The sequence below is a fragment of the Amyelois transitella genome, chromosome 3, assembly GCF_032362555.1.
Source record: "Amyelois transitella isolate CPQ chromosome 3, ilAmyTran1.1, whole genome shotgun sequence".
NCBI lineage: Eukaryota > Metazoa > Arthropoda > Insecta > Lepidoptera > Pyralidae > Amyelois > Amyelois transitella.
In genome coordinates this window covers 3,879,728-4,154,234 of record NC_083506.1, presented here as the reverse complement: position 1 = coordinate 4,154,234, position 274,507 = coordinate 3,879,728, and the positions used below count along the sequence as shown (strand labels likewise).

General features: G+C 35.7%; 15 protein-coding genes, 1 long non-coding RNA gene and 3 other non-coding genes across 24 annotated transcripts; 8 read left to right on the top strand and 11 right to left on the bottom strand.

Annotated features, from left to right (window-relative positions):
- The first annotated feature begins 4,768 nt into the window (after positions 1-4,768).
- Positions 4,769-4,840, top strand: Trnap-ugg (transfer RNA proline (anticodon UGG)). The gene has a single exon. It is a non-coding gene; the product is annotated as a tRNA-Pro (tRNA).
- A 23,208-nt stretch (positions 4,841-28,048) lies between these two features.
- Positions 28,049-31,096, top strand: LOC106138162 (mid1-interacting protein 1A). Its single transcript, XM_013339218.2, has 2 exons — positions 28,049-28,284; positions 30,484-31,096. Exons 1-2 carry the CDS (start codon positions 28,241-28,243, stop codon positions 30,944-30,946), a joined length of 507 nt encoding a protein of 168 aa, XP_013194672.1. The 5' UTR covers positions 28,049-28,240; the 3' UTR covers positions 30,947-31,096.
- Positions 31,097-69,737: 38,641 nt separating this feature from the next.
- LOC106132344 (uncharacterized) lies at positions 69,738-70,869 on the bottom strand. The gene is made up of 2 exons (XR_009657329.1): positions 70,778-70,869; positions 69,738-70,589 (listed from the first exon to the last, which is right to left on the bottom strand). It is a non-coding gene; the product is annotated as an uncharacterized LOC106132344 (long non-coding RNA).
- A 10,243-nt stretch (positions 70,870-81,112) lies between these two features.
- Trnaa-cgc (transfer RNA alanine (anticodon CGC)) lies at positions 81,113-81,184 on the top strand. The gene has a single exon. It is a non-coding gene; the product is annotated as a tRNA-Ala (tRNA).
- A 3,685-nt stretch (positions 81,185-84,869) lies between these two features.
- LOC106138137 (serine/arginine repetitive matrix protein 1-like) lies at positions 84,870-91,016 on the bottom strand. Its single transcript, XM_013339191.2, has 6 exons — positions 90,744-91,016; positions 88,036-88,277; positions 87,550-87,830; positions 86,793-87,001; positions 86,311-86,526; positions 84,870-84,959 (listed from the first exon to the last, which is right to left on the bottom strand). The coding sequence occupies exons 1-6, from the start codon at positions 91,014-91,016 to the stop codon at positions 84,870-84,872; spliced, it is 1,311 nt and encodes a 436-aa protein (XP_013194645.2).
- On the bottom strand, positions 88,979-89,109 carry LOC132903820 (U4atac minor spliceosomal RNA). The gene has a single exon (XR_009657500.1). It is a non-coding gene; the product is annotated as a U4atac minor spliceosomal RNA (small nuclear RNA).
- A 13,639-nt stretch (positions 91,017-104,655) lies between the features above and the next one.
- On the top strand, positions 104,656-110,757 carry LOC106133530 (SHC-transforming protein 1). Its single transcript, XM_060952705.1, has 8 exons — positions 104,656-105,093; positions 105,517-105,587; positions 106,424-106,822; positions 107,010-107,174; positions 107,403-107,503; positions 107,986-108,128; positions 108,891-109,013; positions 110,033-110,757. The coding sequence occupies exons 1-8, from the start codon at positions 104,998-105,000 to the stop codon at positions 110,165-110,167; spliced, it is 1,233 nt and encodes a 410-aa protein (XP_060808688.1). The 5' UTR covers positions 104,656-104,997; the 3' UTR covers positions 110,168-110,757.
- A 4,811-nt stretch (positions 110,758-115,568) lies between these two features.
- On the bottom strand, positions 115,569-141,065 carry LOC106133513 (lysine-specific demethylase 6A). 2 transcript variants are annotated; one of them, XM_013333265.2, is made up of 12 exons: positions 140,845-141,065; positions 140,078-140,183; positions 138,425-138,533; positions 137,894-138,002; positions 124,698-125,005; positions 123,812-124,037; positions 121,473-121,730; positions 120,905-121,097; positions 120,552-120,611; positions 120,331-120,445; positions 118,706-118,850; positions 115,569-118,581 (listed from the first exon to the last, which is right to left on the bottom strand). In XM_013333265.2, exons 1-12 carry the CDS (start codon positions 140,907-140,909, stop codon positions 117,060-117,062), a joined length of 3,216 nt encoding a protein of 1,071 aa, XP_013188719.2. In that variant the 5' UTR covers positions 140,910-141,065; the 3' UTR covers positions 115,569-117,059. The 2 variants fall into 2 exon arrangements, with proteins under 2 accessions (XP_013188719.2, XP_013188720.2); XM_013333266.2 differs by lacking the exons at positions 137,894-138,002; positions 138,425-138,533; positions 140,078-140,183; positions 140,845-141,065 and adding an exon at positions 136,291-136,843 and having other exon boundaries at positions 115,570-118,581.
- A 2,469-nt stretch (positions 141,066-143,534) lies between these two features.
- LOC106133532 (dual specificity protein phosphatase 13B) lies at positions 143,535-150,630 on the top strand. 2 transcript variants are annotated; one of them, XM_013333302.2, is made up of 5 exons: positions 143,535-143,735; positions 144,847-144,924; positions 146,528-146,652; positions 147,721-147,947; positions 148,265-150,630. In XM_013333302.2, the coding sequence occupies exons 1-5, from the start codon at positions 143,718-143,720 to the stop codon at positions 148,462-148,464; spliced, it is 648 nt and encodes a 215-aa protein (XP_013188756.1). In that variant the 5' UTR covers positions 143,535-143,717; the 3' UTR covers positions 148,465-150,630. The 2 variants fall into 2 exon arrangements, with proteins under 2 accessions (XP_013188756.1, XP_013188758.1); XM_013333304.2 differs by lacking the exon at positions 144,847-144,924 and having other exon boundaries at positions 143,537-143,735; positions 148,265-150,629.
- A 1,261-nt stretch (positions 150,631-151,891) lies between these two features.
- On the bottom strand, positions 151,892-152,400 carry LOC106133486 (large ribosomal subunit protein mL42). The gene has a single exon (XM_013333218.2). The coding sequence runs from the start codon at positions 152,285-152,287 to the stop codon at positions 151,946-151,948; it is 342 nt and encodes a 113-aa protein (XP_013188672.2). The 5' UTR covers positions 152,288-152,400; the 3' UTR covers positions 151,892-151,945.
- Positions 152,401-152,862: 462 nt separating this feature from the next.
- Positions 152,863-169,024, top strand: LOC106133501 (microspherule protein 1). The gene is made up of 8 exons (XM_013333248.2): positions 152,863-153,119; positions 153,216-153,549; positions 153,650-153,868; positions 154,382-154,538; positions 154,826-154,937; positions 155,409-155,562; positions 168,162-168,377; positions 168,879-169,024. The coding sequence occupies exons 1-8, from the start codon at positions 153,022-153,024 to the stop codon at positions 168,966-168,968; spliced, it is 1,380 nt and encodes a 459-aa protein (XP_013188702.1). The 5' UTR covers positions 152,863-153,021; the 3' UTR covers positions 168,969-169,024.
- On the bottom strand, positions 169,018-179,982 carry LOC106133500 (uncharacterized). 2 transcript variants are annotated; one of them, XM_013333245.2, is made up of 2 exons: positions 179,869-179,982; positions 169,018-179,739 (listed from the first exon to the last, which is right to left on the bottom strand). In XM_013333245.2, exon 2 carries the CDS (start codon positions 179,624-179,626, stop codon positions 171,809-171,811), a length of 7,818 nt encoding a protein of 2,605 aa, XP_013188699.2. In that variant the 5' UTR covers positions 179,627-179,739; positions 179,869-179,982; the 3' UTR covers positions 169,018-171,808. The 2 variants fall into 2 exon arrangements, with proteins under 2 accessions (XP_013188699.2, XP_013188701.2); XM_013333247.2 differs by lacking the exon at positions 179,869-179,982 and having other exon boundaries at positions 169,018-179,281; positions 179,569-179,694.
- A 1,878-nt stretch (positions 179,983-181,860) lies between these two features.
- Positions 181,861-189,033, top strand: LOC106133531 (lipid scramblase CLPTM1L). Its single transcript, XM_013333301.2, has 8 exons — positions 181,861-182,239; positions 182,396-182,585; positions 182,687-182,823; positions 182,966-183,248; positions 183,725-183,913; positions 184,596-184,795; positions 185,096-185,347; positions 185,826-189,033. The coding sequence occupies exons 1-8, from the start codon at positions 181,971-181,973 to the stop codon at positions 185,917-185,919; spliced, it is 1,614 nt and encodes a 537-aa protein (XP_013188755.2). The 5' UTR covers positions 181,861-181,970; the 3' UTR covers positions 185,920-189,033.
- A 3,234-nt stretch (positions 189,034-192,267) lies between these two features.
- LOC106133495 (uncharacterized phosphotransferase YvkC-like) lies at positions 192,268-210,874 on the top strand. The gene is made up of 23 exons (XM_060951227.1): positions 192,268-192,477; positions 194,440-194,697; positions 195,260-195,428; positions 195,766-195,876; positions 197,546-197,785; positions 198,475-198,602; positions 198,716-198,871; positions 199,406-199,587; positions 200,135-200,283; positions 201,574-201,704; positions 202,024-202,169; positions 202,711-202,854; positions 203,462-203,728; positions 204,471-204,602; positions 205,079-205,228; positions 206,222-206,389; positions 206,624-206,843; positions 207,336-207,577; positions 208,551-208,699; positions 209,127-209,354; positions 209,600-209,789; positions 210,069-210,186; positions 210,678-210,874. Exons 1-23 carry the CDS (start codon positions 192,366-192,368, stop codon positions 210,830-210,832), a joined length of 3,945 nt encoding a protein of 1,314 aa, XP_060807210.1. The 5' UTR covers positions 192,268-192,365; the 3' UTR covers positions 210,833-210,874.
- Positions 210,875-211,189: 315 nt separating this feature from the next.
- LOC106133440 (uncharacterized) lies at positions 211,190-220,312 on the bottom strand. The gene is made up of 24 exons (XM_060951235.1): positions 220,264-220,312; positions 219,728-219,820; positions 219,175-219,201; positions 218,907-219,030; positions 218,559-218,698; positions 217,841-217,891; positions 217,602-217,713; positions 217,053-217,183; positions 216,889-216,939; positions 216,527-216,635; positions 216,094-216,227; positions 215,816-215,866; positions 215,625-215,736; positions 215,411-215,541; positions 215,279-215,329; positions 214,439-215,161; positions 214,053-214,196; positions 213,443-213,558; positions 213,192-213,305; positions 212,818-212,876; positions 212,621-212,730; positions 212,119-212,248; positions 211,891-211,981; positions 211,190-211,606 (listed from the first exon to the last, which is right to left on the bottom strand). The coding sequence occupies exons 4-24, from the start codon at positions 219,005-219,007 to the stop codon at positions 211,379-211,381; spliced, it is 2,889 nt and encodes a 962-aa protein (XP_060807218.1). The 5' UTR covers positions 219,008-219,030; positions 219,175-219,201; positions 219,728-219,820; positions 220,264-220,312; the 3' UTR covers positions 211,190-211,378.
- On the bottom strand, positions 219,693-237,949 carry LOC132901760 (uncharacterized). The gene is made up of 38 exons (XM_060948645.1): positions 237,931-237,949; positions 237,028-237,299; positions 236,673-236,841; positions 236,218-236,392; positions 235,787-235,890; positions 235,268-235,411; positions 234,414-234,531; positions 233,920-233,995; positions 232,324-232,403; positions 231,319-231,337; positions 231,175-231,201; positions 230,982-231,093; positions 230,504-230,628; positions 230,134-230,184; positions 229,667-229,778; positions 229,257-229,381; positions 228,827-228,877; positions 228,055-228,166; positions 227,578-227,702; positions 227,224-227,274; positions 226,911-227,013; positions 226,371-226,495; positions 226,123-226,173; positions 225,764-225,884; positions 224,899-225,023; positions 224,506-224,556; positions 224,109-224,214; positions 223,600-223,724; positions 223,235-223,282; positions 222,989-223,097; positions 222,535-222,650; positions 222,127-222,177; positions 221,622-221,724; positions 221,283-221,407; positions 221,026-221,076; positions 220,745-220,829; positions 220,264-220,451; positions 219,693-219,820 (listed from the first exon to the last, which is right to left on the bottom strand). Exons 2-38 carry the CDS (start codon positions 237,089-237,091, stop codon positions 219,693-219,695), a joined length of 3,651 nt encoding a protein of 1,216 aa, XP_060804628.1. The 5' UTR covers positions 237,092-237,299; positions 237,931-237,949.
- A 202-nt stretch (positions 237,950-238,151) lies between these two features.
- On the bottom strand, positions 238,152-241,208 carry LOC106133473 (uncharacterized). The gene is made up of 5 exons (XM_013333205.2): positions 240,940-241,208; positions 240,668-240,804; positions 239,493-239,748; positions 238,857-239,098; positions 238,152-238,675 (listed from the first exon to the last, which is right to left on the bottom strand). Exons 1-5 carry the CDS (start codon positions 240,953-240,955, stop codon positions 238,310-238,312), a joined length of 1,017 nt encoding a protein of 338 aa, XP_013188659.2. The 5' UTR covers positions 240,956-241,208; the 3' UTR covers positions 238,152-238,309.
- A 1,122-nt stretch (positions 241,209-242,330) lies between these two features.
- LOC106133478 (uncharacterized) lies at positions 242,331-245,009 on the bottom strand. Of its 2 annotated transcripts, none has more exons than XM_013333209.2 (5): positions 244,669-245,009; positions 244,165-244,319; positions 243,738-243,990; positions 243,080-243,315; positions 242,331-242,890 (listed from the first exon to the last, which is right to left on the bottom strand). In XM_013333209.2, exons 1-5 carry the CDS (start codon positions 244,682-244,684, stop codon positions 242,561-242,563), a joined length of 990 nt encoding a protein of 329 aa, XP_013188663.1. In that variant the 5' UTR covers positions 244,685-245,009; the 3' UTR covers positions 242,331-242,560. The 2 variants fall into 2 exon arrangements, with proteins under 2 accessions (XP_013188663.1, XP_013188665.1); XM_013333211.2 differs by having other exon boundaries at positions 244,907-244,999.
- Positions 245,010-259,815: 14,806 nt separating this feature from the next.
- Positions 259,816-265,743, bottom strand: LOC106133515 (C3 and PZP-like alpha-2-macroglobulin domain-containing protein 8). Of its 2 annotated transcripts, XM_013333267.2 has the most exons (7): positions 265,587-265,743; positions 262,709-262,845; positions 262,044-262,308; positions 261,751-261,962; positions 261,448-261,670; positions 260,514-260,785; positions 259,816-260,238 (listed from the first exon to the last, which is right to left on the bottom strand). In XM_013333267.2, the coding sequence occupies exons 1-7, from the start codon at positions 265,600-265,602 to the stop codon at positions 260,011-260,013; spliced, it is 1,353 nt and encodes a 450-aa protein (XP_013188721.2). In that variant the 5' UTR covers positions 265,603-265,743; the 3' UTR covers positions 259,816-260,010. The 2 variants fall into 2 exon arrangements, with proteins under 2 accessions (XP_013188721.2, XP_013188722.2); XM_013333268.2 differs by lacking the exons at positions 261,448-261,670; positions 261,751-261,962.
- Between the last annotated feature and the right edge of the window lie 8,764 nt (positions 265,744-274,507).

Genomic DNA, 274,507 nt, shown 5'->3' with positions numbered 1-274,507 from the left:
CGCAAGATAGCACATACATTCAGTCAGAAAAGTATCGGGAATGGATTATTTATTTATGGTTCCAAATTCAAATTTTTGTTTTTTTTGTTGTTGTTAGATTGGCACAACTGTTTTCCATTTTGGCGCGGAGTTTGAGTTGCATCTGTTGTTTACATTAAATACAGTGCTATTTTTAGTTATATCATATCTAGTGTGTATTGCTAATTTCATAATGGATAAAAACATCGAACAAAGAGTTTGTCTTAAATTTTGCATTGCCAATGGAATATCGTGTTCGGAGTCACTGAAAATGTTACAGAAGGCTTACGGTGAATCGACTTTATCAAAAACTCGTGCTTATGAGTGGTACAAAGCGTTCAAAAGCGGTCGCGATGTGATGGAAGATTTGCCTCGCTCTGGTAGGCCATCAACGTCTGCAACTGAAGTTAACATCGCAAAAGTGAAGGAAATAGTGACTGAAAATCCTCATTCAACTTTGAGAGAGATAGCCACCGAACTTTCTGTATCTCACGAGTCGATCCGTACCATTTTAACTAATAATTTGGGTATGAAACATGTTGCCGCTCGACTAGTCCCAAAAGACCTGAATTTTTTTCAAAAACTCAATCGCATGAGAGTCGCTGAGGACATGCTAGAACGAGTCAATTCCGACCCAACATTCATGAAACGCATTGTTACTGGTGACGAGACGTGGGTTTACGAGTTTGACATGCAAACTAGTCAACAAGCTTCGGAGTGGCGCCTTCCAATTGAACCGAAACCGAAAAAACCACGCCAAAGTCGTTCAAAAGTCAAAGTCATGTTGACTGTTTTCTTTGACTATCGCGGTGTTGTGCACTCGGAATTCTTGCCGGAAGGTCAAACGGTAAATAAGGAATATTATTTGAGTGTTATGCGGCGTTTAAGAGAGCAAATCCGACGAAAAAGGCCAGATTTGTGGAAAGAAAATTCTTGGATTTTGCACCATGATAATGCACCTTCGCACAAGGCCATCATTGTGAACGAATTTTTAACCAAACACTCAACAAATACCATCGAGCAACCACCATATTCACCAGATATGGCTCCAGCCGACTTTTTTCTTTTTCCTAAACTCAAATTACCACTTCGTGGCACCCGTTTTCAATCGGTAGAAGACATAAAAGAGAATTCGCGGCGAGAACTGACCTCAATACCGGAAACAGCGTTTAAAAAATGTTTTGATGATTGGATTATTCGTTGGCGTAAGTGTATCGTTTCTAAAGGAGCATATTTTGAAGGTGATAAAATAAATTTGGATGAATAACAAACAGTTTGTGTATTATTGATCTTTTCCTGCTACTTTCTTGACAGAGTAGTATACCGATATAAACCTTAATCAGAATACCCTTTTTCCAAATCTTCAAACTTGAGCAAAATTCGTCCAATTCTTTTTTATTTAAGCGTATACATGCAGACAGAAAATTATAATACATGTCTGACACTAACAGTCGACAGAGAACTGTTTTCAGAGCAATATGTGTCGTAATTTTTTTTACGACCCTAAAGCTTTGAAGACACTGTTGTTAATTAACTCGTAAGTATGTTACGATCACAGAGAGCCATATAAATGCAAATTTTAAATCATCTCTATAATTTCACTACCGTGATCTCAATCTAGTTTTCACTATATTTTCTTTCAATGACGTATATATGTAGCTTTTAACCCACACATGAGAAGCACGGTGTATTAAAAAAACGCTGTATTATCATTTCCGTGGCCTCCACCTAATGGCTCTGCAGCTTGCGAGCTAAATGGCTGCGCGCTCGCGGCCGGCTAATGAAATAAGATCCCTCCGAGCTAAGGAATGGCGGAATTAAAACTACATAAATGAGCGGCCAAATGGGAAAATTTAAAACACAATTTGCTACCATTTCTCTGACGATTACGATTCAATTTAGCGAAAATTCTTGTTGGCTTACGATTAAAAAGGAAGCGATCGAAGGACTCTTGGAAAATCTGGCCATTTATAACTGTTAAAAATATTTTATATTGACCTAACTTTACAAAAATTAGCTATACCTTAGGTTTAAAAAAGGGCTCGTCCGGGACCTTTCGCACCCAAAGCGAGAAAAAGAATCATGCCCCTAGAACTTACGTGCCACCGTATTTTTTATTATATTTTGTATGAATTAAAATGTATGTAATAAATCCAATATTTGAACAAGTGAATTAACAAACGTAATGAAACCGTCATTAAGTTTGTAAACAAATTCATATCGACCTTTTACTCATATTTAGTAAGAAGTTGAAGTGGATTTGTTAATTATTTCGTCAGGTTTATTGGATAAATTGGCGGTTCCCCAGACATAACACCCGATCTGGCCTTTTCCAGTTTGTCGCTGGCCCAGCCCAAATTTCCGTTACTGCTGCACTGATGATCTTAACGCAATTGGAAACAGCTTTCTCCATCATTACTCTTTCTCCTCGCAAAACAATCTTCACTGCCAGCAACTGGGTATCAGCAGGTTCATCGTAGCCAACTCATAGAGCTTCCCGATCCTGTCTCCACCCGCACTCACAACGTCGCTCCCACTATAAACCTACAGCATTTAAATTACGAATACATATAAGTTTTTCAACATAAAATCGTTCCAAAAAGCATTTAACCAAGTTCACTGCCCTATAATTCTCAAAGACATTAAGCTCTTAAATGCGAATTTATTTAATATCTAAGTGCTCTATCGAGGATCGATGTTGCTAGACTGAAATAAAAAGAAACCGTCGCGACGCAATACCTCGGGCACATTAGTCCCTGCTGAGTTTTAATTTACGAAGTTACCAACGTCGATTCCCAATAAGTAAACACGGTGAATGTCGCAGTGTTTAACTTAATTTTTGTGCTTCCAGCAGGGTTAATTGGCAGACGCGAAGCGAATGCCGTCACAAAAGAAGCACTTAAATGAATGACAACGGCACTCAACCGGCTCAAAATAAACTTATCTTAGCAAGGGTTAAAATGATTTGAAAAGGTACCTAGTACGTAATTGAGGTGGAAGCAGGGATAATGTTATTTATCGACTTTTTGAACCCTATACGTTGTCTTAGTCGGGAATCTAGGTAAAAATATTTCTATATCATACTTGCTTTTTTCTAAACAATGGAAATACACCGGGATTTTACGTAGTTACGTTTTAAGATAAGTTTCAAGTTCCTAATCGCACAATTACTATTACAACAGCTAACATTTATTTATTTGACACTAGATTATATTTCTAATAAATATTTGATTTTGAACAACCTTCAAAGTCATCTTTACACGAACTTCCCATAGATGTTACACATGGAATGACATATTTAAATTCAGGGAACATGTCCATAATCTTCTTTTTGACCAGTAGATTTACTTAAAATATACACAATCATCCAACTTATGTAGTATATGTCTGTTTATGTCTTTTACAGTTATCGCACTACCCGTACATCTATCTCAGTTTGGTCCAAAGGTTCGACTGGCAGAGAATGCCTTGTGGCATTAAGTCCACCTGTTGTACATTTTACGTGCATAAAGTTTAAATGAAATAAATTTGGGAGGTACACATAATCGAGTAGCTTGTATAAGTATTTTGTAATATTTTTACCAATCATTTTTCAGTTGCGAGCAATAAATAGGTATAAAATTTACTACAAAACAATACCTATTGCTATGAGAGATAAAACTTGTGCCTTGCAAACAAGTTTCAATGTAACTATACAAAGACGAGCATCAGTCTCACTTCCCAGTTCGCGATCGACAAAGCCTGCGATATCGGACGTGTATTCACAGACCGGCCTTTGTCCAGTTTGCCCAATGGACGACTCATTGTATACCGCTGAAACTGACCTGCTGCCCTGATAGATTATGTCAAAATGACCACAAAATTATCAGCGTGCTTGAAAACTGTTTCAAATAAATTGTCTTTACTATAGATTCCATAAAAATCTTAACAAACATGATACTTCACGTACGAATATTTTTTTTTTATTTTAGAAGTTGCCTGGCGTAACTTTTTTATAAAACCGTGAGACTTCAAATATTGCTTTATGGCTATTTATCTTGTCATTGTTTGACCAAAACCTTCATCAAGTATCATTTCGAAAAACGTTACAACAAAATTAATGACAGTGTTATTAAAATGTTCCTCAGGTCTAATGATCTTCGTAAAAAAGTAACTTTCTTTAGAACTCCAAGCCTCATCAGTAAGTAAGGTGCTTACCAAAATGGCGGCGAATTAACATAATAAATCTGGGGTGGCCATCAATCAAAGATGACTTCTTTCAAAGGCTTCATAAGCTTTCACTTTCATCTGGACTTCCCTGCGACAATGATAATTACAGCTGGCAATTCGTTAATTTACTCTTTCGTAATTTTTGCACAACCAACAATCCAAAGTGTACTTGGCCGTCTGTTTGTCACATTAGGTTACCTATACACGCCCCTGAACTACAGGTCCTATGGGTTCGATCCCCGGTCACGTCAAGAGGGAAAAACTAACTTATTTCATTGGCCTTGGTCGTGAATTTTATCATAAAAAGATTCGATCGTTGTTGAACTGTGTGTGTGAAAAAAATCGTATGTAATCGAATTTCTGTACAGTTTAACGTTTGTATCTGTATTTAGGATAATCCGGGACTAAAACACCTGCAACTACACCATCTTTCATTTCGTAAAAACAATAGACGCCTAATAACGAAGTAAAATAGTATGTTGAAACAGCTGTTAATAACAAAATACTTATAACTACTGCCAGTTGGATTTATACGACAAGTGGCTCGTTGGTCTAGGGGTATGATTCTCGCTTTGGGTGCGAGAGGTCCCGGGTTCAAATCCCGGACGGGCCCAAATTTTATAAATTTACTTTTAGTTAATTAGCTAAATTTTCTCAAACATTAATTTCAAACCATCATCATCTTAGCTTTTCCATTCATGGAGGAAAGTGGGATCCTATAACAACTAACCGGGAGTGAGGAACATCGTAAAGAATACATTTCATCAGGAGTCGAATCTCTATTGGAGTCATATCAGAACCAAAGAGCATGATTATGAACCAAAGAGTGATTATTTCTCCAAACCTTGGGCTATCCACGAAAAGTGCATATCAATATGTATAATAAAGAACAAAATATGCTTTAAAACATATACTTGTACAATCTAAAATTATAAATTAAACGTAATAATGCCGTGTGGTTTCCGGCACTTTAGAATAGAACTATTAAACTCGGGATTCCTCTTGAAGGCGATGGGCTAGGAACCTGCTGTCACTATTTGAATCTCAATTACATCATAAAGCCTTATAGCTAAACGTGGCCTTTTAGTCTTTCAAAGATTATTGCCTCTATCTACCCCGCAAGGCATATAGACACGACTATAGGTATGAAAGTATGTAATAGTAACATTAATTAATTTTGTACTTTTTCTAGCTTTTCCTTAGCTCAACTCAAGTGAAGAAAAGTTTTTCTTTTTTTTTTAAAATCAAGTAATTCCAATTCTTCAAATCAATATCCCAATTCTATAGACAATCAACCTGTTTGCCTTCCAAAATGAAATACCAATCAGAACATGATTAATTTATATTTTAATCTCCACAAACTTAGCGCCCACCTGTACGTGCATTTACACCACACATGTCTAAGTTGTAAAACTTAAGCTTGCCGAGTAAACTTGGCTTAGAACAGTAAGTAGCGACATATTTCACTCGGGCTCAGTACCTGCGCCTAACACAATCAAATAACCACTAGACAACACAAACAATATGCCGCTTAGGTTTAACTAAATACCAAGTGAATATAAGTTAGTCGTGCTTGGTATAGGTACGTGAGCAGATAATTAGTTATAGCTTGACTTAGAAGTATAGCTTATCTTAAATAGCTTATCTTGTTTGCATTACAAAAGTGAATTAGTAGAAGCGTGCTGGGCCCATAACCTGTAGTAAGACAACTGACTTTATTGACCAGAAATACATCCTATTATAGTTTTTGTTCCTGAGGCATTGTTATTCTTAATATATTATACTTATACAATAAATTGATGCAGTAATTACTCAAAAAAGTAAGCTATTGTAGTCGTCTGTTAAAAATTTATAAAACAATACAAAAATAATCATTAATAATCTCGCTAATGAGGAATTAACGATCACAGACAGATAATAAGGCGTCTCAACTGCGAACACAATTTGAAGGTACAAAGTTGTCGATATTAATTAAAATGTTTAACTAAGGGAGGTGAGTACTCTTCACAAATATCTACACAATGAAGAGAAGGTTTTGTGTATGAATTTAAAGTATATCAATATTATTTAGAGGGCATATTTTCAGGGTTAATAGGAAATGTTATAAAACCGAACCAAATTACTTAGTATTAATGAGTGAGTGACATTAGAAGAATTTGGCAAGTAAATTCCTTTGGCAAAAAATAACATAAGTCACATCTCTTGCTTAGTGATTTCTTGGTCCTCCACCGTTTTAAACAAAACGTAATGAACTGACATTTTTTAGAAATCTAATCAGTTGCAAATTGTTATGACAGTAATTTATATCGATAGAAGATTCTGATACTAAATGCAGACACACTAATTAATGACCAAATAATAACTTGAAAAAGAGAGACATATACAAAATTTGTATCATATTTATACAGAACACAAAATATACAATGTTTTTACAACACCTTCGAGATTGTACTTTATTCGTGTGTGTTAGGTTACACATGCCATTTATTGCTTTTTTTATTACTATTCTTATAATCGGGTGATAATCACGTTCCCAACTGTTGTTCATAAATTATATATACACTGGCACTCTACTAATCCCTGGAATAAATTAATACTACATTACGCATCAATCCTGGAATTCGCATTAATAAGTTTGTACAGAACACCGCGCCGTGTTAAATTGGCCTCCCCAACCACCCCGCAATTTATTTAAGAATGTTATGTAAATTTGAACACAAGTCTTTGATCGTCCGCATCAAAGTCCAAGCAAAAAAACTTCCAGTAGAGTGGAGAAAAAACGATGAGGAGCTTAAGAAAAATAATGATTTAATCTTACTTTTCGCCGTCTCGCATATAAAAGCGGGCAAAGGAGGGTCTCGAACGTTTTAATCTTTGCTTTGTAAAGGTGATTATGAAGGATTATAGGTTTGGAAGTATGGCTGAAATTTCGCGGCTGAAAAGGAGGCCCCTTCCACTCGTTTATGCCATATTTTTTGGGTCCGCGGGCGGCGCTGCGGTCGCACCCCTTTGGATACTTCTAACTTTTCCTTATTCACGGCCGCTCAAAGGAAAGGGTTTAGTACGTTTTGTTTTGTCTCTAATAGTGTATTGAGGCTCTTAATGGATCAGCTGTGGTCTTGCCTTCTGATGCTTGTTGCTCGAAATCTTATTATGTTATCGTTCACAATTTCGGTCCAAACGCTATGTTCAACTGGATTGCTTCATAGATGGTTATAATGTCGCCAGCCCAGAGCCTGTCAATATAAGTGAGACACACAACAATAAAAAAAACTATAAACGTTTACCTATCTATATCACAAATTGATTACTGGCCATTAAAAAGGTTAGTTTATTAACACAATATTAACTACATGTTCTCATAAATGTAAATACCTACTCTTCTTTTTATATACCTACACCTGAAATGGCCTCATTCGCCAGATTCGCCTGAAAAACATTCTACAGTTTTGTCATTTTTCATTACGTGACCGGATCAGGGTTTGTCAGCCGAGCGGCGATCTCGACCATTCTAGCCTTTAACCACCATTTCACAACATTATCTTATACCAATTTCAAACATAAACCAAAAATCTACCTTATTACATACACCTTAAAGTTCATTTTTTATTGAAGAAACTGAGGGTTAAGTCTTTATGGTTTCGCAAGGGAGTTGAAGTTAAGCTTCTCTTCGTAGATGAAGAGTGGTGCCGGCATAAGACTCCGACTCTTACTATGAATACGTAAGTGTAAGACAAATCCTTGCCTCCAGTTCACTGTTCTATAGTAAATGTGTTAAACTTTGAAATATACGAAGGGAATTAGAGTGTGTTCGTAGCACTCTCGTAGCACTTGCTACACAGACTCGTAGACTCGTAGAGGGATCTGTGTAACAAAAATTGCTTTCAATACAAATTCGGTCCTAGAGATATCGTAAAATAATGTGTGTATATGTCATGTTCTTCTGCTTTTTGATTCTAATAATTGAACAAAATTTTAAAATACTAAAAGTACAAGTGAATCGCCTAAAATACCTTATAAATAAGTGACCAAATATGCTGCTAACTCAAAATATTTAATATTATTTAAATTTATCATGACATTTTATATGGGTGAATTTCAATATTCAATTCTTTGATTCCGCCGTCAAAGTATCTATAAGCCCCTAATAACGAATATAATGAACGAATTAAAAAATGTGATTTGGAGCATAGGTAGATGATTTATGTTAACGTCCGACGTAATTATATTGGTTGATCTTGGGCGGCGGGGGCGGGTGTCTCATCTCGATCGCAAATCGGCCATCTTGCCCCCCTCCAGATCGCCGCCCACCCCCCTCCGTCCATTATACTTTTTAAGCCCCAATCTCGTTCATTTAAACGGTTGGCTTTAGATGGCAATCGCATTTTTCCACTGCAGGTCACGTCTCGAGCCGTCTCCCGACTCGGGGGCTTAAATCAACAAAAGAAAATAATAAGATTCGTTCAAATTAAAAGTGTAATGTCGCGAAAGTGCGCGGCTCTAATCCCGCCGCCGTTCTTCATTAGGAGCCGCCGCTTAGGGCCTCTTAAAAACGTCGCGAAGAATTTTTCTTTATTCATAACAGGGATTAAGAGAATGCAAATGAAGCGAGGCGTCGCTACTTAGCTGTGTCAACAATGTCCCGATGAATCGTTTCTCCGTTTTGTGGATCATGGCGTGATTGCTTTATGTTTTCTTGTGACATTTAATTATTTTTTAACGATGTTGCATTTATATTTGATTGTTTTTTATAAATCTTTTAATTAAACAAGTATGTCGTGTTTCGAGACTGATTTAGCATGACGACATAAAATACCGAATTGATAATAAGTATACTCATAAGTCTCCTTTTTGCACTTATTTGTAGCCACGAAAATTGGAATAATATAGGTACCTAGATTATTATGATTGTGGCATAGCTACCAAAATTTCATCTTCAGATCTCCAAGGACGTACAAAACATTCCTCTCAAAACCCCAGTTATAAATAAGTAATCACAATCTCTTAAAACACAAATACACAAATCGACACAGTTCTGAGTTACATCTAAGCAGATTGTTCGATGGGTACTTAGACAAAGCGACTGTGAAACAAAGGACATTGATAATAACGTCCAAGTAGGTATTGTGAATCGAGTTTCTGTATCGATCGCTTCATTTATTTGTTCATCCGGCCTTAACGTTTATACCAGCAACTCTTTCATGAGTTGTTGTGCTCGCTTTGAGTAAGGATATCGATAAAGTATTTTAAATTTATCGATAAATTTAGTGGACTGAAGCTAAGTTTGTTAGACATTTTAAAAAAGGATGCACTGAGATTTTACTGAGATTTAATATTACGAGTATATTTCCAGAACTATTGAAAGGACGAACCTTATTTAGGGAACAGATGTGGAAATTATAACATATTAAGTGTAGTAACTGTTGAATATGGCCTTAGTCTTTACGAGGCTATTGGGTCGGTCTACCCTATAAAGTATACAGACGTGGATTTGTAACAGTTTGAACATTATTGATGATTAATAAAACTATGTGTAACCATACATTCTTCTTTACGTTATGTTCGTCGCCTCAAACTATGTTCAATCCTAGCCTTCACTTACCTGGAAATGTCCCAAAATCTTATCCTAGTAAATTGGGATACTGTTGGGGTACATTATATTAGTGAGGTAAAGGAAATGTATCAAGTACTTGTATGAAATGTACGTGAAGAAAAACAATCGATAAAACAAACCTGTTCCCATCACTACAACCGCTCAACGAAGCAGAAGAGTATTTTTATTCGGAATTTATATCAACCAACGAATCCCACATTATTGTCTCCGAGCAATTTTGTGATGGGCATTAAAACAGAAACCCCTTTTTCTTGGAGTCTCATTTTAGCTGGGTTTAGAGAATTTAAGGCCCATCTTACTGGCCCGTCGCACCCCCTGTGGGTGGAATAATTAATTTACTCTATTATTATTCCTTCCTCCCTTCAGATATAACTCGGAAAAATAAACGTTTGATTATTGAAGGTGCTACTATTAAATCTAGTCGCGCTTTACGTGGGTTATTTTAAGTTGTTAAAGGTTGACTATATTAGGACTATTAGTCCTATCTAAAAGGCACAATAATAAAACAGTTCTCAAATAAAAAAAAAATTATATTGGCATATATTACACTCCATCTCTTTCCCATGGACTTTGTATATGACGACAAAGAGATATATGTTTAGGATTCTTGCAGACCACAAAATGGTATAGTTACATAATCGTATAGTAAAAAGAAAGTATAAAAGCAAACAAATGTGAAGCATTTAATATGCTAGAGTGCGATATAATTTTTGTTGACAGACCTCGCGACAACTCAAAGCGGTCCCATCATTTGTTTGTACACTCGTTCATATCCTGGCGCAAATGAAATCGCTCGAATATCCAACAGAGGTAAGCTAATGTGGAGGAGGATAGACAAAATAATTTGAAATTTGTGGTGTTTATTTTATTTATTTATGTACATAAAACATACAAGAGCAGTTATAGGTACAGTAGTAAATTGTAGTACAAAGGTTCTAACTACTTATTTCAAAAGAAATCTTTTCCAGTACTTATGTAGGTTGCCCTGCATTATTGCTATAGTTTATTTTTTTAAATTTATGGTAATGTAGCTAAATAAGTGGCAAGTGGAAAGATGTAGTCTCTGCCGTTCCCTCTGAGAGTCCGTTAACCAGAGATTTATTTATTCAATACATTACAAGCTAACAAATATTACATCCAAATAGCTTACAAGATAAATTTAAAAAGAGAATTATATACAATTATTATAGATAATTAACATTAAATTATGATACATTTAATATTGGAATATGATAATCTCTACATTATTCCACTTTCATTTTTCTGTTTTGAAAATTGGTATAAATCCTCTTCCAGTGTATTGTATCCTTAGTATCCCAGCTTTAATTTGATTAGCGGCCACAAGCCACCGAGAGCGCACTCGATGGCCGGCGCACGGTCAACTTTGGACATTTGTATTAGTCCACTTGTTATCTGAATTATTCTAATTGACTGTCTGCTTTTCTGCGGTTATACGAATGAATGAATTTCGGGTAATATGACTTTGTCCATCAAAAATATGGGAAATTTACATCAACTTACTAGTACGTTCTTACTGTACCGACTGGAAAAGTTTACTTAGCATGTCTGTTTTGCTTAGTTAATAAGTATTATATTACATACAAGTCTGAATCTCAATAGTAGCCTAGATTCCAGATTTGTGGCTCTTGGCTCTCTTCACCCCGAAAGAGAGGAATACCTGTTAAAACAAATAAAAAAAAATTAAATATCACCATAAATTAATTTTGCAAAATAAAATCGATTAACTACATTAAGTAACTTCGTGCTTTAATGTTCTACCTACTAGCGACATCTATGAATTATGAATAGAACTAAAATTTCTACTTTACTATTTTAAACGCCATCTAGCGATAAGCTGCAACATTCGGTTGTAATTGCAAAAGGTGATAAAAACTATCATAAAAAAACGCTAGATGTCGTTTCGCTTTTGTTTATAAGTAATCACGGATAGATGTCGCTACTATTCTTGATATTAGGTACTATCTAGTAGTACGGTTTATTGAAATTAAAAATCTTTCCTAAATGAATAAGTCTGTAAGTGTAGGTACTCACATAATTTGATTATCATAAGTATCTTATCTTTAATGTTTGGATATAATTTAAATCTATATCCTATGCATATTTATGATGTAGGTACTTAGTGAAATGTACGCACGCCTCTTATTTTTCCATTTTGTGTTCTTACCACCGAACTCCAGCTTTTTTTCAATCTTTCCTTACGTATATCTATCTCCGCATCCTTTTCTACTACTTCATGCCGTTTGACTGAAAGCTCTTAGACTGAAGGGATCTTTACATAAATTTTCACATACAAGAGAGATACAAAAAGAACAACATATCACGTCTATAACCTTTACAGGTTAGGTAGAGCCAGTACCTAGTTAGTCACTAGACTCTAAGACAAAAATAATCACACAAACATATTATCATGTCTATACCTATCTCTTGCGGGGTAGACAGAGCTAACAGTCTTGACAAGACAGATTCAAATAGTGTCAGGTTGCTAGCCCATCACCTAAAAAAAGTATCCAAGTTTATAAATCTACTTATCCGTAGTCGCCTTTCACGACATCCATAGGAACAAGATGGAGTGGTCCTATTTTATTTATTGGTGCAGGGCATACCACAAAGAAGAATCACAGGTTTATGAGCCTATGCCTTGATAGTCTTTTCAATCTGCGCGGGAAGAGAAACAGTTGACATACACTAGGTCGGTAGTACCCAGTTAAGTATTTAGTTAGTTTTCTCATGTCTCTTTTCTATCAAACAACATGAAAGTACCTATACAAAATATTTTATTAAATTTACGGAAGAGCAATTTTTTTTATTAACTGAGATATATCTACTAATTTTGCAGTTTATACGATGAAATTACTTAATTCTAACGGCGACTGTACCTAGGCGGTTATTGTATTGATAAAGTTCATTAAAAGTTATACATTGACACTAACACCACTTTATACTAGTTTCTGCAGTTCTCAACCAGTTCTATATAGCAGTTCAAGATTTATCAATAACATGTGAAGACCTTATTGACAGTGTACGTACACTGACTTAAACTGGATTTAATGTGAATGGCATATGCCTCATTATTTTTAGTGCATCGTTTCATTCATCTTCTAGTATATAGGTACTAGAAGATGAATGAAACGCAAAATTTTCAAATACGAGAAGTAAGTCTGTCCTCTGTCCAAAAATCTGTGATTATTGTTATTTTTTCATACAATAAATATTACTCATATAGTTGGAATATTAGCACATTATATTAGAGAAATAGTCTTTCCTATGTGAAAGGCGAAATGTTGAATAGTGAAATGATTCTGAACGGATTTTAATAACTTTTCAGAATTGTAATTCTGAAAAATACCTAAACTTAGGTATATACCTAAAGAATTTTAGGAAAAGCAACGTCTAGTGACAAATAAAAATAGTAAAAAACCCTTCAAGTAGGTATATAATATTTATGATCGAAGTCATCATCCTTCTGGAGGCATATGCTGCTTGCTTGCTCACGGAATGCCTAGACGAACGTATCCAGATCGTAGACATCCTGAGAAAAGGTAAAGTGATAAAGTGTACCCTAAACTGACAAACTTGCACAAAGAGAGTTATGAATATGGATGAAGCGAAATATGTATGAAAGGATCGTGACAAGTGGAAATGAGTATGTTTGTTTATTTATAATATCTTTATTGCACAGAATTTTACAGTTACAAGAACAGTAGGTACATAAAATTATAAAAGAAATAAAAAACATGCAATGGCGGACTTAACTCTGCCTGCCCCTCCGGGATAGGGGCGTGATTAGGGTTGCCACCCGTACTACATTATATAGTATCGTACTATATTTTAGTCAATTGTACTATATATTATAGAAAAACAATATAGGACGAAAAATACTATATTTTAACAACTTTATCAACTTTCGAATTTAAACAACTCGAGAACATATTGGGATTCTTTAAATTTAGTTAATAAATTAATTATTAATGTCAATGATCTGTATTCAGAAATAATTATGGTGAATGATATTATTTCAAAATTAAGCAACGAACAAGTGTTTCAATCTAAAAATACTGCTGAAAAATGGCAAATGCTTTTCAAAAATTCAGATGAAAATTTAACAAATATATTTAAAATCATTTCCTTTCTTCTATCCATTCCTGCAACTTCCGCTTTTACAGAAAGAATTTTTTCCGTCATGAATGTGAAATGGAAAGAAGAAAGGAATAGAGCATCTATTAATTTAATCAAAAATGATTTGTTAATTTACTTTAATATAGACCTAAATTGCTCAGATGCCTATAATTATTTTAAAAATAATAGAACCTTGATGGCCAAAGCGAAAAGTAATAATAAATACTCATGGAAAAATAAATAATGATTGAAAATAGATGTATACTATTTTTTTTCCTTAATTTCCCAAAAGTACTATATTTTTTTGATTAAAAACAAAAAATACTATTTTTCTTCAAAAAAAAGGTGGCAACCCTAGGCGTGATTTTGGCATGTACGGCAATGTAGCTTCCCATGGATGTCGTAAAAGACAACAGAGGAATGGCTAAAAGTTTGGATTATTTTTGTAGCCGATGGCGATCATTATAGTCTAAGATCCGGCTGCAAAATCACTACGTTCATCGCGTAGTTAATCAAACTCACATTTTAACATACATTTATGAATAGGATAATACATAGATAATAGGGTGCCAGTCAATAAGTGGCCGCAAGTAATTTTAATTAAATTAATGTTAATTAATTTTCCAAAAAAAATTTCGTTCACTTGTTTTTTAAATAAAATATCATCCACATCATAGAAATGTATGTAAAGAATTCGAAAATCAATGGGTGCCGTTACACACTCGGCCGCAACTACTACGCAGCCAGGTGTAAACAGGTAATATTTTGGTCTATTTATACGTTCATGTCGTACACGCATGTTTTTTATATCAAATTAAAGCTAATTTTTTTTTTAATATGATGATATATCGCTGCCTGTGAATAAATGGCCGCAAATTAGGGTTGCTAGCTGTTAAAAACTCGAGGTATCCGAGATAAAGTGAAAGAGAGTTAGCGCGTAACGCCACTTGTTAGACAAGGATGGCGAGTACCAGCTGTGCGAGTATTTGAAGCCATTATTCACAGGCAGCGATATATCATCATATTAAAAAAAAATTAGCTTTAATTTGATATAAAAAACATGCGTGTACGACATGAACGTATAAATAGACCAAAATATTACCTGTTTACACCTGACTGCGTAGTAGTTGCGGCCGAGTGTGTAACGGCATCCATTGATTTTCGAATTCTTTACATACATTTCTATGATGTGGATGATATTTTATTTAAAAAACAAGTGAACGAAATTTTTTTTGGAAAATTAATTAACATTAATTTAATTAAAATTACTTGCGGCCACTTATTGACTGGCACCCTATTATCTATGTATTATCCTATTCATAAATGTATGTTAAAATGTGAGTTTGATTAACTACGCGATGAACGTAGTGATTTTGCAGCCGGATCTCGTACTATTAAGCCATACAGCTGAACGTGACCTTTCTGTCTTTTAGAGACAGTTAGCTCTGTCTATCCCGCAAGGGATATAGACCCGATTATATGTATGTGTATACGGCGATTTATGCTATGTAATTTGATCCATTTACCCCTCTGGTATCATCTTTCATATTATACTTTCATGCTGTCTCTAAAGAACCCCGAGCAAGTAAAAAGGAAAAAATAAAATACTTTATAGAAAGACAAAGCAAACGATCACTCCTTGATAACGTGATACGATATACATCGCAAAACCAATTCGCAAACATTATTAATATACGGAAAATATACAGTTTACCTATCAGAATGACGATATTATCGCATGCATGGGTTGACCCCGTGTATTGTTATTTGATTACGATATATTTGAAATTAAAAAAGAATTAAAACATATTTTTAAATGAATTATTATTTTTGAGTTCTTTGTCTTCATTCAATGTGACTTTCGCCACAAAATAATGAACTAGTAAATATACTTAAACTTACATATTTTTATACTTACAAAATAAGTATAATGTGACAATCACATTAGGTCGCGTGTCTAAATAAAAAAAATTTATTGTGTATTTTTAGATTTATATTTTGTTTATATTAATTTTATTTAGTTTTATACATACATATGGTCACGTCTATATCCCTTGCGGGATAGACAGAGCCAACGGTCTTGAAAATACTGAATGGCCACGTTCAGCTATTTGGCTTAATGATACAATTGAGATTCAAATAGTGACAGGTTGCTAACCCATCGCCTAAAAAGAATCCCAAGTTTGTAAGCCTATCCCTTAGTCGCCTTTTACAACATCCATGGGAAAGAGATGGAGTGGCACGGCATTTAGTTTTATGTAGGTTTAATTTGGTTTAACTAGTAAGCGCTTCGTTATATTCAATCATTTGATAATACTTTTGTGGTGATATGCAACCTCCACATTAGCTTTGACACCTTTTATCATAAAACGAACATTACAGTTCTGTCACATGTTCAAAGTCATACTGTATAATTTTATTGAATAAAGCCATATTTACTGAGAAATGGTTAGTTATTCTACAATTTATTCAATAAAATAAATAATCATGGATAAGTATCTGAAACCAGAACGATTCGAAGCAGACCCGACAACAAACTCGGACAAATCTTGCGAATGGATTCATTGGAAACAAACATTCAATAATTTCACACATGCAATTGAAAATAAAGGAAATACCGTAAATAACGACTGCAAGTATCAATTATTAGTAAACTTTTTATCTCCACTCCTTTATACTCATGTCAAAGATACAAAAGATTATCTCTTAGCTATAGAGAGACTAGATGCGCTATTTATCAAACCTGTTAATAATGTTTACTCAAGGTATCAACTGTCTCAAAGAAAACAGGAGTCAGGAGAGACAGTTGATCAATACATTCAATCGTTAAAACTGTTATCAAAGAAATGTAACTTCCAGTCAGTAACTGCGGAACAAAATGAGAGTGAATACATACGAGACGCCTTTATCGCAGGGCTATCGTCTTCATCTATACGTCAAAGACTACTTGAGAACTATACACTCACTCTTGATGCAGCATACCAACAAGCACGATCCTTAGAAATGGCACAAATTCAAAATACAGAATACAACTATCAACAAACTCCAATAGTAAATCAAACTATTAATAGACCTTCTCCAAATACATCCACATCAAATGCTACAAGAAACGTAACTAAACACGAACCGTGCTATTTTTGTGGAAAACAAAGACATCAGCAGCGGTCTATGTGTCCAGCTTTCAACACTATATGCACTGGATGTGGCAAGAAAGGACACTTTTCTAAGGTGTGTCTTAGCAAAAGAACTAACCAAATATCAGCAACTGAGCAATTAGAAGATAATTACGACAATCAAGCACATACTTTCTCTTGTATATCATCTGCAGCAGATCTGAAAAGAGCTACGATACCTGTACTAGTTAATGATACTATTACAGCTAGAGCGTTAATTGATACAGGAAGTACAGCAAGCTTTATCGACCGACGCCTTGTGGATTTGTGTAAGCTGAACATTTCTCCATGCAACCAAAAGATCACAATGGCTACACACAATCTATGCACACAGGTAAACGGAATTTGTTCAGTTAAAATAACATTACAAAAACAAAACATCATGACTAAACTAATGATTATGGATGGACTTTGTGCTGATATTATACTCGGACACGATGTCCTACAGGGACACAAAGCTCTAGAAATGCAATTTGGTGGCTCCAAACCTACACTCAAATTGTGTGCTTTGAATGAAGCAAATATCGAACCAGTAAGTCTGTTCACTAATTTAATGCCTAATATTAAACCAATCGCAGTAAAATCTAGAAAGCATTCTGAAGCAGATTCTCAGTTTATTGCTGAAGAAATAAAGAAATTACAGGAAAATAATATTATCGAACCGAGCAGATCGCCTTGGCGAGCTCAAGTTCTTGTGACAGCTAACGAAAACCATAAAAAGAGAATGGTAATTGATTACTCACGTACAATTAATAGATTTACTCAACTAGATGCTTATCCTTTGCCTTCAATGGACGAACTGATTGCTAAAGTAGCGAAACATAAAATTTTCAGCAAAATTGATTTACGCAGCGCTTATCATCAAATTCCTATATTGGAAAATGAAAAACCATATACAGCATTCGAAGCTTGTGGAAATCTTTATCAGTTCCGACGCATTCCATTCGGCGTCACCAATGGCGTGGCAGCCTTTCAGCGAGCAATCAATTCAATCATACAAAAAGAAAACTTACAGAGTGTTTATGCTTATTTGGATGATATTACAATATGTGGACACGATCAAGCGGATCACGATGCAAAATTACGCTTATTCCAAGAAGTCGTCACTCGTTACAATTTGACATTAAACTTACAGAAGTGCGAATTCTCAAAAACTGAGATAAATCTTTTAGGATATAATATTTGCAATAGCATCATCAAACCAGACCCAGAGCGTCTACGCCCTCTTTTGGATTTACCAATTCCGAACAACACAGCCTCACTACGCAGGACTATGGGTATTTTTGCACACTATTCAAAATGGATTCCAAAATTCTCAGATAAAATAAAATTTCTTGCTCGAACAGAGACTTTCCCACTATCACCTGAATCGATACAAGCATTTAACACACTTAAAAAGGAAATAGCAAAATCAGCTATTAAAGTCATTGATCCTAAGCTACAACTCACCATTGAAACTGATGCATCTGATTATGCTATCGCTGCAGCGCTCACTCAAGACGGGCGACCTGTAGCATTCTTTTCAAGAACTTTAAACAATCATGAACGAAATCATTCGGCGATAGAGAAAGAAGCAACTGCTATAGTTGAAAGTATAAAAAAGTGGCGCCAATTTCTTATAGGAAAAACTTTCCAACTTATCACAGATCAAAAATCGGTAGCTTTCATGTTCGATCAGAAACATGATTCTAAGATTAAGAATGATAAAATTCAACGTTGGCGCTTAGAACTTTCAAATTACGATTTTGAGATCTCATATCGCCCGGGCAAGGATAACATTGTGGCCGATGCCCTTTCAAGAGCAAATGTAACAGCATTAACAACAGTAGACAATGCTAAGCTTCTCGAGTTGCATAATAATCTGTGTCATCCCGGTATAACTAGAATGGTACACTGGATCAGATCAAAAAATTTACCATTCTCAGTTGAGGATGTCAGACGTATGACGTCATCATGCAATGTATGTGCTGAAATAAAAACACGATTTATTATAACCCAGGGCACATTAATCAAAGCAACATCACCTTTTGAAAGAATCTCTATTGATTTCAAGGGACCATTGCCATGCGATAATACAAGAAATCGTTATATACTTACTGTGGTGGATGAGTTTTCTAGATTTCCTTTCGCTTTCCCGTGTGCAGATGTAAGTTCATCAACTGTGCAAAAGAAACTTTCTGAATTATTTGCCATTTTTGGCTTGCCATCTTACGTTCACTCGGATAGAGGTACCGCATTTATATCAGCCGAACTTAAAACCTTTCTGCACGGATTAGGCATAGCTACAAGCTACACTACACCATATAATCCCCAAGGCAATGGTCAGACCGAGAGATATAATGGAATCATTTGGAAAACTATACAACTTACCTTAAAATCAATTAATTTGCCTATTACTCAATGGGAAACTGTCCTTGAGAAGTCACTTCATGCTATCCGCTCACTTCTATGCACAGCTACTGGATGTACGCCCCATGAACGTATGTTTAATCATTCACGACGTTCTTCTAATGGACAATCAATGCCATCTTGGCTCACAGAAGCAGATAAAGCTTTATATCGAACCCCGGTGAGGAGAAGTAAATATGATCCTCTTGTAGAAGAAGTACAATTATTAGAAGCTAACAACCTTCATTCACACATAAGATTACAGAATGGACGAGAATTAGTAGTTTCAAACAGGCACTTAGCCCCAATGGGTACTTCGTCTGATACTGAGGAGGCTGATTCTGATTCATCTAATTGGGATTCAGCAGAGTCAAACGAAGAGACAACAACTGAAGAACAGGAACCAGTTAATTTGACTACAGATGCTACTACAACACAAAACCCTGAACTGCGACGTTCTACTAGAGATCGACGTCCACCGTCTCATCTTCAAGATTACGATCTTTCTTAAAACCTGGGGAGAATGTGGTGATATGCAACCTCCACATTAGCTTTGACACCTTTTATCATAAAACGAACATTACAGTTCTGTCACATGTTCAAAGTCATACTGTATAATTTTATTGAATAAAGCCATATTTACTGAGAAATGGTTAGTTATTCTACAACTTTACAAATTAAATATAAGTCCTACGTAATTTTATAAATCAGAAAATAATTCTAGTTGATCCTATAAAAAAGATTATGCATCAAAACAAAATGAATGGTTTATTATATTCAATATTTTTCCCTAAACGATGGCAAATTAAAATAATAAAAATTTCCAAATATAATAAATACCTACAATAACACAGTAAAGATCAATAACAAGTTGTTGCTAAGTAAATAAATGTATTGATAAGATTGAATGCAATAATGCTGAAAGTGACGTAGGATGGGTGTGTTTCTGCCACGAGGTTTACATGACTTCGTGGCGTGGCTTGATAACCCTGCTTATTAATTAAATTAGTATTTATCTACCTATACAAAACAAACATATTGACATAAATAGTATAAGTTGAGCCTAGTAACGAATATTGTTTCATCATGGATATCACCCAGTGATTGAATTAAAACAACAACACATGTTTTAACTAACATTATAAATTTATAACACACACAGAAGATAAGTTGATCTTGCATCAGATACACGCAAGATATTTAAAATGTCAATTTTTTTTTTATTTAGCGTAAAAAGACTTATGGGTTTCACTTTAATAGGCTATTACACTCTTTTTTGAAAACTGTTTTAAATCAATCCTGAGACTGTGTTATACCTATAGAATTTTTATTAAAATTTTTTGAAGCCGAAAAGTGCTCTAAAAACGATTTATTATTTATGATTTTGTATTTTCGCGCGAAAACGCCATCCGCCATGCTGTTTTGACTCGTGACGTCATACTTTTAGTAAACAATACGGCTCTACGTAAGACTAAAGTAAAAAGATTTTTGTAATAATGAATTACAATACATATTGTTGGTGTCTTGTTCCTGAATGCAAGAATACAAGTATAAAAACACCAGAAAAATTGTGGATTCCACTGCCAAGTGATATTAAAATGAGGAAACACTTGGTTGAAATTAGCAAGAAGAGATCCAAAGGCATTGTCTACAAAATCAAGATTGTATTTCTGTGAAGACCACTTTGATGTTAGTTAGCATTCATTGTAAATAGTAAAGTAATCACAAGTCATGTTAATATAACACCAACAACCTTTGAGAACACAAATCGGGATTGGACGCAAAAAATTTCGCCACCATCAACGTATTAATCCTCGGTAGATTTATATTGTCTGCTTTCACAAAACCGTCTTCCATGATTCTATTAAATTATTAAAGAGTAAAAACCCAAAAACGTGATAGAAATTTTAAAATTTCAAAATAAACAGAGCCTGACATCATCAATATGTTTTCGATTCGATATTTGTTTACTAAAAGTATGACGTCACGTCAGTACCCAACATGGCGGATAGCGTTTTCGACTTTTGAAGAACAGATTAAAAAAGAGGATTTTTTAAATTGAATTATAAAATCCATATTGCACTTTTATGAATAATGATCGATGTTTTTCTTTTATTTTTTACAAAATCTATAATATACGTGCATTTTTATATTTTTTTTTACATGGTGTAAAATAGCCTATTCTGAGCGAAACGAAATCCTCAGAATGCATTCATTTTCATTCATTCATTTTCAAATTTTGTATCACTATTATTCCACCCTATACAAATTGTAATACATTACATGATGGAATTTTTGATTTTATCTGGTGTAATACATAATAATACATACATAAAATCACGCCTCTTTCCCGGAGGGGTAGGCAGAGACTACCTCTTTCCACTTGCCACGATCTCTGCATACTTCTTTCGCTTCGTCCACATTCATAACTCTCTTCATACAAGCTCGGCGGTTTCGGGTACTTTTGACCTGACCCTTTACCAGGACGTCCTTAATTTGATCAAGATACGTTCGTCTAGGTCTTCCCACTCCGACCTTTCCCTCCACACTCTCCTTGTATATCTGCTTAGTCAACCTGCTTTCATTCATCCTCTCCACATGACCGAACCATCTTAACATACCCTTTTCTATTCCTGTAACTACATCTTCTTTCACATCACAACATTCCCTTATCACGCTGTTCCTTATCCTGTCACTCAATTTCACACCCATCATACTCCTTAACGCTCTCATTTCCACTGCATTTATTCTGCTTTCATGCTTCTTTTGCCATACCCAACTTTCACTCCCATACATTAATGTCGGGACCAACACGCCCCTGTGCAAAGCCAGTCGAGCCTTTTTGGATAGTTTCTGACTGCTCATAAAGGCATGCAAAGCTCCATTCACCATGTTCCCCGCGTTCACTCTCCTTTCAATATCACTATCATACTTGCCATCTGATGTAAACTTTGATCCTAGATATACAAACTCTTTCACTTGCTCCACTTTTTCTCCTCCAATCAAAATATTACATGCTGTCATTTCTTTCTCCATTTCAAAAACCAGTGTTTTAGTTTTACTTACGTTCACTTTCATTCCTTTCTCTTTTAAAGCTTCATGCATACAGTTTACCATCTCCTGTAACTCCTCCGCTGATGACGCCAGTATAACCTGATCGTCGGCATAGAGCAGACATTTGACGAGTAACTCATTCATCCTTAATCCACTTTTAGACTCTTTCAAATCTGTCAAACAGCTATCCATAAATAGGTTGAACAGCCACGGTGACGCAACACATCCTTGCCTAACGCCTTTCTCAATCTTAAACCACTCAGTGTGCGCTCCGTTTATCCTGACACAAGCACTCGAATCCTCATATAAGGATTTCAGTGCTCGTATTAAGAGACTGCTCACCCCATGCATAGAAAGTGCTGACCACAATTCATTCCTCTCAACTCTGTCATAGGCCTTTTCCAGATCTACGAATGTGCAATAGACTTTTTGACTCTTGGCCAAAAACTTTTCGGCTATGCACCGCAAGGAAAAGACCTGATCAGTACATCCCATTCCCTTTCGAAATCCCGCTTGAGCATCCCATATTTTGTCATCAGTTTCATTCCTGACTCTATTAATCAATACCTTAGCATACAATTTGCCGACGACGCTAAGCAGGCTTATACCACGATAATTTTTGCAGTCCAGCTGTGACCCTTTTCCTTTGTAAAGTGGCACGATAACAGCCTTACACCAATCTTTTGGTACTCGGCCGCTTCTCCAACACAAATTGAAAAGGCAGTACAACTGACTAGCTACTACGCCTTTTCCTGCTTTAAGCATCTCGACCGACACTCTATCACACCCAGCAGCCTTTCCCGCTTTCATACTCTTAAGTGCTTCCACAATTTCGAACATTTCAATTTCGCCTTCCATCTCATTCTCTTTTTCTTCGCTATAGCAGAAATCTTTCTTATTTCCTTCCTTTTTTTCAAATAAACTTTCAAAATAGTCCTTCCATATCTTTAGTACACATTCTTCTCCTTTCACAACGCTACCATCCTGGCATCTGATCCTAGTCAGCTCTCTGGTTATAGTATTTCCTCGGGCTGACCTTACGGATTTCCAGAATACTTTCAGATTTGACTGAAAGTCTTCTGATAGCCTTTTATCAAAATCCTCTTTATACTCTTCTTTCTTTCTAATCACAGCTTTCTTAACCAAATCTTTCATTTTCTTATATTCCTTACGTGCTTCATTCACATCTTCATCTAATCTGGTGTAATATTTTTCGATATATCAGAATCAAAAATGATGATGTCTTTAGGCGGTCAAACTAATACATAAGTATTGAATCTTTAAGAATTTTTTTTTATTATAGCGAAAATTTTTTAAAAAGTGCTAAATTAATATAATAGGGAGCATAGAGGAAGAAGCCCTGGAAGGGCATTATTATTTAAGAACAGAATACCTTTATACCTACACTTTATAAAGCATACATTACACCATGATCATCATAAGCATCAGTTAAAAGCCAAAAAAAAATTGGCAAACATACGTGAACTGTACACGTATGAAATAAGCTGAAAAAGCGCTGACGTAAATTAGATGCTAATACGATGACCGTTTGATACAAATATTATTTGTAATGTTTGACGTTGATTTGACGCTGTGTGGTTGGTGAATCCATGACGTCTTTGCAATTAATTTGAACGATTTCGTCATGTAATAGCGGGTCTTCATTCTTACGTATAGTAACAGAGAAAAAAGTCATACCATGTGGTTCCCGGCCCTTTAGAATAGAACTCCGGCTCTCTCCCATGAATGTCATGAAAAGCGAATAATTAAAAAGGGAATAGTTAAATTCATTCATCTATTGCCACGAGTAGCTTCCATGCAGGTCTGGTAGGAAACGAAGAAAAAACAGTATGTATCAAGGCTAGAAGGATTAACACACTCGGAAAACATCTTTTAGGCGATAGGCTAGCAACCTGTCACTATTTGAATCCCAATTCCACTATTGAGCCATCCAACTGAACGTGGCCATTCAGTCTTTTCAAGATTGTGGGTTATTAAAGGGATAAAGACGTGATTTAGTTATAACTATGTATGTAGAATATATACATGTTTTGGAGATACACATATTATGACATGATTAGGCAAAGTGTTTATTTACTGGCATCATAGAAATCTAAATTTACCTACTTATTTACATCACTATGGCTGGCTGCCTGCCTGACGCTTACTCGCCATGGGAATGTCATAGATGCGCAAATGAATTTTCGTCAGTAATGTAAAATGTATTTATGTATACTTACTAGATTTTGCCCACGACGTTGCAAGGGTGCATTATCATTTAGCGGAAATATTTATGTCGGTACGTTTCCGAAGCGAAACGTTATTCTTCTCAGTACTCCTAATACGAGTAGTTCTAATGTTGCTAGGCGCAAATTTTTCAAGATGACTTAAGATATTTTAATCGAAATATTAATTAAGATTTTATGAATAAATTAAGATATTTTTATCGAAGAAAAGTCACATTATGTTTGATGATGTCGTAACGAGCTAACAGGAACAAACGATGACCAATTAAGAAATTCCAAAAACCCTTTCTTAAACACTTATAAACATCAATGGAATAAATACGTCACCATCAAATAGAGTATTTGCAAGTGCTTTTGTTCCGGTACCATCATTAAAATGATATCATAACTATATTTTGTGGTTCCGGTCATTATAGGATAGGTAAATTTTGACTATTTTGTGGAATTGTCCAGTTGAAATTACAGTTTTCAAAATTCCAAAGGAAATTTCGAGAATATTAAACATTAGATACTATAATGATATGCATTTGGAAGTTTTTGAAGATCTCTTTAATCAATGTAAGGAATTAAACTCCCCTTATCGTGCTTTATCAACACAAAATAAATAAATGTAAGTATACGGAACAAATCACACTAATTGAACTAGCCCAAAGTAAGTTTTAGACTTGTGTTATGGTACTTATAATAACTAATGCTTACTCAACAATATTATTGATGAAGGAATATTTTATAATGACGCATCCTTCAGTGGCCCAAGCCAATCTGGAAAAATTCTTTGTTCATCATGTAGTGAACGCGGATCGAAACATGGACCCTTTGGTTCAGGGGCAAGAGTCCGACAGCTTTGATTATATGCTTTTGTAATCTATCTTAGATTAAAGAATGTATTTTTATGTTAAATCAAATAAATTATAATTAATAAAATAAAATAAATTATGTTATATCTTAATGGACAAATAAGTTCATCAATAACGAAAAGTTATTCGAACCACCGCTCGCATTCTCATCCAAATATTTTTGTGGTACCAAAGGTGAACTACAAACTACCTCATTAGCGCACACTTAGACAACATTAATTATAATACATTCTTTCATAAACAAAACGTATTTTAAATAAGAATATAGATTAACTAATAGTGCCAATATTGAGAAAAATTTACTAATGTAACTCTATAAAAATCTAGTAAAATCGCCCATTTAATTTGCTAATATGTACTTACTTAGGAAGGAATAGGTACGTAACTACAAAGTTACCTAACAATATACCTACCTAATTGAACAATTAAGTACTTTGACGTTAATCGACATAATTAATTCTACATTTCTCAATGAACTCACGAATAATTATTAAAAACAGAGTGTAAATAAGGGCAATCAGGTATATTTGCATACAATAGTAAGTATAATATGCTGATCTTCGACCTAAAGGTAAAGGTAGGTACCTATAGGAACCAGGCTGAAAGAAAGCTACGTTCAATGACTGGCTTCATTTTATACACTAGCCTTTTACCGTGACTTCACTGGCGTTAATTTCGTTTTCGTTACTTTTCTATAGATACTATATGTTGCTCCTGTGGGAATGGCACAAATACTTACATACAATTATTAAAACACGCCTCTTTTCCGGAGGTAGGCAGACTCACATTTTTCCAATTGCCACGATCCCTGTAGGAATCCTTTTTAGATAGCGACAGCTTAAAAGAGTAAACTCAAGTTTATTCCCTTTGCCTTGACTGAATTGTACTGCGCGAAATTGGAAGTAGGTGGCACACCTTACCATCCAAGTGTAAACCCAAGTGATTTTTTTATCTTGTTCCAGTTAAAAATTCACTTGTACCCATAGCTAATCCAGGATCATAGGCACAAGCCGGCTCCAAGCTCCTCTTCCAAAAAGTTAAGATGCAAACGGGACTAATGCCAGAAAACAATAAGCACCAAGAGCATGGAGCAGTGGGGTGTGTGTGTGTTTACATGTACTCTACTGTATTTATATCCGTAGAGATCGAAAACGTATTACATTTACGTTATATCATAATCATAACATAGATTTGTCAACGAGCCAACTGCATTTGCACATGATCAACAATTATCGGTAAACAATATCCACTGTACATAGAAAAAATGATCTATGCTTGGTATGTTTGAACGTAAATAAAATAGATATACCTAGTTGCGTTGCGTTGCGAGTTAATTGATAAAAATAGATATACAGGTAGTTCTATTTCTTCCATGGCAATCGTCCACAGAATGTTTAGGCAATACAAATGGGTAAGTACCCAGATCTGATTGAATAATCGTGTAAATAAAGTACCTACTTGTGGACCTACCTTCATATGTATGTACCTACATATCACACTTCTTTCCAGGAGGGATTGGCATATATCTCTCCACATTCCTGTCACAATCAATACCTATACCTTTCGTCGGTTTAAACTCCTCTTGACCTGATCTTTTTGTTTGTTTTAAATAATGGTGAACCAGGGATACAAAGAGTAGACCGTCGACCACCTTGGTTCCACGGGTCAGAAAGAAACCTTATACATAAGTTTTGCTTAGGTAGGCACTTAATGTAAGATAAAAAAAAACTAAATTAGATTAAATCCTAAAAACATAAAAAAAATATTCATAGTCAATCTTCGATGGCACAGCTAAAATATCGAAAAAAAATATTAAAAGTAGGAAATCGGATGATGAATGATGACTTCGTACGAAAACGGAACGTAGAACCTATACACTTTTTCAAACTTTGAATTTACCCCCATAACCCCATTTTCCGTGGTTTCCTCATGATCCTCGACTTCTGTTTCGAGATTCCAAGGTTTCATTTTTAAAAAAATTCTTAGATTTCGTCTGTCCTCTTCACATAGTATTTAAAAAGTCTCAAGCACCACTTTTAAAATTACCGCGCAAAAAATACTTCAACGGTCCAATGAAAAAAGGGCAGAATATAATACTGACCAATCACAACGTTCGCATGTGGTGTGACTTGGTAAGGACGCGCCTAAAAATCTATGATTATACGAACTTCTTAGTATTTTTTAACAGAAATAATGTAATTGAATAAATACATAGGGGTTGTAGATACAAAGCTATGCTTCATAAGTTTTACAATACGTAATTAGGCGATAATTAACTGAGTATTCTACAACATACTGATAAAACCAAAGTTCGCTTCCCCGCATCGTATGATCGCGTCATATATAAGCGAGCGCGCCCCTCTTTTCTCAAACGTCAAAATCTCGTTGTCGCTTACGGTCGTTTTGTGTTCGCGTTGTCCGTCAGTCAGTTCGCGTTATTTCGTAAGCCTTGATTGCAAGCGTATAATTTTACAGTGACATCCATCAGTATTTGGATAATTTGTGTGTTCAGTGATATTTAAAACAATTAAATAACACAAGAAGATGTCTTTCAACACTGATTTATCGACTAAATTAGAAAATAGCAGGTAAGGAGCATTGACTTACAATTTACCAATATCATAAGTTCTGCCCGAGCCTGTCCCTTTAGTTTGGCCCTGTGATAGATGCGTTCGTGATGCATTCTTGGGTATCGTGTTGCAGCGTGGCGTGTAGTTTGCGTGATGACACCATTCTAGTTATAATCCTTACTCATGGCGAATGGGGGCTTGTCGTGTTACGCGAAACGTGTTGCTTATACCTTTCACATAGTACCGTCTGATGATTTTGGTTGAAATCGGTCCTAAATTTCTTTAGTAATAGGGGATTTTCCCTTTACTAGTATATTTCAAAATTTTTGATTAGGTTATAGGTTATCCCGGGAAGTTCTGGGCGTGCGCAGACGAGATGACTCAGAATCACTGCCTTTAAAATTGTACTTAAGTAGGTAGGTATTTTAATGATAAAATGTTAACCTACATTCTATCACGAAAATGGTCAATTAGGTCACAAAAAAGTAGTACCTTTATTAAATTTATTCATAAAAGCAATTGAGAAATGTTAATTTGTTAAATAAAAACCTAAAGAAATCCTTGATGTAATCTATGCGATACTGCTGTGGCTGGTTTCAATCAAAAATTTTGACAAGCTTATTTATTACTTATCAAGTATAAAAAATGCAAAGTTAATCAAGGTAGATAGGTACCTGCATATATTTTGTCTTCCAATTGAAAACCAGGGAAAAGTAATGCTAGCAATCATAAGCATCATTTTTGTTCCATCAATGAAACAAAATTTTAAGACAACCCAGAGCCTCATTTCTTGTATGAAGAATTCCTTTCTTGGCAAATACCTAGGTACCTACATAATTTATAATTTATATTTAATAAAGGCCACATTCTATGATCGTCTACTTTTCTATATTTTCACATTAGCCGGAAGGGCAACCTCATAACAAACATTTTATGTAAGCCCTGCTTGGCATTGAAACATTATTCCATCATGTCAAATTCCCTGATCTTCTTTAAGGGATATTTTTGTTTCCAGTACCAAAGATTCCAAATATAAAATTATTATAGTCTTAAGAGTGTCCAATGTATGAAGGTAGTAGTAGTATAATAACACTGAAATATGATTGCAGCAAGTTATGATTTCATTATTAATTTAGAACGAATTAAACATACATATAGTAGTTCTATATCCCTTGCGGGGTAGACAGAAGCAAAAGTCTTGAAAAGACTGATAGAGCAGGTTCAGCTGTTTGTTTGTTTTTTATTGTCATGTCTGCAATAAAGATTTCATTTTTATATGCATTCAAAGGCAGCCAATCACAGTTTAATACAATTGCCATTTTAATATTACAGTTACAGTTTAATATTACTTATATAATCATCAAACAACAAGCTGTCAAATCTCCAATTAGATACCGTGTTTGTTACAGCTAAAGTCAAATTGATGCAGATTATAAACAAGGCTACAGTGTAAATTATACTAACTAAATATTCCTTGCTTAAGAGTATATGGTACCTACTTACCTAACCAGTTTTTGTGAAATATTTTCTATCCATCCTATTTGAGCTAGGCTGGCGCAAGCATGGGATATACCTATCAAGATTAGATACTACTCAGGAAGCTAAATACTCACTAGCCCAGAATAGAACCTGGCTTAGTCGATAATACTTGCCCACTATAATATTCACCACCTGCTAGTTACAATACAGCTTTTTTTCATTGTTTTAAGAATCAGTAATCAGCAACAATATTTTTCATAATACATGTACGAACATATTTTTGATTGTATCTATATATATAAAACTATGTATGTATATAAAACAAATATAAAATAAGATAACATTCAACATTCTGTAACACAATATATTTTTTAGTAGGACTTTTTACAAAATAAGATTGAGTTCCTTAGTTAATATAGATTTTATTTTTAACTGAGATTTTGTGATGATTCTTAGGTTAATAAACTTCTTCCCCAATTTGTTTGCTCAAAGCAATTTTACATATTTTATGATTTTTATGATCATGTTATACTTGCAATAAAATTAAATTTCATAATTTGCAGTATATTTTTTACAACTTCAAATAAAAAACAGTGTAATTTCATATACCACTATAAATTGTAGTGATAATCCTTTAATACTGTTTAAAACATATAGGCAATACCCTATTCAGAGCATTGGATCTATTAATTGATTATTGTTGACATATAATAATGGTAAAAATTTTGCTTGTTACAGGAACACACTGCGTAAGATAGCTCGGAATGATAACACAGAGTTTTCAAAACAGAGCATCCTTAACGACATGGAGAAGTTTGTCAAAATGGTTAACACCATGGACGAGACGGTGCTAGTCCCCAGTCGGCTGATGAACCTTCCTCAGGAGGGGGACGATGACCCATTCAGCATGTTCGCTATGCTGAATGACTTGAAGACTGAGTTGCTTTGGGCCGGTGATTCTGAGGAGCAAGTGGAGCGTGGGAATAGAAGGGTGTCGGATATAAGTGACACAGAGAGTGATGCGTCAAGTGCTGCGGGAGATTCTGGAATTGAAGGGGAAGATGAGAGGGAATCGGCAGCGCGTGCTGCGGCCGCGTGCAGGCGACACCTCCGTGGGCTGAGACGGTCGCTGCGCGCTCTCACCGCCGCCGCCGCCCACCTCACGCGGTCGTATCAGGAAGAAGTCGGAGCACCGGTGTAGGATAAGCATTTGCCTGTGATTGATAAAAGTCTGTCCCGCACGTGTACATATAGGATAAGCGGCCCGTTGTAAATATAGGCTTACTGGGCCGGCCGTGTATGGGAATCTCAGTAAGTTAATGCGGTTATTTAATAAATTTAATTTTCATTATTTTTTTTTAGTTTTCTTATGCTCCATTTTTACCTTATTAGAAAACTATAGCAAAGCAGTAGGTATCTGAAAATATAAACAGAAAAAATCTAGTATCTAATTGGGGTTCCCTCACATTTTTGTTCCAATACTATTAACAATACTTGATATCTTATTAAATAATGTGCCGTAATATCAGTTATGGCCCCATGGGGCCAGCAAGGCTACACTATTCCGTCATTTCTTTAAATCCAAACCAGTCTTATACCTACACTGATAGACTTCGGTTGCTAGAAGGTAAAGGTTATGCATATTAGGTATACATATGTGATGAATAAATCCTAAACGAGTTTATATCTACTTCCAACTAAGAGAGGTCGGCAAAATGACCCTGGTCGACCAATGAATTGAGCAATATAATATTACGTCCGAAATGCACGGAACAAAATAATATCAAGTGACTTCACTCGCATTTAATAGTTCATATTCAGAAATTTCAAGACTCAATTATTAACAGACATAAAGTACATGGAATGGACTAAGTACTTTATTCAGCTCAAGGTTTCAAGCATGTAGCCAAGCAAGAAATTCAAGTTAAGACAATTAACCCAAAAGCTGCATTGTTTTGGTCGAACTTTTGAACCTGTGCTTAAACTACAGAATACCCTCCCTGCTACTGGAATGAAAGTTAAAAATAGTATTGATATACCGCTGTGCTAATGTGAAATGTCTGGCTGGCCTTATTCATAACGCAACATGGTTGAGTATGCAAACACAATATCACTTGTTTAAGGAGATTATAGTGCACATGTAAGTTAGAACTTTGAACCCCGTAAAAAATTACATTTATGTATAAACATGATATTTTTTGCAACAGAAATTCAATTAGAAAATTTTGTGTGTTTCCTAGAAATTACTAAATAAAGGACGTGCGTGTCAAGAAGTCGGAACCTGCAAAAGTATTCGTAATTGTGCCCTTGAACTACATTACGGCTTTGCTTTAGAAATCGATTCCTCTGCAGTACTAGGCCAGACGGGAATCAACTTTGCCTATGTGTACTATAAAATTTCAGGTTACCTACCAAACCAACAATACCGTATCTACTTAGGACAAACACACCTTACATACCCACCTAAAATATGATGAATAATGATTATGTACTAACGTTTAAGTTGAGATGTTCAATGCTAAGCCAGGATTGATATTTTTAGACATAAAAAAAAGATAAGTTTCGAACAATTTACTAAATCGATGATATCAAATTGGAGAGAGAGAAACTAATAAAAAGGAATGCATAAAGCGGTTCACTTTCTCCGAATCAATAGCTGTTAAAAGGGAAAAACCTGAAACACAAAGATTACACAAAAAGTTGAAAAGTTTGAAACACAAAGAAAAAAATGTAAAATAGTAAAACAATAATGCCTATAAAGTTTTTACGTAAAAAATAACCGTATAATGCTTATTAAAAAATATCTTTACCTGTGACCTACATCGACGTACCAACGTAACACACATAGTTTTTATATGCGATTTATGAGTACCGTTACGTGATTCGCGAAGTCTACATTCACTTAGGTAAATATACACCTATTTGTTTAATTAATCACATTCGCTTTTCTTATCACTATGAGACGAGCAAGAATTCGTTTTCTGCAATTTCGTTTTGTGAAATAACGGATTGTTTATAGGTGATAATATCCTCTTTAGTTTAAGAAGACGTTGACGAGAATTAATACAAGTAGGCACGCTTTTCTATCTTTTGGTAAGGACATAGTTAGGTATTTATTGCTCTTACGGTGAGGGAAAACATCGTGATGAAACCTGCACATTCAGGCAACGGGATGTGTAACCATGATCGATCCAATACGGGTTTGGTTCTCCTGCACAGGTTGCGGAGGTCAGATGGCAGTCGCTTCGTGTAAAAACCTGACTCACTCAATCTAGGAACCATGGTCAAAGGCGCCCAGGATCCTCTCCAGAAGGGTGAGGATGCAACTGGGACGTTCTACTGGTAAGACTGCTCATCTAGGAACATTGATCTAAGTTTGATACGATTATATGATAGTGTTGTCGTCGGTATGAAAAGATTTCGACATTTCTCTGGTTGTATTGGCATTCAGATAATGTTATCATTATCGTCCAAGGGAAACCGACGCGACGCACAATTTATTTGCACTGTTGATTTTCATGGCGTTTAAATTGACGCTGAATACCTCCCAAATGCTTGTAATACTCGTAATGCCACCCAAACAAACGTGACCTTTGAGTCTTGTTACTTGTCATTGACTCTGTCTTACAAAGGGTTAAGAATAGTTTTGTGAGTGTAAAAATCATTAAAATTATAACTACCAACTAGCTGTTGCCCGCGACTTCCTCGGCCATAAATCTGTATAAATGACATCTGATTATGCTATTACAAAGTCTAAGCTATATTAACTACTACAAAGTTTCATGAAAATCCGTTCAATAGTTTTTGCGTGAAAGAGTAACAAACACATCCTGAAGAACATTTATAATATTTGTAAGAAATAGTATTTATAAAACTAAAATAATAATTATCCACATTTTTTTTATTTTATTATTAGTTAGCTTGAACTATTGGTATCTTTTATTGGTAACCTTTATTTGGTCTTGTTTTTTTCTTCTAAAACAAAAGTTTCTTAATTTGGGTATTAGCTTCATGTTACTCATTCTTCTCTTCTTTATATTTATAAAAGTTTTTATAGAAAAGTTATTGTATGCCTACATCAGGTCTTTATTTATCTATACTAATATTATAAAGCTGAAGAGTTTGTTTTGTTTGTTTGTTTTGTTTGTTTGTTTGTTTGTTTGTTTAAACGCGCTAATCTCAGAAACTACTGAACCGATTTAAATAATTCTTTCACTGTTAGATAGTCTATTTATCGAGGAAGGCTATAGGCTACATTTTATCCCGGATTTCCTACGGGAAACGTCAACAATGCAGGTGAAAGTTGAATGAGTCGGCCATCTGCGAGCTTTCCACGCGAACGCTGCGCAAACCAACAAAGATATAGTAAAACAATGTACTAAAGATGTGAAGTACTCATTTTTTGCCACAAAAAAGTCCGCGAGAGCATATATCTATCTCTTAAGGTTTACTTACAATAACCACTTTTATGTTCATTTTTTAAGATTATTTTTTCATTATAAACATAATTATTTTGAAACCAATTTTCTTTAATTCAGTATTAATCCTTATCCAAATAAATAGGTTTATTACTTTCGGCTTTTCATGTAGACTAAAATTGCCATTTACAGTATATAAATCAGACGAATAGGTTTTGAGATATAGTCGTTATAAGCAATTTGCAGTGAAACATTTAATACGGCGTTCTTTCTAATACGCGTGACCGCCTGACCGCCGAGGAGGATGTTTGCAAAAATAAATATGATGCCCAAAATAACTATTCCACGCGGACGAAGTCGCGGGCACAGCTAGTGTAGTTATATAGGCTAAATTTTAAAAAGAAGAATCGATAAATTTAATACCAGAAAAATAACTAATTAGACCAGAACCTTTAACCGGTTTGGATTTGGGATGGTCTGAATAACTGTACTATCCCCATGACATAATAGCAGATAAGGAGAGGTATTTTTGTATTAACATATTTGGTTACTTCCCGTCTACTACTTAGTGTAAAAATAATTACATTCATACATAAAATCACACCCTTTTCCCGGAGGGATAGGCAGAGAGTAGGTACATCTTTCCACTTCATAACTCAAATAATTCATTAATCACTCTCTTCTTGCAAGCTCAAGCTTATACTTTCCTTGTAAATAAATATGGTATAACGTAAATATAGGTACCAAAGTTTTAAGTCTCCTTGTATATTTACTGACATAAGACAGGTTGCTGGTAGGACATGGTGTATAGTGACAGAGGAATGACAGACAAATGGAAAAGATTGGAAGAGGCCTTTACCGATTGGCAAACAGATTATCAAAAGGATACACGCAGAACACAAATTATAGAATGAAGTTTTAAGAATTGTAATGATAATCTGAATAAAGGTTTATTTATTTATTATGTAGGTAGATCTACTAAAAGATTTAGGTACTGTGGTTATGTTCGGCTTTGCCGGAAATCACACCGCATATTCGCGTTACTTATGCCTAAATTAGACTTCAATGTTTAATTCACACTTCAAAACAATGAATCTTTCTTATCGCTCTTTGAAATTTGGCCTTGCGCCAGCAGTCGTGTAGTTGGTAACCTGGATACCATTTGATCATCTCCGTATTGATCACACCACTCATCTTATTTAAAGCACCGTTAGTTTAAACTATATATAACAAAAGTTTGACTAACCCAAAATGTGCCAATGTCCAAATTTAGCAGAATTTACATTCAGCATTCTATGATAGACATGAGATGCAGATACCTACATTCACATTGAAATTTTGGGCACAATTAAAAACTACCTCACAAATGTATTTATGATTAATATCTAGTTCTTATAGTATGATATGAGATTCCTAATGTGGAATAGACAATTTATTTACCATACCTACCTCTATTGCATACTATAAAAAGCATCGTTATCAAAGTTACACAATTTTCAAGAACATCTTTTATCTCGGAAGGTATAGAAGGCTGATAAATGCAAGTATGTCGTGCTCAATCAACTTGTGATGTTATAATTGCAGACATCTCAAGATTTCATTCATGTAGTTTTGAAATAGGAAGTAATATTTCAACAATACCTACTTACTACATACACACCAAATGACAACATTAAAGTTTTTATTCGTGGCAACAATTTCTTACATTACCTATTATCTCATATTGACGGGATGTTATGTATGTTGCTGAAAATATGTACCTAATTATGTTGCTGGTAATGAGTTGTTTAATCTTTTTCAAATAATTATTTGAAATCAATTATTACGTGTATAAGTCACCCCGAATGATTCCTCTAAGTTTGCAATTTAGACAGCACGTTTATAGGTTGTGTGTACAAACTACAAAGATTAAGCCTCAAGATTTAAAAAAATAATCCCGGTCGTCTTCCTTAGAATTGCCATTTCCTCTTGTTTCGTTATTATTATTCAGTTTAAATGGGAAAATGTGTGTTTCGCCCCAAAAAAGTCTATGGGAAGTGTAGTTATTTAGGGACCCATATACATAGATTTAGAGGCCACTGGACCCAAAAAAAAGGTCGTCGGTATGGATCCCATGGCCTATTTCTCGTTCAACAAAATCAGCCTTTTGAACACAGTTGGAATTTTTAAGAAACTTGAATTTATCTTTGATAAAGTCAATGTTTTCTTTGATATGAGACATCTTATTGACTATCAGACTACAACATTGCAAATGTATAATCACGCTTCCTACGCGAACTGGTAGGTTCAGAGACTACATCTTTCCACTTGCCACGATTCCTGCACACTTCTTTTAGATTTTTACGTATACGGAATGGCATTTTTGTCTAGTAATTATAATCTCAAAAAATTAAAGGGTCTTTTATATCGTGAATCACGATTGAATGAGGTCAGATTTACCTAATTGTTTTGCTCCAAGATTTCCAAGTTTAGATTAGAAGATTTGCAAGCGCCGATCTGACTAAATCCTTTCTCTTTGGCTTTCCTATAATCACGAGTTTAAAAGTTGGCAGCTCTTCAAGTATGTTATGAACACGCAAAACGAATGCAAGTATAATCTATTTTACCTTATTTTCCATATCAACACTACTTCATATAAAATACATCTGTATAAAGGGCAATGTTATTGCTTTTTTGATGAAGGAGATGAAGCCTTTCGGATCTATAACAGGACTAGACTCCTTATTTTATACAAGACAATTATCAAACTGACAGGGAAACTTGAATATGGTTAATCCAAGGTAGTATTAAATAAATCGTGATTAAATCAACCAAATGAATATGAATAAACTATATAATATAACTAACAAAAATATCATTTTCTTTAGCAGAAAAGCAGAAAAACAATGCTTCACAAGAACAAATGAACTTAGCCAATTACGTGGTAACACGGGCATTTAGAATTGCAAACTCGTTTTCGTAGAAAACTGCCAATTCAGTGCAATCGCGCAATCTTATTGAATTGTTATGTTTTTCGTTGTTTAATATTACGATTCTTTTAAGTCTCAAGCATTAATTTGGTTATATATTTATTTAACAACAACTAACTGTGCCCCGGGGCATCGCTCCCATGAGAGTTTTGGGATAAAAATTATGTGATTCTAAGTCATATTCTTCTCATGTAGGAAGTTTTATTTATTAAAAATCCGTCCAGTACTAGTAAAAAAATTGTTTCGCATTTATGATATTACTAAATTATTGGGAAACCCTAGATGTAACTAAACAACATGTTGATTTCCTCTGGCCCTTCTTCGTAAAATTTATTTATGTATCTTTGCGGTAAGTAATCTTACTTTAATAGAGCAACATCACATTTTTGTACCTAATACATTTTGATTCTTACGTCAAACGAACATACGCAGTGGAGATTTCCAAAGTCCGGCCCAGAAATCGATACAATGTTAATGTCCCACGAAGAAAACATGCCTTCGACAGAATTTGCGTTTACGTCAAAGCAACCAGAACCAAGTAAACAGACCTGGCTGGGCAGGTGATCTTTGATCTCTGATCAACTTTTAATGTGAATATGCAATGAGTCGTCGGAATTAAATCGCATTGTTTAGGAGTCACCTGTAATTTACATCATAGGTATTTTATTGAATGTCTTTATATATTTTGTGTCACTTCGGGTCACTATCCACCAACAACAATGGTTTTACCGATGTTTCGGTTATACAAGCTGATTTATGCCAAACAGCCCAGATTGAAACATACGCATATGAGGTTTTCTTCCATTAAAAGGAGCCTTTATGTCAGCCAAGCCAAACTAATCCAAACAATTAATAAAGAGAAAAGGTTTGTATTTTTTTAGTATGATTTTTACGCATATACCTTCTCAAAACCTACTGGACTGATTTTCTCGAAATTTGGCACGGATATAGAAAAGACCTCCGGAAGTGACATATTATAGAAAGTCAGTTTGTTTGTTTGATACGTCTCACTGATGGTTTCCATGATATTTTCTATTTAGTGTGGAATACAGAGGATATAGGTTATTGTGGTAATTTTCGCCGGAAAGGAGCCGCGGGCGCAATCAAAACATCTCAATTACACATTTCTGTACATCTTATAATAAAATTGATGTTTTATGTATAATGATAATACATTTTTTGCTTAACGTTCATAATACCTTGCATTTGTAAATCTTTATTAGACGACTAGGAAACGATTTGACAAATCATGATAAGTATTGTAATTTTCTCGTTAGTTCTATTTAACTGAACGTAATGCTTGATTGGACTGCTATACCATAAACTTACGTATTTGTTATATAATTAGTTTAGCTCTTTGTTATATAAAATGAAGAATACTTAGTGTTGAAGTCAGTCTAATCTCATGGAGGTATAAACAAACTCTGATTTTGATATAAATTTATTGATGATAAGGTAAATATGTCCCGTTAAATTATGTAAATCAAAGACCAAGTTTAACAACCTATGGACGACGACCCCTGGTGACCTCAGGTCATAACCCTACTTCTGGCAAAAGGGTCATTAAAGGAATTACATGATTTGTAGGTGGTCATTTACCACTATAATCTATATTAAGTACCAAAAAATTTTTACCTGAATTACTCACCAAATTCCAAGTGCCTTAGAGCAACGCAAGCTTCCCTCCCAGTATGTCATATGGTACAATCATATAATCATTTTGAGTTCATATTTGTTATGAATGCAAGCAGGTATGTCAAAGAGTGTGGAAGAAGCTGGAGCAAATCCATAGTCTGTGTCTACCCCTGTGTGAAAAAGGCGTGATAATATACATTATCCGTCGATCAGCTTATACATATATGTGTATAAGTAATGTATTATGTAACAAACTTGGAATATGTAATTGACTTCCGCGTATTCAGGTGCGTGATGTTTGTCATTGATAAACGACAATGCTGCAAAATATTTAGTGATCAATGTGTACTTACAAAAATTGCCATTGCTGTACTGACATACATAGGTTCAACCTGTCTCTTTGTTCGTACGATATGTAAATTTCTTTACGGCATAAAAGCAGATTAACTTGTTGATAGACTCATTTGTTTCTTTAACCAAAACATCAACGTTGTAAACATTTTATGCATTTGTAGACATAGTGGTATTGTGTCCGAATGTTCCATTTTCAAATTTAATACGGCATCCTATTAATATTCTCTGCATGCATATCAATAATGTTACATTTAATCACATAAGTAACTTCATAATCTGCCCATCAATTCGCAATCTAGTAAATACCAAACAAAACAACCACCACTTATCGATTGAGTGATTCACAGTTATCGTCGGTACGGAAACCTTATCGACAGGACGATAAGTGGCCGGTTATTACTATCCGATAGCAAATATCTATACTGTTGTACCCCCTATATGCTATTGTTTTGCATTTCTCATGCATACATATATTAACAACTAAAAATAAGATTGACACTTTTTTTTTCTTTTTTACTTTCGAAAATTATTACCGCTATAAAGTACCAAGTACCTACAACCTACAGGTACCTATCAAAAACAATGTAAAATGTAAAAAAGGAATATAACAATCATATGAACTTAGTATGCATACGTAGTAAGTACTTGTATGTACCTTTAATACTATTTTTTACACAATAGTAAAATCATGATATTTCTTCACAATCAAAACGAGGTCGAAATTTGACATTACCTATATTTTCTATTTTAACACCTTGTAGCTGCTATCTCACTGATAATGCTGTATCAATCTCAAAATTCTGACGATCAAGCATACGTACTACAAAATGTGGCAGATGACTCATATTTCAATATTTGGATTTATCAGTTTTTCTTAGTAGTTATAACATAAGTCATTAGGTGGAATTGTTAGCTCATAATATTGACAGGAAGGAATAAATTATCATACACAACTAATCGATGTTGTTGTGTGTGGTTAAGTGTACGGCAGCCAGAACATTTTTTTTTCACATATGGCAACTCTGTTAATTTGTATACCTCTTGAGCTATAACGGTGATATATATGTTCCATAGAGTATCCGTTAGGTATTTTACGAAGTCTAAGTTTGCTTTCTAACCCTCTATTGATGTGATATGTAATAGCCACCCGTCCCAGATCTATAAGGCTTTGTTCTTGTAAATTGCAGCTTGCATTATTCAGGTGTAAAATTACAATGTATAATCCAAATATACCTACATAGAGAAATATTCATTCATTCCTATAATCAGGCAGAGCCAGCATTCTTGAAAGACTGATAGGCCACGTTCAGCTGATAAGCTTAATGATAGAATTGTAATTCAAATGTTACAGGTTGTATAGTAAGAGTAACAAATCGATCTTAAATTCTTAAGTATGATAAAATCCGAAGACATAATTATGGTCATTCAGTATCGAAGCGTGTCAAGTGACAAGCGCCCACATATTGCGCAAACGCAGGGGCGAAGGCCAATATACGGAAACTTCGCAAATTATTTAAACTGACACATTTTAGTAATAAACCTCGAATCTCGTAACTTTAACCTTAATAGGCGCCTTTAGGTAAGAATAACCATGACTACCTACTACATGGTAACCAATGCATGTATGCTGGTAATAGATTTAAATCGTAATGTCTTAGAGGGGTATTTTAACCCGACCTGTAATTACTAAATACCCATAAGTACAACTTACACAAATATCAAGTCTTTAAATAGACAGAGCCAATAATCATAATAAATCTCAAGGTTAAGAGTAGCTGTAAGGCTTAACCCTTTGACCGCCATGGACGACTTTTTAAATCTAACGGTAACTTGCCTGAGTCGCCAACGACAGAAAAAAATATTAAGTAACATTTTCAAACTAGCAAAAATATGGTAGCTGAATCGTGACAACGTTTGATAGTTTTACTTGCGGTGTTTAAATAGTGGAATTTAAGGTTTACAGAAATTCTTAAGAAACAAACATTTCAAACATTTTGATCCATCCACCATCCACCATCACCATATTTGAAACTTTGATCACCTTACAACATAGGCAATTTGTATCGGTCATTGTTGGTTTTCCTCGTACACTTGACATTGGGGGCGTCTGTTTTGAAACTCGCCGATTGAATAGACAATAGCTGCTAAGTGGACTGGATTGAGAATATCCTCGGAGAATTCACGTGATACGAACGTAGGTATTGTACAGGTGAGTTTCTTTTAAATAAATTTGACAACATTTTGCCACAATCTGTCTGATGAGAAACCAAATAAGGTCTGTGTGGTACACGCAAGCCGAAACTTGCCCAAGTTACAGATGCGATCATTGATGCGGGGACAAAATCACGAACTAAAAATTTATTTAAGTTTAACTTTGCCTATATCAATCTTACAATCCAATGATGTTGTAACAGAAATTGAATAAGTAGTTTCCTGAAAATTTGCTGTCGTTATTTTAGTCCAAGCATGCCTATGATTCCGAAAGAAGTCTTTCCGTACTTACTAAATCAACTTTATCCGCTTACAAATTTTTAACCCCAAAAATGTATCCCTATAGATAATCTAATGAGATAGCTATGAGTAAGAACGTAGATATAAATAACGATGTGTCTACGTATAACACACCTTGGCGCAACGAACTATTACAATAGAGATATAAAATACAATGCAATAATACGATTAAATCAGATGGTCCGGCCGGCTTGGTGACGTAATGTGACGTCACGGCAGCTTCGAGAACCTTCGTGGGCAACGTCAGACCAGAGTACACACACACAGCATTGGCTAGCAGAGAGCCGCGCCTGCGCTGTGGTAAGTCGCGTACTGCGCAACTCGAGGTCACGCGGTGGACACAGGGTTCAACCTAGTTACCTAACCCTCCCTCGTACCTAGCCCCTAGCCTAGACGGAATCGGTGTCGCCGGCTGGGATTGATCCACTGACAAGTATGTTAGATGCCAATCGATTTTATATCACCGCCACTATGTTTCTTAAGGGGTTTTATATTCTGTAAAAAGTGGTATTTGTCTACTTACTACTGGAATGAAAACAATTGAATGTGATCTCATTCTAATCCTAATAAAATAAGTATTCAAGAAAAACTTTCTGATATAACACGGGCCTCTAGTTTGAAGAAAGACCGCAAAGTTATTAGGTAGTTACCAACTTAAGCACGCATCATGAATTCATATGTAACAGATTCGCGCAAATAAAGCGTTAGACGATTTAAAAATAACTTAATAGCAAGTCATTAAGTAATTTGAACTGGAAATTACCCATACTTACATAACAAACATATATAGGCACAATAATAATATTGGGTCCTATTTAATATTTAAATTAATTTCAAAAGATTTATAAAATTGTTTGTAGCGATACAGTTGTGCGTATAATTTCGTTCGTGTGGGAGAAGCAACCAGGGATACGTACTTAGAAATTAAAAGGGTTAGGTTCAAAACAAAGGAAATCACATTCCTAGCTTAACAAACAACCGGTTAGGATTTTAGGTCAAGCTAGTAATAAACTAACTATCCAATAATTGAAAGGGGGTTTTAAAAAAGTGCATAAAGGTTTTTATTTGAAACTGTCTGTAGGTACCTAACTATTCCTAATCCATTTTCACAGGATCCGAAATGTTCATAGAATCCCACCTTTATGACTTTCCATAGACCAGATGAGTGTAAGTAATTTTTATAAGTATATCTACAAATTGAATGTAAAAAAAACATTTAGTTTTTTTATTGTTTTTGATCCCTTATCAATCAACTCATAAACGTGTACTCGCGATACGTTTAGAATAAATATTTTGATTCTTCGAGATTTAAGTTTTTGTCATGATGTAACTGCGACCGGTTTAAGAAACGTCGGTCAAGATTTTCTACGTATTACATTAAATTTAGCGACGAGGCCAAGTGGCCCAAGGTGGGTTTTGATGGCCTGATTTAACTTAAATGAACCTGCAGATCGTAGCAAGTGGAAATCTTGTCTCTGCCTTGCCTCATTGAAAGACTTGCCTTTATTATGTTTGTGTCAATGTGTCAAGGTCTTAGAACTAAGACGCAGAAGACCGGAAGAAGTGGATGTGGAAAGAGGAAAGTAGGAAGCAGACCCAGGCTCTGAAGCTCAGTGGCGGAGGATGTGACGGGCGGGAACACGCTAGGATGTGAGTTATGTTCGCTACAAATCACTGGGACCAAATACAACGTGTAGGTTCTTAAATACTGTAAATTAAAAAAAAAACGTCGTTTTATTCGCAACATAGAAGAAATTACAAAGCCCTATGCTACTCTACTCATCAATTACTATTAATTACCATGGTATCAGCTAAAATAACAGTTTAACACAAGATTAATAAACATTCACATTATACAAACTTGGCCCTTATTGTTCGACTTATATTAACCCACTTTCTTAAATGTGATTTCGTATATTTATAGACGTAGCGTAGAACTATTGTAATAAAATTTGCATAATTGTTAAATAGACAGCGATGATGTAAGAATAGTGACAAAAAGTAGTACAAATATAAAAAAAAACCTGTTCTTAATGTGCAGTTACGGCAGGTATTTTTAAATTATATGTAGGTATGTAAGTACTTAACCCTTTGCGTCACCACAACAAGAAACCTCTAGATGGCCAGAGTGAAATGAATATATTGAAAACATACTAGTTAATTAAATTTATTTTCCATAAGGTCAATGTCATGACATAACTGGTGATATTTCGTTGTTCTTGAGCCAAAAAGAATGCAATAGGAAAAAGTTATTAAATCTATAAACGCTGAAAGCCCTGCATGAATTTTGCTGTTATTTGTCAGTCATACCTATTGATGATTATGATAAAAAGAGTGTTTCAAAAATTTCCTATGAGACTGTAGTATACAATTTGTAGCTTGCAATACTACTTATCTACTTTTGACTTTAGGTACTTAGAAATCGAAAAGGAAAGCCGTTTCCGTTCTGTACGCGAAAATACAGAATTCGTCGTCTAATTTAAAAGATACAAAAATATTTCAAACAATAAATAGATAAAATAATAGTGTTTTTAAATATTTAATATAAGCAGAGTTGAATTATGAATTTTGGCATCTTTGATGAACTGTTTTGAATTATAAACGTTGATCGATCGTGTTAAAATATGGACAACAGAAGGTCAAGAAGCCTCACAATGAATTTAATTTTGTTCGCTTAGTAATTTTTGAAAAAAATATGTATCCTTATAAATAAAATCTTCAAATGGTCGTTTTAAATATCCACTATTTTCTAAATCAGATTGTAATTTTGCATCTAAAGAGGAGTACGAGTACAATAGTCAAATTATTTGAATAATAGTTATCTTAGATTATCGCCAATAGTTTTTAATCTAAGGTACTAATGTAGCTTCGTTATCGGCAATTTTTATGACCCATGCACGCTCGGCATGTGCCATAAAAATCTACAAATTTAAAAACAAAATAATCTCTTGATAACCTTTTACATACGATTCATTATTCTCTGATAGACAAATAGATAAAAATAAATAAAAGGAATCATGTTATAAATTATTAATTAAGCCTAGACGAAAGTGCCTTGCTCTAATCGGCAACGACCAGGCAAAAGGCCAGGTCAAAAGTACTCGTACCCGAAACTCTGCCGAAAACTGTTTTAACTAGAGTACGCCCGAGTAAAGCGAAACAATCCCATTATATCCATTTCCGCAAAAAAAATTGAAAAATGCACTTTTAGATCGCCAAAGAAATATACATATATGTACGAGTATGACAAATTTCAAATCTGTAGACTCAGCGGTATGCTCCGTGCGTTTAATGACAGTTCAGTCTGGCAGTTTATCTTTTCTATTATAATATGGATGAGAATTTGAATTATGTACACATTATATATGCAAAATATACGTAAGTCATGTTCGTCTGTCAATTCGCACTCTTGGACACTTTTTCTACGAAATATTTATAAATCTATTATAGTTAAGTTCAAAAAGGCGTTGTTATAATCACGCTTGTGTTTACATACAAACATCAATCACGTCTATATCTCTTACAGGGTAAACAGTGCCAACAGTCTTGAAAAGTCTAATAGGCCTCGTTCACCTGTATGACTTTTTATTGGAATCGAGATTAAAATAGTGACAGTTTATGTTTATAATTACAGTTTAAAATATAATATTATCTAATAATAGATATATTTCTTATCAATGTTAGTTCTAAAAGATTTCCACAACCAGTTGCTACGCAGATAAAGATAATTTACCGCTAATAAAAAGAAATACTGATATATTACTATCTATTAGGCGATGGGCTAGCAACCCGTCACTATTTGAATCTGAATTCTATCATTAAGCCAACATGTGGCCTAACGCTATTTTCAAGACTGTTAGCTCTGTCTACCCCGAAAGGGATATAGACGTGAATATATGTATGTATTTATTACTATCCATGCACAGTATGTTTTTTATTATTCCCCATGATTGTTTGTTTGTTTGTTTGTAAACTCTTTATTGCACATAAAAATAAATATAACAAATTACAAAACAGTTATTGGATTTAGAAGAATATGCACAATGGCGGACTTATCCCCGATGGGATTTCTTCCAGTCAACCAAAATATAAAGGAAAATCCAAAATTTAAAAGGCAGCGCACATAAAAAGCAAAGAAGATGCTATATAATAAACAGTACATTTCTACATAATTAAAAATAAACATACATAAATAATATATATATATAAACTTACATATTTATGAGTACACTCAATTGTTAGATGCATCAGAATACAGTCTTTTGATAAGTGATTTAAAAGAACTAAGGTTAAGAGCAGATCTCGTATCTTGTGGGAGGTTATTCCAAAGCTGAGCGGAACGAACACTAAAAGACAAGCCATAAGTCCGAGAAGAATAAGGAGGAATAAGTAATTTAAGATTATTATGAGATCGCATGCGACTATCCGTCTCACGGAACGAGAAATTTTTATGAAGATAGTGAGGAAATGAAGGATTAAAAAGGATATTAAACAAGAGAGATAGTGTGTGAACATTACGTCTAAGGCGAATTGGGAGCCAATTCAATTGGCGACGAAACTCAGAAACATGATCAAATTTGCGAAGACCGAAAACAAAGCGTATGCCCTGGTTCTGTAAACGCTCCAGTTTGTCAAGCAACTCTTCAGTAACATTTAGACAAGCAACATCGGAATAATCAAGAAGAGGAAAGAGAAGTGATTGTACAAGTAAAATTTTAGTGGCGGTGGGTAAAAATTTTTGCATTCGGCGAAGTGAATGTAACGACACATACATCTTACGGCTGATTTCATTGATATAGGGACTCCACGAGAGAGTTTGGTCCATGATGACACCCAGATTAGTCACTTTGGAAGATAAAGGAATAATATTGTTATCCAGAACCAAACTAGGAACCATCATATTTGCAAATCTTGAAATATAATGTGGGCTACCTATAACAATAGCCTGAGACTTGGCAGCGTTAACCAAAAGACCAAAACGGCTTGACCAATCTGCAATCCTTTCCAAATCCAAATTTATGGTACTAAAAGCATCGTGAATATTATCCAAACTGACAGACGCATAGATCTGCAAGTCATCGGCATAAAGATGAAAATTAGAAGAAAGAGACGCAGTAATACCATCAATGAAAATTGAGAACAGAACCGGAGAAAGAATGCCACCCTGCGGAACACCAGCCACTAGATCACACCAGTCCGAAAAGCCATCATTCAGTTTTACACATTGTCAACGTCCAGTTAGATAAGATGAAAACCAACAAAGGGAATTAGAGGAAAAATTTAAAGAACGTAGTATTTCAATCAAGACATCAAAATCAACTGTATTAAAAGCGCTTGTAAAATCTAAAAGGACGAGTACGGTAAGCTGTTTATTATCAATATTTAAACGTATGTCGTCCGTTATCTTCACCAGAGCTGTCGTAGTACTATGGCCACATTTAAAACCCGATTGAAAGGAACTTAACATATTGTAACGTGATAAGTGTGCACTTAACTGTTGATGGATATGATATTCTAAGATTTTCGAAAGTACAGAGAGAATAGAAATAGGACGTAAGTGAGATGGACAAGAAGGAGGTTTTTTTTTTAGGAAGAGGAATTATTAGAGCGTGTTTCCAAGCAGTCGGGTAGACACCTGTTGAGATAGAACAGTTTATAATATCTGTAATAAAAGGGGCAATAAATTCTTCAATTGGTTTAATCATATCAAGAGATATAGCGTCTTCCCCAACCGCCCTAGACTTTTTGGACTTTATTAATTTTATTACGTCGTCAGCGGTAATTTCGTTTATACAAAAAGAGGGGTAATCATAGGCAGGATTAGCAGCTAGACCAGCAAGCGTAGCCTGTTTAAGGACTGATGGAAAATTCCGAGGTGAAGAACAAAAGTGCCTATTCAAATCATTGACGTCCATAACAAAACTCTCGTCAGGCCCACGCTTACCGAAACCCAGACCCCTCAAAAACTTCCATAGTTTACCAGGTGGACAGTTTTCTACATTTGAGTGAATGTAATTTCGCTTAGCCTCCCTACACTTTTTATTACAATGATTGCGAAGATATAAATAAGCAGAATGACTTTCCACAGACGGGCATTGGCGCAATCTTAACTTGGCTCTGTCTCTTCTGGCCATGCATTTTCTGATTTCGGGTGTGAGCCAAGGAGCTGGGTTATATTTAATACGAACAGGATGAATAGGAGCATGCTTATCAAAGAGCAATAACAAAATTTCATAGAATTTAGAGACTTTCAAATTAACATCTGGAGCAATCAAAACAGCGTTCCAGTCCGCATTATTAAAATCAGTTAAAAATGACTGTTCATCAATTGCCGTGAAATCACGACGGAATATAAATTTGTGTCTACGCTTAGGAGAACGCAATTTGAAAGACGCATAAATAAGATCATGAGCCGAGAAACACACTGCATTAATTTGCCCATGCGCTGACACAAGATCCGGGGAAGAAGTGATTATTAGATCAAGAAGAGATGGAGGACCATTGTGATGATTATTATTTTAACTTCTACTAATATTATAAATGCGAAGTTTGTAAGAGTTTATGGATGCGTGTTTGTGTGTTTGTTACTCTTAGATGCTAAAACTACTCAACTTTGCAGTTATATAGCTTAGATATTGGAATAACATAATAAGTTGTAATTTAGTGATTAATGGCGGACAACGGCGCGGGTGAAACCTAATTAATAATAAAAAAAGAACTCAAATAAAAATAAAAACAAAGACAAAATGTACATATCTACAGCGTGTTGCAAAATAAACGTGGACCGTAGTAACCGCAAAGTTGATTTAAGGCGAAGTGAGATTGCAACATTAGATTATTCTAGACCGGAGACCGACTGCAATGCAACTGCAGAACGGATGCATCGTTCGTCGTGATGTGCAAGGGAAATTGAACATTGCGTATTTGTACATTGATATTATATTACTTTGCTCATAGGGGGAGTAGTTGACTACAGTGTGACCGAAGTGATTATTGTGTCAGGGAAAAGGTGACATCCATCGAAGGACAATTATGGATAGGTATGGATAAAAATAAGGTAAAGAAAATAGATTATTTTGTCGGATCCTAAAAAGACGGTATAACAATTTCTTTGTTCTGTGTGGTTCTCGGGTGCCATGTGGGTCCTAGCGCCAATAGGAAAGAATAGGACCACTCCATCTCTTTCCTATGGATGTCGTAAAAGGCGACTAAGGGGTAGGCCTATAAACTTGGGATTCGCCTTGTAGGTGATGGGCTTGCAACCTGTTACTATTTGAATCTCAATTCTATCGTTAAGCCAAACAGTTAAACGTGGCCTATCAGTCTTTTCGTAACTGTTAACTCTGTCTACCTCGCAAGGAATACAGACGTGACGTATATATGTAGGTATGTATGTACGATTTCTCTAGAATTTGTCAACTAAAGCATTTATTTACAACCTTAAATTTAATAAATACTACTCTATTTATATACATTGCAGAGGTAGGTAGAGATAACATCTTTCCACTTACCACAGTACATGCATACTTCTTTTGCATCATCCGCATTCATAAATTTCGTCATGGATATAATGTACAAGTAACACGTCTTGAACTCTTAAGAGGTAAACAGAAACGTTCAGCTCTATTATCTAAATATATATTATATATAAATAGAATTCAGATTAACATAGAAACAGGTTACTGAGACAATCGCACAAAAGAAAAATTCCAAAAATATAAAAGCCCTTGTCGGCTTGGAGTACATTAAAGACTAAAGAAAGAAACATGCTTAGGTTTTAATATAATGCTTCATTCGAAGCAAAATACAACAAGAATACTGTCAAATTTAATCAACCAATCCAATTTGCTAACGTCTGTAGTGCAGTAATGAAACAAAGAAGAAAAATAGGCGCCAAGTTACTACGTCATCAGGAAATTTTCCGCCGCCGACGCGACGCGTGCATTTTGCATGCGCATTTAGACCGGCCCTTATTGTAGTAGTTTACAAGAGGCAACAACAAGCAACCATAAACTATAGGGAATAAACATACCTTCTTTTCAGAAAAACTATACAGGTTGACTGATTATGTGTTGAGGAAATTTTCAGTGTGTGTAGACGACAAAAATGAGTATAGTAATAGTATGAGGGTATACATAAAACTTATTATATCAAAAAAATATTTTCCCCCCATACTAATACAGATCATCTGATCAACGAATTTGTACAAAAAAGGATTTTTTTTTTACATCTTGCTATTTGTGGTGTAATACATAGATCTTTTTCTCTTAATTACGTGCTTCCAGTTGAACCCTGCACATCTGACATCGGGGCCCGCTCTAAAACCATTTGTGATAAGTAATACATACGTATAATGACGTCTGTACCCTTACGGGGTAGACAAAGCCAACAGTCTTGAAAATACCTACTGATAGGCTACATTCAGCTTAATGATAGAATTGAGGTTCCAAGTTTATAAGGTTATCCCTTAGTCGCCTTTTTGTACCGTGTGGTTCCCGGTACTTATTAAAACAGAATAGGACCACTCTATCTCGTTCCCATGGATAAGTAATATGAGCACTTTATTCAGATTTAAGTGCATACGGGCAATCCAAAATTGTTTATGTTCAGAGATACCGTAAAAACACGCTACAGGTTACAGTATTTAAATAATTTTTAATCTTGACCCGACCCCTTGATCTTTTCAGTACAATCAAAGTCCAGTCTTTTTATTGATTGGGCACAAAGGTAAAACAGTGCTATCGCTGTCAGAAATGTTTGTAAACATAAACATGCATTGCAACTTAGTATGAAAAGTTTTCATTACTTCGTCATTTGATTTTTGTTAGTCAAAAATATGTCTAGTATATTACGTTAGGTACGTACTTTAAACGTTCTTTAAACCGTTCTTTTTATGCTTACGAAATACTATTATACTTATTTACAGCTCCTGTAGGTACATACTAAAAACTTTTTAATGCTATTTTTGATGCGTTGATAGATAATGTCAGTCATCTTTTACTATATCACATATAATATACCTACAGATTAAGCATACAGAAATATTTTAAATATTACATCACTTACATAACCTTAGTCATGTAATTGCGGATAACTTACAAGCCATATTAATGTGGAATTTATTATAACTATACTATGCTTATATACTGCTACTAAGACAAATAAATATCGACTTCCGTATGAAGTACACGTGTTTATTACGATGCCCTAGAATATTAATGAGCTGAGGACTGAAATATTAACTCTACGGTAAATCAACCTATATATAATATATGTAATATAATAGACATATAATATAATCACGTCTTTATACCTTACGGTGAAGACAGAGCCAACAGGCTTGATGAGACTGAAAGGTCGTCGTACACCTTTCAGCTGTATTGGCTTAATGATAGGGTTGGGATTCAAAAGTGGCAGGCAACTAGCCCATTGCTTTAAAAACCATCAAGGTACCTACTGCTGTACACTACGTACATACAACAGCGCAAGTCGTATATCAATTAATCAATGTAACATTTATAAGGCGTCTCCTGGCCATTATCGTCATCATAGTCATTTCTCTCATTTTGTACGGCCAAAATGACGTCAAGAAATCACAGAATTAATATGTAATAGCACTAGTGCATCCATAGATAGAAAGAGAAAGATTTTTATTTTTGTTTGTAACTTATAAACTCGAAAACTACTCGTACTGTACCGATATTGACGTAATTTGGCACAAGATAGAAAATAGCTCAAGGAGCAATAAATGCTACTTATTGGCAATTTAAAAAAATGAAAAAGTTAAATCGTAAAGTGACCGTAATTAACGTAAGATTTATCTGACATCGACGACAGAACTTGAAGTCACATTGAAATTCAACATTCTGACCTCAGATACTGACAGAAAACTGTCAGTTTTCAATCATCTGTCAATTTTGCATAAATGTCAGTAACTCGTGTGATCTTTTGACGAGGGAAAATTAGTAAAATCATGCCCTTTTGTTATTACTTACTTAAATATTATCGATTGAAAAATTTACTGCATATGTATTACAAACAATTTTATCTGTTTAGCCTTTTCTACTACCCGTTATACCCGTTGTCACTAGTTTATAATCCCTCTTTTTGTGTTTCTCTATACAAACTCACTTAGAAACATCCGAGTATATGCCAAATTTTGATACGTTTATTAGTTTCGGCTGTAAGTTGTCTGTCAAATACCTATAGAAATCTTTGAGAATAAATACTTGATTATCAATATTAAATATATTAATTTAAGTTTGTGATCCCTACACCTCTTAATATAAATGCCGATAACAATAACTGGGTGTTGATAAGAGACGGCCTAACCTTAGAAACAGAAGATGATAATATCTCTAATGACACTGGTCAACACTGGTTTTGCCACACGAACTTTGATAGCTAATTTTGTTTTATCAGTCTACCCTCATTATTAAATCACAGCTGTGATATGTCTATTAGCCTCATATTTGTTGTGATACGGTAATACTCATAACTAGTACTACGGCAGTAAATTAACAAAAACGCTTACAAGTAAATCCTTATAAAAATATTTGTTGTTGAATTTGAACCCTTTTTTGTGATTTATTAACCCTGTGAATATGTCGAGAAAGTGTAATAATGATCCTAACTCTTTTTGTTATGTCTGCGGAGAACTAACATTCAAAAAACAACGACGAAATTTTACGAATCTTGTGTTGGAGTGTTATCAACAATGTTTTGGTTTTTCTGTCGCCCATCAAGACAAATCCTGGGCCCCTCATGTCTGTTGCATAACGTGTGTGAAAAATTTAACTGACTGGAAGAAAGGTGCACGACCTATGCCGTTTGCTGTACCCATGATATGGACTGAACAGCGAGATCACGTTTCAGATTGCTATTTTTGTCTCACAGACATAAAAGGTATAAATTACAAGAAAAAAACCACAGTTATTTACCCTAACTTATCTTCGGCTATAAGACCAGTCTCTCATTGTAAAAAATTGCCAGAACTAATACCAGTTGCAACTACTTCTGTTGAGAACAATTCACAACCGTCCACTTCAAGTGAATGTGTTGACGGGGATGATGACTTTGAGTTAAAAGGAATTGTAAACGAGCCACATTTGATAACTCAAGGAGACCTAAATGATTTGGTTCGGGATTTAAATTTGTCAAAAAAGCAGTCAGAACTATTAGGATCACGTCTAAAAGAATGGAATTTGCTACATCATAATACAAAAGTTAGCTATTTTCGAAACCGTGATCAACACTTCAGAACGTATTTTTCTCAGGATGGAGATTTGGTGTTTTGCAATAACGTAAATGAGATTATGAAAATGTTGGACATAAATTTTGATCTCTCTCAGTGGCGTTTATTCATTGATTCTTCGAAAGCAAGTCTAAAAGCAGTGTTATTGCATAATGGAAATAAGTTTCCGTCTGTACCTCTGGCCCATGCTGCAAATATGAAAGAAACTTATGAAAATATGAAACTTTTACTTGAAAAAATAAATTACAGTACATATTCCTTCAAAATCTGCGGTGATCTTAAAGTTGTTGCACTATTACTTGGACTTCAGCTGGGTTATACAAAGTTTTGCTGCTTTTTATGTGAATGGGATAGCCGAGACAGAACTAATCACTATATAAAAAAAACATGGCCTACGCGTGCATCGTTAATTCCTGGGCAAAAAAACGTAAAGTATTTACCCCTTGTACAGCCAAATAATGTGCTTCTACCACCATTGCATATCAAATTAGGATTAATAAAAAATTTTGTGAAGGCAATGGATCGCAATGGGAGTGGATTTTTGTATCTAAAAGAAAAATTCCCTAAAATAAGTGATGCAAAGATAAAAGAGGGTATTTTTGTTGGCCCTCAAATTAGGGAGTTAATAAAAGATTCAAGATTTGAAGAAAAATTAAGCGATTTAGAAACATCTGCATGGAAGGCTTTTAAAAATGTTGTTGCAAATTTTTTGGGTAACCACAAGAGTGACAGCTACAGAGAGTTGGTTAGCGAGCTATTATTGTCATATCAAGCATTGGGTTGCAACATGTCACTTAAGATCCATTTCTTAGACTCGCACCTGGATTTTTTTCCTGACAATTTAGGGGCTGCCAGCGACGAGCACGGTGAGAGGTTCCATCAGGACATTTCTAATATGGAAAAGCGGTACCAGGGCAAATGGAGCCCAAATATGTTAGCAGATTACTGCTGGACAATTAAAAGGGACCAACCAGAAGCTAAATATTCAAGAAAATCTTAGATTATTAAGTCATTTATAAAAAAAAATAACTTTTGATTTACGAGATCTGTGTTTTTCCTTAATATTTTAAATTACTCAATAGAATAAAATCCTTGTCTAGCAAATTTTTTTAAATGTTTATTTTTTCTTACAATCACCAATTAAAGTAAAAATTATCAAAAAAGTCCGTGTGGCACGACAAAGTTAAAATTTTGTTGACCAGTGTGATCTGTGTGATTGAGAAATAATGGTTTATTAAACTAACCGTTTATCGATTTATTTGTTACAAACGTACAAAATTACAAATATTTTCTCTTTTATTATAAGTGTGGATATGAATGTGGAGAATTTCTAAATTTATTGAATTCTTGTTATATATTAGAATGCAAGTCATAAGTGGTGCTATTTCGACGAATTCCTATGCGAATGTAATTTAAAAAATGTGTCATTATTTTAATGATTATTTTAAGTAATAACCTTAGATGAATAACTAATTAATGATGTGGGGCCAATTTTAGATATCATTAATTAATTAAATTATTTATAGATTTCATTTTAGCCTCTAATGTTTTTGTTTCCGTATTAATATAATCAAATATATAGAATAAGGGCTTCCCTCGATTTGATAACTACACTTTGTCATTTAATTAAATAATTAAAATATTTCACCTGTATTATAATTTATTACTTTCTAGAAGTAGGTATGTTGCTATAATTATCAGTAATCACTTCGGAAAATTTTCTGCATTTCCGATCGTACCGTTATTATTGGAACCAGTTGAAGATATAGTAATTTTATTTAATGTTTACTACTATTATTGAGTGCCATGACAAGCTTGTTCGTCATTACCTGGTTAACATTATCAACATGGGTCCTGTGTGTATATTATTCTTAAGTGTTGTTAGGTTTCTTCAATCTAAGTAAATTGACAGACTCTAATAGTTAATCGTATTGCTTTTTTTTGCAATAATCTTTCTACCCTAATTTCTTTCTATCTTAATTTAAAAATGCGAAAGTGAGTTTGTTTATTACATTTTCATGGTTAAACCACTGCACCGATCCGCATGAAATTTCGCGTACAGAGTTTGGCGGATACTGAATAAGACATAGGGTACTTTTCACGCGGGCGCACTATCAAAAAATGATATGGCTTAAAAATACAAAATAAAGGGTAGGTAGGGTAAAGAATCATCTTATTATGTTTATGCTTATGTTACAAAGGTTATTCTGTTACTATGTGATAATAAAGCTTTAGATACGTATCATACGTTGCATAACAATTTTCCGACAGACACGAAAACAACGTACGTCTAGCATTCCTCATTCCAGGTCTAATTTTTGATTTGCACTTTACTTCATGACGTAGTGTAGAGTAGACGCGTATTGTTCTTACGGACTTAATTAATAAGTCTTAGTCGGTTAATTATTCTTTCTTTTATTCTTTAATGCAGGAAAATATGATAATTAAAAAAAATATTTTAAAATATAGATATTATTGTTAAATCTTCGTTTTACGCGTTCCTGTGGTAATTTCCAGAAAAAAGCTTGCTTATAAAGTTCTTATATTCTATCTCCGTCAAAAATTTCGTCAAAATCGTCTCAATATAAGTTCGTCTAGGCTTTAACATTGAACCTCCCCATTTATACAGGGTGACAGTTAAAACAACTGCATCCTTTTAAACATAGACTATACCCATGCTCCTGAGCTGTTTGAGCCTATTTTTATTTAAATTAAACGTCATCATTTTCACATTTAAAAAACCCTCAAAAACTACGTCACACGTTTTATTAAAGACCAATACTACAAAAAGAAATTAAAACTAAACATGTAAATAAATGTCGTACTTTCTGAAATATGAACCGATATTTTTCTTTTAACGTTTTTAAATATCCTTTAGATGAGTACACTTAACAGTTAAATTTATGCAGTTGAATTAAAAGTCACCCTTTATAATTACAAATTCGCCAAAATCTAGTTTTCAGTATATTCGTTACAAAAAAAAACACTTTGTCTTTTATCGCAATTGCAATTGTACAGTAGTAACAGGTAATTTTCATCACAGTTTTAAAAAAAAGAGGAAATAAATACTTACTACTTACCTCCGAAACAAATCAACAAACTATTTCAGCAACGTCCATTAGCTATTTTGTTTCGGAATAATGGACTAGAATCAAAAACACAGCACACAAATATAAATATATCGATCAAATAGTCTATAATTGTACCAGCAAGTGGTTTTGATGGATTTCAATTCTGTCCATTGTCAAGGTTACGCTTCATCATATTGCTTCGTTATTTTGTCAACGAGTGTAGCGTTAGGTATGTTATATATTTTGTGTATATTGGCTGTTCGTATTGAACACAATGTTTACAGCTATTGACAGCAATTTATTGGTAAGATTTACAAAATATATATACAATTCGTTATACAAAACATCAATAAAGGACAAAAAAGAAACAAAGTAAAAAGGTACAGCTTTTTTGAAATGTTTTAACTAAAATGGGAATAAATAAAATAAAAGTAGGGTTTGTCTGCCTCTGTGTCAAATATCATCATAACCGGAAAAAATACGAACCTTTTCTTTTTCCAATAATATTGTGGAATAGGTATGGATTTGAGAAGCCTTTGAGCAATACTTTTAAAGAATGATAAGTTTGACGATTACGTACCGTTTAAAACCTTTTTTAATAAGATTATTTGCTACTTAAAGCTTACTTCCCATCCCACTTTTATTATTGGTTTGACTAAGTTAGTTTCTAAATAAGTACGACGAATGCTATAGCTTGAAATTAAGAGAACAAAAAGAATATCACTATTATTTCGATTTTTAGACTAGTTACAATAGAGCTATTAACACAATTAAGTACCTAATTAAAAAAAATATGACAAAGCCCATATAAATATGGATTCAAATATTATTTTCATAAAGATTGCCGCCTCGTGATTACCTTATTAGGAAACATTTACTTCTTTTCTACATTTTCCGGGTGTTGCAGTATGCAATCAGTATAATACCATACTCAGATACAGAGCTAATCATTTTTATGTAAGGCAATAACACCCTGATAGTTTTATGTAATGTGCCGTTATTACATATTATTAATAGTTTCAGTTTATTGCATGAATATTTATGGGTTTTAACGAATATAACAAAACACGCCGCTTTCCCAGAGGGGTTGGCAGAGACTACATCCTTTCACATGCCACGATCTATGCATACTTGTTTCGCTTTATCCACATACATTAGTGAAATTGAATCTCTATTCTAGCTTTCAAACTTTTCGAAACTGATGATGTTCTCTTCCCCGTAAGGCATAAAGAAGTGACGTGATTATTATTATGTACTTATGTAGTTTGTATTTTGTGTAAATTTATTTCAATTATTTATGTACATAAATTTATATAAATTTGTGTGTTTATAATATTGTTCGTTGTTCACGCCTGTCACCCAGTACTTGCAATTAAATCTTACGTTATATAACAACAAAGTTTATTACTCTTATTAATGGCGTTACATTTTCCCAGGTCACGCCCTAGGTAACAATTAAACTCTTTGAATGTTACACGGAATATAATAAAATTAACATAAGTGTCAGAAACATGAAGTTTCTTATTTACGAATGTAATATGAATAAATAAAAATATGTCTTGAGGTTAAGGAAGGTCGCAAAAAGATCCCAGAATTTTATTCTGAACAAGTTTGTCACTCGTTAGAAATAAAATTTTATAGGTACTAAGAAAAAAAATTCTTTAAGGCGATGAGCTATCAACCTGTCACTATTTTAATCCCAATTTCATCGTTAAGCCATACATCTAAACGTGGTCTTTCAGTATTTTCGAGACTGTTGGCTCTGTCTACCCAGTAAGGGATAAAGTCGTGATCATATGTATGTATTTTATGTAACTTATTCAGACACTAAATGACAGACATTTAAAATACAAAAAAGTTATATCTTGCTTATTCTAATTTTAGGCTTTTACTTGCCTATTAAATGAATAAAACTATACAAATGATAAATTTTCCATCGACGAGCCCATCAATATTTATACAATAGGTTGTTTTCGGATCCAAACCAGCACGAAAGTAGGTAAGTGGTTAAAACACGTCCTAATTGTAATAAATTTGCCACACCCAACTAAAAAGCGTTATTACTATACATATAAGATACATAATTAGGTACTTCAAGAAATTTCGATACAAGAAGCATTTCCCGAGGTCGCTCACTTGCTTCACACCAGTTTCTATTGGCCAATGTTTACGCGGTTTATTCCTATTATATAACGGATTTCATATTAACGTGTAACGTGATATCATTTTATATTTTCAGATGTAATCGAGAATAAACCAGTTTTTAACAAATCAATCAATCTAGTGTTATGTCGAAAGAAATGATGTTTTTTTTCGGGTAGGTATTCTTATACAATTCGATTAACTACTCGATGGATCCAATGTATTTCAAATCCTGACGTACACATGGCCATGTCAGTCTTTTCGAGGTTGTAAGCTCTGTCTATCCCGTAAATGATAAAGACATTGATATATATATGTAAGTAAATCCAACGAAACATATAACAATTATCTGTCTGAAATACTTCAGCAAACCAGTTGGGTTGATGTTGATATCAATCAACTTTTTTCAACCATCAGTTGTATTTATGTATATATAATGTTTTGCATACTTATGTTTGCAAAGGGGAATTAACGCGAAATCATACCGTTTTTCCTGACGTTTCGACCGGGTTGCAATGACCGTGGTCAAAAGATTACTGATGTAAGTACCGGTATTATAGCGGTCGAAATTTCAGAAAAATACTGTATGTTTTCGCGTATGCAATTCATATCATGCAACGCGAAAGTCTAAAAGTATCATCAGTTATATTGTATTGGAAAGTCATATTTAGCATTATACTTCTATATCTCACACTTGTTTTATTCCGAGTTCCACCCATCAGTTGTTTTGAAGCGAGCCGCAACATGTTTCCCAACTAGCAGTGAATGTTTGACATTGATACGAGTATTTTTCGCATCGGGGCCTCAGCTGTCCACTCCTCATGACTGCATATTGTAAACCTTTTAATGAATCCATGAAGCTTGTTACATTGTTAAATTTTATATGAACACTTGTTATGTTGTTGTATTGTAAAAACGGAGAGCGGATATTTGTTAATTTATACTTATAAAGGAAGGTACTAACTGTTTAAATGACGTTGTTCAAAAAGAGTTCAGACATTTTTTGTAAATTTGACATGTTGATTACTTATGTAGTCTAGGGGAAAAGAAGGTTTTCCGAAATTCTAAAAAAGGGGAAATTATCAGGATTTTACGCGAGTGGAGCTACGGTCGCACACTAGTAAAACACAAGCTTATTATATTGTAAAGAGTATTTCTTGTAAGTATTTTATTATTATCGAAAAACAAAACTTAACCAACGATAAAAATGATACTAACATCTCACACTTTCTAAAATCAGCCTTCACAGACAAAGGCCGCAGTGGAATTTAATATGTGAAGATTTTATTGAATCTGTTGATTAGAATGTTCAAACAACGACATGGCACGGCCTTAGGCCTCAACCTCACATACGGTATGCCATTACGACATACAAGTAATCGAGGACCGCATTCAAATTGTCATCGCCCGGGAATCGAACCGTGAAAGCGGAACCATCTTTGTGATTCGGAACTAGGCCGTTTAAATGAAATGTAAAATCTTGTTTTTTTTATTTTATTTAATAAACTGTTCGGAAATAAGCATCACATGGTTCAATCAAATACACAATTAACTATGCAAGGCTTCAATAAAAGAACTACTTTTAGTAATTTTTTTGTCACCATAGTAAAAAGAATATTTACAAAAGCTGAGACATGGATCATAGAAATTAAAATTTTACGTGTATGGCTACTAAACTTGGGATTCTTCTTTTAGGCGAAGAGCTTACAACCGCTGTCAATATTTAAATCTTAATTATATCATTCCAATCATTTAACCATATAGCTGAACGTCTTTTCGAGACTGTTGGCTCTGTCTACCCCGTAAGGGATAAAGACGTAGATATAAGTATGTATATGCATTGGTTGCTTATAAGCCTAATCTAGACAGATCCAACGACGTAACCATCATTAACATTACCCGTGCAGATTTTATTCTGACCTTCGATAGGTACCTACTTTATCTGTGATTATACGTAAAGGCCTTTTAATTCCGGTGTTAATTACAATACATTACATGCTACCTGAAATTATATACAACTATGTTTCTATATAGATGTAACATCAACACATCCACATAAAGTTCTCTGTCAGACCCAATTGTTGACTGGTAGATAATGCTTCTAGCATTATGTCCGCCAATTGTGCTATACATTTGTATTTTGTGCAATGATGTTTAAATAAATAAATAAACATCTCTATTACTTCTATTTACTAAGTACTACTTTTTATTTTCATTAATAACTTCATACTACTAATTCTATCCCATTTTATAGTAAAGGTATATTATATTAGAAAGTTTATAATGATGGTGGATGTTTGTGTGTTTGTTAATTTTTCACGCAAAACTATTAAGTGGATATTAATTAAACTTTGCAATCATAGCTTAGACAGAATAACATAAAATATTCTGGATCTGTATAATTAAAATAAATATAATCTTAGCAATGCATTTACAGACGACGTTTAGACTATTGTTTGTTTGTTTATTGTTTTATCATAATTAGTTTCAAAGTCTACCGATTAAATACAACTTTAACATTGCGTGATTTCTGCCACCGTCCTAATTATGATCAGTGGAATTGATGTTACATGTTATCTTACTCTTATTAAAAACCGTCACTCGACATTCGACTCGACTCGTGACTGGAAATCTACAAAGTTTTATAAATACATACATATATAATGAAGTTGATAATTTTTATGTATGTATATTTATAAATAGCGTTTATTTTAACGTCTTGTTTGTCAACATAGTGTAATAAAAAAGGAACTATGTGTGTATTAAATGATTTCCATCTATATTTACCTTGGTGTTTATAAATGTAGCATCAGATACGGCAATGTTGTTAAACAAATAATTATCTATTATTTTGCTTGGACAAATGACATATAGATATACATCTAACACCTCTTTCCTGGCCAGTAGTAATATTTTCTTTTTTTTTAATTAAACATCAAAAGTACTGGCGTTAGTAGCAGTTGCGATAAAGCCTATGACCATTATATAAAAGTGAGACCCTGTGATGATTACATGTGAGACTATTGACAGAGGACCTAACAAGTAAATAAAAGAGGAAGATGTGACTTTGGTAAAAATATGATGCTTTATTATAGCAGTACTTAGCACAATAACTTTTAACATATTCGTTCAAAACGCGTTTCTGTTAAAACACTAAAAACTACTATTTATACCGATACCTCGACCTAGGTCGATTTTAATTAACGCACTTGTTGGAATTGAAACCAAAGGCAAAACAATTTTTTTTTTTCATCTAAAGATCATTGGCAGAAAACAGAACTCTTTGAAAGTGACACCTTAAATCTTGTTTTGATGATTTAAAAGGTGTCACTTTCAAAGAGTTCTGCGATCCTTTTTGCTTTCCAAATACTATTTCAAAACCCATAACAATATAGGTAAGTGAAGCCTGAAGCAAGGGAGCATATGAAGAATACCATATTTGTTCAGGGCCGTCGTTTTAAATAACAACTTTGAAGCTAAAATATCACAAACCAAAGAAACACTAAGTGAAAACTATTGCATAACAACATCAAAAAAAAATAACCACAAACAATTAAGTTGTATGCTACGTTGGCATTTCGGTGCGTGGCAAAAAATCAATGCCTTTCTTACAATCGGAACTTTAGTTGAACTGGTATTTTTAGTTCTCGCCTTCGGAACACTTCCGAGTTACCGTCAAGTAAATAATCAAAAATTTAAAAGCAAACCGAATAGTGCTGAATACGAATTATTTAAGTCAATATTTCTATCCTATTAAAGCAATTGACTAATTAGCTTTTCATTCAGTTTTATATTTCATAATAATTTCATTTAATTTCTGCAAGTCTGCAAGAACGTGTTTTCCAGGGCCTTATTCGGCAAAAGTTGACACAGGAATTGGCTTACACACTCCACAAGATCGGACTCACCCGATCCCGGGTCATGGTCGTAAAGGCGCACCCTGGGCTTCTCTCCAGAAAGGCGACAATGTAACCGGGAATAACGCCAGGAGAACAAGAAGACTCCACAATATTGTCTGGCAAATTGTAATCTTACTTATCTCTTTCTAAATTTTGGTTAACCATAGAGTTAAAAAAGGAAGTATGACGTCATTATGACTTGTAACGTTCGTGAATTACCCCGATTATTGTCGTATTGTGAATCAACCCAAGAAATTACATCAGTTCGAGTTGTCGTGTTATTCACCTGAGTAGATTCAAGGCGACAAAATCACAATCCGGAAAAACAAGTCGCAGCAGTTGCCATTTAATCATAATTATTTGAACTGGTCTTCATTCTATCAACTCATAAAAATAAATTACCGCCAGGTGTTATAAAATAAGTTTTAGTACAGCACATAATATATTTAAGATTTTATATGTAAGTGTAAATGGAATATATATGTATACTACATACATACTACATAAAATCTATTTCCAAATTTGTATAAATCCACGGAGTACAAAGGGAAATAAGTACACAAGAATTAAGTAAGTGCATAAGAATTCGATAATCTTCAAACGAACTAAAGAAATCTCGGTTTTTAATTTTAATTCATACAAACTGGAAGAAGCCAAACTAGTTAGTAAAAATTTCCTTTTGAAAAAAAAAATCATCTTTTCTAATCATTCCTTTCGAAATTTTGTAAAATTGGGCGAGGGAAAAAGCCGCAGACTACAAGAAAATCGTTTTTATCACGACAAGTAACAATATGCTTCATTCATTCAGAGGGCAAATTATCTTAGACAATTCGTCGTATAGACAAAACGGTAATTTGAAATAAAAAAACGACCTCGATGACCGAATTTATCATCGGTAAAAAAACCGTTAACTTTTGCGGACATTTCGCAAAATGTATCGAGGCCACAACTGACTGATGGGAAATGGCTGAGTACAGGTTATGCGCTGAACCGATTATTATGAGGTGGTCTTAATAATGTGGTATGACCGACCTGTGATTTGCTTCACTTTAGTAGACTTCTAAGAAGCACGATTACTGCTTTGAGAATATTTTAAATTCGAGAAAGTTTTATAGCAACCAATTTAACTTTTTTAAGATAATATAAGGATTCTGTAATCTGGAAGGACTGTTATTTAGTCGCCTTTTACGACATGCACGGTAAAGAAATGAAGTGGTTTTATTCTAATTTTCCGGGAAACAAGCGGCACGTGTTCCGTCCCGCTGATAAATAATAGAAATGTATCCGAAGGCTCTATAATTGGCCGATTCTTGCAACAAGTTCTGCAACAATAACAAAGCATAGCGTGTCCACGTTGCATCATTGCGGCATCATTAATTACAAGGGGCACCCTCCCGCATGTCGCAAGAAAATTTAGGAGATTCCTATAAACAAGTTTAACCCGAAGATCATGGTCATAAACGCACCCTGGGCTTGTTTCCAGAGAGGTGTGGATGTTACCGAGACCAACGCGAACAAGCAAAGAAGCTCTAACTGGCGGCACTGTGTGGAAAAATATATTTTTCCTGTTTCCATGTAGATTTGGAATAATATTCTTAGCGTATATAGCGGCGACTAAGGGACAGGCTTACAAACTTGGGATTCTATTTTAGGCGATGGGCTAGCAACCTGTCACTAGTTGAATCTCAATTCTATCGTTAAGCCAAATAGCTGAACGTGGCCATTCAGTCTTTTCAAGACTGTTGGCTCTGTCTACCCCGCAAGGTATGTATGTTCTAAGCGTATAGTGCACACCAAACAAAAAGCCAAATTTCAGCTTGCTACAGCAGAATTAATGAAAAACATTGCTAGGGACTACAGTAAAATTTTATATTAGAGTAGTGACCCGCCCCGGCTTATCACGGGTAGTATTTTACAATATAAACCTTCCTCTTGAATAGGTACCTCTTTCTATTAAAAACGCTCCATTAAAATCAGTTGTGAAGTTTTAATGATCGCATACATACCTACATTCAGTGGGACAGACGCGGGGAGCGACTTTGCTTTATACTACTTACATAGTATAGTGATCCGTCGATTGTCTGACCTCTGAGTTCAAGTGACCCACAAAAAAATGCTGTATCCTAAAGTCGACAGGTGTTTGACTTCGTTCTATCGCGCTAATTGTTGTAACCTTTTTCTTAGAAATAACACTATTAAATTTTTACGTGTAGGTATATTTTTGCACAAAAAAATATGATCAGGTAATCATGTAATACATACATACATATAGTCACGTCTATATCCCTTGCGAGGTAGACAGAGCCTATGGTAATGGATTTTAACTGTCATAATAGGATAAGTTTGAACAATAAAATAAGTTATTTGTGATATCTTTTAATCTTCCACGAAAACAATGGTGACATTTGCTTGTTTGACTTCTGACACCGCATGTGTTGAGAAGTTAAATAAAACATTAGAGAATCATAAATGAATGGAAGATAATGAACAAAAATAACCGAGAGACAATTGAGACAGTGTTTAACAACTAGGAAGTGTCAATGGGTTCAATTCGCACGGCAAAGTGCAAAACGTAATTGCCATTAAAAACGTTTATAGTTAGTGTATATAGGTATATTATTGCTTAAGAAGTTAATACTGGCATGACAGATATATTCTAACTAATCCATACTAATGTATTTATGCCAAGATCTGTCTGTCTGAAGACTTTTACGGCTAAAATGCAAGATCAAACTAGATAATTTTTCTGAGAATTCTCATGGGAACTAGGTCCCGAGCATATGCTAGTTAAGTATACGCAAGCCTGCTTAACATAAATCTACCTATATAAGTTTTAACGACTAGAACTACATATATTACCAGTACATACAGTGATAGGTACTCGTATAAAAATCAGTGCAAAAAATAATATAATTTACGAAATTACTTTTTTTTTATAAAATACCTACATCCTCGTACCTTAAATCTATTTGCTTGTATGAAGAGACTTATGAATGTCGATGAAGCAAAACATCAATCGTGGCATTGAAAACAGTATCTGCCTACCCCTCCGGAAAAGAGGTGTTTATTTGTGTATATGTAAAACATATAAAAGAAAAACAAATTAAAAAACTCATTTTTATAGAAGAATACCTATTATAAAGACGATGCATTCTTCTTATATTCAGAATTCCAACTTGCAATTTAAATTGCATAAAAGAAGAGGCTCGCATTCTCAGCGGGGTTATTGACACTTGAATCAAGTTTGCTCCAGGCCGCTGACGTGAAGGAAATTCCAATGGTATATTATGTCAGTACTTACCTCGAAAAAATTATGTAACTTAATTTTACATTTTAAATATCATAATTCTCAATTCTTTTTAACCGATAAATTTGACGGCGTTAGTACAGAAAGTATCGTTATTTAATCCTCCTGAGGTAGGTAAGTCCCATTTGCATCGTCACCTCTCTGGACAGGAGCTCGTGGTCCACTTATGAACGAAATCCAGTATTGGGTAAATCAGGTTTTCACACGAAACGACTCCCTTTTTTTACACCTTTACAGAGACATCTAACCTATTTTGAATAAGGGCTCATTCAGCAAACCGACTGCGTACGACCGTCGTATCATTATAAGTACCTATTACAGCTGAATACGCCCTTTCAGTCTTTGTGAGACTGTTGGTTCTGTCTACCCCGTAAGATATAAAGGTGTGACTATGTGTATTTATTTATGTATGTATATATATTATCTTTTTATTATACAAGTATGGATAACCCCTACCAGAAAGAAAACCTTACAGAGGAAAACAAAAGCCTAATAATTCTAATGACCGTTAAATTGAATTATGATTATTATACACAAAAATGCAGTACCTAGGTACAATTTTCTTCCGCCAAAACAAATTACCCTACGTCAGAGACTATAATTAAAAATTGATTGACGGTAATTTCCCGACGAATCATGTAAATTAATTCTCAATAATGTATGTGAACGGATTTATTTTCGTGATTATAAAAAATCCGGGTTATATATTATAGAGCTGTTGTCTGCATACCAAAATAACAACAAATACAAAATTTAAGCACACATTACTTTTTTATAACGCGAGTAAAATTTAATCAACATATTTCTATTTAACCTGATCTTCGGGTAAGAAAAATATGTGTTGCACTCATGTTGCACCATATACCTACCTATAGCTTTGTAGTAATAGCTACCGTTATCGCTTACATTAAATTTGATATAAACTATAGACATACTTTCCTTTAATGATATCTAAGTATGGAAATCCATGTCGACTTTCGACGTCACTTATATGTTAGCCATCAGCAAACCAACTCTCAGTAGTCAGAAATGGACTTCATTTCATAGGACAAAAGGTTTATATTATTATGAGAAAACTAGGAAGCAGATCATGTCATCAACTCAAAGGCATCATCGATGACGTTTAGTGAATAGTAAAGCATGCGGAACAAATGGCACAGTTTGAGCTAGCCGTTAATAAGTTTGCAAATTTTGTTGAGAAATTCAAACTCATTGATGACTGTACTTTCTAATCAATAGTTATATTGGAAAACATCCAAGATCAAAGTCATTCAGATAAAATTCTGTGTAATATCAGTAAAATCTTGTGATTCAGCGGCAAAGAAACGCAACCACCAAACGATTCGTTATAGTGACAGTAGTGAATAGAAAGTTTGTGAAAAAAAGTAAAAATGTTATTTTGTAAGAAATTTATCTATTTAACATACCTAATATTTATTTTATTTAATTATGTAAAGCATTGTGTTGGTACACAATGTGTTGAACTGGTGTTCACCTTGGGGTTTCTTAAGAATTTTTCAGAAGGCTTGCATTATGGGTACCAACTGAATAAATAAAAATATTTTATTATTGTTCCATTCAGCTGCTTAAACACTGATAAAATAATTAATAAAACGGTTAATTTACAAAAGGTTAATTTTTAAACGTTTGTCTTTATTATTATGAAAATAATAAACGTTTCCAAATATGTCTATAATATTATGTAAATAATTGACCAAGAAAATATAGAATGATTTAGTCTTATAGAAACAAAACTGAAATCATTTGCGAAACAATGGAGTATATTTAGATAATATTTAGCATAAAACAGTCAAATAAAAGCATCAATTCAACCATAAATACATAATACAGGAGTACCATCCTTCTTATTAGCATACAAAAATTTGCATAACTTGTCAAATTTAAAACATTAGTGAAGTTCATAGTTGAACCACCGTCTGAAGTTCAGTGTTACTGTTATTTGAAAACAAACACACTAAAGTAATATCATATAAATATTTTCTTTTGTCTTTAAAGTAAGTGATGCTCAGAAGTAATGACATAAGACAAGATTGAAGCTTATTGTTATGACTATAAATAATTCGTAAATGTCGTATGAGATTTATGAATTGACTACCTAGTTCTGGGAAAATAATATTAAGTATTATAACTAAGTGGGTGTATACATGATAAATTGAAAGTTCTCAAAAATACTACTTTATTTTGTTTTGTATTTTTATAAGGTACTTACTAGCTGTGCTTCGTCCGCGTGGAATAGTTATTTCGGGCATCATTGAAGGCATCAAGGATGCTTAATTTTCCCCGTTTTTTTGTTTTCACATTTTTCATTATTTATTTGCTCCTAATAGGTTCTTTGATTAGCGCGTTCAAACAAACAAACTCTTCAGCTTTATAATATTAGTATAAATATTAAAACAATATACAAAATATAAACCAAAAACTTTTAAACCAAATATTTAACATTATCCACTAAAATATGTACATTTGCAGCTATGTTATTTTATTATGACATTTTTCATTGTACAAGTATGTTCGATTATTTACGATATTTTCTTTGAACATTAATGATACTCAAATAAATGAAGTCTCTTTAGATGCTTTGTTTTTTTTATTTTATCAAATTACTAGATACCGCACATAAATAATTTGTTTTTGAAATAATTCGATTGAGTCACGGGCGTACTTAACTTACATGTTAATGTAAGGTAATTCAAATGACCGCCTTCAAAATCAAGTTTTTGGCAATAGGTTGTGTTGTTTTCCTTTCAGGCAGGATATAAATTTATTGTGACCTTACAAAACTTTCAAAATGACAGTCCACTTTGAATTTAAGTTTTATAAAATTCCATCGAAATTCAACATTAGTACCTATACAAATATTATACATTACATACAAAGCTTTATACGATTACCCATACTCCTATTTGTTTGTATGACTATTTGTACCAGTTTATATTCGGATCTTGTGGCCAGATTTCAATGAACAATTTTTTTTTTTGTAAGATTGGACAACGTAATAGACCCTATGTTTTATTTTTGGAACTAGAGCACCTGATATCGTACATTAATTAGACTGGAGCAGCTAGTTAGGGTTAAATTACTTAAATATCTGGAAATACTTTTACCAAATTTTTATTAAATACGATAGAGCAACAGACTAGATTTAATGCAGTAACTTTGTAAAGGACTAAGGACACGGTTGCAAAATACTGAATGATGTAATTTACGATTTGAACGGTTACGCAATTTGACGAACTCAATTGCGTAGTTTACATCTCACGACCTTGCACAGGTCACTGTCTTCTTTTCTTCCCTCTCTCCTAGCTTTAAACCTGGTTACATCTTCACCTCTCTGGGGAGAAGCCTGGGAGGCCCCTTGACAATAACCTAACCCGTAATGGACCATAGTTTTACATCCCGTTTCCTAAATGCGCATTAGTTAGTATTTGAACTAATTTACATTATTGTACATAACTTAGAAAAGGGCCATCGGTATTGGCCGAAATATGATTTGAATCTGTGCCTGAATGCGCATTTTTCTCGGGCACTTTATCTATTCGACCACCGCGATGCTCTAATGTCCGCTCTAATGTAAAAAAAAGTAATAGATTGTGTTATACCCGTGGTCCCACCGATTTGTCCCCCAACAAACTAAAAGTATATTCTTACTCATTACCAATTAGTAAGAAATAGTAAGGGAACTTTCATGTCTTCACCCTGACTTTTCGAAGTACCTCTGCTTGTGAACTTCGAAACCAAAAAAAATATCATATATAATGGCAATTTAAATTGCTTACTATTCATTTAAGTTGTTTAACCTTTAAACGATACATATACTATGACGAACCGTAAGGTAATGATTTAAAGAACATTCTTAATATATATTTTTTTAACATTAAAACCAGATTCAACAGATTTATTTATATGGAAACAATTTATTATAATGTAACTTTTCCAAAACAATTTTAATTTTTTTTTTCTATCTCTTACCACTTTACGAAATAGGGTGGGGAACTAATTTTTGAAAGGTTAAAACTTACAAAATAACTTTAAAAAGTATAGGAAATATTAATAGAGTAATAACAAACGATAAAGTTCATGTAAGTGAGTACTGTTTTGAACGTTAAATGTGAACCATTGTTTACCATAGCAGCAAAAATGTCCCTTGAAGAGAGACAAAAAGCGTAACTTAAAAAAAAGAAATTGATAAGCAATTATTAAAAAATAATACAATACCATCTTTCAGTTTTTCTCTTCGAATTTTAAGTGGTTAAAATTTTTGTTAAGAATGATTATACAATGCAATTATTTGACGGGCTCTGTGGCGCAGCGGTAGTGCGCTTGTCTGTGTCACCGGAGATCCCGGGTTCGAATCCCGGCCAGGGCATGATGAGAAACGAACTTTCTCTGATTGGCCTGGGTCTTGGATGTTTATCTATAGGGGGAAGTCCCGCAGTGCCGAACACCTAAGCTTAGAGGGCATTATAAAAAATACGAATTGATTTCTATTAATTTATTTCACATTATTGGGTACACAACAATCGTAGACATGTAAGTAAATTAACAAATAATTAACAGAATACAAATTCTTAGCGAAAATTATAGCTAATCATGGGCATTAATTTTTGGTTCATCATTCTGTGGCACCTAGTACCGAACATACCTAAAAATTGTCCTTATGACCTAACACTTCTAGTAAAGGTGGCACCTGTCACAAATATACATGTCAGAGCACTCTGGAATATCAGCGCATGCCTCTTGAGCCCATTCTTTACACGAGTTGCACTGATTCTGGGGCTTTGCTAGAAGAAGGCTGAGGTGAGAGACTTGTGTTTCTCTTGCAACCGACATTAATGGGCTTTCTGGTAAAATATCCACAACAGGCGCTTGTTCCAGTAAATTTTGAGGAATACTAGGGGCATGTCTATCAATCACTTCCTCAAAATCTGCACGTGAAGAACTGGATGGATAGGCTAGATTTTCATAACGTTCTTCCATTGGAATATTCGTAATATCGCTTGGCAAATAATCCAAATCACTGAAAATATTTTTGTCAAAAATGCTGCTGCTATGTCATAACGTGCTACCTTTTTAAAAGCCTCTGAAACAAGTCCAGCAATATCGAATTCAGTAATTCTAGCCCCTGAATTAGCTCTTATCCACATCCCACATTGTTCATTATAGGCATTCTTCAAGGGTTTCATGAACGACCTGTCCAAAGGCTGGAGTTTTGAACGATGAACGACCTTTTTTCGCCCTCACCATTATTAATATATAAGATTATCTGAAACCATAAAATGAAATTATTAACATCAATGAAAATAAAATAATTGCAGAAAAATAATTGTTCGGTCATAGGGGAAAATACACTGTTCGGTACTAGGGGCTCATAGAACAAAATGAATATGAGAATTAACTCAAACGTACTTATTTAATATTAGTTTTAAGTACTAAAATTGCATTAATACTTACCAAAGACAACTTAAACTCTAATAGGAATGTCTCCACTCGTAAATCTTGTAAGAACCGGTATTTTCTTCTGTACACGATACGTCACGTTCCCGCGCGCGCAAAATGAATGCATCTCCTGTCACGCCCGCTCTGAGCATAACTGACTGCTGCAGCGCCGCCCGCAGCTTATCTAGCTTTGTCTCTTGGTTTCTCACCACAAATGACCGCTTTCGTTTGCTTATTTTTAAAGGTACCGCATTCGTTCGGTACTACCTGCCGTTCGGCGCTAGGGGACTTCCCCCTATACGTATTTATTATAAAATATAGTATCGTTGAGTTAGTATCTCGTAACACAAGTTTTGAACTTACTTCGAGGCTAACTCAATCTGTGTAATTTGTCCCGTACCTATATATTTATTTATTTAATTAGATGGCCGCTACCCGTTTCCACCACCCGCTATCGTTACCGCTGCCGCTAGCGCTACCCTATACCTACGATAAAAAAAAACATTTATATTGTTTTACCCGAACTGACTGATGTAATTTTGTGTCGAACTGTTATCCGTCTAGAAAATGTTAACGACCTTGGTCTCTGCTCTCGGCAAACTGCTAGACGGTGCAAAGTCCACCATTTGGACTTTGCCACTGGACAGTCCGAGTGCATTCACTTCGTGTTCATTATCAAACATATTTTGTAGGTCATTATTTGTAATCTGAGTACATATGGAAATATTATATACTTGACATTTGCAAAACAACATTTTTCTAGAGATTCATTTATTACATAACATTAGGTTAAAATTAAATCAGATTTACCAGTAGTTGATGAATCATGTCAAATGGAAAGATGAAGTATTTGCCCACAACTCCGGGAAAAGAACATGGTCAGAATATGTACCTACGAGTCTAATAATTTTAACATGCAAACGTAAATCACAAACTGCAATTGTTAAAAACATTTAACAAAATGTGTGATGCAATGGTTTTAGCAAAATATAAATAGTACTTTCACTTCGACCACTACCTACTTCAACAGTCATTCAACACTAAGTGGACAAACAAAAAAATCAAATTTGTTACAAACTTACATAAGAATTTTAAGTGACGATGGCGTTCAACGATATTTTTGTTAGGATTTTTCGGATTAGTTCAAGTTGGCAATGTTGGTAGCCAGAAAGAGAAATTTAATCTGAATAAGATCTCTACGAGTTGTCACCAAATATTTTCACTTAACAATTGATCAGTACGACTGATAATTATCAATTTATTTTTCTTACATATTCAAGAAAATTACAAGTTAGGTTTAATAAACTAAGTTTGTTTGTTGAGTAGTAGGCGTGGGAAGGTTACCTGCTACAAACAAATATTTTTGACCTCAAAGCACTGCGTAGAATCAGCGCATTATTTCCTTAGTGTTACTTAGCACATTTTAAGCAGGCCCTTAGCCTCGATGCAGTAAACATCACAAGATGGCTTAAACACTTAATGTACGAACAAACAATGCGTCTACGGTTCCTTGTTCAGCGCCCTTTTCATTGCTTCTATAACATACTTATAAAGTTCTTGCTTGCACTTATCGTATTGTTTGATTAAGACAAAAAATACAAACATATTCACGCCTCTCTTCCGAAGGGGTAGGCAGAGACTACACTTTCCATTTGTCACTCACAAAAATTACGTAAAAAGCTCGTCCTCCAGCAACCTAGCACAGAGATCCGTTTTATTAGAAATTTCTAATTTAATGAAAACAACATTTCCCCTTTATGGAGGCGTTGCTTACAAGTTCATGCGAACCTATGTACCTTATGTATGCTTTTATGTTAACTGGATGATAATATGTTAATTCTAGGATAAGTATGATGATACACCGTATTTCATTTAGTTTACGCATACGCGCTAATATATGTACCAGGAAATATTATAGTATTTGCTGTAGACATTTGCTGACCACTATTTACTTGGTTGTCCGGAACTGTGCAGATCATATTTGCTCGTTGGAACTCCGTTTTACTAGATCTTCATCGGTCAAGTTATGTCTACGGAAACATCTAGAAATATCAGTTTTTCAAATAGTTAAGTGCCTTTGACCTCTATCTGCTGATAGGAAGCAAAGCTATATATAAACTTACGTATAAGGTCGAAGATGGTACGTTCGAAAATATTAATAATCCTTGTTTCTCTGAAAGTTCCCTGAAGCGCAACGAGTAGAGTTATATTATAGACCACATACGGTTCTTTCCTACTCAAAATGATTTTCAAAAATACAACTGGTAAGGCCTGTCCACATGTGTCCATCTGTCCATATGGGTATGTGGTCCGATGGTAGAATGGTGCCGGGGTAATATAATAATGGAGTTTCTTGACACACTTCCTAAAGTGAAGAGTTTGTATTTGTAAAGTTTTAAAATCATTTTTTTTGTACACAACATACCTACATCTACTTTCTGTGTTAAAACTAGACAATGTGCATTTTTAAGTTCAACTCGATACCACATAACACGAGATCATTTACGACTTTTACGATTTATATTCACGAGACCCGTTTTTTGTCCGACAAAATCGACCCGCAAGAAACATCTTATAGACATCGGTTTTTCATTTTAAAACTTTTTATTTGAATTCCTTGTGATTAACATATACAGATATACCTATCATCTAGGTAATCATCTCTTTATCGGAGGAAACATTATAAAGTTTTTAAATAAGAGCGTCTTTATTTACTTATATAACTCTGATGTAATCACCTCTCAATTCCAGAAAAGTACCCTACAGGGACTTTATCTTTATCTTACCTAACCTCTGCATACTTATTTGTTTCATCCACTTTCATCAAACTTTTCTTGATTACAAGAAAAGTGACCAACTAAATTTGATATAATCATACTTTTCATTATTAAATGAAAAGTATGATTTTACCAAATTTAGGAAAACAGACTTTCCCGGAAGTTCATTGGAAAAAACGTCATGGTTGATTTTGTTACTCTGAATCCTAGAATTAGCACCCGAAAATAATACAAACCAGTAACAAATGACGCACGTGTGGTCAAATAAATCCTTTGGATAAAAACGCATCACGCCCAAACTGGTTTCTCCTTCCAGTTTGACGTCATGAGGTGAGCAAAAACAGCACTTACTTCAACATGAGGTACCCTGCTAAGTGCTTGCAAGTTCATTGCTACGCAGTACTATTCGATTCTTTAAATAATTTAATAAAAGTAAAAATCGTAATATAGGTAACATCTGGTACCTATTCCATTTAGTTTTTCCTCTCATGGCTGTGAATTAATTTTAAAATGATTTTTTCCACCAAAAGAAGTAGATATCAAGATTGTTACCTTTTAAGTGCCTAAAGAAATAGACTGCATGGCGTGGAATGATTAGTAGATAATTCATAGTAAATTATGCGCAAGCACATTCGCCTCGATGTCAAACTGGAACATACAAAAGAATATTGTTGTCCCGTCCAGGAGGATGAGGACGTAGTGAATGCATGACAACTACATTTAAAATAAAAGCGTAGTAAAAATACTACGCACACGCAAATTATTACAATACAAGCATTGAGACAGTATAGTGCGGCTAACAATATTTGGTAAAGTCACCGGGATAAAGTCATCATTACGTAATAAGTAGACTAATTTTGGAAGCGCTAGAATTAATTATAAGTTTTGTTGACATATTTAAGTGAAACTCCTGAATCCTGTTTTAAACATAAATCTAATTGTATAACGCTAGGAGGTAGATTTTTCCAACATTGTTTAAATTTCATTATTTTATTGAACATTCTTATAAAATTTGGTAGGTGTTTAAAAAGCCTATCGGTAGACCACTCCGTCTTTTCCTAAACGTAGTAAATTATGAATATATACTTATGCCAGGCTGATCTTCTATTTTAGACCCAGACTAAAAAAACTATGTTCAGAAATTGTAACACTAATTTGTAGGGAAAAATCCGAGTAGGACACCAAAGGAAATTTCACATGCATTAAACCATGCATATAAAAACGTAGCCGGGCTGACACATTCATTAATCCGCATACTAAAGGCTATTCGGTATTTTTCCATTCTCGACATGAAACACTCCAGCATCGAAAGAAAAAACCAACCAGGTTTGTGGTTTGTTCCAGAAAAATAAAAAATAAATGACACGTGCGACTCAATTTTTAAACTATGGTTCCGTAACTCGATGAAACATTTACCTAGGTAGGTATATTGAATTTTCATATTGTTAGAAAAATCTGATGAAAGCTGAAAAATATCGACTTCTCAATTTTTATTTTATTTGTAAATGAGAATGTGAATCTCACAATGGTAATTTATGACATTCAATGAATTGAAACATGCAGGCAAACATGTGTGAATCTATTTCTTCAGAAAGTGAAATAAAGATAAACAATTATGCTAGCCATTAGAAGAAGAGGCAACATGAAATATCTGATATCATAATGAATTACTTTTCCTGAAATTACTTTTTCTGAAAAGGTTGCGGAGGTCAGATGGAAGTCGCTTCATGTAAAAACCTGACTCACTCAATCTAGGATCCATGGTCAAAGGCATTCGCCAATCTCCTCTCCAGAGTGGTGAGGATGCAACTGGCAATAAAGCTAGGAGGAAGGAGAAGATAATGAATTACTTTTGCTATTAACTGTATCAAATTTTAGAAATGTACATAATTATTTTCAAAATAAATGATGTACATATGTATATAATAATTGGACATGCATTGCAAAAAACATCATTTATTGCAATCCATGCCCAACACGGAACCCTGAAAACAGCAAGTATATTAATGACGTCCGTGTTTTTTAGACTCTCGGTCAGTCGTTTGCCACTTCGAGCCACAGATATACAGTTTAAAATTATAATTAAGATTTTTGTGAGAATAAATTCGTAACGCAATAACATTTTTATAATATCAAAAATATGTATGAAGTTCGAAAGACAAAATCTCAGCCCTGTAAGTGCCGTGTCATCTTGATACGCAAATTGTTAGTTAATCTATCAACAAATTTCCTAGACATTATGTTAGAATCCACGTGCCACTTAAATTTACATCGGTAACATTGTACGGTGGTCCAGGGTCAGACGGTGGCGCAACGCTTACTTGGATGAACGCATTGTCCTTACGATGAGGTCGAGCAGATCCCGGCCGAACACGGACCATTATAATATGCTCTGGACTTCACACACACTTCAAATAAGCGATATTCAAATCGATAAATAGCCAAAAACGTGCTGCCATTTTGTAACATACTAGGGAATATCCACCACTCCACCCACCAAAATAGTAAGGTCCCGTTAGTTTTTACATCCTGCATTCCTAGAGAAACCTACACACACAATCTCTACACCCAGAAATTTTAGCTGTGCGTTGATGTCTGTCAATCAATCTGTTTTCTCTTTTAAAATATACGTATATATTTGATCCAGCGTAATTGTTTTATTCAAGTCAGTGCAATCGAGCTATTAGTTGGTAGGCGCATCACGCTAGGGTTTGCAATCGCGTAATTAACCATCGGGTTTAATATAAATAGCATGATGTTCTTTTAATTATATGTATCTAGGTACTAGTCAAAATTATGAATACTTATTGGCACTGGTATTCCAAGTGATAAGAAGACCCCGGGCCCAGAAATGTAGCAGCGGAGGTTTAAAGCACAACAAATTTATTAATTTCAATGCAACATGCATTGAAATTAATAAATTTGTTTTTGGGAAGATACCGTACCGTAGTTAGCCCGTAACATCGCCCCTACATAAAATAATCTTTAGTTATCTTCATAAAATCATAAAACATGCACTATTTTAGTTCAGAAATATTTAAATCAATCCCTGTTTACTGACAGCGAGTGGTAATCTATTTTTTATTTCGTATAGCATTTCTTTGTAAGTTAAAAATATCGTAACACACATATGGTGTAAAAAGTCATTTTCATTATAAATTCTCATTTTACTTAAATAGATTTCCGTGAAACGGTGTCAGCAAAAAGTGTTTTTTTAGAAATTCTGAAACAGAATCATTGTCGATTTGTATCATAGCCAAGTTCTGTTCATGAGAATTCATGAGTTCATAATTTTTTAAGCTTCAATGAAATTTTTCGCTTTTCCTCCTGGCTTGAATCCCGGTTACATCTTTATCTCTTTATGACCCTGATTTGGCTAAGTCAGGTTTCTACACAAGCGACGTCTGATCTCCATAACCTATGTAGGGGAACTTAAACCATTTTGGATTATGGTAAATGCCCTTAGAATGAAAGTCTCTATGGTACAATTGTTTTCATAAAGAGCAAAATGTATAAATAATAAACCATCTTCAATACTATCATCAATCCTTCAATAAATGCTAGTCTGTCTTACTATTTAATACCTAGATGGGATATTAAACTACGTATATAAGTACTTTATCTCTTATGGGGCATAAGAAATAGATTTAAACTAAATCATATTACTGATACTATTAATGGTAGCCTCGATCTCCTCTTCAGAGAGGTGACGACCCAGCTGGCACTATCACTAGGCCGATGATGATGATAACAATGCTATTACAAATTTAAAAATAAAGCAAATCATATGAATCCTAAAGAAGAAAAAAACATCAAAAAAAGGTTATCCTAATATCAACGCTATTCTTCAGCCGTCCACTCCACAATGAATCCATGAGTGGCCAATAGAGATTTCTGGATCACATCGTATGATGCGCTGGAAAGGAAGAGCATATCCCTATTATGTGGCGGCGTTACAATGCGGGCAAATTGTTACACAACTGAGAATGATCTAGACTGCCACAGTGCACTGAAGCCTGTCAGGGAGACGGGCCGTTCTGTGCTCTGTGTAGAGTAACATGCGATGATCGTACGATGTCAGCGGACAGCCATTGTGGCAAGTTTTCTTAATATAAAGGACTGCATTTGTTCCTTTATTGTTAATTTTAACACCCGATAAGCTTGCTTTGTGTAGGTACAGTTGTATGTAATTTTGTAAATTCTTCATTGTTTATTACAAAGGCGGACTTATGCTTAGCAAGTAAAGTCTCTTCCAGCTAACCCATCTTAACTAAGAGAAAACTTAATTGCTCATATTATACATACCTACCGATATTATGATATCTGACAGGTAGACAGAGCCAAGAGTCTCGAAATTACTGAAAGGCCACTTATCTAGCTGATAACCGCGACTCTGCCCGGGATAAAATTAATCTCCTGTGATACCCGTTCTCTTGTTAATTTCCAGATAAAATCATTCGCATATTACTTCGAAAGATCTATCCTATCTCCATACCAAATTTCGTCAATAAACCTACCCACTAATATATACTCGTATATATACTGCACAAAAAGTGTAATCAAATGTCATTGTTTCAGCAACTCACCAATAATCACGTACGCACCCCTTATCGGCAGTCTCTGGTCGATTCCTTGGACTATAATTACACGTTGTCATTATCATTATAGATAATTCAAAAATACCTATTTTAAGTGAAAAAAAAAACGAAAAAAAAATATAATGGCACCAAAAAAGGTAGCCTGGAAGAGCTTGCATAATGCGAGTGTAAATAGCCCTTTGCCATGTTATAACGTCTGTTTATTGTCTGGTGAATCAACCAAAATAACATTTTAAATTAATAAAACTCTTTCACAGGTTAAATATTTGATCTGTTTGCATAAATGATATCGACAAAAGGACAAAGTCTAATAGGAAACGCTAGTATTTCAAAACAAATGAATTTGCATACGTAGGTAGTGCCGTGAGTACTTAAAAACAATGCGGTTCGAGTTGGGTCAGAATTAGCTTTCAATAAGGTTCATGATTTAATTTCATTAGTGCCATTTTATAAAGTAATCATTTAGCAGGTATGCGAACACAATTCTTTCTCTTTATCAGCATAGTTTTGTTGAGTTAGTAATACATAAGTCTCGAATTTTAGTAAATTCGAGACTTATGGGTTACTAACTCGTAGCGTAGGCGCTCCCGTATATATTTATATATTTTATAAATACATACATCTTTACCCCTTGCGGGGTAGACACAGCCAAGGAAGGGAAATTAAGGGCATTTTTCGATTTACGCAGGCGTACTCTAGTCTCTATTTATCAACCGTATTAAAATTGTAAAAGTTATGGTGTTGGTGTATCATATGGTTACCAAGGAAAACAATCTATAATGCTAGGGGTAATCGTACGTTGGCGAAAGTTGAACGACCTCCATGTTAAAAAAATCGTGGACAAGAAGTAGCCTGCTATATAAAACTTTATCATTTACATATAAATTTTACTTAGCCACCGGCAAAGTAGGAAACAAATATACCTCTTCACCTCAACTTTAACTATGACTATTTTTCAAGCCAATCATTGCAGATATATTATGAAGTACCAGTTATCATCATCTCAAAAATAGTACCTATAATGCAACACGAAAATTATCAATCTTTATAGCATCAAAGCTAAAAATATGATTAGTTGAATCTCAGATTAGTTGGTGTTAGGTTTGCCCTAGGTTAGGGCAAAAGACGCACCACGGGTCTGATATTACAGAATACATTATAGCAATATAGCAAAGTATTTCCCTAATATCTATCGTTCTCTTACTAATATCAAAGTATTGAAATTAAAGCACCTTAAGGAAATTTTACTGTAAAAAAATTACTACCTCAAAAATATACCTCAGCATGGGCAAAATTTATCTTTATTTTATTCACTCATTCATATAATCTAATGTCTATATCCATTGCGGGGTAGACAGAGCGAGCAGTAGTGACAGACTGATAGGCCACGTTGAGATTCAAATAGTGACAGGTTGTTAGCCTATCTGCCTAAAAGAGTTTATAAGCCTATCCCTTAGTCTATATTTAGTGACTATTTTTTTTATTTATCACCAAATGTATCACTTAGTTCAAATTCCAACACTTCAAATAGAAGTAAATGAGTCAGTCAACCACTTAATCATTATTATCTCTCGCCCTACGTGATTTTCCTAACATTTTGGTCGGTATGAACTGGTTTATCAGCCGTCGGTTTTATTTTGATGACTGGCCAATTATATTACGATTTAAATGTCCGAATTCACGATATTAGACTTAGAGAATTAAGTCTAGCAACCTGTTACTATCTGATCTCAAGCATCCAGCTGAACGTCGCCTTTCGGTATTTACTGTACTGATGGCTCTGCCCCTAAGGAATAAAGACGTGATACCTGTGTATGTATGTAGGGTTTTGTAAAAATAATTTAATACAAAATCAGCTCGGAGCCGCTTCGTGTTAACTGAACTTACTTTCTTCCATCGTGGTCACAGACGGACCCCGGACCCCTGGTCCACGCAATTATTAATCTAGTAGTAGTACCTAAATACATTTTTTTCTCAGTCATTTTAAATAACAGTTCTTACTTAACAGACTAAAGCAATATCTTCCATATACCTGAGGAATGTTTGTCAGGTTCATGGAAGTCATTATTAAACTTTTAACTTATTCAGGTACCGTTTAAAATAATTTGAAAGTAGCTAAAATACCTAAGATAATGATTTAGTTTCAAATTTATTTACTATTAAATATAGAACATTGTTAGTACTTTGCAAGTTACATACGGAATAGGTACCTGAAACTCCAGTGGGATCTTGTTATTAATACCTAAGAGTGTGGAGCGATTTGAACTAATGGAATTGTCTCAAAATCATTATAAAGATAACGCGCGCAGGCGCCGCTTCGTGCACTTCACGTGCTGCTAACATGGCCACTCGTAAAGGGAAATGACACACATTCCTCGATGATAGGTATACAATACATCGGTTAGATTGTAATTGTTGATTTAATTAGTGTTGATGACCGCGCTGGTTTTGCAGGTTTTTCTAAATTATATAGGTACTAGACTTTACCCGCGACTCCAAAAACTTTAGTAACCAATTATACAGACATGGCCACACGGTTGTCAAATTAGTATTTTTGTTCCATTTATATAGGTTATGGGTATTTAAATGGCTCTCAGAAAGATCAGTATGGACTTTTTGGTAGGAATCCAAAGAAAATATATGTTTGATCGACTATTTATGATTTATAAGTGTATCTATATTAATGAGTATGAGTGTTGGGGACTATTACAACGTATACAGCGTTAACTTATATTATTTTCCCAAAAAGTTCCGGGAAAGGGTAAACAAAAGCAACCACAGCTACTAACCTGATTTATTACTCTCTGACGAAAACTGAAGCTCCTCATTAGCAAAAATTAAATTGCTTGCAGCTCTTGATGTAGTTGGATTGCCTAAAAAGAAAAAAAAAGGAAATAAAAAATCAGTGTTCTATAGATACGTCATGCATTAATACAATTTACATATGATCATTAATTTCGCCAGTTTTCTCAACCGGGGGTGTAACTCAGTGGTAGAGTGTCTGCTTCGCATGCTGAAAGTCCTGGGTTCAAATCCCAGCACCTCCACAGTTCGATTTTTTGACACTACCAGATGTTTTTTTTTTTCTTATGCTACTACTTCTTTTACGAACATATACTGTTAAAAAAATATTATATACGTTTGCACTTCATTTCTTGGAGAAATGGCAAACAATCAACGTCATGTAGCACGTAAATTCGTGTACTTACTAATGTCATACGATCCCTATAGATGGCGCTTGAATCATCCCACATGTGCTTTTTAGCAGCACCATAGAAATAGCACTGCTGTTTTCGTTGCGTTTTAGGGTTCCTGTCCTAAAAGTAAAACATGGGACCCTGTACTCCTATGGTATCCTATATCTGTCAATGACAGGTTGTCACATAATTTTAAAATTTTATAAATGTTGTATTTCTGGCGCCACTACAACAATAAATAATTACTAAAAACCAGAATAAAATAAATATTAAATTTATAACAAACATGATTTTTTGATCAATATTGATACAAAGCGGCATTAGGTAGACGTCTGACGCCAATAGTACCTTCTGCACAAAATATTTAGATTATTTCCGAGCGCAGATTTACCTACCTGGACTTACACCCGTGCCCAAAAGTGGGATAAAAAGTAGCCTATGTTACTCCTGATGTTCTATCTATCACTGTGGCAATTGGCAAAATCGGTAGTAAAATCCAAAAATATATTAGTATCTCTTTGTAATATAACATTTACCTAATATTAATAGTACCTACCTATGTCATGAAGTCTCTTGTTGATTAGTAGATAAAGTTAAAATCAAAATATTTTACAAACAAGACAAAACAAATGAAAACACTTTATTTATTTGTGAAATTTTAATGAAAATTCAACTAAACGTATAAATCTTATTTATACTTACAGTAAACAAGTTAATGGATATTTACATATAGCTGGGGGTGCGTCGCTGTCAACGCAGGCACCCCCAAAATTGCACTAACAAAATATGGGGTGCCGATATATGGGCACCCGAATTCCTCGGTTGTTGGTTGAAACTTAGGAGTCAATGACATTGTTTCCAAAAATTATTTTTTTACTGTCATGGGCCTACTGGAGGATTTTTTTTTAAAAAGTTATGCTCTTGTACAAAGTTTGTCTTTAGTTCTTGTCGAATTTTTTCCTTCACATAATAAATAAATAAAAAATGTTAGGGACAACTTATGCATATTGGGTTAGCCCCAAAGAACGTTCAGACTTTCTTAACGGGATCTTACATAGGGATAAGTGCTTGAAGTACTCGTAGTGAACTTTGATTGAGAGTAAATAATGAATCAGATTTAAGTAACTCGTTGATGTCTTTAACTTCACATCAAAACGACATCAACAGTCCATAAATTGTATTACATTTATTATTAACAATCATATTAATTGCTATTGCACAATTTGTGTTCACTCTCAATAAAAATGTTATTGCTGTACTAAATCGCGAACCTGATGGTAAGAAAGAAAGACACAAAAATGTTTATTTCACGCACAAAATGAGTAGGATTATTGGTACATGTAAGACCCTCGGGATAACGAACCGACTTTCAAGAACGCCTATACGTCAATGTTTTTTTTTTCTTTTTATAAACTACATATTTTAAAATCTCAATCAACAACCGATGGCAGATATAACGAGTAAACATTGTGTATATCAGATATAACGCAGTCTTAGTAGGTTAGCCGTGGCACTTCGCCTGCCCAATAGCTAGAGACCGCTAGTAGGCCATTTAGCTAACTCATACCGCCGAAATTTATTTTTCAATAAAAAATTTGGTCAACTCATCGTATGTACGTGATTAATTTTGGTAGTCTGAGTTGACTAAAAAGCTGCTAGTAATTAATTCTACAGCGCTATTAGAGTGTCTACACTGCTACTCAAAACATCTAACCCTCTTCACAGAGCATAGAACACCATTCCTTCGTACGACGCGGTCTTCCTTCACTCTGTGATCTAACCTGTATGTATGCGGCTGCTAATTGTAGAAACATCAGTTAGTAAAAAATGCCTTAGAACAATACGTTTCCCTTGTCAAAATGTCAAGTAAAAGATTCCATATAAAGTGACGTGTAGGCAAGTGAAAAGTCGTTGTCTTCGTGACTATGGAGATACCCCTCAAGGAAAGAGGCGTGATTTTGTGTATGTATATAGAGGCGTGTATTACTTATTACTTATATATTACGACTTTATAAAATTAACCTTACTGACTTTGAATAACAAATCATTTTATTTTTCTGTTATCTGTTCTTACATCGTTAAATAAAATATTTTTAAGAATCATGAATAGAGTTTTAAAAGGCGCTTTTATCCGTTATTTTTAAAGTTAAGATTTACTTAGGAGCGATTTTGAACTGTTTTATTATGTTTCGTCTATATCATTATTCAATCTTCAAATTTTTCATTTTTTATTTAACTGATTAACGAATGTTCCTACAATCAACTAGCCTAGTTAACTAATCTAACTAGTAATAAAATGACGCTACAATATCTATTGGAAGATAGTAAAATGGCCTCGCTTTACGAAACGGTAACAAGAACTACACTAAACACTATATGTGGTGTATTCCATTAAAAGACAATACAAGAAAAAAGTAACCAATGGTTTTAAAAAACAATAATAAAAAAAGTAATATTTAAAAAAAATTGTTGTACAAATTACACAAACATAATGTAATTTTTGGGCAGCATATGAGATTATATACCTAATGATAATTTTTTTTTCAGGACTAGACGACCTATATCAGTAAGACATTACATAAATTAAAAATGAAATGTATTTAAACAGTGATATCTTAATTATAGAATAATCCATACAGCAAATTAATGTGTTTTATTGTTCTGTACTTACTTTTCTGTCTTATGTCTCTCTATTTTCTTCTTTGTCAAATCAAGATTAATTTATTAAAAATAATTTAAATCGGCAAAATAATATTTGAAACGATCATTACTCCAAGACATTTTTTTCTGAGCATTATAAACCGAATACCTACCTAAAATTTTGGAAACGAAATTGTAAAAAGAGGAAACTTCAGCAAAATTGTTAGTTTTTTGGCATCATTACTTCAAAAGATCGAGTATTTATAGCTTTAAAATGAAATGTTTTGTCTTTTAATGTAATATCAATAACTAGACTAGAAATCATGGAGGGACTAGACTGGGAGGATAGGGAAACACTACATACTAGCCGTTTACACTTTTATGGTAAAAAGAGATCAATTACACTTAAACCGACACTTAACAATGAAGAAAATAATGACTAGATTGCTCTTATGACTACAAGAAATTAATAACACTTAAAAATATAACAACATGGTAACAGTGTTAAAATTGACAATAATATTTGGTTTTTTATTAAGGACTAACACCTTATAGGTAAAAACGTGAAAAACAATAAAAATACTGAATATCTATCGCAGAAAATACATCAGTATACAATTCCAACCATATAATTGGACGAGGAAAAAAAAATATGTAAAAAAGAAAAATAATATCCAGATCCTAAAAAAAACTGTCATGTAAAGAATATTGAGGTAAAATTTATCAAGTCAGACAGAAGTCATTGTGTAATACCAGAAATATTCCTACAATCATTTAAAACCAATCCTACTCAAGTGAAACGGCCAATCTAAATAAATGAAACGATCTAAACTTGGAAGAAAAGGATCTAAAGCTAAAGGTTCGGCTGGGACGGGAATTAAGGTTGCTCCCATCGCTATAGTGAGTCTAGCCGCGTGCGCTGAACAGCCAGCAGCGCCGACTGCTGTTGAAGACTCTTGCGCAGGCCTTCTAGTGTCTGCAATACCTGAAAAAAAAATTGTCACTATCATCTTTTTCTTCTAGAAAAGATGCATAGCAATAGTGCAGTCAGATGGTTTGTTGTCAACTTGTACAGTTAATGATTCTTTAACGTTACCATACCATGCACGATATTTTCATAGTGTCGAAATGATCTTTATCAGCTGTGTCAAAAAAACGGGTAAACCGCCCTGTAAGTACGTGTATACGCAACTCAGAATCCTATTTCAGGTCTCTTACAATCTCATCTTCATCACTTAAAAACTAGTCATAATGGAGAATGGAATATAAGGGAATAATTTATGTAAGTATTGCGAGATCCTCCGCAATTAAACATTAATGAATTACGCAATCCGGTCCTACAAGCGGAACAATTTTGTCCCAGCTAGGATTATGCAATAAACCATATCGATATTTCAAATTGTGGGCTTGTCCTAATTTTTAAGTTAGATGTTAATATTTATGGCGAATATATCAAATGTTAAAAGAATACCGCATGTAGATGCAAGTAACAATATTTCGTTTTTGAATTATGCGTTTAGCATACAAAATGTATCTACGCAACACATAGGCATTCTTGGTTTTTCCACCATTGTTTACTGATCATTAGATAATTAAATCTTCTTTATAATATTACAATGCCTATCACGTCGAACTGATTCATAAAGTGGTTTCGATAGATCTTTCTGGTCGCCGCAACGGGACCAAAGGCAGCCTTTTTTGTGACGCAAAATTTATTGTCTTCTGAATTAGTTATTTTGACCACAAAATTGTTATTCGCATTCGTATAGATACGAGAAAAATTGACGTCAGAAATACAGATCGTATGATCATTTGGTTATCAATACATATCTTGTTATTGTTGCTGAATACAAGAAAATGTAATAAGTTCTTGTATCGCGTCGAACACAGAACATCTATGACAACAATTTTTTTAATCTTCAGAAACAGTTCATGCTTAGTCACTTGCATAGCTAATGATAAAGATGGATATTTATCTTAGGTACCCATTAAACATGCTGCAAGTGTTCATTCATTACACTACCGCACTCATGATCCTGATGATGTGTATGTTTTGATAGCTAACTGTTAATCTTACGGTGAGGGACCACATCCTAAGAAAACCTGCACATTCGGCTGACTGCGTGTTCCCACGACCCCGACGACCACGACCAAGATATTAGGGCAAAGGTCAGACGGCAGCCGCTTCAGGTTAAAACCCAATCTTACGCTCTTAAGGATCGTGGTCATAGACAGACCTAGTTCCTCTCAGAGGTGAAGACGCAGCTGGAGCTAAAGGTGTGAATGATGCTGAAGAGGAAAATCTTAGTTAAAAAACATCGGTTTCAAGTACTTACTTCATCTCGAGCATAAGCTTTTCTTTTGGGGGGTTCAGAATGTGGTCTGTCTGCACAATCGTACGCATGTAGCTGCCTGGGCGGGGGGCGGGGCGCGGGGACGGCGAGGGGGGAGCGCCGCGCGAGCGGGGAGGGGCGGCGGGGGGGCTCGGGGGAGTTGGCTCGCATGAAATTCGTCAGGTGCGTGCGCTCGGGGCTACGGCGGGGCGCTTCGGCCTGGAACATGCGTAGGAATTTTTAAGATACAAAGATGCATTATACATTTAAGAACTTACGAGACAAGTTTCTATGATTTTCATGGACATACAAATCTGAAATTTATTCAACTAAAGTCGAGTTTGCTGGATACATACGTAGTACATGAGGGAAACAACAAAATAATGTAGTTACAGAGGAAATTAGTATCACGTAATATTACTTTTAAGAAAACCAAGAATAAAGGTTATTCCAACAAAATCCAGTTAATACCCCGTATAACCAACCTCAGTGGCCCTAAGTTCCCGAACCCTCGGGTTGTGGGGCGGCTCCAGCGGCGCCCTGGACACCGTCACCAGCAGTTTCTCCGCCTCCCGGATCAGCTCCCGATACTTCCTCTCGGCTTCCCTGTCAGCCTCAAGAAGAGGATCCCTTTCCCGCACTGGAGGGGCAGAAGGCGCGTGATTACGTCGCCTTACTCTTGGTGGCGTTGCTCCTGGGAATGAATCAATGCTCAATATAAAAATGTTTGATTTTTTTGTAATCACTCTATTGGCCTGATTTAGATCACCATTCGTTAGAACTTCGCCTTGAAATTTTGCAATATTAGGTACTTGCTGTCTGATAAACCAACACCCGTTGGTCAGGAGGTAATCCTGGTTTCCCGGTAGTTAAATAAGTAAAAGTTTCTGTATCTGAAGATCTGTGTAGGAGGATCCCTGTGTACTCTGCAGGAGGCTGCTAACGACGAAAAAATCCAAGGTCAATGAATTCAAAACATTTTCGCTAGTTTTTTGGAACAGAATGACCCAATATGGGTAAGATTTCCCTGCCAAAAATTACTAAGGCCAGAGAGTCATTTCTTCTTAATTTGATAAGAAAAGAAGAAAGAAAGTAAAAAAAACAATATTTTGGAACGGTAAGGAAATAACGCTCTGCGCGGTCTTACTAATTCGGTCACGTTTCCTGACGCGAGCATAAAAATTTTTACCCATCACAAAAAAATCACAATCACTCAGAACAAGGAAGACTCTCTGTCTTTACCAGCAGAGCGAGGTGGTCTCCGCGGCGGTCGCCTCCTCCTCGCCCGTCTTCTGCCCGGAGACGCCGTGTCATCATCATCCTCATCCCCTCCATCCAGCCCCGTGTCACCATCCGAGTCTATGTCTGCGTCGGACAGTATTGCTGTCTCCCTCCCTCGCGGCCGCAACCCTCGGCATTCTTCGTCGCTTGAAGCACCACCTCTGTAGTACGGCGATCGATGGGGTTCGGGGGATAGGTGAGGGGATAAGTGAGGTGAGAGGTGGGGAGACTTATGTGGTGACCTGGAATAAGACAAATTATGTTTATAAATATTTTCATTCGAAATTCAGATTGCCTTTACAAAGTCATCACACACCACGCGAAAACAATTGCTTCGTTTGGCGACTTTTTCAAATATAACAACGTAAAATCTGGTATACATCATCACCAGTCAAAGCGGCAATACAGCCGATCACCGTCACTGATAGAACAAGCAAAAAACCTCACCTAGAACCATATCTAGCAGGGTGGGAGTCCAACGAGAACGGAGCATGGTGAAGAGTTGGCTGCGGGTGTTGTGCAGGTATCTGCAGCGACTGCTGGTGCACCAGGTGCGTCGGACGCCGTCTACTCGGAGACGTCCCTCCTAACCAGGGATTGGTCCGGATGCGACACCGTGGCCTGGGAGACGGAGTGGCGCAGACCACTGGTTCCGGCACGCAACGTCTTGCGGTAAGGTTTGAGCGCCGCTGGAAAATATAAAAAAGTGAAGTGAGTTTGTGCAAATAAAGACGATTCATTCATATAGGTCTAGGTATATCACTTGCGGTGTAGAAAGAGACAGCAATCTTGAAAGACTGATAGGCCACGGTCAGCTGTCAGGCTTAGTGGTAGAATTAAGATTCAAATAGTGACAGATAGCTGGCCCATCGCCTAAAAGAAGAATCCCAAGGTTATAAGCTTATCGCTTAAACTAAAGATGATCTAGCTAGTAAAAGAAATGTTATAATATGGCGATAAAACAGATAATTAATATTTTTTTTAAACAAGCTAATAAAACGTTTGTAATGTCTCTTGTAGGCACTTCATCTATTAATTATAAGTACAAATATACATTATATCACACCTACTTACTTACGGGGTTGACGGAACCAATAGTGTCGAAAATATTAAGGCCATGTTCAGATGAATGGCGCTAGTGATATTCTATTCAAATAAGCTTGTAAATGTAAATGCACAATCAAATCACAAATCACATGCTTTCGATTACCGTGTTTGTAAACCTAAACAGAATAAATTTTCTCTGATCTGAAATTCTCTCTTACATTTTCACTGGGCCATTGTCTGCTAGGCAATTATAACCTATAAAAGTAATTAAGGGACAATAGATAGACATTCCTGACCCATTTCCTCAGAAGCCGCGCCAATAGCCCTTTGTGAAGTAAAAGGGCCTTTCAAAAATTGCGCTCGGCTCCCTCGCGGCAGCCGGGCGCGGGTGTAACAAGTTTAACTTGCGGGTGTCAGCATAAGTGCTCTCACTTTACGATCACTGCGCACTATGCTCCCCGAGACAAGGAAGTTAGTTATTTATCTATCACTAACCTTACCCTTAACGATTCTGTAAAGACAAACCGTAGCGAGTTTTAATTTTTGTTCAGCGCCATCTAGCGGATTTTAACGTATTAACTACAAACATTGTTGGGTTAGGTTCCCCTGCAAAGGTTGCGGTTGCGGAGATCGGATGGGAGTCGCTTCATTGGAAATTTCATTATCTTACCGTTATGTACACCATCTTCTCTCCAGTAGCCTCCAGTGAGGTGATCGAGGATATAAGAGAATACGGCCAGAAGGAAGAAGACCAATCATCGTATTATCGTTTAAATATTTTTGTTAACTAAATATTTTTGTCTGTTATACCAAAATTAACAGGAAGAGAGCTCTTACAACACTACAAATTTACAGGTACTTCGTAGAGGATTTGTAGCAAGCCTCCGCTATTGCTACGCAGTGTGAAATACGCATCGAATTATTTGCCGAACTAGTTTTCGCAGGCTCGATTTTTGCTGTAAATTTTTCTAAATTTATTTCTTAACATCGTCGCCAAAATGTAAAAAAAAAAGAAACTAATAAACTGCCTAAAAAGGTGACAGTCAAAAAATTGTTCTCTTTATTTTTACAGACAGTTTAGTAAATTTAAAAAGTATCAGTATGAACGAAAATCTACATTATAAAAGCTCTGAAAATCCTCTTCCTCTCTCAAAATAAAGAAACTACAGATAGACAACTTACGAATGTATTTTTGTTTCTATACTTTTTTTAAATATGCGAGAATAAAAATGTTATAATGTAAATTTGAGTACTTTTGAGAAAATAAAATGCACAATGGTAAGCAAAATGAGATCTGAGGTGCTATTTTTCCCCAAACATTGCGAAGTTGTGAAATTATATTTATTCGCAGTAAGAAACATCATCTCTTAATTATATTTAGTTCAAAATTAGATTGGTATTTATGACTCTTCATCACTTCTAAAATAGGTTCTCAATCTCCTTATACTCTCAGACCGGCTGAATGAAAAACAGGTCAATTCCAGATTTTTTTATTTTGAACCTCGCATGTATATTTAGCGCGGGATAAAAGGTCTTGCGTCGATTTATCCGGTCTATTTAATTAATAAAGCCAGGCATATGGATACAGGGGTCGATACGCAACATTGTTTGGAAACGCAATTATGCTAAAACCCGGTGATAATGAAAGTTCTAAACGTGAGTCGGAAAAGGGCATGATTAATTTTAAGCCCCAAAAGATTTGTAGGTTTTAATGAAGGGATTATTGATGATGATAATTTATGATAGACTCTTTTTGTATTTTTATTTATGTGTGCTATAGATGATAATAAGATTATTGTGTGCTTTGTATTTGCTATAGCTTTTTGATACGGGAAAAAGACCGAATGTTAACGTTGAGTTTTTCAAGCATTTGTTCGAACGTTTTTTCTACAGAATTCAAATTTCTTACTTGAAAACTATAAAAATTTTAAAGTTCTCAAGAACTTTTTTCTATCAGCAAATCACAATCCCATTCAAGAACTGGACTAAACATAAGGGCCTCAAAAATGTTAGATACTTTACATATGAACTGTTGAAAAAACTCTCAAACTACTGCACCAATGTCTAAAAATACCATGTTAAGATAACCCTAAGATTTTGAAACCTACCTTGGCTGGCTCATGATACAGATGTGTGGTCGGCGGCGTAGGCGGCGGCGGAGGCGCCACAAGCGGAGCGGCGAGCGTAGCGGGCGGCGCGCCCGGGGAAGTGCCGTCCGTTGAATACCCTGTACTGTATGCGCTCTCCGGGGACGACAGGTGCGGAGGGGGGACCGGCCCCGTCGTGGCACAAGCTGAAGGCGGCCGACATTGTTTCTGCTTACGCTTCTTCGCTCGCCCCAACTGCGCTTCCATCCATGACTTGAGCCGCGCGCCCAACATGCCGCCGCCGGCACCTACGATGTGAAACATGTTTATTTATTTACGAGAAAAGAGTGCTCGTCTAGTTTCAAAAGTGGAATGAAAGGGGTGACAAGAGCCTTTATGCAGCCAGAGTTTCGTGATTATAGTTTTCAGTTTTCACAAACTACGAGTAGTTGCATTCAGTTCTGGAACTGGTGAGTGTGAAGAAGTAAAAAAATTATGTACCGTACTCGCCGGAACTCTATTGTCGATGTACCTAGTTCCTATCTTTTATCATTTATAGCAGTATGCTTTTCATGTAAAAATACGCTTTGTTTGCTTTTTCTTGTACCTTTTCATCTTTTATCTTTAAGCATATGTGACTAATCAAATTGCACTAGAAAAGGAAAAAAGGTGCAAATGCAACATGAAGTAGCATAAACTTTGTTACAAGGCTTATATAATACTTATATTGCACACAAAACTCATCAAGATAAGTGAATAGCGCTTTTAAACATACACAATCCGTAGAACAGAAGAAACAAAAGTTGCGTCTTAATTACGAGGAACAATAGGTCTTTCCCATACCTTCCCTTCGCATACGCACAAAAGCTGTACACCGTTATAATGTAGTATTGCGGAAAAAAACAAAAGATCTCCAGAAAACTGCGTTAAATGGAGCGCACAGGACGCAACCAGAACAATTGTTTCCTTGACAGTGCTCTATATTTTCCTGCCGTCAAAACTCGGGCTTTGATGTCAACAAAAGTAGTGATATAAAATGTTTTATCGTGACGTCATTTCATTCCAGGAGCCGTTAGCGGGAGCCGCAACCCGCTATTCAAATCTACAAATTAAAAACAAACAGATGTGCGTGTGTGTGTACTTTAACAACCCCATGGTACACTTTATCTTCTTCGTATCGCTATGTTTTGAATTTTTTTTCCATAAACGCAGTCCTAAGTAGCTTCTGACGAATTAAGTATTTTGTTTTTTATTTACTAGCTTTACGCGTGGACCAATCAAGCTTTGGAAATTTTCAGAAAAATAATAGCTCATGTTACTCCTGTCGGTTTTGTCTATCTCAGATTTTAGGTTTGATTAATAAAAAAGGAACAATAATCTTGTAGTCTCTCATTCCATATTTACGGGATACATTTCTATGCATTGATTACTTTACATCAAGGCGGGCCCTCGAAGTGTCGCGTTTCGTGAAACTCTGGCTCGTAAAAAAGGCAGACGCCGGCACCCTCCCACTTCATTTCCATCACACTGTCTTGAAATGAACAGACGACATGAATATTGTATAAAAAGGAATCATTTCAACTCCCCAACTGTTGCTGAAATTAATCAAGAAATCCTTTGTTATGTTTTAAGTATACTGGGATCAACAGCTAAACCGAATGTGACGATGATTGGTGCCACCTGGTTGAAACGTCAATATAATAAAAATAGTCTCCCGTTTGCATACATTAATATCATGCGACGCAAAAGATTAAAAGTATTAACCCTAATGCGCCGTGCAAGCAATAAATTAAATAATATATTTTCACTTGTCATCCAATTATATATTTTTACTATTTTTCCTTTCCTTCGTGACAAGAAGAATCATAAGAGCAAAATATATTAAGACACTTTAAGTTCTAATTAGTAGAATTTTATATTTGCTTTGCTAAAAATGCCTAAGTCATTGAAATTGAAATAGTGACTGGGACTGCTATATGCACAGAACCAAAATAAGTTTTTTCATTAAATATCCGTTTAACGGTAAACTGATGCTTTAATACAAAATTATACCTACCAGACACTTTTTCCTTTTTACAGAAAATATTGTGAGTAATAACATTCTTAGCCCCTGCGAAAATGCGACCTCATCAATTCTTATTACGAAATAAGATCGTAACAAGTACAACGAGACTACGTAATAATAAATAAGCAATAACAAAGTGTACAGCTTTATTCTTTCGCCACGGAACCCATCCATCATCGGACGAGCGCCTGATGCTTGATGAAGGTTAAAACTTGGTACAGAAATAAAGTCTTTATCACAACAACACGACAACTAAGATGCTGATGTTTTTTGACTTGGATCCGTATAAATATTATAAATGTGAAAGTGTGTTTGTTTGTCCATGGTTTGCATTTAAACAACTAAACCGATCTCCATGAAATTCTGCGTACGTGTGAATTAAAGAAATGGCTACAGATTTATTTTGTGTAGTAATATGTTTTGTGAAGATATTAATCAATTTAATTTTTGTTATCAAGACCAATATTTTTTTCTAAAATTGTTTAAATCGAATGTGGCGGAAAGAAATCGACTCCAGAAACTTGGTCGATACCCAATTCGAACACACTTCAGTATGGTTCTGACTGTTTCTCTGTACTAAAAATATTTTTTTCTACGAGAGCGCTCGCTTTAATATTCCTTTATCTAGAATTGTAACGCGACCGTATGTTGACGACGAGCTGTTTGCTGAAGCGGGAAATGAGGTTTGTTTTTTTTTATTGTGATTTGAACAAAGGCACTAATCTGGTAACGATTTATCACATAGATACGGAATATGATAACTTTGAACCAAACCTGAAACCTATTAATATTGAAGTAAATAGACAAGACTTTTTGAAATCAAAATAATTTCAAACCTAAAAGTATTTCTATAAAAAATATTACTAGAAATAATCTTATCGTAATTCTTCTCTTTTATCGAGATGTTTTCAATGTACTTATCGCAATTTGAAAATATGCTTATTTAAACTAATGTCTAAATATATGACGGAAGTGAAAATAATAAGGAAAGTAAACTATTTTATATATATTTGACAAAATAGACATAACACGCAAAATATAATACACATAGTACCAAAAAAAAATTGAGTTAAGATTTGAAAAGAAATTATGTCTAGTTACCACGAAACCAAATCCTTCAATCAATCACGATCAACCAATAATCATTTCATTTGGACCCTTTGGTACACACCCATGTTTCGACACCCTACCCTGGGAACGGGTAACTGCGGAAAAGACGAATGAAAGTGGCTTATCCAGACCGAAGGGGAAACTTACGAGATTTGGCTAATATTAGCAATCCATTACTGCTCGCAGTCCTACTCTGAAGTCCCAGACTAACTTTGAGGACGTATTCAGTATCGATTGGGAATACATTGAGATAATGTATTCCAAGTTGAACCAAGTTACTTTCTCGTTGTATGAAATAGACTTCTTTCCTCCGTTGTTATTTTTTTCTATTTCTATAAAAAAATATTGTGAGCTATCTGAACTAAATTTCTGTAGCGAAATGATACAACACAAAAACAAGTTCCAAATTCAGTATATATAAAACTAGCTGTGCCCGCGACTTCGTCCGCGTGGAATAGTTATTTTTGGCATCATTGAAGCCCTCAAGGATGAATCATTTTCCCCGTAATTTTTTATGTTTTCCATTATTTCTTTGCTCCTTATAGTTGCAGCGTGATGTTGTATAGCCTAAAGCCTTCCTCGATAAATGGTCTATTCAACGCAAAGAATTCTTCAATTCGAACCAGTAGTTCCTGAGATTAGCGCGTTAAAACAAACAAACAAACTCTTCAGCTTTATAATATTTGTATAAATATTCAAGTGCGGTTGGTTAAAAAATTGTCCACTGTCATGAAGTTCATTATTCCTAGGTAAGTACTTATTACTTAGATGAAATTTATGTCACCAGAAAAATAGACTATCTTTCCAGACAGAAAAATTCAAAATACGAGAATTCAATATTAATTATAGGAAGGTTAAGCTTTTGGAAAGTTTGGCGCGGCCAAAACCTTCCACAAATGCTTTTCCTAATTCCTTGTAGCAACCACAAAAGACCATCGACAAGTAATAAAGTGTCGATAGAATCGTTACAATACCGGCGGGACCTTTCTCGTGGGAGTAATGAGTGGCAAGCACAGTAATAAATTGTGGCTCGGACAAAGGCGGAACTTGGCCGCGCGAGTTCAGACTTATAAGTAAGTACTACAGACTTGACAAAAATGACGTTAACTCGAGGTTTCATTTAGATTTTTTTTCTATTAAGTTTATTACTTAATTCCACCTTGTTTTTTTTTTACTAATTATGATCTCATTCTAAAAAGCAAAGAATTATTAAGTTAAAAATTTGTTAAATAAAATACTACAGGGTTTGTGATTTTCAAATCTTAAATTTCTGACAATCGAGCGCTTCTTCAATTATAAAGTGACGTTAATGAAGTCCTAAAATAGATACAAATAATATGTCAATCCATGAAACAAAACCAAACGAATCGATAAATAGAAGGCAAACAAAAGATACGTAAGTATACTTATATTTATTATTTACAAGTGAGGGACATGGATCCCCATTCTAAACTTTGAGATAAGTTGAAGATAACACCGTAAACTTATTCGGGACCCTGCAAATTGTCACAAGGGTGTCAACAGATCAGGATTCCGAAGCGACACTCCCTTTTACTACCACCCTAGTCCCATTTTTTGTATAAACAACCTGCCATTACGAGCGAAAACCGACAGATTTACGACAATAATACCACATTAAGAATTTTTACATAACCACTGTTCAAAAGATATCAGAAACTGTTATAGGATATTACTCACCAAACACGCTTATCTTGATGATGGAAACGAATATCGCGGGTATGGAAAAATAATAAGCATGTTCTGAAGTCTTGATGGTGTCTTTATGCGTGGGATCGGCCATAAAACCTGTTGCGTAGCTCATCTATACTCTCCAGTTTGCCATATAACTCTGTTATGTCTGGCCTGGACTGCCTCATAGAGTAAACTTTATTCATTTATTCATCCAGTGGATTTTCACGATACGATTTCCAACTCAGCTACTTAAGGTTAAAATATATTCTGATCATACATTCAAATCTGCAGATAAGATGATCTACTTTGAGTATGTTTTGTATAATTTAATTTGCAAATAATCAACCCGACTAAGTTAACTAGCTAGGTATATGGACTTTTCATTTAGTAATTGTTATGCAAATACCGTATTCGCTGTTGAATAAAAATGCAAAAGGTAGCAGACAAGAACAAAAGGAAAAGTCACATGTAGACAGAGCTTAATTATCCAATCAAATATTCATTTATGCGGACTGTCTCCAGCGAAGCGAGGAAAGAAAAATACAGTCCGGCAAGCTATTTCAACATTATTCGACATTTCCTACACGTCGCAGAGATAATGAAATTACTTTTCATTAAAATTTTAATCTTTTCCTCATTATAATCGCCCTACGCTTGTCAGAATCCCTCTTCAAATGAGTTTCATACAACGATTATCGTGAACTTTGCATTAAGAGGCTCCCTTCGTGTCAACATAATTGCGTTAATCTTAACATTAATCATCTAATTTAGGCAAGACACAGCTAAACTTTGACTTTTACATCGTAATTTATCTTTATTATATACATTCTAGTTACTACTAGAAATCCACATTCAAATTTGAAAATCACGTGAAACTTATTCCTCTGGAATAAGTTTCACGTGATTTTCAAAGAGTCGAGTATTTTGCTTTCCTATAAAATCTAAGTAAATACGTTATACTCTTTTAATAATGTATGGTAGTTTATTCTCTATTCTTCCTTTTTCAAAAATTTACAGTAAGCAAAAGTTTACTATATGTCAATCGTTGTGTTTATTGAACTTAAATGGTCTTATGAAAGATGAGCGAAGAGAAGGATTTTTAAGCATAGCAAAAGCATAGCAAACTGCAGAACAAGCTACGAGTAAATTGTACTGTAATATCACAACACTCAATATGTATATTTTACACTTGTACAGTAATATGTATTGATGAACAAACTTTGATAATTATGAACAATAAATTGGACTGCACAAAAACGTGAACATTCGGTTTTGCACAAATATTTTTTTGCTTCTTTTTTTATTTCATTTGTTTTCCGGCCAGTACTGCCTACTAACCAATGACATTTTGTCTCATTTCAACTGCCTGTTCGACCACATATCATTAAAATATTTTGCTTATCTCAACTCGATGAAACTGTCCATAATAAAACTACTTTTCCAAAAGATTACTATCACCATAGCTACACAGTTATCACTATTTGGGCCCTGCGGGATACCCATCGTTTGTTACTTGCATCATAAAATGACAGTCCCATAATCTTATCTTGGCAAAAATTTCCTTCCATATATATATGTGTATGTTTTTCCTATTTCTTAAGGAGATACGTGACACTTAAATCACAGTCCCAATTTGAAAAAAAATATTAAAAATTATTACCCCTCAAAGCCTTGCTTATTTTGGTATCTATTGTAAGTTAATTATTTGGTATTTACATAGGTATGTATTTTATTTATGTATTTATTTATCTATTTCTATAAAGAGTTGTGTTTGTGTCACCTTTCCATCCTGTCTAGGAGACAGGGTCTTTCCCATGGATGTCGTAAAAGGCGACTAAGGAATAGGCTTATAAACTCGAGATTCTTGTTTTAGGCGATAGGCTAGCGACCTGCCACTATTTGAATCTCAATTCTATCAGTAAAGCAAACAGCTGAACGTGGCCTTTCATTATTTGCAAGACTTTTGGCTTTGTTAACCCCGCGTGGGATATAGACGTGATTATATGTTTAAGACAAGTTGCGGCAATTTGTAAAACGAGTCAGACGTTTTTCGTAATAGACGTATACCTAGTTCTCAGTCAAGTAGTAGTCTAGTCTCAGTCTGCAAGTGATGACGTTCCTTTACATTAGAACTACTGCAAGCTAATTGCGGACCGCTTACAGGCGCAGCTCCAGGATGAAAGCCAGCTGGAGCCAACCCAGACGCGATTGTGTAACGGAACGACAAGGCACTTGCCGTAAATGAACAGTCTGCAGCCGGCATTAGCGAATAAAGGACTCGACGGCTTAACGTTTTTTTTTTTTTTATATAATCTTGCAAGGACTAAAATAAAAGAAACCTAAAGAAGAATCGTTTCCTGAATAAATTCTACAGAAACTATATTGTTAATATAAATACCTGTTTCCCGGACAGGTCCACTTGCCACGATCCCTGTACTCGTATGCCTACTTCTTTCGATTTATCCAGCCAGATTCATAATTCTCTTCCTAAAAGTCGGTTTCGGGTACTGAGACCCGAGAGGGATTATTTTAAATTGAAAATGATTATATTTTAAATATAGTCAGGATTAAAAACTAGACTAGCTATTTATGTCACTCTGTATTACAAAGACACTCAAGGAAACGTACGAATAAACAAAATGATGCGAAAAACTAGTTTAATTTTTTATTCAGCCAACGTTTCTATGAAAGAATACAAATTGACTACGTTTAAAATACCGTACGTCTCCTTTTTTATTTCTTAATAAATCCTTTTTACCTATATTATTAGATTCGAAAAATCTTTATTTTATCAAAAAATTGCCTCTTGGTGTAGATTTCAGAATAGTAAAACTAACATTTTATTTCTGAATAAATAAAATTAGATTTTCTACGCTGAAAATGAAATAAACTTGAGAATGAAATTTAAATTCGTTGCAAAGATCGTACCTATACTTAATTACGTTCTAGTTCTAGGTATACGTTAGTGTTATATACTAAGTATTTATTATGCTGTGTTACCACATAAAAACTATTTCCTTTTGTTATTTTTTATATTTTTAAGTTTATCTCATTTTAAATTTATATAAAGTATAAATGGAGACAATGCAGTGTTCCAGAAAATATAAGGGGCGACCATTGACTTCATTTCTGTGTTGAAGCCTTTATGTTTATTTTATAAGATATTCACAGTTTTACTGTAGGGTGAATGAAATTAGTGCTTACTTAGAAATATATCAGTGTTGTGTCGGTATATATTTTTACATGTATCTAATATTTCCATTAAAATACGATTGATAAATCGAACAGTTTATTTACTTACTGTTTCACTTTAGAAACTTGTATATATTGAATCCTCTTAATTGGTGAGATTATTCGAAATTGCGTGTTAACTTGCTTTATTAAATATAATTTAGTTATAAATGGATAGAGAAGCTATAATTTATTTTCTTATCTCTTATGAAATTTACGCCATAACAACTCCGTAGGAGTTCAAAGCTGAACATCGTAAATGAATTTGTCAAAGGCTGAAACATGAAAGGCCAAGGGATTCCCCGAAAATCTCCAGAGAGGGGGAAATCACGTGTAACTCAATTTATTAAATCTACGTGACCTGTGCGAACTTGCCAAACGTGCTTTGCTTTCGTAGTAGCTCACCTAACATAGTAATTATGCAGATTTTTGTATATATACCGAAAAAAAAATAGGTTATCCCAAATCAACTGCTACAAAAAAGTTTCTAAAAGGTAATTAAGTCTATTAACATTTAAAAACTCGTTTTTATTTAGAAAGTCGTGAATGGATAAGCCGTTTAATAAATCTCCCGATAAACTGAAACAAACCCTTCAAAGGGGATCACTTGGAAGCCTCTCACAGGGGCAGTGGGCTATCGAACGAACCGCTCATTTGTTAGTGCGTCGGGAAGGCAGATACAGAGTATAGATCCACGTGCGGATATGAAACTTCCTCTGCCTCTTTTCTTGAATTAAAAAATTAAGTTTTTAATGTTTTCGAGTTGATGGTACGTTCTAAATTTAAATTAAGGTAGTGTTGTACTTACAGGGGCGCGCGGTTATGATGTATGATGGTAGTGTGGTGACGGGCGACGCCGGGTCGCATGCCGGGCGTGACGCGACGCCGCGCGGTAGTCGCCGACTAACGCACGCGCGCAGCCGCCCTACGATGCTACGCGGTAGGCGCTACGCTGCTACGACGGACGCATTTTCACCGACACGTAGGGGAAATTCCCCTATGATAGCAATATTTTGCGAGCAAACAAAATATTTGTGCCGTGTGGTTCCCGGCACCAATAAAAAAAAGAATAGGACCACTCCATCTCGTTCCCATGGATGTCGTAAAAGGCGACTAAGGGATAGGCTTATATAATTACTTGGGATTCTTCTATTAAACGATGGGCTAGCAACCTGTCACTATTTGAATCTCAATTCCATCATAAAGCAAAACAACTGAACTTGGCCTATCAGTCTTTTCAAGACTGTTGGCTCTGTCTACCCCGCAAGGGATATAGACGTGATTATATGTATGTATGTATGCAAACAAAATAGTTACTCTTACGTACTTAAAAAGATAAACAGTTTTATAAAGAGTAGAAGTCAAACGTATGTCGTCTTATAATTTTTAGCATTTCACTATTGCTATGTTCCCTGACTGTGTTCTGTGCTTGTTCTGAGAAATACTACACACATTACGGTGTGACAAAAACCACGCCGTAGCTCAATTCTCGTGGCAGCTATTACGTTAATGTACGGGGGTAGATTTTACAATAAAAATAAACGTTTGCCCAGCACCGGGACAAAACTCCTAAACGGCCTAACTTCGTTATTCATGTAGCGTTATTAAAAACAAACAGGCTACAACCGGCCTATTTTAACAGCGGCAAGTCATAAATAACAAAACATCCCTTCGCGAATTAATGGTTTACTTCTGTGATGGAAAAGTTCGAGATTGAGTTAAAATTATCTTAGCAACTCGGAATGTAATATAAATTTGAAAATTTTAAATGACGATGGAGAGAATCGGATGGATAGAGTACTTACATAAGATTTAATATTAATGACTAAGTATTTGATGTAATAACTTTAATCATTTTTACCACTAGTATCACCGACACCACAATATCTCTCATAAGTACGTAATCGTTAAAAATCTACATACGTACATATAGTCACGTCTGTATTCCTTGCGAGGTAGACAGAACCGTCAGTAACAGTCTTGAAAGACTGAAAGGCCACATTCAGCTGTATGGCTTTATGATGGAATGAAGATTTTAATATAACAGGTTGGTAGCCCGTCGCCTACAAGAGAAATACTATCGCTTAGTCGCCTTTTACGAAATAATGGGATTAATATATTTAGTGTTCTATTCTTAAGTGCCAAAAACCGCAAAAATATCAGAAATTGGTCAGAAACACAATTTTCAATAAAGAAATATACCTTATCATAAATCTTTAACATAAAAAAGTCATCACAAAATTCTAGCCTTATTTTAATGCCTTCATGTGTCATCCCTTGAGACGTCTCAAATATACTCTGAAGATTCATCACGCACCTCGGACAAGGTGGTATAAATATTTGAATACTCTGGCTCTGCCATGTAAACTAATAGCGGTGTCCGCCTTAACGGGTAGCTCATGAATTGTGAATACGTGTTTACTGATTCTCTTGCAGGGCTACATTACTTTATATTTCCGCATTCCGCATGACTACACTATAAGTACCTATATGGATTAAGTTTTAAAGAAAAGTGTTTAAAATAAAAAAAAAATTGTTACATAAATGTTTATCGTATAAGTAAATGGATTGGGCATACAAAAAAATATGAAGCTTATTTTTGTATGTTTTCTCGCCATAATACATACATATAGTCACTGTCTATGTAGGTATATATAGTATATGTCCCTTATGGGCTAGACAGAGCCAACTGTCTTAAAAAGACTGACCACGCTCAGCTTGTTGGCTTAATGATAGAATTGAGATCCAAATAATGCCAGGTTGCTAGCCCATCGCCTAAAAGAAGAATCCCAAGTTAGCCTATACCTTAGTTTTACGACATCCATTGGAAAGAGAAGGAGTGGTCCTATTCTTTTTTTTTCAAATTGGTGACGGAAGAAGAGTACACTACATAAATACACTGCGCACTGCGCCTGCGTTCGCTAATTTCGGTTTCCGCAAAAAATTCAGAGTTCCTTGTGCAACACTAGATAACATAAGGAACCTAAATTCCAAATACTAGACCCAGCGGTTTTGGCTACGCTTTCATAAAAGTCAATAAAGGATACTTGGGATTGATTGATCCTATATCTGGTATTATTTATATGGACATCAGTGTATTATGATCTTACAACGTCACTATCTGAATCTCAATAGTCTTCGAGACTTGGCTCAGTTTACCCTATAAAGGATGTGAAGGACGTGAAACTCGTTATTTTGGACAATTGTTTTGGAAGATTTTGTGTATTATTATAATGGTAGTTCTTATTAAACTTAGTTTTCTTTCTGTTAAATTTTTACTAATTTTTTTAAAAATATTTTACATGCTGTAGGTTCCACTTCACTATGTTTGTCGTCACCATTCGGCTAGGAGTCCAACTTCCTCTTCCTAGCATAAGTCCCGGTTATATTATCCTTAGCTTTCTGGAAAGGATCCAAGATTGGGGAAGTCAGGTTTTAATACGCAGCGGCTTCCATCTGACCTCTGCAACCTTTTTAGGAGAACCTTCTCGACCGTCCGACAAACGATGCTCTACTTATAACAATTTACACTTCATCCCGCATTAAGTCCAGGTACAGAGGGTCGGGACTTTAACCCTAATTAGATTATGGCTAAAGCTGCACTATATCAATATGCCTTTTTCCGATAAGCAATCAAACTAAAGTAAATTAATTTATTACAGAAAAGAGTAACTGCTATAAAGCTTGTATATTATGTATCTTGTATTGTATTGTACATATTTATGCATAATTTTTTCGTCTTGTATGCATGTGCTCTTTGTCGCACCACCTACTTAAAGTTTTTTCTGTTAGGTTAGCTAATTGACTGGTAGAGAACGCCAAACGGCATTAAGTCCGCCTTTTGTACATTTTTGTTTAGTGCAATAAAGTTTTAAATAAATAAATAAATAAAGCCGCAGTATAGAATTTGAACCTGTGAACATCACGAAAAACCCTTAACAACTCGACCGTTAGAGCACCAATGTTCTATTTATAACAATACATTCCACCTCGCATTAAGTCCAGGTACAGAGGGTGAGGACTTTAATTTTATCTTCCCGTCAAATTTTGTGTACTAAACAAATTACCGTCTTATGAAACTCGCAGTGAACACGCATTTGGTATTTCAAATTTAACATCCCCATGCCCTATTATTGCTCCAACCCCCATGCCTTCTTATTAAGTTCTATTTGCTACAAATTATGAATAATGAGTAAGGTCTTTATAATATCTTGTCTATGAGCAATGAAAAAATCAATTCATCAAATCCGTAAAAGGCGACTAGGCGCTAGGCTTATAAACTTGGGATTCTTCTTTTAGGCGATGAGCAGCAACCTTTCACTATGTATTTGAATCTCAATTCTGTCATCAAGCGTCACACACATAAACGTCATTCATACACGTCATAAAAAGTGAACTGGGGGCCAATCGCGGTAAAAACGTTTTAACCAAAACAAAACTACAACCAAATACGTTACGTTATGCATATTTCGTATCGCGCTATTTGTCGAATGGAAACGGTTTAGCTTTGGTTTGGAAGATACGTTCATGGAACGTTCGATTAAAGTTTGACATTTGGTTTGACTGAAAAAATGGCATCGCGCTATTTTTTGACAGCGGTTTTATCCTAAACAAAACCATGTTTTTTTTATTGACATTTGCACGTCACGTCATTGACATATTATCGTAAGAAATAGTGCTGCCAACATCGCTATTTCTATAAGTCTCACGTTCGTCTTTTCTGCGGAAACGTTGGTGTAACGTCAACGATTCAACTGCTAGCGCGATACCATTTTTGGTAACGTAAAAAATAAAACTAAACCGAAGCTAAACTAAAACCAAAAACGTTACGCTAAACGGTTAAACCTTTGTAAAATACCGCGATTGCCCCCCTGATGGACTTTAAATTGAAGACGCCGAAGACTGGACGAAGAGGAGAGAGAAAAGACAAAAAGCGGATCCTTTGTATTATGTAGAATACAAAATCATTTTCATTTTTATCAATGTCATGTTCTGAATGAATAATAATTCCTGAGCATTTAAATTTTTCCTCGTCAAAGTTCTTGGGAAGGTATACCTCCGTTACATCACAAAGTTAGTTTCTTTGCATAGTCTACGTGTTACATAGTACCTATTATCTGATAAAATTAGCCTAGATAAATCATCCTGCGTTACTTTTATAAACGTTTGCATGGATACTATCCATTTTTATATCCCATATTATTTGTTCTAAGTATTTTAGGCTTGAATTCATTAAAGGTACGTAGAGATCTAGGTCAATTAATCATATCCTTAAAGATAATACGAGGCTATATTAACGACATTCAGCTCTATAACTTAATTAATCGTCTACCTGTACCAAATCGACGATTACTGCAGCGGGCAAGTCAGCCGCAACGTTTGTTTGCACTTCCGACCACGCGTACAATATCGCATGCGCAATCCCCTCTCTGTCGCATGCTCACGAGCCTTAATGCATTCTTAAATCATCATCTTGATTGTGATATTTATGTGGATGGAATACGATTACAAGAAAATTTTTGTTATTTTGTGAGAAAGGTGAATGTTCTTCAACTTGTTTGTTTCTGTAAGTAACTTCTTTGTTTCTTCCCATATTATGCTTGTTGTCCTTTTAATTTGAAATGAAGGCTGTCAAGATTTAATTTTGTTATATAAGAATTCCTTGCCAAATACTTTAAGAGGTGTACTTACTGCCTTTGTATTATTGGCGTAAATAAATGAATAAATGAATCGTGAAATGGCAACAATGCGTTAAATACTAAAAGCTAAAAAGATTCTATCTCAGACCGTAATAATCTTCGTAAAAGTAAATTTAAAAAAATAAAAGTCATTCTATCATCCATCTGTCAGAAAAGTTCAATGAATGTGTAACTTTGTGTGCATTATTTTTTGTTGCTTCGCAATTTGTCGCATTTTCTCTTAATTCACACGATTTTACTTTTGTTTTAGTTCACAAATACATTTCCTTATAACCTTTGGCAAGAAAATTTCTATGAGATTGTGGAGTGATATTTTATTTATACTGCGCTGCGGGCGAGCTGAGCTGAGATAGCTCGGCGACACACTTGAATTAATGATTTGAATCACAATGAAAGCGCATTTAAAATAGCTCGAAGTAGCTGAAGTGTGAATAATATCGTTTGATTACGGTGTTAGTGCGTTGTTTTTCGTGTAGAGATGGCGGATGGTGGTACGTTTGTGGCTAAACCGGCGCGAGGGTGGCTCCATCCAGACTCTGTTCTTGCCAGCGATGGAATCACTTACGCAGTTAGGGTATGTCTATTTCTTCATCTACAATTTGTTTAAATATTATGTGAATACACGACAGGAAATAGTATGTTTCTGATGCAGCTGCATTCCAACAATAGTTACAAGAGCTTGTATTGTTGGATCACATTACAGTTGATAATTAAGAATGTATGTAATCCTTGCCAGTTCCTTACTTTTATGTGAATTAACAATAATAAATATTCATGTATTATTGTTATTTAATAAGTGCAAGGATTGTATGAATTGACAAAAAAACCATTGGCAATGATCTGCCCTCCCTGGAAAAGTTGAAATCTAAAACCAAATCACTTATTCATGAAAGCATTTCATACATATTTTTCTTACCAAATTGTCATTAGTTTTATGAGTTAATGATTATTATTATATAATTAGTGAGCTAAATATTATGTTCTTGAAACTCTACAGTACATTGGATGCATGGAGGTATTGACTTCAATGAAGAAACTGGACTTTGAAACCCGATCACAAGTAGCAAAGTAAGTAAATACATTACATACATACATATAATCACGTCCATATCCCTTGCGGGGTAGACAGAGCCGACAGTCTTAAATGGACTGTTTGGCTTAATGATAGAATTGAGATTCAAATAGTGACAGGTTGCTAGTCTCTCGCCTAAAAAAAGAATTCCAAATTTATAGGCCTATCCCTTAGTCGCCTTTTACAACATCCATGGGAAAGAGATGGAGTGGTCCTATTCTTTCTTTTGTAATGGTGCTGGAAACCACACGTAAATACATTAAATTTCATGAATTATACTTCCTTCTGAACAATTGGTACATAGGTTCATACCAAGGTGTAATTTATGTTTATTTAATTTCTTAATATTGTGACTTTTTCATCATAATGGCTGTCGCCATTATGATGAAAAAATCACAGTATTTCCAAAATATAGATTGTTTGATATCTAGATATTTCATAATAAATTCTTAGTTCTTTTAATGTTTATTATTTATTTCTGTTTCAATGTTTTTTTAGAAGGCCTAAACGCTAATAATTTTGTTTGCTATAGGCAATAAACATAATAATAATAAAACAAAACATATATCTGAGGAAATACTTCACAAGGTTAGGCCATGTGACTAAGAACTTAAAAAGGTATTGTCCAGCAAGATGACTCATAAGCTGAGTTGATCAATGTTACACAAACATAATCGAGATGCACATAAGATACCTACCATTGTATCCAGTTTGATATCTTATTGTGTAAAACAAATACAAAGAATTGCATGCAAAATTTGGTATATAATTTCAACAATCTATATTTGATCGAAGATCTTCTTAAAGGTATATAAGTCATTTTAATTTTCAGAGAATGTATAGCTCGGGTCTGTGCGGCGGCCGGCCTCCGATCAGCCGACAAAAAACGGCGGGTCTGTCAAGCGGCCGCCCGGGCACTAGCGACGCGACCACGAATGGCGCACTCCGGAGAAAATGTGGCTCTGACAGTCTCCTCCCGGGCCATAACCCTGGCTGCCCTGGAAGGCGGTGACACAGTCGCTCGTCACGAAATGCCTAGAGTCTCATTCGCGTCAGGTGGCGATGCGGACTCTTTAGACTTTGTGGCGTATGTAGCCAAGTCCGCACCACCTACGGAATGGAGAGCATGTTATGTATTGGAATGTGGAGGACGGTTGGCGCAAGACGTAATAGCCACTATTGGACAGGCCTTCGAATTGAGATTCAAAGAGTTCTTGACGAAACCTTCTCTGTAAGTATATTGTGTTAGTAATTAAAAAAAAACTTGAAAGAAAGTGGACCTAACGCCAAGGCAAAGACTACACTGTATGCACCTAACCCAAAGCTTCTATACAAATAAGGGCCATCAACCAAATTGCCCATTTGTTAGATATTGTTCCAGGCGCATTAAAATCAACAAAAAATTTTTTAATCGGCAGGTTAAACGTGAACGGTTCCCGCGGAGCATGCGCAGAGTCCGCTTCGGCGCTGGAGGACCGCGAGTACTACAACGACCTCCCCGACAAGATGCCGCCCGAGCCCGCGGCCGCCTCACACCGGCACCCCCCACCACCGCCACTGGCGTCGCTTGCTAATATCTCTTCGTGAGTATGAATTCTATATTGTCTTTGTCAAGCCCGGGTATTGCCGCGTATGGAGACCAACAAGAACTAAATCCGAGCACAAACACAGTCAACGTCTCTGAGCGATCATGGGCGCACCACGCTTCGTGAGAAACGGAATCTCCTTAATACCTAAAGAAGGTGGACATAGACGATTTTGTAATATGTACACATAATAACACATTTAATAAGACTTTTTCGTATTTACAGTTGCGAGGAGAGCGTCCGACACTACGTGAATCAAACGCCGCCGCCGCGCACGCCGCCCACCGCGTTACTGCCGAACCATCATACAGACATCTTCGATATGCGTTAGTACATCAATATTCCTACTGGCTCTAATGCCAGTTATATCCTCACCTTTCTGGAGACGACCCCGGGATATGCCTTTTTGACCATGGTGCTGGATTGGGTGGAGTTGCTTCAGGTTTTTACATGAAGCGACTCCCGTCTGACCTCGGTAAATTATACAGCAGAATCTAATTTATATTTAATCACATTCAGTGGCCTAAATGTGCAAATTATTTCACGACGTTTTCTCTCACCGTAAGAGCATAGGTTACCACTTTAATGAATATAACTCAGATAGGAGTTATTAGTACGACGTCAGTATATCAGATTTTTTATTTTATTGAGTTATTATTCATAAAATATATAGGTAAATTAAAAAAAACAATAAAATATCACCACCTTAAGCCTCATCTCGCTCACCACTCCAGGCAGATTCAAAGTCATACGCACTCAAATTATTATAATTAAAAAAAAACCCCAATGAAAACCGTTCTGGTCCCAGAGCCGTTCACGGCCACGCCGGTGTCGTCGCCGGCGCCGGCCAGCCCGCCGCGCGCCGAGCCGCTGGCCGCGCCCGCGCAGGCCGCGCTGCTGGCCCGGGAGCCCTGGTTCCACGGGCCCATATCTAGGACCACGGCAGAGAAGGTAACAACTCATACATATATTTGAAGTCATAAAAAAGTGTCGTTTGGTTCCCGGCAATAATGGAAAAAAGAATAGGACTACTCATCCCACATCTCTTTCCCACCGATGGGTAAAAGGTGACTAAGGGAAACTTACAAACTTAGGATAGTTAACTCTATTTCTTGACTGAAAAATTCTGTGCTATAAAAATATAACAAACAATGAAACTGATTCAGAGCTAATTGAGTAAATCTGATAATTCCCGATGCAGCTGGTAGTGGAGGACGGGGAGTACCTGATGCACTCGATTACTTGACTGTAAATTTGTGCAATAAAAATATAACAAACAATCAAACTGATTCAAAGCTGATCGAGTAAATCTATAATAAATAATTATAATAATTAAATAGATTTACAATATCTTATATATAAAAATGAATCCCTAAATGTGTTAGTAAGCGCATAACTCAAGAACGCCTGGACCAATTTGGCCAATTCTTCTTTTTTAATATTCGTCGAAGCTCAAGGATGGTTTTTACGGCGAAAAAATACCAAATAATTGCCTGAAAAACCTTAAAAACAGTCCTTTTCTTTATCCCATACAAACGTTTTCTAACTAATACGTACAGTCAATTTGACCTTTATTGCTTATGTATAAAGTTCACTGTTGTCTAATAGATAGGAACAAAAAACTGTCATATTACAAATCTTTTTGACAGAACGAAGTCTGTCGGGTCCGCTAGTTAAATATAATAATAATTAAATAAATAATTCCCGATGCAGCTGGTGGTGGAGGACGGCGAGTTCCTGGTGCGGGAGAGCGCGGCGTGCCCCGGCCAGTTCGTGCTGACGGGCGCTCGGCGCGGCGCGCACAAGCACCTGCTGCTGGTGGACCCCAACGGCGTGGTGAGTCAATGAGGAACTGATAACAAACACTGTTCCGAGGTCAGACGGGAGTCGCTTCGTGTCATTCGTACAAACTTGGGATTCTTTTTTAGGCGACGGGCTACCAACCTGCCACTATTTGAATCTCAATTCTATCTTAAAGCCAAAAAACGTGGCCTATCAGTCTTTACAAGACTGATAGGCCACGTTTATTGGCTCTGTCTAGCCCGCAAAGGATATAGACGTGATTATATGTGTTTATGGATTGGCAGAGATAACAGTCCTGAAATGACTGAAAGGCAACATTCAGCTGTACGGTTTTTAATGATAGGATTGAGTTACAAACAGTGATAGGCTACCTAAAAAAAGGAATCCTGAGTTAATTCGCCTTTCCCTTAATTGACTTTTACAATCTGCATGAGAATAGAAGCAGCTGGCACACAGTATGTTTTGTCTGCGCTACCAGGCCAGCATGGAATAACCATTACGCAAGGCGGCATTAAAGGCCATAAAAAACAAGGTCGGTCCAGGTCCGATCGTCCTTGAACACCAACCTTCATAAGGCCCTCCATGATGCAAAGGACCGCAACAGAGGGAGGGAAAACATCGGAGAGAAAGTGATTCTGCGGGGAGTCACGACCCTTAGTAAATGAGGAATATGACGCGAAGAGAGAGAGAAAGGCAACTGCCTATATAGAGCACTAGCTGTGCACGCGACTCCGTCCGCGTGGAATAGTTATTTTGGGCATCATTGAAGCCCTCAAGGATGATGATGAGAATAATTTTCCCTAATTTTCTTCACATTCTCCATTACTTCTTCGCCCCTATTAGTTGCAGCGTGATGTTATATAGCCTAAAGCCTTCCTCGATAAACGGTCTATTCAACTCAAAAAGAATTTTTCAATTCGAACCAGTAGTTCCTGAGATTAGCGCGTTCAAACAAACAAACAAACTCTTCAGCTTTATAATATTAGTATAGATATAACTTGAGATGAGATGCTAGACTTAAACGCTTCATAGCTAGTTATTCTTCATTCCAGGTCCGAACCAAAGACCGTGTGTTCGAGAGCGTGCCGCACCTGATCAAGTACCACTGCAGCAACGAGCTGCCGATCGTGTCGGCCGACTCCGCGCTGCTGCTGCGCAAGCCCGTGCCGCGGCCGAGCGCCTCCTGAGCGGCCGGGGCGGAGGCCTACACCTCGCGAGTAACGGCACGTGAGATACCAATATACATGCAATTAAGTAAACTTTGAATTGGTCTCCTCTATTTAGAAAGAATTTGTTGCGTGTTTCACCCGCCTGAGACAGTCTGAGAAGGCACAATCCTCACAAGTAAAACTAATACCTTCGAAAATTGTGAAAGAATTAATTTATGAGCTACGCTATGACAGTCCCTTCAAAGAAAATCATTAATATTTGCATTACTTCTTGATGCATTTATACAAATTAATTAGTGGGCATGTTAAAACATTGTATTTTCAGTTTTTAGTATGACTATGTATGACGAATTCATACAAATTAAACTCAACACAGATCTTTTTATAAATAGGCTGTAGTCCCTTCCCTAAGAATTGAAATAAACTTAACGTTTGTTACGTATTAATACAAATTGTAGATCAATTTATTTGAACACTTTAAATATACTTTGCACAAAAAGTCACACTTTGTAATTATTACGCACTTTGTAATTATGTATGGTAAAAGTAAAGAAGCTAGAAACGATGAAAAAATAAATGTATTTATGAATAATATTGATCGGTTGACGTATTAACCTTTTAACCGCGCGAGTCGCATATATGCGACAAATATTGCCGTGCGTACCGCCCGTGTCGTATTTCTGCGACAGAGAATATCCATGATTTTTTCGTTCTATTATCGTCCTATTAACTTCGTGGTATAACTAAAACTATTATTGAATAGAGCTATTTATTACAACAATTACTTAAAATTATGTTTCATAGCTCTAAGCATTGAAAAAACTTAAACAAAAATAAGTAATTGGCAGCTCGGACTTTTCTTCGGTGTCTATCGCGCGTGTCGCATAAATATGACCATAGGGATGGGATACAATGCAATGCGCATTTTAAAAACAAAATAACAAACAGTTAAATAATCAGGTATAATGCATCATTCAGCATGAAATAAACAGTGTCATACGAAATAAAGTTAAATTTAACATATTGTCTTGTGTTACTATTTTTTTCCCTTATTATTCATAAGAAAAGTATCCCTCAGAATCTTTGTATAACAAACTTTTTGACTTTTTTTTATCGATACAACGATTACTCCTCCTTATTTATTGTAGGTATTATTTTATCGATTTGTAGCGGCGCGCTAGGGGCACGACAATTGATATTTAGCCAAGCGCTTAAAAGGTTAATATATTTTCTTTGTATTAAATGGTAGTTATGTTTTAATGAAATAATTCAGTCTGAATCTATAATCAATTGAATGAAATGAACTTCCAAAGAAAATGAATCGCACACACACACATTGGTAAGTGCGATTTTTGTGATTATTGTGCAAGTTTTATTTATGAAACTTTCTATCTACCAATAAAATAATTTTTACGTGTCAGGTACTATAAAGTGATGAAATGAAGCATACAAATTCCTTTGTTTTCGGTTATAAGTTAAAAAATTAACATTTTGTGACTCGTCTAGGTCAATTTGAACAGGTCAGACGTGTGGTTTTACATTTAAGTAACGTATCAGGTTTAAAGATGCCCAATGTAATTAGACAACTTTGAAAAATTCGCATTGATTTAACTACTATTAGATTTTACCTAGCGACTGAATTTTAATTGTGTGATATCCTACTAAGAGTTTTTGAATAATTTATTAGGTACATACATATTACAAACCTACCAATAAATATTTCACGACTATTCCCACATATTTTAATGTAGAACTGTGATGTAGAAGCACAAGCACGTTATATATAAATACCGAATATGCTAAGGCTTTCAAATATGTATTTCATTACTCGGGTAAGACGTTCGATAATTTTAGGTTTTTATGCAAATGAGCAATTTTACACCTTGTTAGTAAATATAACGCACACATGTATAAAAATTACAAGAAATTAATAAACAATTCGTGAATTCAAAATCATTTCCAACCCACTTTTGTCGTCCAAAAATGTCGACGCAATAATAATATATATTTTATGAACATGATTTTTTATATAGGCAAAAGGTCAGGTCAGGAGTACCCGAAACGCCGGAAAACATCCGGGCTTGCATAAAGAGAGTTATGAATGTGGATGAGGCGAAAGAAGTATGCAGAGATCGTGACAAGTGGAAAGATGTAGTCTTTGCCTTCCCTTCCAGGAAAAAGGCGTGATTTTATATATGTACTTATGTATTTTTACATTAAATGTGCCTATCGGATTCGGAGTCCTTAACTGACGAAATATACCGGTATATGTTACGTAAAAGTATTCTGTTATAAATATGCATTTATTAATTCTTATTGAAAAAATATACATTCCTGTTACAATGGAAATGATAAATAACAATGTAACAAGTAATTACGATATAACCGAAAAACGTGTATTTCTACTTATTCTGTCCGATCTTGTGTCTTTCTGCTTTTACGCTTATCACATTGCCCTAAACTATTTTTCGAGTTCTTTTGATTTGGCTTTTTTTAAGGCGAAATCAAATTTATTTACCAAAAGACACTAGATCCCAAAGTAAAGTATATATTATGTAAAAAATAATAATAGCCATTTAATCTGAATTGCTTTTACAATGGACACTAGTTTGTTTTTACAGCATGCCTCGCCATTCAGAGTGCATTGTGACATAGGCTTCCCCTAATTTTTTCCACTGGATCCTGTCTCGTGTCACTCTTCTCCAGAGATCGCATCGATCTGGGGTACAATTTGGATACCGAGAACAATTTGGGTGTTAAAAGAGTCTCCCTGCCTTACTCCTTTCTCAACTTAATTTTTTTTCCCATGGTTTGTATTTTTAATGTATTCTTAATTCACTATTTGAATAGATATTCTTCATGATATTGATGTAGATAGCAGGGATCTTCTGTTCTTCTAGGCTCTCCCAAATAGAATTATGCCTTACTTGCAAAGTATTAACAAACTTTGTGGTATATTACAGGCGCCCGCTTCTAGTTTTGCTACATCTAATAGCTACTTTGTACTAATATGCAGTGAATTTATTCTGATTCAAAGACATTTTTTACATCCGGAAAATTGATAATTTTAGTGGATTTTATGAGGTGAATAGTCTGATGGTAAATATATATAACTACGCTCTTTAAATGTGTATAGAAATGTGAAGACTGTAGACGATGGACGGATTAGAAATAATAAATGTTGTCTGTAATAACGATGCTGTGCAATGTAAAAGCCAAATTGATTCACGTTTTATTTTTATACCTAATGTAAAATACCTATTTTGCTAAACCGCCTGTTTAATGATGATCCCATTCCAGGTTTCAAGATTTTTATTATTGCTCTCTTTCGTAATATTTAACGAAAAGTATAATGATGATTATACAACGGAATAACTTATAGGTGCTATAAAGGCTTACTTAAATATTTTAATGCAAATGTAGATATAAGGAAATAAAATTGTGTGTACATAGAAACTATCACAATGATGTTAATTATATAATATGTAATATCCCAATTTATTTTTAAGACTGTTTAGGCTCTATTCCTTCTAAATCTGTATTATAAGTGGCGAAATTATCGAATATTTTAATACTTATTGTTACTTTGTACTGTGTCATTTGTAATGCTTTAATTTTATCGATTATGTATAAATTATATTTACCTCTTTTCATTATTTTCATGTAAAGTATTAAATTAAACCGAAGGAATTTCATAATGATAGATAAGGAAGGTATTACATATACATTGTATTACTTTAGTTATTGTTAGGCATTGTTGTGGTAAAACATCAATCCAAAATTTTGTAACAAGTTACGAAGCGAAAGACAAGGGATTTCCAGATTTCTCTATAAATAAATAAAAATATACATACATGCGTATATTTTTTTTTTCATTTTCTACGTCGCATCTACCTCATTTGGACGGTTGTGCAAATTTTTATTTATAGCTTTTTATTGGCATATAGAAATATTTAATTGATATTTTAATTCCGTGCTTAATTAAATATTTAATTTTTATATAATTATAACACCCCTGATGATCCCAGTAGTCTTTCTAGTGGAACAAGTTGAATTTATAGTTTCATTATTAAAAATATGTTTCTAGGGGTGTCTATTCTAGTACGATGTAAAAAGTGGTCGAGTGGAGACCACGTACCGGAAACAGCGTAGAACGCCCCCGCAAGATAGACCGATGATCTGGTGAAGTCCGCAGGGTTGGATGCAGGTCGCCGATCACCTAGCTCCTTTCAAGATAAATGCCCGTTCTTCTAATTACTCAGAGCACAAAAGTACGACACAATACAATAGGCTATTTGACTGTAATAAAAATATACATTTCTTTTATGTCATCAGTCTTAATATTATTTTTTTGGAGCGATTTGTAATAACGCGAGATAAAAATATTGCATTATTTTAACAAAATCCGTCTCAGAAAATTTGGTATTTTTATGCAGCTGTCACGTGACTAAAAACGAACGTTATTGGCTATTTCTATTATGACGTCAATTATCCATAAACAGACTGTGGATCGTACCGTTCCTTAGTGTTCGCTATTAGTTTTCAAGATTTTATAAGTGTTTGATCGCTCAGGATTACTCAGATAACATAGGTATTCAATAATGGAAACCAATTCCGAGAAAGCTGACAGTCGAAACCTACCAAAAGTGGACGCAATAATGGTTGAGGTCTTCTTCAAAGACAATCCAGATTTCTATGCTGCCGAACTGAGGAATGTGAAAACATCAATGTAAGTATATCTTGGTAACAACTGATCTTAGATCATGATCTGAAACCACGTCTTGCGAATATTCAAATCCATCGGCATAGAAAAAAACAGTTTCGTAGGAGATTTTATTGTTGTATTAGTGCATTGAGGCACTGCACAACATTTATAGGAACTCATTTTAATTATTTTCACACATATGACGTGGCACAAGTTAAATAAAACAAGAGGAAATCATAACTTTTCGAAACACCAACAAGCTTTGTATGATATTTACAAGAAATTTACGTCACTGCATGCCATGGCCGCCATATTGCTAAAAGTCGCGTTTTGGCGGCATATTTGAATATTGCATTTTCTTTTTCGATTTTTTAATAAAATAGCTGTACTAAAGGCAGAAAAGTATTTTTGTAGGGCTCCTTATAAACAGATAAATCCCCTAAGAAAGTTTTTAGAACTTTGTCAAATAGCCTATTACGGCAAAATATAATTTTATTTCTGTGAAACTCCCTTGTTTTCCGCCAGCACAAAGTTGAAATGATCTTGATATAGTTTATACAATATGTTATCAACTTCATGTATATTATTATATTATATAAGTGTATTAAAATGAAAATATTAATGTGATTTTATAATAAAATATTTTGATCGATTCTGTTTCTCATTCTCAAAAATTATTTCTCATAATTTATGTAAAATCAGGTTGTTAAATAAAATAAATATTCGTACCTTACTTTCTTTATTAAAAATTTAATATTACAGTATAAACAGTAAGGTCAATACATGGCAGTGATGTCATAAGTTATACTTAAAATTATCTGCATTCGCTATACAAATCCAAACAATCCTTCCTCTTTGCCAACCAGACACACTCTTGACACTCTAGAAAGCAATATAACCAACATTGAAATCTCACTAAACAGGTTCCACAAAACACAAACGTTACACGATTCTCGTGGTCCAAAATTATGCAAAATGTCTTTACATTTTCATATTACAACTTAATTCAAGAACTTATATTTGATTTTAACATTATTATTGGTCCGAAAAGTATAAGATTTGTGTTGCAAACCTGCTACAAAACATCAATAAATCTTCAAGATAAATAACAAACAATAGTGTCAAGAGAGAGTCGCCTTCGTCTGCCAAACATGAGCTTACTTCAACGCCTAATCCAACTAATTACACCAATCCAAGAAACATTTTTCTATAATGACTAATTTATTTTACATTATCAGACGAAAGAACACATTCAATTTAGATAACAGATTATTCAAATGTCAAATCCCAAACAAAATTTAGGCACAGTAATGAGACGAGGCCACATATTTGCAACGGCTATCAGATCATTTCAGCCCGAAAATAACTTCAATAGAAGTCTTATTGTTGATGGAATGCATTCCGATATTTACCAGACATCGTAACAAATGTGTAGCCTTAGAAAAACGTTTCATACAATTTCTATCAGTAATTTGCCTACACGAGTATAACATTCTTTGGGACAATGCAGCACTGTTCACCAGACTCTGCTAAAACGCAGAGTCTCAATCCGTGCGTCCTTACTCTACTATTTACTAGGAAACTACTTAGTGAAACTAAAGGCGTCACAGAAAAAAATAAATAAATATGACTCTATACAAAAATAACACATTTATATCATGGTGAACACCTGGGCGCGGTTCTAAAGCCACCGCCGCCTTCGCTACACTACTGTTGTACAGGCATAGTGAATGCCGGCGCTGAATTACATCTTAATCGCGTACAAAATCGGCTTAATATTCAACAATTGACTTCAATTTTATCAATATCTCAACAATTACAAAAGTGATCGAGGAGCAAGTGTATATAGATTATAATGGCTATTGTAAAAATACTCACATTACAAAATTACATTTCATCATCAAAATATTTCGTCAGACAATTTAATATTACGCGTCGTATTAAAAATAGATCGCGATCTCGTAACTCTTACGGTTAAACTTGGTCAACGACTCTAAAACCTCCGAAACTCTAAAAAAGCCGAACTAGCTAGCGTCTAATACTGCAACGGAAACGCGAAGTGCCAATGAAAACCTACGAATAAATTAAACTATTCTTACACACGACGGCCACCGCCCGGTCACGACTCGACGAATCGAACGCAATAAACACCTCGCTCTCACCTGAAAATATACACTCTGTCACGCAACAAATGGAGGCGGTCGCTCAGTCGGGCGTGGCGGGCGGCGGCAGCGGCGCCAGCGGCGGCGGCGCGGGCCGGTGCAGCGTGAAGCTGTCGTACACGTGCGCCAGCTCGTCCACGTGGTGCTCCTCCAGGCACAGGAAGCCGGCCAGCGCGGGCGCGGCGCGGCGCGCGCACGCCAGGCAGTGCACCACGTGCCGGCGCTCGTGCTCGCGCACCAGCAGCGCGTGCCACACCTCGCGCTCGCACACGCCGCAGTAGTGCGACGCCTCGCCCTTGGCGCGCCCGTGGAAGCGCACGGCCAGCCCGCGCGCGCGCACGGCCGCCAGCGTGCCGGCCGCCGCGCGCAGCGTCTGCAGCAGGCACGTGCGCATGGCGCGGTGCAGCCGCGGGTCCGACACGCGGATGTTGCGCGCCAGGTTCCACGTCAGGTGCACCATCGGCACGATCGACTTGAAGTTCTGCACCTTGTTCCACTCGTAGCGCTCGAGCGCGAGCGAGTACTGGCGGGCGGTGAGCGGCCCGACGTTCCACGCGATGTTGTTGCACCAGCCGGTGGCCTGCACCCAGTGCACGCAGCCCGCGTTCACCCACACGAGGTCGCCGGGCCGCTGCGTGAAGCGGTACACGGGCACGCCGTGCGCGCGCAGCTCCTCGGGGTCCGGCCACCACGAGCCGTGCAGGTACGACAGCCCGTGTCGCTCGCACAGCTCGCGCACGCCGCCCCAGTACGCGTCGGGCACGCCGAACCACTCGCAGTCCCCGGGCCCGATGTTGATGTTGATCGAGCAGAAGTTGTTGTTCTCCTGGTGGCCGGGCGTGCGGCTGCCGGGCACCTTCATGTATAGCTGCACCGTGTTCATGCCGAGGATGACGTGGCCGACGTGGGACAGCATGTTGGCGGCGGAGGCGACCCGCGCGAAGGCGGGCAGCTTCTGAAGCTCGGTGAGCTGCGGGCGCCACTTGCGCTCGTCGGAGAGGTCGACGTTGGTGCCGAAGCGCAGCATGCGCGCGCCGCGGCGCCGCTTGGCGGGCCCGGAGCCCGACTCGCGGCCGTCGGAGTCGGACAGCGCGCCGGCCGCCAGCGGCGCCGCGCCGCGCTCGCGCTCCTCGCGCAGCGACTCGTGGAAGGAGCCGGCCTGGTACTGCGCGTACTTGCGCACGGTGGTGTGCGAGCGGTGCGAGGCGCACGCCCACACGCGCCGCCGCCCCGTGGGGTCCCAGTTCTCGTCGGCCGACTGCATCAGCTGCGTGCGCACCTCCACCGCGTGGTCGGGCCACGCCTCCACGAGGGTCTTCGTCGAGAACAGCCCGAGGTCGAGCTTCAGCGCGGCGGTAAGTCCACGGACGACCGCGATAGGATGCTTCAGACAGAAATCTTGTAGTTGTGGCGAGAAGGCGTCGCGTTTGGATTCTACGTAAACGAAGGGCGCCGGCGGAGCCAGTTGCTCGGCGGATAAACGTGGCGGGGGCACAGGAGGAGGCTCAGGGGGTCCGCAACCGTCGCCTAGCACTGACCATGACGTGGGTGCACCGGCATTTTCCCTAGAAGAGACGAGGAAAATAAATTTAGTTAACTATTTCTTTTTAGTGATATAACAAATTCGTATTTCCAAGAATCAAGAAATAACCATCTTTACTGAATACCTATATACGGCACGCCACTTACTTGCAAGCGTCGAGGATCTGCTTGGAGCTCATGCCGATGTTGAAGGTGACGGGTTTGAGCGGGTCCGTCTTGAGCGGTTCCAGCTTGACGACGGGCTGGCGGCCCCCCAGCACGGCCTCGCTGCCGGCCGCAGTGGACGCATTCTCTGCACGAACAACAGATACCATCAATATAAGGCTACCTGATTTGTAAGGATAAAAAGATGAATAAACGGAATTAGATGAACGTTGCATGATTTTCGCAAATTTTATACTTGGACAATGATAAGTCTCATATAAAAACCACTAGACGAAGTTTGTTTTCTTATTTTCATGTAAATACTGAAGCTTAGTTTGGACAGAGCAGCCTCACACAAGGGATTGGTAAATTATGGTAAAAATAACATGAACCAGACTCTGTTTGAGTTATGGTTGATTTAGTAAAAACCAGTGTGATCTTTTGAACCACCTTTTTATGAAGTTTTTAAGATTGTGGAGATTAAGAAATATATTTTGGACTTTTCTACTCATTCTTTATTTTTTTTGGTAATTCATCGATATTTCTCACATAATAAGAGAATTGATTGTATGATTAGTACTGCAAGGCATCTCATTAACTTTGATTTCTTGTTATATTATGTTTGTAAGTGCAGCAGAAACAAAGGATATATGCGACATTAAAATTCATAGCGCCTCATAGTGACGACGTTGGCCGACCTCGGGGTTTCACTTTGCATACAGAGGTGTGTTTCCGGCATCATTTGCCAGGGCGAAAATATTATATTTATTGTTCGATGCAAATATCAATTATTTGAAACAATGAAGTTTTACGGTGTGGAATAACATCGTGAGGAAATCTGCACATTTAGGTAACGGATGTGTTATCCAGTATAGGTTTAGGTTTCCCTGCAATGGTTGCGGAGATGGGAGCCGCTTCGCGTAAAAACCTGACTCAACCAATGCAGGACCCATGGTCAAGGGAATACTCAGGACTCCGCTCCAAAGTGGTGAAAATATTACCGGGATTATACCCAGGTAGAATAAGAATGAAAATAAGGAGTAATAAAATATCTTTTTTGCACACTGATTGCAAAAACAAAACAGATATTGTGGAAAATTGTCGGTCCTGAGTCCATTTCTCCATGACTCAAGACGATTGTCAAAGATGTGACGACCTCTGTTGCAAACTGGTCAACACGCCGAACACGACACTGTTCGATTACCAACTTGAGTGATTTGCAATTGTTTGTTTCTATGTTTGATAGCTAACAGATTTGTATTCAAAAGCACTAAAAGAGGTAAATATAACAAATAATTTGTTCTTACTGTAAGATTTTCTCATTTTCATTTTATTTCTTAATTTAAAGGTGACACTACTCATACCAGTCAGGTTGACTGACGTACAGTTATGTCGACTACTGTGGGGACTGAGGTCACCTATAATTAAGTAGAAGGAGGTCCAAAGATATTATTATTTCCTATCTTTTAATAGAAAAATAAACTTCATTTGTTCACACATTGTTCATCATAGCAAAACTATACTAAATGATGATGAACAGTTACATCTATATATCCGTTGTATACATAGAAAATAATAAAATAAAAAAAATCAGTTTCTACTCTGTAAAAAACTGATACTATACTCACCGGCCACTGGTTCCTTCTTGATATCGGGTTGCGAGTCCGAAAACCTTTTCAGTAAATCTTCGGCCAGTGACTCCGCACTGTCACCGCCGGTCGCGTTGCTTTCGCTTTTAGTAACCTGCGAAATTAGAAAAATAATTATTAGTTGTTGTTTCTAGAGCGAGATAGTGCCTATGAACCTGCCGCTAGGAGGGAGGGGGACAGAGAATATGAGAAATACAAACCGCACGCGCTCTCGCGGCTTGCGCCAGCCGGTACTGCGACAAGAGTTGCTGCATAATTACCTGTGGACAAATCAAAATGTTACTTTAAAAAAAGAACGTTTGTGGCAACATGTATACAGATACATATATAAAGTTATAGAGATACTTTTGTGTGAATTAAAATTCATCGCTTCTATTGCACCTATAGAAGAAGAGATGAAAATTTTCGTTTTACAAAATTTAAAGAAGTATCAGGGTTTAATCATAATGCGTTCTTCTTCGTTGGAGTTGGTGGCGAAATAACACACATAATCCGTTAAAGTAGTATTTTGGGGATCTAGTTATTTTTAGCTTTACTGATGCAAAATAGGTACTTGTTGCGGCGGCGACAGATTGTGCGCATTCCGCTGCAAATGTTGCAACGTTTGCAGTTGGTGCGGCGTGAGCGGCGGCGGGGAATCTCTCGCGCCGGGGTACGGCGGGGGCGCCGCCTTGGGTGCCCGGGACGACATCTCAGCAGAGATCGGGAGGTTCCACGCCTCCTCGATAGATGGCAGTTGGCGGCGTCTGCGAATCAATAAGTATTCCTTTGGTATTTATATAATTAATTTTGATTGCAAATTAAGTATTTTTGTCATTAACTAGGTACTGCTTAATGTTGATGTATTTAGTAGACTTTTGCATGTATAGCGAAAGTCTACGAAGTCTCGGTGCCATGACAAAACTTTTGGTCAGATTTTAATATTTTATATAATTTTGGTGGCTAAAACCCGCGGTCAAACAATATATAGCCTTTGTTTATTTATCAAATTTCGGGAAACAGTAGTATACAACATACATGAAACACGAATAAGTAATGGGCTCTTAACACATTAAAAAGCTCTTTGTGCTTTGATTGAAAAATTAAAACATGCTAATTCTGCACATGTCATGAATACTCACTTGCCAGTAACCGAGGGCATCGGCGCGTGCGCCAAGTTCGCCCTTAGAAAAGCCAGTCTTTGTCTCAACGAGGCGTTATTGGCGGTCGCTGCGCTTCCGCCGTTGGTATAGCACGCAAAGGCATCCCTGGGCATCTGACAGCTCTCATACAAACTCCCAAGATTCGTCCAGGCTGCGGAATGGCCCTTGTCTAGTTGCACAGCGCAAATATAGGCTTGTAAGGCGTCCATGGGCTGATTCTGCTGTTGGTAAAGGACCCTGGAAAAAAACACATTTGTAAGCAAGTGTTTAAGTAGTCATTCCTATAAAAATATTGCATTTTAGTGTGGCCTTGGCCTACTTGTAGTAGCCTAGTACTTAGTACTTGGCCGACCAAGTGCGAGTCGGACTCGCGCAACAAGTGTTCCGTACCATCATCACTTTTAAGTCACTTAAATATACTTTTGACCAAACGAAGCCTGCTCCACAAACTAGTAAATACATAAATATGTATTTCCCATCATTGCAAACCACCTGCATAGTGAAACATTAAAACTTCATAAAAACTGGAACCGTTTTGTTTTCCTTTTTATTGAAAAATGCGAGGTGGTAATTGCTCGTGTCTAGCATGCCAGTGTCCCGCAGGCAAGAAATAACGTGCAGCTAACTGAAAGTGTGCGTGACGAACCGTAATCTAGGAGAATCTAGTGTGACACGCGCCTTGGAGGTGGTGACAGATTGCAGTCAATCAATATAGGTCTAGCCTGCGACTTTGCTCACATAAGGATTTATTATGAAAAAATGCAATGATGATTAAATAATGGAATGCAGCTGTGTAATTTCGTTATTAATTCATTTAGAGTGATATTAATAATATAGGAAATAATTCAAAAACGTTTTCAAGCGATGATTCTATTATACTTAAAAAAAACTATATTCGGCAAGCTAAACATTCGAGAATAACTCAATGGCTGGTATTGTATGATGAAAGTACAAACGTAAATTCAGTAAACAAGTGTGTGAAATGAAGAAGACAATAGCGAAACACACGACAAAACAGAATTCCGTAGTTCAACGCGTAATCAATTATCGCGACCCTAATTAATGTGGTAAAGAACTCAATAAAAAGGAAGTGGAATTTACTTTTTGTTTTCCTATCGCAATAACAAACACTATTGCAACCCAACGGAGGCAAGTGCATAATGAATTACATTTTTAAATTAATTGCATTGTTATTGTAGAAAGTTGGTATTTTATACATACATAAAATCACGCCTCTTTCCCGGAGGGGTAGGCAGAGACTACCTCTTTCCACTTGCCACGATCTCTGCATACTTCTTTCGCTTCGTCCACATTCATAACTCTCTTCATACAAGCTCGGCGGTTTCGGGTACTTTTGACCTGACCCTTTTATCGCTGTATATTACCCACTTTATCTGTCGATCTAGTGTCGTGGATACAAGCACGCTTTCTCGGCCTGGCGCAGCTAACGCGGTCGCGGTTGTGGCGTGTCACTAAACAGTGCAGAAACATGCAAGTGGATACTTGAGGGATTTGGGCTTTGCATTCAGTTATGCTCTCTAGGAAACGATTATTAAGTTGCATTACAGGCAACTAACTAGATGCAACTAACAAGCATTTACAATTAACATTAGCTTATACGTGTGGTCAATATTTCAGATCAATCAGTAAAAAACTAGGTAAAAAATAAAAGTATTCGATTATACGATCACAGACCACAGGCTATCATTTGTAAATTACATAGTGATCATCTACTACCATCTTGGGCTACCTAGTGAACCTTGTGTTCGACTCTAAGTTCGAAAGACTCGTCAAGATAGGCAGTGTGTTGACATAGCAGTACTCTTGCTACTAAATACAGCCTTAAATTCATTCATGCTCGAATCCTTATCGCAATTATCTTGTCCGGTTGCTTGTCAGGCCAATAATGTAATGCGGCCCTTGCAAAATCGTAATTTATGACCTGTCGTCAACATCCATAAAGGTGTCAACGACCAGTGACCACTTAAACATAATAATATGTAAATGACTTCTTGCAATATTAATAAAGAGCTGGCAAGATGCAGACTACACTGTTCATGTAGCTTGGCAAAGAGTTAATGGTTAGTAAAAAACCCGGAGTCATGTCAAAGTGCCGAGCGAATAGGCATAAGTATAATGTTTAACAGATTTTGTAGAATATCTTAAAAATTTGAAGATTCTTTTTGTTTGGAGCAACATCTGAACGATAGTTTTATTGTCAAGTAATGAACTGCAACTGTAATAATGTAAATTGTAGTTTAACGCCAGGCATAAGTAACCTAACTTATCAATCAGATCAATAAAACTATGAATCTCACCCTATCGAGCACCATGTATCTGCATTGCCTTCAGATTTTTCAACTGAATTCCTATAAACGATGAACGCGTCATGGACCTTGCCCTGGGCGGCGTAGCATCTCCCCAGAAGGTAGAGCCCCGCGCCCGAGTCTGGCTCCGCGGCCACCGCGCGCTGCAGGCACCAGATAGCAGCGCGTGCTCGTGCGCCGGTCTCGCCGAGGGAAATGCAGCGGTGGTACAGCCAACCTATAATTATTTTTGTTTTTATTTATATTAGAAAACCTCTTAGTAAAACCTGTCCGAAAAATATAACACGTAAATTGTTGTAGATAGAATATCAAATATCAAAAGGTTATCCAATCTCAAGATATATATGCATCCCATAAAAGTTATCATCACGTTTAGTTATACAAAAAAATCGAAGCCAGAAATACGAGAATACGACTATACATTTTAAGCGACTATAAGTTTTTGAATCTTATGTCCCAATTATCTGTACTTTTTACTGTGTATGTCTTTATTGGTGTTTAAAAAAAGAAAAAGTTTTTAAATTGTAGAACGTCGTTGAAAAAGCAGATTAGAATTGAAACCCTGTTTTCGAACTTAGTAGGTATACAACCTACTAAGTTGCCTTATATCAGTGGGTGCGTTAACCCTCTGCCCTTCGACTAAACGCCTGAAGGTTAGCACTGCTATGTATTATAATATTTTACCGAAACGATTTGTAAATTAGTTACTTAGTGAGTTTAGTTATTCTAATCTCGAAGCAAATTAATGCATATTTGCATTCGGTAATCACCAGTAAACCTGTTCCATTGCACGAGTAGATTTGTTATAAAATTTATTCACGTGTCAGGATTTTGATAGTATCTATAATAAAAAAATAATAAGCAAGAACGTCCTTACCTAATTGTCTGCAAACATCTGCTTTCAAGGACGCTGATAGCTGTGGCTCCTTCAGCAATCTTTCATATGCGTCTCTTGCCGATTTGCGAAGTCCTCTCGCTTCAAGTAGGTGAGCCGCGTGGAAGCTCAGCTCCAAACGGGTGAAGGTAGCATCTTGATGTGGCGCGAGTTTGGCTCTCCTGAAGTGGATCGCAGCGGAGCCCCAGTGCCGCCGCGCTTTGAACATCAGCGCCAGCCGGAGGTGAGCATCCGCCGCCCGTGAAAACCCTGGAGACACGTATAGTGCCATCTGCAACGCCTTTGTCGCCCTGACACCAAAAAATCATAAAAAACATCCGTCGCGTTATAAAACTAACGACGGCATTTCTTGTAACGAATTCCAGAAAACAATGGCACACAATAAAGCTACTCATTTGCATCATAAAAGCAGTGTTAATAAAGGCGACGTTATTGCCTAGAAAACAATGACAAATTGAAAGATTGCACTTGACTCTCTTACAAAGAATGCAAGAGTTATAAATTAATATTGAACGTACACAAGTAAATAAATAGTGTTTTGTTGACGGCATAAAAATGTGAAACAACAGAGACCCTACATACAATGAACATCATATTTCACTGCTTTTTTGTGTAAAGACTATAGAAATATTTTAGCGGACGCATCTTAACAACAATGCAGAGCCGAAATGTTTTTGTGAGATCAGAGAACCTATCCATCCCAAATTCTAAACCGGTCCGCTTTTAATGCTTTTATACAGCTCAACAGATTGCATTACGCCTCCACCGTAGTTCAATGGCAGAGGTGGATTCGTCTTTATTATAGCGTCAATCCAAAAAGCGTAGAAAGTAAAAAATAACAACCATTTAAGTAAATTTTGGAGACTCGTCAAAAAGAACTCGATCGTGAGGAGAATTGGAATTAATGAAGAATGCAGCGGAGGCGTCAAGGTGCGTGAGTTTACGAAAGACAGAATTAAGGCGTCCATAATATCAGTAAGGTTATAGAGGGGCGCATCACCGAAGCGTAACGTCACCGATGCGCCCGGGGTCGATGACCGTCTGAGGCTCGTTCGTGCAATCGATCGGACGATGCAATGCAACAACGTCTAGACAGCGATCGCGGTCCGAATCAGACGCCTATACTGCCTTTATTTAGATGACCTCGGCTGACATTTGCGAGCCGAAACAAAGGAGCGAGACAGGTGGCGTTCGATGTAACCCCGGTACCGAAGACTAAAATTAAATAACGATTACACGCACACATGGACGGGTTGCGGCAAGCCGAAGAGAGCTTTCACCCGGCTCGTGGCCCGCGGCATTGCTCGACATACATAATACTACATCCGACATAACTCCTTATTCATTGTTGGAACGAGCTATGATTGCCGGCTGGCACGCAATATTCAAAAGTATCATCAGCTTGTTGCTCGCACTGCCTCGCACCCTCGCCACTTCCCCGTTCCTCCGCCGGATACTCGAGGAAACTCAAATAATATTGGTCGAATTAGATTGGTGTGGCAACCGTACCAATATCATAATAATGAAGTGGCTACCAATTATATAAATATGTACTTACTGTACAATGTACTTATTTCCTTTTAAATTGGATGTTTTTCACGATACAGTACCTACAGATAAAGATAAGAGTTATAAATCGATTCAACGAGCAAATAACTTGCATCACAATTTTCAATGAAAGCCAGTGTTTGTGTGCACATAAGTACTTCACGAGTTACAATATTGATAAGGTGCTTCATGCCCATCCACACACACGCACGGAACGCACGATAAGGCAGTACATAACCGATTCGAACGCTGATAATGATTTTCAAGCTACATATTTCACATACGAAATAACCAGCTGCAAGATATATAAACGTGTTGTTAATCTAATTAAGAAATTAGGTCTGTTTTAAGACTTATAAAATAACAATAGGTAGTGAGATAAATAGTAACAGCTCTTTGGTGCTACTAGGTAGTAGCGGTTACAATATACCTAAACGAGATTATACTATATCAGGTAAACGCTGAAGGTCGAAATTATCTCTTGGTAGTAAACTTGATCAAACATAAAAGTATGTAGGTACCTGCATAAAAATAAATGTGAGCATAATCCATGGCAGGCAATAGCGGATCGATATTCCGGCAGCTACCTGCGACGTAACCATAGCATTATCAGGCAGGTAAGGAAATTATGTATACGATTCAATACACCATTATATTTATATATATGGAATTTCTTTCAACTTGTAGCTATTCAAACCAGTACCGTGAAATAATCAATTTTAAATCGCTGAATGAGTGAACATCTGGTTGAACAGCATGCGATGAAACATTGTTTACAATGTGCATTTCGTTTTGTGCTTACTCAAGATATAAAAAATAATTCACCTACGCAATTTCTAAATTAAAACATGGACGTGGTAACAGCAGACCAATTATTTTCAGTTAGTACAAAGATCAAATATACAGAATAAAACATGAATGTTGACTTCGATTTGAAGCCATAAAGTAGTTTGTTTACTAACAGAGCCATACTATCGTGACTCGTGACCGGTTAAATAAGAATAAACTCGAAGCTTTTTATCATAAAGATAAAAGCATCGCCAATAAACAGACATTATAGAAGATCGAACTCGAGCAATAAAGAGTAAGTTTAAAAGCAATGACGACGGCAATAAACCTTGCATTTATTGTGGAAACTGAGGAAGTGTTGGCATGGAATGTGGCCAGCGATTCAGCTGTTGGTGCGCGGATTCCGCGGGTGACACGGGCCGAGGGGGGCGAGGGCACTAGCATGGTAGCTTGCTCTGACCTACTTTTGCACTCGCCGCGACTCAAGGACGGATTGACTTGCTATTTATAGAGTTCATTCGTCGTCATAGCATCGCACTCACTTTACATAACTGAAGTAAGCAGTCGGCGGTCGCGAGGTGGACGTTTACTGCACGTGATAACGCTGGCGCATGCCCGCGCTCTACTTTCCCACGGAGGCGCCGTTCAAGGGGAATTCATGCTGAGCTGTAATAATAATCCATTTCCCTATAAACAGGGGCTCCTTGACCGTGAGACTAGGGCATGTTGTGTCATTTCAAATAAGTCTTGAATTTAAAGTACCTATGTAGGTACTACTAGTATTGTTTTGTCACGACTTGCATTTTATCATGGCGGAACGTTTTAAACGTGCCTCGTAATGTAATGGATGCATTGAACACTAAGTTGCAATTCACTTTGCTATATTGCATCACGACCTTGGTGCCAAGGCAACCGACTGCATAAAGTGCACTTGCGCGAACCACATGAATAAATTAGATACACACAATCTATTCTGTACTTTAAATTAAACAACTTCAAAAAAGTCCAAATTTGTTTGAATATGAACTATGTATGTGGTTTTGTGAAAGATTTCTCAAAAAGTCATCAAATAAAAATAAAAAAAAAGTTCCTACAGATTTTTCAACGAATCGAGGTAGATGACAAAATATTATAGGTGATAATATATTATAATGACCCATAAGACGATCATAGATTATTCAAGAGTCATTCAAAAGAGTTTCCTTAAATTCAACGGCAGTCTCTAGGCAATAGAGACTTCAATATTTGTACCGCTATTCTCGGAAACACATTTTGGAGATGGGACGGCCATACTTTTGAGGTCGTTAACATTTCCAAGTGCGTCGACGACGTAATAGTTGTGTTGTTGTGAATACATTATTCATAAATTATGTAAGTAGTAATACACAGTAATTGATAAAAAAAAAAGCTACGTAGGTACCTTGGTATCTAAGTAATACAAATTACGCAATATGTATAATATTGTGTTATTTGGTAATATCGAAGCAAATAATATCAATTTGAGCTGTGCCATACTGGTTGATAATGAATGAGGGCCCGTTTATCGCTCGCGTCATTCTAGTTGACCCAGTTTCGGCCTATTCGGTACCACTTATAAGCAAATATCCTACACGAAATGATCTCATGCATGAGCGATATTTCTGATATGTGCCGGTATTTTCAGTATCGCCATACGTATGTATTACCTAGTATCCAAAAACTATCAATTTTCTTAAAAACGTAGGTAGTTTCACATATACATATCCATATTTTAATATCTACATACTAAAGGTATTAAATCGTTAAATCGAGTACTTACACAATAAGCCTAGTAAAAGTCGGGTATGTAATTAATTGGTGAAGCAGCGGAAACAATGATTGACATTTTCCTTTAACAATCTCATTAAGACTGTGCGGCCAAGCAAAATGCCTTCACAAGAAAAACAAAAAGAACAAAAGACACGTTCTTGGTTTTCTTCCAAAGAAAACAAAGCAGTAATCCCCGAAAACGAACTCGTACGAAACATGTTACATAAATTATTTTACACGGCGAACTTTAAAACTCTGTTCAATTAAACAAAATTCTAATAATTCAGTGAAAGATTTGTTTTGTTATTATGGATTATGTAATAAGAGTCAATCGATTAAATATACCAAGCAATTATGACATGATCATTACCTTTTGACGCCATTGGGAAAATTTTACCTGAACATTAGTGAACTAATTAAACCTTTACCTCAAAACTTAAGATTATTCCCAGTAGTCCGCCCGTAACACTGTCCCCCGGGGTAACAACTGTGAATTTTCTTTTCAATTTGACAACTGGCAAATTTTCCCACCTGTTCCCATCCACTTATACTAACCTAACATAAGAGAACAATATTTTTATATGTATAGAACATTTTAATGCTAACTTCGATGCGAGATATGAAGAGATAATAAAGGGCTATGTTTCACGCCGCGTGATGCAATTATGCATGCGATGTGCGCATGTGTGCGTAGACCTTGCTTACGGTACTATTGAGACCTAGGTCATCCGTTGTACACGATCGTATTTCATCCACAGGAAAGATATAAATAATAATAAATATGAAATAGAATCCTTGATGGAATCGATATATCTATCAAGCATCACAAGAACTAAGTAAGGATAATAAAATTCAATTTAATTACCAACAATAAAATATATACATACGTAAGTATACTTGTCTTTGCAAAGAAGACAGTGAAAACATCTTTAAATCAGACATTTTTCGCCTTTGGCACGACAATAGACTGTACAAGTTGTAAATTGACTGAACAAAGGACACGACTTGACAAAAAGGTCAATTTAAATGTGCTAGCAAATGCAGCTGCTGCAGGATGCAGAAACAAATTGAAGTTTATCATAAATAAATAGGCTCTTTTAAATTATGTAAGTAATATATCTATTATTTTGTACAAAACAAAAAAAATGTGTTTACTTGTGCCCTAAGCTGCACGAGAAGTAAGAGTATGCGGAAATGAACGGCCGATGTCAGATGCAGTTGCAATACTGCAACACAAGCACTATATGACACCGATAAAAACGCAGCGCTCCGCAATATTATGCGGACTCCATTATTGAACAGGTTCGCCTTGAATACTGCGGTACATGAAACATATTTTATAGTCATTGTATAACAGATGGATGACAGACAGGAAGCATACGTCGAATACGGAATACGCGTTAATGACAAATTCGTACTTGAACTACATTTATTTCTCAAATCTACTTTGTAAATTAATGAAATTGCGTGTTTTTCATTTAAATATTTAGATTCAAAACTTCCATTCGAAGGCACGTATAAAACATGCAGGACGCAGTTCCCCTAACACAAAGTGAACAGAACATTCTGCGCTATTATTACATTACAATCGGCGGAGTGCCCTTGATAACAACCCCATACGATTGAAGCACACAAGTGTAGTAACAAGTCCAATACTTATTTACATGCAGCCGAATTAAAAACTATGCCCCATCCCTTACATTAGAGAATGGAAGGGTTGAACCCTTCGTGAACGCAATTTTTAAGCTACGTAGTCATGTCGACGTCACAGATTGTTCGTCGAACAATAGCTAGGGCACTAGCACATACTTGCGAGACTTCACACGCACATCGTGCATTCGGGCCCTTTGTGCGGCGGCGGAAGCGCGGGGGGAACAGACCTAACGCTCAATACTGACGTAACAGCATCTCGCAAGCCAAAGCCCTTTCTATTGCTTTGCATTACTCCCTTTTTGCGGTCACCCGCCGCTTTCTAATGTCCATTGTACGCAAGAACTGGTCGGCTACAAGTAACTTCGGACAGACATCCGTGAGAACAGCTTGACTGCTCGCTCGCTAATTGCATATGCCTGTGAACACAATGAACTGTGAATGATACTATAGGTACTTGTTATTTATATGTGCCTCGTGTGTGACAAATATACTGGGAACAGCGGGCAGAATTTAGAGTAACACGATTTTGCAGAAATTAGTTTTATTTTAGTACTGACATATCTTGCGTAACGTACAACTGTTGATATTAACGTGTATAATTATCTTATACACATTGGTGTGTGTTAGCAACGTTGAAGACATAATTACCCGAATGTTGAAGACGAGTGACGTATATCTATGGCAATTTGCAAATGTTATTTGGTATCATCACTCACTAACAAAATGAAGTGTGAATTACAAGCACACATTTGTAATTTATTTTGTTGGAATACCTTTTCAACAGAATACGTGACGATGAAACTATATACAGATGTCTAAATTATAAGTAATCATTGCAAAATTCACAGTATTTTCCTCAAATGAAAAGTCATTTTTTTCATTTAAATTTAACAATCTGTGTTATTTAGATGCTCTTTCAGTACATAAAATAAAGACGTTAAAAAAAAATATTTACTTGTTAATTTATCATTGACAACAATTTCATCCAACGTTACTATAATAGCTCTGTTGGTACCAACTTACACACGCTTTTATCTACGAAATTGTGATAAGCTATCAATACTCGTAATCGCTGAACCGACTGGGTGCTATTTCGTATAGTATAAAATAAACATCTAAATAGGGAGCGTGGAACTTCCGAAACAAGAAGCAGGCTTACTTATCACCCAGGCCCACCTAGATATAGTATGACATGGCCGTAATAGGTAACAATAGTCGGTAACGAGTAACAAAAGCAAATGGTTACTCATACGTCGGCCTTGCAGAAGTGACGTCGCGCCGCGCCCGGCCGCCGTGACGCGACGTGACGTACAGCTTTTTTCGCGGAAATTCCACCGCGGCCATCGCTCTGGGATTTCTTGCGAGGCTTATCACCGCGAATTAGACAATTTTCGACTAGCCTTTATCATTCCATTAGGTCAAAATCGACATTTCGCAATTGCATCGTGCAGGTCAACACTTGCTCGTTTTTCGGACTTGGAATTCATTGATTATAAATAAATCGAATAAAAACTGATAAAAATTAAATATTCCATTGCTGCAACTAAACTTTCCCCAGTTTCATGTTTCATTGTCTTCGTCAATTTGATCGCTGGTAGGTATAAGTTTTCACTTACGTTCAATGTGAACAAATATTATAATTCAGCGATACTGATCTCTACCGACACATCTGAAAACGAAACCACTAGGACTACCTTTTGTTTTCAGATTTTTCGGTGTGTTTGTACTAACAAAAACTAGGTCATGCCGCTTGACACAGTTTATGCCCTGCGTGGGTGGCTGCCCTACAGAAGTGGGCGGGACACTTACGTAACCCAAATAAAACCAAAGGGTACTTTGCTTGCAACAGAGGTTTCGCAACTACGCCCTACGACTCAATAGGAGTTCATAACGTTTCAGACTAATTCAAACGAATAATGTTTGTTTTAGGTTAACATTCGGCTATCCGAGCGAGTGTTGACGAGGTCATTGACAGGACGGAGGCGGGCACGGATGCAGCGAATGCACTGAGCGAGTTCCGGTGCACTACGCGGCAGGTATAAATAGCGTTCCGTTAGTGTCGACGACCGCTCATCGTCCCCACAACACTAGCCCTTAACTTTTAATCCCTGACCTATTTAATACAGTAGAAAATTAACTAGGTACAAGATGCGACTGCCTTAACAAAATTGAAAAGCTAACCCCTCAGTTAGAACTCATAACGCTCCAACCAAACCATTACAACGGAGCGCTCCTAAACGAGACGAGGGCGAAGATGGCGGTGCGGGTGGAAGGGAGTAGAGCACCAATATTGCATACGCCCTTTACAGACAACTCGATAGAAGTTTGGTGTGGCTCAATGCGCGCGCGGGCCCCCGACGAGACGGCGCGCAACTCGGGACGGTTCTATCCTATGCGTGAAGGGCTCGTGCGTACGTGACGCAGCGCACGGCACGAGGTACGGGACGGTGGGCCCCGCCCGCACATCTTCCACGGTTTTGCTTAGATGCACTGTTCGGGCGACTAGGGTCGGAGACCCGAGTCCTTTACTGCGCAATTACAGAATCTTCCTGTCGCAGCCTAATTTGCATCAACGAGATTAAATACGAATACCGCTATGCTTGATAGCCATGAAACTTCACATAATAGAGGTATACTGTAGGTTTGCGAGTCTCGTAGTTGATTTCCGGTTATACACCGCTATTTTTCGCTGTTGCTATGAACCGGTCGCTGAGCAGCAAATAGTTTTTTTTTTTTTATGTTAGGTACTCATTGTGAATGACGTATTATTTCACACTATAGTGCAAATGAAAAGTAATTATACTGTGGACGTACAATATACAAACTATGTTACTTCTCATGTCGAGGCAAACGAACACAATAAATCAATAAAAAAAATCATAACACCGATTATATCGCGAAATACTAATACGCTAACGAAGTCGTGCAAAAGTGAGGTCAATGTCATTGCCAATCAGTCGATGCACATACAAGCGAGTTTTTTTAATTGTTTATGTACTCGCATATCAGCAGGTAATAAATGGATAAATATAAAGTGAGCACGCGCCGTCTGCCCGCATAAATAAACCGGTCGTCATAAAACTTGTCACTCCGGGCCAGGAGTGAAGCCGCAGCCCGGTTTTGCAATACACATGTCACTGGATAATGAACTCATTCCGTTGGCTGAATAGCGATAAACATCCCAGAGAAATCTTTGCATAAGCTAGAAGACAGTGTAGTACCGGAACCCAGCCTCCGGTATTGGTGAAATTAAGTTACCGAATGCAATTACTGTCGTACAAACTGGCAAGATTGTCGGGAAATTTTATAGCTTTCTATGTTCAGACCGAGTTTTACTGGGGACAGTAAAATTAATTGCCATTTCCACAAAGCTTGCTGAACATGTGCAGTTAAATACTGTCATCCCAATTGTATTTAATGAATGACTTATCCTTAATTTGTTGGAAATTTTTAGGTATTAATGACTGCGTATTAAGCAAATAAAATCCAGACGCATGAAAAGGAAGACGAATTTCAGGAATAATTCGGAGACTAGGAATATTAAATGTTACATCAATTAGACAATTTTTAATTTATAGATGAACAAAGGAAGCTAGTAGAAGAAGCAGCTGATGTAATGACAGGTGTGGTAACAGCCGGCATACACCTGCTTCGGGCACGTGCCTCACAAGCTGCTCTAACAATTACTTGCATGGCATTCATTACCACATACCCATCGATATTCAACGACTTGACATTACCTAGGCGTGGATATAATACCAGCAGCTGACTTGAAAATGTCGGGCTAATTGTGTTAAATAAAAGTAAAACAATCCGTAAAGAAATTATTGTAGAAGCCGACAAGATAGTAGGTAATAGGTTAGTATATTTCCAACACGAATGGAATATGATAAAGTAAATTGTATGGATAAATTCTGTTTGTAGGTTGTTTGTAGGAATTATTCCAATTTGACCGAGAAATCTGGAGCTTTATTCTCAAGTATTCTTGAGGTCTTCGAATAAATGAATCCTAATATAGAATATGAATAAATGTTTTCGCTAACACAAATATTATCAAAATTGGATTTGTGATTTCCCAAACAGCAAAATCTTTAAATGATAATTGTTTAGCATGACGCCAATATTTTTCGGGATTGCCCATTTTTTTGTTTTCATGGAAACGCTATTTCCGGTAAAGATAGACAAAAAGAACTAGAAGAGTATACGGATACTAATGAACAAGTTTTACGAAACGGGCCAAGCAAGTCTAGTTACTAAGAGGGCTTCAGCGACGAATACCGTTACTGGAAGCGGTTTGCAGTGCTGTGTAGATAATACGGAGACCGGTCCTCGACCGATAGCCAATACTATAAGCCGTGATAACCATAATCAATGTTCCGATGACGCACATCAAGATAAGACAAAGAGATAACTGCGCTGGTTGAATACTTTAGATTTATATTAAACTTAATGCTGATCTCTTCTACCTTTTTTTAATATTGCCAGATTTCAAACAATGTGTGTGATTTGTAAAAATTAAGTAGGTAGGTAGGTACCTACATATATTATCATTCTGAACGCATCACTAGATTATCATATTATTTATACAGTAAACCGAAGTTTCTCTGAATACAGGACTTCTGTCGTGTCTTGTATATGCATGTCACTGTCATTTAATAGTTTCGAAGAAGCAAGCTTCAGTTGTGCGTAGGAATTTTTCTTCACTTGGACTTCAACTCTTGCATAACTTCAGTACTTCCAGTCGTAACAGTTTGTTACGATTGGGAGTTTCTGACAACCTAGGTGGATTTTCCAGATTTTAGAATAGATCTACTTACTATGTAATTAATGTTTCCGGTCTTAGGCTTCAAATAAATTCGTCACACTACGCTCGTCATGAATGACGTGCAGGAAAAATGCGCGAAATCAACAATGAAGACAGAGTTGAATGAGTCAACGGATTTTCTGTAATGATTCGTACGTAACCATTAATATGACTATGATGACTAAGTCATCAAGTTACACTTCTTGTGACGATGATGAAGAGTTGTGAGTAAGCCCGAATAAATGTCTGTAACCCAAATCTGGAATCCCTAATTCGAGATTTGGGTTACTTTCTATTGGAAAGGGCCAATAATAATAAAACTTGTGTTGTCTTGCAGGAAAGATGATTCTACTCAATTGAAAGACCAGGTCAAACGTGATATTCTATTAGTCAATTGTTTACATCCGCGTATGTAAGTAATGCACCGTTAAGCCGGTGCATTTCGAACCGGCGAAAGTACGTGCCTTGTTTTATAACAAAGAGTCTATGCAATAGGTAAGTACCGCGCTGCATGTAAGTACTAAACATAGGTAAGTTGGTACGCCAAAGGGAGAGGCGAGGCAGTATGGCATCGCGTGCAGCTTATGGCCACACTCCACCGACCTACATTTTATGCGGCGACGAGCTCATTATTTACTAGGCATAACCGAGCACGCACCGTCCACCCTCGCGAGTTCGAGACCACCCTTGTCGCTCTTCTTATTAAAATGTAGCTTTAATTTGCATCTGCCCGTTGGGTGCGATGAATGGGGAGGATGACGTCGGACGGCTACCTGCAAAAATTCTGCAAAAAAGCAAACCATGCACACTAACAAAACGTAACCATTCGACGGGACCAACTTCGGAGCCGTCGACATAGGTGTCTACATTTTGGAAACAAAACACATTAGAAAGAGTCGCGTGCGGACGCGATAGAGGGATATGAGCGGCAGGTTGTGAGAGTGAGAGGGCCGACGTAAACAAAACACGACCGGGAGCTTCGACCGCACTCACCATTTCGGAGATCCTTAGATCCGGGGTGGGCAAAAGAAGACGCAGCTGCCCACGTAGTGAAGAGCGGGCACGTTGTCAGCGAGAACAGCACAAACACTCAGTCACACAGGGTGGTACGGAGCACGCACACAGCACATACGAACACGACACGTCCCGTCCTACACTACGTTCGCGGCTCGCGCCGATGCAGTTTACGTCACCGCATCCCGCTCCCGACTGGCAGCGCGGCGTGCGAGCGAGCGACGACCTCGCGCTGCAGCGTGCACCGTCCCGCACCCCGCAGCCGCGCCCTGCGCCCCCCTCCCGCGAGCCCTATTACTGCCTCACCCCGCGTGCTCGTCCTACGTCCGGTGAATCACGAATGTCGACACGACAATTTACGAAACGCTTCGGCCGATGCGCGATAGGATGCCGAATGGAATCCGAACCTGTGTTAGTTCCACGTTAGTAGTCACAGTATTTACGTCCTATCCCAATTGAACCAATGCAAGAGAGAGACAATAGCGAAAAACGAAAAGTTATTTTTGATATCACAATTTTTTTGGTTTTAGGTTTTACTCATATGATAAATGCAATTATTTTATATTACATCTTTTTGGTTGAGTGCAAAAAATTATAGGTATAAGAACCACAGCCTGTATACTGATTTAAGTAGACAGAATAATAAAGGATTTTAGGATGAAAACTTTTTAAATTTTTATTACTAAAATAAAAGTCTTTCGATTTGTTATTAACACATTTTTTCGTTAGCTTTTTTTGGAAATTGACCCCGAGAACTACCGAGTAACATATCTTTTTAATTATTTACTTACTGTTTAAATATTTCTTAAGACTATAAAAACTTGAGATTCTTCTTTTATGCCATTGGGCTAGCAACCTGTCACTAGATATTTGAATCTATTTATTATTAGCTGAACTTTCTTTCTCTCTGTCTTTATCCAACAGACGTAATTATGTTTATTTGTAAACTCTTCATTGCACATAAAAAACAATCATTGAATTTAAAAGAACATGTACAATGGCGGACTTATCCCAATTGGGATTTCTTGCAGTTAACCAAAAATGTTTGTATGTACTGCAATATTGGAAAACATAATCAATGTAGTAAATAAATTGGCGAACTTATTTTTCTGTTATTTTGCAGTAATTATAAAATATTAAAATAAATACACTGCACAATAACACTGGTAATAATAACACTTTTATATCACACCTTTATCTCTTAAGGGGTATAGATTGCCAACAGGCACATCACATCACAGCAATACTAATAAGACACGTTCAGCTGGATGGCTTAGTGATGATAGAATTGAGATTCAGACTAAGTCACAAGTTACAAGCCCATCGCCTCAAAGAAGAATCCCAAGTCTATGGGCCTTTTCACTGATTCACTTTTACAATCTTTATCGGAAGGGAAAAATATTTACCTGGCATCTAAACTAGCATGAAAACTTGCACTAATGAATGTACTTAATCCCTTAGTCTCCCTATAAGATGTAATGGAGTAGTCCTATTAAGTGCCAGAACCAAATGGCTCTCTTTTCTTTGATATTGATATTAATAATTCAATGTTAATCAAAATTAAATATATATGTTCACTCACCATCCAAACGCATTATAGTGATAATAGCAAAGTCCCAAGCCATATAAAAATAATGGATCCTTCCAGTTGTCCGGCTCCAGTGCATAAAACTTTTGATATGCCGACATTGCTGCAACAAAAGGAAAATCTTAGAAAAATTCGAGTGGAAGTGGTCCTATTTTAAAGAGTTGAAGACAATAAGGATCTATCTATGCATCCTTATTTGTTGGGGTTGTTTAACCATTCGACCATGCAAAGAGTGTAACTCTTTGTGATGACAGCTCTACCCTCTGAAATTCCCTATGAAGCTGGCATAGTCGCACCAAGTGTTTTGGCAAAATCTAAATTATTTTGGGCTGCCTGTCTGATACTGCTCTCATTCCTCTCCCAACCATAGCTTTGTGATTACAGGTTGTCAAAGCGATATCTAGTTGACATCATTCTCATCTGATAAATGTAGGAAAAAGGACCTCGTTCCCCAAAGCATAATAATGGTGGAGGCAGTGCATTCTGGTTTGCATACATAAATAAAAAAAGTCTGAATTTATCTACCTTTAGCATAATCTTCTAAGAGCAGATGAAAATGTCCCAGTTTACAGTAAGTTTTGGGATCTATGCAAATATCTCTTCTAGCACCAGGTGAACACGCTCTTTCTTCCTCCTGTTGAATAAAATAACACACTATTACTTAAATTAACTATACATACATAAATATAGTCACGTCTATATCCCTTGGGGGGTAGGCATAGCCAACAGTCTTGAAAAATTTAAAAAGACCACATTCAAATAGTGCCATAAATGATGAAATTGAGATTCAAATAGTGTCAAGTTGCTGATGATGATGCCCAATCGTTAACAAGAAAAATCCCAAGTTTATTTCCTATCCTTAAGTTAAAGGCAACTAAAGGAGAGAAAATAAACTTGGGACGACATAATATTCCTATTCTTAAATGCAGGGGAACCAAACATCGAAATAAACTATTTCTACTACTATTTAGAGGTAGAGCTTGATTGAATAATGCACTGGCAAAGAATTTTAACTATATGAATCTCAATTCTAGCCATATCATCAGCTGAACATGGCCATTATTATCTATGGTATTGTTACTGATTATTTCTTATTTTTTTAAACTGACATTCAATTATATGCCAGTCTGGTTTATTGTATAAATAAATATTTATGGTTCACTAGAGTATTATTTCCATTCCTACAAAAACTTGGGAAATCGGCTTTAGGCCCCAAGACCACACAAGGAACATACATGCCAAATATCTTGACCAAGCAGTTTGGGTTTTGTGTTGATATGTCAGCCAGTCAGTGTGCTTTTATTCTATCTTTGTACCAAATTTCATTAAAATAGGTTCAGTAGTTTAATTGTTACAAATATACAAATCTTTTCTCTTTATTATTAGTTTGGATTAAGATTTGTTAAGGTAATGAATTAAACAATAAACAATCCTGAAATGATTTTGGTAAAAAGAAACCAAAAAATACATTTCTAAAATAAAATATGGTTAATGGCTAAATAAATGAGAATTGCTGATGTATTTTATGGCAGTACAGCAGTCTGTGGCAGCTTTTGCTATGCAGTCACAAAATCTTGCAATAATCTACCGTTGTCTCCAACTAGAAATTGTAAAGCCAATAAGTCATAAAGCAATATTTACTTAATTACCAACTTGAAAATTAGCAGCCATACTGTTGTGTATTAAAGTTTTACAAAAAATTTTATTAAACATATTTGTTTACCTAGTGTATCAGTTTTAATTTTTAAGTTACATTATTGAAGATATAATTAGATTTCTAACATACCATAAATATCATTACATTGTCTAACCCTACACAGGTAGACAGAGCCAACAGTCTTGAAAAGACTGTAACGTCATGTTCTGCTGTATGGCTTAATAATCCATTGTTAAGCCATACAGCAGAACATGGCATTAAGATTCAGACAATTACAGCAATTACAGGTAACTAGCCTATTGCCTAAGAGAATTCCAAGTTTATAAGACTTTCCCTTGGTTAACTAAAAAACAAGTATAAAAATCTTTTTCTCTCTGTTGTTATTAATTATGCCATGTGTTTAGTTATTTTATTCTTATGGATTGTAATTTATTTATAAATTAATTCTTCAACAAACTGGTATCAAGATTTTAAAATTTTAACTACCTTAATAAAAAAAAAACTTTGGTGCAGAATTATACCTTAACTTGGACAAGCATTCCCTCCAAGTATTTGACAGCCTTGAGGACCAGAGCTCTTGTTCGGACATGTTCAGTTCCACGAAGTTTCAGGAATCCAAACTGTCGGCTGAAAATTAAAAAACAATATCTATAGCCAAAGAAAATAGAGGACTTTCTATAGGAACATCAAAATAATACCTTAGACCTTCAAAGAAACTTTTTTGGTCAGGTTTAGTTAATCCTGTTGTTTGAATGATTGCATTATTATTCCAATACATTTGTTTAAATTATTTTTAGGTGACTTATAATAAAAAATTGTCTTAAAAAAACTCATTTGACTTTATTTACCATAAAATTATACATGGATCTACATTCACAGGAATTTCAAAAATTTTACCACAGTAGATGTATGTTTATTAGAACTAAAAATCCAGTGGATTCAGAGATATGTCAGTCACCCTTTCTTTAATCATAAACATAGGTAGGTGATAATAAATGATACTAACTGATAGTTTACTTCAAAACATGAAAACAACCTTGTCTTTAAGGAAAATGTTTGCCCCTACGACGGGCAAGATGTCTTTTAATGAAATTAATTAAGAAACCATGGGTAGAAAATTTGGTACCCAATGGAATCAGCAGTTTCATCACTTCTAATATGTATGTATGATTTTTACAAGTTTAGGTTATTTTATGCACCATTGTCAGATAAAATTTTCACCAATAATGGGAAGCGCTACTGAACTTTGAATAGCGTTTTTCAAAGCTTTTCAACAGTTTAGACCAACCTGTCCAATTCAGAAAGAACTTGCAACTCTTGAGAGGTTAGATGCAACTCTTCTTTTTCGTCCATTTTTGATAACCCGAATCTTTACAACATCACAAATTCGTCAAAGACAAAGCATTATCACCAGGCACAATAAAACCAAATTACAATCTTCAAGATTTGGTTCATTAGAGGGAAAGCAACTTTTTTCCCCTCAGTTTTGTCAAAACGAAATCAAATCAAAGCAAGAGATAGTAGAATAGGGATGTGCGTTTTTACGCGACCAGGTTTCTATACCCAAGTACGTACGTATACCAGTGGTAAAAGTGTTCATTTTATTACAGTATAAATATTAGTTTTTATTAATATATTCAATTATATTTAAATAATAGCTTAGACTAATATATAAGTGTATTTTTTAAATGTATATGCGAACAGCGCAGTCTATCAAAAGCTTGCGTAAACTAGTTACTATTATTTTAATGGCGTGTTATAAAATAAGCTACTCGTAGGGGCGTCTACACTATATGATAAAGATGACACAAGATGTCTTCATCCCATCTTAAAATGAAATTGTGTAAAAGACGCAACTAACACTCGACAAAATTCGATGAAACATCATATTAAAATATCCTTCTTTTTGAAGTCGTAACAAATACTTGCCTGAAAACCGCATTAAAATCGGTTCAGCGAAACGCGAGATAGGCGCGGATAAACTTGCATATATACAGAGCAAAGCAAACTGAGAATCTTTTTTTATGGCGGTTAATCAGCACACCGTTCATATGAACGATTTCCGTTCGTAATTTTTTAACGTTATGAACTAGTACAAGATGATTTAAGTACCAGTATATTAACATCCAGTGGTACCAGTTAAAATGTACTAAACTTACGCCCGAATACTGAAACGTTACTCAAATATTTAACGGCTACTTAAATGTTTGAGTAGCTCTCAAACACAAAATTCGTATTCTCAAACGTAAATTATAAGCATGTGTTAAATTTAAATGACCCCATAATTAAGTTGCGATCAAACGCCACTCAGTGTAAAATTGGTATACTGAAACGCTACTCAAGGGTAGTTAACTGTCAAACGAACTGTCAAATTGATTTGAGCGTCTCTTAGATCTGAGTGAGAGTGGTCGAAAGGTCTCCTAAATCTGTGCTTTTATTTGTAAATTGAAACTTAAACATTTAAAAATGTTTTTATCATCGCTATCGTCTCTTTCTGATCATGAAAGACCTACAGTGAGTCGCCGAAATGTAGAAAAGCTAAATGCATTTGAAAAATACGATGATGTGGAGTTTCGTGCCCGGTTCCGTGTTTCCAAAGAGACAGAAGAACCTATATTACCAAATATTGAAGATGAGCTTTTAGCGCAACCTATAGGGCCAAGTGGCAATCAAAATTTTCTTGTAAGGACAACATTAATCAATACATATTTTTCTAATTAAACATGGTGTTTTTTTATAAAACCTTTATTAAATAGTATAATTTTCTACCTCTTACATCACATTACATTCACTTATTATTCATTATTGGAGACATTACATTCACTTTGGCAATATTCTTTTTAGACCTCTGTTTGAGGTTCTCATAACGAGAGGAGTTGTTGCCAACTTCTGAAGCCGCTTGCAGCAACAGCATTGTACTGCTGGCAAACAGAATCCCAAGCTTCACGCTTCTTTAAAATCATGCTGGCATTCGTTTCCTTATTTTCAATGATATTCTGGTATCTAAAAGCGTACAATAAAGTTAATCATCCAATGATCTTATTTGTAATTGAACGAAACGGCAGTTTGTTTACAGTTAATATTTTATTGTTTATACTCACTTTTTTACCAGTTTCCTTTTGTCTTCCATAATATAAGTAAAGAGTAAATAATAAAAACTTTTCGAAAATAATACCGCGCTCACTCAAGTGTCAGGTATCATGTCATTAGGCTAGAACGTTTCATTCTACGACAATTTGGTCGTAATTATTTACGTTTACTTTCGTGATAATATTTATAATAATACCAGAACATTTAGTAATAATGATTTTAAATCGAACCGAAATTTTATTTTATTTGTGTACCGAATAAAACTTTAATTGTTTTAACTCATTTAAGTAGCATTGTAAATATTCTTCATTCAAAAATGTTGCTTAGAACGAGACATCGTGAATGTTACCATGATGTAAATTATTTGATGGCTGCTTAGCTGAGTATGCCTTGAAATCATTTGAGTAGCCTTTGAGTATACTACTTTAATCTGAGATATGCTTAAATTTAAGAGCCCTTCAACTGAGTATAAGATTTGAGTAACGTTTCAGTATTCGGCCGTTTAGTGATATAAAATGACGACTCCACTAATCAAGTGTTTTTGTTAAATGCAAAACATGGTTCATATTGTTGTTCATAATCTTAGTATTCCTTTCCAATTTAGAAAAACCATGACTCTTTTGATTGGTTCCTTTTTTGTAAGCAAAATAATATTCTATGAATTTTTTTGGACAGGGGTTTTGTGTCAAATAAATTAAGTTACCAATCCATTAGATTTTACAAACAAATTACCATGTTCCTGTACCATGAGATGCGCACATTTAAAAGTGTTGTGTTGTGATGCAAATTGATGCAATGCAAATGTAGCAAGGAATGTTTTGTCAAAGTCATAACGGTGACACATTCACACGCGTCTATGGCACTTTGTTTAGGTTTTGACATTGACATTGTTTTGATTTGGTTTGGTTTGGTTGTGTCATCATGGCGCGCGTTTATTGAATTTATTTCAGAGTGCGCAGTAGGTTGTAGGTAGTGGTTGTTGATTTCTCATACAATAATTTCCTATTAAAATTGATTAAAACCTACAATACACATTATATATTTATTTTTAAACAGTAATACACAAACACCATGAGTTACAGGGATACTGTAAGTACCAACCTATGAAATTATCGTAATTCATTTGTACGTACCAGCTTTGGTAACCTTTCTTTTGAAGGTTTCATCCATCGTTACGTGAAGATCTACTCTTCAGTTTTTAGCTAGAATTTTTTTACATAAGTACTTCATTATAAATAGATTTGAACAGTATCCAGTTCTATTTTTGCTACATTTAGTCATCGTTTCAAGGCCGCTATGGTCAGTTCGTTCAGGTATCATTTTTCAATTTTTTGATGTCAGAATATATTTTGTATAAGAATAATTTAAACGAAATATAAGGTACTTAGCTACCTATGATTGGACTCAGTCTTCCCCTAAGGGATAAAGACACGATGTACCTATGTGTGTACTACCTATAATTTTTTTGTGTATAGTTCGTTTTTGTATATTGCGTATGAACTATTAAAAAATATTAAATCTGTATCATAATAATTGTATACAATTTGGTGTATATTTTCTAAATTGTAACTGTTAAAAAAATTAAATAGCATAGGATTTAAAGCAGCATGTTATCAGATTGATACCTGTTATTGACCGAAAATGACATTGAATAAATTTTAGTTTCCCTTTATTATTAGCTTCCATGAAAAATAGTAATATCTATTGCCAGTATTAATTTGACAATGGAAAATAAAAATAACCAATAATCATACTTAGAGAACAATGATGATATGTATTATATCAAATGTGAATTTCTACATTAAGTTCAATTTTCATCTTTATTGCTGGGGTACCTTTATGTTTATCAGTTAATTGAGAAAGTTATTACTTCATACTTAAATATTTAATATACCTAGTTATGGTACTACAGTAAAACCCGTATTTAATGTATCTATCATGTTATTAAAAATAATCACTTATTTTTGTTTGATAAAAAGATTTTCGATTTTTAGAGAATCATTTAAGCATTAAAGAATGTATGAAAACATGTCTCAAGTTGCAGGGACTGATGCAAAATGGCGTATTAAGAAGCGTGATCATATTAAATGGGTTTTACTGTATTTATTTATTTATCATGCTTTGTAATGCTGATTTGCTAGTATATTTTGGTACTGAACTCAATGTATGGCTTCTGTAACATTACATCTGTTATTGACAGTACTCGCTATATCCGAGATCTCATTCATACTGCGCAGCTAATGAGCAGCGCGTAGGATCCTACTTAAGGACACTAATGGTATTTATCATATGGCTGTGAAATGATACTACAGTGATTGTTTTCACGTACTGTAACAAGGGACATGGGGAATTTGTATTGATATTACCATATTTTTGTTTATTGTGTTTATTGATGAACCAGAGATAACATAGGTTTTAGTTCATGGAAGAAAATCTGAAAAAAATGAAGATGAATTCATAGTCAGGATCCCCACTGTTTTACTTTTTACATACCCTTTATTTATTTAAATAATAATAATGAGTATTTACCACCTTGTTACAGTACAATTATATATTTTCATTCAAATGCTTGTATTAATTACATTGTTTGGTTTTTATTTATTAACCTAATGTTTTCTACAGTATAAATTTTAGTTAGTTTCTGCTCCGCACATTACTAACAAATTTTAATGACAGCTGGACTGCCTGATAGAGTTCATCAGTATCCTCCTGGCATATCTCCTGGTTCATTCATCTTCCTTGCCTGACGTCTATCTTTGACCAGTGAACTGAGTATCCTTGTAAAATCTAGGTCACCCTAAAACCTGTTAACGAGGCTAGTTCGTTCGGGTGCAAGCACCTTACAGTGGAACGTAACACGATTCCCTGTATACAGTCGTCATCTACCTGGCGCGAGGCGACATTTGATAACTTTGCGTGTATGAGTCACGCACAATACGTCACTGTACATATTATTTTTACTCACACATTAATTTTGACTTTATTTGCTGTAGCTGTCTCCTGAATGTTTATAGTTTTATACAATTAACTGACTGTACCTGGGTGACCTAACGGTGTTCGGTGCTCGTCAATAAAAACCTAAAAAGTAGAACTATGACAGAAAAATGAGGAAGGAATAGATAAACTAGTAGTCAGATCCAACAGTCATGAAAAGACTGAAAGGCCCATTTACCTGTTTGGCTTTATAATAGAATTGAGATTCAAATAATGACAGGCTGCTAACCCATCGCCTACTTAATGAATTCGTAGTTGATGGCCTTTCCCTTAATAAATATACTATACTAAAGTGCCGGCAACCACAAAAAATAGGTATATAGTTACTGATAATAAAGATTTAAACTCTTTTCTTACTATAAAGGGATTGATTAAACAACATTCTATAAGTTTTCTTATATAAAAGGATATTAAGCACCCTATATGTAATTAATATTTATTAAAATGTTATTGCATAAGAGTCATTTCTCCTTCAATTCCATTGTCCTTATCACGTGTGGACGTCACAGATAGAAATATCAATATCAATATTTGTTTTAATATAACTATCAGCAGCGTCTCCGAACTCTGATACTAAATTGTACATTCTAATTACTTTCATATAACATTCTTAGCTTGGAAGTCCACATTTTGGTTGTAAATTAGTATGTAATTTACTTTAACTGATGTAAATTTACTTAATAAATAGTGCAATAACTTTTGTTTCAAGAGTTTAAATATTTTTCATAGTTGCTTTCATCAACTCTTCACAATCCACTTACTCCATGTAGTGTTAGATGGTTGATGGTTGATGATGGAATAGTAGTGACTTATTATGGGATAATTGTGTACATGTTTTAATGGGTCAAGTACTAAGTGAATGTTTATCATGCGGTTATGCTATGCAGAGTTTCGGGTCTCACTCGTCGGTCCTCAACTCGCTGTCGTTCCGTTCGAGGCCCTTCGCTGAGGTCTCCTACAGCCCCAGTCCCGACCTCAATGAAGTCTATCCAGGACTCTTTGTTGGAGATGCGTAAGTTATCTTCAAATTATTTAGTTAATTCTGAGAGCTTCTGAGGTGTTGAATGGTTACGTTTTAATGGTAAAATCATGTCCCTCGATTAATGAATGTTGACAAGGCATGCCTTATCTCTCTTATGTCTGAGGTTATCCACAGAGAGTCAAACGATTCATCTAAAAACTTGCTTGACATAGCCAATTCAGAATCGTGGTCATAGGCGTAATATTGACTCTTCTTCAGAGGGGGGCAGCAGGATGTTAGTGACTAGTTTGTTAAACCAACGAGTTTAGTCATAAACGTTGACAAGGCTTAAATCTTATTTTTCCTAGCTTTTGAAAACTTTTAATACTTGGCAGCTTGTTCTAAACATCCGGGTTGAATATTTGATGTTAATCCAATAGGTACGCTATAATATTAAACAACCATAGTCATCCATTCTATACCTAATTGGATAGACTTGTACTTAAACTTATGTCATAGTATAGAAAATTGAACTTTATTGCTAAAGTATAATGTATGATGTAACTCGTCTAGACAGTAACCTTCATAGCTCCAGTATTTAGTCCCACTTACACTGCGTCCCTGCAATTTATTCTTGTTTGTTTCTGCGCAATGTACTTACATAATCTATTCAAACAGAACTACCTACCCAGTGCAAAAAAGAGTTTATTAAACATTTAAATTTTTCATTGTATTTTTTTATTTCCGTTAAGTTCAATTAGGTACTTTTCAGAAAAATAAAAGAATTTTAGCAGTTTTGTTTGAAGATTCAATAGCTATTTTGATTCATCTTAAAAATAAATATATTTAACTGGGTCAAAACATTCCACGATACATTCCACGACATTTAGATTACAAACTGTACGCAAATATAATATTGGGTATAAAAAACTTTAATAAGAAAATTGACCAGAGAAGTCACAGTGAGTCTTTGGCAGTTTCTTTTCTACCCTTCCCACTTTAATGAGATGAGAGAGGTCTCTGGTTTAAAGAGATGATGTAGATTATGTTTTTGTTTTATCGATAAGGAGTATTAAGCTCTCGCTGTATTGAGAACCACACTCTTCTATAAATTTCTAGCGTGGCTGCGAAAGACAAGTCATTCCTCCGTCGCATGGGCATCAAATACGTCCTCAACACGGCCGAAGGCAAACGCTACACTCAAGTGGATACCGACCATTTGTACTACCGCGACTGTCCCGGACTGCGCTACAAGGGCTTCCAAATGATGGACCTCCCCACCACTGATATATCCAAGTACTTCCATATCGCTGCGAATTTCATCGATGAGGGGATATCGAGTGGTGGTAAGTTGTATTGCTGAGTTATATACAAAACCTGTTTTCAGAAAGGGCAGTCTTGTCGATAATAAGCGCGAATTTGCTATTATGCAGTCAGGGTCGCCCAGCGCTTTGCATACATATATTTTACGTATCGTGAAAACGCGTCATCATAGCCTGGAGTTGGTCCCGGTTGCAGAGAACCGAAAAGAGAAGCTGAGGTCCGTGGGGAATTTGGCCGCTCTGGCCGAAACCTATCTGAACATACTTATAGCATTTAAACTTTATATGTGTGACTCAGAAAATCTAAGGACGTTAATAAAACTATCACACGTATTTTACAGGGCGTGTGCTCGTTCACTGTTTAATGGGGGTTTCCCGTTCGGCAACATGCGCCATCGCGTTCCTGATGATCAAGCGCGGGATGACGCTGACGGAAGCGATGGCGCTGGTCCGCTCCCGGCGCGACATCCACCCCAACGAGGGCTTCATCCGCCAGCTCCAACAACTGGACCGCGAGCTGCGATTGTCGCGCCTCCGCTGACCCCACACCCCCCACCAGCCGCCCCTGGGCCTCCCATACGAACTCAGGTACGGCCGGCATCGCGTGCGCAGTTTAGACCGCCAATACACGCACCGATACTAGAAAATATTATCTGATTGATCTCCTAAGCATGAATATGTAATCGCAAAAAAAAATTATTGTGTTAAGTTTAAAAAAATTATATCGTGTTAGGCCAAAAGTTTAAGAAACAACGATTTTTTTCACCACACAATCACAAAAAGATGGATGGATACGAAAAACTATCACTGTACTATTGTCCCATGTGACTTATGAGAGTGTTTTCAGGTTTGTTGAAGGTAATGAATGAAACATTATGATTGGCCATCGGGTTGCGTACACATATTTCTGCGGAATTAATATCTAGGAGCTAGTATATGTGATGCCCATTATATATATACGCAGGCAGGTCTGTGTTATACCTATGTGTAAATATTTACTCAAGTCATTGGCGGTGTTAAACGCAGCAGACCCGTAATACGTATTTTATTAATATTCAAAGGAAACATGTTATTTTTTTAAGCTACAATATCGTCAGATAAAAAGGAATATGTAGTCTTAAACAGAGTATTTTAAGAAGTCATACAAAATTTATTAAAAGGCACAAGAATTACACTTATTTATAATTTAGAACTTTCTTAAAATGCGGGTCGCTAATAACATTTTATCTGTTCATAAATTGTTTATAATAAAAAGAGATTTATCCAAGTAGTTGCTAAAGGCGAATATCTAATCACTTTTTAGCAAATAACTACTTATTATGACTTGATAACTTCGAACTTGTTTTTTTAACTATAATAATTATTAGGTCAAAATTAATTCCAGAATTTGTCTTACACATTTATAATTTAAAGAAACCATTTCTTTTGTTATATACATCAATAGATGGATTTTTCCACACACTGGGTGATTTAAAGTTATGTCAAGTAACATTTTTTTAAAAGCAGTAAATATACTTATTAATCTTCTTAATTAATACCAGTACGTAAATCACGTGTCCCATTTTACATTATTGACAGATGGATCCATTATTTTTGTAAAAATAAATACTTATTATATAAGAATCAAATAAAATATTTGTGAGTAGGTTATGTTATGTACTAAGTCCATATAAAATGTTATAACTTCTAGTTTTTAATGTCTCTTCGACTATAGTACAATTTTCTAGCCTTACCTTAGTGATCGTGTTATGTTTGGTAGCTTTTAAATTTACTTCAAGACTGGTAATTATGGCACTTGAGTGGCTTCTTGATAGGCAGACAATAACCTGGGGAAATTTGAGCACGTAATGTTTTAAAAATTGTATTTTTTGAAAATTATAATCAGAAGTTCTTTACCATCAAGTGGGGAATTTCTAAATTTTATGATCCGTGCTCAACATCAAGTAGCAAGCCATTTTGAAATAAGTGGATTCTGTAGTCTAGGTGTTCAGTTGGTTTGGTAGTAATGTCTGGCTCCTCATGTATGCCATTGCTCCGGTGCGCAGGGTCACGGGGAGTGGGCACATTGTCAGTTCTCGTGGCTGCCAACACTCGAGACATTTGGCTGCACATGTGTGTCAGCTGTGAAGGTCCATTAAAATTGTATCACTTGATGGCTTGACCTAAAAGCCAGATCTACTTTGAGTTCATAAGATTTTATTTTAAAAACTTATTTCTTGTAAATGATCTCGTATTTATGCAATGTAAAACTGTATTTTTTGAGCCAGCTATTGAAAATGTCGCAAGTAAGTTAAAATATTAAACTAGTCTGTTTGTAAGTTCAATACTTAGATTTAATAAGCACCAAAGAAAGCTGTTTGTGATATTGAAATGTTGATGGAATGGCAATTGTTAAAATCATTATAATCTAGTTATTTATTTTTCATTTAACATAATAATCATTAACGAATATTTATTTAAAACCAGTATAAATTTGCATTATAGTAATGTATATGATTTAGTTCTTTATGTTTGGTTACTTTGCTAGGTAAGATAAAATATAATATTAAGTAATTAACAAACTGTTTATGGAATCTACTTAATGATAAAAATGTTAATCAAATCAAATACTATATAAATTATTTTCATAATATTCTTAACAATAAAATGAAATGTGATGCAGGTTCAGATATAAAATATAACACAACACAATAATGTAAGATTAATAAATTATTTTGTTGAATAAAGTTATTTAACGATATTTTTTTAAACCATTCCTGTAGTATTTTCTTTTTTAATACTATTTAAAATAATTTGCTAACTCATTGTGGTAGGTACAAAATAAATTATCTGGTCATTTCTGTGGATGCGGAGAGAGTGGCCAACCTTTATCATCATAACAGGCCAAATCAGAATATTTGGCTAAATTGTCAGGCCAAACCTTAGCCAAAAATGCTAGAGATATTCCCTCACATATAGATATACATTATCAAATTAAAATTGGCCACGCCCAGCTACTTCGCTTAATGATAGAATTGAGATTCAAATAATGACAGGTTGATAGCCCATTGCCTAAAAGAGGAATCCCAAGTATAAAAGCTTATCCATTAGTCGCCTTTCACTACTTCCATTTGAAAGAGATGGAGTGGTCCTATTTTTTTCCTCTATTGGTGCTGGAACCACACTACACGGTATACAAGTAATACACATATTAATATTTCACTATCTGAATCTCCAAATCCATCACAAGTTGAACTTGGGCATTCAGACCTTTCGAGGCTCTGTTTACCTGTAAAAGTAAATTAATATGAAAACAACTAAACCAATTTTGATGCATACTAGATGCAGAGATTAGACTTGAAATGGTAAATTAAAGATAGAATAGATATAACATCATGAGGAAACCTGCACATTCAGGCAACCAAGATTGATCCAACACGGTATAGGTTCTCCTGCAAAGGTTGCGGAGCTCAGACAGGAATTGCTTTGAGTAAATACCTGACTCTCCCAATCCATGGTCAAGGGTGCACCCCGGGCTCCTTAGTGGTGAGGATGCAACCAGGTAAAGCCAGGAAGTAGAAGAAACTACAAATGGTTGGTAACAATAACAACCTAGTTGATCAGCAGCTTAAAATCATCATCTCAGTAACATGAATACCATTGCTAGATAAAGGCCTCCCAAAGGTTTTAATGTTGTATGGTTGGAAGACTTGTGTCCAGGTCTACATTCAGTTGTAGAATTGTAGCTACATAACTTTGTCATAGTACCTACTAGCAAATATACTGAAGAAAACCCATTATGTATATGGTTGCACAACCATTAAGGTTGTGGACACTTTTGATATAAGTTCAATTAATTGGTACCTAATATTACTCTCCAAATCTAATCTACTTAGAATTTCCATAGCTTAAAAAATTAATGCTAATAGTAGGCTTGGTAGTTGGTCAAAATGGGATTACAAGCATCATTCAATTTTAAACAACATACATAACTATTACATAGTTTATTACAACTCAACAATTCTATTACATACTAATATAGTCTACAAATAAGGTCTATTCATTTCATTCTTCTTTGCCCTCTTGTCCCGTGCCCTAGGAAACCACCTGTGTTTCGTTGTTAATGTTAACTCTGACAACTGCTCCCTGGCAATTTCGGGTTTAACATTTCCAAAAACTCGTTGTATTTCTTTCATATCATTCATTTTTAAAATCGAATCATCCTTAATTTCTTCTGGAAGGGGTTTCGAAAATTCGTAAGGGAACTCTTGCTCACGGTGAAGTGCTACTATAGTAGATCCATCATCAGTCATCACTATTTTGTTGTAACATCTTACAATTAGATTTTTGGGTAAAAATGCTGTTGTACGTATCAAGTGAGACATTTTTTAAATAGAACTCTTCAAAATTAGAAAAACAATCACAACATGAACCTAACCTCAAAACTCATCGATTCCATTGACAGTTTTGACGTTGTAATGGCATTAACAAACAGATGAATTTTATTGTTTTTCTTTTTTAATACATATCTCCTTCGTCATAGAAAAAAATATAGCAATTCGACAGGTAGAAATGATAATGGCCAGCGGTGCCATAGTTAAAACTCTTCAATGAGTATGTTTCACTAATAAAAACTCTGGAAAAACTGGTTGTAAATACAACGTGTGGTTGGTGTTGTGCTTTCTAAATTTTAAACTATTCTTTCTGATTCCGAGCAATAATTACTATTCTGCATGATTATATTTTGTAAATTTACGTAAAAACTAAATAGGTGTATTTACTTTTAGTTTGAAATGAGAAAATATATATTAAATTTTAAAAATTAACGCCTAGAGACTTTAATGAACTAACCTTTTTTCTGCCATGGTTTCAATTCAACAAGTCATTGAAAAGTTTGCCTCTTGCCTTGCTTTTTAGCATACACGTACTTTAGCCTATGTCATATCAAAAATATTTGTCAATGTCAAATACAGAAAATATGTTGATGATGGCTAGTTATGTTTTTTTTCCAGTTGATTCCTTTTTCTTCGTCGATCAATTTTCTGTTTTTGATTTTGCGATAGAGTGATATTATTTCTAATGTGTGTATGTTTGATGACGAAGACTAAAGTGAATTGTGATGGACTTCCCTGTAACCCCGTCTAATGCTTCAGATAGCAATGAATATCCAGGATCTGCAGCATCATATGACAACGTTTCCGATAACAAGCGACGCAGGTTCATTTTAGTTAAAGATTTTGAGTACTTAAGAGTAAGTACCTATTTTGATATGCCAATTTTACAGGGATATTTAAAGTTTTGTTTGGGTTTCAGCTCGTCCAGATCAATAAAAAGGAGACGTTTTGACGATGAATTAGTTGAATACAGCCTGGGATTACCAGGAGCATCCCAGGGCGGAAAGGGAGACAAAAGAATGCGGACTCAGTCGTATACCAGCCAGTTGCCAGAATTTCCAATAGTGCCGAATATTCCTACTACGCCTATAACCCCTATAGTAGAGCGTCGTAAGACATCTAGTAAGATTTCAACTGGTGGAAGTTTAGGGAGGAAATCGCGTCGCAAAGGACAACTGAGTCAGCTTTCTACTAAGGACTTAGGTCGTTGGAAACCTACAGATGATCTGGCACTGATATTGGGTGTGCAGCAGGTATTGATACTTGTCTTTTTTTTAACTTATTTTTATATATTTTGAAAAATATATAAAAGTAAATATTAAAAATTAAATCAAAATTTTTATCATGTTTCAGACAAATGATTTAAGAATAGTGCATCGTGGAGTGAAGTTCTCTTGTCGCTTCACAATCGGAGAGTTGCAGTCACGTTGGTACGCACTGCTGTACAATGCTGAGATATCACGGGTCGCTGTTGCTGCTATGCGTAACCTGCATCCGGATCTGGTCGCTGCGGTCCAACAACAGGCATTATATTCAAATGCAGAAGAGGAGCTCCTTGGAACTTTGCCTAGTGTAAGTCTTTAAATGCACTTTTAATTATTACTGCATGTGAAACTTTCACTAGGGTATATAGTATATACCTGCAGTACTACTCACAATTTTGCAAAAGCCATGTGTAGTGTAACAAGGAAGAATTATACCGCTCTAAGGTTGCCAAAGTCATAGCTAAAATCCTCTTAAGTACTTCTGATATTGAGATAAAACTATTCATATATACATACATTTAGTCAGGTCTATATCCGTTGCAGGGTAGACAGTGCCAACAGTCTTGAAAAGAATAAAAGGCCACATTCAACTGGATGGCTTCATGATGGAACTGAGATTCAAATAGTGATAGGTTGCTAGCCCATCACCTACAAGAGGAATCCCAAGTTTATAAACCCATTCCTTAGTCGCCTTTTACGACATCCATGATAAAGATTTGGAGTGGTTCTATTCTACAGGGCCAGAAACACACACAACACAAAAACTATTAAAATACTATTTAGTAGAATCATATCACCAACTGTTCAAATGAATTTACAGACATCTCATCCCGAATTGGAGAAATTCCAAGAGCTGTTGGAACAGAATCCTAATGTTTTCTACCAGTCGCGGACTGCAAAATCTTTGATGGCTCATTGGCAGCTCCTGAAGCAGTATCAGCTTTTGCCCGACCAAACTGTGCAACCTGTGCCTAAGAGTAAGTTGTAAAAAAATATTAAGCTTTTCTATGCTTGTTGAATAATAAATGTACATATTTACATAATTTTAGTTTATTAATATTATCTTATATAAATTATATTAAAGCGATATAGACAGGATCTTATACTACTCGTATGATGCATAAATTAATTAAGTTTCCTCTGTTACTATATATCCAGTCTTTGTCATGCCAATGTTTGGTTTCACTGTGTGGCTTAGTATTTTTTATATTTATTATGATGTTCATTAAAATCGCTTTGCTAATATAATGTTCTATTTTTGAAGATCCTGGAGACAAAGTGTTGTCATTCTCGGATGCTGAGGAAACTATGAACGATTCTGAACTCCCTGATTACAAAGAAGATGGAGTTGATGTTGAAATGCAAATGGCTGACAGGTAAATAGAATAACAGAATAATTAAAAGTACATACCTATCGTCCATCAAACTATTAAAGTCCATTTAAGAAATCATTTAAGCAAAAATATTTGTTTAATTAAACACAAATAATTTAAAAAAAAATATTTTTTTAATTATTTATGCTGAGTGGTTACCGGCACCAATATAAAAAAGAATTGGACCACTCCTTCTCTTTCTCATAGATGTGGAAAAAGGAGACTAAGGTATAGGCTTATTAACTCGGGATTCTTCTTTTAGGCGATGGGCTAGCAGCCTGTAACTCTGTCACTATTTAAATCTCAATTCTATCATTAGGCCAAATAGCTGAATGAGGCCTGTCAGTCTTTCAAGACTGCTGGCTCTGTCTACCCCACAAGGGATACAGACGTGATTATATGGATGAACGGATTTATTTGTTTGTTTACCTACTTCAAAGATGGAGGTTCTAAATTCGAGTAATTATTTTTTAGGATTGAGAAGAAAGAGATAAGGCTACTCGAGAACTCCCTGTCCCGCTGGCAAGTGTTAGTACAGTCCGTGGCTGGAGGTAGCATGGAGTTGGATAAGAATACTTTGGCGGTTCTGAGGGGCAGGCTCGTGCGGTATCTCATGCGATCTAGAGAGGTTGGTATCAATATTTTTTACATACATATTGTTTTATCATGAGTTTTGCTTTTTTTGCATTTCGCTAGCTTCCACGCTGGTCTGGTATTGATAAAAAAGAAAACGGCACAAGCTGTCCTCATTAATAGACTGAGTTCATTGCCACGATGAAAGAAAAATAAGAAATGAAATAAGGTAATTAATTCTTCATAATTATAATAACGAAAGTTCTCAGTTTTATAAGATTCAAACAAATAGCGATACGGAATCTAGTTGCTTAAAAATTCATAGCTCCTATGAATAGCTAGCCGCAAGGACGCCCACACAGTCTTTTGTGATCAATAACTGTCATCGAATTTCAATATTTCAGGCACGTTCATTAGATGGGTTGTTTTACTACAATACTACGCAGTACGTTCATTGCATTAGAATAATTGTTCTTGCAGTTCTAATTTCTGTTTTGGTTACGGTAACCATGACGACAGTTAGATCACAAATCCAAGGTCTTGTTGACTGAGCTTGCATTGAACTATATATGTATGTACAACATAATTGGTATTTTATTTAACCAATAAGCACGCGATAGGTACCTTTTTAAATTACCTACTATTTTATTTCTTTATTACTTAATCACTCCATCAAATATTTTTTTGTATCTAAAATATTGTTTCTTCCTAAAAATCCTATGCCTGATCAACTGATTCGATGGTGCATTTCGAATTGAGTGCCGTGTGGTTCTCGGCACCAATAAAAAGAAGAGGATCACTCCATCTCGTTCGTATCGTAAAAGGAAACTAAGGGATAGGCTTAACTTGGGATTCTTCTGTTAGGCGATGGGCTAGCAACCTGTCACTATTTGAATCCCAATTCTATCATTAAGCTAAACAGCAGAACGTGGCCTATCAGTCTTTTCAAGACTGTTGGCTCTGTCTATGCCGCAAGGGATATAGACGTGATTATTTGTATGTATGAATTTCAAATTGACGGTAGTGTTTAGAGCCTTTATGCTTCAAAAGGATGGCATGCCTCGTTTCAGTTTTGATTACTAGATGGCAAATAGAACTTCAATTTTTACAGTATTTTCAAGTAACTTTAATATTTGATGATTAGGCTTTTAGATGTCTATACTACAGAATGAAATGAACGTACAATCAGCAAGTAGGATTGTTGCTTATACACAATATTTTGTGAACTTTGGAAATAAATAGTTGTTTGTTTGAGTGTACATATACATACATATGATCACGTCTATATCCCTAGCGGGGTAGACAGAGTCACCAGTCTTGAAAAGACTGATAGGCCACGCTCAGCTGTTTGGCTTAGTGATAGAATTGAGATTCAAATAGTGACAGGTTGCTAGCCCATCGCTTAAAAGAGGAATCCCAAGGTTATAAGCCTATCCCTTAGTCGCCTTTTACGACATCATACATATGTATGTATGTATAAGTCGATATAGCAATAGAATGTTCGATTCTGTCAAGGTCCATAACGCAGACTAATAATGTTGTATGCAGAATATGTTGTCGCATACCTACCTTCTTATATTTACATAGAAAATATGAGATATACTTTCATTTCTTTAGTTTACACATACAAATTTCCTCACGGTGATTTCCCTCACCGTAAGAGCATCGGTTAGTTTTAATGTTCATAACTTCGAAAATAGTCATAGATACATGGCCGAGGTGAGATTCAAACCTGTCTTTCTGCTTACTGATTCAACCACTGACTCTCTACTGATTCAGTACTTCTTAATAAATATTAATGTGCTTCATGTCCTGCGCACATTTAACAACCATTAAGTATTTAAGACTCAATTATCTATTTCAAAATTCGATTCCATCTTCCAGCCTAGTTTTGTTTAGGGTTCCTTATATTTAAATGATGTCGTATATTTTGTAAAGTACACCGGTCTGTCTGTTTATTTGCAGTTTATCTCTGACTAGGGCACTAACTTTTAATACCACATTCCTTTGTGGTGCCAACACCATGCCAGTATCCAAATACTTAAAAAAATTACAGAATTCAGTTCCTTTTATGAATGTTAAAAATAGGTTTATGCATATTTGTTTTATAATAAAAATATGATATTATAAAAGTAACATACATGCAATTAAATGTTTGGTGTAGCAAGCAAGGTAGCTTCGTCAGTGAAGGTACATTTTCGCATCGTCTCTTCGCCTAGCGTTAATGTCTACGGCCCTACATTACGGTTTCCGGTACAACGCGCTCGAGTGACTCTATTGAACTCCATAAGGAGTTTGTTATTGTGCTACTTAAACTAGTTAAGTACTTTATCACTTTCGCAACGTACTACTAGTATAGTTTTAGCCAAATAAGTCTCCTCATATTAGTTATTTACAGTAAAATGATGTTGCTAGGAACTTATATCTATTGACTGAAAAAACTAAAACTGAGAGATTGAAAGCGCACAGCCCAAACCTCCGGGTCTAGAAACTTGAAATTTGTTCCTCATATATTCCACAAAGAGAGGATTTCCCGAAATTCCCGCGGGAACAGAAAGTTTGCGCGGACGGAGCCGCGGGCGATCTCTAATCTGGGTATATTCTTTAAGCGAGGATTTTTGGTATCCCAAATATTCTCTTCAACGTGCGTTCATACTTTCACAGATAATACTGATCGGAACGAGTGTATCAAGAATGTTTTTCAGACAATAAGTGTCTCATTAGAATCGAGCGATCTTTAACCTGTTCAGAGCTGGTAACGAGACTTTATCGTTTGCCAAATTCCACTGAATTATTATGAGATGTAAGTACCTACCTATCTACTCTGCAAATTACACATTGCACGGGACAAGCTCTCCAGAGAGGTGAGGTCACAACCGACTAGCGCTAGGAGGATCATGAGTAGTGAGAATACAGTTGTCTCCGTCTACGTTAGGAATAAAGACGTGATTATTGTATATTAATAAAGTATATGCGCACATTCAATTCAAAGATAATATCTACTTACAACACTAACATGTTTTTTTAAAAACCGTCCGCATAAATGATAGTTAAATCTGTGCACCTGGACGTTTAGAGTAATTTGCTCGGGTCATGTACTCTACTTATCATGCATAATATACCGTGAATAATTAGAAAACATTTAGTATTTGTTATTTTTTCTTTGAGTCATGTTTTATAGTATTAATAACATTTCATATGCCACACGATAAGTGCGCATATATTATTATTGTGAAATCAACAATAAAAGTGCACCTCAATAAAATATTTGCAAGTAAAATAAAATCGTCAGTTTTGTTGCATTGTGTGATTTCAATGCGTTCAACTTTACCTTGACGTATGATATGGATGTCAGGATTCATTGGTCAATATCGACTGGACGTATTTGTGTCAAGCGATGGTCTCAAGGCCACCTACTACCCTCTAACACAAAATAATTATAAAAAATGCACAGAAGTGATACTTCTTGCAAACATGACATCATTTATTTTGTGCATTTTCTACTTTAAATAGGTTTTATATTCATATTTTACAGGCAAATTTAAACAGTCACTGACATCACTTAAATACTTGTTAATTGATTACTTACATACTTTTAGCTAAAAATACTATCTAATTTTACATTTCTTTTTTATATAAATATGCTAGCTAGATAAAAATACGAGATTATTCGTTTCAAACAAAAAGAAATCTCGTCTCCTTATTATTTATTTTAAAAAAAATATTATACAAATATTTTTTATTCATTCAAGTAAGAATAATAATAAGAAAACATGAAATAGAAAAAAAAATAATTAAAAAACCAAGAAAACAAAACGAAATAAATACTTATACAACTTCTATTTATTACATCTCAACCAACGCTTATGGGAAAAATCATGTATTAGATCATTTTGGCAGTATTAGATAATAATAATGAAATATATTAGATAATAATAATAAGTAATATATGCAAGGTTACTACTGTTCTACCTATCGGTAAAATCATTAATTTTTGACCTTAATGACCCAGTGACCGCCCACCAAATGGGAAACTTATCTATTCTATCATGGTAATACACCACAGAAAATTATTGATTGCCCGCAATAGTATGTAGAACGAGGATTCAAATATGTATTTAAACATTAATGCGTAAGTAGTGGGAACCAACAGGAGTATTATCTTTATGATACTGGTAAATGTGAAGTGGCACTGGTGGCATCTTCCGCTCGCACGTCATCTCAAAGTCCCGAGTTCGAATCCCATCGACCTCTATCTCGTCTTTGTGTGTTTCCAGTTGGAACCTCTGTGTTGTGGTCTCGGATCCACTTTTCTACATTTCTCAGTATCTTCAGTTTCAAAACCTAGATATATTGAATTTCGAATAATATTGAGAGTGTATGCGTAACTTTTATAGTTTTTTGAACAAGAGTTTGTTTATACAAATGATATCTGCATTTTATTAAGTAAATATTTTTTAATTATCAAATATCATAACGAAAATCATAATACATAATTTTATTTAAGATAATTTTTGACGGAATTATACGGCCTTAGTTTTTACGGCATTGTTGTAGTTAAACCAACCTGATTATCCAACAATCAACAAGTCTGAATTCTCACTAGTTACATTTCTATATAGGCATCTAAATAAAATCTTTTAGGTTGGGTTCATCAATAAATAGGTAATTAATAATAATGTGTTAATATATTAATATAAATATTAGTAAATAAGAATACCGAACAATGTTTTTCCTCGTTATAAATGACTAAACTGTATTATTTTCAATTAATAAACCAACCAAGATAATAACTTGTCGTATACCTACTAAATTCTAAATTATTCAAAATACAATATAGTTTGTATATAATATTGAAAAGTTTGTTTGTTTGTTCGTACATCACGTTTTATCTGGTTGACTTGATCTTGAAAAATAGGACATAGGTACATTAATTGAGGGTACTGAGAAATATATAGGTGCGGAAAATAGCTACTGTTGAACAAACATAAAAACATGTAAGCGAGCGGATCTGTACGCAAAGCTAATATACATATTGTATGATAGTGTTACTTTAAATTAAAGACAATATTATTACGGACAGATCGATGGTTGACCAACGAATGAAATCACGCCAACGCTCACTCATTGTTGCTTTGTTTTGGAATCCTCAACTGTTGAACGCGACTGTTTTCATAACACGTTTATGTGAGCCCATTGTTTGGTTTCCACCGGCTTCGGTCACCGAAACAAACTGAGGATGGAAACGTGACATGCTATGCCAATGTCCGGTGGATCCGCGATCTTAAGCTATCTACTGTTAAATATCTCGTTTTCGCTGCAACCAAGTTGTGGACAAGGGGAAGTGCATCCTTTTGTATTCAGGTTAACAATTTACTACTAAATTATTTAAGTAAATTTTATTTTTCATGTTAATTTGATTTGATTTTAATATGCATCAATTTTAAGCAAATAAAAAAAAACACCTGTTCCGAAATTACGCAGTTATGTGTTTGTACGTTATTACTCGTAACTCTCATTACCTAAACGTGACCTAGGTACCTACTTGCACGTTAATCGAATTTTTTATTTTAATGTTATTTTCCTGAAACAATCGGTACATTATCTTAAGGAAAATAAAATGCGATGGTTATTTTGATAAATATCATTGTTTTTATATTAAAGATTTATAAATTAAGTAAATTAAACATTTTATGCTCGGTTATTTGTAACTATCTCTTTCGGACTTTACAGAGTAATTCTATTTTGAAAAGAATTATAAAGCGAGAGTAGTATTCCATTAAAATCATTATTTACTTTTGTTTGTAGTTCCTACCACTGGAATGTTAACTACCAATGAAGTAGTAGTAGTAGCTAAACCTGCTTTGCGTGTAGCAATTATTTAAACAATCAAAATCCAATTTCATGACCATAGATTAATACTAATGATCCTTTTTGTGTTTACATAGATAATAAAGGTACATAATAATATATCATCTGGAATAACATTGACTAGCGGAAATGTATAATATATATTACATACAAATTTTGTAGAAGATTGAACGATAACATTTATTTTTCACATCGCGTCCAATGGGTTATCTGCCAATTTAAGTAGGTATTCTAATTGAAAAAGTCAAAGTGATTTTTTATGGTTCTGATAAAAACTTTATTACACCGTATGCTCTCAAGATAAGAGACATGGCGTGTGGTCATTCTTTAAGTAAATTTAGTTGTAATATCTTCAAAAAGACCAGTAGATTATTTCCATTGAATATTTACATATATATATATAGGTATTTGTTATATTATTTTCTCTGTGATCGAAATAAATTTAATTTATGTTGATAACTCTTTTTAACAGACTTCAAATAAGGAGGGAGTTCTCATTACGCATACGCATTTGTCTATCTCAGTGACTAGTAAAATTAATACAGTCAGTAGCGTAATAAGCTAACTTTAAAAGAGTTAATAGAGAGAAGAGAGCAGATATTAAGCACTAATCACATAATTGTTCTCACACTTAAAAAAACAGTAAAAATTACTTATATAAAATATAAAACCTACTTCAAATATGCAAAAAAGCTAAAAAATTACTGAAAATTTAATTTAAAATACCTACTTCGTACCTATCTAGGCGATAATATAGTGCGTTGATATCTAATACTGATAGATCTTACCTACTTTTTTGCAAATTCTGATGTTACATATCAGTACATGGGTGGATTATAGCTTCAGCGGTTTCTGAGGCACCCAACTGGTCGATAACTAAACAACTCAAACGATTGTTCAAATTGTATTTCAAATATTCTGCCTTTTTTAATGACATAATTTTATTATTCAAATACTAAAAATGATAATTTGTTATTTTTAATTCGTTAGTCAGATAAATGTATTACATTGAATGTCTAACTCCTATCTTATCAAAATATATATTCTCAAGTATGTAAACTAATAACAATGTAATTTTGATAATAATATTTATTACCTTTTTTTATATAATTGCTTTTTTTACCTGTGTTGCCACAATAAAGACATTTGATTCATTGGTTTTGACGCGAAAGACGGGCAAACAAATACACTTTCGCATTTATATTTATAAGTAAAAAACTCTTCCTGTATTTATAAAATTGTATTGGGTATAGTACCTAAGAAAAATCCGAGCAAAGGACTTTGTGATCATCAAAATTATGGGTTGCGTTATAATTTCGTGTAATAATATTCCAAATATTACAGTGCGCCAAACCGCATAATTTGTGTTGACAGCGTAAACATGGAGACGTCGAATAAATTTATGCGATGTGAAATTACGTCCCATTGAGTCTCCAAATCGACGGATTTATTCATATTTATCTAATAAAATAATAAAACTATATTTTTATGGATACATAATCAAAATATGAAAAAACCTTAGTAACAGGAAATATGCTTATATTGGTATTTACCTTCTTTAATATAGTAGTATCGTTGAGTTAGTATCCCATTATAACACAAGTCTCGAACTTACTGTGGAGCTAGGTCCGTCGTTGTGATTTGTCCCATATAAGTTTATTTATTTACTTAAATATTCAATTTTTATATAAAGGGAACAATTTTTCTGTATTTTATATCTACTCCGATTAGGTGACCCGACCCGGAGGAATAATACATTTTCCTATCTTTTTCAATAAAACAGCACTTCCTTCACAAGTAGTCCTTTGATGTCACACTACTGCACACGACTTATGTTTTTTGCACAATAGTTAAAAGGGCCCTCTATTCCAAAACATGTATAAATCGTGCACCTCTGTTTAAAATTAATTGGATAACTTTACCATGTGTTTAATTTAATCAGTTAAGAAGTAGATTTCGAGCGGTACACAGTGTCAGCAACATACATTTTTCTAGCCACATACGAAACTTTATAAAAGCCTCAGTGCTATAAGTGTCTAAATAACCTCATTGAAAATGAACTTCATAAAAACGTTCGAACACTGGTGATAACGTTACTTAATTGATGATGTGTGTATGACCCTTCCCTTATCATAAATTGTTGTAATATTATGTATGTTATTTGTTATATTTATCACAAATATCTTGCGATACTTTGAATAAATATGTGATAGCAAAATGAATGGAGAATTTTGATTCGTTGAAATGTTAATGCCCATGGGTTCGAAATGAACGATATCACGATTGTTTTATTTGCGATGTCGGTATTATTTTGTATTCGTTGTTGTTGGTTCTATGCTGTAAAAGTTTTGTAGATTTCTAACGATTATTTAATGGTGTTATGTTCTTCAGTCACCTCATAATTCATCAATAGAGTGGAATTGTTCTATTCTAATCTAACTGCAGCTTTACAGCAGACCCATTTCTTATTAATTAGTACAAAAGATTGAAATATTAGGTACCTATATGCATTTAAATATACATATATGGGGTAGTTGAACTTTGTTCGTATTCAACCGCAGCTACTTAACATTTAGATGTTGCCGGTAAAAGTGGAATACATACAATTTATTATCGCTACAAAGCTAACTGAAAGCGTAACGTTTTAGCTGCACGCAGTAACGGCATCTATTAGGGCAAGTGGAAATGTCACCGCACTCTCAATTCACACAGATGGTGATAATTTTCGCGTGAATTGTTGAATGTTGAAATGTTCGTGACAGTTTCGGTATCTGGGCACCGGCACCTGGTATAAAAATTTGTAAGTTGCGCAATTTGCCTCCGTGGTACGTATAGTTGTGTTGGGAGCAGGAGCTGTGATAAAATTTATTTCTTTATGTTTTTTTGTAGATGTTATTGGTTCATTAATAAAGCGAATATATTACGAATAGTTGTAAAATGAACACTGAATATGTATGATATATACCTATGTAGCAACACCCATTTCCCTTTCTGTATTCTAAATTTTTAATATACATATAGATTCTTTCTTTTCACTTTATAAGCAGGAACCCCACTTGAACTCGTAATTTGTTAAATACCTGACAGACACTGGGAAGAATGAAAGTTCTTGTAAATTTGAAAACCTATTTGCAAAACGTTTGATTGACCGAGACAAGCCCCACAATAAATATTCATGTCATTCCAAGGGTAAATACAAGTTGCTAATACTGTAACATTGTTCCACAATTTTACGTCATTTCACTTTTAACTACAATGTCACTTCGACAGTATCTCTAAAAAGAAATCTATTTTTATCACCCATTTCTATGCATCGAAATACTTTATAAGCAGAAGGCGGAGGGAATATATTTTATGAAATTATAAATGAAACTATAAATTATGTCTTTTGATAGTAATTTCATTGTGCATTAGTAAGCAAGTTTGATACGACATACTGACCTATACTGAAGGGTCAATGTTAAATGTATTGTATATTATGACAATCTGCTTGAAGTAAATTCCTCTGTCGGTTGTCGGATTATTCAATTCATTATCACAGTACCAATTCCTTCAAAATCGATTTAATTTAGCGTTGAAATTACAAACATAGAACAGTATATGGATTTTCTAATTGTCCGCTTGTATCTCAGCCAAAACAGTTTAAAATTCAAATAGTAGGCGTAAGTTGTGAACGCCCACTAAAACTCATGTGATTTTGGTACTTACATGTGGTTATTGTTACTAAGTAATCTCAAATTAACCGCGTCTCACATGCATCATTCTGGTGTGTACTTATTAAATATGTACTGTTTATTTTTGTATGATTTAAAATTAAAACGTCTATTTTTTCTTATTAAGTATTAAGAGTACACTTACATGATCGAATGGTTAAATAGTTCGTAAAAATATTGCATTGTCTTTTCCAAAATGAAAAATTCTATATAGGAATGTTTGAGCTAATTACATATGTTACAATATTGATTTCTTTTTATCTAACAAAGTTTTTAAATACGAACGAAGTGCCGTCAAAAACTGATACCTTTACAAAATACTTTCTGAAAAACTAGGTATTATAAATTATCATACATTGTCTTCAGCAATAATTTATTATACTTACATTTTGATAAGACGTACAGGTGCGGAGGTATATTAGTACCTGTACAATCATTGGATTGCGCAAACGCTTAAATTCTTATCGTATCAGTAGCGCTCAAGGACATCTCATTAAAATAAACGATTATTATGATGAGATTATAGAAAAAATTAAAATTATATTATGTATAATTTAAAAATAATTTTATTTTTTTACAGAACCTGCACTGATTAATTATAAAAGACTTAAATATTTGTAATAAAATCTGAACTCTTACTTTAAAGAAATATATATAACATAACTAGCTTTGCGCAAGCGAATTTTCAGAAAAAAACATGCCTGCGTTATTCTTCCAGAAAAATCGGGTCAGTAGTTTTTGAGAAAATCGCGAATACACCAATATGGGTCGAATAAACACCTAATTTTTTTAAGTCGGTTAAAAATAGCAGTGACACCACACAATATATTTTACAAATAAAAAGATACCAATGAAATATAATTATTATTGCTTTTATTACTTACATACTCAATATACACAATCTACAGAGTTAACGTTGATAACGCACGTAATGTATTTAAATGAATAACTATGGTTATGCTGATTGAATATGAAAAAAAAATCTTGCATTGTCTGTAGACCTCTGCGACCTCACTCTTGTATAAATTAGTTGTTTTTAAGTAACCTATTGGTATAGGACAGAAGTCAAACTGACAACTTAAACAGAGTTACACTTATACGAATACGTACGTATGTACGTACCAAGGCTCCCGGCTGATAAAACTTATCTGGTGAAATAATGTGTCAACAACTATATCTCATTTTGTAGTTGTTGAGCCACAATAGCATCGAGCACGACCAGATATTTATAAATTTTAAAGTACTGATTGAGAAAAAGTCACTTTTTCTTTTTAGGGTTCCGTAACAAGGAACCTACATATATAGTTTCGCCATGTCTGTCTGCGGTTTTATTCAGGGACTGTAATGGGAAGAAAACCGTAAAATGACAAAATTCCTAGAAAAAAAATCTTAATTATTTTTGCTATAGTGTTCCATACAGTTTTGTTATTTTTCTTCACTAATCCATCGTGTGGGGTATCGTTGAATAGGTCTTATTAAAATATTTCTCGATTTAGGGATCCGTTTCTGAAATATTTGGTTTAAAAGTAAAATTTTTTGGTAGGTAAGTTCCCCCTATTTGCTCAGCGGTTATTACGTGGACTCTTGAAAAAAATTACAGCAGTATTATATATAACAAAGTTAAAGGAAAACTATTAGGGCTGAAAGTAATTTACCTTCAGTAGCCAATATGTTCGATTACCACCTCTCCACCTTCGTAGTTTTGTACTATCTGTGAATACAAATAAAATGTGTGTATAAAAATCAAGGTAACTAATTGTTTTAATGAGTATGTAGCCAAAGAATTGGTTTCTAATCCAATGTAAACCATTAATAGGTTTCCGTTTCGATAGTGATTTAATTGCCTGGTACGTGTTCGATAAAATGGTAATTTTACGCGAACGCTATGCTGGCGGCTACCACTCGTGCGCTGATGACGTTTGTGTTCGAATAGGTACTTTAAAATGGTATAAATCATGTTAAATACCGCGTATACTGCTAAAAATTATTAATAAATATTTTTTAATCTGTCACGAATTTTGTTGCTCTCGTAGCTGACTGTACCCGTCCTGTAGCGAAGACAATAATTAATTTATTATAGCGTGCTTATCGCAGCAGTTAACACTTTACGAGCAAGACGTGTATTCCATTTTCGAATTCATATCGGTGACTAGTGCAGAGTCTATCGACAATCGTGTTCACTGCCACAGGTACATTGTCAGTCAACAACACCTTAGATTAAAGTTTCAATTTATGTTAAGTTACAGAAATCAGCAGTTTAGGTCTGCATTAACAAGCAAATAAGACTTCCCTTTTCATCTTCGTTATGCAAGTGTATCACAGTAGCTAAAGTCAGTAGATCGTTCTTCTGAATCAAGTCCCTATTTTTGAATGTCGTCCTCCAAAACTTGTCGATTTCTTGTTATACTGAGACGATACTTAAACAGTAGTTAGTAACTTAAAGTAAATAGGCGTTATTTAGGAAAATTTGAGCATCTGGCTGAAATTACATTCACCGAGGTTGAAAACACTTTATATCGTTTCAACAATTGATTGACCGTATCAATTAACATCTGTGCAAACTTTTGGTTACAATAATTCGTAGCGAGCAAACAGCTACTCATTTATTTTACAAAGCCTTTTTATTTGCCCTTATTGAAATTATGTACATTGAAAAATGCTTAAGGATTTTATTACCATAATATAGGTGTTCCTGCCTGACTGTTCTATTGAAATTAAAATACTATAAAATATAAAATAAAAGGCTATCAACTTACGATTCTTCTTGTATGCTAGGCTAGCAAACACTGCATATCACTAAGTTATAATATTAAGCTATTAGGAATAGGGTTAGGTTCGAAACAAAAAAATCTTATTCCTAACTCACGACCGGGTGAGGATTTCGAGTTAGCCTAGTAATAATTCTAATTGTGACATTTAAGGCTGCCATAACCTGCTGGCTGGCTCTCTACCCCGGTAATTGTAAAGTCGTGATAAGTGTGTATGCTAATCTATCCCGCAATACATACTTATCTATTAAAAGTATGGTTTTCTTTTCGGCAGAAGGTGAAATTATCTTCTTTTTGCACAGATTGCCGTAGGGCGCAGCACCAGGGACCACACGATCGACGTGAATCTAAGCCTCGAAGGGCCGGCCGCTAAAGTATCCAGAAAACAAGCGACAATACGCCTTCGCAATAGCGGCGACTTTTTTATGTCCTCGGAAGGCAAGAGGCCCATATTTGTCGACGGTCGGCCAGTTCTTCAGGGAAACAAAGTGAAGCTTAATCATAACAGTGTCATTGAGGTTAGTTTAATATATATACAGATGTAGCTTTTGCCCGTGGCTCCAACCGTTTTCATCACTTTTTCCTTCGCAAATTCCACGAGAGATTACGTTTTTCCGGGATGAAAGACAAATGTCCTTCTTCTTAGTACATTGAGAAATTTCATGAATATTGATCAAGAATATAAGCGGTTCTTTAATCTTTTTAATATTAAAATGGAAAGTAATATACTTACTAGACGCGATGAAATTACCTAATATGAATTTGATGTAAGGATACCTCTTCCTTCATGTGTTAAATGTACAAAATATGTACCTAAATATATACTTAACTGTATAGAAGAACTGAACTAAATCACAGATTTTTATTTAATTTACTAGGTCAAAGAAAAAAAACATGACTACAACTTCTTATTACCAAGAAGTAATAAAAGTCAAGAGTTCACAGATTTTAATGACAAGAAATCTTTAAGATTATTTTTATTAAGATTGTAATAATTGTTTTTTTTTTAATTTAAACAGATCGCAGGACTTCGCTTCGTGTTCCTCATAAATCAAGATCTTATCAGCGCCATACGTCAAGAAGCCGTCAAAGTGAACATACCAGTTTAATTATTGGAATTGTAATAAACGCATATAATTAAATAAAATGCAGTTTTTATTTAGAACACATTTATTTGGTCAATCTTAAAACAATCTCCAAAACTTGTACATTCAAAAATTATAACTCGCACTTAGCGCTTCCCAAAGGACACAGTTAAGTTAAAAATTACATCTTGTTTGATATTACAACTATCACGAAACACGATCGCGTGCACACTGGCATAGGATATGCATTAATCGAAATGGCAAAGCAAATACCTTATATTACAGATTACTAACAATAAATTCCATATCCCTCAAAACATGCTGTTTTAAACCACAATAAATTATCTAATCAATTTTAAACAATGGCCAACGAAGTGCTTGAAACTTAAAATTCAACAGTCCACTCAAGAGTGCATAACAAAATATATATTAAAAATTAAATAAAGTTAAATAAATGATTATGAAACGTCAGTCACTTATTTATCCATCAGCTTAGTCTATTTTATAGATTTACCTTGTGGCATCCTATTATAAAGGTTAATTTCTCTAGTTGCAAAACACAACTTATCTAAGCAATATCCTTTTTGTACATTTGTTAAAGACTGTAATATTACCAAACTCCTTTCAAAATATACAATATAATTTATAAATAAAATCTTAATAAATAGCTTAACACGCATATAACATTAATTACTTATGTACTAGCCCCTACTGTTACAGTTATGAAGGCAACATTGCAAATCATGTGTAGGACATAAAAGCACATTATTTGGTATATTTTTTAACACCCTGTACACGATATAAAAATAGTGAATTATAATTACCTTTGTTTAGGCACAATCAGGCAAAAATATTAAAAATGGCGAATGCTTTGATGTGATAATGAGATCAATGTTACTTTACAAATGACCGAATCGTAAAAATATAGTTTTGATAACAGGCTGTATCCATTGAATGTGGATTAATATCACCCAGATTACAAAGGCACAATACTAGCAACAAATAAACCCTAAATAAGTTAACATGACGTAATATCTTTCTCGACTTCAAATTCGCCTGCATGGCTAACTTGTTATACAACTTGGTTTTATACATTTATAAAAATTAAATTTTTTATACTTTGGATATAAAAGAAACTACATTGTATAACAAATTTAGTCATACGGGCATCTTGGAGAAGGATATGATAAGTTTGACGTGTCTGCCTGTGTTATCGCAGTTGTTAAAACAGAACCACAAAATTCCCACATAAATACATAACATCCCCAGAACCTCGGGCGGACAAATATTATTGATAATTCCAGTAGGTACAGTCAATAGCATATCAAGTAATATTGACGTGTTAATAAAGGTGACTTTGCAATGAATCTAGGTAGGTTGATTTGTTATTGATTGTACAAATATTTTGAGTAAATAAAAACAAATATTCGTACCAACGAAACATTTACGTTTAACTTACATTGTTTTCTGGCTGGTTGCTTCCCTGGTTTTAAATTTTAATATATAATCATCTCTCGATGGAAAGCCCTCTCTGTTGCTAGAAAATACCGCATATTGGTGTGCGGTATTTTCTAGCAACAAGTGCCGTTGTTCAATAGTTAGCAGTTTTAGTCAGACGCGGTAAAAGAAGGAAACATCTAAAAAGCATCTGCTATAAAAAAAAACATCCACAGGTATAAAGTAGGTAATGTTGTCTGCCACGCCACTTACAAATGTGGTATTGGTGTTATCAGGAAAATGTTAAATAATCCATTTTTGAGTATTGTTTTGGATATTTCGTTCTATAATTTTATTACCCACATAGTTGCTACGTTATAAACTTCACCATTTCTTTGCAACAAATAAGTGAACAAGCATTCAAATTATTATCATCGAATATACTGTAATAGACATAGAAATCGGAATAATAAAAAGAAGTAGTTTTCTATTTTCCGGATTTCTTTAGCTATATACGAAGTTTGAACAATAAGTGGAGCCTTACTGTGCAGGCTTTGTACTTCAGAGCAAAGAATAGTACAAACATATCTCACTGTTATTTACCTATTTATTATAATTCCGTGCTTAGAATTTACGTGAGCAATCATTGGTTGCCTCTAAAAAAGGCATGGTAAAAATAACAATTATTTACATTTAACATCGAAAATTATATATACAAAGCACATGCCAACATAAAACTTATTTAAATAATCATAATTATTTACATTAAATAAATTCACGAAACTGATTCTTTAAAAGAACCCTAAACCAAAATAGTATTTGAAACTTACACATCCTATAAACAGTAAACATAATCTTAAAATTATATACCTTTGATAAACCAACAAAATCATCTAACATTAAAATATCAACATCATTAACATTACAGTTCAATAATACTCTTTATGGCTATCCAAGTGCAAAAGGTGCCGTTAATGATAGTAAAAACAAAAAGAAATAACTTCTAAAAATGGAATGACAGTAAAGACTTATACAATTAAATTGTAGAATTTGAAAATATAACGAAATATAAATCAGATCAAATTTCACTGTCAAACATATTTCCAGTAATATATGTATATATATAACAAATATGTAAACAAACCCTCAATAGTAACATGGTATTAATTTTCTAACTTAGTTTTGTCTTTGTTTATCAATATCACACTTAGTAAACAATTTGGCTTTATTATATAATTTAAACTACATAGTGAACTAACACGGGTAACTACTTAAATAAAATGGAATCGAAGGAATGTATAACGAGACCATCATATGGTGGGATCCATTTAAGTTAAATTTGAGGCCAATATGGCTGATATGGTACTTAGCATGATTCATTTCACCTGACCAAGCATCCAGCTTGAAGTAATCCAAACAATCTACCTTTAATACGTATGTTTTAATCTTATGGTGCATTTTAAATGCCCAATGGAGGAACTATGCATATTTGGTTGAGATATAACAAATTTCGCATTTCCTATGGATTTATACTTCCGAAACTTTTCAGCTAGTACGTACGTATTTTTCCTATGGTTAAAAATAGCTTTCTTTTTATTTTTAATTACCATTTTATCTATAAAATGGTTTTTCTCTAGGAAAACCCATGGTTGCCATTTTCTACCCGTCAAATCGGGATTGAACGGTTTTATATTGGGCGTACTCGCATAATGCGAGCCATTTTCATTTTTTTTAATAACAACTTTTGGAATAGATTTCTTCGATTTTTTACTTTTTTCCTTATGCATTTTAAACTGAATTTCATCTATACTCTTTAGTACATCCTCGAACTTTGGTCTAGGCTTCTTTGGGATATCTGACTTTGACTTAGTATAACATTTATTTGGCTTTGGTTCTTCTTTCAATAACTTAAGTTGTTTTAGTCTAAGTAAACTATGTTGAGGTAAAGGCAGCCGAATTTTGAGATCACCTAATGTTTCTTCTAAAGGGGGTATATATTTTTGAGCAGCTTTTGTAATCAAGGGCCTGTTTGGTTTGAAGTTTTGACTACTGGAGTAATCGTTCAATTCAGTAAATTTACAGCTAATGCTTTTGGTCTCTTGGTCAAGCTCCTTTATTTGAGATGTTCGAGATCCTTTATAATTTGTAATTTTTAACAATATACCCGAATTTCTTTCCTCTGACGTCGTAGAAGACACTTCCGGTGATGTAGAACTAGTATATGTTGTAAATTCATCTTTTTGATTATATGAGAAGACATTATCTATACTTGATTCACAAGAATGAACTGTGTCATCTTGAGTTTTTTCAAACGTAAATTTATTTTCATTAATGTGAAGAAGTGTATTATTTTCATTTTTATCGCGTGTATCATATAAAGACCGGGGGTTTTCAGCTAGCATAACATTTTTTGAATCAAAATTATCGACCTGTTGTAATTTTTTCCCCAAATTACTATCCAATGGGCTGTGTGAATTAGTTTGTTGTGGTATATTTTCAAGACTATCAATACTATTAGGTTCTGAGAGGACTTTTTCTAACGAATCTTTATTATAATATTGGATGCATTCTTCAGATTCTTGAGATTCTCTGTTAATGATCTTATTGACATTCATTTGTGGTGTTCTGTAAAGTGTTTCGAGAAACATAACGTCATCATTGCACATTTTATCTCCATATATGTGTTTAACTTTATTCGCGTGCTCGCAATTCAAGAAAATTTCTGATTCTTCGTTTTCCGATGAGTTAATTCTTTCTGGGGATGATGTTGCACTAATTGTTATATCTTCTGCTATATCCTCACTAACCACTGTCTCTATGCATCCAACATCGTTTACCCAAGTGTCTTCAGCATCAACTTCCTCAGTTTCAGAATATTCATGGTTAAAATTTTCTGGCAATTCCAGAGTATGTGAATTTAGAACGTCAGCACATTCATTAGCAGAATCCTGCATTGTTGATAAACAGCCTTCGGATATTTCGGTAAAACAAATTTCATCCTGTTCTTCGTTTTCTTCTTCAGTAATGATACAATTATTGTCAATAAGTATACAAAAAGAAACATTTTGTTCATTATGAATAGAAGGTATTGACTTTCGTCTGTTATTTGGCTCGAATAATATATCAGATTGTAACAAATTGCAAACGTTATTCTTTGCTCGTTTGGGTCTCCAACCTGAATAGAAAGCGTCACTGCTATCATTAAACGAATCTAAAGCAGAATCTGATAATGATCTTTTTAGAGATGGACGATTTTTATCCTGATTTTGCAACACATCTTCATCGATAGAATTTTGAAATGTTTCTATATTCAAAGAATATACAGTATTAACATCATTACTAGTTACAATTACATCATCGATCACTGTCTCTTCAATAGATTCAATATCTTTTTGGTTTTCAGTATTTGTTCCGTCGCCATTATCGATATTACTACTATTATTTTCAGACTTTTTCACAGTAGTAACATTAGAAATAATCCCATTGTTATGTGAGGTCAACCAAGAATGTGGCGAAATTCCATCATTTTCTGGACTTATATGAGATGGCAATGCAAGTAAAGAAGAGACGGAGATTTTATTTTCCGGTAATGGCAAAGACGAAAGCAGAGAATTTTCGGTTTTTTCAAAATTTTCACTAGAACTTAATGACGTAAAGGCGGGGGAAATTTTCGCATTTGGACTTTTATAAAAGGAAGGCAAGGAAGACGGAGGAGAAATTTCGTTATTTTCAAAATTTTCCAGAGATACTTTTGGATTTGCATTTTCAGTAGAGGACAATTGCAAGGAAGAAGAGACATAAAATCCGGTATTTTCATGACTTTCAGAAGAAATTTTCCTATTTGGACTTTTAGGAGATGATAATGGCGAAGATTGACAAATTTCGGTAGATTCACAACTTTCATAAGAATTTTTCGCAATTGGATTTTCGGCAGAGGATAATGCTAAAGAAAAAGAAATTTCAGGATTTTGAGAAATTTCTGAAGATGATAGTTGCACCGATGGGATCGTTAATTTGGCATTTGCAAGACTTTTAGGAGAGGGCAATGTCATGGAAGAAGAAAGAAAATTTTCGGGATTACCAGGATTAGGCAATGGCAACGACGGGGGTAAAGTATTTGTTAAACTTTTAGGACTTTTAGGCGAAGGCAATGTCAAAGAAGAATGGAGATAAGTTACGGAATTTTCTAAACTTTTCGATGTGGGGAACGGTAGATGTGATTCATAGTTTTGACTTTCATGAGATGGCAGCGGTAACGAAGAAATTTTGAGATATTTCGGATGTTCTGAAGAAGATAAAGATCGTGAAGAAGATGTATTTTTATTTACAGTTATGCATTCAGTTGAGTGCTCATCTGAGGAATCTTTTGTTTTATGATTTTTTTCACTTGTTTCAGGATATATGTGAACCTCAGCTGCCGAAATAGCTTCTACTTCAGTACCGTTATCGGCTGGGGTAATGGAAATTTCTGTCTTAGTACAATTTTTTGACGCATTTTTGTCCTGTACAGTGATAGTCTCGTTGACAGAAACTTCTAGACTTTTGCAAACAAAGTTTCGTGATGTTATTTCAATATTCGCAGAAGCATCTTCTTCATCAATATTTGAATTAATTGGTTCGGCGTGTTCAATACTAGCACTGTGATTTTCCGCTGTAAGTTGCTTAGTTTCAAGATTTTTGACACCTGTAGACTTGAGCTCAATAACTTTACTTTCTTGTTCATTGATACAACTTTTCACAATTTGGGGTTTTATAGGACCTTCAATAAACGAAACTAATTTTCTGAAAAATGGCGAGAATAGTTCTTTTTTTAAGCGACAAGTTCTGGGACCATATCTAAGAGAATCTGCTTTTTCAAAATTGGATGTTACTGTGTCTATTTCCATATGTTCACTTTTATTACCTAATGACCTATGTTTATTTATAATTACATGAGTTAAGTTTTCTTTTAAAGTAGTTTCATTATGATTCTCTTCAATTGAAACATTAGTTATATTATTTTTGGTCAAACAATTGTTGCCTTCATTTTTGTTTAGGTCGCCTACGTCAAAGTTACAAATATTAAAATCAGCACGTGAAGATGTGTTAGAAATTTTATTTAAAGAATTATTATTAGATTTTTGGGATGTTTTGAACAAAAGTGCCTCTTGGTTAGAATCAACAGCATTTAATAAAGGATTAGCATCTTCATTGAAATGTTCTAATGACGATTCAAATTCATAAGTTCCTTCTGCGGAAATGAATGGAGAGTTAATGCAATTTTGTGAGGTTTCTAACATAGTTTCCACAGTCATTGTTTTTGATTCAGGAAATTTGTGATTTTTGCAAAAGAAACCAGATTCTTTATTCACTTTTATAAAATCATTTAAAATCTCATTATCATGATTAACCAAAGGTTTATTTTCAGTACCAATTGTGTTTGATGTTACATCATAACTGTTTTCAGAATAATTCTGAAAATCATTCAATGCTTTTCCATTTTCTCCTGGACCATTTAAAATCTCGGAACATTTGTTCGAAATTTTTTCACAAATTTTATTTTCTGATTCTAACACTTCATTTGTTTTCGTGGTCACACATAATTCTTTTGCAGTATTTATTTTTGATTTAAGAGCTGTGTCTATATTATCCATAATATTTCCTTCAGAGAATAATTCATCTTCAGTTTTTTCAACCTGTTGATTTAGTTTTACAGCAGAAGTTGATGGCATATCATTTTCCAACGTTAAATAAGGTAAATTCATATTATCTTTTTCCTGGGGTTCTATCAAGGAATCATTCTCTTGTATTTCATGAACATTCAGAGTTTTATCAGTAAACAAGGCAATCGAAGATAAATTCGGTGTTTCTATTTCAATGCCAATTCCTTTGTCTTTTATTAAAGAATATTTTAATTCTTGATTCGATTGTAATTCATGGTTTACGTTTCTGTCAAATTCATACCCCTTATCGAGAGAACTTTCTATTTTTGATTTACTAAACTGTGGGCTACCTTCAGTTTTGGATGTAATGCTAATTCTAAGGTCTGAATTACTATTGTCGAGCCGAACTTCGTTTTTGTCCGTTATCATTGTGTCTGTTTCATTAGATACGATTGTTTGTAATGATTTCGTGCTTAATTCATGTTTTTTATCTTCATCTTGTTCAGTATGTACTGAAATACTTTGTGAAATTTGAGATTGTTTTGTAGGATCAGATTTTTTTGAAATATCTTCCAATCTCTGTTCTTCAATATAGTTATTTATTGGATTTGATACAATTTCATCATTGTAACTTTTGTTTAAACTGAAATCTATGGCAATATCTACTTGAGAACAAACTTTATCATTATTTACTTTGTTTAAAAGTTTATCTTTGGAATCCGTTTTATCAATACTTTCTTTTATCGCGTCTTTGTTGTCACATAAATATGAGGTCTCCATATTTAGTATTTCTTTATTTTCATATATTTTAGGATTATCAGGATTTTTTATGATCACACTATCAGTTCTTATATTTTGAGTTGCAGAAGAAAATGATATTGTTTCTTTATCCAATGATTCAGACCCGCCTTTCTTAATTTTTCTATATTTACTTAATTTTGGAAATTCTCTTTCAGAATCTATCACTGATGGTAGTTCAAGATTTGATTTCTGGCAAACTTTACTATTATTGTCTGTTAAATTTACATTAGCAATATTTTCCAGACTTAATGATGGCAATTCTTTTATAGTTGTTATAACAGATTCTCCTTTATTTGCATTAATAAATTGTTGATTAACTTCTGGGAAATTTAATTCAATATCATTATCTAGTCGTGGCAATGAAGCCAAGCAGACACCAGAATTACTTTCTAAATCTTGAAGACTGTAATTGGATCTCATTGTCTCATCGCTATTAAATTGAGTATTAATCATTTTGCAGCTCCTATTATTAGAATTTTCATTTGGAGACTTATTTTGGTCTTGATCTTTCAGCACATCATAGTTTAATTTTTCATCTCCATGCATTAAAGGTTTAGTGATAATAAGTGGATTCGAAACTTTTTCTATGACTCTTTCACCTAAAACATTTTGGATTGGTGTAGCAGCTTCGACATTCATCATCTTAGGGCTGCAGGGTTTTATTTCAAAATTACATCCCACCTCTTTATGAATAACAGATTGACTTATCTTAGCTTCAACATCTAATGGTGATATAGGGCGAGGTAGCATTTCTAATGAATGATGCGATCCTGAGTTTTTCATTGACATCTGATAAGTTGAACTCTCTTTAGTACATTGTTTGCTCTTAAAATTGTTAGTTCTTGATGATTCAATCACCTCTTCAAACTGGTTAAGCAATTCAATGCTATTGTAGCCCTTTATATTTTCTGGCAATTTAGACACCTTCTGTATGTGTTCATATTTACCAAGTTCTTCACTTGGTACATTCACTAAACCAAGAACATAGAGCTGATCTTGATTTTTAATAGTTTCATACTGATGTGAAGATTTATTACCATCATTTGGAAAATGATTTACAACTTCTTTGTTTAAATTTTCGGAATTTTCATCATCAACTTCATTCCACATTTGTAAAAACTGTCTTACATCTATATCTTTCTTTTCTTTGGAATTTTCATTACAAGTCTGATTATGCTTCACCATTATTTGTGCTGGTCTTACAGGAGGCACAAATCTAGGGTCATATCTCCTGTAAAATTCATTTGCAGTTCTGCTGTTAACAGGGTATTCCATACTTCTTATACTGGCAGTAGGGGATTGGCTTACATATCCATAATCTTCTTGAGAGTTTCCCTGAATTTGTGTATTGTCCAAACTTAGATTTGTGTCTGAGGGAGACATTGTCAGTCCATTTGGCGAAAATTGAGAGGAGATCCTAGAGTGTGGTAACATAGGTGGATCCATATGTCTAAAATGGTGCAAGTACTCATAATTTTTTAATGTTGAATTCTCTTTTGTGTAATAGGGATGAGGAGGAAACCTATGCATATTCATTGTATAGTTAGGCATTACTTGATTTTTAACATGGTGTGGTGGTCTTTGCATTTCATTGAAATAGTAATTTTCAGGAACAGGAAAAGCTTTAGATCTTGCATTTTCGTAGTCTGAATACATTTTGTTGGTATCATAAGGTGGTTTGTTTGGAGTTACCGATTTGTTGAGTTGAACAGAGCCTTCAGGCGGACAGGGAAATTTATTTTGAATACTATTTCCAACAACAGATCCATATGCAGGATGTACCATTTGATTATGAAATGATAAGTGATGATTAGTTTGTTGTGTAGGTCTGTGGTATCCATCAATTACATGATCAGGAATTCTACTATCCAAGTATTTAAGTGGAACTTGCTGATATGCATAAGGTTGGTGTAAAGGTTTCTGTATGTCATATTTATGTGGTGTGAATGATGAAGATGGATGAAATGGATTTGGATAGTTACCAATAAACTCATACCTTGTTTGTGGATATCTATCCTTTACAGTGTATGGTTTGAAGCGAACATCATGGCAATATGGATCAGGATATCCATGACTTAAATCTTCATGTGTAGATCTGTGGGGTCTCATCATTGGCATTGGTCTAGGACCAGCACAGTTAGTGAAATCAGGATATTGGTAATGTTCAGGACCGCCATAGGGTCTTGATGACCTACCGTGAGATGGCCATCCTTGAGGAGCACTATGAGTAAGCACTGGATTCACATTTGATGCACTAAGTTCAGAATTTCTTACACTTTTTTGTTCATTAGTTGTAGGATTTCCCGAATAAGGCACTTCACAATATTTGGTCTCAATAGGAATGTTTGGTTTGGTATTTTTAGATAAAGTAATATTTTTATCCATAGAGGAATTGTATTCATCAATTCCTTTTAATGAGTTGTATGAAGGAGGCACCATTATACGCTGCATGTTTTCCTGGAATGTTTGTCTGGGTGATATATTTCTTATTGGTGTGTGATAGTTGGGCATTTTGTGGGGATACTCAGGAGGGTGTCGGTACACATTGTCCGCATACCATGTTTCAAAGGCACTTTTTTTTAACGTGTCATTGGAAACTGGCTGCGGCAGTACACGATCGGGGCCTATGACGGCGCAAGGTCGTGCAGTTGGCGCGTCCTCTTTACCCAATGAAACCGAGTTGACATCTTGGTAAGACTTATTTCTGTTGTATGGGAGTGTAACACCACTTGTCGCGTACTTACTGCCATCGTTGTTCCGTTCACCAAGAGTGGCCTCGGTTTGTAAGTCTTTAACATCCATGGCCGCAGCTAAATTCACAACTATCTCCACTTATTGTCATCATTTTTCCCATTAGCTTGAAAGTTTGCCGTTATAACTCGGTGTCCAGGCAAAGTACCAAATAATTTTCATCACTGTAACATAAACAAAATATCAGTGAGCACTGACAACTGTCAAAACGCAGTGCCACATAAACCACCTTGCTGATAATCTATTTAACACGTTAATTACACTAAAAGCAATTTAATCAAACATATAGGTACCTTTAAATTTAGAGTATATATCGAAATATCAATAATATTTCCTTGGAGACACCGATTTATTACGTTCCAACAGAAGAGCGTCACCCATCATTGAAGAACAATGTTATGTTGCCAGTGAAAAGAAAATAAAAACAAACAAAATATCTACCAATATATGTACCATTTTTCTGCCATTGACCAACATAGCCATATACCATCTCAAAAATGGGTTTTAATAGGGATTTAGCCTGGGTTTTAAAATAATATAAATTAGTCCATAACAAGAAATAATACATATAAGTAAAAACATTTTACTTATGTTCTATATACCTAATTAATTTTTTTTAAGACCAGATTTTGAGATTTTAAATTGTCATAGTGAAAGCAGACTGTGAGTGACTAAGTAGGAACCTATACAAGGAGAGTGTGGAAGGAAAGGTCTTGATCAAATTAAGACGTCCTGGCAAAGGGTCAGGTCAAGAGAACCCAAAACGGCCGAGCTTGCATAAATAGAGTTTTGAATGTGGACAAAGCGAAAGAAGTATGCAGAGATCGTGGCAAGTAGAAAGATGTAGCCTTTCCCTACCCCTCCGGGGGAAAAAATGTGAATTAATGTATGTATGCATGTAGTTTTAACAAGGCAACTTATTTCGTGTACACGATCAGTTAATCGTTCATAACTCGTTAGTCTTTAAAATTAGTAGTAAGTAAAATAGAAACGAGTCTATTTTTCGAATAAGTACCACCCCTTTCGCACCGCACGTCTTACGAGTACGCTGGTAGACGTGGCCTTCACTATATTGTAATTAAGTGCGTCTACTAAATTTTCGTTAAATGAAGTTTATAGAAAATCACTTATGAACTTTAGTACTTAATTACCTAAAGAACGCGAAAACGATCGAAGACTTAAATTTTAGTCAAAATTAAGTTATTTACTTCGCCAATAAGTATAAACTTAAAGACGTACAAACTCAGTATTAAATATAAGCTTCTGACGACACGTAACAGAAAAAATAACAAAAATGTGAGCTCTTCTTGTGTATTGATCGTTAGTGACTGTAAAATTCAATGACGGGAAAAGCAAACTTGGCATTCCTAAATTGCAGACCATCGTTTATATCATAAACCATGTATTTTACAGAAAACGTAAGACAAATTTTAGTTGTACCATATTAACAATAATTCTACAACGGCAACCCTTCAAATATTATGTCAGTCAAATGTCAAACTAGTTGTCACAGGTCATATATCAAATGTCAAACTCGTGTCAAACTAGTTGATTGCTTGCATCGCTAGATCTACCTTGGACGAAGACTTAAATGGACAGTCGCGACGTTGCCGTTCTTGAGTCGGATCGGTGTATAATGATTTCACTTAGAATCTTTTTCTAAGTCATACGGTTTATCTATCAGTGACATGATATATCAAGTGAGGCAACATTGCATTTCCTTGTCATTTAGTGACCGACTGTCGTATGTGAGTAAGAAGAGTAAGGTCTACTGGAAGAGATTTCTTTTGAAATAAGTAGCACCTTTGTACTATAATAACTGTATTGAATGCTCCTGTTTATAATTTCGTGTACATTATATAACTAAAATAAATAAATAAGAAGTGTAAGCTTAACGCAGTGGATCTTATTTGAATTTTACAGTAAGTTGTTGACTGAAAACTAGTTTGCTTAAGCCATGCATCTGAACGTGTCCTTGTAGTCTTTTCGAGACTGTTGGCTACTACCGACTTCGTCCGACCTGACTGACAGATTGGATTGAATGTGTAATTCAAAAGCGCAGTGCAGTAAATTACAACACATGTTCAGTTCAGTTTGTCCGAGTCCGTCAGACCTAGGTCGGACGTAATCGGCGGCACGCTGCACGGGCCCTAAGATTATATATACACAGCTACGACAGACTTAACATTGGCGCGCTGGCTTCGTCCACATCAGATTACTAATTGGTATAAAGCTCTATGGGTAGAGATCAATAATTGTGGCTGCGACTAAAGTGAACTTCAGTGTCAGATCAGGTCGGATAAATAATAGAACTGTCATCGGCATTCGGCATAATATATCGCCGATTTAGTTTATTTGCAATTTTTTTATTTGACTACAATTTAATTTAATTAATATGAAGTATATATCTGTTAGTTTGATAGTAACTTTAATTTTTAGTTTCTATGTCATAAATACTATTTGGACACTGGCTGAGATATTCATACCGCCAAAATGCAGTCGTGGCGAAAGATGTTTAGAATCATATCTATCTTCGAATCCAGTACAACATCTTATTTTATACACCTCGATGAAGGAATACCCATCACTTGATGGGACATCCCTGGAATCTGTCACAAAAGTTCATACGACCATGAATTTTGATTATCGGAGTTCAGCTACTTTGTGAGTCAATAAAGTTTGATATCTTATTATTTCTTAATCAAAGTTCGATCAAATGTGACGATTTTGTATGTCGCATTGCAGTTTTCTTATTTTATAATGTTAGAATTTAATGTGCCTAAGCATAATTTATGATTGGTTTGGATTACTTTGTTACAGTGAAATAAATTTAAAGGTCCCTCGAAAAACTCGCAATAATGGAACACTATTTATGCATGCGGTGTTGTTAGAAGACAGCCGGCTTTATAGAGATTTTGATGAAATACGCAGAGTTGAAGCTGTGCATACCCTTCCTTTGGTAACACATATTGAGCCTCAAGCTGAAACATTCAAATTGCTACAGCAAAAAGTTTGTATTTCATGTGTAAATAGTGATTTTTCTTTGGTTTTGTTTTGATTTCATGTTCTTGATTAAGTATATATCTTTTCACAAAAAAAAATCATTTTTAGGTGGCTGACACAAAGACCAAAGATGTTAAAGTTCGTCCGTTTGCACACATAACAACAATAGTACCTTTGGCAATACTGACAGACAAATTAGACCTTCCTGCTAATAAAATTCCTGGCGAGTTGTACCACTATATGAGGTAAAAAAAAAATGACTAAGAATAATCAAAAATATGTTATACATTTAACAGACCTAATTGAAATATTATAATGTTGCCATTCATCAAGCTGATTACAACACACAAGTATTTCTTATGTTCAAATTTATCAATTTTTTTCCAGAATAAGAGGTGGCAAGTTCCTGCCAATAATTCAGCACAATGTGTTAAAGTCTCGAATTTCGAATCTCCAGTTGCTCAACATTAGTACCACAGATGTGAACATGACTGTTAGTGTGGCACCTACTTCCTATGGGTCCCTTCGCCTGGCGCTTCACGTAAGACTCGCATTGGAGCAACTGAATGTGCTAGGGTTTAGTGCCAAGGACATTGATGATGTAAAAGGAATATTTGCTGATACAAATCTGTACTTGCTGTCGGCTACAGTGTTGATAGCTAGTTGTCATGTAAGTTGCTATACTACATTATTGCAATAGTTATGATCATGCACTATTTGGAGAGAACTGGAAAGAACAAGTAAAAGTATAGATAACAAATATACATACATAGGATCACGTCAATATCCCTTACGGGGTATACAAAGCCATATTCAGCTGTAAAACTTATTTTTTTTAAATTGGTTTGGGACATTTCAAACATCACTAATAATTGTCATATCTTTTGGTTTCACAACATTGGTTGATGTAGTAGAGGACGTCCTAGGCTCTGTAGGCTCTGTACGCGTAAAACGAAAGATTCCGTTAATTTCCGTTCCCTTGAAATTTCTGGAAATCCTCTGTTAGTGCATCCAAATTCCTAGACCAAGTGGTTTGGGCTGTGCTTAGTCTGTCAGTCAGGCATTCAGTAACGGAAAAGTTATAAACCTATACATATGTAGTAAGAAGATTAATGCAGGATTTATTATTAAATGTTTTATTTCCAGTTGCTATTCGACTTCCTGGCGTTCAAAAACGACGTTTCGTTCTGGCGTCGCAAGCGTTCCCTGGCGGGTCTCTCGACTCGCACGGTGCTATGGCGTGCGTTCTCTCAGACCGTCATCTTCTTCTACTTGATGGATGAGCAGACATCCATGCTGGTCCTCGTGCCGGCTGGTATCAGTGCTGTCATTGAGGTAAATTTATTATAAGTTAAATTTCTGACACATTTATTTGTTTGAAGGAAAGCAAAACATTAGGTAAACTGTTGGGACAGTTTGTATATACATACATATATCAATCCTTTCTCTGAATGTAGTGTGCCGTGTGGTTCCCGGCACCAATAAAAAAAAAGTATAGTACCACTCCATCTCGTTCCCATGGATGTCGTAAAAGATGACTAAGGGATAGGCTTATAAACTTGGGATTCTTCTTTTAGGCGATGGGCTAGCAACCTGTCACTATTTGAATCTCAATTCTATCATTAAGCCAAGCAGCTGAACGTAGCCTATCAGTCTTTTCAAGACTGTTCGCTCTGTCTACCCCGTAAGGGATAAAGACGTGATCATGTGTGTGTGTGTGTTCTCTGAATGTGGCCTTTTAGACTCAAAGAAAACTGAAAAGCCACATCCAGCTGGATTGTATTTTCTACACAAATTTTTTTGTAAAATATGTAACGGTTTTCCAAGACCAATAAAAATGCGCTGTAATGGACTGTCTCATTCTATTTTATCACAGCATATACCATACTATTTTGAGATTTATTATGAATCGAAGATTACTTCATCATCTTTTGATCAGTTAAAAACTACATTCAAGTGATTACTAAGTGTCATCAAGCTGTTACTTCGCCTAGTGACGTTCAACTCAAACCGACAGCTATGGAAAGTGACGAAGGTGCTCCACCTGCGGATATCGTTCTCCGGGTGGAGGCCGCGCGTGTGGCGCGCCGCGGGCGACGCGGCGGAGCGCAGCACGGCGCGCGCCGACGCCGAGGCCATGAGGTACCTCTCCATGCTGCTGTATCCGCTCTGTGTGGCCGGCGCCGTGTATTCCCTTGTGTTCGAACCGCACAAGAGGTGAGTGTTGGTTATATAATGTACTTACAAATCTTAAACCTGAGATAGCTTTGTTTGCTAATTGAAAAGGGGGCGTGGCTAGATTTTTTAGCAAAAACAAAAAGATGTTTACAGAGATGAATGGATATTCTCCGCGTTAGCTTGAGGGGAAAAGAAAGATATTAATTTTTTTAAATGCACCAAATATAATAACAACAATAGGTTTAACGGAATGGCGGTTTTTCTGTTCATGTTTTGAGAAAAAATTATCAAATATGTTGTATTACATAATTTATTTATACATATTTTTTTCGTTCACAGTTGGTACTCCTGGGCTCTGCACAGCATAGTGAACGGAGTGTACGGATTCGGTTTCCTCTTCATGTTGCCGCAACTGTTCGTCAACTATCGCTTACGATCCGTCGCCGCGTTGCCGTGGCGGGCGTTCATGTACAAGGCGTTCAACACGTTCATTGACGATGTGTTCGCGTTCATCATCACTATGCCGACTGCTCATAGAGTGGCTTGCTTCAGGGACGACCTCGTGTTTCTGGTCTACTTGTATCAAAGATGGTGAGATACGTACAAATTTTTACTTCATAGCTTTGTAGATTCTAAATAGAGCGTGGTTCTCGGCAATTCAGAATACGACCGCTGGCATCTCTTTTCCATGGATGTCGTAAAAGGCATAGTAAGGGCGTAAGATTTCCTGCCAAGGTAGCGGAGATAAGTCGGGAGTTTTTTCGCTTAAAAATCTGACTTACACATTCCAGTATATTGGTCAAAAGGCGCCCTGGGCTCCATCATCACCATGCCAACTATTTACCAAGTGGCTCGCTTCAGATTAGATAAAAAATAAAATTGTATCTATTTCTTAGCATAGCTACTTCAAAAATTCCTTGTTTCTCATCCCAGTTTTTGAGCTGATATATTTCAAAGCTAAAACGCAACTTTTCAAAATTTAAATTGATTATTATTTATTCCATAAACGCCGTCCTTGATGCATATAGTTATGTTTTCACTCATTTTGTAAATTTCCATATGTTTTCAGGTTATATCCAGTGGATAAGTCCCGAACTGATTCTGCCACCAGTATGGACGAAAACCCTGAGGAACTTGAGCCGCTTAAAGAAAAAGAGGAATAAGTCTACTGCCTCATATGGTTTATTCTTAATATCATATGCCAATTACGTTATAGATTTAATTTTATGTTGATTTTGCTTCTAGTGACAATCGGTGTTGAGGTTGTATGGGATTATTTTAGATAACATTCCAAAATGCATTTCATTATGCTCGTGCAAATTTAAGCCCTCAATTTCCAGCGAGGCTTACATAATAACCTTTTGTCTAGCAATTAGAATTTCGGATGTAAAGTTCAAATTGGTAACAGTTGTTGTCGGAATTGGACAACCTAATAAGTGGTAACCAAAGCTTGGAAAGCAATATTGATATCAGGTCAGGTGTGTTAGTTTTTGTTTTGTTTATTTCACTTTCTAGTTCTAGCAAGGTGTTGTTACTTATTCGTTAAATCGCTAGTTCTGTAGAAGTAAGCTAGTGGTAGCTTGTAAAGTTATCAATTATCACAAACTATTGCCTGTGGTTCCACTCGCATAAACTTGTTGAAAATCTAATTTGATAATTGAATAGTTCTACATAAATTCAATTTCCATAATATTTAATTTATATTATCAAAAAGAGGAGTATATGATAAATCAGATTTTTTGTTGGTTTTATTTAGCTTGACATCGTCATCGTCGCACAAATTTAGTTAATATAACGATGCCGTACGGAAAATTAAAACACCAGTATTTCATTAGCTATCTTACTGTTTTCAAGGAGTTTGGGTAAAATTTCAACTTTTGGTCGTATGTTATTTAGATTTTCAAAACTTAAATAAAATACAAGTTGAACTTGGGGTTTGTTGTTGGGATTTAATTTGATTGTTTTACGCTCTAATAATAATGCCCAGTAGCGAATTAAAATGGTAATTACAAGGAAGATTAGTGTCTTCCCTGCATAATACAGGGTTACTTTTCTCTCTACTTCTTTGTTGTATGTTCCGTTCCTTATGCAAATACTGAAAATATATAATAATAAATAGGTAATTTATAACATTTTGAGGTAAATTATGGTTAGGATGCATAAATATTTCAAAAGATAGATTCATTAGATGTTTAAAAAAGGGTGACGCAACCAATTCTATGGCGGCGGCCAAAGAATAAAAGAGATCTTTGAAGCGGAATGACACGAATCACTTTAGGTCCTTTTTATAATATCAGTCTATGGACTGTATACTGTATAGTAATTGTTAATTAATTGTGTGTATATTTTGGTAGACGTAAAATTGTTTGTTATAATATTTGAAATATTTAAAAAATACATACTTACATATTATTTATTTTCTTTTCATATATTTAGGTTTTCCAAGCAGACTTAATTTACGACTGCCATGTAGATGTTCCCCAAGCGTATTTTGAAAGGTGAAAGGTAAAAGGAATAGCAATGCTAACTTTTAGAACTTATTATTTATATTTTTAAATTGCATCGAGGTATTTTTCTGGTCTTTAGGTGTATTTAGTGAAAATATATATTCTCATTCTGAAGAATAGTTAAATATTTGTATAATGATTGTAATTACTTACTATTTTATTAATTAATTGCAATATGTCAGGTTCTATTTGAGTTCTATTCATGACAAAATTTGATAAAATAAGGTATGTGCTTTTATTATAGATTTGCTTTTAGATTTAGAAACGAAAAATATGTACGTCGCTGAAAAGTGGTTTAAAAAGCTAAATACCGCCGTGATATTAAAATAACTCTAGAAACTAATTATTTAACATGCAACAAATAAAAATTTCGCCTGTTGACGCCATTTAGTACACAAAACGAAACTAGCGCCGCCTTGTGACTCGGATGTATAGTTATTTTAATATGATAGCGGCTTTTCAGTCTCTTGCTTCATTCAAACGTCTAGCTGTTTAATTGTGTAAAAAATAGCTATTTTTAACCGCTTTGCTGCAATATTTTCGTTAATGTTTTCAAATCATTATACATATTAGTTTTTTATCATCGATTAATTTCTAAGTTACGTACTAAAATGTCCTTCTTTAATAAATGCAATTCATAGAGGCTGTTTTTGGTGCTAATGTATATGCGCCAAACTTACTTTGATGATTCTGATTAAATATGTAGTAAAGAATATAAGTGAAATAGAGTTCTAAAATTATTTTCAATAAGATGTTAAAAATAATTGCTTCTTTCCACAGTTCAGGTTTTTTTTCGGCGTTGAGTTGATGGGGTTTTTTGGGTTGTGGTGTTTGATCCGTCCAAATCAAACTCTTTTTTTCTACTTCATCGCAGCTGAAATAATACTACTTACTGGCTGATTTTTTAATGTTAGTTTTTTGCAAGAGTTGCAATTTTTGTTCTAACCGTTCAATATTTATACCATTGTCTACATAGAAAGTGCTTAGGTAGATGTATCGAAGGTTTTCTATGTGACCTACTGTTCAGTAATGCAAATAGGTTAAAGAACAATGTTTGATCAGTTTGGATCTCTACATATTTGGGTTTTATTAACTAATAATATAATTATAAATTCGAAAGTGTTTTAAATGAATTATAACTTTAATTAAAAAATCATTGATATAAAAGTGTAATAAATATAATATGCGCTGTACTGAGACAACGACTGCATTTATTATATAAAGTATTTGATGTGTACACAATATTATATATTATTGTTTTCTGAGGTGAGCTAGTTCTAGTGCATTTATTGACATTTTAAGCAAAAGATATTTGTTATGAAAAAAAAGAGATTCTAATGAAAATTATTTGTCATGTTTGTTTTCTGATAATGTGATTGAACCAATATTTATGTTAATACATACAATAGCACATTACGATGTGATTAGCCCAATTTATCGCATATTTGTATATTTTCCTGCGTCATAACGCCCGCCTACATACGGATAATTACATTTTGAATAAAGAACACACTAAATTCTTATAACTTATGGACAAAATACATAGTCCTTGCGGATTTCTGAATAAAATTCCGTATATTCGTGGTAGACTTGAAGCTCTGAAAATGAATTATGCTGTGCCTTGTCACACATTATATAGAAGAACATCACAAATAAAAGACTTCAGTTTTTTATTTATATTTAATGTATAAAAATAAAATAGCTAGGATATTATGTTAAACTGACTATAGAAGAACGTAAATATAAAGCAATATAATGTACTATTTTAAACTGCGGTCGTTTTATTTTTAATCTTGATAAAAATTATATCTAAATCCTTACTTATGACCGAGCAAAAGGGCGAATGACTCGTGTAAAACGTTTTATTGTAATCTACAAAAAAAATTTCAAGTTTTCTGTCATAACAAACAAATAACAAAAAATAGTAATAATGAATCGGCTACTTTTTATTGATATTGAATGATCTACCTACTATAAAATGATGATGATGGAATGATGACTATGATAGTTTTACTCAGTTGTGAGGTATTTCCCTTGATAAGGTGTTAGCAACTGACAGATTAGTTTATTATCGGTCTGTAGTCACCTGCCAGTGCCATACTTCAATGCTATCAATATAAATACACTAGCCACCCGCCCCGGCTTCGGCACGGGTGCAAAGTATATTGGCCCTACACGCGCCGCGCCGCCGGCCGGCCGATGCCGCCGCACCCGCGATATCTTTACTTTTTAAATCATATATTCAAAAATATATATTTTATATTTAAAATTTTACTTTTTAACTTGCGCTAACTATTTTTTATTAAGTAACCATGTTAAAGTATTTACTTAATAAGGCCTCTATCAGTCACCATTTATGGTATGTAGCATGGCCCACACATGGAAACTTACGAACTTTTGTAGTTGTATTAGATGACGATTTTTTTAATGTAATTAATTACCTATTAAATTTGATTTGTAAGAATGCATACAATAATATTAATTTTACAGAATTCAGGTGGTTTAATAGCATGGCACGCGCCACGCCGCCGTTTTCTTACGCGCGAAATACTATCAATGTTTCTCTTTTATTATTACGTGAAACGGGACAGCATAGGAACTGCGTAGCGCATGTCATGCGACGGCTGCGGGAAGTCTTATTATCAACGGTTGTGTACATTTTAACATCCTTTAATCAAGGGATGTTTAATCTATACCAATATTATAAAGCTGAAGAGTTTGTTTGTTTGAACGCGCTAATCTCAGGAAATACTGGTCCGAATTGAAAAATTCTTTTTGCGTCGACTAAGACCATTTATCGAGGAAGGCTTTTGGCTATATAACATCACGCTGCAACTATAAGGAGCAAAAAAATAATGGAAAATGTTAAAAAAACGGCATTCTTGAGGGCTTCAATGATGGCCATAATAACTATTCTACGCGGACGAAGTCGCGGGCACAGCCAGTTTCATTATAATTGAAAGTAATAACCCTAAACCGACGAGTTTGCATGAATAATGAATGTGGATGAAGCGAAAGAAGTGTGCAGGGAAGTGAAAAGAGGTAGTGTCTGCCTTCCCTTGGAAAAAAGCGTGATTTTATAAAAGTACTAGAGAGCGCTCAAGTAAAACGAAAAATATATCGCGGGAATTTCATAAAATCCTTTCAAAATCATCTTAGCGGATGTCTCCTAGTTCCAATTTACCTTCCTGCCAAATATTTCATTTTTATCAGCGCAGCAGTTTCTGAGATTTCTTGATCAGTGAGTAAGTGAATGAGTGGTTTTCGCTTTTACATTAGGTACTACTTACTTATATAGATGTTTGCAGATTTCTGAATAAAATTCCGTATATTCGTGGTAGACTTGAAGCTCTGAAAATGAATTATGCTGTGCCTTGTCACCCATTATATAGAAGAACATCACAAATAAAAGACTTCAGTTTTTTATTTATATTTAATGTATAAAAATACAATAGCTAGGATATTATGTTAAACTGACTATAGAAGAAAGTAAATATAAAGCAATATAATGTACTTGATAAAAATTACATCTAAATCCTTACTTATGACTGAGCAAAAGGGCGAATGACTCGTGTAAAACGTTTTATTGTAATCTACTAAATTTTTTTTCAAGTTTTCTGTGATAACAAACAAATAACAAAAAAGAGTAATAATGAATCGGCTACTTTTTATTGATATTGAATGATCTACCTACTATAAAATGATGGAATGATGACTATGATAGTTTTACGTAGTTGTGAGGTATTTCCCTTGATAAGGTATTAGCAACTGACAGATTAGTTTATTATCGGTCTGTAGTCACCTGCCAGTGCCATACTTCAATGCTATAAATATAAATACACTAGCCACCCGCCCCGGCTTCGGCACGGGTGCAAAGTATATTGGCCCACCACGCGCCGCACCGGCGCCGGCCGGCCGGTGCCGCCGCACCCGCGATATCTTTACTTTTTAAATCATATCTTCAAAAATATATATTTTATATTGAAAACTTTACTTTTTAACTTGCGCTAACTATTCTTTATTAAGTAACCATGGTTTAGTACTTACTTAATAAGGCCTCTATCAGTCACCATTTATGGTATGTAGCTTCATGACACACTGTGTAAAAAACTGTTTGTTTTTAGAAAAATATCTTTTGCGCTGTTAGATAATGTGCGCTACATATTACTTCATTGGGATAGGGATTCTTGCTTGCTAGCAGTGTTGGAATTTGAGGTTTAGATAATGACATGTTGCTACACGCTACCTGAACATCAATTGCATCATTTAGCCCTCTGGACGAATGTGGCTTTCTTTTCGAGGCAATCTAAGGCAAAATAAGAGGTCCTGGCAGTAAAAAAATAGGTAGGTGTAAAAATAAAATAAGAATAAGATAAAATTTGGCATGACTGAAACACATGTATTAAGTTATAAAATACTCATTGACCTTGACATTTATATTCGCAAAGTTCGATAACTTGAGATAAGGACTCCATTCGCTCAAAAAGAACAGTATCTAAGTATATGATAATTCGAAGACTTCTATCTACATGTAATGTAACATAGAACTGTATAATTTTTTATGATAAGATTGTATGTAGACTGTCTCTCAACGTTAAATATGGTGTCAATATTTCATTTCGATAATTGAGTTTGAACTTTTACGTTTGAGATATCTAGAAAGCCCGATTTTTGAACAATGAAAAAAATAAATAATACAGAATTCCTCTAGTAAGTGTTTGCATACAAATAAAGGCTTTGACATAAACGTCATCGTTTGCGTCATAACTAGTACATATTAGTATTGTGGTGTAACGAAAATAAATAATTTGACAAATTATGTACTCTATCGACGAATAAGGTAAAACGTTGAATATGCTCAGTATGGAATGTACACTACAGATTTGTATAGTAAACAAACAAGACAAAAAGGTTTCAAGGCTTCATAAAAGTATCGTCTGGTTGGACTCGACTGACTACGGCGGTCAATCCACATCCGCGTCGTTCCTATCAGTCACACAACTCGCAGATTAATTCGTAAGCATTGAGTGTACACCGATCTTAGCTGCGGTGTGGACGTATGTTACTGTTATATTATTTCGCTCTTATGTTAGTGGTAAACGATGGATGTCTTCGACGTGTTTCTGCAAGCGGGCCTGATGACCACGGGTTTGGTCGTGTATTTAATATTTATTAGAAAACATACGCCGACAAGGAAGAATTATAGTGAACCAGGTGATTTGTTCTGTTTGGTGAAGTTTTGGGGAATATTTATCTTATCGATGTTTAAGTGTGATTATTATTATATTTTGTATAGGATGTAGTGTAGGATATTTATCGGTTTCAATATTTTTATCCAGAAATATTTTCATTTAATTTCTTGTTATTAGGTAAATGAAAGTAAAAAAAATATCTATCAAGTGAAGTTCTATCAAGAAGGATTTTTCTTTTTTACACCATTGAGTAGACAAGCAAGCATACGGCCTTAACTGGTTGCCACAGTAAGAGTAGATTAGATGTAAAATAATAAAAAAAAATTTAGAAAGAAGAATATAAAAACACTTGCAAATCGAATACTTTTCTTTGAATTTCAGAAATTTATAAAAGTTGCTGAAATTGGCGAATAATTTAGAAACATTTAACCTAATATTTAAGCAATTGTGCAATGCTTTTATGGTAACCATCGTAATTGACGAATGTAGAATAAGTGGGATTTGTTTAGTTTAAAACTTTCAGGTTTTTGTGGGGATACGCAGACACAAGGAAACAGGCTTCATATACGAATTTAGTGTTTTTTTTCCGTACTAGATAATTGATAATTGAGGATGTTATACATTGCACGATTTAGATCTAGGTACTTAGTTTATCTATGTAAGGTAGAAACATCGTATAGATCAGGTGATATACGTATATATATATATATATTTATATAATAATATATATATTTATATAGCGTGGAATGTTATCTTAATGTACATTTTATATATTGATGTGACTTTAGGGACCATAATAGCTTTATAATAGTCATGTATCGCATAACTACAATGTTTGGCCTTGAATCTCGCGTAGGCGCCAATTAAATATTATGCCACCTAAGCGTTAATATTGACTATGACTTCCATCGAGCTGGACTACTGATATATTCATGCAAATGAACCGCAATATTATTCATTGAAACAGAAAGAAATATTGGCAAAAATAAATTTAACTTATTATTTACATAGTTGTGAATCGAACTTTTAAAAACTACGATGAAACTTACGAACTTTTGTAGTTGTATTAGATGAGGATTTTTTAAATGTAATTAATTACCTATTAAATTTGATTTGTAAGAATGCATACAATTATATAAATTTTACAAAATTCAGGTGGTTTAATAGCATGGCACGCGCCACGCCACCGTTTTCTTACGCGCGAAATACTATCAATGTTTCTCTTTTTATTTTTACGTGAGACGCAGACAGCATAGGAACTGCGTAGCGCATGTCATGCGACGGCTGCTGGAAGTCTTATTATCAACGGTTGTGTACATTTTAACATCCTTAAATCAAGGGATGTTTAATCTATACCAATATTATAAAACTGAAGAGTTTGTTTGTTTGTTTGAACGCGCTAATCTCAGGAAATACTGGTCCGAATTGGAAAATTCTTTTTGCGTCGACTAGACCATTTATCGAGGAAGACTATATAACATCACGCTGCAACTATAAGGAGCAAAAAAATAATGGAAAATGTAAAAAAAACGGCATTCTTGAGGGCTTCAATGATGGCCATAATAACTATTCTACGCGGTCGAAGTCGCGGGCACAGCCAGTTCATTATAATTTAAAGTAATAACCCTAAACCGACGAGTTTGCATGAATAATGAATGTGGATGAAGCGAAAGAAGTGTGCAGGGAAGTGAAAAGAGGTAGTGTCTGCCTTCCCTTAGAAAAAAGCGTGATTTTATAAAAGTATTAGAGAGCGCTCAAGTAAAACGAAAAATATATCGCGGGAATTTCATAAAATCCATTCAAAATCATCTTAGCGGATGTCTAGTTAGCTAGGTAGTTCCAATTTACCTTCCTGCCAAATATTTCATTTTTATCAGCGCAGCAGTTTCTGAGATTTCTTGATCAGTGAGTAAGTGAATGAGTGGTTTTCGCTTTTACATTACTACTTACTTATATAGATGTTTTATGTACAAATTTAAACCAGGCTGGAATTACCCTTTAAAATGGCTCGTCGCGCGATACTACGCCGTGAAGACTTGGAAAGCGAGCTGCCCCAGCGTTCCCTTGGACGAGCTGCCTCGCTCGGACCTGAACGACGGTTGGGACTCCATCTCGATCACAGCGACCACCCCGGATGGGGCCGCAGTATTGCTGGGCGTGAGGAAAATATGCGGCAGGCAGCCGCTAGCGGAAGTAGTACTTTATGTCAAATTGACTGATGGGACCAGCTACGTGTTGTCTCGTGAGTAGTTTTTGTATCACTGTTGGTTAGATGTTACAATAGTTTATTGGATGGATTGTACCAAACATTAATTTGCTGAGGTCTCTTCATATTTTCATATTTATCATTGCCAAGGCTATTTTAATCTAGTAGCTATTGTTAAATTAAACTATTAAGTTTTATTACAGTGTAGATTATACTACAATTTGAAACAGTGAACACATACAAAGTTCTAGTATCTACTTAAGCGAATTAATTTATTGCAAATATATTCGTCATGTATTCTATTGTTATTCACATCTAGGTACATTAACCTCCTTTATATACGCCCTTACCACCATATGTAACTAGAAGTAATCATTTCGGAAAAAAAAATCCTTTAAATTTTAGTACGGGTAAGTCGTTGGTATCTTTCATATTTTTTGGTATATTTTGTGTGTATTGTTATTTATTTTGGGTGCTGTTCCTACTCTTCTGACGAAAATCATCCGAAATGCATATTTTCTAAGCAATATCCAAGCATTTCTCTAAGAGATATGTACTAGTAATTTGTTCTCTTATTTTGTGGTGATTTGTACTCTAGGTCATCCGGATACGGTGGTGGGAGTATGGGAGGACACACCGGAGTGCTGGAGCGCGGGGGGGCTGAAGATACAGGTGGTCGAGCCCCAGCTTTGCTCGAGGGTAATCTTTAATGGCATCATGACCAGATTGTCTGACGGGGTGAAACAACACGCCACCATGAATTTCATGTAAGATTTTTAATGATATTTCGTAACTATATGGTTTATTCCTTTTAGGGAACAAGAAAGTCATATTAGGGTTACCAACTGTTTCTAATTAAAACCAGTAAAGGAGCCTTTGTGGTATTTGACACGAATACATTATGTAACGGAAAAATTTGTTTCGGACACTTTTTATCTCTTAAATGATATAGAATTTTTTTTTATATATTGTTGTTCTCTTTAGTAAATCAAGTTTAATCCTAGTTGTTCTTATGGCTAAAGTGATTTGAACATAAGTGTAGAGTTTAGAGTTATATAAATACTATTGGCATTGTAAAACACATTAAATCCGTATTGCTTTCAGATGGAGATCGGGCTCAGATGTGTCTCGGTTCCCCGAAGACTGGAGCGACCAACTCGCCGCTCATACCCTGGCTCTGGAGCAGTGGCGAGATGACGAATGGCCAAACATCTTGTAAGTTGACGATATTACTCACTTGAGCTGTTTCTAAGCTAACTAGCGTCGATGGTCGAATCGGTAAGGTGCCCGATTAAAATGCGTGATGCTCATGGATGATCTGGTTCCTCTGCAAGGGTTGCGGAGACCGGATGGCGTCGCTGCATATAAAAATCTTACTCATTCAATTCAGGATCATGCTTAAAGGTGCAACCCGAGCTGCTCTTCAGAGATATAAGACTGTATCCGGGATTGACGCTAGGAGGAAAAAGAACTTGCTAAAGCTTACTATCTATCATTTGTAATTGTACCATCTTACTAGTATTTGCAAGGGCTATTCGATTTCGCGTAGGTATATTATATTTTTGATAAGGGTTTAAATTGACGACATGATAACGAAAGGCAACATGCAAACAACAATGACAAATCAACATTTTCTGATATGCTTTTCATGTTCCTTAAATAATTTGTAGGTATCAATCAAAACTAGGATTCTTTTTTTTTAAATTTAAGAACTAACTCTTGTCGGTGGAGTTAAAGTGGAGCGTCCTCAATCTCTTTTCTCTATAATTTAACTATGTAGTGAACTGAAAATGAAGATAATACCAACTATACGTGAATTAATTAGGTATTTCTTATTCTTGTCTCTGTAGTTGCCGGCACGAATAAAAGAAAACAAAAGTACCACTCTATGTCTTTTCGATGTATGTCGTAAAAGGCGACTAAGCGATGGGCTTGTAAACTCGGGATTCTTTTAGGCGATGGGCATGCAACCTGTCACTATTTAAATGTCAATTCTATCATTAAGCCGAGCAGTTTCACGTGGCCCATCAGCAAGGGATATAGACGTGATTATTTGTAGGTATGTGTTCCTTATTCTAATCGCGTAATGTTATTAATGAGAGTTATGAATATGGATGAATCGAAAGAAGTATGCAGGGGACGTAGGAAGTGGAAATATGTAATCTCTACCTCTGGGAAGGAAGCGTAATTTTATATAAGTACTAGCTGTCCCGGCAAACGTTGTTTTGCCATATAAATCACTTTAAAGTAATTTCTAGTTAAAAAAAATATGAAAAATAGATGTTAGCCGATTCTCAGACCTACTGAATATGCATGCAAAATTTGGTTAAAATCGGTAAAGCCGTTTCGGAGGAGTACAGAGACAAACATTGTGACACGAGAATTTTATATAAGATGTATTTCTCAAACTTACGGTAAGTCCTTTTCCGTGTTGGCTGCACGCCTTTGTAATAAACTGCCCCTTTTTATAAAATTGTCTCCTTCTTCTAATTCCTTTAAAAAATAAGCTTAATAAATTCTTTCCCGAGTCTTGAATTGGTTATGAAGTTAATTTAGAATATATACATGTTTATATATTTACTTTATTTACATATTTGTATTGTACGTATATATTTGTTAAGTCTTAAACATAATACTCGTAAAAGAACTGTTGTTCACCCTTGCCCCAATTTTGTATATGATCCTCTTATTGTCAGGTTGGCTGGAAGAGATCCCACTTAGGGATAAGCCCGCCTTTGTACTCTACTGTTTTAATTTGTAATGTACTCCTTTAGTGAACAATAAAGCATTTACTTAATTTACTAATTATGTTCTTTAAAATAATATAAAAACAAAATTTTTAACCATTTTTCCTAACAGAATGTCTATTTCTCACATATTTCAGAGGGAAATGGGAGGAAGGTAGCTGGATGCAATACGGTGTGATACAAGGTCGCTTCCAATCGTACGACGAGCAAGGGGACATAGACCGAAGCGAATACTTGCGGTATAGAGGCGTCAGAGAGCGGATGTGGGCCCCGCACGGGTACCAGGGAGTGAGGCGCAGTGTGACCATGACCGTGATGGCGAAGGATGGAACAGCTGTGCGTATACGGGGAACGTCGTATAGTAACGTACTAACTGAGTGAGTACATACATAGTTTAACTAGCTGTTGATCACGACTTTTATGACCGTAGAAGTTCACTGAAAAAGTATTGACCCCCTTAGTGGGGTGAATAGAGAAATTTTTGTATACCAGTTTTTTAGTTTGACTAAACGTAACAAATTGGAGCAAATGTTTTCGCGTTTGGCGAGTACAAACATACATTTAAACAGAAATTCTAAAAATCACATTTTTGGCTTATGTTGGTCTTAAATAGATCCACATATCGATTTTTTCAACGCGATCAGCGATCCGTTAATATTTTATTACATACATGGATATTTTATGAGAAAATATTTGTGTTTTTGTTTGTAACGAATGAACTCAAAAACTACTGGACAAGTTTTTACTATATTAGTTACATAGACTTATCAGGAGTTACATAGCATACTTTTTTCAGGATATTCCCACGGGAACGGAAAAACAGAAATTTAAGTAATCGCGGGTGGAGCTGCGGTTAACAGCTAGTCCTGTTAATATTAAAAATGCTTGTATATAGGGACGTGTCTGTTTGTTACGGATTTTGATGTTATAAATTAGTAATTGAGTAGAATATAATCTAAAATAACACAATGGGAAGGTATTTTTTACCCAACTGCTAAGAAAGTTGTAGTATTCCAAAATTCCGACGTTAGCGATGAATGCGTTAGTTATGAAGTTGGAATTACAGGACAATATTGGGATGTGTGCGGCACCCCGACGTGGAAGTCCACAGTATAACCGGCACCGACTTCGCTCTGCCGAACTTCTGCGAGACCCCTGACGAGATCCCGAAGATGTTCACCTTCCACGTGGAAAGTAAGCCGTGGTGAAACTTTCAGATTTTCCTTTTATAATTTAAATTGTTATTAGGTAAAAACCTGATTGGAGGATAAGATCGACTAAAATGTAATAACATTTGTTTATTTTAGCGAAAACTCGCGAGTTCCGCGTGGTGTTGTCAATCAAAGATGGCGGACGACTGTTCAGCGGCGTGCCGTACCAACAGGATACTGAATACCGCTATGTTGAAGGACTTATAAACGGATATCCGGCTACAGGCATGTTGGTCCTTGGCTACGAGGCAGGTATGTAGCGAGAAACAAAGATTACAGATCAAAAAGGTCGCGAGTTACGCTTTGTTTTGACGATCATAGTATATCATGTGTACATAAATAAATAAATAAATTTTATTTATTTCAGACAAGAAAGATCCATATACAATTTTCAATAAAAATCAAATAGATAAAATTAAATCAATATTAAATTAAAAAATCAAATCGCAATCAAAATTTAAAAATAAAAATCAATCTATACTGAAATGAATTAATCTTAATATAAAAATACAAATAAAATAAGTTAAAATAATACATAGCTTGCTTCAAGTACATTACTCGAACTAGCCGGACGACTGTACCTAACTTATGATAAGTGTCTAGGATTTTGCCGTCCTGCTCTCACTCATATGTCTATCTTTTTCCTCCATTTCTGGACAATCAGTATTCCGAAAGTATAAATTTTGTGCGTCGTAAAAATACGTATTTTTTAACAGTTGCCACATTAGCTTATTTTTGACGATTGCAGTTTATTTAACCTTTAAAGCATCCCTTTTTTAACTTCAGCTGAACACTCATACCCTGCATATCCTATACCTGAGGCGAGAAGTCTCAAGTGGCTGAGTGCGGAGGAGGCGGGCCCGGCGAGCTACTGTCTCAAGTTCGAAGACCGCGCCGCGAAGTGTGTGGACTATGTTGGGGGTAAGGGAGCGTCTCTGGCTTTATTAGCTTCAGTTCAGGAAGCTGAGGTAAGAAAAATTAAATAATCAATATTAATCAATACCGTTAATAAAAGTGGAAAAAAAATATTATGTACTTACATCAAATATTCACATAAACACAAAATTTGTCGACAAAACAACAGTTAAAGAGTAAGAATGAAAAAAAAATACTAAAAGTCGTCAGTCACGACAACGAAGTCGCGGGCATTAGCTAGTATTAAATAAGTGAGTTTGCATTGATTAGGCAGATTGTCAGAAGTACCAACTGGCTGTTAAAGGCGTAAATATCAACATTTTACTTAATTAAGTAGGCATAAGTCCCGAGAACATAAAATCACGCCTCTTTCCCAAAGGGACAGACAGGGACTACATCGTTTCACTTGCCATGATCCCTGCATACTTCTTAGCTTTACTGGTCGGCTACACCACAGCTTATCGACGCGTGTGTAACCTTACTTGATGAAATCTTTTCTCAACAGTTTTAATAGCCAACCAGTCAGTCTGTCATCTTTTTGTTGAAAAAATCCGAATGAAAGTCTTGTGTCCATAATAAAGTTGAATTTATAATTGGCAGGGGTACAAAGTACCACCAGGGTTCTGTTTGACTACCCTAGCGCTGGAGAAACATTTGGAAATGAACCCAGAACTGGTTAGCGCTATCAAAGAGATCGAATCTGCGAACGAAAACTATGAGGAAAGCAATTTCAAGGCCAAGTGTAACAGGTAAGTGTTATGTCATCACTCAAGTCATGTGTATGTATATCCGATTTCATTCTTAGTAAAAAAAAGCTCAGAGTTCGAGTGAAAAAAGGCACTAGTTTATGAACATTGAACATTTATGAAATACCAAGACAAATAATTATGTCTTATGTGCGTTTGGTGTCTTTCTTTGATGTTGCCACAGAGTAAGAGAGAAGTTGTGACATACTTATATCTTGTTATTCACGAACATCGAAAGGGTATCTTTCTCTTTCAAGAATTGATGTTAATTGAATTGGTGGAAAGAGAGAGTAGATAAGACATATTTTCAACGTAAGTGAATAAGTAGCAGTGCGTCAATGGTATAACGTTAAGTTCCCGACTAAAAATGCTCAGGTTCAAATACCAATGGTCAACATTGACTCTTTTGTGAGCGTTAAGTACCTACACTAGTTTGAATGCAAACCTATTTTACGGCGAGTATTACTGTATTTGTAATTACTTCCGGGAGTTCTTTTATGGCGTTTGATCGTAAGAACTATAAATAATCTTAAAAAAGATCAAAGTCAAACATTGATAGACAGTATTTAGGACTATAAACGATAAGAAACATGTGATTTCTGAAATGACCTTCTAATCTTATCTATTAATAAAGAGTAATCGATATTTTTGTAAATCCTTTTTATTATCTCAATTTAATAAATAATTAATCTTTGTGGCTGGTTTACTTATCAGTTAAATACTGGTAAAATTAACGAAAGTAACACTTATAAGTTTTAATTAAAAATATTTAGTACATAAATATTTTTGTGCATTTTATAAATTGGGTATCCAAACATCATATAGATTTTAGTCTTACACTTTTCCACAAATCTTACATATATGTAAGTGCGGTTTCCGGAACTTTAGAATAGAACCACTCCATATCTTTCCCATGGATATAAAAGGCGACTAAGGGATAGGCTTATAAACTTGGGATTCCCCTTGTAGGCTAACAACCTATCACTATTTGAATACCAATTCCACCATGAAACCAAACATTTGAATCTGGCCTTTCCGTCTTTCTGTGATTGTTGACACTGTCTCCCCCGCAGGGGATACTTGACAATATGTTTAAAATAATCGCATCCATTATTGAAAAGAGGTAGTCTCTGCCTACCCCTCCGGGAAAGAGGCGTGATTTTATGTATGTGTATGCATCCATTATTCAATGTAATAATATTGTTTCTGCTGAATAGGGAAAATAGTTTAAGTGGTTTTGTATAAGTAGGTAAGTAGTGATTTATAACTAGTCAATACATGTGTTCTTTTAAGGGCAACGCAATTATTCACCACGACAGAGATAGTTGGTGCCGTGAAGGATGACATTTTGAATTATTTAGCTGATCTACGGATTAAGGCGAGGAATAAGGGATTGGAGGAACGATTCGCGGTTAGGTCTTCGGGTAAATATAATTTTAAAAAACATGTCTTTTTTAATTATACCAATCAACAAAATTTCGGGTCTATTTGTTTGAATTCGTAGCAACTTGTAATAATATTTTTTACTGTATCCAAAAATAACAATGCTTTATTTATTTTGTTGTCTCTTACAACATAACGAAATTGGTAAAGTATGAGGAGAACCACTTCATATCTGCCCACAAAGACTTGCATGAATGTAGGTACCTTAGGGAACGTAATGATAACTGCCTAAGTTAGTAACCAATGAAAAATTCTGACGAACATGTTTCCTTTCGCAAATTTAATGAATTTGTTATATAGCTGTTGGCGAAGACAGTGAGACGCTATCGGCCGCTGGTCAGAACGAGACCATACTGGGCTGTGTCAGCGATGAGGACGTGTTGCGAGGCGTGCAGAAATGTTGGGGGTCAATGTTCGCGTTCACCAGCGCGTATTACCGCAGGCAAGTACGCTAGCGCCATCTCTGCCATCTGATAGAAAGAGCTGGCTTGTATTTCAAAAGTGCTCTATAGTGTCCAATTAGTTCTGTATTACTCATCTCCTATTCTAGGATCTAACTATACACATGTGTCCTCGTTTAGTCATGCCAACGCCGAATGGAATCCTAAAGATCTTAAAAAACTTTAAACTTAAGAATCTCCATGTACTCAATGGGCTAGCTACCTACCACTATCTGAATCGAGACTGCTGTCTCTGTTATTAAGATGATAAATTAATATTGTATGAAGGGGCGCAAATGTACAACAGACTGCCAAATCAACTGAAAGAATACAAATCTTTGACTTTGTTCACAGAAAGATTTAAAAAAACATGTCTACGAACAAGTTTAAAATTATTGTTGTGACAACTGTGTTTATTTAAAAATTTAACACTGCTTGAACGCGTTACTTGTTTACTATTATTTTGTATCTTAATCTAAGGCTCATTGTAAGTGAATTTAATTGTTTGTGAGTGAAATAAAGATCTTTAAACCTATATTGCAGGCAGAACGGTCAGCCGTGTTTGTGCGGCGGCGCCGTCGTGGTCCAGGCGCTGGTGAGCCCGCGCGCGGCCGGCGTGCTGTTCTCGCGGCACCCGGCGCGCGGGGACGCCGCGCGGCTGCTGCTCACCGCCAACTACGGGCTCGGCGAGGTACACTTCGTATATACTGAAATAGTACATACATACATATGGTCACGTCTATATCCCTTGCGGGGTAGACAGAGCCAACAGACTTGGAAAGACTGAATGCCCACGTTCAGCTGTTTGGCTTAATGATCGAATTGAGATTCAAATAGTGACAGGTTGCTAGCCCATCGCCTAAAAAAGAATCCCAAGATTGTAAGCCTATCCCTTAGTCGCCTTTTACGACATCCATGGGAAAGAGATGGAGTGGTCCTATTCTTTTTTGTATTGGTGCCGGGAACCACACGGCACTGAAATAGTACATGATAAAGTAGTAAAAAGTATTAATTAGATCTTGTCTTTTATTGCACTGACATCGGTGCTTAACTGTGTAAACTGCCGTGTTTTCGTATTTGCATAGAGTTTAACATTGTTTGCTAAAATAATTGTTTGGCACGCACGATCTGCCCTCTTTGTAAGGCACGCGAGACGACGTTTTTATCGCGCGAAAAGCTACCGCTGTCCCGTTTTACGTTATAATGAAAAGCGAAACAACGATAGTTTTTTCTACGGGGGCTGGCTTACACACATTTTGTAGAACATTCGGCTGTTATATTTTCTTAACTTGTTTCAGAGCGTCGTATCCGGCACAGTGGAGCCCGACACGATAACCGTGAGACGTCACGAAGACGGTGACATGAGTATCATGAAGATCGAGCTCGGCTCGAAAACGGAACGAGTGACGACGGCGGACGATGGCGTGACGTCACAATCCGTGCCGGAGTCGGAACGGAACGTGCCGTGTTTGTCTGAGAGCGAGATGCTGCAGCTGGCCAGGCTGGGGGGGAGGCAGGAGCAGCTGTGGGGCGCCGGGAGGGATATAGAGTGGGCTGTAGCCAAGGTCAGGATACTCGTTGGTAATGTGATTTCACAGTCTGGGCCGGAGTGGGAACGGAACGTGCCGTGTTTGTCTGAGAGCGAGATGCTGCAGCTGGCCAGGCTGGGGGGGGAGGCAGGAGCAGCTGTGGGGCGCCGGGAGGGATATAGAGTGGGCTGTAACCAAGGTCAGGATACTCGTTGGTAACGTGATTTCACAGTCTGGGCCGGAGTGAGAACGGAACGTGCCGTGTTTGTCTGAGAGCGAGATGCTGGAGCTCGCCAGGTTGGGGGGGAGGCAGGAGCAGCTGTGGGGCGCCGGGAGGGACATAGAGTGGGCTGTAGCCAAGGTCAGGATACTCGTTGGTAACGTGACTCCACAGTCTGGGCCGGAGTGAGAACGGAACGTGCCGTGTTGAACTGTAATCTAGTCCCTAGAATGTTCACCGAAGACTATCGTACCTAACTTTGTTTTATTAATTGCAATGATTCTTAGATTTGCCTACCCCTCCGGGAAAGAGGCGTGATTTTATGTATGTATGTATGTATTCTTAGATCTCTCTATCTCTCATCTTGGCGTGTTGGTGTTCCCAGTTTCATACTCTGTCATTAAGCTTTGGGACCTGGGGTCCGCAAATGATTCTTAGATGTATCTTGCATTATCAACGCCTGCCCGTAATACATTGCCTCCTTTTGATCTGCAATCCCTAAATGTTCACCGAGGTCATTCGTACCCTTTGTTTTATTCAAGTAATTCTTATGTTTAGGACGGCATTTATTTACTGCAAGCCCGGCCTATCACCTCGCTGGAGCAGTGGACCGAGGAGGAACTACTGCACGAACACGACTCGCCAATCATGTCGGACGACGATATCATTACCTTCGCCAACTGCGGAGAGGTTGGTTGTTTTGTTATTCATCGACGAACGAACGATTTTTTTTATTTTGTCCATTGTCTATTAAAGCTAAAGGGCATTTTTTAGAAATTAAAATTGACACTACGAAATGTTAAATTATTTGTGTGTAAGACGTCGAGACTTGTGTGAATGTCTTATGTCTGTTTAGACAATAAAATGGTATCTTATGAGACAAGGGGATTTTAAGAAGGACAGGTTTAAGAAAGAGGAAGAAATATCTGATGTTTTGTGAGACATATTGTAACCAGAGTGGCTGATGAGATATTTAGATGGACTGATAATGACATGAAAGTGGTGTTTCTGGTCTTGGCCGACATCATTACCTATACTAAAATATTGTCAGATGCCTGTCAGATGACTGTCAGATGTCCACAAGTCCTAAGCCAATCAGAGAAGGTTCGTTTCTCATCATGTTGTGCATAAATGGTAACACAAATAAAATTTGTACTATCTGACAGGTGATGCCCAAACCGATGTCGCCTCTTAGCATAGACGTGTTACTGAAGCCCTTGATGGACACTCTGATGCACGGTATGGAGCCCGACGCCAGCCCGTACGACCATTGGGCGTTCATGACGCACTACCGGGTCACCATGGCCTTGTATGCTGTAAGTAGACTTCATACCTACTTAACATCACGCGTCTTACCGGAGAGGTAGTACTTTAGTACTTGATACAGTCGCTGCATGCGTCTCTCTTTGCTCTTCATGCAAGTACGTCTGTTTATCGCCAGTACGTCCCAGATTTGATAAACATACCTTGGTCTATGCCTTCCCCTTTCAACATCTTATTCACACTTCGCTTGTCGAGTTGTTAGTATAATGAAGCCCATGACCGTTCCTCTTGTTGAGTCTTCGTTTACACTTATGAAGTCCATGGCGGTCACTCTAATGACAGGTTTGGAGCGCAAACCCGACGCGAGCTGGTACAACAAGAGACACTAACTTTTTCTTCCTCCTGGCGTTAACATCAGATACTAATAAGTTCCGATTATGTACTAAATTATCTGTATTATCTGTCTATGACTACGATCTCTAATTGGGTAAGTAATTTTTTTACAAGAAGCAATTCCTGTCTGAATTTCGGTACTTATGCAGGGGAACCAAACCCGGATCATGGTAAGTATGCCTTTGTATGCTGTAGGTAAGTTAAACTTCGTTGAGTATTATTGGTACATCTCAATATGGCTGTGTGGAAGTTGCTGGAGTGGACTGTTTGTAGATGTGGTCGCTGTATCACCAATTAAAATTATTAAGAAATTATGGTATAATTTGACGAGACAGGTATCGATGAGAACGCAAGTATATTAAGAGAGACCACGACTTGCGGATTCGCTCGTCTTCGGCGATATTCGGTCCATTTCGTCTTCATAGTGCGGGGGTGGCCTGCCGGCCCCCAGGAACGGGTAAATAGGTTCGTCATTGTACAACGTGTTATTGGAGCATATTGACTATTAAAGGTACTAAAAATATATCTTGTTGTGCCCTATCACTACTAGGGTCATGTTTTTCAAACATTTCAGTTTTTAAGATCATAAGTAATCATGGCCATAATAAAACGTATAAACCTTTAATTTATAGATTAGATAAATCCTTTTGCAGTTATCGTACCGTCGCCCGCCCAAGAAGATAGACATTGGCGTCCGCATGCAGGAGATGGCGCTGCACGGGCACAAATTCGCTGACCAGCACATCATCGACACGGCGCTACATCGACGACCTTTTAGTATGACGAGGAGGCTCTTAATGATAATGCGAGCTCTCTTATGGGTAAGTTATCTGATACTATGAATTTAGATACCTAACTTTATATGTCGGAATAGGGTGGTAGGAAGTAGGTGTGTAAATCGCTGATCAGCACATCGCGCGCACTTTTGGGTAAGAATTATAAAACATTCATATTTCGACATCCCCACCAATTGCACCTCTATTAGCCAAAGCAATTATCAAGCTAACCCCTCTATTACGCAAGTTTATCTCTATCTTGTTACTTTTTTTTTCAAGCCATTGCTGTCCTCCAAATGGCAATTGAAGAAGGCGACCCAAACTGTCAAGAACATGCCGTGCTCAACTGAGAATATGAGCAGTTTAGAGATCATTGAAGCGATATCAGGGTTACACGGCCACATGGAAGATGTGGGTTTAAGGCACATGTACACCAGCTCGGCCAGCTCTGGTAGTCAGCTGATTGCGATGTCTGTGTTGCTCGAGGGACGAGGAATAGGTAAGATAAATGCCTTTATATCTCTTTTAGAAGGTAACATTGGAAAGATAAGCGCGCAGAAGAGATGCTCTTGAAACCGTGGTCATTGTTGGCAATACCGAAGGATTACAAGGACGGTTACCAACACACAACACAATGTTTTGATCTAGTTTATTAGGAAAAAATTTAAAAAAAAAGTTGCATTGAGCAAAATCCTCAGTTAAAAGGAGACAAGAGAATTTTAGATAATTGTAGAACATTAGGGATGTATGGATCTATGGTACATGTTACTGATGCGTGCGCTGCACATTCTTAACCTAATACTAATACGAGTAGCGAAGGAAATAAACTTAATTTTGTTGCACTTTTGAACGAATTCACACCTATATTACTTCGACACTCAGTTACCAAAATACTAACACTGTATTAGAGTGTAGGAAAGGTAAATAAATAAATAAAATAATAATAAAAAATTAAGGTAAAGACTTAAATAAATGTTCGAGTTTTGTCCAGATTTCAGCCAAGAGCAGTGCTCAGAAATCGGAATGATGTTGAGCTCAGGGGACGTGTTGTCAGCGGAGGTTCCGCAAGTGTTGGCAAAGTTGGCGCGTCAGATACACGAGAGCGGGAAAATGGAAGAGTTCAAAGCCCAGGAGCCGAAGAAAGCGATGCGGTGGCTTGAGGAGACGCTGCCTGATGTTTACAAGAATGTAGTCAAATTTCTGGATGAACACGGCTTTAGAGCTATCATGGAGGTATGGTAACATGTAACCATGTTTTCAAGTGGACAAATTTTCAAAACTCTGATGATAATTAGTTACGGTAATGTCACGATGCGAGCAAAGATAGCGTTCATTATTAATGATTCGTCAATTAGATAATAATCTGTCATTATTTCTACACTAATATTATAAAGAGGAAAACTTTGTTTGTTTGGTTGTAATGAATAGGCTCAAAAACTACTGGACCGATTTCAAAAATTCTTTCATCATTCAAAGCTACATTATCCACGAGTAACATAGACTATATTTTATTTTGGAAAAAAATAGGGTTCCGTAATACATTTGGATTTTTCGGACACAAACCGAAATCAACCAAAAAGTTACTTATTTTACGTACGCTGCCTAAACTACAAAAGATAGAACCATAAAATGTTTTAATTAATTGTTGATCTTATAAATATGTATCTACAAAAAAGTCCGCGACACACTATACCTATCTATGTCGAGTGAGGCACAACAACCACATTTTTTCATGAGATTATTTTTAGATTTTGGTATCAGCTGTGCATCCGTGCGAAGCCGGGGCGGGTCGCTAGTATGGTATAAACTAAGTTAAAAACGAATTGGTTTGGCATTAACTTAAATATTCGTCACTTCGTTAAATTGCCATATTATGATGTTTTTATGTATGTATGATGTTTTTAATTACTTTAAAAATGAATTTGATTTACTACAAACGGTAGCATATAGTGACAACACCGAGCAAAACTTATTGTATCCATTACTTATTGTTTCTTCCGGCTCCGCCCATGTGAAACGATAAATTCTGCTTATTCTGTTCCCGCGGGGATTTCGGTAAATCTCATTCAATGCACCCGTATATATAATAAACGTACCACAAGAACCAAAGCCAAATTTCTAGACTCCTTAGAGATTACTTAAAATATATTTTTTTACAGTTTACTAAAATTATAGTTTCATCACTCATCATTCTTTTTTATTTCAGTTTGATGTAGCAACAAAGCCATGGGTGTTAGTGCCAGAAGAGCTGATGAAAGTGTTGGCCAGCATGAGGGCCGCCGAGGACGTCAAGACGAGCAAGACGGACGCTCAAATCATCGCTTCTTTGAAGACGCCGCAGAGAAGCAGCACTAGGTATGCTTGCTTAGATATACATATATGTGTGTTTTGTCACAATAAAGTATATTTAAATACAAGGAAAATGTGGAACTACATGCAAATGAAGATTCGGGCAGAAAAAAAAAGGCAAAAGTAGACACAATTCTTTAGATCTATAAACTAACGGATTAATTAACGCACAGCTCAAATGACGAGTTATGATAGCTTTAAGTAAACAGGTCTTTCCATAGGAAATGTTAGTTGTTTCCTTAAGGAAGGTACTAATAGAGCATTTCGCATGATTTCGTTTATTTTATTGAATATTTAATCAGGATTGAGTTGCAGATGTCGCGCGATAAACTATCGCTGTCTCGTTTCCCGTCATAATAAAAAGCGAAACAGCGAGAGTTTTTATACAACGATCGGCCCACGACACAGACAAATAAAAACCCCTTTTTTCCAGGAAAATATTAAGATTGTTGCTACCAGTGTGCAGACACATGGTTCGCAACAGAGAAGCGACCAAAGCGCAGCTGATCCTAGCCGTCCACAAAATAAGGCTGATGGCCATACAGCTGGGCAAGCAGCTGGTCAAGGAGTGGTATCTGCCGGACCCTGACCTCGTGTTCTACTTCAGGGAGAACGAGCTCAGGAGATACTACCAGACCAGAGACCCGGCGCTGTTGAGAAAGTTAGTTACGTTTTTAAAGCTTGAACAAAAATATAGCATACGTCATATTGCGTTGCTAATCATAACTACTTTTATAATATCTTCTAAACCAGATAGGAATAATTTAAACAGTAGGTAAATATTTGAAGTGGTGCACTATTGTCTAATTACCTTTATAACTCAAATAAGTATCTGATGTTGCTATAGGAAACGCAGAACTAGCGCCCTCATTAACTAATTATTTTAACTTATTTCATCACTTTCAGAGCAATACAACGCCAGCAATACTTCCCCAAATGGTCCAAGTTGCGGTTTGCGGAAAACCACACGGGCTGGCCCAAGCCGATTGAAGATAAGGGCCCCGCCGTCACCGCTGGGGACGTGAGAGTGGAGGCTACCTCCGTGTTCGGGGGAGAGGTCATTGGGAGAGCTTGTGTCGTCAAAGACCTATCGGAGGTTAGTATCAAGAAAAAGTGGATGGGAAAAGTGGTCTCGTGGTCGCAGCCCGTTACTTACGTTCGTTCGACCAATTCGATTCTTCTATCCACACCGCCAGGGACAGAGATTGCGTAAAGAAAGCCCCATCTAGTTGTAGTTTCATCGAATTGCGCTAGATGGCGCTATTCTGTGTTTTTACCGACTAATCCTATGGATTTCGATGTACTATGACTTCAATATACTTTAATTTATAAAAATTTTGATTTTCACAAATTTTAATATATAATTCTTCTGCAGATCCACCAGCTCCAACAAGGAGACATCCTCATCACGCTCGCCACAGACATCGGCTGGTCGCCATACTTTCCGCTGCTCTCCGGCATAGTCACGGAGCTGGGAGGACTTATATCACATGGTTCGTGATGATCCATACAAATATCAAAGTGAAAGTGTGTTTTTTATCCGTCTTTCACGTCAAAACCACTAAACCAATGAAATTTGGCAGAAATTTATAGGCCGCAGTACGGAGAAGGGACATAACCTGTACACATTTATAAAATCTGTTAGAATGACTGACATACTGAAGGACAATGCACAACTCAAAACACTAGGTCTACAGTCTCTATCTATGTCTATTATGTTATCTAGGGCTACGCTACACTAAGATAAATTTTTGTATACCAGTTTGACCAAGACAAACACGTCTAAGAAAATCGCAATCAAATTGGTTTTCGCGTGATGCTGGTACAAACATATAGACAAACAATCAGACACAAGAACTAAGTCTAAACTCAATTTGTTTCTAGTATCTTTCAGTCTTTACAAGAGTGTTAGCTCTGTTTAACCCGTAAGAGATAAAGATGTGATTATATGTGTGTTTTTTCTAACATATTTGTATCTTTACAGGCGCCGTCATTGCGCGTGAGTATGGATTGCCTTGTGTAGTAGGAGCGACTGGAGCCACGGATTTATTTAGCACCGGCGACACAGTGAGACTTTTAGGACACCGGGGCATTCTAGAAAAAGTTACCGTAGCCGACGACCCAACTAACGAAATGTGATTATTTATTAAATACTTGACATGATATAATAAAATTTTATTTAAAAAAAAATCTTGTATATTTTCTCAAAATAGAACAAATATCAAAATACAACAATATGTAAAAAATACATCTTCGTAAGACACAACGTCGACTCGATTTGCATAATCACATAAATAAAATACGCTAGCATTAAACCAAAAAAAGTTGCAAGGATTTTGTAAATTGTAAATGTTACAGAATCATGTACAATTTTCACATTAGACCGAATAGTGTATTCAATTCACGACTAATTTATCTTAATAAATACTCGTAGCAAGGATTTTGCAAGTAAAATTTTCATAATAAACCATGTTATAAATTATTTAAATGACAATATCGATTTCGGAAGCGATTTATTTATTCTAGCTTTAAACTCATTGCCACTTTACCAGCGTAGTCAATTCAAACAATCAACTCCCAAAGGATTTCCAATTGCACCACCCTAAACGGATTCCCAATTGTTTGCTCCACATCAGCCCAAAAGGCTTAATTTGTCACCATACCCTCCGAAAAATGTTCGTAAAACTAGTTTGTATTGGACGCAAGTACTAGGAGTTCATAGCAGTTGAATGCGAAGGGTCTCCCGAAGATGACCACGTGGCATCTATAGGAGGGTGCGTGTACGGCGCCGAGGAGGTGGGAACCGCGGTAGTGGACTCTGCCCACGTAGATGCCGGGCGCCACTTTGACGGCGCGAGCGCCTACCTCGCCCGCCCGCCACGCTAGCCATTTCACCTCCGCGTTGCACATTACCTAGAAAGAATTAACGTGACGTGTTTTTTTAAATTATAGGTAGGTACGTTGTTCTGTAAATGAATAATCTGTTAATTTTACGACCATTTTTGAATACCATGGAGTATTTACAAAATGGGCGGAGCGATTTGGGTTCATTGGCATTTGTTGAGCCGCAGCTATAGCAGTACCGTGAAGGCCATAGGGCAAAGCCGATATGCAAGATGCTTTAGAATTTTTTAATGTTGCCTCTCAATCTAAAAAGGATTAAAATTTCAATAAAATCGTTTATATTGGTGACTCACTTGATACTTGGTGTAATGGTGTACGGTCCCATCAGCGTACACTAAACAATAGTGTTTTGAAGGATGCAATGCTGCTGGGAGGACGTTGCACCTACGCAAAAGACAACATATTTAAACAAAATCACGTAAAATTCTAACAAAGGGCGTAGTCGACCACGGTATCGACAAGAAACCAGTCCACAAAACATAGTCGGCACTAGTCTATACGATAATGATAAGACTCGGTACTTGTGCGTAGTCCGCGCGACCCACGTGACCTCCCCGTCGAACACGCCGGCGGCCACCGCGCCGCTGGGCACGGCCCCGCACGCGCTCACCACCCACACGGGCCCGTGCTGCAGCCACGACGGCAACCAATCTGCAAAATTAAATAACGACAACAAAGTTATCTGAATTAATATTATTAAGAGAAAATATTTGTGTTAATTTAATTTTTTTTGTAGCATTTAAACACTACTGGACCGATTTGCCTCCACCGAATTATTCCATTATATTAAATCTAAGGACTCTTTCTAACAGTCGACTGAGCTGTTGATCTAGATTTATGTTTATAAAAAATAAGGTAAAACGATAGATATAATGAAGTTCGGCATCCTCTAACGAAAGATACATACATACATAAAATCACGTCTCCCTTGCGGAGTAGACAGAGTCAACAGTAATGAAGGATTTAGAAGTTTAAACCTATGAGTAAAGATATTATAATAATATGTTTTTTTTTTATAGATACCTGATATAATTGTTTTGTATTTATGTTCCCAGCAAAGTTTCAAATGCGTATTGTATTTTGACCAATCATCAGCATATTCCTCCACTTTTTCCTTAAAGTGATTCCATCGCCTTTAAAAAAGAAATATACTTAAAATAAAAATGTATAAAAGCAATACATACAATTATAAAAAATAAATTAAATAACATTCAACATACATTACTTGAAGTGACACTTCGGACTCAGGAATTTGTTGCAATGTGTCAGTTTCTTTCACCTTGTTAAGAGAAAAATAAAATAAACAAATAGAAACTTAATAAAACAAAAATACTACGGCGGCGTCTACATAAAATATTGTTCCTCATAATAGAAAACCGACCCTTGTACGGTTTTGTTGTTTGTTTTTTTTTGTCGTTCACTGTATCAATCCTGTCAAGCTAATATTACCTATGTGCTTTTATACAAAAACATCTACCAAAGTATAGTACGGTGAGCTCAGGTGATAGCTGTGCCACTTCGCCTTTAATGGTATAGGTGGTAGTCCAGTTATCTCCTGAGCCGTGTGTACCTTAACCAGTAACGAAGCACTTACAACAACGTTCAGCCAATGAGTCCACCTGTTGAACATGTCAATAATGTCCAGCATTTCTCTCTGACACTCCATGTAAATTTCCGTCTTCACTGTAGCCCTTGTTGGTGATACTATCTAAAATTAAAACAAAAAGTGTTGTAACTTAATTCTGTGGATAAATATATACTTATAATTATTATCAATTAAAAAAACTCTACTAACCAATAAAAATAAGCAACAACTAAATCTAGAATTTCCGCAAATGTCTTCACCTGTTTGTCTCGATACCGCAGAGCAAGCCGCAGTGTGAGCTGCCGACTGAAGGTGTTGTATTGTCGCCATTGCAAGGCCTCTTGAGAAACTCTTCGTTGGAATGTTGTCCAGTTGTCTGTTATTTGAATATAGGAAGTATAAAATTTCACGTTACCAAGGTGATTGTTTAGAATGATCAATCCCTTTTCATTTCTAGGTCTATTACGAGTAAAACACGATTCATGCATCATTATCTTTCCCAAATTTAGGGTTAATTTAATATCACAATTTATTCTGTTAAAATTTATGGAGAAATTGCTCATTACGAGCAGTGGACGATCTGCGAGTGGTTATTTTAACTATATACCCTATATAAAATTAACGCTAAAAACATTATCATTCTTTTGAAAATGTCAAACAAATAAATGTTATGACGATGACAACAAGCAGCATTTCAGGTGCTGAAATCGTTAATTTCATTTTAATAATTTATTTATTTATATATTAATGTGCATTTTGTACATCAAGGAATATAAGTATAAAACTTAAAATAAAGAGGAATTCAGTATAAGAGCACTACTCATTTCTAGAGAAATTTCTTCCAGCAGGCCCACTTTTAGTGTTTATTACCTAATGATTCATCGGTTTGGCTCCAAGACAGGGCTCTGTCGATGTTCTCTTGGATCCAGTCGCGCCAGGCCTGTACGTTCCACATCAGGCTGACCATCATGGCGTGCCAGTCGCCCATCTGGTCCGTCGACACAATTGGTGTTCCTGGTAATGTCGGTAAATTCACCTTGTAATTGATCCGATAAACTATTTACAAATGCGCGTAAAAGTAGAGGAAATAATTCAAAACATAAATTAATGAAATACCAAGGCTACGTGGATAGGGTTCGCAGGCAATACGGGTATTTATAGTAACAGCTGCTAGAACAGAATCAATAAGGATATCTACTCAAGTGATGATATTAAAAACTGTGCAAGGTAAATAAAAGCGTTCAAGAATTACTCACGCGAGCTGTAAGTCTGACTCTGTAGATAAGGCGACCCCGACCGCTCCGGAGCTGGAGCTTGTACATTTATGTCGTGTTGCTTTATCTTCGCAAACATCGTCGTCGGCGCTTGGAAGTACGGGCCGCCAGTCTTCTTCGACTTCGGAGAACTACTCGATCCCTGACCAGACGGCGGCGTGTAAAACGACGCACCGGTCGAGTGTTCCGATGTTTCCTGTTCCGGCTCCATTTGAGAGGTGGACGTAGCGGGAGGTTGCGTAAGTTTAGTAGGTTGCGACCGGGTCATCATCACCGGCGGTTTGTCGTGAAGGCTGGTGGAGGACGTGGTAGTTTCGAAGGAGCTCGTGTCGGCGACTTCGCGCGGCAGCTTGGTGGGGCTGGGGGAGCGGTCGTACGACGTGGAGTAGAGGAGATAGGAGGCAGACACTTGGTTGCAGCCGCTGCTCGGGTTTTTCGCGGGGCAGACGTCCTGGCTGGACTTGTTGCCGCGGGCCCTGAGCTTGGGGCACTGCGTGAGGGAGATCTCGAGGCCGGGCGCGAAGGCCTGCGAGCCGCCGGGGCTGACGCGCAGGCGCTGCGCGGGCGCGAGGTCGGCCAGCGCCTGCACCGACACGTGCCGCGAGCACGTGCAGCACGGCCGCGCCACGCGCCGCAGGATCTCGTCGCACCACAGCTCGCACTGCACGAACACGTTCTTCATGCACTTGCACACTTGTATCACCTCTGAAAGAAGAAGCGTTAAACTCTTGTAGGTATTAATAAAATACATATTACGTGAATTGAAAAAAACAACACCATCCTTCGTAGCTCAAATGAACAGTGGCAGTTAATTATACTTACGTGGTTGCAGGAAATGGACAGCAAGATACATTGTAGCATCCTCAATTACATCTGGAAGCAATTCCTTTGATTTTAGTTAAGATTCAATCAATTTGCAAATATTGTAAATTAAACTTTTTTTGGAATTCTTACCATCCATAAGGGACTTATATTTGTCGGGAGTAGCATTACTCATGAGGTTTTTGAACTTGATTTGTATTTTCCTCGCCACAACCGGATCTGCATTAGGCACACTAAGCTGATCTGAATTCTTCCCTCGTAGACTGAAACAATACCAAAGAATATAATATAAAATAGTCAACGTGCTAAAAAATGTTATCGAAATATAATAATAAAAATTTCCTACATAGCTGCACCCTGGTTGTAGGACTTTTGGATAGCTCCATGTCGTAACAAAACTCCTTCGCCAGCTTTCTCCATTTGTTCTATCAGAACCTTCAGGGCTTCCGTCTTTTCACCTTAAAACAATTTTATTTTTTAATAAAGAAAAATAATTTAAACAAAAATAAATGAAAATAATATGTTGGTAAAACTTACCTTGAAGCATGATGTAGGAAACGAGCAGTTTTGTGCACTTTTGGATGACACCTGTTTACGGGTAAGAAAATTGGTCAATATTGGTTCTTGTTAAGCAAAATATTTATAGGGATAAAATATAAACGGATAAAGTTTTATTGATACTAAAGATGTATTTTTTGTGCATTAAAGATATATTTTTGTGAAAATTCAAAGTGCAATTTCTTAATTTTTTTAATGTTACGAGAATATAGTTTTAGATGACGCAATACAAAATCACTTAAATATGATATATTTACCATCCAACACTCCCTTGCTGTAACCCCTGGGCTCCACGTTCGCCATCATAGTCTTCAGTTTTGACTCCGTGGAACTTTGTAGAGAACTGTTCGGCCTTCTTATTTGATCTTCCCAAGTAGTCAATTGGCGGAGACTGACAAATTATTAAAAAAAATATTGAATTTGATACGTCGAAGATGCTTCAGTTCTTGAACACTTATTGGTAAAACTGTACGAAATTTAAACAAGACTATTTTATTAATTATAGTTACAGTTATATTCGTATGTACTCGTACATAATATCTTACTGGCGTTAATGCAAGATTTAAAAAGTTCTTAAAGAACTGTATGTGTTAATCAACTGTTGTGATTAGCTGAAGTAAGTGAGGTGCTCTTTCATAGTAAAATCATAACTCAAAAGCATTTTGGATTCGTTTTCATTTGAGTACTAACTATTTAGCAGCGTCGGAGTATGACTTCGGAATATCTCCTTCAATAAGTAGTGAGTCCCCTCTGGACTCCATTTCGCCCAGCAGAGCCACGTACGCCTCGATCTCTTCATCTGCATACATATATACATTTTATCAGAGGGATCTTTCTCCGAAGAGTAGGGAAAGAGTAGTCTCTGCCTACCACTTGTGGTAAGTGGCCGGATCGTGGCTTTTCATTCCAACCGACGAGCTTCGCGGTTAATATTCTCAACCATACCTTTTGTCCTAAATTTATCCTAGGTAGGTCTACAAACGTGTAGTAGAAACAAAAATTAATGATATGCTTATGTTGTATTATAAAATTATGCTAAATTCAGTTATTACCTGGTTTGGTTACAAGTCCTGATAAATATTCAGCGGCATCCTTTATGTGATCTGTAAGAAAGACGACATCGTTTATAATTTAAGTAGTAGAGTTAAAAGTTCTAAATGTTGTCACATGATTTCTCATTCTGTTTGTAAGATAGGCTTCGGTCACATATTGTTACCTTTCATGGTGGCAGTTAGTTTTCTCGCCATGGACCGACACCGTATCATGTCATCCAGTTTCTTGCCCAGTTGGTAAGCCACTTGGTTGCATGGCTCTTTCGCTTGTAAGGGATCTTTAGCCTTCTTCAATCTGAGCAGAACAAAAGGATGATTAATGAAATCCCAAAAAATCTTCATATATGACTGAAAGTGCCGTGTGGTTTTTGGCACTTTACATTAGGATGTCGTAAAAGGCGACAAAGGGATGGGACAATAAACTTGGGATTCTTTTTTTGGCAATAGGCTAGCAACTTGTCACTATTTGAATCTCAATTCAATCATGAAGCCATTACAGCTGAACGTGACTTTACAGTTTTCGCGTGACTGTTTGCTCTGTCTGGGTAGACAGAGCCAACAGTCGTATGGGATATAGACGTGATTATATGAATGTAGACGGAAACGAATAAGTAATTGGTGCTTTTAAAAATGTTATGCATGCGACGTTGTTTTTGTAACATAAAAAAATTATAAAATTTAAAATAATGGCAAGTGAACTTATAGAAACTCGCCTTTGAGCAGCAAAGAAGAATGTTTCAGCGTTGCCGTCCAAGTCTATTAGTATTTCGTTGCCTTTTCTCTGCATCTCGGATATGAGACCGTCGCGCGCCAGCGCCTTGTAATCTTTGAAATTTTAAAATATTTGAGTAGGTAGCTTTGTGGGATTTCTTATAATTAAAAAGAAAAACATGGTGTAAAATAGAAAAAAAAACGATGTTTCGATATACCATAATACAATAATTCTACTTACTGCTGGACACGAAGTATTCAGAGAGCTGCCTTGATGATTCGATGACGACATCTGCAAATTAAAACGTTTTTGTAAATAATTGTTGCTTACGATATAATACGGGCGTAATAGAATAAAAATCTTAAGCGTATTGATAAATTTTGATCCTATTTAATGAAGGTACGTATTGATGGTTAACGTGAAAATGAAATGCTGAACACAAATGGCAAAGATTTAGGAGAACCCGAGAAACTATGATGGTTAATTATTGAGATACGTCTATGACCGAGAAATAACCGAGAAACAGCCCATGTCGCGAAATAATCATAAAATGACGTCCTCAAAACACTCATAGAAACGGTGTTGAACCGAAATATATTCAAACATGGGTAAATGGCAATAGTCACTATCAAACTGTAGTCATACAGCTGTGATTGATAATAGAACGAGAACCAACCCATGCCGAGAAAAAACAGCACGATAACAGAATCCTAAACACAACTGCAAAACGGCGACCGTTAAGAAACAAACAAAAAATTATTATTTCTCGTCACAACCTTCAACCAAAAAATATTGACACTACTTTAGAAACCGAGAAACTGGGTTGAAGGCATGCATATCAATGACGAATATTGAGAAACACGGTCCAGAAATGTATCAAGATTGGGTAACAGCATAGAATCGGCTTTTGAATTAAATAAAAAATTTCTATTGTTTTGGCTGTGTATAATTTAATTACCTTGCATCGTGTCAGCCATATTGGGAGGAGTAATTTTGCTGACCAAGTTGCTGAGTTTCCTCTCAAACTTCTTATGCAGTCGGTCCGTATCCCCAGACTCCTTCACTGATTTGTCTACCTTCATCGGTGGGTCTTTTAACCTATTAATAAAGTGTCATATTTATCAGAATGACAAAGTTCTTAAAACCATAAATACTTAAGTCCAAGTCACACAATAACGATATGATAATTTATAAATGTGAAAGTTGAAAATTCAAGATTTGTCTTTCTTAATATCCTTGAAAATTTTCGATTTCCTACATTATTCTATAAAAGAGTTGTAATAATGTAGGTATATATCATATTTACCAATCAGAGGCCTGTGAATGAGAAAGCTCAGTAGGTGGTTGTTTGTATAGCGTCTCCCCTCCTTTGGCCTTAAGTTGTTTGTGAAGGATCTCCTGCGCCATACGTCGCTCCGGATCTATTTCGCCTGAATGCAAACGTCGCACTCAAATATCGTGTAAAAAAACTAAAGCTTGCTTAAAAATAATAAAAAAAAAATAAGGATGAAATATACATCATATATTTGTTCTAAAATAATTCTTCTGAAAAATTTGGTCATGAAAATACTTACTGCCACTTCCGCTACCACTGCCTCGACCTAGAAATCAAATTATTGAGTAAGTAGCATTCATCCATCCAATCTACTCGGCAGCCTCACTGGATGCGCATGTCGACAATTTTTACAATATGAGAAATTTTATACAAAGAAGATGTGTGACCTAGTCTAGGCTATAGGCTCAGTTAGGCCTAGGCTATAAGCTATCTATATCGTTTCAATGGAACTGGACGAAATTTAAGGTATTTGACACTTTCAATGGGGCATAGTACAAAGTGGAATTAGCCCACCTGTCTACGGACCTTCCAAACAATCGCAGTATTTATAAACCTTTTGCTGACTCAAACAAATTTTGATTGTAAGGTTTTTTCTGGTATGTCTTGTCAACTAACTCAAAGATGCTATATTACAAAATATAGTATCTTTGAGTTTAGTTCTAGTTTATCTTTTAGTTTAGTATCCCATAACACAAATCTTGAACTTACTTTGGGGCTAGCTGAATTTGAGTATTTTTTCTCATATATACATTTTTTTTATGGCATAGTAGTGTAGTAGTCAAGATTCTTACCGGATCGCGCCAGGGCTTCACGTCTTTTCCTTTCCTCTTCCTCCCTGCGTTTGCGCGCTTCTAAGCTATCTGGACTTCCTCCTGCACCAAAACCTGTATCGTACAGAGATGAACAGGCACTTTTATCACCTGTCTAATGTTACCTGAGTCATAAATACTAATGTGTTATTTGAATGCTTTGTTTCTAAATTTAACTGATCTTAATTTACCTATGTAAAATAAATTGATTAAAATTCTATATTTAGAATTAAGGTGACAAAGGCAGTATGTATGAGAGGAACTAAATGATTTACTTCATATAGACTTTATTATTTGTAGTTAGCCAGTCGGAGGTATTCGTGTCCAACTGGTATCAAAGACTTATGAAATTGAGATTTTTTTTGTAAGGGTATGGAATACTCCCTTAGCAACATGTCAATAATCACTTTGTCTGAATTTCAGTTTCATCAATACGCCATGCAGCTAAATTTTGTGACATTTTGGCCCTGTCTATTCCGCATAGGATAAAATCGTGACATATGTGTATGGTAACAAACCTCCGACCCCGCCTGCCCCTGCGCCCCACGCTCCTGCCCCGCCCGGGCCGCCGCCTGACCCCGCTCCTCCCACCCCTCCGATTCCCCCGGCACCCCCCGCCCCTCCGATTCCACCGGCTCCCCCCGCTGCCCGTATCCGCGCCTCTTCTGCTTCCCGTCTACGACGCTCTTCCTCAGTTTCTGGAGAGCTGCGAGAAATGTGAAAAAGAAGTTATAAATGTACTTTTAAACTTTCGTTGATGACTTTTTCAATTTTCAAAGGTAAAACCAAATTATTGAAATATAAGTTTCGGTTTGTATATTGGGGAAATTAAAGTTTATTAAAAAAAGTTTATTAACTACTAAGTACCTAATAACTTTATTTAATTTCCCTCTAACTTATTAGTTAGAGGCAGAAAATTTCTTAATATGTAGTTGTTAAGTTTAATCTCGTTTTTTACGGAGTAGAACGGGTAAGAACGTAAATTAAAAAAAGAATTACCCAGGTCGTCCTTTTCCTCCTAATCCTGCCAGCATTCCCTTCATTGAGGGATCCATCTCGGCCAACGCTTTAGGATCTAATCCACCTAAAAGTACACAAAATGTTTCATGGCAATCGGTAAAAGATTGTTGCCACCTCACCCGCAATACAAATTTTGTCACGAATCCTCAATATAACTAGTTCAAATAAAAGGGCTTCCATTTGAGTAGAAGAATACTTTAATTCACGACAAAATTTTGCGGGGCGAAAATTTTATCAGAGTTGTCAAAAAGAGAACTCACTTTCATTGGTCGCGACTCCCGCCAAATAGGTCTTCGTGATATCAGCCGTTTCTGAAATATGTGTACATATTAAAGTACTCAGAATAATGAAACAAAATCGACGAAATTTACCATGCTACTAGTGATCAGAACTATATATTTGTATGAAAAAGTTCTCGCTCAAGGTAAGAAGCCACAAAATAAGCAGGTAACAGTAATTACTTATACTGCCGAGCTCAATAGTAAATGTAAAGATTTCCTCAACACCGGCCACTTACCAGACATATTCTTCTGGGCAACAGCCGAGCCTCCAGTCAAATTAAGGGCCTTAATTTTTTCGCCGACCTTTTCTTCGATAAAAGGAGCAGGTCGTTGACCTCCAAAATGTGGCGCATTTCCAATCCTGAAAAATTCCAACTTTGAGGAAACTCTTAATAGTGACGGGCTTTTCATGTCCATGAGTACTTACGCGTATACCAGTGTTACAATTTAGTGAGAATTCTCCCTAAATAATGGTCGAGAACTGAAATAAAAAAAACAGTTATCGAGCTCAGAAAATAATAGCTAGAGAACCGTGTCCACGCGTTCGTGTCTGTGAAATTGTACGATGCACTCACATTTCGGCAGCCTTCTCATGGGTCGCGCTAAACTTGCCAATCGTGAGGAATTCCTTCCCTTTCTCTTTATCCATCGCATCATGAATAACTTGCATTGCTTCTCCTATATAGGAATTTGTTTCAGTTAGTATATGACTTAATAAACAAGGAGATATAATATGAACATACAGTTTAAAAGTATTTTATCATTTCTTTTATTTTCACACTTTGTTCAAGTCTTAGGTAAATATGCACCTAAGAATACTATGACTATCCTTGCCCCAACTTATATGTATAGGTATATAAGGTGATAGATATTATATGCTCTTAGGAAATAATAATGTTTTTAAATTTTAAAAACATATTTATAATAAGGAAAGATTTGTATTTGAAGAATAAACTCAAAATCTACTGGATCAATTTTGACTAAATTTAGGACAAAGATAGACCTTTAGAAGTAATATAGGCTTCTCTAGAAAAGCTAGTTTTAAATATTTATGACATTTTAAAAATGTTTTTTACCCACCTCTTCCTTTTATAATATCAGTCAGATGTGCGGCTCCTTCGTGCGCCGGATCTGGAAAAAGATGTATGCACGTAAATCTAGACAATAAATAACATTATTATCGCATAGAAGTACGTAAAACCATGAACGCCACAATTTTTATCGATAAACTACCTCCACAGATTTTTTTTATTCCAACTCTTTCTAATTGGCCTTACTAGAAAGAGACAAAGAAGTATCGAAAAATTTCGAGGTAATTTAGGAGGAGATATTTTAAATATGTGGCTACTATTAAAATACATGTTAATCATCACATCACCATCCATATTATGTCCTACACGTGGTTTCTCGCCTTTTTTGGACTACGAGAGCATAGTTTACCTCAAGAGCATTTACCATTGTGATTTCTCGTGGGAATAGGTACCGTACCTTTAAGCGCAGCCTTTAGCTTCTGCTCGGGTATGACACCCTCCACCTTGCCGAGCATGGCCTTGCGTTTTGACTCATCGTGGGCTGATGTCACACCTATTGGAGCTTTCATTATTCTGAAAAGTTTGAACAATAATGGAACGGTAAAATATTTTCAAGATTATTATATCTATGTTATATAGTACGTAATGTCTCGGCTCGTAAGTATTGGGCCATAGTCTAGGGTAGGTATAGATTTCGGAATAATATAAGACTATAGAAGTCGTAGGTAATGTAACGTCGCAACTGATGGTTGTAACACTATAAAGTTTTCATATTGCATCTCTGAGAATTGACAGCTTTTATGCAATATTACGACACATGACACCTGCAGTGTTTAAGTACAATATTTATTTTGTCTTTTTTTATTCCAATTGCTATATTTTGGGGAGAGTTATGTGAAAAAGGTACCTACTCATCTCCACCTTCAGTGTACGTCAGTTTGTAAATCCCTTCTTGGCCTACGATGGTGTCGCCCTGCCGGCCCATGAGGTCAGCTAGCACCCGACGTTTCTCCTTATCGGCTGTATATTAAGGAGCTCTATTAATAAAAAATACTATAGGATGAATCTCAAAATCAGTCCCAAGCTTATTCTATCCCATCTTCTTGGCTAGAAGAATAATTTTGTAAATAATTTAAAACATTTAAGTATGTACTTACTTTCCGGAAATGGCGCTGCCAAAAATTTTGAGGCATCATCGACGATCCCTTAAAAGAAATAAAAACTTTTATTACACAAATTTTCACAAATAAGACGAGGTTTTATTACATAAAACAAGCTTTTCTATGGGATTGGGATTTTGCTTTATTACAACTGTTGAATATCTACTTGGAGGTTAGCTGAATTATAAACATATAATAATACATTATTATTACATGTAGTTACTTAGCATAACATTACAAAAACCTATTCTATGGTTTTGACTTATTAGCCAAAACGAATAGGAGAAAGGTGACCTTTTCATTATTATTTTTGATTAATAAGCCAGTCAACTTTTCCACACAAAATCATGGTATATACCTACCTGCCATATGTTTTTCGTGCTCTTTAGCAGGTCGTTTCTCAGTTAATTCCGTCAGTTTACCTCTCACAGATTCATACGCGCCTTTGTCAACTTTGTCATTATGCAAAGATGGAGCATTTTCAATTCTGAAATTATATTGGTATACAAGTTAGAACTGAAACTTTATATTTGAGACTAAATCAGTAAGAATAAAAGTATTAAAATAATAAACTGCTGAACATTAGCGGGCATTATTACGTTCATACAGTGTTACGTCGTTCCATTTATGAAAAACATAGAGTAAATTAGTCAAACCGCTAACCGATTGTTTTCATGGTAAGGGAAAAAAAATGAGTATGACAGCCGGAACTTGCGTTTTAAATTCTTCTAGCACGATCACTGATGTTTACCTATCTATGATCCCAGTACCCACCTGAATTCCTTTTCTAAAACGGTAAGAGTTTTACCCACACCCATTGCAAATTATAGGTAAAATGACTGGCGTACGCCTATAGTGCCATTTGCTTTACCTTCTAGCCCCATCATTGTAAGACTGCTGGTATCCTTGTAACTGTCCCAGGGGAGAATCGCCGCCGTCTTCTCTCATCACTTTTACCAAGTGATCCAACGCCATTCCTATAGATGATTTGCATAGAGTTTAATGTCTCGTTTTTTGTTAGTCACCTAGTTGTTAGTTACCTACGTCACATTCCTGTTTTTACAGTGGGTACCAGTGTACAAAAGGAATTGTACCTAATATAAACTGAGATTTACTTATGTAAAATTGTATTTAAAAGTAACTAGTAAAAAGCTATTTTACTTATTACTTATATGTATAAGTATACTAAATTTACCAACGTATTTTCACTGGTTGAAACTGTGCATGTAAAAATATTACAATTTCACTGAAACTGATTACGATCTTACCCTTTTCCATCCCCACTTTAGCCAAATGTTTCGAAGCGTCACCCATAGTATCTGAAACAATTTTTTTTTATATCTAACAATCATACACACAAAAGAATTTGATCTCGAATAAGATTATTTTAGTATTAGATTATTATTAGTTATTAGTATTAGATTATTTTCCTATAGAACAAGTCAAAAAAAATATATTTTATTGTGTTTTGTAGCATAATCTGTTAAGAACAGTGGTTTTTATGGTAATGTCAGGTTTACAATTAACCTACTAACCACCTGACTGTATCTCCGAAACTTAATTTCATTACAAAGACGTAAAGTTTTGTGAAATATGTTAGGTCAACTCCGTAAAGAATAAAGTCGTGATAACCGCGTATGAAAAATATAAAATATGCATACCTCTCACGTTTTCTGTGACTCCTGGCGATAGTTTGGAGGGGACGCCCCTCCCCATTTCCGCGGAAATCTCATACATTAAGTTATCGCTCTTAGGGTCGTGTTCTAAGGGACCAACGTATTTTAAACTGTAAACAAATATACATACATACATATGGTCACGTCTATATCCCTTGCGGGGTAGAGCCAACAGTCTTGAAAAGACTGAATGGCCACGTTCAGCTATTTGGCTTAATGATAGAATTGAGATTCATATAGTGACAGGTTGCTAGCCCATCGCCTAAAAAAGAATCCCAAAATTGTAAGCCTATCCCTTAGTCGCATTTTACGACATCCATGGGAAAGAGATGGAGTGGCAAAAACAAATATAATTTAAATAAATCAAAACTTTCAACTTTTTGTTAATTCAAAATACAATAGAGCCGGTTTTCGGCTGTCCTGGGAGTTATCGGGTTAAAATGAGCTATGCTGCCTTAGCCGGGCTTTGGTAGAAGGGGTAGGCCCAAAAACCTGGCTTGAAGTCAATGTGCTAATGGTCTTAATACTGAGGAGAGCTGTAAACCGGACAAAGGAGAAAATGAAAGTCAGAAAGAGACCACAGGCCCGAACATACCTAGAGAAGCGAAACCTAGGGTAGCTCATAAAAAGGTGCGTACTCATTATCTTTGTCTGTAAAAGGATTGGCATGGCTTACCTACTTATCAATGTAAAGTCAAAATCATTAAATGGGTAGTGTTTTAATTTGACAAAGTAATGATGCCGAAGGCGTATGCCAAGGAAGCAAGTAGCCTAATTTTTTTTTAAATATAACAGTAGCCAATTCCGGGCCAAAATGAGTTATCAATATTAATTAATGTATTAGTTTTACGTGTCTCCGCCTTCTTTGTAGGTCTGGCCATAGTGCTTGTACTTGAATAGAGGTCTCTTCCCCAAGGACCGAATGACCGCCGCCAAGAAATTCATCGAATATCTTGAACCGCCTATACCACCTACAAATTACATTTGACCCAAATAAGTGTATGTAAGTAACTAATAGTTTAGTTAAGTTTACATTCTTTATGCCTGACTTAAGATGTTTGATTTGCATAATAAAACTAGGAATTTGTATATTATCAAGCAATTTCAGGACAATATTCAACTTTGTTGTGGTTCTAGGTAATACAATTTAGGATCTAGCTTATATAATGGGATATGTTATCAATAGTTTTATAAAAAAAATCAACTTACTTCTTAAAGCCACCACCTGTGACAAGAACTTAGAAGCATCTTGAATAGCCGCTGTAAGGGGAAAGAAATGTATAAAATATTCTATTCATAACATATTATTTATCATTTGGTAAACGTACAAGTGGGGGATCAAACGAAACAAAAAAAGGCGCTTAGAAACATTAAACTTTTCATTCTTACACTTGAATATTGAGATAAACATGTAGTACGAGTAAGATATTGTAAAGCTACGAGTAGGTATTACTTACATTTTGTAGCCAGTGCAAGATTTGGTGGAAATTTGCCCTCCATATCGGTTGTCAACTTTGCTTTTATTTCATTTGAGACATCTTTAATCGGCGAATACGGTACTATAGTGGGAGATGTTTCGATTCTAAAATAAAAATGACAAAAAAATAAATTTCTAATTTTGATTTCGTAAACCAGTAGGTACAAAACAATTATTTATTATATAGAGTGCCGTGTGGTTCCTGGCACCAATACAAAAAAGAATAGGACCACTCCATCTCTTTCCCATGGATGTCGTAAAAGGCTACTAAGGAATAGGCTTACAAACTTGGAATTCTTTTTTAGGCGATGAGTTAGCAACCTGTCACTATTTGAATCTCAATTCTATCATTAAGCCAAATAGCTGAACGTGGCCATTCAGTCTTTATAAAAGACTGTTGGCTCTGTCTACCCCGCAAGGGATATAGACGTGACGATATGTATGTATGTATGTATCATGATAATTCTTTCACCGAATCTGCGGGTGTTATATCTGGGCCGCTAGTAAATAATATTCTTACTCAGTAGCTCCGGTTCCATAAGACAAGCTGAAATTATTTCTTTTAACCAACTCTTTTGGACCAGCCGCCTTCATCATTTTAAGCAAATTTCCCATTGCTAGATCTGCGAAGAAAATAATCACTTTTCACTCTATTCGTTCTTTTTGACTTAGCTAATGGATGGTAAGTAAAAAAGAAAGATATAAGACATAACCTTAGTAAATCGAACCTTAGGAACTATTCACGAACGTTGAAAAGGCTAATGGCTAATAACTGAATAACATATGCTTGAAAATATTTGAGAATAGCTCCAACGGTTGGTATAATATCTTACCCCTGTCACGAACAAACGCAGATAAGTAATTAGCGCATCTGTCGACAACCTCTGAAAAACAAATTATTACATTATTTTTAGTCTTACGTAATAACAATTAAATAGAATAGGCTCATAATATCAAATAAATACCTTAAGTGAATGTTGTGTTATTTAATTACGGAATAGTGTTATTTTCTAACCTAGGTCCCAGTAGGTCTGTGGCAGGGAACAAATTCATTCATGATTTTATATTTTACATAAATGGTTTTATCAAAGTTAGTAGGTATACAATTAATATTAACGAAAATATTTGTATTACAAAGAAAATAAATTGTCTAAAATAAAAAAAGAAATGCTGTGTTTTATTCTTACCGTCCATATCCCTTTTTAGATTCTTTGGAGTGGAGACGTCAACTGCCTTGTGCAATGCCTCCTTGAACATAGGCGCTGTTGTTGGGTCCGGATTGCTCACGGTCAAACCGGGGGCTGATTTCAAGCTAAATCAAACATTAATTGCATTTCAAAATTGTAATTTTTCACGAGCTAATTTATTGAAGAAACTTAGCCTGGCGGAAGATTTTCCCTTTGGTGGCGGTAGAGCCAAAATAAGGCTCCCGCTACAAAACGTTGATCATGCACAATTAATTTTACTAAAAATAAACTGCATAATTATGAGTAGACTATTTTGTGAGCCGGAGGAGAAGGCCAGGATTTTACAAATATGTAATCAGCATCTGATTGGTTGTGAATAATTTTTAATGTATACCTAAGTTTGTGGTAATTCACGCTAACAAATAGGCTAACTACTATATTAAAGTAGAAAAAAAAACATATGTATGTAATACTAACGTGTATGCTGTCTCAAAGCAATATGCCAATGGAGGATGATTGGGGGTGAACGGTTCGGTTCCCAAATGCTCTAATGTGTCAATGAGAAGGTCAAAGGCTGGTCCGCGCTCGTCTGAAATAGTATTTTAAGCTATTACTTTGTATAGGTACTCATGAAACTAATGCTTTCATTGGCGTATCTACAGAAACATTCTGGGGTTACCTGATTTTAATTATTGATTTTATTATTTCCATACAATATTTAACCTTATTTATTTCCATACAAACATTAACTTCCAAAAAGCTTGATTTTTGAAAAAGCATCCTTTTTAGAACACGGGGTTTTAACTAAATGCATACTAAATTTCATTCGAATCGGTCCAGCGGTTTAGCTGTGAAAGTGGAACAGACAGACGGACAGATTTTCATAATTTTAATATGGATTCCATATTATACAAAATACAATGTTAATGGTGCAACAAGCGGACTTAGTGCTTACAGCATTATTAAACAGTCTTTATTACTTGATGGTAACCAAATTATTCCGTGGTGGATACCACTCTCCTCCGTTGGTAAAACTTAATATGAAGTCTTCCCGATCACAGAGTCTAAGTGCAAAATGTCAAACAAAGCGAAAGTTCTAATGAGCAATCTGCCTAGCTAGCTAATCACCCATGTAGCAAACGTCGAACTATTAAGAGGTCTATGAAACAAAATGCCTATTTATGGAATATTGGTATGTAAAAGCTGTTGTGTTGTTCGTTAGCCAAAAACTACTAGTGGTTTTACTTACTTTCGTCTACCGCCTGCTCAGACAAATACTTTGAACAGAGATCCACAGTATCTGTAAGGTGAAATTATGTTAAGTAATAAATACTTAGGCCCTTATTTTGTTTCACAAATTCGTTTTCTTTTTAACAATTAGTTACTTAACCATTTTGAGGCTGATATTAGCTCTTGATATAGCGCTTATTACGTATACCTACCAAAAATCATCAAAATCAAATTGTTACTAACAAAAATACAAGACAAAAATACAAGATGATAATCCTCTTTTAGCTAATGGGCTAGCAACCTGTCTCTATTTGAATCCAATTCTATCATTAAGCCAAATAGCTGAACGTGGCCTATCAGTCTTTTCAAGACTGTTGATCTGTCTACCCCACAAGGGATATAGACGTGACCATATGTATGTATGTATGTAAAAGATATTAGTATGTTACCTGCCATTTCAGCCTTCAGTTCGGGCGGCGTGGTGCTCTCCACAGTCTTCGTCAGGGAAGCGTGTATCGCTTGAGACAGGTTGGGCTCATCGTGATCCGTTTCAAGACCCTTGGCCTTTTGAAGGCTGTTTAAAGACATTTAGTCATTAATAAAACTTCAAAGATAGGGTGATAGCTCCACTGCTTCACTTCCTACGCCGTAAGAGCGCATACGATAGATATGATAACTGCACATAACTCATTTATAAATGTTCAGAGTAGGATTTGAACCGGTGTATTATGGTATTTTAAGACATTGTATTCGTTTAACCACTAAAGCCAGTTACAACTTTAAAAATCTATCTCGACGTATTGGTAATTATACATTTTATAAGATTTACTTATTTATTATATTTATAAAAGTATCTCACTCAGCCGCAGCAGCGCCGTAAGTGCGTTTAGCTTTCCCTTGCTCAAATAGTTTCTCATTGGGCTTCTTCTTCATAGCTTCTATTAGCAACCGGAATGCAGGGCCTTTATCCTCTGTAATTAAAATAAAGTGGCGTACCTAATTAATTAAAATGTTGTATCATAACAATACGACTACAAAACTATCAAACAGATTTTTATAAAATCCTATCACAAAACACGAGGTGACTCCGTCGTCCTGACATCAGTCTTCAGCAAACTTTGCATTCGGAATAATCCATATTTTCTGAATATGCAGGTTTACTAAAGGTTGGTACATACATGACCGTGGTACATACATGACCGTGGTAGCATTCCAATATGGGCAATATATAATACCTTGACTGCTAGACTGCGAGCGACTAGGAGACCGTCTGATTTGTAATATGTTGTTGATATTTCTTGTATTGTCATTGTATTACATACTTACTATTATATTCTGCATTTTGCGCTAAGTAATTCCCGCATATGTTAACCATCTCTGAAAAAAAACAGACGGCAGAATTGAACTTATTTGTTTAAAAGTTAATCTTATAAGAATATTTTTGTTAGTCAAAAAATTATAATAGCAACAAAAGTGTGTCAGCAATATGCTTCGTCAAACAATTTAAGGAATCGTTTAAGTTACACATTCATAGGAACCTATTTACCTACTTATACCTACATATCATCACGATGGAATTGAGACTGAAATGACAGGTAGTTAGTCCAGCTGACACACACTACGTTTTTTTTCGCTATCATACCAGCATGCAAGACTTAGTTTAAGTCATACCAAAATATATAATGACAATGAAAACCTTTCATATTTGATGCCAATTTGCTCGGTGTGTTAGACTTTACGACTTCCGCCAGGTCCGTATGTAACTTTTCAGCTAGAGTCGTATCAATATCTGGGGCTTCGAAATTGGTTGCTTGTTTTAATCTGAAAGGATAACGATTTCTCAACTGTTCCTCGCACTGACCTTTGGGGCTTTAACTGAAAATTTGTGTATTAGTGTATTGCATTATCCTCAAGGGTAATAATTTTATCTTTAGCCTTATTTTGCTACTGCAGAGCAACCATGCGTATCTATACTTAAAAAATAGAATTTTGTGTTTGTTTATAACGAATAAACTTAAAATAAGACAGAAGGGAATGAGAATTTAGGTTTCACGACGTTTAATATTTAGTATATTTGAGTCATTTACACCTTTTTTTGAAAAGTTGGTCTAAATTTATGCGACTGTATAGTGTGTGTTTGTAGCGACAAATAGAAGTTCTATGTATCGTCATACTCATCAGCTCCTTCTTCGTAAGTCTGCGTGAACTTTCCGTGGGTCAAAAGCTCCGCATTCCCTTTCTTTTCCATCGAATCAGTGAGAATCATAAAAGCTTCCAACATTTCACCTGATCAAAAAATAATAATTGAAGTTTCTAATTAATTAAAATATGTATATATAAAAAAAAATAAGATCATGTTTCACTTACCAGAAAACTTGAGATATGCCGGTGACGCTGCAACAAATAATTTGTTGATTGTTTTTACGACTGAATGACATGAATTATATTGTACTATGATACGAGTATAGATATACAAAAAACAAACTACAAATCTGCAAAAGTTATACTTACGTCCTTTGAGAAGTCCTCCCTGAAACAGATAATAATTAATTTAAAGACAATTAAGTTATTTACCAAAAGTTCAAAATATCAAACCTTTCTTCAATCTCCAATCTTGTACAAAATGAACACGCTAATACACTTTTCGGAAAATATACGAAAGTAAAGCCATTAAAATGGAGCAAATGAAGAAAGGTTTTTTTCATTATGAAGACAAATAGTTACCTTTGTCTGACGGCGTGTTCACTTGTACGAGATAGGAAAATAAAAAACATTGATAAAGTTACATATTTTACTTTATTTTTTTTATTATATACTTCTTAAAATAAATCATTGTTAACATCATAATTGGCACACTACAAAAACTTTGTCAGTAAGTGGGAATTTTGATAAATTTCTTTGTTGTAAAAAAATTCAGGTGATTGCAGTAGACTGAGGTTTGCTTTTGTTTAGGACTGTGTCATAGTTGTCTATCATCCAATTAAGGTCCGGCATGAAGATAATCTTAATTGATAATATGCAGCTACCGTTATCCTATGAAAAATAGTAAAAACAAAGTTAAAAACTTATCTCGCAAGTTTTGAGAGTTAATTACAACCATATCTAGTTTTTTACAAATTGTATCGTAAGGTCGTAGACCTTGCTTTCGTAGCAAGCTTACGAAAAGTAAAGCGGGTTCGTAGACCTCGTAACTAGGCTCGTAGACGTTCGTAGACGTTACCACGAAGCTTTGGAAAGGTAAGGCGGATTCACAAACCTTGCTACGAGGCTTACATAAATAAGGTGGGTTCGTTGACCTTGCTACGAGGTCTGAAAACGTAAAGCAGATTCGTAGACATTGCTATGCGGTTAACGAAAAGTAAGGTGAGTTCGTAACCTTCGTCATAACTTGTAACGATGTTTTTGCATTAAGGAAAAATCGTAGAATCTATTTCAGACAGAACCAGTTACTTGATCTAATTTCAATCATATTGGCAGTATATCCACTTTAATAGTGTTAAAAGGTATTGCACTTACTTCGCCCATCATATTGAGAAAGTCGTCGGCGAATCCTGCGTCGCCATAGCCGCCGCCTGCGGCATCTGCTTCCATTACATCTTCAAATAAGCAAGAAAAGTGTAAAATTTTACATCAATTTAATTATTACATACATATATTGAATTTAATTTGTATATTTCATGTAAGTGCATCTCTTAATATTAAAGACGAGAAAAACTACCCACTTTATAGTAAAAAAAAACAACTTCTCATTTTAAACACACTTTTACATACATAAGTATATCGTATACATAAACATCCCTTACAGGGTAGACAGTGCCAACATTTTCAATAAGACTGAAAAGCCACGTTCAGCTGGCTTTACGATAGAATAGACAACCTAGCGCCACTTAACGATCCGCCCAGTTTTTAGCTGGAAAATGGTAAATGGAAAATGGTATACATTTAGATAATGACAAAAATTATATTATTACAAACATAGCATTAAGTGTACTAACATATTGTGAGTCCAAGTTAGTCGAATAAATAATTCTTCATCCATTCATTTATTGACATGGCCGACTAAATCGCTAAATACTTCTTCAAGAATCGTCCAACCACATCGTGATATGGCCAATATAGCTTTCGGGCGACGGAATGTACGGCCCGACCGATACTTACCATTTACTGTTTGCTTAAATTGCTTGCCGATGCTTTCGGTGTGACAGCCGGAGTGGTAAGGGGCGTGGGGCCCGGCGTGGGGTTCGGCGTGTCGTTGGGGGTCGCCGTGGGGCTCGTGCCTCCCGAAGTGGTGGTGGGGGTCCCAGCGGCGTCAGGAGCCACCTCCGGCCTCTTGTCATCAGCATGACTCCGTTCCACTTCTTCACATGGATAAAAATAGAAGTAGCTAGGTAAGAGAATGCCTTACGAAGCCCATTTTGTTGTTTGTAGTAGTCTAGACATACAGAAAGACTTTTGTATAATGTTTATTTTCTCATTTAAGTTTATTAATAAAAACATTAATAATTATTTCATTGAAAGTCTCTAATAATTTTTTTGCAAATTTAAAATGGTAGTCAAACACTGCTAAATGGACTTCGTGCGAACTTCTGTGACGTACCTTAAACCACCGCATACAGCCTCTGAGAAAAATGGGGTGACTGTCTAACTACGGTGTTTTGAAATTCATGACAATTGTTCACCGTTTTCGAGTGACCCCATTTTCCTCAGACAAATTTTCTAATTTTACATATCTAGATACTAATCGACAAAACTTTATTTCATGAAGAAGTCTGATAGGGCTTTTGAACAATGGTCATAATTTGAGACCCTTACCTTAAATATGATGGACCAATATCTTAATTCGCGATGTGGAATCAAAGCACACCAATCAAATTTTTCCACGGTTTTGTACAGTTAAAATTATTTAAATTTCGTTTAACCGTTTTGATCATGGACAACAATTTAACTTGATGTTAGTTTTTCTAATTTCATTTTGGTCATTCACCAACCTTCTGAAATTCCCTCAGTCCCTCTATTGTCGTATCTGAAATTCTTAGTCTAGTCCGCAACGCTGTTTTTTCTTGCTTTCAAACAGTATAGGACAATTATTTATGGGTTAAGTTACCCACTTACCGTCATCTTCGTCGAAGTCCATCATGAGCATGCGATCATCAGACTCTGCCAGTATTTCATCGATCCAAACTGCAACCTGAAAATTCAATAATTACATTACATACATACAAAGGATGACGAATTATCGCAAAATTAAAGCAAATAGGTACTAAGTATATGATTATCCAATTCATACAAAATAATGAAATTGTGTAACAGAGCCATATCCGTATAGGATATTGGCAATACAAGGACTCAACATTTTTGAAACTGCCAGTGAACTACTTGTATTACTTAACAGGCAACAGATAGTTCTAAATTAACTAGCGACCCGCCCCGGCTTCGCACGGGTGCAAAATTATAAATGTTATTATACATAAAAACCTTCCTCTTGAATCACTCTACCTGTTACAAAAAACCGCATCAAAATCCGTTGCGTAATTTTAAAGATTTAAGCATACAGACAAACAGACTAAAATAGCGACTTTGTTTTATACTATGTAGTGATAACTTACTTTGTCGGCCATCTCCATCATGAATCTAGCTTTAGGATGGGTGTTCCTGCGGGATGGAGGCTTCGTGTGCATGCAGCCGCATAGCTCGCCCAAAATTATGTTCGACAGTCTTAGCATTCTGTTCAAACCATTTCAAGGATTTACTCGTGTCAATTATTATTTTTAAATTAACAAATCATATACCCAATGCTTCCTTCAATTCAACAAATAGTTTTGGTAAAATTAAGAGAATGCAAGGTTAGATATGTATAACGACATAGTAGCCTTGAGTTACATGAAAAAAACTTTCATAGGATGAAAAACCTGCCCTAAAGATGAATACATCTAGATGGTTTAAACTCGCGTCTTAGAAAATTGTTCAATTATTGCCCACAAAAACCCATGCACTTTACCTATACAAGTGTCAGTGAGTTTCTAGCTATTACAAGACTCTAAGACTAACCGAAGAACTCATTCCATTTGATATTAAAATCCATATTTATATTATATAAATGTTTAACTATGTTAGTGTGTTTGTTTGTCAACCCTTCATGTCAAAACCACTCAACCGATCTCCATGAAATATTGCATACATTTAGTGTAATACGAAGAAGAACATAGCGTTCGCGCAGTCGGAGCGGCGTGCGAATGCTAGTACCTAACAATAAACACTTGTTCTAGGCAATAGGCTAGTATCCTGTCACTATTTGAACTTCAATTCCATCATAAAGCCAAGCCACACAGGGGAATCCGGCCTTTCAGTCTTGCGAGTCTGTTAACTCTGTCTACCCCGTAAGGAATAAGAACGTGATCACTGAGGCTGTAAAGATACTGCATTGATGTGTTATATAAATAAATAGAATATGTATAGTCACTTGTCGGCAAGGGCGTATCGTCCGGGCCTTGCCAGCCGCTGTTGGATGCCCCGGGCGAACGCCACGGTGGCGTTGCGCGCCCAAACGAAACGTTTGTCTGCGCATATCGCCAAAACGTCCTTCTTGATCTGGTTCACACGGATCCTTAGGAAAATAAACTACCTACTATTACTTAGTGGGTACTAATTGTATGTACAATATTTGTCATTTGGATTTAGAAAACAAAAAATGCCTTATAATTTCATGATGATTTCTTGTACTTTCGTGGTCAAACCTACAGTTTTATAAATTCACAAAAATAATAAGGTACGTTTTTTTTCAGTTGATGAGTTGTGGTGACTTTTGAATTCGCCAAAAATGGCAACATCACATCGCGCAAACACACGATAAGTATCTACTTAAAAAAGGTTCTTCGAAAAGCAAATAAATATTATGTCTGTACATATTACTTTCAAATATACCTTATTATCTAATTATCGAATTTCTACAAAATTTGAATCTATTGAAATTATTACTCACGCAGCATTCCTCTTCCTTGTCTTTTTAAGGTTGATGAAATACTCGTAGGCTTGATCTGGCTTGAAAGGCTCGTCAGCATCCAGCATCGCGCGCAGACGAGCGATCTGAACACGATTAATTTAGATTTGTTTGTGGATTCGATTACCAGCACAAAGATATAATGACCTCCTTCTTAAGTATTGTATGAGGTTCTGGATGTGTCGTGTGTGACGCAAATTATGCGCAGTATTTAAGAAGATGAACATGAAAAACACCGTCACCCTGGTCTTCACTGCTAAAGTCTCTCTTGTAGGAATTCACAGTCAAGCTTGACTGATTTTTAAGAAATTTGGAATGGAGCAGATGAGCTTACCCTGAGATGATGAAATATAGCGGTTACATTCTTTTCGGTCCAAGTGCTAGTAACAGAGTACAATATAAAGTATACGCACCGTCTCCGCAGGTAAAGTATGAGCGTGTTCTCTCCACAGGTAGATGATGGACCGTCGCGGGGGCTTCGACATGTACTCCAGCCTGTCCGTCAGCACGGCCCCGTGGCGGCGCAGGCAGCGGGCGTGAGCTCGCATTGCCGCCCGCGACAACTTCACGTCGGTGGCTTTTGGACCCCTACAAAAAAGTGAAAAGCACGCATGTTACTTCAAACTGTTTAATACGCAGGTAGCATCCCCTTTGTAACATGATAACTTCCGAGGATTTAGTGCTATTTTGTTGCTCTCCAACCGGTTGGTCTGAAAGACTCAATGCTGTTGCTGACAACGGGCGCGATAACTAAGTACACGTCTGCGGCTTGGACCCCTAAAATTATAAACAGTAGGTACGCATAGGTATGTATATTGCTCAACTACGATAACCAGAAATAATAATTTCCATATATATATTTCGATACCTGGGTCTAGCAGGTCTTGGTGGAGGGCGCACCGGTTTCCTTGGCAGTGACTTGTGCATGACGCGAAGGTCCCGGCCAGCGACGATGGCGTCGGCCACCGACGCGGGCGCAGGCTCCGTCGCGTACGGCGGGTAAGGTGGAAACGACGTCGCTGGCGCAGCGGGCGTCGCTGCAAGCCGACAAATGCATTTCTAACTTACTTTATGTAACTACCTACTATAATTTTTCATAGTCGTCCTTAAGACAGGCGGCGCGTCAGCACCCTGTGCGTAAAGAATTTTGCTTTACGAAGACAACCTCCTTTTTTACTGGGTTAAACTCGAGTGAGCGTATTAATTTAATAATAAGTAGTTACCTTCCCCAGCTAGCGAAGCAGGCATTTCGCTTGCAGCGAATTCCGAAGGCGTTGCAGAAGTCATTGTGATTCTTTTTTATCAACTCGAAACAGTCCTAAGCAAATCTTATCTATTTTATTCGATCGACGTTGCCGATACCATTTTGAAGAATGACATATTGTATGTGAAAGAATAGTTCTTATATGTCATGTTACAAAAGTCGGCAGCCAGTTACTTCAGAAAATTGAGCGTCGGTGGTCAAGCGTAGGTACTGACTCGTTTTTGTATCCCACTGCAACCAAGTAAGAATGTGTCTTTTCCAAGTTACATACCTAAGTACATTTGAATGCTAAACGCCGATAACGAGATAACATCCTATGGTAATCTGTATATCTAATAATGTACAGTCAATGGCAGACAAACATGACCCCCATACAAATCGAATCTGTCAGGGAGTCAGGTTTCTCAGTCGATGACTGTACTTACTAATACTACCTACTTACATAATAGACATTACAGGACCCAGTTGTCCTTTCTATGGATGATTTGACCTCAACAACTTCCAAGATGATATTATCATTAACTCCCATCCCATTTGGTCCGCCCCATTTGACGTTTACAAGGCACGTCTTTTTTCTTTCTAGGTTATGACCCCCATAATCACGGTATTCATAGAAGCAATTTAACTAATTTCAGTTAAAGATCAGATATTCACAAACGTTGACAAGTCTTGTTCATTCTCTCATTTTAGCGTGTTCTCTGTTGCACCCTACACCACCACGTATCAGGCTCAACAAAATCTCACTCTATTTTGTTTGTGGTTACTCCATTAGGTAGGTATACCTATATTAATCTGGGTGGGGGGTTAATCTTTAAGTCCCGCGAGAGGGAAAGCATAAGGCAGGCAAGAACAGGCATATTACCTTGTGAACGTTCGGATATAAAATAAACGCGCAGTGGGGTTAATAATACATTTCGATAAGGTAAGGATACCTATAATTATTTTCTCTATCTAATCGCTTCTCTCCGATAGCTCCTGATAAAGACATGGCCTTTACATGATATAGCACATGAGTAGCTGTAGCTCCTGTGATTAGTACAATTCTTCATGGAATAGAAAATAGGCCATAAATGAGTAACCACCTTTAGTGATAAGTATTTTATTTATTAAAATTTATAAGTAATTAACAGAATTTATTAATTTATTTAATTTGTTTTGATACAAGCGCACTGTAGTTATTTTCCAGGATTGACTAGTTTTCTAAAACATTAATTTTAATAATGCTACAATGGAAATTCTGGTCACAAGTTATAATAATCATCATATTCTTCGACAATTCCATCCTCATCAGATTCTCCCACGTCAGACCCAGTGGGTGTATCAATTGATATGTGATCAGTGAATACTATTTTCATACTTCGCTGATTGATTTCTGGTGATACTAGGACCTCATAGTTTGAATGTCCAAATTCTTTGTTTTCATAAGGCGTGTAGCACTGTCCATACATCCTATGAACCTTTCCAGGTATGAGGTGAGTTCTGCAATAAGCGCGGGCGACGTAAATATTTTCACCAGGTTGGTGCTCTGTGTATCCTCCAACAACAGCTCCCACGGGAATTTCACTTCCACTTGTCGGTACCCAATGGCAGTCATAACCAACCAAAAACTGAAAAATAGAATATGTAGTTTTAAATTTTGCATTTGAAGGTTAATAATTTTCTGACAAACTATTTTTTAGATAGAGGCTTGTGGAGGGAAAAAGTGGAGGCCTTTGCCAAGCAGAGGTTCACAAAACAGGCTATTACAAAAAAATATACACTATGCTATTTAATATATATTCTACTCACTTCAAGTTCAGCACCTCTTTTTTCGTGTGATTCAGAACCCCAAGGAATGTAGCCCACACGTTTTGATGGTACAAATTTTCCTACTGCAAGGGAGCCTCTATGTAGGGCCCGTATTATGTAGAGAGTTTCATGCTCATAGCCACCAATGATTGCATTCCATGGTACCTGGTTTTCTGAACGTACCCACCTAACTGTTCCACCATCTATGCGTTTCTCTATAGGCCTTGGAATTTCAGGAGCCACTGAAAATAACATTTTATTTTATTTGTTTTAAACATCAATAATTATTAATGCTCTCATGCACCTCTTATATAACCATTGCTCAATAAATAATGCTGTATAACATGAGACATCTCAACATACTGTATAGTATGTTGAGAGGTATATTATGCTCACTAAGTTTTTGCCAGAGGCTTCGCTTGTGCACTATGTTGTTTATTGCAAATGCAATAGTCACCACTGCAATAGTCTATTTTTCCTTTCATTCTATGAAGTACTGCTAAATTGGCTCTAGACACTTATAAGTTTCATTGTAATCCAACTGGTAGATTTGTGGCATACACATACAGAATTGATCCTGCTTGCATACTGCAAATTAATTATAAGTACTTATAGATAGCTTAGAAAATAACTCACATTCAAATTTCCAATGCACGGGGCTGAATCCCCTAGAGTTTACGAAAAATGTTACATAACAAAGATCTCTACTGTGTTTTTCTGGAATTGTAAGGATAGGCTCTTTTTCCCCTTCCCTACCAATACTGACAGCTAAATTACTCCATGATATCCAAAAACTTCTGTATTCAGCTGGGCTTAAGATGTTCGGTGTATGTGCCTTACAAGATCCAGAAGTAGATCTGAGCCAGGTGCATTGCCTTCGCCCTAGCACCACCTAAGAATAAATAAATGTCTCAACTGAGAATATGTGCCATGTGGTTCCCGGCACCAATAAAAAAAGAATAGGACCACTCCATCTCTTTCCCATGGATGTCGTAAAAGGCGACTTTTTAGGTAATGGGCTAGCAACATGTCACTATTTGAATCTCAATTCTATCATTAAACTTTCAGTCCATTCAAGACTGTTGGCTGTGTTTACCCCGCAAGGGATATAGATATAGACATTGTATGTATGAGAAGATCTAATTTTAAACCATCATTAAGAAAGTAGTAGGTACATACCTAGTTACTTTTTTATCTAATAAAAGTTGACAAATGGATGAACCTTCCTAATAATAATTCCTTATTATTACTAGGTTTTGAACGAAATTTGGGGTGAAGTTTTCTACTGAGCTGGAATGTTTTAATGTGGTTTAACCGATATTCAATGGAGTAGTTAGTATGGGTACTTACATACATTCAGTGTTCCTACAGTATCTATATTGCTAACCGATGCTCTAATGACAAGGCAAAATATCATTAGGAAACCTGCACCAGGTTCATGGTCATAAAAGCGCATCTAAGGCTCCTCTCCAAAAAGGTATGGATTTATTGGGGACTAATGCCAGAGGGAACACGAAGACATCTACATTCCTATTATTATAGTAGACAGAACATAACTAGATAAACATAAGAGCCAATTTTTTGGGCATTGAAGTATAGTAGGTATAGGTAAAGTTTTTCCTCTTATACACTTTATCCCACACTTTAAGTAGGCTGTCACTTGCCATGTCACTAAAACTCCTTTTTAATTATAATTACTCTGGTTTCATGATATCATTGATTCTTTCTTTCAATATTACACTATGTAAATTACCTGCCACATATCCATAAATACATAATAATTACAACTATCAAATTAATACCATACTTACCCAGAAATTTACACTCTTAGATTCTTTTTTAGAATGTATCCCAATGGCAGCATTATTTGCCCCTTTAACTGCAAACTTAAGGCCGCCTGTTGGAACTTTGTAGAACACCTTTTGTTCTCGAGGAAGGGTCGTTAGTTCTAAAAAAATTTGAACATGTCACACCAATTAATTGTGAGATTAAAAAATGAAAACAAACACTGCCAGAAGACCTGCCGGTAGGTTTTCGGCAGTATGATTGATTGGTACTATTCCTTATAATCCGTACCACTTACCAACAATGTCCCCCATAGTAAATTTTAATTAAATTTTCTCGGAAAGAAATTAAATTATAACAGAAATCGGTATATGAAGAAGTTGTGAAGAAGTGTCATAAAAAGTGACGTAAGAACGTCAAACATTCAACTTTAGCCAAGAATCGACCTTCCAATCAGGGCTTGTTAACGTTACCAAATTAAAATTAAAAGCAATGGTAAATAACGTTATTCACAAAAAGTAATGACTGATACCATTATAGGCGTGATATCTGTAATTTAATCTTATAACGTCATATTAAGTATAATGATTTTAAAGTTTTACTTTATATGTCAAGTCAATGTCATTACCAATTAAGGTAAAGAATAGCAATTAAGGACGTCCTGATAAAGGGGCAGGTCAAAAGTACCCGAAACCGCCGAGTTTGCATGAAGAGAGTTATGAATGTGGATGAAGCGAAGCAAGTATGCAGAGATCGTGGCAAGTGGAAAGAGGTAGTCTCTGCCTACCCCCCCCCGGGAAAGAGGCGTGATTTTTATGTATGTATGTAAAGAATAGCAATACCAAATATTTTTTTAAATGACGGTACCAATAGCGTTTTAACTATTGTTACCATTATGTGAAATAAATGAGAATCTGTTGTTTTATAAAATATAGGTACCTCAACTGTGTCTGCCGCAACGCAACTGTACATTACGCGACGCGATTAAAAGTGTTCACGGAGAATCCGTCATTAAATCAACGAAAACTAGTGGTAACGATACAATCGATACCTTTTACTGTTAACTAAAATCATCAGCAACGTTATAACGTTAGAAGAAGAAGAAGAAGAAGAAGATCCCTCGCGGGGTAGACAGAGCGAACAGTCTGGTAAAGACTGATATGCCACATTCAGATTGTATGCTTTATGATGGAATTGAAATTCAAGAAGTGAAAAGTTGCTAGCCCAGCTCTAAAAATGAGGATTCCAAGTTTATAAGCCTATCTCTTGTAGTAGTCGTCTTTTATGACATCCATGGGAAAGAGATGGAGTGGTCCTATTTTCTTTCTATTGGTGCCGGGAACACACGGCACAAATAATCAATTTAGCTGAGTCCTGGTTCCCACGTCTGGGAAAATTTGTTATATACCTACCCAAAACATTTTCTCATATAATATGGTCGTTACAGATCCATAATTTCGACATGGCCAATCTTCGCATTCTTCCTCGAGATGGCTTAGTTGGCGAGCGATTTGGCATTTAAGCCGATTTGTCTGGCAACTGGCAACGTACAGTTTAATTTTTCACCTATATCGTTTTTTGTTGGGTTTTTATGTTTTTTTAGTTACGTAATTCGGTAACTCAGGTACTATTATTTAACCACAATGGTTGAGCCCAATAATATAGTGATCCCTAGAAAATAATAAAACATTTCATAGGAAATATATAATTTATTAAAAGTAGCAATCCAACAGTATTTTAGAAATTTAAACAAACAAACTTAATAAAATTAAACTGATTACACTTACTAAACTCAACATTATGTTATTTTAATACAGCATATTGTAACATTCCTTTAGGACTTTAAGGGTTTGGACTTGTTTGCAAAGCTGAATTGTAAGTACAAATTCAAATAAATCTTTTATCACTCAACATTGCAGTTATTCTTCATCACTATCTAATCTTGGAATGCCAACTTCTATTGTACTGAACTCACTACGATAGTATATACTGTTAGAGCATCTGTTGTTCTTTTGAGTTGAAACTAGGATTTCGTAATTGGGATGAGCAATCTCTTTGCCCTTATATGCCACATAGCATACCCTATGGGACGGCTGCACCTTTCCAGGGATAATGTGATCACCATGTCTTACACAACCAACATACAGCTTTTCTCTTTCATGAGATTCTGTATGTCCACCGACGACGGCCCCGACTGGGATCTGGCCTCTAGATGTGGGAACCCAAGTAAAGTTGTATCCAACTAAAACCTGTAATAAGAAATTATAGATATTACAGAACAGGCATATTATATACCAGATGCGTGGTCTTTCTGCAAATTGCAACCGAAAATAAACCCCTTGCTCCGACTTTGACCGATGGGATGAATATTTTTAGGCAGAGCCCGTTATGCTTTGCATGGAATTCAACTTCAGAAACTGCATATAAGAGCAACCAACCTCAAAATCTTCTTTTTCATGAGCATCTGAACCCCAAGAAACGTAGGCTACACCTTCCGATGGGACAAATTTCCCAGGGGTCAATGCATTTCGATGTGTGGCTCTTATAATGTAGAGAGCACCGTTTTCATAGCCACCAATGATTGCTCCCGGTGGGAGTTGACCACCAGCAGCTACCCATGTTGGTTCCCCTCCAATGATAGATTTCTGTTTCAGTTTTGGAAATTCTGGTGGCACTAAAATGTTATATTGGAATTATTACGTTCCTGTACATTAATACATACATGTTGTTATATGTAGTCTTCACATGTTCATCTTAGTCCCATCTGTGGTAGACAGTGCAAGTAATTACTAGACTTAAAGGCCACATTTAGCCCGATGACTTAAAGATGGAACTGCTTTGATCAATTTATAGACACATCAAAATGATGAACCAATTCCATGAAATTTTGCATATCTCCATGTAGTATGGAGTATGAAGAAGGTAACAGGATAATTAAATAACAATTAGAAAGATAAGGATGATATTTCCCATTGTGACAGACTTTTGATTCAGGAGTAACAGAGGTTACATTTTTCAGAAATTAATTTGCACTTTAACAGGACTCCCTGCACAATAACTACTATAAACTATTACAATATAAAACATCTGTCTTACATTCAATTCTCCAATTGACATGCCTTACTCCATCTTTCCCACTAAATGTTACATAGTTAATTTGAATCTCTAAATTTTTGTATATGATAAATGGTTCACTTTCACCAATTCTACCCACGCTGATCATTTCAGTATTCCATAGGATCCAGAAACTTCTGAATTCCTCCTGAGTCAAAAGGTTTGGTGTATCTTTTACAACAAAATCTTTATGTGGCCGTTTGATCCAGGATCTTTGATCGTGTCCCAGCACTATCTGAAATACAAGTAGAATGTTAACTTTTGCCATAAACTACAACTATCCTATAATGATAGCAGATTTTTAAGCAATAGCAAAACATCCTAAAAATAAGTAAAATTATAATCATCAGAATTTAATATCTTTCAAATATTTGAAACAGCAAATTTTGTATGTTGTTCATAAAAGTACCATATAGTCATATTCACAATCCTCATTTTCATTACTAGGAGGATCCAGTTCTTTTTTCAAACCAATGACGGCACTATGGCCTTTAATATCAACTTTAAGACCACCAGAGGAGAGCTTGTAAAAGCCTAATCTGTCTTGTGACAATGTGCTCAGCTCTGAAAAACAAAATAAAAAAGTAAATGAAACATTTGCCAGATCAAGAGTTCCTTAAACTGAAGACATATCTGAAAGTGGATTACTAAGTAGGTACCTTTATGTATAAGTTTGTATGTCTACTAATACATAAAAATGTTTGCAACACCCGAAAGGGTAAATATGAAGATCTGTTATACATTATATTTAAGACCTTGTTGTACTCATATTATGCAAATAAAAGTTTGAATTTGAATTTGAACCATAGAACAAGCAACAAACAACAAAAAAGAACAAGAGTACAGGGATAGGGGCATGAAAGAAAACGTAGTCTCCGCCTACGTAACTATTTTAACTGCATAATTAACTTACCAATAAAATCACCCATTATCGGTTATTTTCACTTTACCTTGAAGATTCTTTTTACTTTATATGACTAATTACCTACAGATTTTTTTAGAAAGATGATTCAGATTAATAGCAGAGTATGAACTCATCGCATACCTATTGAATCATGCAAATTACAAAACATAAAAAGAATAAAATACCCTCTAATACTTTTCAACACAAGTTTTTTGAAGATCTTTTATATTTTGTAGTAAGTACCTACAGAGTGAAATTTAAGCATGCTAAATGAAATTTGTGCGGAGATGGAATTATCACAGTTATTATTATGAAATTACAGTGATTTCTCGCGGTTGTTTGTTTGTGTGTCAATGTCAATTCTGAAAATGTAATGGTGTCAATTTAACTGTTTGTTTGACAGTGACATATACGGATGCGGAAAAGGGAAAAAAATATCGGTATATATCTGTCGCAGAGAAATGAGGATATCAGAGATTTCACGAAATCCCTAGGTATACCACGAAATCTCGGAAGATGATGAATATTTAATACATCTTCTTACTTAAAAAAATATTAGTGATATGACAAAATACTATTTCAATCTAGTGATATATCATTTCACTCATTTAAATCTAGTGAAATAAAGAATGAAAAAGTTCGTGCTAAGTCCATTTCAAGTACTAACATAATTATTAACCTAACCTAAGCTTTTTTTTACGCGTGGAAAGACCTTCGTCTTGCCGGCCGGGTACGGGAAGCCGGACTACGGTTATGTGGGGCTTGAACCCACTTAAACCACACGGTGCCATCGCCTACCGCTTCGTTGTAAGGAGCATGAGCTGCCCTCGCTCATGTTCGTGACGCGGCGCACAGTGGGGCCGCTACCCTCAAACTGTACCGATATTTCAATAAAATAAAGTGATTACAGAGTACCCTTATTATATCACTTATTAAGATAACTAACCGAGGTATCAATCGACAGTATTGAAACGTCTCATTACGAACTTAGTTTGTTATAAAAGAGAAGTAAACATCCGTATATTGTCGATAAGATATTTAGCGCTCGTAATTTACGTGCAATTAAGTGCGATTTCTCACTAAATTGAATTATTTTTGGTGTTATTTAGACATGGAACCTTCATCCTCAGGTATGTAACAGTGATTTAGTCATTCTTTTTTTTTCATTGCGTAAATACTTCCTAGTAGCCGAGATAAATAAAGTTTTATAATCGAACTAGCTTTCCGCCCGCGGCTTCGCCCACGTGTAATTCGGTTATATATAGCGTTTTTTAATGATCTCGACAGGGCTTTTTCTTCCACAGGCTGAAATCTTGTTACAACTGGAATTAAATATAGCCTGTGTTACTCAGGGATGATTATCTACCACAGCATGAGGAATATAATTCCCATTAACAAACAAAATTTCTTGAACCATTTTAATTAGAAATTTTTTAACTAAAACTATATCTATGGAAATTAACTAAGACTAATAAAGTAACAAAGAAATGAATAAAAAATGAAGAATATTTTTTTAAAAATCAACTCACACTATAAAACTTATCCAACACTAACTAAATATACTATCAAAAATATCAAATCTAATCAACAAATCAAAAATTAACTGAAATAGAGAGTAAAATAAGTTAAATAAGTCAAGTTAAAAGTTAATGAATCAAACGAATAATAATCTGCCTACCCCTCCGGGAAAGAGGCGTGAGTTTATGTATGTATGTATGTACGAATAATAATTTCAAATCAAAATATTTGTAGTGTGTATTATGTAGTTTCGCGTATGTCCGCTAGGGGCGCTGCTAAAATTACACGATAAATTAGAATATTTTACGCTACCTAGCTAAATGACGGTAACGAAACCATAGCGCGATCTATCTCGATGCCAACGCCATCTATCGAGCATCGAGACAACTCGTGATAGTTAATAGAAAATAAAATTCGGGTGTTTTATTTATGCATACCGATTACGCCGAGATTTATGGACCGATTTACGTGATTCTTTTTTTGTTCGGTAGAGTATACTTTCAAGTTGGTCCCGTTGTTACCTAGTCAGGATCTGATGATGGTATTCCAGGGAAATCAAGGGCAAACCTCAAATTTACAGGCAATTACGTTTTTGACAATTTCATAGATCTGTTTAAGTATTTGCGTCTGATAGTCATCATCCCATGTGAATGAGCTGATGATGGAAGGTACAACTCCTCAACGGTTAGGAGTTGAAAGAAAATTCTTACGAAGTTATACGTACATGTGAGGCTATTAGGTTGACCTGATAATAAAAAGTAAATCTCATTAACGTTAAGAATTTAGGTGAAAATGGATGCGGACAAATTTCGTCTCTTCACTTGTTTCCTTTTAGCTGTTTGTATGGGTAGTGTTAACACAAAATAGGGATTTAAAGGCGTGATGTTATAAATGTTATGCATGTATGTACATTTATGTATGTTATTATGTATGTTAAAGAGACGACTGAAAGTTGTCATACAAAGTCTTTTTTTAAGGATGGGAAATCATCAAATGACCTCTCCCGCTCTGGGTGGAACGGAAGGGAGTGTCAGACTTTTACTGACTAAAACCCACCTCGTTCCTTCAGTTGCCCTTTGCGTTCCGGGGCCACGGTATCTCGTTAGAACTTTCCCGCAGCCCCGGCTCAGTTTATCCCGTTTCCCCCCCTTGGGGGTTGACATTTCAAAAATCCCTTCTTAGTGCTCACTTATGTTACTAAAGGAACCTCTGTTCAAAATCTCAGACTCCTATACCGAGCGGTTTCGGCTGTGCGTTAATAAATCAGTCACCCAATCGCACCCCCTAAATCACGTATGGAGGGTAGTTTGAAAAAACTTATAATGTCAAACATATTTACTTGCCTATGTACGTGTTCATGCCAAGTTTCAAGTTTATAAACCCAAGGAATAAGATTTTTCATAGAAACGTTTTTACCCCTTTTCCCCCCCTTGGGGGTTGAATTTCCAAAAATCCTTTCTTAGTGCTCCCCTACATATCCCAAGGAACCTACATTCCAAATTTCAGCTGTCTACGACCAGTAGTTTCGACTGTGCGTTGTCTGTCAGTCAGTCACTCAGTAACGGAAGAGTTTTATATATATAGATTACGAGAAATTTTATAAACATTCGATGTTTTGTTTGAGTTCAAAGCAATATTAAGCTATGGTTGTTATACGAAAATATTCTTTACTTTATAGGTTTTTAGAAATAAGTTTCAAATTTTGCCACTTTTTGCCACTATACGAAGTATGTCAATTTTTAGTTCATGACTCACAGAAAACATTTTTTATCATATTTGACTTTCGCATTTAGAACTATTTATTTTCTTTCAGGAACGTCTAATAAATTGTTATTTATTACAAGAAAAGAACTTATAAGCATAATGAATAGTTCTGGGGAGAATAGTTTAGAACAACGATACATGCATTTAATTAAAGAGCTTGAAAAACGAATTGGTTGTGACTTCGAGTATATGAAAAAGAAATTGAGTGCTTTCAAGTCTCAATACAAATCAAGATGGGCAAAAGCGAGTAGAACTGAAAACAAATTTAGTATTAATAACAAAGAATGGCTTGAGACATCAATTTCTTTTCCACGCACTAAGTAAGTCCACACTTAAACGCGGCCGACCCGTTACCTCTTTTGAGAATTCTTCGGATAACAGCAAACGTGCTAAAACCAAGCAGTTGCGTGAATCAATGACATCCAAAGAATTAGTTTATGCTGCTTGTATGAGTTTAAGATCTGAAGGTCAAGTGCAAGCTTCAAAAGTTATTAAAGATATTTCTAAACATCCAGAACAAGCCAAGGCTTATAAAGAAGCTTATCAGAAATCCTTGAAGCCGCAAGAGTTAGTGTCAGCTGAAGATGCTTTATCTGATATGATAGAAGCAAAGCTTTCCCGTGAGGCGTACAATGTGATTCGACGAAGAGCTCCGGAAAAATTCCCTTCATATAAATTAGTTCAGGCTGCTAAAAAGCTATGTTACCCTCATGACATTACCGTAACTGAAACTAGTGCTTCTGTCAAGCTACAATCTCTTTTAGATCACACTTCTATGCGATTATGTCAAACATTGATTCCTGTCATCAATACCCTGAATGACGACCTCGACCGGTGCAATGAAATATGTCTAGTATCTAAATGGGGATTTGACGGGTCTTCCGGTCATAGCTCTTATAAGCAAGCATTTCAAGACTCTGCAGCTACCGATTCAGCTGTATTTATTACATGTCTGGTACCGCTAAGATTGGTAGCTAATGATATCGTCATATGGCAAAACCCAAGTCCTGCGTCAACAAGATATTGTAGGCCAATAAAAATTGAATTTCAGAAGGAATCTGTTGATGTGTCTATTCAAGAAAACCGTGAAATAGAAAACCAAATATCAAATCTTCGTGAAAGTACTGTAAATATTGAGAACAAAACATTAAAAATTCGTTACGAATTAATTTTATCTATGGTGGACGGGAAGGTGTGTAATGCCCTGACAGAAACCACATCAACCATGAAATGCTTTTTATGCGGTGCAACATCAAAACTTTTCAATAACATAGATGAAATGGTTAAAAGGGATGTGAATACCGATAATTTGAGATTTGGTCTTTCTATTTTGCACGGTTGGATTCGATGCTTCGAATGTCTACTACATTTAGCATACAAGCTGCCCATAGCAAGATGGCAAGCTCGTGGGAAGGACGACAAGCAAATCGTTTCAGAAAATAAAACTCGCATACAAACAGAGTTTAGAAAAAAGTGTGGCCTTATTGTAGACAAACCCAAACCTGGTTTTGGAAATAGCAACGATGGCAATACAGCCAGGCGTTTTTTTCAAAATCCAGAGCTATCCGCAGAAATTACTCATATAGACATTGACTTAATTAAAAAGATGCACATAATTTTGATCACTATATCAAGTGGATTTGACATAGATAGTGAAAAGTACAGGTTGTTTGCGCTTAATACTGCCAGATATTTCGTATCTTTATACCCATGGTACAACATGCCACCTACCTTACATAAGTATTTAATTCATGGGCCAGAAATAATATCATTTGCGACATTGCCCATAGGACAATTGACAGAAGAGTCACAGGAGGCAAGAAATAAGGACTTTAAGCGCTATAGGGAGCACCATTCTAGGAAATGTAGTAGGCAGCAATCGAACAGGGATATTTTTAACTTTTTTTTACTAAGTTCTGATCCCGTTATCACAAGTAAACAAAAACCGGTCAAAAACAAAGTTAAAAATATCCCTCAAGAAGCACTGTTCATGTTAAAAGCTCCATCTCCAAATAAATCAGTTGATAAAGGTGCTGATTATGATTATGATGATGATGACGATGATGACGATGACGATGACGGTGCCTTAACATATCTTTAATAATAACCCAATATTGTTCATAACTACGAATTTTGGAGGATTTAAATTTATTTAGTTTATTGAAATAATAATATGATGTACCTTTTTAAATAAATAAAAAATATTATCACCAAAATTGAGTTAATTTGAGTTTATTTCTAGAAGAAGACACGTCTTTGATAACATCCGATCCATTTTAGAAGGTCTAACTGGTTTAGTTGATTTGATGGTACGAATGAGGGTCTATTGCCCCACCGTGCGGCGGCCGCTTCCACGGCGGCTTCCTTTCGCTCCCACTTGTGTCCGTTTGGGTAGAGAGAGGGAGATAGATACATTAGACGATTTTTACTCGGAGGTATCCGTTTTTCTGACATTTCATTAGATTTAATTTAGTAAAACGACATTTCACTGACTATTTTAGTAAGAAGGCGTCGTAAATAAGAATATTCAACACTAGCGACCCGCCCCGGCTTCGCACGGATGCACAGCCGATACTTAATATATCTCTATTAGAACTAACTAAAGGACCGCCCGAAAAGCGGCTAACCAAGTCTTGCTCCCGGCAAAAGTGTCACTTCTGCCTGCAGTCCCGGGCCGTGCAGCAGAAATCGTAATATTTTAATTTCACCTCAACTTCAAAACCAAACGTCCAATTTTAATCATTCAAAGACTAAATATTATCTACATAAACTGTACTTATTGATGAAATTATTTATTTTGATAAGGATTAATAGCATGAGTAAAAAAACGCGTATGAGTGTAGAGCAAAAAAAATTCAAGATTTTTAAATAAAAATGTGGTTGTTGTGCCTCACTCGACATAGATAGGTATAGTGTGTCGCGGACTTTTTTGTAGATATTTATAAGATCTACAATTAATTAAAACATTTTATGGTTCTATCTTTTGTAGTTTAGGCAGCGTACGCAAAATAAGTAACATTTTGGTTGATTTTTTTCAGTTTGTGTCCGAAAACTCCAAATATATTACGGAACCCTATTTTTTTCCAAAATAAAATATAGTCTATGTTACTCGTGGATAATGTAGTTTTCGAATGGTGAAAGAATTTTTAAAATCGGTCCAGTAGTTTTTGAGCCTATTCATTACAACCAAACAAACAAACAAACAAAGTTTTCCTCTTTATAATATTAGTGTAGATAAGCCGTGATTTCGTGATATCCCTAGGGATTTCGCGAAATCACTGCCGCCCGCAAAGCGGCTAACCAAGTCTTGCTCCCGGCAAAAGTGTCACTTCTGCCTGCAGTCCCGGGCCGTGCAGCAGAAATCGTAATATTTTAATTTCACCTCAACTTCAAAACCAAACGTCCAATTTTAATCATTCAAAGACTAAATATTATCTACATAAACTGTACTTATTGATGAAATTATTTATTTTGATAAGGATTAATAGCATGAGTAAAAAAACGCGTATGAGTGTAGAGCAAAAAAAATTCAAGATTTTTAAATAAAAATGTGGTTGTTGTGCCTCACTCGACATAGATAGGTATAGTGTGTCGCGGACTTTTTTGTAGATATTTATAAGATCTACAATTAATTAAAACATTTTATGGTTCTATCTTTTGTAGTTTAGGCAGCGTACGCAAAATAAGTAACATTTTGGTTGATTTTTTTCAGTTTGTGTCCGAAAACTCCAAATATATTACGGAACCCTATTTTTTTCCAAAATAAAATATAGTCTATGTTACTCGTGGATAATGTAGTTTTCGAATGGTGAAAGAATTTTTAAAATCGGTCCAGTAGATTTTGAGCCTATTCATTACAACCAAACAAACAAACAAACAAAGTTTTCCTCTTTATAATATTAGTGTAGATAAGCCGTGATTTCGTGATATCCCTAGGGATTTCGCGAAATCACTGGTTACTTCATTTTCCTGCGACTCGACTCGTCGAATCGATATTTTTCAAATCAATATATTAATATATATCTATATATATAAAACTCTTCCGTTACTGAGTGACTGACTGACAGACAACGCACAGTCGAAACTACTGGTCGTAGACAGCTGAAATTTGGAATGTAGGTTCCTTGGGATATGTAGGGGAGCACTAAGAAAGGATTTTTGGAAATTCAACCCCCAAGGGGGGGAAAAGGGGTAAAAACGTTTCTATGAAAAATCTTATTCCTTGGGTTTATAAACTTGAAACTTGGCATGAACACGTACATAGGCAAGTAAATATGTTTGACATTATAAGTTTTTTCAAACTACCCTCCATACGTGATTTAGGGGGTGCGATTGGGTGACTGATTTATTAACGCACAGCCGAAACCGCTCGGTATAGGAGTCTGAGATTTTGAACAGAGGTTCCTTTAGTAACATAAGTGAGCACTAAGAAGGGATTTTTGAAATGTCAACCCCCAAGGGGGGGAAACGGGATAAACTGAGCCGGGGCTGCGGGAAAGTTCTAACGAGATACCGTGGCCCCGGAACGCAAAGGGCAACTGAAGGAACGAGGTGGGTTTTAGTCAGTAAAAGTCTGACACTCCCTTCCGTTCCACCCAGAGCGGGAGAGGTCATTTGATGATTTCCCATCCTTAAAAAAAGACTTTGTATGACAACTTTCAGTCGTCTCTTTAACATACATAATAACATACATAAATGTACATACATGCATAACATTTATAACATCACGCCTTTAAATCCCTATTTTGTGTTAACACTACCCATACAAACAGCTAAAAGGAAACAAGTGAAGAGACGAAATTTGTCCGCATCCATTTTCACCTAAATTCTTAACGTTAATGAGATTTACTTTTTATTATCAGGTCAACCTAATAGCCTCACATGTACGTATAACTTCGTAAGAATTTTCTTTCAACTCCTAACCGTTGAGGAGTTGTACCTTCCATCATCAGCTCATTCACATGGGATGATGACTATCAGACGCAAATACTTAAACAGATCTATGAAATTGTCAAAAACGTAATTGCCTGTAAATTTGAGGTTTGCCCTTGATTTCCCTGGAATACCATCATCAGATCCTGACTAGGTAACAACGGGACCAACTTGAAAGTATACTCTACCGAACAAAAAAAGAATCACGTAAATCGGTCCATAAATCTCGGCGTAATCGGTATGCATAAATAAAACACCCGAATTTTATTTTCTATTAACTATCACGAGTTGTCTCGATGCTCGATAGATGGCGTTGGCATCGAGATAGATCGCGCTATGGTTTCGTTACCGTCATTTAGCTAGGTAGCGTAAAATATTCTAATTTATCGTGTAATTTTAGCAGCGCCCCTAGCGGACATACGCGAAACTACATAATACACACTACAAATATTTTGATTTGAAATTATTATTCGTACATACATACATACATAAACTCACGCCTCTTTCCCGGAGGGGTAGGCAGATTATTATTCGTTTGATTCATTAACTTTTAACTTGACTTATTTAACTTATTTTACTCTCTATTTCAGTTAATTTTTGATTTGTTGATTAGATTTGATATTTTTGATAGTATATTTAGTTAGTGTTGGATAAGTTTTATAGTGTGAGTTGATTTTTAAAAAAATATTCTTCATTTTTTATTCATTTCTTTGTTACTTTATTAGTCTTAGTTAATTTCCATAGATATAGTTTTAGTTAAAAAATTTCTAATTAAAATGGTTCAAGAAATTTTGTTTGTTAATGGGAATTATATTCCTCATGCTGTGGTAGATAATCATCCCTGAGTAACACAGGCTATATTTAATTCCAGTTGTAACAAGATTTCAGCCTGTGGAAGAAAAAGCCCTGTCGAGATCATTAAAAAACGCTATATATAACCGAATTACACGTGGGCGAAGCCGCGGGCGGAAAGCTAGTACATATAATATAATAAAACAGTAAAAACGTTTTGTCTGTACATTTAGTATTTTTGACTGAAATGGATAGAGGGACACTTAGAATGAATAATAGAAAGCAAAAATATTTTTTTTTAATTTCTTGTCTGTCTGTCTGTATGTATGATCACGATTATCTCCGAAAGTACTGAACCGATTTACTACAAACTTTCACCAATTGCTTTGTTTTTACTCAGAATAACATTTAAAGTTTGTTTCATCAAAATCGGTTCACTAAAAAAAAGTTATCGACATTTGAATGAACTCAAGGCATCAGTTTGCCTGCAAATAAGTTACGAAATTAAAAATTCAAAGTCATTTATCATTATACGACAGCATTATACCTATAACATATTAATATAAGTGAAAGGCGACTAAGGGATGGGCTTACAAACTTGGGATTCTTTTTTAGGCGATGGGCGAGCAACCTATCACTTTTTGAATCTCAATTCTATCATTAAGTCAAATAGCTGAACGTGGTCATTCAGTCTTTTCAAGCCTGTTGGCTCTGTTTACCCCGCAAGGGATATAGACGTGACCATATGTATGAAGTCTACTTTAATTTCGACATCACCGCAACGGCCTCGATGGTCCAGTGGTTAGCCCGAGAGACTGTGAAGCTGGCGGTCCAAGTTCGAATCCCATTTTTTTTACATTTTTTGTCTGTCTGTATCTGACTGTATGATCAAGATTCAACTCGAAATTTACGCGGACAAAGTCGCGGGCAACAGCTAGTACATATAATAAAACAGTACCGTAAAGGTCCTAATATGGATCCTTGACTGACCCCAGAGCGTGTTGGATAAGGTTCTGAAATATACACATCAAATTTCACATACTGTTGACGATCACAAAGATAATCAGAAAATAGTTCAAGCATACGTGAAGAAAAGCCTATAGCTTTAAGTTTAGCTAACAGTTTGTCGTTGTCCACTTATCAAAGGCTTTGGTGTAATCGAAATAAATTACATCAACTTCATGTTCTTTATCTAAGCTACTTGAAATATAGTTTACTATTGTTAATAAATTAGTTGTTAGTTGTTGTTGTTAATGCTGTTCATCACATAAAATTGTTTTTAATTGGTTGTAAATTTCTTTGTGAAATAATCGCTCGGAGACTTTTGCTGGGGCCGAAAGCTACAAGTCGATGGTTGTCGACGGAAAGATTGTCAGATGATTTGGGAATAGGGGTAAGAAGACTAAGAAGAGACAACTTCCATAGACTTAGGTATGTTCCAGTGTGAATTGCAATATTAATAATGTGACGTAGAGGAGATGCGACATAATCTTGAAATATTTTTAAAAACAGAGAGGGTACGCTATCTGGGCCTATAGATGATTTGGACTTTAATTTGTTGCTTGCCCATTTTATATCACTGTCATTGAAATTAATAATATCTACATTAGTACTATCTGGAAAGATTTCGTGAATAGCTTCTATTTTATCAGGGTTAAGAGTGGGTGTTTCAGTCGAAAATACACTTCCAAAATATTTTGCAAAAGCTTCTGCCGCATCGGCGCCACTGTAAGTGAAACCATTATAAGATACACTAGAATTCAAAGTTCGTCGAGATTTTAAGTTCGAAATATGCTTCCAAAAATATATATAGAATTCGTTTTTAGTCTATTTTCTATATCCTGAATGTAGAATTTATTGGCTGCAGCTATGCGTGATTTAATATTGGTTCTTAAGTTCGAAAAGAGTTTCCAACTTTCTTCAGTTTTGTGTGTTTTCCAAGCTCTGTCTAATTTCTTTGTCAATTTAATGTCATAAATATTGTCTTTAGTGAACCAACTTGGATAGTTATAATTAATTTTATCTCGCATTTTTTTAGGAACTGTTGAATCAAATATTTTATAAATAATACTGTAAAAATTGTTAGTAGCCCTATTGACATTATCTTCATTAAAAAAATCGCCCCAATCTATTTCAGAAATTAGTTCTAAAATTTTTGGATAGTCAGTTATTTTGAAGTTCCAATCTCTATTCCTATCTGTATTACCTACTGGGTTCTGATCTAATAAATTTATGATTTTGCGATTCTCTACTTTAATATTCTTAATTAACTCTTTTTTTCTTATATTTTATAAGAGCAAATTTTAAGGAAGGATGAGGTAGAGCGTTGTTAAAGATGCTACCAAACTGTGGTTCTGTGAAGCATGAAGCCTTAGCGTATTCCTGAACTAAAACTTCATCTAGTTTACTCCCTATGGTATTAAAAATCTCATTCATATCTTTTAAACCGCAAAATGAAAGAAAGTAACAATAATAGTTATTAACATTAACAGTAGCACTATTTAAATTAAGATCCCCTAAAATTACAACGTGTCCTTTAATTTTACCGATGTAACTTTATACTTTTGTAATCCAATTGAAATAAGTATCATCCTTTGCACTGGGGCTAATGTACACTACACAGGCGTATATTATTTGTTTTTAAATTACAAAAAAAGTCCAAAAGATTTCACCTAAATCCGTTTCGAGGTCTTTATGTCTCTCAAGAGTAATGCCAGCCCGTGCGGTTAGTAACACTCCACCGCCTGCCGAAGCGTCGCACTACTTGCCATCCACCAAATATTATTTCACTATCAGAAATTGAACTATCAAGATTTGTTTCGGTCACTGCTACTAAATCATATTCTATAAACATTAAATTAGACTTCCAGGTTTTGATTTTTGTTCTTATACCTCGTGCATTTTGATAAAAGAACTCAAGTTCGAAAGTTTTATCAGATTTGTTTCTATAAACATCTTTTGTAATAGTTTTAAATCTCTGTCCTTTACATATTATATCCATGAGAGTTACCTCTATCTGTGCATTATTAGGCCAAATATCAGTAGCCAAACAGTTTTCGTATAATTCTTCAGGTACTGTAATTTTATATGACTTGTAATCTCCACGAGGCCTTAGGTCAGCACTCACAATGTACCGTTCATTTAGCATTAGGAAAAAGACTTTTTAGATAAGAGGTTATATTTTCTGCACTTGATTCCATGTTCCAAAGATGAATAATTTTACGTGGCATATTTAAGAAAAGTTACATCTGGTCCAGCTATACCGCGTTGAGAAATTGGTCTCTGAGTTTTACCACGAATCACTTTGCTCGTATTTCCTGTTATTTTGGAAGCTAAATCATCTGCTGTCTGTTTACGTGCCGATGGTTAAATAATGTTCAGAGATATGATTTTATCATTTCTAGATTGAGTATTCTTAGTGTTTGGCTACAAATTTTGCTTTGATAGAATCAAAAGTTCTGAAACAGTGTTCTTTTGAAAATTTTCTTCATTAATTTGATACTGGTTATCTAGTAAATTATTTTGATTAGGTGGAATGTTCTCATTATCCATCAAATGTGACTTATTATATCATAACCGGCAGTTTTCTTTTGGCAAATACACACGTACGAGGTAGTACTTTGGTTAGATTTTTCAAGTATTTCAATAAGTTTTGTATTACTTTCATCTTGTTTATGTTGTGAAATTTCTAGAAAAGCAAGTTTTTTGGATACTCGGTCATTTAACATTTCCATCTGGTTACGAATATAGTGAACTTCTTGAAAAAGCTCGCTATTGTTCACATTTTTCTTAGTACCAAATATAATTGGGGAATTTGGATGGATATTAATGTAACTATTGTAATATCCTTATTTTTGACATTTGCACACTTTATTTTTCCGCGTTAATATCAGGCTGTCTATGGGTAAATAGCCCTATAACAAAAAGATAAGAAAAGATCAATTCTTTTCTTATCTTTTTGTGATGGTTAATTTTACTAAATCAATAAAAAGAGAAAATATTTGTATTTTGTTTGTGACGAATTAACAAACATTCGATTTTGACGAAATTTGGCACAGAAATAGAGAGTTGTTTTTTCTGGGGTTTCCCACGGGAATGGGGAGAATGTACGAGTATGTCATTCTAGGGGACATATGATATCAATATTTTGACTAGATAGAAAAAAATCATAAAGGTACCTAAACCATAAAGGTATCTAAAATATCTTTCAAAAGATTCTAAAAATCATAAAGGTATCTAAAATATCTTTCAATGAGTTGTTGATCATTAAAAGATCTCTTATAAATAAATTAATCTGAACAATGTATTCTCTCGTCCACATTTTTATTCTAAGTTTGGATAGTTTCACAACTGCAGTTGACGTTGTTGAAGAAAACGCTGCAGTGCAGTTTGTTATCGCTTCTTCTGCACTGACACCTTGGAAGCGGCAGTAAACTTAGGTTTAAGTTATTTATTTGACGTCAACCAATGTTGTGAAACCAAAAGATTTTACTATTAAGCGATATGAAGTATCCTATAATAATGAATTATTTTTTTTTAATATCTGTGAATACCTATTGTTTCTACGGGTTTTTCATACGCATGTGTGCGTGAGCGCCCGTGTACAGACTAGCGTTGAAAATTCCGAAAGAAACAAATAGTTCTTTTCGGTGAAAGAAACGTTTTTTCGTTTTTTACCGTTTTATTGGTTTGTTACATTGAAATATATTAAAATAAAACCTTGGGGGAAAAACGGTTTTATTGAGATTTTCGTCGTTTGTTTCGAAAAATAAAAAAAAACGATTAGAAAACTATATATATATTCTACTAGCTGTGCCCGCGACTTCGTCTGCGTGGAATAGTTATTTTGGGCATCATATTTTATTTCTCGGTCAGGCGGTCACGCGTATTAGAAAGAACGCTGGTTCGCCGTATTAAATGTTTCGTTGCAAATTGCTTATAACGACTATATCTCAAAACCTATTCGTCTGATTTATATACTGTAAATGGCAATTTTAGTCTACATGAAAAGCCGAAAGTAATAAACATATTTATTTGGATAAGGATTAATACTGAATTAAAGAAAATTGGTTTCAAAATAACTTATGTTTATATTGAAAAAATAATCTTAAAAATTGAACATAAAAGTGGTTATTGTAAGTAAACCTTAAGAGATAGATATATGCTCTCGCGGACTTTTTTGTGGCAAAAAATGAGTACTTCACATCTTTAGTACATTGTTTTACTATATCTTTGTTGGTTTGCGCAGCGTTCGCGTGGAAAGCTCGCAGATGGCCGACTCATTCAACTTTCACCTGCATTGTTGACGTTTCCCGTAGGAAATCCGGGATAAAATGTAGCCTATAGCCTTCCTCGATAAATAGACTATCTAACAGTGAAAGAATTATTCAAATCGGTTCAGTAGTTTCTGAGATTAGCGCGTTTAAACAAACAAACAAACAAACAAACAAAACAAACTCTTCAGCTTTATAATATTAGTATAGATGTATAATTACCAATTTTTAAAACAATGATGCATATTGTAAGGTAATAAATACTTTTCCTATCGTATTTTTCCGTTCCTTTCATATTTTTATTAATAAAAAACATGAAATATTTCATTCTTATCTTTCTTGAAACTTTCGTAATAAACTTGTATAAGTACGAGGGAATTTGAAAAAACCGGAAAATTTCCCGCTTTTTTCAACCCTAGTACAGACACACCTGGCCGAGGCCCGATGCTATATACACTTGTCGTCGCCCGATAAGCCTAAATGACGCGAAATCGCAAAAAGTTTTCGAGTTGGTTGTTTATTAAATTTTTGTTTTTGTTGTAAAGATTTTTTTTATTATTCTTATTAGTATTGTTGTTTATAATAAATGTAGTAAAGTGATACCTGTGAGAAGAAGTAAAAAAGTTCACATAAATCAAACGCCAAACATATGCTTCGTGTATACAAGGTAAGAAACAAATTCATTTTTTTTTTGACTCTTATTGAAGGTAGAAATGTAGGTTTTTCATTTGTGACCATCGGAGCCACCTGTGGTCATAGTAATTGTTGATAAGCCTTGAAGTCAATAATGTCAATGTGTGCTTGCGTTTCTAAATTTCACTTAGCTGATGTAAGCCCCTTAACGAATATGCGGTTAACAGCTACCTAATAAAAGAAATTAAACAATGTTTATATTTATTAAGAAATATTTATAACAATTTCACGTGAATTGACAAAATTACACATACAATATCTAATTACAAGTGCAGGCACAGCGTGATTACATGATTATTATAAATAGCGCCTACGGAATGGATTTATAATCCAAGTTAAAGCAGTCTCAGTAATAAATTATGCGATGGTTTAGTTTCGTTTAAGGCATCAGGATTTCGTACTCCGGGAAGCCTAGTTCCTGGCCTCCGAAAGAGATGTAGCAGACGCCATGTGACTGCTGGACCTTGCCTGTGGTGATGCTGCCTTCATGACGAACTCTTCCCACGAAAAGAGTTTCTCCATCTTCGGATTGTCCGCCGGGGAAGGCCCCGGGCGGGACGTTTGAACCACTTGTCGGTACCCAGTTGTTCGGTCCGCCTACCAGAACCTGCAAAAATTTAAGTATAAGGCACGTGGACAGCATAAGTAAAAAATATCAGGGTTTTAAGTAATTTTTGAGCTCAGTTAGAAAGGGTAAAAGTACCAGATTATTCTTTAATGTAGGTAATTATAACCAAGTCCAAGTCCTAGATAGTAGAGTACCTAACTATCTAGTTCTGGCTTGTCTTCTTCTCAAGGGTAATAAATAAAATATCATATTATTTGTTTGATAATTCAAATGTGTGTTTGATAACATAAATGAACTTTATCTTTAAAATATACCTGGTACTCAGGTTTCCCGTGCTCTTGTCCTCCCCAAGGCACATAGGCGCATCCATGTGATGCGACCAGTTTTCCAGGCACTGTAGCTCCTTCATGCACTGCCCTGGCGACGTAAAGGGGTTCTCCAGACGCGTCTTGTCCACCCACTACAGCACCAGGGGGTACTTGTCCCCCTGAGGCATCAGCCCATACCCCAGCACCACCAGCGCCAGCTCCTGGGTATCCAGGTGGGTTTGCGTAGAGAGCTGCAGCCGAAGGCGCAGACGGTGGGGCTGTGTATAATAATAACAATAAGACGTTGTTTATTTGTGTATTAACGAGTTAGCCATTGAATGAAATTGTAATAGCTATTAAATTGATGATATGGATTTTGTAAAATTTAATATTGTTGTGGTGCCTTCGATAAACGACAAAATTAAACGGTGTGAAAGTCTAACTATAATGAGTGATGATGGGATTGAGCTGCATATTTCTAGTTATATTAATTCAATTGTGCAGTCATGCATACATTCAGGAACGAATCAAAACGAAAAACAAAATAATATCTAAATGCTGTAATTCAAAGAAGAGAAAATTGCCTGAAAGAACTGTGTAGTATTATATATAGTTATAGGTTTTCCAAAACGTGCACAAAATAAAAATGAGCATATTTTGATGACATTCAAACACAAAACGTACCCAACGTTTTATTTCCAATTTTTCCATCTTTAGAATTAAGTATATTCTCCTTGAATACCTAGGTATCAATTATGGCAGTTAGTAATTTATAAAGCAAGGAATATTAATAAGATTATATTCTTAAGAAATAATTTGAAGTGATCATTCGACAGGTAATAATTGTTATTCATGTGCAAAAGATATTCACAAACATCGCATTTGATTATCACCAACACCAAAAGCAACTTTATGTCCAAAGCTAATTTAGACACTCAACGGATTTGTCCTGATTTGGCGAAATGGCTAATACGCCAATTGCCTCTCGCGCCGTAGCCAGTGCGTACTCCGAAGTGCGTGATCGGGAATGGATTGGGATCCACCCACTCCATGAGCACTGCGCCATCGGAGCCTTGCCGGACAAGAAGCCTGCCACACTTCCACTCAATCAAGAATTTTTTAAACTCGTTTGGATTCATGATTCCTGGTGTCGGGAGCGTAACCTACACAACACAACAATCGCTTAGTTCCGAAGCGCAGAACATCATTCATTCAACACAACGAACACGGCATTTCCTCATACCTTATCTGGTTTTTGTCTGCAATTTCTGATAACGGATTGGGTGTTCTCCCAACCACCTAGGATGACTTCATACATAGGGTTTACTTCTCCAGGCGCACTGCCCAAGAATACGTGGCAGTTGTGAGGTCCGCGGTATTCGAACTCCAGTAGTCCCGTAGCCACAGGACCAAATTTATAATCGAGCTTGTCCGGGGTATCAAATTCAGCACCCTCTGCACCGATAATAGAATGGTTTGATAATTTTGATCAATCGTTGGGTACATTTTGCGAAAAGGTCCTGAAGCAAAACTTACCTTCTATCTTCCACGTGCCAGATGCGCCCCACCCTGTGCAAACACCCACAAATCCGATTGGGAAAGGTTCGGGGTCCGTCCAAGAGATGAATGGAATGACTTCATTTTCTCGGCCGGCGGATATGATGCCGCCATCCCACCTCACCCAGAATCCGCGGAACTCGCCTCCATTCAATATTTGAGGAGTTTCGATTTCAACTTTATCCGGTTTTGTTCTGTTTCTCCTGATGACACTCTTTGTGTTGCCCCAACCGCCAATGAACACCTGAAATCATAATCGTTTTACATTAAAACTTTGATTGTAAATATTTAGTTATCGTGACATCGTAGGTAATTCCTGAATTTTCATTTCTGGTACTTTTGTAATGTTAATGATTCTTAGCTTGTTACTATAAGTTCCATTGTTATAAATTGTTAAATACATATTTTTTCAACCATTTTTGTTCGAGAATAGAGGTCTAGAAAAAATTATATTACTCGTAATTAAGAAATATTTTTATAATTTCTCTTTACCACATTCGAGATGATAAACCAAGATAAAGCATACATATATTTATTTGTTATTTTTTACGTAGGTAATGTTTTAGCATACTTTATAAACTTTGTAAATGAGCGAAAAATATGTTTATAGAGCCCTTTAGAAACGAAGATGATGTAATAATTACCTCATACATAGGGTCTGATTCCTGCGGGCCCATGGTTAAGGCGATGTGTGCATCGTTGGCTGCCCTCACTTTGAAGGTGACGGAGCCGTGGGCCACTGGGAAGAACTGGTACTGGAGGTTGTCCTCCGTAGACACATCTGGAAAAGAAAAATATGATAAATTTAAATATGTACTCGTTTATTTTAGTTACGTTGTGCGTAACGTAAATTGGGGATGGGATCTTTCAAACAACTCAACAAGTTGAGGAATAGCGTTAGTGTTAACTTAATTTTGACTTTTTTAAATAGCTAGGTTTTGAAGTGGCTTCAGATCAGGCTACTTATTAGGTTGCTACTTGTACACTAGGCACCGGTAAGTAAGTATTTAGGTACCAATTTAAATTCTCCATGTTCAAGTGTTAGTACTTTTCATATGAATTCCTATTTAGATAGGCAATCGGCTTCCATTTGGGGCAGACTCCTAACAGAAGTCTAAATATAGTCTAGCATTGGTATGTGGCTAGTAGGCAGCTCCGCACCCACAAGCACGTCTCTAACACTTCGGTAAATAAGGATTGAATACTATCCATTGCTGCATTCAAAGAGCCTAAACAGAGCTACAAAAGCACAGAAAGATCGATGTAATCTGTGCAATCGTGTTGGCGTGATTGCTTTACGACTGTGGTCACGGTCTGCTGATGTCATTCTTTGAAATTAAATGGTATTTGCGACCTTTATGTAGTCTGCGTTCGTGCTTCCTTTCTTATTTTATTATCGTGTAAAAGTGTATCATGCTGATGTGAGTAATGAAGAGTATGCAATAGCAATAATAAATTATTCATAGGTAAAAGTTATAATAACAATTAGTTGGTAACAATTCTTTTGGTAGGTTTATTTGCTATTTATCGCAAAATGTTTGTTGTCTTTCATATAGGTAATGTGCAAAATCAAATAATTTACGTGCAAATCAAGTAAAAAAATAACTGTATAAAGAATCAGACAGGTCACACATCGTATACCTATATCGATATATAAACATTCAACGGATATCTATGCAAAACACGTGCGAACGTTTAAGTTTGCACAGTTACGAGGCTGGCGGGAAAGTTAGCAACTCCTCGTTCATACTGATAACAATCCAATGACTGTAAAAATATATTATTTCATTACTTTTTTAAGATAACGTAATAGACTTTTGATAATATCCGTATATTTTGACACCCGCGAAACAGTATCGAAACTTCATTATTTTCAAAAGATAAAAGCAAATAACAAATTAATTGCCATTATTGCTCTATGCTAGTGAATCTCTTCCCGTAAAGATTGTAAAAATGTTAGACACTATCTCACCACCAATCATGGCACTGTCAACCTTTGAGTTATACGAGCCGGATCATGGGAGGTTTGCACTCTAACAGCGCACGCTTTCTTGGCACCCTACATAATCTCTTTAGTTCATTTTAGTGTTAGACAATCAGAGAAGAGAGTAAAATTGTTGGGATCCTTCTTTAAATCGAAGGGCTAAAACCGGTCTCCGAATTCGATCATTAAGCAATGGCCTTCAATTCTTGTGACTTGGCCCTACCTATAACCCTGTAAGGCGATACGTCAACGTATGTGTGTATACATTTTTATTCAACAAGATTTACATTAAGATATTTTTTACTGAATATTTTCTAAATCCCAAGTAATGTGCATTGATTGTAAATATTTTTGCGCAAGAAAGCATTATTGAAGAGGTGGCCCATAAAAATTTGATATCTACATTGCATCATTCATTAGTAGTCACCTAGCATAACATGGTATGGCGAGGCATGCCTTGCAAAATAATGAGGCTGTTAGACCAATTACACTCGCTTTATCATTTTGACCTGTTCGATATATAAGAGAGAATTCTGCTGCGTTAATTAGAAGTTCGTAAAGATAGTAAATTATTATGGGTGTCTTTAAAGCTTTAATCAATGACCAAAAGTTAAACCCGATTAAATCTAGGGTATAACTTTATTAATGAAAATATAATTAAAAAAAATTAAACAATAGGATAATAATTCCTCTATGAATTATTTTTGATTGAGCAGTGTTATTTTTAATAAATAAAATTATTATTTTCCACTGGTAGGTAAATAAGGAGAGTTGGAACTTTTTCTATAATGTTAATTCATTTGTTCTGAATAAAAATTTACCAGTAGGTAACTTCATAAATTTAATACCCTGGTTATCGAAGTATCGTCATTATTTTTATATCAGCAATGATAGATATATGTATATAAGTACTTTAAAACTTTAGTTACAAGTTCAAAAATTAAATATTTATTTACTAGTAAAATTACTATGAACTATTATTATATGACTTTAAATTATTAAGAAAGGGTTTTGATAAGGATCTGAATAATATTCAAAAGATGTCGTCGGTCAACTATGTTAACAGTAGTACAGGTTTGTTTATAATCGTAGTAGGTGGTCACTTACCTTCACACGGGATGATGTCATCTTATCTCTGGCGTTTATAAAAACACGCCAATTAGTGTCACAACAACATTTTCTGATTAAATTGGTTTTTGAAGTTATGTATATCTCAGTTCAACTAAGTATAGTTTTTGTTAAGTAGTCATATTTTTATTTTTCTTAAAAGAATGTGTATATAAGAGAGCTGTAAAAATAGCTTAAGTGTATTTATTATTGATTCCTCCGAATTTTCTTCGCCGCAACATCACGCCCGGCATTGGCCTTGTGCCAGAAAATACCGGCTAGGTATTATGACATTACGATATCCTAGACTTGGTGAAGCGTACCGGCTTTTTAAAATTAAATACTACATAATAGGTTTTTTATGTTTAGCAAAATTGGAGATTAAAATTCACTTACTATCATAATTGCATTGAAAGACAGAAGTGACTTACCCAAGATATTAGCCATGTTTACGGTTCGTTAAGTTCCTCCACAGGTTCACTTAAAACAAACGTGTGATCGCAAGCAGTGCTGCTTTTAAACTGAGGCAACCAGCAGCAATACGAATCTTCAACGTTGGATCGAGCGCGATCGCATGGCGCCGACCAGTGCGGATGATGTCATTCTCCTCCACCTACTGAAATAAAGTTAGTTTAGTCACAGATACAGTCAGTTAGATCCACAGATCCGCATAGTTTTGCATTTTAATCCATGTAAAGTATACAGATTTTGTGTGGAGCTTAGCTTTCGTGGAATTTTCCAGAAAAAGGTAGCTTATGTTACTCCTGCAGGTTTTGTCTGTCTCTCTGCCAAATATAATAAAGTAGATCCAGTATTTTTTGAGATTATTGACAAGAAAACAAAAATGTACAATATTTCATATGGAATAAATGTGAGTAGGTTGGTACCTACTCACATTTATTCCATATGAAATATGGAATATATTTCTATAGCTGCAAATATTGTACACTGGTGTGTACAATATTTGCAGCTATAGAAATTTTCATGTTTTATACAGTCTGTATATCTACAAATCTTGAAAAATATTTCTCAAGTATGTGAACAGTTATGGATGATTCATGAAAACGAAACGTCATTCATTAAAATAATGATGACGTGATTATATAAAAAGTAATGATGACATCACATTATAGTGGTGGTCTAATGTAGTCAGTAGTGACTGAGGATCTGAGCATATTTCGTTTGTCTGTGACACTCACGTACTAAGTACGTCATAATTACCAAGTATGTAGGACCTATCTACAGATAAAAGTGCATACGTTTTCAATAACCACATCTTTAGATTATAACTTGTATTATAGACCTTCTAACATTTAAGTATAAGAATCCACTATGTAATTTCAATCTGAAATAAAAAAAACAATATAATAAAGCTTAAATTACTTAGTGCTACGAGAAAGTAGAAGTAAGTACCTCAGATCTCTTCTTTTTCTGGCATTAATTCCAGTTACATTCCTAACTTCTGGATAGGAGCCCAGAGTGGGCCCTGATCCTGGTTTGGTTAAATCAGGTAGCTGGCCGGGTAGACCAAGGTCTATTTTAGCTAATATATAAAGGTAAGGTTATTAGGATTTACGTGATTGTTACATTACAAAGTAGCCATAAATTTACGACAATTACAAGCAAGTGCAAGGACGCACAGATGTAAGTAGTGATGTCACATCACAATAGATAAGGAAGATTTTTATAACAGACACCCAAACATTTATTCATATCTGTGACCAAAGATGATATCTTGCTTGTATATCAAATACGTAATAACCTCGCCAGCATTACCTTGGTCAAGGTTGCATGACTCACTCCCATACATTCATCAAATACCTTTGAATAATATAATAACAGTAAACATGAATGAAGACATATAATAACATCTATATGCCTTGCCGGGTAGACAGAACTTAAAGTCTCGAATAGGTCTAAATCTGTCTGCATTGGATTAGTAGGTACACCATAATATTAGTACTAAATTTAGGAAGGTGACATGTAACAAAGGTCATAGGGTCAAGCGAATGATATTTTAAATGGGTTGATTAATCGTGAATCATTGCGCACTCGTTCGTAAGTCGGATTTGAAGATCACAGTCCAATCTAATTCAAGATATTTGAAAGAAAATTATCTTTACTTTTTATATGGCATGTTCATTAGTTAAATTAATAATAGCTCTATGACCTTTAAATTTCATTATTTTTCTTGTTTTGTAATTAAAATTTAATTTCGCTTAAGGAACTTATTAGGAATACAGTCTAATTTAGAATCTCCACGATTTTTGAAGTCTGTTGAAAATCCTTCCATGGTAGAAGGATCCTTGGGTGTGCTTGCGTAAAATAAATACGATATTTTCTTATAAATTGGTAAGTACGTTAAAGTTGGTTTCGAATATGATCTAGCTATTATCTTAGCATTGTTTATTTAAAAATGTGTAAATAACTACTTAGTTATAAAAATACGCAATTGGCATTTTAACTAGGTACCTAGTTAAAATGCCAATTGCGTATTTTCGGCAGTTGACTTTGTTTACACAATCTGTTTTCATTTTGATTAGTTGAACTGCGGTAATTTTAGTGCCAAGAATTTTCGAATTAAATATCAATGGCACAAGTCATTGCCAGTTCAAGCAAGCAATTTAGGTGGCTCCTACTGCTTTGGAGGGTCCAACCGGGAACACGCAAAGACTAGAGAGGGAGAGATCGATCTGCTTTTATAACACACTAACACATATTATAACATACTTACGTTAAAAATAATCTTTTAGATTGAGGCAAACACAAGTCAAATGATGTAAAGAAGGAGATACGTATTTGCCGATCTTAAAATGGAGCTGTAAATTTATGCGCCTGAAGAATGTAGCATTAAAGATAATGCTGATTTTGCATTTTGCATTTTGCTACGCTACGAAATGGTCGTAGCTGCTATGGCGTAGAATTAGCTGCTACGTCGTAGTTACGGCAGTTATGCCGTATTGGTAGTTGCTACGCCGTAGCTGTAGCCGATACGTTAACATTGTGTATTAAGTTTTTGTTAGGTTGCTGTTCATAGGGAAAACCAAGTTTACTCCAGGATTGTTGTCACTTGCAGACCCCAGGCTGCTATCCAGGGAGGTGAGGAGGCAATTTAACCGGGATTAACGCCAGGAGGATGTTCAATGTATTCTCATGTTAAGATTTCCTTGGTCTTGAATCCCTCGATTCATTCAGAGTCATAATATTCATTATCCCTTAGTGCAAAATCTGCTACGAAGCAGGTTTTTTTCAAACCGGTGTTTTATGAAAAACTCAATCTAAAATACGTGTGTATACGTAATAGGTAATCTATTTGTTAGATAGGAAAAAGCGTACAAATAACTAAATCTTGATTATAGCTGTTCTTCAGCAAATTTCAATTTGATTAATGGGATTAAATGGCCCTCATCTATTATTTTTGTATATTTTACGTTTTATGTTTTATGATATACAAGTATATATAAAAATAAATGAGTAAACTGTACTAAAACTTCTTGAATGCATTTTCTTACAATACTACTGCCGCCATCTTTTAGTTATAAATAGAACTATTTCATAGTCATGAAAAGCATAAAACTGATAGGAATAGGTTTTTTTATTAGTAGCTTGTTCTATGTTATGTGATGTTCCAATTTTCACCAGATGTCTCTTATTCCTAATTTGCTTTGTTTTTCTAATTTTAGTTTGCTTAATCTTTACTTATATTATAAAGCTGAAGAGTTTGTTTGTTTGTTTGAACGCTCTAATCTCAGGAAATACTGGTTCAAATTGAAAAAATATTTTTGTGTTGAATAGACCATTTATCGAGGAGGGCTTTAGGCTATATAATATCACGCTGCAACTATAAGGAGCGAAGAAATAAGGGAAAATGTAAAAAAAAAAAACGGGGAAATTTATTCATCCTTGAGGGCTTCAATGATGCCCAAAATAACTATTCCACGCGGACGAAGTCGCGTGCACAGCTAGTTAATAAAATAACGTACTAGAGGCTACGCGCGACTTCGTCCGCATGAAAACCCTATTAATCCGGAACTCTGGTATAAAAGTAATCTATATGTTATTCTGGGTTTTCAGCTACCTACATACCAAATTTCGTTGTAAGCGGTTCAGTAGTTTTTGCGTGGAAGAGTAACAAACATATGGATATTTGTACGAGTATGTCAGGATGGCCTGACATACTCACAAACCTTCGCATTTATAATATTAGTAGGATTTACATAATTAACATAATATGCATATTAATTATTTTGTTTTCATCCTTAATATGAGCTTAAAGATATTAAATTGCAAGCAATAGATATAAGGTAAGTAAATAGGTGTTTGTTTTTTAATATTACTCTAGTCATAGCGGTTGGGCTGTGCGTTAAAATGTCAGTCAGTCAGTCAGTGTCCTGTTTTATATACATACTAGCTTTCCGCCCGCGGCTTCGCCCACGTGTAATTCGGTTATATATAGCGTTTTTTAATGATCTCGACAGGGCTTTTTCTTCCACAGGCTGAAATCTTGTTACAACTGGAATTAAATATAGCCTGTGTTACTCAGGGATGATGTAGCTTTCTCATGGTGAATGTTTGAAATCGATTCAGTAGTTTCGGAGTTTATCGATTACATGTGTAAACAAACAAACATATAAAAAAATAGATTGTTCCTCTTTATAATATTAGTATACATACAAATCTATATAGAAAAAGTAAAGCGAGACAAAATCATCGTCTCAAAAGAAAAAAAAACAGGATTTATAGGGCGAAGAGGCCTTACAGGATTTCCTTGTAAACAATATTTTTAGTTTTTTTATTATTTACCAGTATGAACAGGTTAGAGGGAGAGCTGACACGCGAGCAAGCAACATACAGTTGTCCATGAGAGAAACTCTCAATTTACAGGCAATTACGTTTTTGACAATTTCATAGATCTGTTTAAGTATTTGCGTCTGATAGTCATCATCCCATGTGAATGAGCTGATGATGGAAGGTACAACTCCTCAACGGTAAGGAGTTGAAAGAAAATTCTTACGAAGTTATACGTACATGTGAGGCTATTAGGTTGACCTGATAATAAAAAGTAAATCTCATTAACGTTAAGAATTTAGGTGAAAATGGATGCGGACAAATTTCGTCTCTTCACTTGTTTCCTTTTAGCTGTTTGTATGGGAAGTGTTAACACAAAATAGGGATTTAAAGGCGTGATGTTATTAATATTATGCATGTATGTACATAATTATGTATGTTATTATGTATGTTAAAGAGACGACTGAAAGTTGTCATACAAAGTCTTTTTTTTTAAGGATGGGAAATCATCAAATGACCTCTCCCGCTCTGGGTGGAACGGAAGGGAGTGTCAGACTTTTACTGACTAAAACCCACCTCGTTCCTTCAGTTGCCCTTTGCGTTCCGGGGCCACGGTATCTCGTTAGAACTTTCCCGCAGCCCCGGCTCAGTTTATCCCGTTTCCCCCCCTTGGGGGTTGACATTTCAAAAATCCCTTCTTAGTGCTCACTTAGATATGTTACTAAAGGAACCTCTGTTCAAAATCTCAGACTCCTATACCGAGCGGTTTCGGCTGTGCGTTAATAAATCAGTCACCCAATCGCACCCCCTAAATCACGATTGGAGGGTAGTTTGAAAAAACTTATAATGTCAAACATATTTACTTGCCTATGTACGTGTTCATGCCAAGTTTCAAGTTTATAAACCAAAAGGAATAAGATTTTTCATAGAAACGTTTTTACCCCTTTTCCCCCCCTTGGGGGTTGAATTTCCAAAAATCCTTTCTTAGTGCTCCCCTACATATCCCAAGGAACCTACATTCCAAATTTCAGCTGTCTACGACCAGTAGTTTCGACTGTGCGTTGTCTGTCAGTCAGTCACTCAGTAACGGAAGAGTTTTATATATATAGATTTAGATGCAATAACGCAAAGAAACCGACGAGCGTAAATAAAGAGAGTTATGCACGTGGATGACGCGAAAGAAGTATGCAGGGATCATAGCAAGTAGAATGTTGTAATATCCATCTGCCCAATAATATAATTTTATTACATTTCTATTTACATTTGGCATAAGCAAATAAGTTTACGACGCTATAGTAAGCAAATAAATTAAAGTTGTAACAATAAGTTGATCCCGTTACGGTCGGTCATTCATTGTTACACGTTCCCATTGTTGTAGGGGGTGTATTGAAAAATATTGTGAAAACAGAAATGTATTATTTTCGAACTGCATTTGTTAATATACTTTCTTATTCGCTTTTTTGGATAACAACTATAACGTCAGAAAAAAAGTCGTGAGTTGCTGGTAAAAGTTAAAATTGTATGCATTATGCGGATTTATATGTATATAAAAAAATTTTATAATGTTTTTGGTGTGAAAAATTCATTAGCGGTGTTTTACACTTTGTTTTTGATGGGTAAAATTATTAAACTCTGGTAGGGTCACGTGACCTGATCGAAAATTCGTAAGACTGGGCAGGGAGGCGCATATGTATATGTATCAGTTACATATGCTTAAATTGTCATGTGTGTACGATAGTTCAATAAAAGAAAAAAAAAAATGCAAGAAGAATATGAAAGCAAAATGTTTAAATAAATATATACGGGACTTATCCCGTAACTTTACACAGAATGAATTAGCGCCAAATCTGTCCTTTCAATTTTGTAATTGTGACGTATGGGGTGTGAGAGTGAGCGCACTAGGCAGAGGGGAGCTTCGTACAATATACGACTACCCTCTCAAGCAACAGTTTACGGGTTTACTTATTGAAATTAATTTAATAAAAATGCTAGATATATTAAAACCGAAAAATATGCTTATAATAATTTCAGTTTGTTTTATTGTCAACCACCTTAGGTGACTTAAGAGCCCTTTCACAGGGCAGGTAAGGTGCAAATCAGTTAGAAGATATCTAATTTTGCTATGATATGTACTAGCAAAACAGTGTAATACATATATCTCAAAAATTTACACACATTGTTTCACCACGTTTTTGTACCTTCGAAGTAAACAGACTCGACAGTATCAAAAAGAAACGAAGGCCATTTCAGCTGGATGGGATTGAGGTTCAGATGGTGACAGCTAGTCTGTCAATCTTGTGTTCCTCGTCACACTAGGTAGAAAACCTATCCCTTGATTGGCTTTTTGAATCAGCGCTGAATAAAGCGTTTTGAGTAACTAACTGATTGGCATGGAACAGCGCAAACAGCTTGGTCTAGTGATACGAAATTTGACATATCCTTATGTGGTGAAGGGGTGCACTAAGAGAGGGTTTATCGCAATTCCCGTGGGAACAGAAAGTAGCGGGAATTATCGATTTGCGCGAGCGAAGCCGCGGGCGTAGGTACTAAATGTAGGCCGCCCTAGCCTATCTATAAAGGTTGGTTGGCATATTTCTTTCTTTGAAAATCTTTTTTAATCTGTTGAAAAAAGGTTGACTATAAGAAGTAATACTAAGAGCATCATAGATATTGCACAGTAAGACAAGCGCGTTGCTGTCTTTTGGACAATGAATGAATACAAATTAATTATTATCTAATTGAATCATTGTTACGAACATTTAAATTTAGCAAAAACATATTATTTCATGTAAACCTCTGATTTAATGAATCTTGCCACTTAGAATACATGACTTAACAATCAATACAGAATTATAAATAGACAATTTGCTTTTTAAATCGTATTTTATTAGTTTTATTAGCAGTAATATAAATTAAAAGAAACATCGATTTTTGAAAGGTATCTATTAAGCTTCAGACAAAACTAGTCTAATATTATACATTGTGTTAACTTTTTTTAAGCTCGATGTTGTAGAGAATAGAATGTTGATTTATGCATTTTATAGTAATTTTTAATATATAAAAAGACCCTTACATTTGGAAATATAACCCATTATTGGTTTAATAATATAAATTTTACCAAAGATTATATGTAACGCCTTTTAGATAACCTTTTTCGCGGGGCCCGCCTAAGACTTTTCATGAAGATTTGTCTGTCCCTGTGCAGGCCATGCAGTTCTCGAGTTTATAGTTATTACAAACAAAAATATACTTTTTAATAATATAAGTTTGGATGGATGTATAAATAAAATATATGTATTAGATATACATATAGTTTTTTACAACTTGCTTGATTTTTCTGTAGACGAGTAGAAAAAATCAGCGCAGCGTAAAAAATGATTTTAAGCTGCCATCTGCGCTAGCCGGCAGCTGTCGCCGCACGCGCATTTTCGACAATGGCCGCGATCAATGAACTCGCGACCCCCGCCCTAGCACCCTTCGGCGATAGGGCTGCGTCTCCTCAACCATTGAGTCATTTGCACGACTAGAAGAAGTAGAAACAACTAGAGTAAGTAGAATGAAAAAGAAAATCTTTTTGTCGCTTTACAGACGCTCTCCGTAACTACTGAAGGGATTCGAATATATTTTTTCGATAAACCTTATATGCCTATGCAACATAGAGGCTATAAATAATTTTGAAGACTGAAACACCTGATGGAGAACCGTGACTTACGTTACGCCTAAACAAAAGTTATATGTTTTTGATGAGAGAGCGTCGGTGGTCGAATCGGTAAGATGTCCCGTTAAAATGCGTGATGCGCAGAAAGGCACAGGTTTGAATCCCACCTTCCAATGACTATTTTCGTTGTTGAATACTTACCGATGCGATGGTCTTACAGTGAGGGAAATCATTGTGAGGAATCCTGCACATTCAGCCAACTGGAGTTATAAAAATCGCAGATCTGGAAGATCTAATGCAGCACAATGGTCATCCAGCTAAGCATTAGTTTTTCTGATAGAAATTGAATATTTTTGTACATATCTCCAATAATTCGACTCCTTATCAAAAATTGTTCTGCCCCGAGAACGAAATCACTGGCGTCAGAGCGTTTTGTTAGAACTCGGGATGTGGCAACCCTAAGGATCAGGTAACCACTTAGGTACTGACGGGCTTTTGGGATGGCTTGGGGTACAGATAGTTCTATTATTAACACCGGAACAGCTGATCGGGACAAGTTTATCCGAGAAATGGTAAGCAGCTGATATTTTGTCAAATAAAAACTAGGAGTAACTTACTTGACGTTTTACCAAACTTTACTTGACATTCAAGATTACTATTGTTTGCCATACGTGTATATTAGAATAGATCTTTCATAACGTGACCTGTCAGTCTTTTCGGCAGTCTGTTGGCTCTGTCTACTCTAATATTTCAGAGACTGAGGGAACGAGACGTCATTATATCTTACGATCATACTTCATAGTGTTACTTGAATATAAATTTCTTTTGTCATAATTGTTTTGTTTTATTTTGACGTAGTATTTAGGCTTGGTAAGATAGCCTTACCACTCTAAAATAATTTAGCAA

Excerpts from the sequence above, each read along its gene's own strand:
- LOC106138162 (XM_013339218.2), top strand. The coding sequence starts at position 28,241 with ATGTCTTTCAACACTGATTTATCGACTAAATTAGAAAATAGCAG. Across the intron at positions 28,285-30,483 it reads ACTAAATTAGAAAATAGCAG|GAACACACTGCGTAAGATAG; the intron begins GTAAGGAGCATT and ends TGCTTGTTACAG.
- LOC106138137 (XM_013339191.2), bottom strand. The coding sequence starts at position 91,016 with ATGTTGGGCGCGCGGCTCAAGTCATGGATGGAAGCGCAGTTGGGGCGA. Across the intron at positions 87,002-87,549 it reads GAGACCACCTCGCTCTGCTG|GAGCAACGCCACCAAGAGTA; the intron begins GTAAAGACAGAG and ends ATTCATTCCCAG. Across the intron at positions 86,527-86,792 it reads GGGAACTTAGGGCCACTGAG|GCCGAAGCGCCCCGCCGTAG; the intron begins GTTGGTTATACG and ends CGCATGTTCCAG.
- LOC106133530 (XM_060952705.1), top strand. The coding sequence starts at position 104,998 with ATGGCGGATGGTGGTACGTTTGTGGCTAAACCGGCGCGAGGGTGGCTC. Across the intron at positions 107,175-107,402 it reads TCGCTTGCTAATATCTCTTC|TTGCGAGGAGAGCGTCCGAC; the intron begins GTGAGTATGAAT and ends TCGTATTTACAG. Across the intron at positions 108,129-108,890 it reads CTAGGACCACGGCAGAGAAG|CTGGTGGTGGAGGACGGCGA; the intron begins GTAACAACTCAT and ends TTCCCGATGCAG.
- LOC106133513 (XM_013333265.2), bottom strand. The coding sequence starts at position 140,909 with ATGGACGAAAAAGAAGAGTTGCATCTAACCTCTCAAGAGTTGCAAGTT. Across the intron at positions 121,098-121,472 it reads ATGCCCTCGGTTACTGGCAA|ACGCCGCCAACTGCCATCTA; the intron begins GTGAGTATTCAT and ends ATTGATTCGCAG. Across the intron at positions 120,612-120,904 it reads ATCTGTCGCCGCCGCAACAA|GTAATTATGCAGCAACTCTT; the intron begins GTACCTATTTTG and ends ATTTGTCCACAG.
- LOC106133532 (XM_013333302.2), top strand. Across the intron at positions 144,925-146,527 it reads CCTACTTAAGGACACTAATG|AGTTTCGGGTCTCACTCGTC; the intron begins GTATTTATCATA and ends TATGCTATGCAG. Across the intron at positions 146,653-147,720 it reads GGACTCTTTGTTGGAGATGC|CGTGGCTGCGAAAGACAAGT; the intron begins GTAAGTTATCTT and ends ATAAATTTCTAG.
- LOC106133486 (XM_013333218.2), bottom strand. The coding sequence starts at position 152,287 with ATGTCTCACTTGATACGTACAACAGCATTTTTACCCAAAAATCTAATT.
- LOC106133501 (XM_013333248.2), top strand. The coding sequence starts at position 153,022 with ATGGACTTCCCTGTAACCCCGTCTAATGCTTCAGATAGCAATGAATAT. Across the intron at positions 153,550-153,649 it reads TGATATTGGGTGTGCAGCAG|ACAAATGATTTAAGAATAGT; the intron begins GTATTGATACTT and ends ATCATGTTTCAG. Across the intron at positions 154,539-154,825 it reads TGTGCAACCTGTGCCTAAGA|ATCCTGGAGACAAAGTGTTG; the intron begins GTAAGTTGTAAA and ends CTATTTTTGAAG.
- LOC106133500 (XM_013333245.2), bottom strand. The coding sequence starts at position 179,626 with ATGGATGTTAAAGACTTACAAACCGAGGCCACTCTTGGTGAACGGAAC.
- LOC106133531 (XM_013333301.2), top strand. The coding sequence starts at position 181,971 with ATGAAGTATATATCTGTTAGTTTGATAGTAACTTTAATTTTTAGTTTC. Across the intron at positions 182,824-182,965 it reads GAGTTGTACCACTATATGAG|AATAAGAGGTGGCAAGTTCC; the intron begins GTAAAAAAAAAA and ends ATTTTTTTCCAG. Across the intron at positions 183,249-183,724 it reads TGTTGATAGCTAGTTGTCAT|TTGCTATTCGACTTCCTGGC; the intron begins GTAAGTTGCTAT and ends TTTTATTTCCAG.
- LOC106133495 (XM_060951227.1), top strand. The coding sequence starts at position 192,366 with ATGGATGTCTTCGACGTGTTTCTGCAAGCGGGCCTGATGACCACGGGT. Across the intron at positions 195,877-197,545 it reads GACGAATGGCCAAACATCTT|AGGGAAATGGGAGGAAGGTA; the intron begins GTAAGTTGACGA and ends CACATATTTCAG. Across the intron at positions 209,790-210,068 it reads TCGTCAAAGACCTATCGGAG|ATCCACCAGCTCCAACAAGG; the intron begins GTTAGTATCAAG and ends ATTCTTCTGCAG.
- LOC106133440 (XM_060951235.1), bottom strand. The coding sequence starts at position 219,007 with ATGGCGCAGGAGATCCTTCACAAACAACTTAAGGCCAAAGGAGGGGAG. Across the intron at positions 215,542-215,624 it reads TACAACCAGGGTGCAGCTAT|TCTACGAGGGAAGAATTCAG; the intron begins GTAGGAAATTTT and ends GTATTGTTTCAG. Across the intron at positions 213,559-214,052 it reads CCAAACCGATGAATCATTAG|ACAACTGGACAACATTCCAA; the intron begins GTAATAAACACT and ends TTCAAATAACAG.
- LOC132901760 (XM_060948645.1), bottom strand. The coding sequence starts at position 237,091 with ATGACTTCTGCAACGCCTTCGGAATTCGCTGCAAGCGAAATGCCTGCT. Across the intron at positions 234,532-235,267 it reads CGATACGCCCTTGCCGACAA|AATGCTAAGACTGTCGAACA; the intron begins GTGACTATACAT and ends TGGTTTGAACAG. Across the intron at positions 225,024-225,763 it reads TACAAAGAAGGCGGAGACAC|TTTAAAATACGTTGGTCCCT; the intron begins GTAAAACTAATA and ends ATTTGTTTACAG.
- LOC106133473 (XM_013333205.2), bottom strand. Across the intron at positions 239,099-239,492 it reads CGTGCATTGGAAATTTGAAT|TGGCTCCTGAAATTCCAAGG; the intron begins GTGAGTTATTTT and ends TGTTATTTTCAG. Across the intron at positions 238,676-238,856 it reads AAAGAGGTGCTGAACTTGAA|TTTTTGGTTGGTTATGACTG; the intron begins GTGAGTAGAATA and ends TCTATTTTTCAG.
- LOC106133478 (XM_013333209.2), bottom strand. Across the intron at positions 243,316-243,737 it reads TGTCAATTGGAGAATTGAAT|TGCCACCAGAATTTCCAAAA; the intron begins GTAAGACAGATG and ends ATAACATTTTAG. Across the intron at positions 242,891-243,079 it reads ATGAAAAAGAAGATTTTGAG|GTTTTAGTTGGATACAACTT; the intron begins GTTGGTTGCTCT and ends TTCTTATTACAG.
- LOC106133515 (XM_013333267.2), bottom strand. Across the intron at positions 261,671-261,750 it reads GCAGACAAAAACCAGATAAG|GTTACGCTCCCGACACCAGG; the intron begins GTATGAGGAAAT and ends TGTGTTGTGTAG. Across the intron at positions 260,786-261,447 it reads CGCCAAATCAGGACAAATCC|CCCCACCGTCTGCGCCTTCG; the intron begins GTTGAGTGTCTA and ends TATTATACACAG.